Here is a 248,629-nt window from a genome sequence, read left to right as displayed (position 1 = left end):
AGGGCTCCCAGGACTGGGGCATGGCGTGTGGGCCGGGCTTCCCTCAGAGCTGCCCAGAGGTTCCCTCTGCGTGGGGTCCTGGCCCATCCCGCCCCCTCTCTGGCCTTGCCCTTGGGGAAGGCTGGCTAGGCTGTGCCCTGGCCTGCCCATGACCCCCAGCCTTCCTTTACCCACCAGTCTGCCCGCCGCCTCCCCAGGCAGGAGGATTAGGGCTGGGCTGTGCTTCCACCTGGCCTGAAGCACAGATGTGCCAGCCTCCGTGCCAGGCACCGGGCGGGAGCGTGAAGCAGCCCAGTTCAGTCCCCTCAGAAGCACACACCTCTGCCTGGCCCAGGTACCAGCCCGGCTTGACCTGTGCCCTGATCTTACTCCTCGGCCCTTCACCAGCCTGCTAGCCCCCAGGTGCAGAGGCTGCTCCCCTCCCCCGCCTTCCCACCGCTCCAGCATCCCTTGGACCTTCCAAGTGGCCCCTCTGCCTCCCTGCCTCCCCTGCCACCTCCGCCTGCAGCCCCTCCGCATGCTGGGCCGCCTTCCCTGACTCTGGCCATCCTGCGCACGGGCCCCACTGCTGCATTTTCAGCGGCCGCTCTGGGTGGCGGCAGTGTGGTAGGCCCCTTGTTTCCACACAACCGTGCCCCAGGAGTTGAGTTGCGGACCCCTGGTTGAGGTCCCCAACCCTTGAGGGGGGTGAGGAGATGAGCACGTAGGCCCTCGCCCCTGGTTCAGCACCCAGCCTCAGGGACTGGGATGCCCAATAACTGGGCAGGGGCAGAAGCCTCGCAGGAGGCGGATGCCCGCTGCCCAGTCGTTCCGGTGGCCAGAGCTGAAGCTGCTAAGTCAGAAGGTCCTGAGCAAGGGCAGAAAAAGGTAGCTCTCGCTACTGGGTGGTTACATTGCCCCAAGGGAAGGTTGGAGGAGAGGGGGAGGGGCGTTGGGGAGGCAAAGACAGAGAAGAGGAATTGGGTCAGGGATGTGGGTGGGTGGGTGAGAGGGGACGCGGGCATCTGCCGCAGAGCTTCCTCCTGGCTCCCAAAGCATCTCCACACTTCCCTTCCTATCCCCTCCCCCCAGGTCCTGGGAGAATTCACCCCGGTATTCCCCCTCCCCCATGCCCCCGCCCCAGGCGTTGCCACAGGGTGGGGGGTGGGGGGAGGCCAGCCTCAGCTGTCTGAAGGATGGAGGGGCTGGGGAAGTAGGGCTAGGTGCCCAGACGGCCGCGTGTGTGGGAGGGGATGTCCTCAGATGCCCTCCACCCGGCAGTCCCCGCTCTGACGTGGGTGCCCCCCCTCTCCCCGCCCGGATTAGTGGCAGCTTGGCCTGACTCTCCGGGGCTCCTTCCCCCGCCCTGCCTGCTGCCCTCCCCTTGGCAGGGGGCTGCTCCACCCGAGGGGCACTGTGCTTGCCCAGGTAAGGGGCTCTGGGGACAGCGTGAGGGCAGCTGGCTCGTGAGTGCTGCTGTGCTTGTCAGCATGAATGTGCGTCTCAGTGCGTCTGTGTGCATGTGTCAGTGTGTGAGGGGTTACCGTGGGGCCGAGTGGGCCCATGCGTGCCTGGGGGTGCTGGTCAGCTTGCTTTTGTCCACGAGTCCAGCACTGTGTCCACGCGTTGTGTGGCTTTCCTTCTGTGTTTGTGTCTTTTGTATGTCTCCTCAGCTCTGCTCCGTCCTCAGGCACAGAAGAGCCGGCTACCAGGGCTCTGAGGGCCTGGGGCTCTGGCCGTGAAGCAGGATGGGAAGCTGGGTGAGGGTGGAAAGGGGCTCCTGCCCCCGCCCCACGCCCTCTGACCCCCTGGGCATTTCAGGAGCCTGTCCTGAGAGTCCTGGTCTGATCTAGAGACCGTGACCTGACAAAGGAGACATGGCAACTGGGGTGGGGTGGTGGGAGGTGTCTGTCCATGCTCCTCTAGGACAGTCCCCATCCGCTTTGCGGATGACAGTGGCAGGCCCTAGGGCCCTGGACCGCCCAGGCTCCCACCCTGCCCTGCCCAACCTCCTCTAGGCCCCAAGCCACAGGAATCTCCCCCAGACTCTCCCACAAGCTTCAGTTGCCAGAGGACAGGGATGGGGGACCACAGGCACCCCAGCCCCCATCCGCACCCTGGAGAAGCTTGGGAGCGGGAGGCTGGGGGCTGGGGTCTTGGGACTGCAGTCCGTGGTGGACCCTTCACAACCACAGGCCCTGGCACACTCAGGTCTGGCCACCCCTCAGGGGAGCTGGGGGAGGAAGGCAGTGCTAATAACTCAGGCAAGTAAACAACCCCTGCCAGCTTGCCCAGCCGCAGAACTGGCCCCTGGGGGGGGCGGGGGGGCAGAGAGAGTCCACCCCAACCTGCGCCAGGTCCTGCCCGGGCCAGCCCCCTCGGACCTTCTCTCCTCTCCGACCCCCCTCCTTCCCCCAGCTGGTGAGAGGACCCCCGCCTCCCCTGCAGGCTCCTGGAGGGAAGGCTCCCTCCCTCCGGGCCCTCCTGGCTGTCCTCTCCAGGGATGGTGCTGTGACCCGGGACTCATTCGGGCACCGGAGAGCTCATCCCTTCCAAGGGATGGGGTGGGTGGGGTGCCGCTGCCTCCCTCGCGTCACAGGCTGGGTGAAGGCAGGCCAGGGACAGCTTCCACAGGGAGGCAAGGGAATCTCGGGGTGGGAGGTGGGCGCCTGAGGGGAAGGGAAGCGCCCGTTGGGCGTGTGGGTTTCTGTGTGTGTCTGAATCTGTCTGTGTGTGTTTGAATCTGTCTGTTTGTGTCTGTGCTCTGGAACCACCCCCGCAGAGGAGCCGGGATGCTTCCTCGGGTGGAGGGTGCCCTGCTTTCCCATTTCCTCTCCTCCCCCTGTTCCCTCCCAGCAGCCACTCCCGTGGGCTCCTCTCCAGAGCTGGGCCTGGAGCGCTCGGAACAGGGATGGGGCAGACCCCCAGAATGTGAGTCTGGAGCAGGTGGTGGAGCTCAGCTGGTCCCACCAGACACTTGGTGACACTGAGGCCCTTAGAGCAGGGACAGCTCAGAGCCTGGGCCTCTCAGAGCTGCTAACACGGGAAACCGTGCCACTGGGCCCGGGAGGGGGCTTGGGTCAGAAGGTGAAGAGCAGCTCGGACAGGTGAGGAGGAGGAGGCCGGACAGACACCGCCAGCGGGGTGTGCCCATGTGCCAGAGCTGGAGAGGACTCCCAGGCGCGAGTGGTCCAGCAGGCACAGGGCCGGCTGGCGTGGGTCAGAGCGCCCATCACTGACCCGTGAGAACCCGACTGCCCCTGCCAGCTCTGGCACTGTCCCCTCCCAGCCGCCTGCTCTAGCACCCCAGGGGGGCACCCCGCCCCACCGTGGCCTGGTCCGGCCCCTCCCGCCCTTTGCTCCAGTTCCCGGGCTTGGCACCTAGAGTGGGGGTGCTGCCCGCCTGCTAGGCTCCGGGGCCGGGCCCACGGGAGGGTGGGGCGGCTGGGAAGCTGGCACGCTGCCCCCGGGGAGCCTCTCTCGGCAGGCGCCCGGGTGCCGCGGGGGGAGGGGGGAACAAAGGGCTCATTCTCCCCGTGCGCAGCCGGTGGCATCGCCGGGGCGTTGGCGGAAGCCCCCGGGGCCTGGGAGGGGGGCAGGCCCAGGCGGGGCCGCCGAATCACGGGCTCCTGTTTCCCGCAGGGTGCTGGAGGAGGAAACCGGCGGAGCAGCTTCCCCACTCTCAGTTGCGCGTCTGGCGATGGCGATCAGAGGTCCTGCTGCGCTCTCTGCTGCGCTCTCCCTCCATTAGCCGCGCTGCGCCGCTTTGCGCCCTCGCTGGTGCCTCTCTCCTGGGTCCCGGGATCGGCGCCCCCTTCCAGGCACGACCCCCTCCCCCGGCCCCTCGGCCTTCCCCCCACTCGGCTGTCTCCGACCCGGGGCGCGTGTTCCCCCCGGCCCGGCTCCCTCTCCCTCCGGGGACACCGTTCCCTAGCCCCAGCCCGGCCCTCCCCGCGGCGCAGCACGGAGTCTCCGCGTCCCATGGCGCAACCCACGGCCTTGGCCCAGAAGCTGGTGCGGCCGATCCGCGCCGTGTGCCGCATCCTGCAGATCCCGGAGTCTGACCCCTCCAACCTGCGGCCCTAGAGCGCCCCCGCCGCCCCGGGGGAGAGAGAGCGCCAGCGCGCTGAGCACGGAGTGCCGGGGAACCAGGCCTCGCCCGCCGGCCGGGAGGCCCCGGAGCCGGCCCATGGGGAGCGGGCGCCCGGTGCCGGCCCCGACGACCGCCGCCGGAGCCGCACCCTCCCTGTGAAGCCCAGGTAAGCGCCGAGAGGGGGCGCCAGGAGGGCGCCTTCGGGGACGCCGAGCTGAACCCGAGCCTCAGCAGGGAATGAGCTCACCGTGCTCCTCTGGGCTGGGCCGTGCATCCGAAAGTTAGGGTGCCCGACGGGGCTGGACCGCGTGTGAGCGGTGGCCCCAGAAAACCCGAGAGCTCTCAGTCCCGGCTCCTTCTCCTCCCTCCTGCGGCTTCACCCAGTCGGCCTAGGGGGCCACGAAGAGGGAGCGCTTAGGCTCTCATGCCACCTGTCATCCTGGTCCTTTGCACGCACGTTCAATTTTCCCTCCTTTGCCTCTCTCTGGGGCGCAGCCCGCTTTCCCCGCCTCCTTCCCTCTCCCCGCCAGCCTGCAGTTACTGCGGGCCGCCGTGGCCCTGGAACTGCCCGCTGGACTAGGGTAGCTTGACCCATCGCAGCGGAAGCCTCTTAATCCCCCTCCCCTGTGCTGGCTCTCTCCTTCCCTGGGTGGCGGCGCCAGCGCGGTGGAGACCCCAGTCCCCAGCAGTGCCCTGGGACTCGGCTTCAGAAGCCGAAAAAGCATAGAGCGCTGGGAAGAGGCAGAGATGGGCTGCCCCAGTATGGGACGCAGCACCAAACTGCAAGCCGGCCTGGTGGCTCCCTCAGTGACTCCAGCCCGTACCTCCCACCCCACAAGCCTGGGTGGGGCTGAGGGGTGGGGTGGGGGCAAGCGGCACCCCCAGAACCACAGGCGGCAATGTGGGAAGAGGCCTCTGAGACCGCAGCTTTCCAAGCCCTGTTTTACACAATGGCATGCCGAGGTCCAGAGGAGTGACTGAGTGACTTGCCCAAGCCCCAGCAGGTGACTGAGTCACAGCCGGAACCAGTCTTCTTGTCCCTAGTGCAGCGATTTCCACCAAGCTCATCTTTTGGGTTCTTGTCCCCATCCTTCCTCATGGCTTGTGACCAGGTTCCAGGCTCTGCGAGGAATGTCATCCCAGAAATAGCAGCCTCTGCCGAGGGGCTCTGACCAGGGAGGGCAGTCGCATCCCATGTGTTTGAGGGCAGGAGTGACCTTTCGCACTGCCGTGTCCCTTCCAGGCGGGTCCTCAGGCCGCGTGTGGGTAGGCAGCGTGGAGCCCGGCTGTGGGCTGGCACTTGCCTTACTGGTTTGAGCCGCCTTGATGCTGCCAGGGCGGGGCCCGCTCTGTACTGGGCAGCCGGGCGCTTGGGGCAGGTGCCTACAAAGCTTGTGTTTTGGTGGTTCTGCTCCAGGGACCCCTTGCGGGAGAGCCCCATGAGGGCAGAAGAGTGATGGAGAGTACGCCCAGCTCCCTGAAGGGTGCCCCAGCCTGGCAGAAGACAGCCCCTGAGAACGGCGTCGTGGGCCGGCAGCCGAACACGCTGCCGCCAGAGGGCCTGCGCCATGGGGCGCTGTGCCTGGGAGAGTCGGCTCCCTTCTGGAGGGGTGTCCTGAGCACCCCAGACTCCTGGCTTCCCCCTGGCTTCCCCCAGGGCCCCAAGGACACGCTCCCACCCGTGGAGGGTGAAGGCCCCCGGAATGGGGAGAGCAAGGCCAGCTGGCTGAGCAGCAAGGAGGGGCTGCGCTGGAAAGAGGCGATGCTCACCCATCCGCTGGCATTCTGTGGGTCAGCGTGCCCACCGCGCTACGGCCCCCTGATTCCTGAGCATAGCAGCGGCCAAGCAAAAAGTGACCCTGTGGCCTTCCGGCCCTTGCACTGCCCCTTCCTTCTGGAGACCAAGATCTTGGAGCGAGCTCCCTTCTGGGTGCCCACCTACTTGCCACCCTACCTAATGTCCAGCCTGCCCCCAGAGCGCCCATGTGACTGGCCCCTGGCCCCGCACCCCTGGGTGTACTCGGGGGGCCAGCCCAAAGTGCCCTCTGCTTTCAGCTTAGGCAGCAAGGTGAGTGCTGGAGCAGGTCATGCGAGGTGGCTCGGCAGTCCGCAGGGAGCCCTGCCAAGGCCACGCCACACTGCCCCTCCGTTCCCAGGCAAAGGCAAGGCAGCACCCCGACAGGGGAGCCTGAGCCTGTCGGCCCAGACCAAGTCAACACCAAGCAGCTCTCCTAGGCCTCCCCTGCCCTCAGGCCATTTCCGGGGCTGACTCATCCATTGTCCACTCAGAACAAGGCCCTAGGAACTGGGGCCTCAGAATGTGTGATCTTGTCCTGAGCAAGGGGACAGACAAAGCGGTCTCCCTGGGAGAGGGATGTGCAGGCAGCCCTGTGGCCGAGTCTAGGACACCTCCCCCACACGCAACGGCGCTGCCCGGGATGAGATCTAAGCTGCTCTCAACCCAGTATGGCACAGGGCAGCAAACGATCTGGATAGGCCCTGGCGGCCCTTGGGCGGTGGCAGACACTCCCCCTTCGGGGGCTGGACAGTGGGGAGGTCTGAGGAATGCTGGGGGGTGACCTGGGGATGACCAGGGCAGCGGGGTGGCACGTGGGAGCAGACCGTTAACCAGTAAATGAGCCCTTCGCGGTTTTCCCAGCCCTCAAAGCCACACAGACACACACCTGCTGGTGGTCAGTTTGTTCGTTGTTTAAAGCCCTGGAACCAGCGTCAGCACTAGCTTAATCCTTTCCCCTCTCTTCAGGGCTTCTACCACAAGGATCCGAGTGTTCTCAGGCTGGTGAAGGAGCCGTTGGCGGCTGTGGAGCCGGGCTTGCTGGGCTTAGCCCCTGGCGGGCCTCCCCAGAGAAGCGGGGAGGCGGAGTGCCCTCCGCTCCACCAGAGGGACGGAGAGACAGGCCTCGGCCGGCATCAGAATCTTTGCCCCCTTCTCCTGGGACATCCAGACACTGCTCCCCAGACCCCCTGGCCTACTTGTCCCCCAGGCCTGGTTCATACTCTTGGCAACGTCTGGACTGTACCAGGGAGTGGGGGCCTGGGGTACCCGCTGGGGCCATCGGCCACATCCAGGTGCCCCTCTCCTGGGCCTGCTGCTACCTCGAGGGCCTGTTGCTCATCCCGCCCGCCTGTTGGGGAAGGAGGCCTTGGCCCCTGTGGGAGTTGCCAGGGGGACCTGGAGGGAGGCGCCAGGGGGGCTGGTGCGTCCAGCGAGGAAGCCAGCAAGGGCTCTGGTCCCCGGGCCTGCCTGCCCAGCCACCACACCAAGCTGAAGAAGACGTGGCTCACGAGACACTCTGAGCAGTTCGGGTGCCCAGGCGACTGCCCTGGGGAGGAGGAGAGCCCAGTGGCCCCCCTTCGGGCCCTCAAGCGGGCAAGCAGCCCTGAGGTCCAGGGAGTGGCAGGCAGCCCGGCCGCCAAGCGCCCCCCTGACCCTTTCCTGGGCAGTGCGGGGCAGAGGGCCAGAGATCAGCAGGACGTCCCGGACTCGTCATTGGGGAACAAGGCGGAGGCAGGACAGCGTGAGGACCACAGAGGTAAGCGGGCAGGAGAGGGGCTGCAGGGGGCCTACTTGGGAGGGGGCAGCTAGGCCGGGAGCTCTGCAAGGGGGCCGGGTCGGGAGGCCCCTTATGGGTGGATCGTACCAGCATCTGGTGGGAGTTCCTCAGCATCTACAGGCCAGAGCCGTCAAGCTAGTGGCTTCTATTTCTGTCTGCCTCCTCCCAAGCCATGGCGTGTTGGTGGCAGTGTAATGACATGGTTCAGAGCCTGGGCCCTGGAGTTAGAGTGCCTGGGTCCTGACTTTGCTGACTGGTGGCCGCATGACCTTGATCTTGGGCCGGTTGCTTCGCCTCTCGTGCCTCAGTTTCTTCATCTGTAAAATGGGGATAAAGAGGACACCTCCGTCATAGACTGCTGCAAAGATTAAATGATATAACCCACAGAAAAGGCTTTGAAGAATTTCCTGCACTTGGCACTCCGTAACTGCTCACCTTTACGATTATCTGTGCCACGAACCCCTGCCTGAAGGGCTGCCTGTCTGGAAGGACCCCCGTCCTGCCTCAGGAACAAACAGCTGCCCTCCTAGCCAGCTGGACCACGGACACTCACTTTGGACTCTGCCAGTGTTAGGACTGTGGGCACACCCTGGATGCCTCTATCACACTGCGCCCTTCACAGAGGGGTCTGGCGCTAAAGGCCTCAGCCTCGGTTCTGTGGGATCACCGCAGGCCCTCGGCCCCCTGAGCCGCCAGGCTTGGAGGCGGACTCCCGATGGGCTTGCCCAAGCACCCTGCACCTGGTTGTGGGTCTGTCCACACTCTCCTAGGCCTGTGTCTGGGCTGGGAAGCTGTTGGTCCCTTAACCTTCTTGGGTTACTGCACCTGTGGCCTGTGTCGAAACTCTCCGGCCTTCTCACCTTCCAGCGCCCTCCGGCCACGCTGGGATTGTCTCCTCACACTGTCACGCAGCCAGCGGCATTGTTAAGCCCACGGCGGAGCTATCCAGAGTCTACACTGGCTGGATCCCGCACGCGGGTCAGGACTGTCACCCGTGCTGCCCCGGCCCTGGACTCAGTGCCCCCGACCCTCCTTGCAACCTGTCAGTCACGTCAGGCTGTTGCAAGGCTCCTCTTGCAGACTTTTTCTGTGAAGCTTCTAGCTGCCTGGTCTGCTCTCACTGGTTCCAAGTCAGGCCTTGTGGGCCTGGATCTAAGGCCTGGGGTGGTTCTATGTGTGGATGGCTGGGTGCTAAGATGGGGCCTGGGGTTTGCACAAGCCCAGACCCCTGACCAGCCTCATTGCCCCCTTAGGACCCCGAGACGGCAGGGCCAGCTTCCAGGAGCCAGGGCATCAGGATGCACCGTGCTCAGCTCCCCCTGCAGGCGCCGCTCAGTGCCAAAGCTGTACCCAGGCAGCAGGCGAGGTGGGAGGGCTGGCTCGCCACTCCCAGCAAGTGCCCAGGTAAGCCCTTGCCCGGGGATGTCCCCAGGGATGTCCCCGCATCCTCCCACTCGGGGCTCCCTCCTCACCTCCCTCTTCCCCGTCTCCAGATGGTCTCTGGGAGGGGAGCAGCGGCAGGAGGAGGACTCAGCAGCCAGCTCCTGGGAGGGAGGAGGGTCTGGCCCAAAGGCCGGGCTCAGCGTCGGCCTTGCCAAGCACCTGCTGAGCGGTTTGGGGGACCGACTGTGCCGCCTGCTGCGGAGGGAGCGGGAGGCCCTGGCCTGGGCACAGCGGGAAGGTGAGCAGCACTCGTAGGGCACTGGGGACCCCAGGAGAGCCCGGCGCCCTCCCAGGGAGCAGGGGGACCTCCGGGGGGACCCCCTTCCTCCCGCCAGCACCGCCCGTCCCGCTTTGCCCTTGTCCCGGCCAAGGCTTTCAGGCACCATGTTTTCTGAAGTTTCTGGCCTGGGTGGGGGATGTTAGGAAGGTGTAAAACTTGGTCCAGCCCAACTGCCTAAGAGCTTTGGGGCTTGTTGGGGAAACAAGACTGAGTGCCAAGTGTCTGTGAGAGCCCTTGAAGGTGGGGGGAGGGCTCCCTGCGGAGGAGCACAAGAGAAAGGCCTCTTGGGTGGTGAGGCTCCCGGCAGGAGAAGGGAGACTGGTTGGCTTTGGGCTGCTGACTGAGACTGTGGGGCCCCTCTGGCTCCAGGCTGTACCTCCTGCCTCTGCTTCCTGGCACCTCGAGAGCAGTCTGTTGGGGAAAACCCAACCCGGCGATCCCTCACTTCTGGGTGGAGGCCCATTGGTGGCTCCCTCTTGTCCCAGGAAGTCCAGCCCCTGCCGCTTTCATCAGCCCCTGCCACTCCCTGAACCCAGGTTCCCGGCACAACACGTCAGCGTCCGGCCTGCGCGCCCTCCCTGGCTCACACGGGCTTGTCCACCCCCGCCGGCCTTGGCGCGCTCTGTTCCTTCTGTCTGGAAGGCCTTCCTCCTCCCTGTCTACCTGGTGAATGAGAACTTACTCATCACTCAGGCCAATTTGCGAGCCTGCCCCCCATCCCTACCCTCTGCCTTCCGTTCCATTGTCACGCCCCAGCACCCACCCCGGGGTGCTTCATCGTTGCTGTGTTTATGGGTCCATCTCCCCTTGGAATGTGAGCACTGGGTGGGCAAGCGCCAGGTCCTGGGTGGGCTGGCCCAGAACAGGGCAAGGGTTTGCTGAATGAATAAATGAACATTTGCTCACTGGCGTCCTTGCACCTACCGGCGAGGGCCTAGTCGGAAGCTCTGGCTGAGGGAAGACACGGCCGTGTAAGCCTTCCTCTTCTGATGCAGTCTCCCCTGAAGACAGCCAGCTCGGCAGAGGGGTGGGGGACGGGTGGGTGAAGAAATGTGTTGGAAACGGTGTGCATTGGTATTCAGGGGCCGAAGGGAAAATCCTGGGGCAAGAACTGGGGAGGCGGGGCCTGCCCCCTCCCTGAGAGGGCTGGCAGGAGACAGCGGTGCCTCGGGAAAGTTCTCGATGGGGGTGGGCGTCGCCTCAGCGGGGCATCTGTGAGGGGCCTGGCTCCCTTCCGGGGCGGCAGAGCGCGCGGGGGAAACTGCTCCTCCTTCTTCCCAGTCCCGCCTGGAGGCCTGCCACACGAGGGCCTGTGGCGGGAGCCCCCTCTGACCCTGTCCTCTCCCATGGTCCGCAGGCCAGGGGCCAGCCAGGACAGAGGACAACCCAGGCATTCCAGGCTGCTGCAGCCGCTGCCACCACGGACTCTTCAACACCCACTGGAGATGCCCTCGCTGCAGCCACCGGCTGTGTGTGGCCTGTGGTCGCGTGGCGGGTGCTGGGAGGGCCAGGGAGAAAGCAGGTAGGGAAGGAGCGGGCCGAGGGGGGGAGGGCAGGGACTGGGGCTCGGAAGGGCTGCTCTAAGGCCTGCGACCATTTCGTGGCTGCCTCTCTCGGAGAAGCCCCCTCCCCAGCCCCAGCATCAGCGCCCCGCCCAGTGCCCCCTAGAGCAGACCTTTCCCTCTCCCCAGATCACAGGGCCACGCCTGTGTCCTTGCCCACCCTTAAAAGGAGTCCAGTGTCTACTCTATGCCTCCCACTTTGTCAGCTTGCACCTTTTTAAACCTTACAACGCTGTGAGGTGGGTATTTTTGCCTCCATTTTCCAGATAAGAAAAACTCAGGGAGGTTAAGTGACTCACCCAAGGCCCCACAACGGCTAAGTGCCGGGCCCAGGACTTAGACTCAGGGCTTCCGATTCCAAGCCCTGTTCTTTTCACGGTCTTCAGCTTTCTCTTCCTTGGCTCAGCCGGCCACCTGAGGGCTTGCGATTTCCCATTGTTCTAATAGACGCGGCCAAAAGGAGTTCCAGGGTCAAAACGTTCCGAACACTGTATTCCGCGTTTGGGAGTTTTACAGCTCCCTTAAGCATGTTAAAGTCTCTGCAAGCAAAGGATCCTATGTCGCTTGAACCCAAGTGTCCCAGAAAAGCCATGTTTTATCGATTGTCAAGCCCCCTGATTTAGATGTCAGTGCTCTTGCCCTTCTTCCCTGACCTTAACCTGGGCTTGCCTTGGTTTCCTCACCTGCAGCCTCTCCCTTTCTGCCCGCAGGCTCACCGGAGCCGTCCCCAGAAGAGTGTGCCCGGGAGTCTGGGCACGGTGCCTCTTCCTTGATGCTCACACAGTTTGTCTCCAGCCAGGGTGAGCCATCTGGGAGGGCTGGAGGCGAGCGGGGGCGGGGCCTGGGGGAGACCAGCTTCCCGCTGAGATGCCCCCAGCCTGATGCCATGCCTCCCCCCCCACCTGCCGTGCCCCGCCCCGCCCCCAGTTGGTGAGCTCAGGCAGCACAGGGCTGTCTCTGGTCTGCACTCCCCAATACACTGCGTCTTCCCTCCCGCCTCCAGCATTGGCAGAACTGAGTACCGCAATGCACCAGGTCTGGATCAAGTTTGACATCCGGGGGCACTGTCCCTGCCAAGCTGATGCCCAGGTGTGGGCCCCTGGGGATGGGGGCCAGCAGGTAAAGCATGGGGCAGATGACAGAGTACTAGCCCCAGGTGGGCCTCAGGATGCAGTGTGTCTGCAAATTACTTACCTGGGCCCGTGCCTTGTCCCTCTCTCTGTGAACTGTTAGGGCAGGGTTTGGCCCCTTCCTTCTGATGGGGACAAAGTGGGACATCAGGCTACTTCTCACCCTCCCCTGGGGCTTAGGATCCATTTGTCCCACGTCCCCCGACCCCGCATGCTGCCCAGCAGAAGTCCTCACTGTGCCTGCCCAGAGCTCCTACCCACCCTGCGTGTGTGCCGGCTTAGCACGCGCCATATCAGGCTGAGCTGCCTGCCTTCCTGCCCCATCTCTCCACGCCCCAGACACGGACCCCTGCGAAAGAATGTTGGCTCACCTTCTCAGTATCCCCTGCCTATAACACATAGCAGGTGCTCAATGTGCATTTTGCAAAGTGTTTATGAAGCTTGTGTTTTTATTATAAAAGTTAGTGATTCAAGAAATTGTTGAGTGCATTTTGCATACCAGACACCATGCTACCTCCTCATGGTGGAAACTTTGGAAAATACAAACAGGTCTAAGAAAGAAAACAGCAATGGCCTATCATGCCACCATAATCATTTTGACATCAGTAGTTTGCCTGTCTATTTATTCAAGTCTATTCTAGTGTACTTTATTTTTTTTAAAGATTTTATTTATTTATTTTTAGACAGCAGGGAAGGGAGGGAGAAAGAGAGGGAGAGAAACACCAATGTGTGGTTGCCTCTCGCCCACCCCCGCTACTGGGGGCCTGGCCTGCAACCCAGGCACATGCCCTGACTGGGCATCGAACTGGTGACCTTTTGTTTACAAGCCGGCGCTCAATCCACTGAGCCACACCAGCCAGGGCCGTTCTAGTGTACTTTAGATCGTACTGTATGTAGAATTCCATGAGCAACTTTTTCCACCTAATGTTCTATCATATAACCTTTTGTTCCTTGTAAACACAATTTAAGACTTACAAGAGCCCGTTGTGAATACATCCGGGTTGAATTGGACTGAGATGCATTTGCCATTTTTAAATCTCTGGTTGGATTGGGGGTGGTGGCTGGGTTTAACAGAAGGAGCCGACAGAGAAAACCACCCCAACTCCACAACCTTCCTGCAACGGGGACACCAACAGGACCAAGGACATCAAAGAAGGTGAGTGGCCCCCTGCCCCTCATTCAGACTGGGGTGTGGGTGCTGGGCCAGGGCGGGGAGCTCAGGAGAGACTGGGCTTATTTTAACCCCCTTTTCCCCCCATTGCCATCACTCTTCTCAAGTTGCTCCAGAGAAAATATATCTAAATAAAATCTAGGACAAGCGTCCTAATCTCCCTCTGGCCAGGCCCCCTTTCTGAGCCCCCCTTTGGAGGCAGAAGAGCTGGGGCTGCGGGGAGAGCACCCAGGGCCCGGGCAGGCCTGGCCAGCGGATGGGAAGATGCGCAAGAGCGTGCTGGCCACGGAGCCGCAAGGTGAAGCCCTCCTTGTCCTCTCCTCAACAGAGACCCCGGACTCCACAGAGACCCCTGCAGAAGACCGTACCAGCCGAGGGCCCCTGCCTTGTCCCTCTCTCTGTGAACTGCTGGCCTCCACTGCTGTCAAACTCTGCTTGGGGCACGAGCGGATACACATGGCCTTTGCCCCTGTCACTCCGGCCCTGCCCAGTGTGAGCAAGGGCCTGGGGGTGGGGCTGGGGGCGTGGGGACAGAGGCCGGGCCAGCCCTCCCTGTGAGACCGAGTTTGCAGGTGCTGAGCCCCTCTGCCCCTGTTGCCCTCTCCCCGCAGGATGACCGAATCACTAACATCCTAGACAGCATCATCGCGCAGGTAGTGGAACGGAAGATCCAGGAGAAAGCCCTGGGGCCTGGCCTGCGGGCGGGGCCGGCCCTGCGCAAGGGTCTGGGCCTGCCCCTCTCGCCCATGCGGCCCCGGCTGCCTCCACCAGGGGCTTTGCTGTGGCTGCAGGAGCCCAGGCCTCGGTGGCGAGGCTTCCACCTGTTCCAGGAGCACTGGAGGCAGGGCCAGGTAAGGCTCCTCTCTTCCCTGCTCCCAGCTCTCCTGGCTTCGCGTGGCCTCAGGGCTGGGATCCCTAGGCCGGACAGACCTGGCCCGCCACTTAGAGGGAGCGGCAGGGCCTGGCGACCTCTACCAGATACCCCGGCCTGACCATGTTGGGCAGCCCGTGCATTGTCCCGTGTTCCCATTTCTCCCCTCCAACAGCCTGTGTTGGTGTCAGGGATTCAGAGGATGTTGCAAGGCAGCCTGTGGGGCGTGGAGGCTCTCGAGGCGCTCGGAGGCCAGGTGAAGGTGATGACCCCCCTCGGGCCCCCCCAGCCGACAAACCTGGGCAGTGCCGCCTTCTGGGACGGATTCTCCCGGCCTGAGAGTAAGTATCTTTGGTGTGGGGCAGAGGGCGCCGGGAGCCAGCGCTGGGTGGCAGCTGAGTCCCCCAGTAACCCTCGGGGCAATGGACGCAGAGCCTCGGGCAGAAACGGGGGCAGGGCCTCCGGACAACGGCCTGTCTGTGTCCCCCTCTAGTTCGCCCAAAGTCACCCGAGGGCTCGGTCCTCCTGCTGCACAGAGCTCTGAGGGACGAGGACACCAGCAGGTGTGTGTGGTCCCAAGGGCTGGCCCCCGTTCCTGCCTGCCCCGCCGCCGCTGGCCCCTTGCCACCCCTCCTCTCCTCCTTGCCCCCACCGGCGACCCTCGGCACACTGTGCTTGCGTCTGGCAGTTACCTCAGTCGTGGGGGGCTTTGATGGGGTCTCTGGTGCCTGGGTTGAGCCTGCTGGGCATGACCCCCCACAGGCTGGAGAACCTGGCTGCCAGCCTGCCCCTCCCGGAGTACTGTGCCCAGCAGGGGAAACTCAACCTGGCTTCCTACCTCCCACCGGGCCCTGCCCTGTGTCCACTGGAGCCCCAGCTGTGGGCAGCCTATGGTAAGTGTCCCTGCCGCTCCTTCCCCTTCCCTACCCCCGTCCTCATCACCTCGGTGTCTGTACGTCTGTGCCAGGGTTCTGGGACCTGTTCCCAACGACCCTTTCTCTCCCTCTGTGCAGGTGTAAGCCCACACCGTGGGCACCTGGGGACCAAGAATCTCTGTGTAGAGGTGACAGACCTGGTCAGCATCCTGGTACGTGCTGAAGCCCCACTGCCTGCCTGGCATCGGGCACAGAAAGGTGGGTCCTTCCTCGGCCCGGAGCAGGGGTGGGGACAAGCTGCAGATGCAAGGGGCTGTGCCTGCCTGCCCTGGGCGCTCCTGAGCCATCTTTCTCCCTCAGACTTCCTCTCAGCCCTGGATGGGGAGGGGCTCTGGTCTCCGGGCAGCCAGGTCAGCAGCGTGTGGCACGTGTTCCGGGCACAGGACGCCCAGCGCATCCGCCGTTTTCTCCAGATGGTGAGGGGGGAGCCGGGAGCCTGCCCCTTCCCCTGTGCAGCCCTTCTGCTCCCTGGCAGCGGGGACTTCCAGCACCGGGAGCTCTCCCTGTCTGTGTGCGCCCCCGTGTGCTCCCCACCCCCTCAGGTGAGCGGGCAGCCTGACCTGCAGAGGCAGGTGCAGAGGAAGCAGACTGAGCGAGGGTCGTGCCGTGGGCGCGCAGAAAGAGCAAGGGGTTGCGTGGGGGGCCAATGATGAGATGAAAGCCGGAGCTGCTGCAGGCACTGTGTTGGGGCCCGGAGGTATCTTTTCTTGGTCAGTGGTCACAGCCGTCCTGTGAGGTAGACCCTGCTGCTTTCCCATTTTGCACACGGGAAAGCTGAGGCTGAGTGGTGGCGCTGGGCCCCGAGCTTCTGGCTGTTCTCACCCTGGGCTGCTACCCTGTGCTCCTGCTGGGGGCAGGCGGCCTCCCCTTCGGGGGCCAAGGGAAGCCCGGCTGAGACGCCCACCGTCTGCTCACCCGTAAGTTGTCAGCATCTCGGGCTGAGGTGCTCCTTGCGGTGTCAGCAAGTAAGGGGCTGAGGGAGGCCTTAACGGTGGGAGGAGGGCGAGGCTGGACCGAGCTGGGGGCAGGGAAGGAGCAGACGAGCCGGAGCAGGAAGGTCCAGGGAGCTGGGGCCTGTGTTGAGGTCAGGGCGGGTCCAGGGCTTGCAAAGTCTGGCTGAGCTCCCATTGTCCTGGGGAAAAGATGTCCACCGAGCGTCACCCCGGCTAAGGCACATGCTCACAGGCAGTCATGCAGATGTCAGCGTGGCTGGCCATCGCCGCCCTCCCGCCCACAGGCACGCACACACCTGCAGACATGGCGGCGACACACGTAGGTCTGTGGACGCATGCCCAGGTGCAGGACGGCGTCTGCAGCGGGGGCCGACGGGGCACCCCTCACATGCCCATGGACTCGTCTGGTCTGGGTGTGGCTGACTGTGGGCAGTCCCGTGTGGCCAAACCCCATGACTCATGGGGAAGTTCTGAGGGATGTATTCTCCCTGGGTGGCCTGGGAAACACTGCTCTAGCTCCAAGATGGACTTGAACTTCTGGGAGCCAAGGCACCTTGGCCTCTGCTGGGGCTGCCCTCGGGTCCAGCCGAGCTCAGCAGCCTCCTCTCTTTCCATGGCCGTCTTGGAGCCCTGAGCCCTGAGTCCAGGGACCGTTGCCGAGGTCCTAGGGGAAGGGACGCTTCACCAGTGGCTAGCTGGAGCACGATGCTGGCGGTCATCTCTGCAGGGGCTCCCTGGGCATCGCCTCCTCTGGCTCTGCCTGCCCCTGTCTGCCCAGGGAGCTCCCTGCTCTGGTTCGGCTGCTGAAGGCCACCCTCCGCCCCCAGCTGTGCCTGCCCGTACCCACTAGAATCAGAGCTTCCGGTGGCCACCCCTCTTCTGAATCGGGGGTCTTAGAAGAGTTTGGATGGTCTCTTTAGGAACATACAACAAACTAATCACCTACAGTTTGGGACATTCACGGGAGTCCTGCTTTGGGTGCAGGAAGTTCATGAGTTGGGACTATGCAGGGTGCCTTCCTGGGTTTTGGAGAAAGGGGTACGTTTGAGTGAGAGAAGAGAGGGACCAGGGCCAGGGACACGGGCTTCTCAAGGCGCCTGGCCTCGGAAGAAGCAGGGATTTAGATCCCCCGATCTCAGAGCCCGTCATCCTTCCCTCTGAGCCCCTTTCCGCCCAGCCTCCGATCCGCCAACCTGAGTGGGCCAGCCCCTCACCACCCAGCCCCTTTCTCTCTCCGCGACGTCCTCCCTGCTTGCCCTTCCAGCCTGGGCGTCAGCTCTTTCCAGTGCCCCCGCCTTTGGGAGGCCCACGCCCGTCTTCCCACAGCCCTGCCCTCACCGCCCTCCCTCGCTCACTCCCCTTTCTCTTCCTCGAGGTGTGTCCGGCTGGGGCAGGCAACCTGGAACCTGGCAGCCCGGGCAGCTGCTACCTGGATGCAGGGCTTCGGCGGCGCCTGCGGGAGGAGTGGGGTGTGAGCTGCTGGACCCTGCTGCAGGCGCCCGGAGAGGCCGTGCTGGTCCCTGCCGGGGCTCCCCACCAGGTGCTTCCCCTGTGGGCCCACCAGGGCTCTGCGGAGAGCCCGCAATGGCAGAAGCAGCAAGAACGGCAGCACAGTGACACCGCATCCCCCCACCTGTGATAGCCTTGTCCCCGTCAGGACCTGGAGAGCTAGGCAGGACAGGAAGCCACGTTCCCATTGGAGCAGTCTCCTTGAGCTGGCTCTGGGTCCCTGGGTGCCAGCTCTGTGCCATCTCTGGCATCCTCTTGGCCTGGTTTTGGCCACGCCCTTTGGGATGCTGGTGCTGGATCCAGAGCCTCTGTTTTCCGAGAGCCGGGTGGGGTCATTATGGGAAGTAGACCTCAGGGCCAAGCTGGGCGGTGAGAGGGGAGGTGATCCTGAGTCTCCACGGACCCTCCTGCTTATCTCCTTCCTGGCACAGGTGCAGGGCCTGGTGAGCACGGTGAGCGTCACTCAGCACTTCCTGTCCCCCGAGACCTCGGCCCTCTCTGCTCAGCTCTGCCACCAGGGACCCAGCCTGTCCCCTGACTGCCGCCTGCTTTATGCCCAGGTGAGCATGACACTGGCCAGGAAGCCGTGTGCGCTGCCCGAGCCCGCCCAGGGCACAGCGCGGTGGTGTGGCAGACCTAGCCCCGCGCCGAGCATACAGCTGGCCCAGGCCGGGGAGGAGCATTCTCCTGCGTGGGGAGAGTCCCCGAGTGTGACTGTGAACTCCCTGCCCTCTCTCTCTCTCCTAGATGGACTGGGCTGTGTTCCAAGCAGTGAAGGTGGCTGTGGGAGCATTGCAGGAGGCCAAATAGGGGCATCCCAGGTGTCTGGGGTAGGGGCGGGGGTAGGTAGACCAGGTGCTCAGCTCAGGCACAGCATAAGGAGGGAATGGCAATGGGGACTCGGGGACTTTGGGTCAATTCTACAAGCACCACTCTGGGCACCAGCAGGGCACCCTGTTCCCCACCCCTGGCCTGGGCCCTAAAACCAACAACCACAGTGCCACCAAAGTTAATACCTGCCCTTTGCAGGCTGGCACCTGCTCTGCCCCTGTGCCTCTCTCCGTGGTACCAAGCCCACACTGGGGGCGACAGACTCCCTCCAACCCCTGTCCCTCGACCCAGGAGACAAACTGGCCTTCCTTGGGGGCCTTTGGGAATCACTCTGGCTTAAGCAACACCTTCTGCTGCCTCATCCCCTGCTGTCCCACCTGTGCCGAGCTCTGTTACACCGCCCACTGCACTGCAGGCATGCTGGGCAGGGGGCCCCAAACTCCTGCCCTCTCTCCCTAGGGAGAGCTGAGCAGCGTGGGCCGGGGGTGGCCTCAGGACAACACCTAGGCTTGGCCAAAGGGAATGACAGGGGTGGGGCCCTGTCCCTGCTGCCTCCTCTCACCTCCCTCCCTCCTATTTTCCATTAAAGTCTGTTGTTTTGTGAAAGCTGCTGGTGTGGTTGGCCCTGCTCCCGCAGGCCTTGTGGATTGGGGAGGAGGGGAGCCGTGGAAGTGGAGCTGGTGGGCAGGAGCCAGGGCTGCCCTTGATGGGGGCTCACCGCCCCCCGCCCCCGCCCGCTCCTCTTCCCTGGACTTGGGTCCCTCCCTCGCACCGAGGAGCAGATGAAGCCGTCCAGGGAGCTGCCCCTGAGGACGCTCCTGAGCGACAGCAGCCAGGCGGAGCCCGGGGGCACGGCCGCAAGGCGGCCTCAGCCCCTGCCCTCCCCGGAAACTCCAGGCCACCCCATGGCTCCTGTCTGATCTGACCTGCAGCTCTGGAATGTGGCCCAGGAGGGAGGGTCCCTGCCCAGGGCTTGGCCCGCTGCCTGGGACAGTTGGCAGCCCCGCCCCCTCCCCAGGGTCCTCTGGCGTGGTTCTGCTCACGGTCCCTGCCCTGGTGCACCTCGGCCCCAGCACGCTCCCGCTCGTCATACATAATTGTTCTGCGGTGGTTCGGGAAATGTGTTTTTTTTTAATAAAATAAAATTTTTTATTATAAATTTAAGACATTTTCAGAACATTTAGAAAATAAGAAAAGTCACCTCCACTCACCCCCAAACCAACTGCTGGTCGTACTTTCATATATTTCCCTCTAGTATTTTCCCCAAGGATCTGTTTTACACATAGTTAAGTTGGTGTGCTTTTTACTTGGCTTCTTTCTTTTAACAAACACTGTTGTGATAGTTTTCTGTGTTGCTACCTAACCTTCATTATTAGTGACTGCTTATATTCCCTCAAGTGGCTTTGCCATGATTTACATAGCCATCCCTCATTTTAAAAAAAATTAGACTTCTTCATTGTTTGCAGAACTAGGTTATTTCCATTTTTTTATGGGATAGAAAAACAAAAACAGAAACAAAATGAAGACATTCCTACTCTTTAGCATGCCACTGTTTTCATTTAAGTGACCTCATTTAATCCCTTATCATGATTTTGAGGTAGATATTATTTATTTCCATTCTACAGAAGAGGAAACACGCAGGCTGGGGGTGAGTGAGTCACCCAAGGTCACACTGCAATTTTAGTGGCAGAATTGGGATTTGGACCAAGAGTCTTGACTCCAGCCGCCTCATTTACATTATAGTCTTAGGGCTTAATGGCCTTTGCAGATGGCTTTGTTGTCTTCTCTGTCCTCCTTCCAATACAAGCACTTTATAGCTGATCCTGTTCCAAGTGGCACTGAATGACCCTACCTACACTTCACCTTCTATAGCCTTGTCCTGATGTCACCCCAGAACACCACACACAGGGTCTTTCCTCTGAGAAGACAGGGATGGCCCTGCCACTAGGCCTATTTCTTTCCTACAGTCCTCTCTGTCCCTTCCCCTTTCATGGTGGGTCACAGCACCCTCTAGGTGGACCAGATGTCCCAGACCTGGACTGGGAATGAAGCCAGTCCTGGTGGGGACTGGCCCCGAGACTTGAGGCACTCGGTGGCCCTCTCCCTCGTGGAGGCTCAGCTGGTCCCCCGCCGCAGCCCAGCACTGCCCTCTGGGCCTCCGCTTTTCCCAGCAGCCCCGCTGCACACCTTCACCCCCAGCACCCGTCACCGGCCAGGCAGCACAGAGGCACACCCTCAGCGCTGGAAGTGACCTCGGGTGTGTATATTCGGTGCTACCTTTTTCTTTTTTCTTATAGAGTACATTTTTTAGACTCTTAATTTTGAAATGATTGTAGACTTACAGCCGAGTCACAAAGGTAGTACAGGCAGTTCCCAGTTACCCTTCTCACGTTAACGTGGTGCATAACCATGGCACAGTGATCAAAACTCAACGCTATTAACTAAGCAACAGACTTCACAGGGATTCACCAGTTTTCCACGAATGTCCACCCTCTGTTTCAGGATCCACCTATGCCTGCAACTCACTAATGACCTAGAGGGCTGAGGCGGTTCCCCTAAGGTCACAGCAAGCTAGTGGTAGAGTGCAGGTGGAAACCAGGCCTCCGCCCTGCACCCGGGGCTACTGCCCTCCTTCCCCTTCCCACTCTGACAGGGGCCAGGGTTTGCTGCCCTGTGACCGACTCTAGCATCACAGACACCCTTGCCCCACCCTGCCTGCCCATCCCTGTCCCTGTTTCCGAGGTGGCCCACATCGCCTTTCTGCACACGGGCTGGCACGCACATGTGGGTCCACATGCGCTGGAATGGCTGGCGCAGGTTCCACGCCGTGGTCACTGTACTGTGTGGACACTCTGGTCCACCACACTGCACGGTCCCTGACACCAGCTAGTACACTTCCCTCTTTGGAAATGGAGGGCGCAGCGCAAACTTGATGGGTTTCTATTTCAGCAACATATTCCTCAACTCTTCCCAACCTGTCTCGGGGCCTCTCCTGCCTCTGTCTGGGGTGTGCTCTCTTCCTCCCAAAGACAACAGACGTCTGCTTTCTGATGTCTCCCTCAGCTCTTGGGCAGGGCTGGCACACCTGGCCCATGCGTCCTTCACAGTTGATGGGCGGCTTTCACGTTGGTGCATGTGCTCCTCACCGCAGGGGTGATTGGGTCCACTTCAGGGGAGAGGAGCGCTTCCCACAGTGATCCTGGGGGAGGGGAGCCGCGGCTTGTTGCAGTCTTCGCTCTGCTAGGCAGTCAGGCTGCCTGGTGTTTATCTTAGGCTGCCTCTGAGGCTCTTAGAGCCCTGCCCAGACATGACCTCATTCTCTCTCAAATCATCCCCGGGAGGCAGAAAGGAGTCTGGGACCAACGCTGTCCCCACTTCACAGATGGGAAAACTGGGGGGCACACACAAAAACTATGTTGACAAGTTGCTCTACAGTCCTAGGGTCCCGACACTGAGCCCCGTGGGCTCAGCTGTTTAGGAGGCAAGAGGTCTAGGGCTGGGGGCTGCTGTATTCACCACGTGCCTCAGCAGAGGTGGGCCCACCGGGAAAGCCTCACAGCCTGACACAGCGCCCTGCCCTCAGGGATCTCGTAGTTGAGTGTGTGAGAGGGAAGGGCCCCAGGACGCAGAGCTGGAGTGGCTGGAATTCCTGAGAGTAAAGGCTAGTTCCACAGTGGCTCTGGAGGCACATTCCGTGAAAGTGGGCCTTTGTGTTGTAGCAAGTGCTGCGGCCAGGAGTGCCCACTGGGGGTCGGAGGGCTGCCTGGGGTGGCAACTTGTGCTGAACAACCCACGGAGCTCCTCCCATGGCATCTTACCTTCCCAACAACCCTGTGAGGGAAGAGCTGTTGCGAGCCTACCCTACAGATGAGGAAACCGAGGGCCACGACTTGTCCAGGGACACAGAGCCAGCCAGTGAGCAGAGGCCTGGCATCTGGCTCCAAGTCCAATGCTTTGTCTGCTCCACCAAACAACCCCCCCACCCCAAAAGGGAGGTGCGTGAAGCGAGCAGGAGGGAATGGGGAGGCCTGCGGAGGATCCCAGCGTTGGCTGGCTTCACAGTTTCACTCCAGCTGGCCCTGCCTTCCTGTCCTGAGAGGAGGTCAAAGGAAGCCCTGAGGAGGAAAGGTCAGGCTGGGAGAGAAGCAGGAGCTCGCCAAAACCCACACCCTGCTCTCAGCGCAGCGGGCCCAGCCAGCTGGGTGTGGGGGCAAGAGATGAAGGAGCAGGACCTGGCTGCGGGGGAGAGGGCGCTGAAAGTGCCGCGGTCAGGGGGCTGCGACACGGATCGGGGCGCTCTCTCGGCCCCTGATTGCCCTTCTCTCATTGCCAGCCACACCTGGGCCGTCCCAGCCCGCATCCCTCCCTCCTCTGAGCCCTGTCACACTGTCACACCTCCTGTCCAAACCAATCAGTTAGCGCATGTCGTATAATCCCGGGTTAACCTTTTATTATATGTCTATACCTCCCTTCCCAACCAGATCAGAATCTGGTCGAAGGCAAGAACTTGTGTCCTCCTTCTACTGTGACATTCACTACATTTTTGGTGAACAATGAAGTTATTTGGGAAGTGATCATTTCGGGCGATGCAGTGGTATGCTTATGACAAAAGCTGGACAATGAGCTCCAGCTGAGGCCCCGGGCCTCCGTGACGTTATCCGATTTGTTGTGACGTCACCGTCGCTGGCCTTCGTGGCGCTCCCGCAGCCTGCAGGCAGGATGATGTAACCGTCAGAACTGTGCAGACCTGTGCTCGCTGGAGAAATTAGCGAGACCGGCGGCTGCAGAGGGCGAGGAGAAACGAACTGAGAGGCCGAAGCTTGGCGGGTCCTACTTGCCTGGAGCGGCGTGTGGCCCCCTTATGCACTGGCCCCGCCCCCGCGGTGACCTGCGCGGGCTAGCCAATCCGGGCACGCCGCGGGGACGCGCAGCCTATCAGCGGCAGGGACTCTGTCGGCGCTTCCGCGTTCGCGAGTACGCCCGGCGCGAGTACGCCCGGCTCGAGTCCGCGGGGGAGTGGACGAAGGCCAGGGCCACGCACCGCCGGCTCCCCTACGTCGCACCCCACCTGGCTCGGCGGGTCTGCGGACTGCGGCTGCCGCCTTCCAGGGGACCAGATGGCCTCTGAAGGCCTGGAGGGGGAGCTGGCGGCGGTACTGGGGGGCCAGGGGCCGTGCGTGCAGAGCTGTGACTCGGAGCCGGCCGGGGAGCTGCCGGCACCCGTGCGGCTACGGAGGAACGTCTGCTACGTAGTCCTGGCCGTGTGTCTCAACGAGCAGGTGAGCGTCAGCCCGCCGGCCCGCTCCTGGGCCTCGGAGCGCGCAGCCAGGCCGTGGGGACAGAGGACCCCCTTTGCAGCAGCCACCGCTTACTTGGTGGCGTTTCCCAGTTTTGCAAAGCACTGTCACACTGACATCTGAGCCTTGTGTGCCCAACCCTGCGATTGTCAGATGCACAGAGGAGAAAACCGAGTCCAGGAGCCTGCGTCTCATCCCACTGGGCCTCAAATTCCTTGTGGGGAGGGCTGTCTTACTCCTCTTTCTTTTCCCAGAATCTAGTCAGCACATGCCTGCCTTGGCGGAGTGGGCTCTCTTAAGGATCTGTTCAGTGCTGCAGAGACCTCCTCCGGGTCCCCCAGGCAGTAATGGCACAACCTGCGCTTACACTCAGACTTTCTCATCCCTGTGTGATGCTCTTCTTGGGTGCTGATCTCAGTACAAGTTGTGACAATAGTGAGAAGGGACTGCAATAGGTAGGAGTTGTATGGGGTGGAGTCAGGTTTCAAAGCCTAGACTAGACTCCAGTGTGAGAACAGGCCACTGCAGTTTATAAACCACAGGGGAGGTGGGAGAGAGAGAGACATACGCAGACAATGCGGGACGCATGGCCACGCCCGCTGAGGGGCCTGGTCCCTGGCCCCTGAAGCAGCTCCCAGGAATATTAGCTCCTTTCCGCAATGGAAGTCTGAATGCAAAGGGTACAGTGCAGAGAGGGACAGCTGCAGCTGGCAGCCATGCAAGGGCAACTCCCCACGAGAGCTTAACGGTTTGGAGATGTCCACCAGTAAGGGGAGACTGGGTGACTGTTTAAGATCCAGACCCAGGGCAAGGGAAGGCTGCTGGCTGTGCCCCTCCTTTGGAGCTCCCAGCCTGGCTGCGTGGGGTGAGGATCCTCTCTCCCCCTCAGGATGAGGTGCTGCTGATCCAGGAGGCCAAGAAAGAGTGCCATGGGTCGTGGTACCTGCCCGCGGGGAGAATGGAGCCCGGGGAGACCATCGTGGAGGCGCTGCGGCGGGAGGTGAAGGAGGAGGCCGGGCTGCACTGTGAGCCTCTGACCTTGCTGTCTGTGGAGGAGCGGGGCCCCTCCTGGATCCGCTTCGTGTTCCTTGCTCACCCCACAGGTAGAGCACACTTGGTGGTACTGTGGGTGGGGGGCAGCTGACACCCTCCCCCAGCTCATCCTCGGGTGAGATGAGCCCCTGTTCTGGCCGATACAAGCCTGGCTTCTCCAGATCCCAGCCGGAGTGTCAGGGCTAGCAGGCCTGGGTGGCTGTGTACTCTGCCAGGCCCAACACTTCTCTCTCCACAGGCCCTTTCCCTCACCCCACGCCCACACTTCCCCCAGGTGGTGTTCTCAAGACTTCCAAGGAGGCAGATGCAGAGTCCCTGCAGGCTGGCTGGTACCCACGAACCTCCCTGCCCACTCCGCTGCGGGCCCACGACATCCTGCGCCTGGTGGAGCTGGCCGCCCAGTACCGCCAGCAGGCCAGGCACCCTCTCATTCTGCCCCAAGAGCTTCCCTGCAGTCTGGTCTGTCAGCGGCTCGTGGCCACCTTCACCAGTGTCCAGACGGTGTGGGTCTTGGTGGGCACAGAGGGGGTGCCTCACTTGCCCATCACTGCCTGTGGCTTCACTGCCATGGAGCAGAGGGGTGGCATCAAGGTGGCCGTCTTGCGGCTGCTGCAGGAGTGTCTGACTCTGCACCACTTGGCAGTGGAGACCAAGGGGTTGCTGGGACTACAGCACCTCGGCAAAGACCATACAGATGGTGTCTGCCTGAATGTGCTGGTGATGGTGGCTTTTCGGAACCCAGGTACCCAAAATGAGCCCCCAAAGGTTCGGGGTGAGAACTTCTTTTGGTGGAAGGTGATGGAGGAAGACCTACAAAACCAGCTCTTACGGAGGCTTCAGGAATCGTCTGTTGTCCCAGTCAACAGATAGGAAGGTGCCATCAGTGGACAAGGAGCTGGCTGAGCTGGCTGGCTGTGCTCCGTCCACCGTGGTTTCACCTCCCTCTGAGGGAGGCAGGAGGTTGGCAACCAGGGATCCTGTCGTATTGGGAGCAGGGCAGTTCTTCTCAGGGGGACTTCCATCTCTCCTCGCCATGGGGCAGGCCCCTGCGTTGCACCAAAAGGGACAGTGCCTTTAACCAAGCAAGGAGTCCAGAGCTCAAGGACCCAGCTGTCATGAGGCACAGTGAGGGCACTGCTCCCTCAGGGGATGTGAGAACTTTCTGGATCTGAGACAGCATCTTCTCATCATTTTCTGTGCCAGATTCTCAGGCACTTAGAACATGGAAGGAGCGCTGGGGGAGGCCACTCCGCAGAACGGGCTCCTCGCTGAGTAAATAGGTATTGCTTACTTTGCCTTCCTGCCTAAATGTCTCTGGGGAGAAAATGAGCAGGAAGGGGCGGGGGACTCCCCTCAGAGAGAAGCTCCTCCCCTTGTCCCACCAAAGGCCACCCAGGTCTTCCCAGGCAGCAAGCGGACACTGCAGGGTGCTGCTGTCCTCCACGGCCTGCCTGGGGCCCACTGAGACCTCTTCACCTTGCCTGCCCGGGTAGGATGTGACCACACACCCTCCAAGCTTTGAGCAGTGAGAACACCAGGGGAGCCTCAGGTAGGTCAAGAGTCAAAAAAGCTGCCCTGCCTGGGTTTCCTTCTTGAGCTGACCCCCCCACCCCCTGCCCTCCAGTCACGCTGCCGGCCCCCTGGCTCTTGCCTCTGCCTCTTCATAATTCCAGCCCAAACTGAACCAAACTCCTTTATTTCCCCTCATCCCAGCTGAATCGCTGTATTGTGCGCTCCTAAAGGCCTCGCAAGTCCAGCTCTCTGATTCTGAGCTGGGAAACACCTGACTGGGCTTCCCTTCTTAAGTAACTACACTCAGGCACTGAAGGAAGGACTGGGACCTTCAGAGGCCCTTCCCCACTGTCCCCTCCCCCACCCCACAGGCCTCTCCTGGCTGCCACTCTGGCTTTCTGGCCTAGGGGGCTGCGGTAGGACAGCTCCGGTCCCCGTAGAGGGCTAGCGCCTCCCAAATGAGGGAACCAAACCCTTCCACCCTGGCTTGCTTCTCGCAGTGCCTGCAGGACGCACCAGTCAAGTCCATGTCCACGGGCAAGGATCTCTGCTCCTAGGATTTAACCTTTGGTGGTTTTCAGCCCTGGGTGCCCATCTGCTTCACCCGGAGAGCTTTGGAAACAGTTCTGGGCCACCCCAGAGGCACCGATTTAACCCATGGAGGGTGGGGCTGGGCACTGGTAGTTTAAAAAGCCACCCAAGCGACACTCATGGGCATTGAGGAGGGGAGCACCGAGCAGCCCTCTCGAGCCTTTGGCTTCCCTGGCCCCGGCGCACGTGTGGTGACTCCTGCAGAGGACCCGCGGCACGTGCACGTTTTAGGGACAAGATTTTCAAACCAGTGGGCCCACTGGCTACCACTAAAGCAGTCACACAACTCACAACCTAAGCACCCAATGTGAGACCCGCACGCAGACGCTGCAGATGGCCCACTCCCTCGTGGCGTCCTGAGGCGAGCCAGCCCTCGGCTGCGGGCAAGCGGAGCAGAAACCGTGTTGCCCGGCCAAGGGAGGCTGTTCCTGGCAGGCGCTGAGGAACGTCAGACGTGCGCTGCCAGAGCCTGCCTGTTTACCGCCACCCCCCCTCCGCTACAGTGCTGAAAAAGGAACTTAATTTGTCTTCCTTGGGGAGGAAGACGGGCCCAAATTAGCAGTGGAGCCCAGGGCAGAAGGACGTGAAGGCTGGAGAACAGGGCAGCTGTGTGCACGCAACCACACCGTTTATTGCCGTGGTGTCCGACGTGGGGGGCCACCGTGAGGACGCCAAAGTGCACTGAGGAGGGGAGTGTCTGCGACTGCTGGATGCTTGACCATTTTCATAACGGTAGCCCAGGCCCAGTCTGCCCACTGAGCTCTGCTCCTGTCCCACACCAACAGCCATGTGCACGCACACGCCCGGTGTCCTTCAGCTCAGCAGTTCAGTCCTCCCCAGCTGGGAGGAATGCAGGAGAGGTAGAGGTCACCGAGTTTCCTCCTCTTTCATGTCACCTCTTGGCAACCTGCGGCTGGCTTCTAGAAGCAGCATGGGCAGGAAAAGGAAGCGAAAGGGGCTCTGGCCTGCTCCTCCTTGCCCAGGAGCAAAGCCAGCAACTGCAGTCCTGCTGTGAGGTAATGCCTGGCGCCGCCTGTGTGTTCCTGCAGGTCGAGGCAGATTCGGGCCGGGTGGGGTGGCAGCCCCAGCCTCAGAGGGCACGCAGGGAGAGGAGCACCGGGGCTGCGGCCGGACCCCAGCCCCTCCAGCCAGGCTGTGGGGGCCGGCAGCCAGGCAGGCATGCTGCCCTGGACCCCAGCCTCCCCGGCGCCCCTGGGAGAGCATTCTGTTGAGAACATTGTGGGCTGGGCCTGGGCTCCCCCGGCCGCGAGCCCCTCTGCCCAGGTGTTGTGGACCTGCTGAGACGGGTTCAGAAGGCGCCAGGGAGAAACCAGCTGGAGCTGGAGCTGGAGCCTGGCTCCCGGCCCCCGGCTCCCCAGGCCCTCTCCCGCCCTGGCAGAGTTGCATCAAGGTTCTCATTAGCAGCTGCCCCCGCCTGGGCGCGGAGCAGGCTTTGGCCATTGGCCATGAGGCGGTTGGGGATTTTGCAACAGTCTCCAGGAAGGCCAGGCAAGAGGCGGGGGCTACCCCTGCCATCCAGTGTCCCCCGATAAGGGTTAAGTCAAGGTGGCAGGAGGAAAAAAAAGTCAAGTCTTAGCAGCATCCATGGTACCTAGCGTGACTGAGACAGGGCTCCCTGCCCCCAACCTTCTGACCTAAAGTCCTGACCAGCCTTGAGGCCTTCAGCTCACTCCCCCTTGTGCCACTGGAACTGAGTCACAGGTCCTGTGGCCTTGGCCACAGATGTCCCATAGAGACAAGTGACAGGGACAGAACACAGTAGGGTCTGGGTTCCCATGGTCACCTGGCCATCACTCAGCTCCACTGAGAAGGCCCCAGGGACACCATGCTGCCTGGGAGGCCACCTCTTTTGCTTCTGGGCTTCTGGTACCTTGGAAGCCCACTTCCGGAAGCCGAGTCTGGTGCACCCAACAAGGCAGGGGCTCCTTGAGGTCAGCTGGGAGCCACAGGGGCAGAGGCCCCTGGATGCAGGAGACGAGGCCAAGTCCCCGCCCCGGGAGAAGAGCGGTGGCGGCCGTGCCAGGCAGCAGGCAGCTCCTGGGCAGAGGCGAGGTCAGGAGCCTCCCCTCCCGTCATGCTCCTGGCTCAGACATGCCCTTCCAGGGGTGGGGAGAGGTGCAGGTGAGGACCCTGTGGGGGGAACTTGACAAAGGCAATGGCAGCCAGCTCCTTGCAGAACTCCTCCAGGACAACCACGCCTTGGAGGAGGGTCTGGTGGTCCAGCCTGAGGGGGAGAGCACGGAGTCATGGCTGGAAGGCTGCCAGCGTGCCCCCAGTGGGACATCTCAGTGTCTCCACGGCATAACACAGTGGCAGACCCTTCAGAGTAAGGGCAGGGCTCAGCCGCAGAACCTCCGCACCTGGCCTGGCACCTCCCACCCGGGGCTCTGCCCCAGCACCCACTTCCCTCGGTTACTTACTGCTCCCCAGGGACATGACCCATCAGCTGCTTGCGCACCAGGAGCAGTTTGCCTGGGAACTGGGGTACCCTCTGAATCCTCTGCATCAAGTCCCCGATTACCTAAAGCAGGAACAAGAGAGGACTGAGGTAGGGACCAGTGACACTGGAGCGAGATGCCCTGGCTCTGCCACACCAGGGGGTGGTACCATGCTCCCCCTGGCAAGTGGCAAGGGCCCCCACACCTGCAGCCCCCACCCCCACCCTGCACCCTTCCCTTCCTGCCCACTGCTGACACATCCCAGGCATCCTTACCCGGACCAGCACGGAGAACAGGCTCCTGCAGCCCGGGGCCAGGCTGATGTAGGGGTCCAGGAGGTACTCGTGGATAAGGGGGTGGGGGAAAAGGGCGAGCCGGGACAGGACTGAGGTCACTTGCAGATTCAGGCTGTATGGCTGCAGGGAACACGGTGGACAAACCTGGGGTTGGCGGGGGCCGGTGCACTCCCCCAGAGCGGCGCCTGGCCAGCATGAGCGTGTGCGGGGGTGGGAGACGCACATGATGTGTGTGTGTGTCATGGTTCCCCGGGGCTGAGGGCCAGAGCGTGTCAGGGCACGCAGAGCCGAGGCGAGACGGGGCTTCCCGCCTGGGGAAAGGTGGGGGAGTGGGGCTGTGGAGCTGAAGAGCCAAAGACGACCAGACCCCCTCTACCCTCCACGGTCAGGCCCTGCTCCCTCACAGGACTCCAAAGGCACCCACCTAGAATGCTCCCGTGTGCCCCCGCCCTCTGGCTGGGGCCCAGGCCTGCTGGCTACCTGTTCTAAAATCCGGGACATGCGGTCGAACAGCATTCGGAGGAAGTGCCCCTCAAAGAAAGGCCGCTCGGGCTCATGGGGATCCAGAGGTGGGAGAGCCGGGGGCCAGGCCCAGGGGGCGACTCGGGAGCTGCACTCCTGGAACTGGAACGGGAGGGAGTTGAGAGGAGGTGGTCCATGATCAGGAGGCCCCAGCACAGTGGGAAGCGGGGCTCAGGGCTCCTGGCTGGAGCGGGCAGCGCCTTAGGCAGAGCTCGCAGTGGGAGAAGGAAGTTTTCAACCCCACAGCTTTGAGGGGCGGGGAGTGGGCGCTGGCAGAGACTTGGATGCTCACCAGTCCATAGGCGTCGTGGACATAAGTGTCGTAGCCAGTCTCCTCCAGGAAGGCTGAGGTCTTGGCCTCCTCGGGAACCAGGCAGAGGAAGCTGAGAGACAGGACCCTTGGTGTGGCGGGGCGCCCAGCGCACTCCCTCCATCTCCCCCTGGAGGGAACACCTGCCCCCGGGCTGTGCCCTAAAGGCAGAACAAAGTCAAGTGGCTCGGACGTCCTGACTTGCCCCCTACCTGTTGACGATCTCGGTCACCGCTGTCTTGCCATCCGAGGTGGTGGCGGGGGATGGCGGGGGCTTGGCAGAGTGCTGAAAGCCGGCATCAAGGAGGCCGTCGGTGAAGTAGGGGTCCTCCTCCAGGTCTCTGTGGCCGGGGTACACATGCGTGGCACCAACAAACCCACGGAAGAAAGAGTGTGGGGATGCTGAGGGCTGGGGTGGGGCCTGGGTGTCCTTGCACACTTACAGCGTGTCCTCGTAGTTCTCGGGCTCTGGGGACCCCCGGGCCACGTAAGGGCGGCCCTCGAGGTGGCACAGGATCAGCCTTCGGACGATGTGTTCGTGAGGCTTCTGGAGCAGCTCCTCAAACAGCCGCAGCGTGGCGATGCTGATCTGGGGCAGGAAGGGGTCAGCAGTATGCCCCTTCCTGCCCCGGCCTCTGGGTATGCCTGGGGCTGCGCTCGCGCAGGTAAGAACGGGCCGCAGGAGGGGGTCCCCCTCCCTGGCAGGTTTTGGGGGGAGCAGAAGTGTGTGGGCCTGGGAATTGGAAGTCTGGCTGGTCCTCGTTCCATTATTACTTTGATATGTGATAACAGGCAAGGAAGTTGGCTTCTCTGTGCCTCAGTTTCTGTCTGAAAAATGTAATGCTGTCCTCGCCTACCTCACAGAGTGGCCGTGAGCCTCAAACAAGTCCAGTGAAGCAGTCTGCAAACTACAAAGTGCCATCACAAATACTGTATTTTGCCGTGTATGACGTACGCTTTTTTGCCCAAATTTCTGAGGGAAAAGTAAGGGTGCGCATTATACATGGGTGGTACTAATTCTGTATCTCTGTAAATGCTTTTAATTCTTTTATTTCTGCTTATTCATTAAAAGTGTAACTCTACCTGGCTGGCGTGGCTCAGTGGACTGAGCACCAGCCTGCGAACCAAAAGGTCGCCAGTTCGATCCCCAGCCAGGGCACATGCCTGGGTTACGGGCCAGGTCCCCAGTAGGGGATGCACACAAGAGGCAACCACACAATGATGTTTCCCTCTCTTTCTGCCTCCTTTTCCCCTCGAAAAATAAATAAGTAAATGAATAAAATCTTAAAAAAAAAAAAAAAAAGGTGTAACTCTAGAATGCATAACGGTATCTGTATGCAAAATAATACCCTGGAATACAATAATTACTTTTGTTTCTAAATATAAATAAATACAAAATTGAATTAAAAAATTAAAACGAGAGTTTTTTCCTGAAAGTTGGGGCCAAAACCATGGGGGTGCATGATACACGGCAAAATATGGTATGTGATCACAGAAAACTACTGTGCGACAAAAGCAGTCTGGCCCAATCACTGTGTCGCTTTCCTTTTTGCGGGGGTGGGGGTGGCAGCGTTCACTGTCTCAAAGGCAGAACCACCTGGGCCCTAATGAAAATGGGAGACCTCAGAGATACTGCTGGCAGTGGTGGGGGTGGGGCTGAGGGGCGGGCCGAGGGGCGGGCCCTCCCGCCTCACCTCGTCGGAGAGGTGGTCGCAGTGCCTGATGAGCTGAGCACACAGAGAGCAGGGGCCGTCCTCGGGGGTGGCGGGCCGCAGCTCCGAGCCCAGGAGGAAGGCCACGGCCTCGCGGAGCAGCGCGGGGGCGCAGAGCTGGCGCAGCAGGGCTGTCAGCAGGGCGGTGGAGGACAGGACGCGCTGCTCAGATCTATGTGGACGGAACACTGAGCCAGACAGGGGAGGGGAGGCCAGAGAGACAGGGAGTGGACGAGTGGGGGCGGGGGCAGGGCCCTTTCCTGGTTTCCTTACATCACCGGCTAGTGCCTCTGCTTACTCCCATCCCTCCAGAGGTCAGGGAGCCCCAGGGCGGAGGCCTCCGCTAGCCCACAGTGGCTCTGAGCCACGTGTGGCGGGGGGCAGGCCTGGCCCACATGAATCGATGGAGCCCACAGATTCATGTGACTCTGGCTACGGAGGCCCCTGGCTGTAGGGACAGGAAGGTGCGGGGGCGGGGGCGGGCAGGCAATTGGATCCACATCATGGCCACAGCTGAGGGGTCTGGACATAGACTTACACGTGTAGGAGCTGCGGCTGCAGAATCTCCACAAATAACTTCTCAGCCACAGCCTTTGCCAAGGCATCAGCAACCACCTAGACACCAAAGAGCACATGGTTAACACCTTTATCTCCACTGACAGTTTTCCGCCAAGAAATAACTGTCCCTGTACTGCATCCAGCACAGCAGGCCCCTGCTAACCTAGCTCCCGAGAGACCCTCCCAGTCCCCCAGGCAGAAACGGAGGGGGAGGGGAGAGCCGCCTGGAGCAGGGAACTCCCCGCCCCGCTCACCGTGTGTGCCTCCTGGATGAGATGGTCGCAGTAACAGAACCAGCCCAGGAAAGCCGCCAAGTCCTCCTTGCCCGGGAAGGAAGCCTCATCGGCCGGGGCACTGGGCACCCTGCAGGGCAGTGAGGGAGGCACTGAGGCCTGCCCCGGCTCTGCTCCGGAACGAAGCTGCGCCCTTTCTCCCCCTGCCCTGGAACCTCTGTTGCAGGGCGAGAGGTGGGCAGGGGCTCAGGGTGAGGTGGTCAGTTCAACAGGGGGTTCTCTGGGCAAAAGCTAACGGGATGCTTCTCTGGAGGGTGAGAAAGCCCTTAGGATGGGCTGTCACCTTGGGAAGAAGATGGCCAGCAGGGGTCCCCCTCCCTCCTAGAAAACAAGAGGAACCCGCTACCAGAGGCTAGGCCAAGCCCGGATTCCAGCCTCTGAAGATGCAGCCCCGCCCTCCCTGGCCCAGCGCCTACCTCCAGCTGATGCCCTCCGAGGCGGCAATGTCTGCAGGGTCCAGGAAGGTGGGCATGGACTGGTACAGCTGGCAAAGGTGCTCGACAATCGCAGGGCAAAAGGGGCTGCTCTGCACCAGGTAGGTGGCGGCTGCCTGGGGAGCCACGCTAACAAGGAGCAGCAGGTTCTCCTGGGCCTTCAGCGCCACACGGCCTTTCTAGGAAATAGGGGTACAACTTCAGCACATGCACCTGCACCCCCAAGCAATTCACCCTGCCAGGCCCACGCTGCCTCAGCATCAAGCACCTTGCTCTTGCACAAGCCAATCAGCGAGGTGACCAGGTTGCTCTCCCCAATCCCTCCATCGGGCTCCGGGGTCTCAACAGGCAGCCGGGTGGTCAAAGCCCGGGCACCACAGGGACCCCCGTTGGGGGCCTCGCTGTGAGGGCGGTCCTTGTCCTCGGTACTGGCCGTCTCTCTGGACAGGGCGATGGGTTCTCTGGATGCGTTCTTCTTGGCGGCAGTCTTTTTACCCTGCAGAGGGGCTGGGTGAGGCCAGGTCGTGGTGGAGCCCATGCCCCACGCTGTCCCCCGGGGAATGTGGGATGTGCGGACTGTTAGGGCCTCGCGCGGAGCTGTCGGGGGAGGCTGCCCCGCCCGCTGCTGCTTCCTCAGAGGGGCCACGGGGCTGGGCCCTCGGCTTCTGTTCCCACAGAGGCACTAACTTCCAGGATGTAGGTGAGCAGGGCAGGATCCTGCTGTATCTTGGAGCAGAGGACGGTGGTGAACTGCACCTCCTCCTTTTCTGTGGGGGATCCAGGAACTGTCCCTCCAAGCCGGAGAAGTTTCTGGAAGGGGAGCAGCATAGAAGCAGAGGGGAATGGGGGGCAGGGAGGTGAGGGGCTGCGCCCGTATACACCCCTTGGCTTCTTGACCCCTCACCTGCACAGGCCTGTGGACGTTGAGGTAATGCAGGAGCGGGTGCTGAACCTGGGCCAGCACCTTGCTGAAGAACTGGAATACCTGCTGCCGCATGCCTGGGGGGTACTGGGGGTCAGGGGGCAGAGTGCTCGTCAGGAGGATGCCGTGCCCCAGGGCGCTGCCCTCTGCGCAGTTCCTCTCTGCCCCCCAGCTCAGAGGGCACTGTCTCCGCAAGCCGCCCTCCCTCACCAGGGACACGGGCCTCCTTTGCGCCGCCAGCCCCCCTCCCCACGTTACTGATCCCAGTAACCTTGTCATCATTTAACACACACACGGGCTCCTCTGTCGTAAGCCTTGCTGTGTCCCCGGTGCCTAGAACACAGCCTGACACTTGGCTGGCCTCAGCACATCTTTGCCGGATGCATGTGAACAGTGAGGCCGGGACACCAGGGCAGACGAGCAAGGGGAGGTGGAGGGTGTGCTGAGGCGCCTGCGGCAGTGCCCCCTACCCTGCCTCCACACTGTTGGCGCTGGGAGAACACGGGTGGAAGGGCCTGGAGCCCGGGGCTGGGCGGAAGCTTCGGGAGGCAGCGGGGCCCCGCCCACCTCGGCCTTGCCCAGCGTGCACAGGGTCTCCAGGATCTTGTGCTGCAGCAGGTACTCGAGGCAGGGCCCGGCCTCGCCTGCCGCCTGCTGCTTCTCTTCGTACACCAGGATGTCCAGCATCTGCTTCAGCCGCCAGGGGATATCTGTCTTCTTGGCCGGCGTGTTTTCATCTATTTGAGATTCAGGGAGAAGGGTGAGTGGGGAGAAGATGAGCACTCTGGCTCCAGGGGGTCAAGCCCAAGGGGCTCAGGGGGTGGGTGGGGGTGGCCGAGGGCACCCTGGAGAGGCCAGGCTCACAGTCTGCTTTCCAGGGAAGGCCAGAGGAAACGGAAGTCACAGGTCAGTCCTCCACATGTAAAAGCACAAAGGACCTTCTAGGATGAGGCCGTGGAGACAACTCTGAGCACGTGCATGCCCCAGCTCAGAGGGGGGACTATCCGTTTTGCCCCAGACCCTGGGGCCGACACGAGGGTCCCTGCCAGGGCCGCAGGCCAGCTCTGGGCCTGAGCGAGCAGCTGCGGGCTCGGGGTCTCTCCCCAGGGTCTGGAAGCTATCTTCCCGCAGCTTCCCAACAGATCATCTCCGGGGGCCTGCTTATGTCCCTTTTACATTCATGGAAAGCAATACTCTAGTTTTTAAGAAGCAGGGAAAGACCCCGAGCCCGGCCGTGGGTTCAGACCCTGTGGGTTCAGACCCTGCTGCACCACGCCGCGGTCCCAGTGGAGAAGCTGCTGCGCGCCACTTTCTTTGATCTGCAGCAGGTGGTGTTTTTTTAAAGGTTTTGGCGCTCTGGGACTGGCCTTGAGCACCCTCTAGCTTTTCTTGAAAGCACAGGCTCTTGGGCAAGGCAGCTGCCTCGCCCACTCCCGCACCTGGGGTACAGGGGCTGTTCTGGAAACTACCGGGCTGGGCTGAGGCGACACCCCAGGGGGTGGGGGGGGGGCCCGAGTCAGGCCTGGGCCTTCTGCTCTCCTGGTGAACTGGGGCTCTGTCCATGGACCTTCAGTCTCTAAGAGGCACAAACTTCCAGTTATAAAATCAGTCCCAGGGTGTGTAATGTACAAAGTGGTGACTACAGTTGATAATACTGTATTGTATAAATGAGAGTTGCTAAGGGAGACTATAAAAGCTCTCATCACAAGGAACTGTAACTGTGTGGTGATGGATGTTAACTGGACTTATTGCGATCATTCTGCAATCAATCCATATATCAAATCAATGTTGTACAACTGAAACTAATATTCTATATCAATTATATTTCAATGAAAAAAGAGAAATTATCAGTCTAAAATTGTTGTTCTCAACGGGAGACAATTTTTCTGTCCCACCCCCGCCCCCAGGGGACAGGAGAGACATTTATGGTTGTCACTTGAGAAGGTGGGGTACTGGCCTCTGATGGGTAGAGGCCAGAGTCACTGCTAAATATACTACAGTGCACTCCCACAGCCCCCACAACACAGAGGCACGCAGTCCAAACGTCCCCAGTGCCAGCCTGGGGAACCCGGTCTGACAGAGGGTTCAGAGGGTCCTTCAGAGTGTTCAAGGCCACCTTTGAATTTCTGGGCCTAGCCCAGGCTGGACATGATGCCTTTAGGACAGGTACAGGCTGGAACCAACCCCGAGTCGGAACTGCAGGAGGTGAAAGGTAGGGGTGCAGGACATGGGTCACCTGGCAATCAGTGTGCATCCACCAATGCCAGCACACCGACCGCCACGCAGCCAATCAGAGTCCGCCAGGCAGCCAATCAGAGTCCGCCGCCCGGCGAGCGAGCCTGACGGGCCCGGACGCCCCCAGGCTTTGGTTCCCTCGTGCTCCCGCGTGGGCACAGGGACCAGGTAGTTACATGCCTTGATTTTTGTTCTCCTCCTACCCTTCTACGTTGGCTCAGAGAAAAGAGGAATTTGTTCCATTTCTTTCCTTTTGATCGGTAAGCCCCGGGCACAGGCACTTGAAGGCTGAAGGCCTGGATGCTCCACCCAGCAGGAAGCTGGGAATGGAGCTCAGCTGCTGCCTGGCAGAGAAGGCCAGTGAGACCCCCACCCTCTTGGGGGTCTCACTCCCGTTTCACACAGCTCCTCCCTCAGAGGGGCAGATGTCACCTTCCCCGGGACTCCTGCGTCCTCTCTGAGCTGCACCATGACCATGACTGTGCCCCTACCACCCTCCCTTCCTCCTGGGAGAGCCCGGGCCTCACCCGTGCTTTCGATGTAGTAGTGCGTGATGCCCTTCCAGTGCTCCACGAACGCCTCCAGGAGGTCCAGCGTGGGCTCCCGCTGTGGAGAGAGCAGAGGCATGCCCTGTGTGATGCGGCGCCGGCGCTGCCAGCGCTCGGGGGACCCGCATTCCACCACCCACGAGCACGTGGCCTCCAGGACACGGCCGGACTGTCGCCATCAATCTGGCGCTCCTCCCCTGACACCCGTCCTGCTGGAAATGCCGTCCTCCTGCCTCGGTCAGGATTCCACAGTCCCCGTCTCAGAGGAGCCAGGAACGTCGGTGGGGGAAGCAGACAGAGACAGATCATTTCAATACAACATGGTTATGCTACCAGGGGAAAACAGGGGCACACCCCCAAAACAACAAAAGCAAATGGCACGGACGGAACGTGTGTGAAAGACAGTTTTCGGATCCCTCTGAATGCGAGAGTTTGCGAAAAGCTGTGAAAAGGCTACAGCGGCTCAGTTCAGCCAGATGGGTAACATCAGCGCAATACTAAGAAAGCGCTTCACTCAGGATGCATGGGCAGCTTCTGTCCGAGGCTTCAGGCTGTGCCGCCCGCTCGAGTTCTTCCTTAGCTAGCTCTGCCTCTGCCAGGCCTGCTGCAGCGCCTTCTACTGGCCTCGGAGGATTCTGTCGCTGCTGAGAGCAAGCCCTAAGCGCCTCCTTTCCAGTGCCCGCTGCGCTGCCACAGCCCAGCTGCACCTGGCCTTGAACCAGTAGCAACCACTTTCCCTGAGAACTTCTCCCCAGAAAGCACATTTCTTCTCTTTCCTTGCAGAGTAAGTGTCCGCAGGAGAGAAATACACAATCAGGTAGTCCCTCTCCAAAGGTGCTCACTTCTATGCCAGGTCTTTGCTCGGGCCGCTCCTCTGCCCAGGAGGCCCCGGAGCCTCTACACTCACCCAGATCCCAACAGTGCCCAGTGAGGTCCAGCTGAGGGCCTCCAGCTGCACAAAGCCCTCCCCCGGTTCCTGGATGCATCGCCCGCTGAGCTCACACTTTACTGCACCACAGGACTGCGTGTCCCCTCCCTTAGTCTATTCAGGAGCTGTCTTCCCAGGGCCTGCTACGTACTGGGTTGGCCGAAAAGTTCGTTTGTCTATTTCTGTAAAATGGCTCTAGTAGCACTCAGTTGTCTTTCACTTCATTCAGACTGTACTGTGATATCAGCATGCATTTAAAAAGAGACTTCTCAAGATTGGTGAATTTTTGCGTAGCCATTTTAATATTGAAGATGGAAGAAAATATGCAACATTTTGGGCATATTATGCCTTATTATTTCAAGAAAGGTAAAAATGCAACTGAAATGCAAAAGTAAACTCGTGCAGTGTATGGAGAAAGTGCTGTGACTGAATGTGTCGAAAGTGGTTTGCGATGTTCCGTGCTGGAGATTTCTCGCTGGACGATGCTCCAAGGTTGGGCAGACCAACTGAAGTTTATAGCGATCAAATTGAGACATTACTTGAGAAAAAATCAATGTTATACCACACGGGAAATAGCTGGCATACTCAAAATATCCAAATCAATAAAGTTATTGGTGAAAATGAAATATGTCTTTTTATTTTACAGAAAAAACTAAACGGACTTTTTGGCCACCCCAAGACACCATGCTCGATGCCACAGGCAACACCAGGGTGCCTAAGATACAGTGCCACAAAGGACGAGAGAGAACCTAAGCCCGCACCAAATAACTCAGCGACAGGAAATGGTGTGAGAAGAGAACACAGCAGAGGTGGGAAGTGACCTCAGGGAAAAGAGGGGTCGCTCCCAACGGGCTGGAACAGAGAAGGCTGAGGTCACGCCGGAACCAACACTTGAAGAGGTGGGTCAGATTTCAACAATTAGAGATGGAAGAAACACATTTCCTACAGCACGTACTGCGCAAAGTATGTCTGGGGCTACGACGGACTGACGGAGCCTTGAATGCCAAGCCAAGAGGTCTGGAGAAATACATATTCAAGTGTATATGCAAATACACTGCAGGCAAAGAGGAGCAGGTCAGGGCCATCTGAGCTGTGTCTTAGGAAGAGTCATCTGGCGGTTGTGTGTGGAAAACAAAGGCAAGAAGAACCCCCTGAAGACCATTACGATGGGGAGGAAACAGTAACACTGAGGCTGAGGCCTGACACCCCCCGCCCCCGCCTTGGCCGCCCAGCCATGTCTTCTTTCAAAATTAGTTGGAGGGGATCACCGCCCTTACCAGACTGGCCTCTCCCACAGGCGTTCCAAACACGCTGTGTACGGCCACACCGTATCATGTTCTACGCGATGCTATTACTGTTAGGTCGGCAGTCATTCCTTCTACCAGACTGTGAGCACCCTGAGGGCCAGGGTTCCGTGTTTCAGAATCTGTCAGTTCCTACAGGGGCACCCACATAGTGACTGAGTAACATGTACTAAATAGCTCAGCAAGCTCAAGACACTGTTCCCTGGCTCCTTGTCACTTGGAATGCCTTCTGACCCTTGACCAGCACTACAATTACCTCACGAGTCTGGGGTGAGGGTGCGTTGAACCTCAAAATTCATTTATAGGCTCTGAAACCTTGCCTGGGCTTAAACCAAAATAAGTAAATAATAATGATGCAGTATGAAAAGTAGAAATAGGAGAATGCAGGTTGGCCGAAACAGACCATTAAAAAGAGGAAAGCAGGGGGGATATTCTTTACCTGATACAATTGCTAGCTACTCTCCCTCTAGAGGAAAGAGATCGTACCAAATGATTTCTTTTTAAAGGTAACAGTTGCTATTCCACTTTGTCAGAAGAGGGCAGGAAAGAGCAGCATGTTTTCTCCTTAACAAGGAGTCAACCCACTTGCTGGGGTCTTAACCTGCTGACCGCAACAGGGAAGGCCTCCGTGCAAGATGCGGGCGCAGAGCAAAGAGGGGTTCCCACCTCTCGCGACAACCACACAGGGTCTAACTTCTAGGGGCCTAAGGGAGGCGACCTAGGGGCATCTCCCTTGACCGCCAATATTTCCTCCAGCCCCGGACTGTGAAATTCCTGCATGGGAGGCATTAGAAAGTCACTTCTTAGGGCTAAGGTCTTGTCTGTGTGTCCCCCACCCCCACCCCTACCCCCACCCCTACCCCTACCCCTACCCCTACCCCTACCCCCACCCCTACCCCTCTCTGCAGGGAGCTCTATTTGAGAGGTATGAAGTAGTCTGTCCGATCACTTTCTAAGGTGACAGCTGTCTTGACTGGGGACAGGGAGGAGGGGAAGGAGAGAGCCTATGGAACCCCTCCGCAGGTGGGATGGCTGAGGCCCCTGGACATCCGAGGAGGGCAGGGCTGGGGGCAGGCGGGGCAGTCCTGGAAGGAGCAGAAGCTTTTCACTTTCTTTAAGAGTTTGCTTAAGGCTGGGACTTAAGCAAATTCATACTAAGCTCTGATTTGAAGAGGGGGGGTTGTTGGGGAGGCAGGAAGTAGAAACCAAGGTTTTGCGTCTCCTGAGAAAATCTGATACACTAAACTGATCAATTAGGAAGGGTTTATGCTGAGACAAATGAATCGTTAACTTCACAGATTCCTGGCAGGGTCACTTTAAGTACATGGCCTCCACCTAGCCTCCCTAAACTGCACTTTTATCTTACTGAATGACGTGAACGCAGTGGGCTACCTCTGACCAGCTTCGCCCCTAACAGAAAATGGCAAAAGCACAAACTCTGAAAGAACGTAAAAAAAAAAAAAAAAAAAAAAATCAAAAACTCTTCCCCACAGGGCTGCTGCCCCAGGCCCCAGCATGGCTGGCCTCCCCTGACTCAGGGGTGCTGTAATGAGATTAACACGCTGGAACCCTGCGGAAGGCGGCTTCCAGGACGAGGGCCCCGACTGTCCGTCCTGTCTGTTCAGGCTTCCCGGGGACTCGGGCAGTCAGGGCCCGCGCTCCCGAGCGGAGAATGAGGGCGCGCTGGGCCTGAACAAGGTCTCGGGCTGGTCGTGGGGCTCGGGCGGCTGTTTTGAAGCCCAGGGGACCAGGAAGAGGGGAGCGCGCGGGTGGAAGGCACACAGAGGCCGGGGGAGGGAACTGGGGGTTTGGGGGGAAAGGCTACCGGGTGACACGGGGGCACTGGCACAGGCGAGTTGGAGCTGGGAGAGACTGGGGAGCTGGAAAAATAAACAGGAAGCAGTTCGGGGAGGAGAGTCAGGGAATGGAGCAGTCTGGGAAAACGGCGCGGTCGGGAAAGGAGCCACTGGAAGCGGGCAGCGCCGTGCGGGAGGCCGGGAAGGGCGCTGCGGCCCGGCCGGGGTCCCTCCCCGGGGCGGCCCGCGTCCCTCCGCCCGCCGCCCGCCGCCGGCTCCGCCCTGGCCGCCCCGCGCCCCGGCCCTCCAGCGCCCACGGCCTCACCGCGCCCACGGCCTCCTGCAGCAGCGCCCCGAGCCGGCTCAGCATGATGGCGCCCGGCCCGCTCCGGCTCCGGCTTCGGCTCCGCGGCGGCGGCGCGGGCGGCGGAGCTCCGGAAGCAAGGACGGCCCCGCGGCGCGGCGCGGCGAGGGAGGCGGGGCCCGGCCCGCTCCGCCCCGCCTGGGCCGGGGGCGCTCTCCCGCAGGGCCCCGGAGCCCCCGCCGGGCCGCCCGCCGTGGGAAAGGAAGCCGAGCCCGGGGAGCGGGAGGGGCGTCTGAGCGGGGTTGGGGGCGCCGCAGCGGAGGGGCGGGCTCAGTCCCGCGGGTCGCCCTAGCGAGCCAGGTGGGAGCGAGAGAACGACCCTCCCCTTTCAGGAGGGCGAGTGGGCCCCGGGAGGTTGTTTTCATCAGATATGAGCAGCTTTGTGGGTTCTCGAAGTCTCCAGACGACCCCGCCGCCCCCCCTGTCCCCCACAGTAGCCACGGGCCATGTGTGGCTGTGGAGCACGGACCCACGCGCGTCCTAATTGAAGTGGGCTGAGCGTGAAGTACATACACCTGGGGCTCTGACCACTTAGTACAAGAATGTAAAACAGCTCACTAATGAGGTTTTATGTGGATTACATGTTGAAGTGGTAATATACATATTGGATTAATGTTAAAGTTAATTTCACTTGTTGCTTGTTACTTTAAGTGTGTACAGCGTGGGGGGGGGGCCAGAAGTCCCGTGGGACGTAACAAGTGGCCTCACTTTGCTCCTTTAGCTGACCCAAGGGAAGAAACAGATGGGGGGGTTTCCCGCGTGGGTGTCACACCGGGAGAATTACACGCCAGGATTACACATGCGGACCCCTCAACAAGAGCAGGGGATCCCGGAATGTCCACAGCTAGGGCCTTGGGGATGCGCCCTCTACCTGCCCACTCTGACAAGTTAAAGCCCACCGTCCCCTCCCCCCACCATCTCCACCCCTCCAGAAATGGAAAGAGATTCTTTCTGACAATAGGATATGGCTGTCTGTCCGAAATACATTTCTGCTGAGCACTGCCATCCTATGAAGAGAGAGTAAGGCTTTGAGAGACCCACTAGGGACCGGGATGGGGAGGTGGGGGTAGCCCCTGTCACAGAGCCGTGGGACCTAGAGCGTCACTGCCTGTGGGCCCCATTCCCCAGGAAGGTCTGGGTGCTGTGGAGTGCAGCCTGCCGCCCAGACGGAGGCATGGAGGGCCAGGGTTGGCTGAGTCCAGGCTGAGCTGGTGTTCGCAGCCTAGTTCTCCTATGCTGCTCGGGGAAAAATTGGTACTTTCTAACCGTGCATCTGCAAGTGGGTCTCTGGCGAGGTAGGTGCCCTCTGGGGAGGCTTTTAGGCCAAAATGTATACAGAGGGAAGAAGGCAGCCTGGTTTGTGTATCCAGAAGCGACCTGGCGAGTTGGAGGCCTCAGTCCAGCCCACACTTCTGTTCTGAGCCCATTTCCTCTTGGGTAAAGGAAGCAGCTGGATAGATTAAATGTTTCCCCCCTCGACGTGTGTCAGGGAACTCTAGGGAATAGCGGAAGTGGATCAGGAATCCATAGCCTTTCATTTGGCTTAACTGTTTAGATTTTATGTTGAAAGTTCTGATAAAAGTCAGTGGACTCCCCCCGTATGTGTCATGCCAAAAGTATTAGAGTCGCTGATGTATTGAAATTCTGCTGCCAGGGTAGCTCATGTCGGGAAGACTTCGAATAAAGCCTGTCCGCCTGTCAGCTTGAATGCAGGCAGAAGCCACTGCAGGGCAGACAGTTTTAAATGGCCAGGTCACGAAGCTCCAGATTCACGGGCACGGCTGCCGCCGCTCAGCAGGAAGAATGAGACCTGGCATGCATAGTTAAACCGCCACGGCTCCGCCCTGGCTGCTGCGGCTGGGCGGACTGAGTGCCGGCCTGTGAACCAGGGGGTCACCTGTTCGATTCACAGTCAGGGCACATGCCTGGGTTGGGGGCCGGGCCCCCCGTTGTGGGTGGGCAAGAGGCAACCAATTGCTGTATCTCTCGTACCTTGATGTTTCTCTCCTTCCCTTTCTCCCTCCCTTCCCCTCTCTCTAAAAATAGTCTCTAATAAAATAAACCACCACAATTTTGTAACTACTTATCTGTGCGAATCAGGATTTTCTTGATACTATGCAACCACATACAATAATAAATTAGATCCTCCTCTTGACAAAAGGGCAACTGTCATATATAACCCTGACTAATTTGTTTATATTCATCGAAGCTTTTTATTCATCAGAGCTTCTTTGTTCTCATTTTCATAAAAATCAACTGTAAAATTCAACTTACAAATAAATGTACTCCAACTAGTAGTAGTAAGATTTTTTTTTTTTTTTAAGGTTGCTACTAGAGGTTTGGAAACCACTGGACTAAATGACTGAAGGCTTTGCATCCGTGTGTGTGTGTGTGTGTGTGTGTGTGGACATGTGTCTGTGTGCGTATTTTGAGGGGGAGGCACTGAGAGACTCACCCAAGTTCTTAAATCGTAGATTTGCTTAAAACATTGAGTTTTTTTGTGATTATGTGTCACAATGTATTTGATGTGTGGCCCAAGACAACTCTTCTTTTTCTAGCGTGGCCCAGAGACGCCAGCAGGTTGGACCCCCTGCTAGGATATCTCTTTAGCCCCACTGCAAGCATGGCACTGCAGGCTGTGGTTAAGGACTGCCCTGGCTTGCTGAGTTGCTCCGCGGTCTGGGAGCAGGTGCGTGGGTGGTGCTGCCCTCCCCACCCACCCGCGCCTTGTGCCGGAACAGGTTAAGCCCGCCACACATTCGCAGGTGCCTCACGGAGGTGCACACGTGGAGCCACTGCCCTCTCTGTGCCTCCTGGGCAGCCCTTCGGGAGGCAGTTGTCTGTACTGAGGGGAGGCCCCGGGTTAGCAGTCAGGAAGCTCAGGCGTTTGGCTCTGCTCTCTCCTCATTGGCTGCACGTAGCTTCAGGCTTCAGATGAAATGTATCTATTTCACAATTTTCTCCTTCACTAAATGGATGAAAACGATTTGTGCCGTGGCCCTCACAGGGTGATGGAGAGGATAAAACAATGCGTGACTGTAAAAGAACTCCGGCAATTTAAAATCATCATTCACATTAGACTCTTACCGGCTTTGCTTTTGTTTCAGCCCAAGGGGCTGGAAACTCATCCCAGCGTGGGGGACGGGGTTCCGGTCCCAGCTCCTGTCTTCGGTTCACATTGGGACCCTCCCCCCAACCCACCTGATCCTTCTGACCGAACACACGCCTCTCCGTGTTGCGTTCCAGTCAGGTGAGGCTGGCCCCTCAACCCACGCATCCCCACACTGAAGTCCTCCCTCTGGTCTCCCAATCAACTCTTCACCCCTGCACTCCCTCCGACGCCCAGCTCCAGGTCTATTCCCCCTGGAATGTCCTGCCAAGTCCACAGTGGCCAAATTACCCTTCTTCCTCGGCCTGCCCTCGCCCCTTGCTCCTGCTCGTGTTCACCCATCATTCCTCCGTTCCTTAGTGTTCTCTGCCTGATCCTTGACAGTCATGGCCTGCTCATGACCTTGTTGACCTCTGCTGCGTGCTTAGGCACCGGAGGGAGCAGTCGTGGCAGCTGTGGATGGGCTTGCCTGGCGAGGGGGCGAGGGGGTTAGGGGGCAAGGGGGCTTTTAGGGCCTCAGGGCGGACTGAGCAGCCTTCCACCCAGCTGGCTCTCCACCCCTCCCCACCACCCGGCCCCGGAAGGAGTGCAGCAGGTGGGCGCCGGCAGGGCCAGCCGTGCCCTCGCGGCCCAGGGTGGGGAAGGGCGGTGTGTGTCCCCATCTGAACCTTCATTCCCAAGACTTCCCTCAGTCTGGCATCACCTGTCCCTCTCCCCCAGGTCTGGCGGCTCATAAAGAACAAGTGAATTTGGGGACCCAATGCAACCTTTTAATTCCAAGCAGAGTTCCCCTCCCCCAGCAGCATCACACACACACAGTGGAAAGGGAGGCCAGCGTCCGGGCAGGAACAAAACCCAGACCTGGGCAAAAATATATATATAATTATATACACATATGGATTTGTAGAGAAGAAAAGCTGGGGATGTGATTAGGTAGGGCAGAACGTTGGATGAGGAGAGCAGCCGGGGGCGCCCCAATAAATTACATTCTTTAGAGAACATGGTGGGGGGTGGGGGGTACGGTGGGACCGGGGGGCCAGGTCACCCAGCCTGGCCTCTTGATCCCACTCAGGGAGCCTGAAGGCCTGGCTCTGCCTAGGACCCGGGTGTCGGAAGGTAGGATTCAAGCTCACTTTGCCTGGAGGCTGATAGGGACTGGGGTTCAGTATAGGCGGCATCTCCACTCAAAGCCAAGGCTTCTGGGGAAGCCACGGGGCTGAGCAAGAGGCTTCGAAGCGCAAGATTTGCAAGGACAGAACAGGGTAAGCTGGGGGGCAAGGGTGGCCCCCCCGCCGGAGGCCGAACTCCATCTTGCTCCTGCCGGGGTCAGGCCCGGGAGGCCCGGGTGCAGGGGAGGCTGTCTGAGGTGAGGCGAGGAGTGCTGGGCAGAGCCAGGGTCCTGGGGGTCCCTGCCTGCCTGCTGCTTCCCACCGCCCCCCCTCCTGCCAGGCTCGAGGGTGCTCGCCGCCCACTGGTCTAGATATTGACAGGCCTGACCACCAAGTGCCATGTTCATGTCTCCTCACTCTCACCCTTCTGGGGACCTCTCCATGGGGAGGGGACAGGGAGAGGGCGCAGACATTCACTCTGTGGGTGCTGGAGTCCAGCCTGGGTTTGCCCTGTGCAGTGAGGACCAGAGGTGAGGGGAGGCCCCCGACACCCGACGGGAAGAACATCCACGTCTCCCACCCCAGCGCTGAGAGGAGCCCGGGCTCCCCTTGACCCCGTGTGGAGCCAGCCCCACCTCTGCCCACCTCCTGCTCCCCCAAGAGATGATGCGTTAGGGGCCCAGCTCCAGGGAGCAGCAGGGGTGAGGGGCAGCCAGGAGTGTGGGGCGGTCAGAAGAGAGAAGCCTTCTTCTTGAGTTCGTTCCGCTTCCACAGAGCCAGCTTGCTAAACTCTTCGGGAGACATGGCAAATACCCTGGAGAAGTCCTCGGCCGACAGGTGCCTCTGTAGGGGGACACAGCAGGCTGCTTAGGGAAAGGCCAGCGGGGTTGGGCGGAGCAACCAGGGGGCACTCAGACCAACAGGCCGCTCCCAGGAGCCCCTGCGCCGCCCAGGGCATTTGCCTGCGTACCTCCAGCCTCATCCGATCCACGCCTGGAGGCAACTTGGTCCGCCCCTTGTTGGTTACCACCAGCATTTCATAGGGATAGATCTGGGGGTCGGGGAAGGGCAGTCTTAGGGTCACAGTGTCCCCTGTCACCGCAGCCCCTCAACTCCCCGGGCCCCCCGCCAGCCTGCAGGGCCACTGGGATCATGCCATGTTGCATCCATCTCCCCCAGCTTCCCTGCTGCCCCCTTCAGCAGCTTCAGGGGGACCCCTTAGCGCATTCACTTCCCTGCTTCTGCGCAAGCTGGCCCCCCTCTGTAGATGCTCCTGCCCCCTGCCCACCGCCCCCTGGCTCTGCCGCTGCCCCTCACCTTCTGCTCCAGCACACAGGGCAGGGAGTTCCCCCGGTCCATCCTCCCCCTCTGGCCCTCTCCGTTCTGGGGAGACCAAAGCCGCAGTGAGCCAGAGTGGGGCAGGGAGACCTCCCCAGCCTGACCCTGGGCTCCTCGTGTGCTTGCCAGGCCCCTCTGTGGCCCCACACCCCCTCCCCCAACACTGCCAGTCGTTTGTCCATGGCTTCCGGCTCCACGTGTTCCCCTCCAGAAAGCACTCACCTGCACACCTGCGGGAGAGAAGAGTGGTTATCCAGAGGCAGCGCTGAGGCCGGGAAGCCTCCGAGCCTGCCGGCTGGCCTCCCAGACCTCCAGCCACACAGCCCTGCCCACACCGCAGACCCAGCTGCCTGCCCCAGGGGCCTGCGGAGCCCCCTCTCCGCTTGCCTGGCCCTGCCTCTCACCTGGGCTTCCAGTCTCGCTCCCAGACGGGCTGAAGTCTGTGGACTGTAGCTAGAAAGGACATAAAGGGATCAGAAGGAAGCTGGCGTATTCCTCATCCATCTCCTTCAAAGTAGCTCAGTCCCTCAGAGGACCCCACAGGCACATGCTTCCCTTGCGGTCTGGGACTCTGGTTGGGGACCTTACCCGGCTCAGGGTGGGCCTGCCATAGGCCGGGAGCGAAGATGACTTAGATGTTCCGGCGTGCAAGGCTGGAAGAGAGCGAGAGGTCCGTTCAGTCCCTCTGGCCGACAGTCATTTCTGAGCGGGCTCCCTCTCTGGCCTCCCCGGCCAGGGGCAGGGCAGGGCAGGGCAGGGCAGGGCAGGGGGGACCCAGGGGGACCTGATGGGCCTCTGTCGGCCTCTGGCTCCTGCGCATGACCTTCCGTGAGTGACATCGCGCAGGTGCCTCTGACTGTCTCTAATGTCTTGCCTCTCCCTCTAACAGAAGTGCACCGAAAACTCATTTGCGCTGAGTGCCTGCGTGTTCAAGTCCACGGTGGGCCCGCGAGAGTCAGAGGACGAGGCTCACCGTCACACAATGAACCTCTGGGATACAGAAATGAATCTGACATCTTGTGAGAATACTCAGTTATTAGAATTTTATTATGAGTGAATTTAGTAACCAAATTTCAAACACCTGGCATTATAATACACAGCAACAATGATTTTCTCCACACCGGCAGCTGCTAGGTAGATAGTATCGGCAGTCAATACACTTCCCGTTTGCCTGATCGGATGGCACTTCCAACTTGCACATGGAAATAATATCACTAAGCTTTCAAGCGCTGCAGATTATAATTCAAGAAAATTGGTTTTCAGTAATAGATTTTCCGAGAAAACCTTTGTGCCTAAGATTCTTAGTTTGGGCAGATCTCAAAACTCCTTCATCTCCAATTGTTAGGAATTGCTGGCATTCTGTAGCAATCCATTTCATCAGACTTTTGAAAAAATGTTTTGCCTTGACAGACTCAAAACTATAAGGAACTATCTTTTCAAAGCATTCTTATAAAATCTGTTACTTGGAAGTTTAATGGATGAGAATGAAATGTGCTTTGGGGAACTTTTTTTTCTTTAATACTTAATTTTAAGATACTTAATACTCCTTTTTGTGTAGAAAATTATTCGCTTTCAAATCATCATTCATTACTGGGGCACTTTCCTTTTGTAATAAGTGTACATTTCTACTTCAACTGGTGGATAAAATTTCAATCTCCAAGGCACATGAGAAGCTTTCACTCCAAATTACTTGTATGTGCTTATTTTGTCTGAAAGTGGCCAACGTCACCATGAAGTCAGAATGATGTGCCTGCCTCTAATTTGAAGTTGTTCAGGGGGATGAGCTGTGACCAGAACCCACGCAACCCTGTGATCTTGTATCACATACAAGTTCAGGGTGCAAAATGATGACAACAGAGACATGAGCTCTTCAACTTTGCCAGGCCGAATGAAAGTTAAAGAGCTAATTTTGGCTGAAAGCAAATTCTAGTGGAACACAGAGACTGAGTTCAACCTTCGCAGCATCGCGCTATCTCGTTCTTCAGGCCTTAACTATTTACTCGATGTCCTCTACAAAAGGCCTCTATGAACTCTCCCCACCCGTCTTGAAATGTCAGCCTGGTCTTCTGGAGACCCTGTGGATGTCCTAGCCACATACGCACCTGAGGGTCCTTGACCCGCGTCCCAGGGCCTCGCCTCCCCTGCACAGCAGGCAGCCCCTTCAGTGCCCGCCGCCCCGCCCCGCCCCGGACCTTGCCGGCCACACCTGCGTCACCCGGACATTTGAAGCCTGGGTGTCCCACTTTGTGGCCACAGCGCCTGTCTTTGTTTACAGCTTCCTCCAGCCCTGTTCCCAGCACATCTGCTCGTCAGTCTCATGGGGCCCTGCGGTGTCCTGATCCCCACACTCGCTGTCCCTCGGCCTGGGGCTGGGTACAAAACTGCTTTCACCAGCACGCGCCAGCTCACCTGGACCCTCGTCCGGCCACTCCTCCCACAGCCCCCGGCTCAGCAATCGCGGCCTGCATCGGCCCACGGCCCCCTCTGGCAGGCGGCCAGTGGAGGTGAAGCCCACAGCACGTAGATCATTGTGGCTAGAGAGACGGCCTCGAGGCAGCCCCCTCCTGCCGTAGCTCTCCCAGACCTTCCCGAATCTCAGCCAGACTCGCCCTTCTTTCGTTCCGCAGACTACGTCCACTTCTAAGGCGGCCTCTCCCAGGTCTGGTCCCCAACCCGCAGAGAGAGAGGCCTCTCCTGGCCAGCCCCACACTCCGAGGCTGGGTCCCTCCCTGACCTCCTCCGAACCAACGCTCCATCAGCTCTTGACGTGCGTGGTCTCCAGGGAACGTCCCTGCTCTCTCTCCTCTCTCTGCACAATTGCCTCTTTCTCGTGGCCTTGCTACCACTACCTGCCATTGGAAGGCTCTACCTGAGGCCTGACTCACCTCTCAAGCTCCTGACTCAGTCCAACTCGCACTTCAAACCCAGCATGTCCAAGCCTGGCTCTTCGCCTCCCCCCACCGCCCTGCCCTACCTCTCTCATGATCTCAGTTCCAGGTTTGTCATCACCCAGCTCCCAAGGCAAAAGCCCAACTCGTGTCCCCCCAGCCTGCTCTGTCCAATCAGTCACGGGGTCCCGCTGATTCACTCTCCTCTGCATTTCTCAACCCACTCCCTCTTCTCTGGGCCTGTGTGTATTTTAGCCCTTACCCAGGCTGTGGCAAGTGTGGTAGATTGTCCCCAAAGATGGCCCGCGGTGCCACCCCCAGCGCCTCTGCGGTTCCGCAGTCAGGAGGTGGGGCCTCTCCCCTTCCCTGAGTCTGCGCTGCAGGGAGCTGCTCTGACCCACGGACGGACGGATGCAGCGAAGGTGAGGCTGTGTGGCTTCTGAGGCTAGACTTCCAGGGCCCTTGTGGCTCCCAGTTCGGGGCTCCGGATCTCCCCTCCCCCACCCTGCTTTGGTGGCCACGCTCTAAGGACGTCCAGGCCTGACTCCCTGATTCCGGGCCACGGGTTCCGGGCATGGTGTCCAAAGTGCGGCTGCCCTATCGGGCTGGTTTCAATCCCGCCACCACGTGGCACGCTGGGCTCTGATTCCAGGCTCCTCCAGGCCCCTTCCACTGGCCGGGAGGGTTCCTGTTCCTGGCCTTTGTTCCCACTGTCCCCAGGGTCCGCAGTGCCCCTCCCCCTGGCTCACTTTGTCTCATCCTTCAGGACTCAGCACGCTAGGCCCCCTGACCCCAGGCCTTGTCACCAGACACACCGTGCACAGCTGGTCCTATTGCAATACCTGTTGTACTGCACCAAAGCCACCGTTTCCACGTCTGTTTTCCCAATGCTTGGAAGCTACTGGAGGACAGGACTACATTCTTTCAGTCTTTATAATCCCAGTGCCTAGCCCATGGTAGGCATTCAATAGGTGTTTGTTAAATTAAACAAAATTGGCTAATTCTGCTTGGTGACACTATCTATTATCGCCTCATCTTGTCCCATGCCTGGAATTCCTGCCCTGAGGAGAGCGCCAGCACCTCGAGCCGGCGACCGGAATGTCCACGTCCCTCCCACCCGCAGCAGCACGTGCCCGGCCGAGGACAGCACACTCGACCGACTGTTCACTCCCGGCCGCAGGGTCCGGCCAGGCGAGCCAGGCCCTTTGGTAGCACTCACAGGCATGAAAGGGCGTCCGGTCGGGCAGGGAGCGGGTCTTCCTCCGGATAGGCAACGACTTTTCCATCTCTTCTTTCAAGATCATCTTCCCCAAGTTGGAAGTAACCTGGGCAGGGAGAAAGGCGGGTGGGCCCGAGACTTTTTGGTCCTCATTTCTTGTCTCCAGAAAGTTCAGAGTTGGGCATGGTGCAGGCAGGAGTGGGGACAGGTTTCCCCTGTGGCTGGCCATGCCTGGGGACCCGTGGAGCCTGCCATTCTGGCCTGATGCACGGCCACACTGGGTTTGGCCACCCTCGGGAGCAAGCAGTCAGGGCTGCGCAGTGTAACTCTACCCCGGTGGCCTCCTATCCCAGGTCACGATGCCCAGAGCACAAGCCCACGTCACCGTCAGTGGCCTTGTGTGGCTCCCAATGCCTTCTCTCCTCCCCTGGAGCCCAGCAGCCTGCTCTCTCCCTTCGCCTCTCCCCAGGAACGGCTCAGCCCGCTGGAGCCTGGCACTGGGGGACCGCCCTTCCTAACATTAACTAGTGTTCCCCAGGAGCAGCACGAAGGCCTGGTGTCCCTTCTGAAGTGGTGGCTGAAGTCCTGGGAAGGAAGGCGGTTCCTCACAAGCTGTGACCAGGACACCTTCCAGGCATGAACCCATTCAGAAGAGAAGAGCTGTACAACCTGAACTTCCATCCCCAAAACACAGGGAGTCTGGGTTAGGGCTACGAGGTGCTACCTTGCTGAGCTCCTCTCTCTGACGCTCCCTGAGAGCCTTCATCTCCTCCCCAGAGTCATCGTCTTCCTCCTCCTCCTCCTCCACCCCTCTCCGAGACGCTTTCCGCTTCCTCCATTCTGTTTCTGGGAAACACAGGCAAAAGCAAGAGTATCGACCAACGGTTTGCTCAGCAAGTATTTACCAGGTGCTGGCTGTGCGCATCGCATTGGGCTGCACCTGAAAGCAAACACTACAAATTATTTTTAAAAAATAAAATAAAGTAGCTCTGGCTGATGTGACTCCATGGACTGAGCACCGGCCTGCACACCGAAAGGTGGCCGGCTGGATTCCTGGTCGGGGCACGTGTCTGTGTTGTGGGCCAGGTCCCCGGCTGGGGGCAGGCGAGATGCAGCCAGTTGATACATCTCTCATACATGGGTGTTTCTCTTCCTCTCTTTCTCCCTCCCTTCTCCTCTCTCTAAAAATAAATAAAATATTTTATTTTATATTTTATATAAAATATATAACTCAATAAATATATTGAGTTATATATTTTATTTAAAAATTAAATAAAAATAAATAAATAAAACAGTTGCCTTGCAGTGGGGCTGGGTAGGCAACACACACCCCCGTGACTTAAATTCACTGGGGACCAAGACCTTGTCTCATTTCCCTTTCTCTTCCCCAGAGCTCCTACCACAGAGCCTGGGATGCGGCAGAAGCGCACAGATGTCTTTTGACTGGTCATACAAGGGACTGGAGAGTGATGGCCAACAACAGGGCACTGATGCCAGAAGCTGTAGGGGCGGGTGAGCAAAGAGCCCGCCAGGGTCTCGGAGACACAGAGTGGGCGTGGGTGCAGCGCTCACAGGCATCAGCCGGGGGCCCCGAGGCAGGCCTGCCCTTCCCCTCTCCAACAGTTTCTCTTACCCACGACGGCCAGCGACGGGGGGCATGGCCAGTAGTCGGTTTCGATCTTGGCCGGCTGGTTGGGGTCAGGGGGCTGGGCCGCAGGGAACTTGGATGACTCGATGATGAAGTCCTCAATCAGGTGCTTGCTCTGGGGGCTGCCTCCCGTGGACTCTGCCGGCGGGGGTCAGGGTCAGCCTGTGCACACCGCCAGCCCCTCACCTCCGCCCTCTGCACCCGTGAGATCGTGGGTGTCAACAAGGCGCGAGGAAGAGCAGAGAGTACAGGGCGTGGCGACGTGCCGGTGTGGACAGTTGCTCCCCTCTCCCCTCCCAGCCCTTGGCACGGCCCCACACGTAGGCCGAGTTGGCTGGGGGACCCTCACCTCTCTGCTTGTAGATGGGTGGCTTCTTGTAGATGTTGGAGTCTGGGCGGGTGGTCTCTGCAGGGAGCAAAGGCGGGTGAGGAGTGTGTGTTGTTGGCGGGAGGCCAGGCCAGCGGCGAGAATGGGGACAAGAAAAATGGAAGCAGGTAGGAAACTCGCGGGCGCCTGTCCAGAGCGCAGACAGGACCGAGCTCCTGGAACTGGCCCCCAGGGGGCTGGGGCTTTCTGCACGTTTCTGGTTGGGTGGGAGGGAGGATGAGGCAGGGTCCACCATCTGGGAGCTCCGCCTGGGGTCCGGTTTCAGGGGGCCTGGCCAGTTCTGTGGGGAGCACATCCCTGGACAGTGGGGGACTGAGAGAAGGGGCTTCGATTCCTGAAGGGAAACAGAGACCCTGGGAAGGGGGCGCAACCGGGCTGATGGTAGAACCTACCAGGATGGTGGAAATGGGGCAGGCTGGTTCGCGGGGTCCCTGTGGTCCTCGGGGCTGAAACCTGAGAGATGGTTCCAGGGGACCGGCTCCCTACCCACACCTGCAGAGCAGAAGTGAGGGTCACTGCAGCTCCCAGGTCCCCCACGCTACCCGCTCCAACCCATGTAGACGTAGCTTCACCTTACTCTACCATCTCTGTCCTCCCACCTAGCAGCCCACAAGTCCCCAACCCCCGGGCAGAGGAAGGTGTCCAAGGACCGAGCCTGCCAGTGGTGCCCGGCCCAGGGAGACAAGGTTGCTTGAGGTCCTGGGTCGAGCAGATAGGTAGACAGAGCTGGCCAGTGGCAGGTGAGGCCAACGATTCTGTCACCCCCCGGGCTCCGCGGAGCCCTGTCTGGGTGCCTGTGGGGGCGGGGCCGGGCCTGTCAGAGCAGGGCTGGGTGACACTCACCTCTGGGGATGGTGGGGGGGATGTGGATTTGGGTGACAGTGAGCGCTGCGAAGGAGAGGAGCTGGTCAGAGCCACAGGGCGGGGATTAAACCCTCGTCCCTAGACCCCCAGAGGGGGCTCTTCATCCGCCACCCATCTCTGCACCCTTGCCCGGCCGACGTCTGGGCCCCCTCTTCTCTATCGGCCCTCCCAGTCGCCAGCGCTGGCCCTCCGTCCCTCTCCCTCCTGGTGCTCTCCTGAGCAGATCCTGGGTCTGTCCCTGGGATGCACCCAGAAGACACAGATCCTGAGCAGTGTGCTTGTGCCAGGAGGGCCAGCCGAGGACGGCTGTGGCACTGTCCTCAGCACCAGAGCCACAGCCTCCAGGATGGAGCCCGGGCTCCGGGCCGGTATTTAAGCTTCCCCCAGCCTGGCCCCATCTCACCGCTCAGCGCGACACTACCCGCTTCTCAAACTCCATTTACAAAGCACCTGGCGTGCGTGCTTTATCCCGTGCACTCGACTCCCTGGCGAGGGATGGGCAAAGGTATCATCTCTATTTTATGGGGGGGGGACGACACTGAGACCATCTGAGTCACGCAGGTCACTCAGCTAGGACTTTCACCCCCTGAGTTAGGTGCTCCTGGACGCTCTCCACAAACCTGCTACCTCTCTGCCCACTCCCGCCCCTCCTCCCACCTGACCCTCCGTGCTGCCACCGAAGCCGGCTCCCGGGCCCCTCACAGAACCCCCGGCCGTCTCTGCCGGCTCGCCGCCGGCACTGGGTCATCACCGGTCGGTGCCGGTGCTCAGCTCCCTTTCTCGTGCTGGAGTCTGGCCTCCAGGGAGGAACGCACGCACGCAGGGATCTTGCCACCCGCCCAGCATGGCCGGGGGAGCCCCTCCCTCACGCCCTGCCCCAGAGGGACCTTCCCTGCATTCACCTCCCGGCTCCTGGGCAGCTCCACGTGCTCCAGGAGAGAATAGGTAAAGTGGGGCTCGTAGATCATGAGGTCAGGCCGCTCGATGTCCAGGATGGCCTTGTCCTTGGGGATGGCTGCCAAGTCCTTGTAGCCCAGCACCTGATTGTCCATCTTGGCCTGAAGGGAAATGATGGCAACGGAACAGAAGTGACCAAAGGCTCACCCGGGATCCTGGCCTTACAAACCAGACTTGCAATTCGCTCGAAAGAAAATGGACGGACGTTTTAGATGTCAGCTCCTGTAAGTTAATAGTTCCATTGTTTAATTTTAAGGGTTTAGAGAGTAGTCCTTCGCCTAGTACTCTGGGTGGAGGAAAGTCCTCTGGATTTGGGGTCCTCTCTGCCCACCAGCCCTGGCGAAACCACAGTCAGGGTAGCTGGGTGAAGCCGCCCAGCTCAGAGCGCGGCCCAGCCCTTCCCTCCTCCCGGCCTGAGGTGGCCAAGAGGTACTCACCACGATGCTGGAGGGAGAGCCGGGAGCACTGGAGTCTTGGGAGGAGCTCACCCTCCCGGGGGAGGTAAGTGGTTGCTGGGGAGAGTGAGAAGGCGGGCGTGGGAATGTGCGTGCGGGCGAGGGCCGCTCCAAAGGCGCAGGACCGGCCCCAGGAGGGTAGGCCAGGGCAGGGAAGGCTTTCTAGGCCTCTGGGACCCCAGAGTGCGGCGCTACGGGCAACCACCAGGTGGCACCATCGACCCCGACCTGACCCTCGGCTGGAAGCCTGGCTCCACCCACCCTGAGCTCCAGGCCCCCGCTGCCCGAGTTTGGGCGCAGCCTGCCGCACCTTCTGCAGCCTGTCCATGCAGTAGGGAGATGGCCGATCAGTTCACTTGCAGATCCCTGTGCGCGACGGGAGACGTCAGGGCGTCAAGCTCGGCCCGGCTCCTGGGCGCTGTGCGCTTGCGGCCGCGAGGGCTGAAAGGGCGTCCCACTGGGCTGTAGCGTCCTCATCCCTCGGCGACTCTCCAGGCTGGTAGCCGAGTGCAGGGCCTGGAAGGGGAGGGAGAACGTGCCAGCCAGGCTGTTGGGCCGGGATCTCAGCAGTCTGGGGCTGCGGCTGCAGCTCGGCAGCCCCTCGCGTTGGGCCTGCGCTCCGGCAAGCAGGGCGGAAGGGCGCCGGGATCAGGCTTTCCCTTTGCTCAGCCGGGCGAGGCCAGCGCGCCTGTGGCCAGGGAGGCGGGAAAGTGGAGGCCTGCGCTTGTTTTTGAGCCATTGTTCTCTGGCTGGAAAGGAAATGACGGCAGGGGTCAACCATCCCGGTGCAGCCGCCCGGTCCCACCTGCCCTGCCCCGGGGTTGCAGGCCTGTTGCAGGCCTGTTGCAGGCCCAGACGCTCACTCGTCTGCCGCGCCTCTTTCCCTGGCTCTGTGCTTGCGCCGGGGCCCACTCCCCTTGCATCTACTGTCCGCTGTGCCACTAGCTCTCCTACCCCAGAGGGGCTTAGCCGTGCCTGTGCTGTGGACACACGCGGAGGAGAGGACAGGGCACAAAGCCGACTTGGGGTAAAGCGGTCAGGTCATTGGCTGGGGGCTGGCACTCTGCCCCCGGTCCTGCCCCTGGTTCCAACCCTTGCAAAGAAGGGAGAAGAGAGTGGAGGGAGCCCATATCCCCGTGTGCCTGTCTCTGGACAGGACTCACTTGTGGAATGAAGCACCTTTTGGGGCCCAGGCCCCATCCCTGCTGCCCGCACCCTTCTCAGAGGCTGTGCTGATGCCATCCTCTGAAGAGTGACTTCCCTGCGGGCCAGCACCCCCTGGTCCCTCAGGAAGGCATCCTGGTAGGCACTGCTCTCCCCTGGCTCCTAGGTGGTTCGGTCCTGTCTGCTGCACAGAGTAGGACGGAGTTCCCTGCAGCCACAGACTGTGTCTCCTCCTTGCTCAGTGGCTCCCTTAACAACGCTCGCATCCCCCCTGCTCCCCAACACACACGCGCGCACACGCACACACACATCCTGGTACTGGACACATAACGGCCATCAATGAACGCCTGGCTGAGTTTCCAGTGTGATGGTGGCCGTGGGACTCTGTCTGCTGGCCATACGCCACAGAGAGGGGAGGACTGACGGCCCCAGGGGCCAGGGGGAGGCAACATAGTGTGGCGGTTAAGAGCATGAACTCAGCAGGACCCAAGGGAACCTGGGGGTGAGTACAAAACTCAGCTACTCAGAAGCTGTGTGACCTTGGGTAAATTACTTACCCCCTCTGTGCCTCATGTTTCTCATCTGTAAAATGGAGGATCGTGTCGTAGGGTTGCTCTGGGTATCAGATAAATTATAACATGGGAAATACTCAAAACATTATGAATTCTATGTAGAGTGTTAGCTATTATTATTTCTATCTCTGTTGCCGAAGACAGAGCGCCAGGGAGTCTCCCCCATTGGCCGAGACGGTGGCAGTGGGAGGTTCTCATACTCAGCGCATGAAAAGCTAGAGAGATGGGTGGATGGGGCCCTGAGCATGTCAAAAACAAGAAAGATAATTGGATGGGAAAAAAGCCCTTCCCTCCTCCCTGTAAGAACCTGGGCTTGTGCAGGAAGGTTGAGATGGTGGTTGGGCTGGGAGGCCACCACTCTCCCAGGGCGCGCGGCACCTGAATTAAACCACTTTCCTTCCACACCAGCACCTGCCTCACGAGTTCGGCTTTTGTTGTGGCACAAGCGGCCCTCACTCCCACTGCCCTGCTCTCGCGCATGCCCTTTCCCTGCTCTCCGTCCACCTCGTCTTCCAGATCCCACCCTCCCTCCAAGGTCAGCCCTGAGCCCTCCTCTCCTGGGAGGCCTCCCCGACTATTCTAGTCCTCGCCCTTCTCTGAATTCCAGTGGGACTTAAGAGAACCATGTAACTTAGCCCTTGATTTTATGTTGCCTGACATGGGAACCTGTTTGTTGGTTTTGCTAACTAGAATGGCCGCTCATTTCTGGAGCACAAAAACAATAGTCATAGCTATCATGTTTTGCGTGCTTGTGCTAGGTATAGCGGTACCACGGTTCTAGTCCTGAATTCGTTCTGGAGCTCGTGACGAGTGCCGAAACCAACGAGCACCGAGCAAGCAATGAGGGATGCAGCGCTTTCTCCTGTGGGGCAGTGTCGTGACTCATACGAGTTCTAGCAAGCGTGAAGAGTCCTGAGCAAGTGCCGAGAGCCGAAACATTTTTTTTCCTCTCGTCAAAATGCAACACGTACCCGTTTTGACGAGGTGTGAAGATGACGAGTGCTGATGTATGACTGTACTTTTCTAAGCACTTTATGAAGATTATTTTGTTTCATCCGCCAACAGCACTGTAAGGTAGGCTCCTTTTGCACATAAGGAAACGGAGGCTCAGACAGGTGGAAAACTTGTCCAGAGTCATGGTGCGGAAAATGACTGCATCTTAGGTGTTGGCACGCTGCAGAGCGCCTGCTTAGTACTATGTCAGGAGCGGCATGCAAGACTACAATCTGCTGCATTTCTCAAGCCTTTCTGGAATTCTAGAGCCACAGCTTCTCCAAGACAAGACTCTGGCCATCAGAGTCACACCAGAGTCACTTCCCATGGGCAGCAGGGCTCCATCCCACAGTTTCCACTTTTTCCTGCCTTCTTAGCTCACTTGGTAATGTTTTTCACTAGTCAAGCATAGTCAAACATAGTCAAGCAACTGTTAGCTCCCTCTCACTCCTTTCTAATCTTTAAAAGCCACTGTCAGACTAGCTATACACTTGGTTTAGCCCTAGAGGCAAACACTAATTCATCCATCAGTCCATCTCTCCAGCCACCTGTGTATCTATCCACCCAACCATCCACCCATCTACTCACTCATCTAGTCGTCCATCCACCCATCCATCCAACCCCCCACCCAGTCATGTATTGTTTTATCCATCCATTCACCAAATACTTCCTCAGCACCTCTTCTGCCATGACCAGAGAGCTGCACTGTGTGCTAAGCCTTCTGGAGGACACAGAGATGAGTCAAAGGAGCCAGCTGCCCCTCCAGAAATGAGACACATATAGAGGTAACTCCCATGCAAAGCAGAAAATTACATGTGCCAGACAAGATAGTCCGGGGCTGGGAGAGGTCGCGGGAGAGAGGGTCACTCCTCTCTCCTATGCCAAGTGCTGGGGTGTCGAGAGGGGAAAATTAAAAAGATTTCTTAGAGGGGGTGGCGTGTGAGAAAGGCTTTGAAGGATGCCCTGTTTGAGATCCTGCAAAACTTGAAAAACGGATTCTTGAAAGAGAAAGCAGCAGGAGTGAAGGTAGGTCTGTCTGCGGAACAGCACGCGTGGCTGAACTGCAGAGCTCGTGAGGTCGGTGTACGTTTGGGGCCAGGGGGTGGGGGCCCAGACTGGGGACGCCCGGAACACAGACGACAGGATTTAGATTGTGTTCTGTGGGCAACAGGAACCATTGATATACTCAGAAACTTGTTTTAAACAAAGGAGTGACAGATCCAAGCAGTGCTTTGGGAAAATAAATGCAGCTGCAGCCTGGGAGATGGGTTGGACAGAAAGAGGCCGTCCAGAGAGACAGCAGCCATGAATCTACGGTGGCGGTTCAGCTGAGGGGAGCACAAGGGCCTCAACTTGGCCATGGAGCAGAAGGTAGAAAGGGGCAAATGGGGAGCAGCCTAGAGGCAGGGTGTGCAAAACAGGGCTGGACCTGGAGAGCCGCTGGGGAGGGAGAGGCAGTTTGCAAGCCTCAGAGACAGCAGAGGGGAAGCAATGCGTTCGCTTTTGCCAGGTTGGGGTTGAGGTGGCTGCGGCAGTGAACAGGCGGGAAGGTCCGGGAGAACGGGAGGCTGAGGGAGGAGCAGGCCAAAAACAGATACTTGGGAGCCATTTGAGCTAGAAGCGATGGTCTGCACCTGAGGTCTGCCAAGGGAGGGGGAGGATCAGAAACGGTCCCCTGGGAGCACCCAGGAGACCAGAAGAAACAGCCAGAGACGGCATGAACGGGAGGAGGAGACTCAGGCACCTGGCTCCTTGAAGGATAAGGTCTAGCGATTCCTTACATGGGGTCTGCCAGGAGTAACGCAGGCTCGAGCCTGGTTGGTAGGGTAGTAACAGGGGTGTAATAATTTATAGTTTTCATTTGAACGTTTCACCCAAGATGTCATAGGGTGTGCTTGAGTGTGATATTGTTATGTTACAGAATTACCTGCTTATGATTTTGTAATAAAATATTTTGTAGTCATAAAAGGGGCATTATTTGTGCTGACTGCTGTATTTTCAGCAAAGGGCCTGATACACAGTAAGGGTGCAATCAACACGAAAAGGATGGGGGGAGGGGCTGAGAAAGGACACCGCCCCCCAGGAGGCCAGAGTGCTGGAGGGAGCAACAGCCCGCCTGCCCGCTCACGTGGGTGTCAAGGCCTGGTGGTTCTGAGAGTGTCCTCAGAGGAGTCAGATCAGAAGCGTCATGAGGCCACCGTGTCGGGGGTCACGGGGGGCTGGTCTGACCAGGACCTGCGGGGGCTGCTTCCAGGAAGTGTGGGAGAAGGGCAGGATGGGCTAGGGGGAGGCCTGGGGAGGGGAAAGACCGGCTGAAGATTTTTAAGGAAAGGGAGACTTGGCCATGTTTGCAGGCAGAGGGCCAGACAAAGAGGCTGCGATGGCTCTGCAGGCCCCAGGTCCCAGCAGGGTGGAGGGATCAGCCGGGCCCAGGTGAAGACCAGCTTAGGAAAGGAAGCGCTTGCTTCCCCGAAAGGAGAGGACAGGTGAGAAGCAGGGTAACCTCGTACAGTGGCATTTGGAGGGGCCAATCGCAATCTGGAGGCTTTTATTAAAAGTGAGAGAGAAAGTTTTTTTTAAAAAAGCCCTGACCAGTGTGGCTCTGCTGGTTGGCCATCATCCTGCGAGGCAAAAGCGTGGCGGTCCGACCCCCATCAGGGGGCCTGCAGGAGGCAGCCGATCAATGTTTCTCTCTCACATCGATGTTTCCCTCCCTCTCTCAGAATAAACAAATAAAACTTTAAAAAAGAAGTGAGAGAGAAGGTCCCATGCTGATCTCAGGCCGGCCAGGCAGAGGCTAAAAAGAGAGCAGAGGTCTGCGAGGGTCACAGTGGGGAGTGCGGCGGAACAGGCTGGGGTGGACACAGGGCTTCCAGTCTCCTGAAGGCCGAAGCTGCTGCCCCTGGGTGGCCCTGGCGCCCTCCCATTGAACAACATTTGAGGGGCCACTGAGCGGGGCGATGGCTGGTCATTGGTGGCAACTGCGCAGGCGCGGAGCAGGGGCGGGCCCAGAGGATCGGTGTCACGGGGGCGCAGGGTCAGCTGCGGCCCACGCTCACACGCACTGCGCGACAGGCACAGCCGTTCAGAAACGGGGCTCAGGATAATGATGTCTCTGCTCTGCCCCTTCCCTCCTGTCCCAGGCCCTCTTTGTCCACAGCTGCCCACAGCCCCCGCGCGTCGCCTGTGCGGGCTGTCGCCCCTCCGCCTCGGGGTTTCCTCCCTCGCCCTGAGCCATGTCCCTCCAGGCCCTTCACGCCAGTGCTGCAGGTGTGTTAGAACGCACGGCGGTAACTTGTTAATATTTTGTCCTTAGGGGGAGGATTAGTTGTTAATTTGGGCTAGTCTCCTGTCTTACAGTGTGAGATGTTACTGGTGAAATTTTAAATCGGGAGGGAAAATGTTTCGGGGGTGGAGTGTGTGTGTCTCTGTTCGGGGGGAGGTGGAGGGAGGAAAAGGGGGAGGCTGGCTTCAGGCCAATCACACCACAAAGGCAACTGCTTACTCCACCCATGAGTAGCCCCTCCCCCAAAGCTGCTGTCCTCCCAGTCCACACCCCCTCACACTCGGCCTCCTCCAGCCGCCCCTGTTCCCACCATGCACCCCACCGCCTGTGCGCCCCTAGGCCCTGGCAGCCTCTCCTGGAGGAGGCCACAAGGGCAGGCTGCAGCAGGAAGGCAGGGGGGTGGATGGAAGGAAGGGAAAGAACCTGGGAGGAAGGCAGGCCCAGGTGGCAGAACGCACGTCTCAAAGGCCCTGGCTCTGATCAGACACCAGTGGGCTCCTCATCCTTCCCAGCCCGACCCACCCTCCCCGGGCTGTGCTGCCCGCCTTATCTGAGCCACCAGCCGGCCGCACCTCACACTGCCCACCCCAATCTCCAGGACGACGAGAGCCTCAGAGCTCCGGGCTGGGGCGATAACACCCGCCCACCCCACCCCAGCTGGCTCTTGCTGCAGGTTGGGGCTGACCTGACTGTGGCTCTCTGAGCCTGCACACACGAAGGCCCCACCGGCACACCCACGCCCTGGGTCTCTGGTCCGGCCTCTGCTCCTGTCCTAAGCCAGCCACCACTCGCTGTGCACTGGTCACTGGGCCAGGGACTCTCCTTTCTGCAGTGGCACAAGCCAGTGCCCTCCCCGCTTAGAGATGAAGAAACCCTGGCTGAGAGGTTAACTTGCCAGAGGCCACCGGACAGAAGCCAGGCGAGGTCAAAGTTGATGAATACTCTTTGCAATGGGTCCCCAATGATCCCACTTAATGTGAACTTGGAACTTTGGATCCCACATGTTAACCTCATGCGGTGGAGCTGTCCCGAACCCTGCTTACCGGCCGGGTCAGCGGACAGTGAGCAGGGAGCCTGTGGCGCTTGGGCTGCCAGCCGCCTGGCAGGGTCGGGCTGAGGTGCCGACAGGGAATGGGTTATGAAATGAGGCCAGCTGGCCAAGTGGGCTGGGGTCAGGGTGGGCAGGACCTGGCTCTTCCCTGTTTCTCCAGTCTCATTCGCACTGTGACTGAGGTCCCCGCTCCCGCCTGGTCTGCTTTCCTTTCCCTTTTTCATTACTTTCTTCATCCTTCCTCCCTGGTTTGTTTCCCTTTCACCCCCTCCAGCTCCCGGCCCCACCCCCACAGTTGCTGTGGCAACAACTCAATGCCAGAAATAAAGGCAGGATCCAGCTAGGTCACCAGTTCCCAAAACAGCATCCCAGTGCAGAAAGGGGAAGGGCCCAGGGCCTGGAGCATCGCATTGGAGGCAGAGAGGCCCAGCCTGCTCTGAGGGTGGGCTCTGTGGGGCGGGGGCACCCAAGCTCCCCAGACAGGAAGTGGAGGAGCAGGAGACGGCTCCCTGCTCTGGGCCAGGCGGTCCATCCGAGGATCCCCCGCTTCAGCCATCCTGAGGCCTGAGCCTGTTCTGAGACTGGCGAAGCCCTCTCTCCTCTTCCCTCCCATTCTCCGCTCCCCACCCCCGGCCTTTTGAAAGCCCCGTTCTAGCTGCTGGGACTAGGGTGGGGGCTCCTCTACTGCCAACGCTCTCCAGCACCCTCTCCCACTCTGTGAAACATACGGCAGGAGCCAGTGGGCCTGAGGCCTGGTTGGAGGACCCACCTGCTCAAGGCCCCTGTCCTCGCCTTGCTCCTGATGACATCGGGACTATGCCCAGGCACCCCCTGCCTCCCTCCCACCCCACGCAGATACGCATCTGTTCCCCTGGTTTCTCTTAGATCTCTCACTTGGGTTTCTGCATCCTGTCTACATCCTCCATTGGAGGAGCCCCTCTTTGTGTCCCCCAGCCCCTCAGGCTTGCTTGGCCCTCAGCATGTCCCTGCTCTGGCCTCTATTTATAGTGGGTCCTGTGGGGGGATTGTGCTGTCACTTGGACAAGCTGGTTCGATAGCCCTGGGGGAGATGCAAGGGTCCTGCATCCTAAATTCAGCTTTCTGAACTGTGGGCCGTCCCTATTCTGGTATATACACAAACACACACACACACACACACACACACACACACACGAGCTCCAAAAGAGAAATTCCGACCGCCTGCCCCCCAGGTGGACAGCCTGCCCCAGGTGCCCCACACCTGGCCACAGAGATGCCGGCAGCACCGAGGCAACACTCACACGTGGGCACAGGCAGGAGAGCCCACGCTGAAACAGTTGCAGAACTCATGCACCTGCTTGCTCCTTCACACCCCCACTCTCCCGGAAAAGCCCCCACACAATGAAACGCTGGGCCATGGACACCCATTTGCCCCCACCCACTAACCCTCCCCCACACAGCCACTCACGCCGCGTGCTGACACCCCTCCCCAAGCTCTGCACGGGTACAGCCACACACACGGAGTCCCCCCACCTCTACCCATTGCCCGGGCCACCCATTCCCAGAGCACGGCTGCCTCGGTCTCCCAGACCTGCCCCCGCTGCCCCCGGACTCTGGCACGTGGCAACATAGCCCCCAGGTGCGTCTGCCCAGGAAAGGGCATTTGGCCTCTCCGGCTGAGGCAGGGCCATTAGCAGGGGCAGCTCTGGGTCCTGGGGGGCCTGCGTGTCCACTCAGCCCCCAGCCCCTTCAGGTACAGCAACAGCCAGCACCAGGAGACAGTTAGGGTTAGGCCTGTGGCCACGCCCTGCCACCCAGCCTCGTCCTGCATTTGGCCCTCACCCAGCCTGGCCAGCCAAGAGCTAAAAGGGTCCTCCCCAGAACCCTCGCCCCAGTAGCACGTTCCCCCCACCCCATCGACAGCACGCAGGCCTCTGTGTGAACTGCTCCCCCACCCAAATATCACTGGGACTCCTGGCCCACACCGCGAGGTGAAGGGGCGCTGGAGTGACGGCATGGAGCACCCCAGCCCCTCTTCCCCAGATCGGAAGGCGGCTGGATCAGATCACAGCCCGCGACTCCAGGGTCCGGCCACAGGCCCGATCTCCCACTCAACAACGGGCCCAGCTGACCCTCCTCGGGGGCTCCTTGCCACCACCCAGAGCCTCTCTCCCAGCCTGGTGCCGTGGCCCGGAGTGTCCACGGCGGGGAGGAGAGTGGAAGACCCCGCCACCTACCTGCTCCCAGACAGGCTCTCTGAGCCCCAAGGCCGTGCAGGGACGGGCACAGGCCCAGGCCCCAGGCCGCTGCTTTTCTTCTGAGCCTAGGTAGCCGGCATCTCTTCCAGGAACCCAGCCGTGACTCCCCACGGCACAAATAACAGGAAAAAAGCTGTCTGAGGTGTGGTGGGGGGAGCTGGAGAAGGCCTACCTTTCTGGGCCCCCACCTCTCTAGCCCCCACCCTGCTCCCGCACCAGCCTGGAGCTTGGATCCGGGGCTGAGCAGAGCTGGGGAGTCTGCGTCTGGCAGGCGGGCCACTGGCTCCCCCGCACCCGCACCCTCCCCACCTCCCGCTGATAGCGTGTGGCCAGCCCAGGGTGTGTTTGTGTGTGGTGTCTGCTCTTCCACCTCGCTCGCTGGCTCGCTCGCTGTACTCAATCCATTTCAAACAAGAGCAGCATTAAGCCGGCATCATGACGAAGCAGAATCGGAAGCAGACCGGGCCAGCCGCTGGCCTTTTCCCCTTTCCCACACCCCAGTCCAGCAACACTCGTGTACACACACACACACACACACACACACACACACACACGGCTCCTCGAGCCTCCTCCTAAACAGCCAGGCAGGGCTGGATGCCTAGCCCAGGGCGACAACACCTGGTTTCTCCAAGTGCCTGTATCTCCTACTCAGCACCTCACAGCAGCCACAGAGCCTCTGGGGTTCCTGCTCCCTGGGTGCTGAAGGCCAAGGGGTGTGGGCACAGGTGCCACATTCGATCACCCAGGATTAGCCCCCTCCTGGGAGGACGGAAGGGAAGACTGGGACGAGCAGGTCTTTGGCATGACCGACGGTTAGCCCTGCGGCAGCTTGCGCCCTGTGGGAACGACCGCAGAGTGTGGCGGTGGTGGTCTGAGTGAGGAGGACCCCATGCCTTGCCAGGGCAACTTCGTGGGAAGGGAGCTAACGTCCTGCCAGGCGAGGCCCAGGCCCAGCGTGGAGTCGCGGGGATGTGCCTCCCGGCTCTGGGAGGACCTCCACCACCCCAGGACCCTCAACCGGCCTTCAGTGTCCTCTGGGTTCACGGCAGAGCCCAGTTCATGGGTGACCCCGAGAGGCAGGCAGGGGGCGGAGCCCGGCCAGCTGACCCTGGCCTGGCCGCCTCTCTACCTCTGCCCGCAAAACCTGCCTACCTAGGCAGCCTGCATGGTTGCCCTGGTAACCACTGCCCACAGCCGGTCAGCTGATATATCAGCTGTCATTGGGGAAATCTAGAAACTGGGGAGGGGGCCTGGGGTATGTGAATGGAAAATCACAGGCTAGGGCTTTGACGGGGTGGGGGGGGACAAGTGAGACTGTGCTCTGGGACCTTCCTCTCGGAGAAGAGGACAGGAGGGGACAGGTGGGGACGCGTAGGGACCGGAAGGGAGGTGTGCGTCCGGGTTAGTGGAAGGCAGAGCAGAATGAACCCTAAAGGATGGGCTCTAGAGAGAAGGGAGGACATAGAAGGCAGGGAACTGAGTGGCTGAGGGGGAGTAGAGCCAGTCCAGGCTTAGCCGCCCGTGCGCAGGCGGGCGGGCGGGGAGAGGGCCCTGTGCGAAGGTGCGTGGACGCCGGGAGGGGTCAGGAAACATGGGACCCATCTAACCATGAAAAAAAGGCCAGGAGGTGATGCGGGAGGGGGTGCACCTCTGATGCCCCAGCTGGGGGGAAGGGGCTGCATCCTTGGAGGAGGGGAGACAGGGGAACCAGCCTGGTCCCCAGGCCTCTCTGCTTCCTCGCCCTTCCCACCCATTACTGCACAGCCACCCCCCCCCCCCCGCACCGTCCCCAGGCCTGCACAGCCTCCCTCCACCCCTCCAGGAGCCAAGTGCCAGGTGCGCTCAGCCTCTGCCTTCAGGACCACAGATGTTCCCTCTGCCTCGGGTCCTCCCCTCCGCTCACTCACTGCCCCCCTCGGCAGACCCCACCCCAGGAGGTTTGTCTTCCTGCGCAGGCCCCCAGAGGCAAGGCTAGAATGAGCCCTGCCTGCCGGGAAGGGCCTGGAGCGAGGCAGCTGAGGAGGCATGGGTAGCAGCCTCTGGCCGGGAGGAGGGAGCCTTCTCATCAGGGAAACAGGCTCGTCCACTCGGGGGGTCAAGGGGAAGGAGGGGAAGGGCAGGGGGGAGCAGGGAGGGTTCTCAGTACCTTCAAGGGCCTGGGGCGTGGGGCAGGAGCAGGGCAGCTTCCTCGGTGACATACACCTCCATCCCTCAGCGCATCTCCTCTCCGCCTCCCGTTGCCAAGACAACCTGCCGGCTCAGCCGAGGAGGCAGCAGGGAGGGGGAAGGAGGGGGCTGTGGCTCCTACTGCTTGTTCTTCAGTGATGGAGGGAGGAGGCCTGAGGTCGGCCTCTCCGCTGGGGTGGGTGGGGGAGCGGCAGGACCCAGCCCCAGCCCCAGCCCTTCCCCTCCCCCCTCCCACAGGCTCTGGGATTGGCTCCTGGGGCGGCCTCAGGAGAACCTTAATTCAGGGCCAGATAGCAGGCCTGTCCTGGGAAGGAGGACTCTGGGCAGCGCACCCCCCCCCCCCACCGCCTCCGCAGGAAGCTCAGTGTCGCGCTGGGAAAAGGCGACAGGGACAGGGAGGGATAGTCTATCCTGAAGGGTCAGGGTGGCTTCCAGCCAGGAGGAGAGGCCCTGGGCAAGGCTGGGGCAGGCACGTGGTTTGGGGCCCAGAGGCCTGACCCTGTCTGACTCTGCTCTCCCTGACCGCCTCGCCCCAGAGCCTGGCCCTCTCACTGCCCTGGACCTGCAGGAACGACAGAGCCAGGGACAGCGCTCCTCCAACCCCGCAGAGCCCCATCCCACTGCCCCCGGCTCCTCCGCAGGAATGTCCTTCCTCAGCAGCGCCACCCTGGGCAGCGATGCTCTCAGCCAGCCAGCCCGCCCGCCCGGAACCCGGGGACGGCAGAGTTAGGGCTCCCTCTGGCGGCCTGAGGCATGGCAGCTGTCAAGGTCATGGCTTGCCCAGCACGATCCTGGCGTGCGCCAGGCTGGGGTTAGGGGGTCCAGAGGGCACGGTCAGGACAGGCGACCCTTCTCTGGCCTGCCGGCCTCTGCCTCCACCTCACCTCTGGCCTCATCCCACAGAGACGCTTGCTCTGCCTCCTGCTCCTTCTCTTGGGAGGCCCCAGAGTCCCCAAGGCCAGCTGAACGATTTCCGGTCCCCCCCGCCCCAACACCATTGCTCGCCTGCCTCCCCATCAGGCAGGGATGAGAGGGGAGGCCAAATCCTCCCCCAGAAGCAGGCAACACTGGTTACAGGGTGCCTGCCAGCCTAGGCCGCAGGGTGCGCCTCCTGGGCACGGCTCGGCTGTACCCAGAAGGCCGGTCACGGGGCTAGCGTACCTTTAAGCTCAGGGTGCCTGAGGCCTTGCGGATGGGTGCTGGATCCACAACAGGGTCTGGGGCTCCTGCCCCTCCCAGACAGGCCGCCCCAGGTCTAACACCTAGTTCTTGACTTCCTTCCCCAGCAAGGTCACTGGCGCCAAATGTCCCGAGTGAACTCCGGCCCTGCCGCCTGCCCCCTCCAGGGCCTGTGCAGTGGGCCCTCTGTCCTTTCTCTTCGTCTCACTCCAGTGCCCCATGCCCCGCCCCACGCGTGAGCCTGCCGGGGAGGGAGAGCTCCAGGGATGCCCCCTGTGCCTGCGCGGTCTAAACATTAACCCCCGGAGAGGCTGGCTAGCGTGCCGCACCTGAGCACTTCAGGAGAAGGGAGAGGTGGCAGAGAACTGGGTCAGGGGAATAAGAGGGAGGATGAGGGCCTAGATGGGACCCTTTCTCATCAGAGTCTGGACGCCATGTCCTGCTACCTCCCACCACCGGACCCTCTGCCTCTTGGACCCTGGAGCCTCAGCGCCCCACATGCAGCCACCAGCCCAGCCTCGCCCCCACACCCTGACCTCGCAGTGGCACCTGTCACTCTCCTTCTCCAAGCCCCTCACTATCTCCTCCCTGCCAAAGCTCTATGAAGACAAGCTCCGCAAAATGTGACCCAGACACTTCCTGCCACTGCTCCATGTGAACTTCTGGCCAAACTGTGGAGCTCGCTGTCCCCGAACACATCCTGTGTGCTGTGTCCCTGCCTAGAGGCCTCCTTCTCACGCCGCTCTCTCTCAGGGCCTTCCCCTTGCCTGTCTGCACTGCGGGCTGAAACCCTGCTTGCTCTTAAAGATCATGCCAGCCCGGCCCTTCCCAACTGCCCCGCCCTGTGCGCGCTCCCCGCCAAGAGCCCCCGCACCTACACGCAGAGTGGAGAACAGCCCACATGAGGCGCGAAAGGTCTCCCTCGAGGACAGGCTCTAGACTCCAGGGCTCACTGGCTGTGACCGTGGGTGAGTTAGCACGGCTGCGTTTGAGCTCGCCCAGGTGGGACATGGGAACGATCTTATCCCCCAAATACGGGGTTCCATGCCTTGCGCACTGCCTGGCACACTGCCAGAGCTCTGGGTGTGTTAGGGTCCTCATCGCCCCCAGCTCTGGCCTCCTCTTTCACCCTTTGGGGATGCGCCAAATGCTGTTTGCTATCTTAGGTGTAAGAGAGGGATTTCCAAAAGTCCCATGAAAGAATTGCCTTTTTATGGGTTTATCCCCCCAATTAAACTTCAGGCATCTTGAGAACTTGATGGGATGATGCGGTGTCTTCTCGCTCTTTTTAATGCACTGAAGGACTAGGACAGTGCTTGTATGTTGTAGGGAACAGACAAATACGTGGGTTAACTGCTTAGGACCCCTCCCCACCTAGGTGCACCTAAGGGTGGAGGGTAAAGGCAGGGTTCTGGCTCCTCGCCCTGCCTCCACCCTGCGGCACTGCAGGGTGCTGGGCCAGCGACGCCTTCCTGGGCCTTCTGACCTTCATTCCCTCTGCAGATCTTTACTCTGCGGAATGGACTGTGCTGGGCACGGGCAGGGTGGGGGGTGAAGCAGACTGTTTGCACCTCCGAGGCACTTGCGGTCCAGCAGAGCCAGGACAAGCATAACGAAGTGCAGCCTGGACCAGCGGTGGTAGGCGCCGTTGGACAAGGGCTGAGCGGCCGGGGGGACCAGAGCCGGCGAGACTGCCACTTCCCGCAGGAGAGCACAAAGTCTGCGGGGCAGACGAGGTGGCTGTGGACATACAAGCTCTCTGGAGGAGGGCGTGCTAGGCAGTGGGACCCTCATGGACAAAGGGCCGAGATGCTTGCTGAAGGGCGTGGGTGGCGGTTTTGGCAGCACCCTGGAAGGGCCTTCAGTCAGGCTTGTGCCGGAGCCTGGAAAACCGCGCTAAGCCTGTCAGGGACCCCGCGACTGTGGCGCATGGCAGCATAAGGCGAGCTGAGCAAACTGACGTCCCAGAGTTGGGGTGGGTGGTGGCGTCAGGAGGCAGAGAGGCCATTTAGAAAGCTTTGCGGGGACTGAGACATCCTGGGGAGGCCTGGCCACGGTGTCCCAGAGTTTGGGCGAGAGGCAGTCACGGGCAAGGGGGTGAGAGTGGAGATGCTGGCTAGCTTGGGGACAGACAGCGTGAAGGCAGGCGGGACGGGAGGGGCAGACATCTCAGGGAGCGTTCCTACGAAGATCCAGGCAGGGGGAGAACGGGACGCTGAAGGTGGGGGGCCTGTGGCAGGTGGGGGAGGAACAGGCTGGTCCCCGGCGCTGTCAGGGCCGCGGGCCGAGGACACCGAGGGCAGAGGCCAGGCTTTTCGGCTTGGCAACTGGAGGGTCACCGCCACTGGACTCTGAGGGACAGGGCTGAATGGCATGACATAAGTAGAAGCCAGCCTGCAAGGACTAAAAGGAGTGGATTCCCTCTCTCTCTGCCTCGTCTGGCTGTTTGGAGGATGGGGCAGGGAAGGGGGATCGATACGGAGGCTATTCTTAGCTAGAGTTCTTGGTAACCCTAGGCAGGCACAGGATCTGAGGCACGCTGCCACCGTCTCCCTCACCTTGTCACCCCGCCCCCCCATGGACAGGTCATCCTGCCCTAAGTCTTCCCCTGCTGTGTCCTCCTCCCCCACCTGCACCCTTGCTCAGAGCCTTCCCGCACCCGGAAGCAACCAGGGTGCGGGAGCTGCTGCGGGCCCGGGAAGCCCCCTCCCTTCACACATTCATACACTTTACGCCCCTCTGAGGTCCCCCGATTAGAGAGCCATCCCTCTGCCGCGGTTGGCATCTCTGAAATCGCCAGTTCAGAAGGAAGGAGCTGACCAGGCTTTCCCAGAGCATGTGAGCCCGGGACCCCAAGGCCGCCAGCAGGCCTGAGACCCGCCAGGCCCGGGCTTGGCGTTGGGCACGGGCCCTCTCTGACAGGGCACAAGCCTCCAAACCGCCTTCCCTCACTGTTCCCCAATGTGTCCCTCCCGGCCAGGTCTCACCTCAGAAAGCAAGAAAGGAAACAGTGAGGGCTTTCTGGAGCCGGCCCCCAGAGGCCTGTCTGTGCTGGGGAGGTCAAAGGGAGGGAGGGAGGGGCCCAGAAAGGCGGAGAAGAAAGCGGAGGCCAGACAAAGGGCCCGTCCACCTTTGAAGCCGTCTCTAACCCAAGCCAGGGAAGGCGGGGGTGGGCCTGAGAGCCTGGCGAGGGGAGGCAGTCTGGAGTTTTAAAGAATGTCTCAAATTCCTTCGGAAATCAGAGGGATTGTAAGAACTGCCCCTCCCCAACACACTTCCTTCCCAGCCCCCCAAGTCCAGTCCTCCACACCTGGGGGCCCCAACCCTTTGTCCTCAGGTAATTGCTGGGCTTCGCCCCTGAGTTTAAAATCCCATTGATCTCGCCAGTTATCAGCTGTGGCTCCAGACCACCCTCCCTACACACCCCCCAGAAAATGACCCTCAACACATCCCCCTCCTCCCTCCCCGCCCCCCCGCAGTTTTCACTGGGATTAAGGTTCTTTGTGACTGGGGGGGAGAGAGAAAAGCGACCTGGGGAAAACCAATTATGACAAACTGGAGGGAGAATGGCCTGGGGCCTGGGGACCTCCCTCTTGGCTGCGGCTGTCTGAGCGCCCAGAGTCGGGGGTGGCAGACCCGCCCGGCCCTGCCAAGGCAGAGGCGGTGACCCCCTCCCACCCCTCCCCGATGACGGGCTTCCATTCGCGCTAAACCAGGCCCGTCCACAACTCCCGTTCTGTCCTCATTTTTAGGCCATTCTTAGGAGAAGCGGTGTCTTTCGTCCTTTTCTTTCCATAACCCCCTTCCCTTATGGATGCTCCGAAAGGAGGGAAACTGAGCCTGGGGGTCCGTCCGGGAAGACAGGACTCAGGGAGGGTGCTTCCCCCGAAACACAGACTGGGGTTGGGGGAAGAGACCCGCAGGGCAGGGCAGGGCCTCCGCCTCCACAGGATTAAAAGCCAGTGCAAAGGAGCGACGCGGCGAGCTTCCCGGCCCCTGAGTCCCACCGCGAAACGCGCACCTGGGGGCGCCTGGGAAGGCCCACCGGAAGCGCTGGGGTCGGGGCGGCCGCCCCTCCGGGGTCCCCCCACCCCAGGCCGCCTTCGAGGCCCTCTCAGGTGCCCCCGCCCTCCTGCCGTGGACCTGGGAGGCCAGGGGACACTTTCTCCTCCTCACACCCCCTTCCGCCCGTCGGCGCCCTCCTCCCCGCGCCCCGACCCTCCTCACCGGAAAAAAGCAGTCCTGCTCCCGGCCAGGCGGCTTCAGCGGCCGGGGAGCCGGGCCTGCTGCCCGGCTGGCCGCCCGCCCGCCCGGCCCGGCCGGCCCCAGGGTGTGGGTTCTCTGCGCCCCAACAGGTAGCACGGGACTCGCCCGAAGAGCCAGGAAACCGGAGCCCGCGGCGGCTGGAGGGAGGGAGGGGCGCCCTGGGCTCCCGCGGGCAGGCGGGCGGGCGGACGCGCGTCCCGGTCCCCCCCCCCCCCCCACCCCGCCCCGGCCACCCGGGCCTGCGTGCGGCCCCTCGAGGACGCCCCGCCCCGCCCGCGCGGCCCTGCACCTGCTGGAGCCGGCCGGGCGCTGCGCGTCCCCGCGCCTCTCCGAGAAACCGGTTTGCCACCAGTGGGGTTTGGGAGTTGGACCCCTCCACCCCTCGCCCCCTTCAGATGCCAGTTTGCAGGAAAATGGTTTTATTCTGGGGCTGGGAGCTGGGGGCGGGGGTGCAGGCCTGGATAGTGGAATATGAAGAATGGTCAACCCTCCTTTTTTCCTCCCCTTTTTTCCTGAAACAAAAAACGAAAGTCCCTTCCTACAGTCTGGACTAGGAGGAGCTTGGAGGCTGGGGGCTGGCTGAGGGAGGCACTGGAGCCGAAGTGGAGAAGAGCCGCCTCCGGACAGTGTCTGCCAGGCCTTGAACCTGCTGACCTTGCCACTCGGTTCAGTGCACCTGCGTCCAGGGGACACGGTAGCTCCTCTCCCAGGGCCTGGCCCACCCCTGGGGGCCTAGTCCAGTGCGGGGTCCGGGAGGCGCCCCGAGGCCCAGCCCTGGGGGACGCCAGTCCTGCCCCTCTGCAGCTTGGGGCTCTGATGCTTGCTGGTCCTCAGGACCCTCCTGGGGGCTCTGGCTCCCCTCCCTCCACCCCAGCCCCATCTTTGGATTAGAAAGGGAAGGGGGTGGGAGGGCTGGTGAGAGGCAGCTGCCCCGCCCCTGCGTCCCTGACTACGTCAGGGGCTGTGGCCTCCGCGTGCGCTTGGTCCGGCGGGTGGGGGCTGAGCCCACAAACTCGAACTGCTTCTGCCTCTCCACTTGGTTGGGAAAGGGCAGCTGGCCCTCGTAGAGGCGCTTGATGAAGTGAGCCTCGCGCTGGTTCTGGCGGCTGCGGGAGGCCTGGCGGGGCCGGCCCTGCCGTGTGAAGGCCATGAACCAGCCCTCGTGCCGGGCGTTCTGGAAGGCCGTATAGTTGTTTTCCAGCACAATCTCCGTGAACACGCAGTCTTTGCTTTTACCGCTGGGCTGCGGGGGAAGGAAGGAGAGGAGGGAAGTTTGTCCACCCACCTTGTCTGGCTTACCTGCCTTACGGGTCTATTTTAAGACCGAGGAGGGGCTGGCGCCCAAGGATTTCTGCCTGGTGAGATGGTGCCCTTGCAGGAGAGGCAAAGGTGGGAGAGAGCAGCAAGCTTTGCTTGGAGTCAGATCTGAACTTAATTGCAGACTTGCCATTTGGAAGTCATACACTGTGATCGGGGTGTTTAGTGATGCTGAGCTTCAGTTGACCGAGATGTGGCATAAAGACCTGGGTAATCGTGTGGTTCCGTGCGTAGCCAGTGGGCCCTTGCGCACGACAACAGTCCGCAGTCTGGGTGAAGGGCGTGCCTGGGTGGAGGGAGGGGCACGAGCCTCTGATGAAAAGGAGGGGCAAACGTTTATAGGCACCAGCTGTGCCAAGAGTCCCATGGGCACTGCTTTGACCCCTCAGATGACCCTGACGCGGTGCCCATCTTTATAGCTGAGTAGCCTGAGGTTTGACAAAAATAAGCAAATATTTGGAGAGAAGAGCCAGAATGGGAAGCCAGGATTGACCAGTGCTAAGGGAAATGGAGTTCTCGCTGCACAACCGTAGTAGGGGGTCATGCCAGTAAGTGGTCACGCTAGCAGGCGGCCGGTGTGCATCTTGCTGGTTGGATCCCATGGCGCCCACTGACCTCTGGGGAGCTTCTGATCTTGTGTGAATGCCCACTTTCAACCCCGACTAACGCTGGACCCTCAGCACGGGGCCGGCAACCTCAGGCAGGTGCCGGATTCTTACTCACTGGCGTTGGGAGACACCCGTGGGCCCGAGCCCAGGGCCCCGTGGACCAGCGGGCGCCCTCAGAATGCTTGTAGGCCCAGAGGGACTTGCTGAGAGGGGGAATGCAGAAGTGACAGTGGTGGGTGGGAGCAGGAGAGGCGTGGTCCCGCAGAAAGAGGGGAGCAGGACATGGGCGGGGGGGGGGCCTGGGTGGTGCTCCCGTAAGACCCGGCCAGCACCTGCCCTTCCTCTGGGCCTCACCTTCCCAATGAGCTTGCCTCTCTTGTTCATGCAGATGTATTTCTCGCTCTCAGCCCCCTTGATGCGCACCCGGCTCCCAAAGGTGTCTGTCTCCACGATGAGCTTGGCTGTGACGGGGGAGGGGGAGGGAGACATCTGTCCATGAGGACCGCTGGCCCAGGGGGCCACAGGGGCCCCCCCAGCCTGACCTCCGGACTCAGGTGGGGCACATGGGGAGGCCCCCACACAAGGTCTGGGGATGAACCATGTCTGAGGCTGGCCAGGGGTGTGGGTGGCATCAGGTGAGGGCTGGGGCTCACCGAACTTGTTGCCGTCCTCAGCGGTGGCGGAGATACGACGCCCAGTGACCTGCACGTGCTTGCCGCTGGTCCGGCTGTAGAGCTGGTACTCACGGATCTGCCGCCTGCTCAGCTGGTCGGTCATGGCGCCCTGGTCCCTCACGTACTGGTTAAAATTAGGAGACGGGTGATTCTCCCCCTTTGCGGTTACCAAGGGAAAAATAGTGTCAATTTGCTTTGGGCGGCACCACCGCTGGTCCCTCCAGGGGAGAGGGGTGCCGAGGGGAGTGAGGGGGCCAGGCCACTGGTCCTGGGAAGGAGAAGTTCAGGAGGCAGGGGGCCATGACCTTCTCAGGCCAGTGGGTGAGCCAGTCACAACCTCTGGGCTCCCTGCCCAGCCGCCAGCGGAGAGCCGGTGGCTGCCCAGGCTTGGGGACACTTGGTGGTAGAGTGCAGACTTGCAATCGCGACTCTGGGAGCTGGATGGAACTTTCCGAGTTGTAGCATCTGATCCCCAGACTCTATGAAGGAGGCGCACAGGGGACCCTGCACGTTAGGGAAAGGACCCCTGTCCTGCCTCTAGCACTGGAGCGTGTCACCTCTCCAGAACTCTGAGGTCTTGGCTCTGTTGCCAGGACAGCCAGCTTTTTCTCCATCCTGCCCACTAGCTCTGAAGGATCCTGCCGCCAGCAGATGCGCATGCAGCAGCGGACCTGTTGGGGCCACGGGAGAGCATTGTGGGGGCTCCGAGAGCCTTGTCTCTAGGCGTCTGCGGGGTCCCGAAAGCATTTCTTTGTGGCACATGGAGTCCCGGGCTACGCCCAGCTCCTCTCCCTCTCCCCTGGGTGCCCAGAGCCCTCAGAGAAGTGACCCCCTTCCTGGTCTGCCCCCCCGCCCCCCCGCCATGGATGAGGTGCCTCCTCGGTGAGGGGAGGTGCAGGCAGCTGCGAGAGCAGTGCTATTGGCAGGGCCCCGGGGCTGCTCCTCGAGCCACCTGCCTGAGCCCCAACGGAACAGAGGTTGGTGGCCAGCGATGCCGGCCCCCGCCCGCTTCTCCGGGAGGCATGAGGGGCTCCTTCCACCCACGCACCATGGGGGACAAAGGCAGGACAGGTGCCTTGTCCCGGCTGGCCTCTCCTGACCGGCCTGCAACACAGAGCCGGAGAGAGACGGCTCCTGCCCCCTCTCCGCAGCCAGGTGCAGCCTGGACGTGGCTCCCAGCTGCTGGCCGCAGCCTCAGCTCTAGCACTAACATGTCCCTCTCTCCACCTGGCCCCTGTGGCCTGTGCTGAGACAGCCTTTCCCTGTCCCCAGTCCCTAAGCCCAGCCATCTGGACTGAGCCAGACCTGGATCAGCATCTGCTAGGGCTGCTCCCTCCTGGAGGGCGGGGTGCGACGTGTCGGCTGGGCTCAGAGGAAGGGGAGGCGAGGGAGCCCGGGGAGGACCACAGAGGAGCCCGCTCCGGTTAACCCTTCCTGTCACTGCCCATTTTGAACTTCAGCGCGTCCCCAGGCCAGGAGACCCCAGCCCAGCCCACGCCCCTGCCTGGGAAAACCGGAGGCCCCCCGTGTGGGGCGGGGGACCTGCCTCTCCGCCAGGGGGTGGGGCCTGGCTGGCCCGGGACCCTCGGTGGGGTCCGCCTGTCCCCGGCCCCAGCCGCCTGGCCCAGGTTCAGGCCCTCCGCCCTTCTTGGCGGGCAGCCTCCTTCAGGCTTGTCTGTTCCAGGTCAGGGGCAGGGAGGGCCCCCCCAAAGGCCCCTCCGCTCCTCGTCCCCCGTCCAGCCTTGCACAAAAGCAGCCCCACGCCCCCCCACAGCCCACAGCCCACAAGTCGCTCTCCCCGCGGGACCTTGCCTGTCCCTTTCATGTCCCCGCTGCGGGGGGACCTCCCCTTCTACCGTGCAGACAGCTGCTTGTCAGCCGGCCCCTCAAGCATGGCTGTGGTCCGGCCTGCTGGCCCCCCCTCCAGGGGGGGCGAGGGGGCACTTCAAGGGGGAAAGGACAGCTTTGCCACCTTCCCTGAATCCTGAATGGGGCCTCAGCCAGGCCCGAAGCGCCAGGCCAGCCACACCATTGTGCTAACTCCCCTTCCAGAACAGGTTGGGCCCACCCCCAGGCCCCTCCCGGCCAGGCTGGGGGCTTTCTTCTTGCTCTCCCTGGACGTGTGAAGCAAAAGGCCTGGAACGGGGGCTTGAGCAAGAGGGGGAAGGAAAAGGGGGGTGTCTCCCTCTCTCTCTCTCCCACCCCCCCACTGCTTCAAAGGCAGCCCCTTTCCCTCTCCCAGAGAAAAGGCATTTACCTTCAAAAAAAGTCCCCACTGGATATGAAGAGAAGCGGCCTCTGGCCTGGGAAAGCCAAGCGCTCTCCCCAGCGCGGTTCTGGACCAGTGCATTTTAATAGCTGCACTTTTATGGAGGATCACAAAAAGGGACCAAGCCCAGGGCCGGGGCTGTGCTGGGGCCGGGGGGAGGTGGGCATGGGGGGGCAGCCTCGGGTGGGGGGAGCGTGGAGAAGCAAACCCTGAGTCCTGTCTCCAGCAGCCTCTTTGGGCTTGACCTCCTAGCCTGTAGGTAAGGAGTCACCCGCCCCGGCGGGGCCGTCCGACGGCCTGCCCTGCGTGACGCCCGCAGGATGGCGCCCCACAGCACATCCATGTTGGCGGAAGGGGGGGTCATGAGAGGGGCACACAGGTGATTTTACAGAGAGACTTGTCCTTTCAGGTACAAGCCTCACCGGAGCCCTCACCGCCACCCTCTTCCAGCCGCTCTGGCCTCCGTCCCTCGCGTCTGTGCCGGCCCGTGCACTCAGCCTCTGGGCGACGCGGTGTGGAGGGACAGAGAGAGAGGCGGCGACCCCAGGGAGGAGGGAGCGTCATGGGAGGGAGCACAGGTGGAAGCCTGCCTCAGTCCCCCGCCTGCCACAGCCCCCTCTCCTACCCCCTCCAAAGGCCGAGCCCCTCACACAGCAGAGAGCGGCCAGAGCCTGCCTCTGTGCTGCGAAAGGAGACTGCCCCCTGCCCCTTTGGGTGGGGTGGGGGAGCGGGGAGAAGCTGGCGGGGGCAGGGCGCCTACCTGAGTTTGACAGCAGAGAATGAGTAGCTGCAGACACCTGTGTGGGGACGCGAGGCAGAGCCAGGTGTGGGTGTCAGCAGCCAGCCCAGGGCGCCCCCGCCCACACCCCCTCCTCGCCCGCCAGTCCCCGGGGGAGTCCCGCTAAGACTAGGGCTGCCCGAGGCTGCACTCGGCAGCAGAACTGCAGCGGGAGAGGCCGCGCACTTACAGAGCGAAGTTGGGCAGCAGGCGGGCGGCTTCCATCGCCGGAGAGGTTTCTTGGGGCTGTTGCCCCCCTGCCCCCAAACTCAGGAGAAGATGTGGGCAGTCCCCGGGGGCAGAGTCCCAGAGGAGCCAAGGTCTCTTCAAGCCACAGGTTTTCAGGGGGGGAGAGGAGGAGAGAGGGGGCGGAGGAGGGGAGAGAAGCGCGGGGAGGAGGAGATGGAGGCGGGGGAGGAGGGCGCAATGGGGAGACTGAGGTGTGAGGTGTCCACCTTCCCAGCCAGAGAGACTGCAAAGCTGCCACCGGCGGGGCTGCCAGCCTCTCCTGGGCTCCAGGCGCAGAGGATGGCGCTGCTGGGGCCTCCCCGACAGGAGGCTGGCCCTGTGGTCCCCGGTTACCCAGACCCTCACAGGCCCGACGGCTGTGCCCTCCTCCCCTCCCGGCCGGCTGCTCTTGCCCTCGGGTTTGGCGCCCCACTCCCCGAGGGTGAGCAGCAGGTATCAATCTGGGGTCGCCGGGTCTGGCTGGGGACGGAAATTCCCAGAAGCAGCCTTAAAAGGAGGAGCCTCCCTGCAGGGGGCAGGAGGTGGGCTTGGCCGGGAGCAGCGCTTCCACTGCCTCTGTGCCCCCTAGAGTCCCCGTCCGCGCTCTGGCCACCGGGGAGGAGGGGTTAGGGCTGTCCCGACTGGCAGCAAATAGCGGGTGCCACAGCTCGGGGCCCGGGGTGAGGAGGAAGGGGCGGCTGGGGCTGTGGAGGTCCCCCATGGAGCCCCAAAAGCCGGCCTGAGGCGGGGTCAGAGGAGCCGGCTGCGCGGGGCCTGGGCAGTCTCCTCTGAGGGACGGGCAGGGGTGCCCGGGATGCTGGAGGACCCCAAGAGGCAGCCTGCCGTCCTTCGCGGATGGCAAGAGGGCTATGTTCTGGGCCTCGCCCGCCGTCCTGGGGCCTCTGAGGACCCCCTCCCCACGCCCCCTCGAAGCTGCGGTGGGGAGGAAGGGCCCACCAGCCTCTTCACGTGAGCTCTGGCCCCCCACCGCTCTGTCCCAGGCCAGAACACGGAGCGCATCTGCCACCCCACGCCGCACAGGAGGAAACCCGGGCGCACTGGCAGGCAGTAAGCTCAGGTCGGCCCAGCTGGCGAGTGAGGGCCAGGGCCGGGTCTCCGGGGTCGAGCTCCTCCCTTTCTGCGCGGGTTGTGTCTGGAGCCTTTCTGCTGTGTCCACACCCTCAGGGCCCAGCACAGCCCAGGGAGCCCAGTAGCTGAGGTCTGGGAACCTGTCCCTTCCCTACACAGGGTGGGGGATAGTGACCTCTGAAGGGGGCTGGTCCTGGGAGACCTCTGAGGGAAACCCCTCCTTTGCTCTGGGAGCTCACACCTCAGCTCGGCTCTCCCAGGGGGGCGGTGGGGGCGGGGGGGGGCCAGTCTCTATGCCCCCAGGAAAAGAAGAGAAGGGGAAATGCTGACTGTGGATTTATTTACCTACAGAGATGAGTGGGAGGGCACAGCTCTCACCTCCAGGCCTGTTTCTCGCCTCCCTAAGCTAGATCAATCCACAAAGGCGTCTGCCATCCTCCCCGCCCCCCCGCAGACACCTCTGCCCCTCCTGCCTGCCGCACCTGGCTCCCGCCCCTGGGCTCCTCGGGCCACCCACGGGGGCGGGGCCCGGGGAGCCCTGGGCTGGCCTGGGCCGGGCGGTGTGGGCCCCTAGCCCTGCATAGTGGGGGAGTCCAGGGTTGGAATCAAATGGAAAGAACCTCAGCACTAGAGAGGATTTCGTCACCCATGGATGAGGGTCTCACAGCTAGTTAGTGGCACGGCCGGGACTAGGTACCGGTGCCCAGACTCCCAGCCCAGGGCTGGCTCCTCTCAGAACACACCCTGCCTGCCTGCCCCCCCGCCACCCCACAGCTCTGCTTTGCGGAGGTCCAGCCTCCTGGGCATCGCCCTCAACCACAGCCCTCCCTGTACTGGGACGCTGCCTCTTCCACAGACAGCCCCCCGCCACAACCCGCCAGGGGACTGCCCTGCTGCGCTCAGCGCTGGCCCTGCTCCCTGACCTGAAGCCCACACCCAGCAGCCCCGAGCGCCCAGGTAGGGCAGGGAAGGCTGACTCCTGCTGGGGTCAGAGGTGAGAGCTGAGGTGCCGGGAGGAGGCGGCTCAGGCTCGGGCTTTGGGTGGAGCTGCGGGGGGTGGGGACAGAGGTGCGCCGAGGAGAGGCAGGGTGGGGCCTCCCGCCTGGGCCCAAGGCCTCTGAGCCTGAGTCCCGTTGGTGGGGAAGGGCCTGCAGTGGCTGGCCAGCCCCCAGCCCAGGCTGGGTCCCCGTGGGAACAGGTGCCAGCAGCCGAGCCTGGCTGTGGGGTGCAGCCAGGGGACCGGTGCCCAGGGGCTCTGGGGCAGGAGCGGCATCTTCTTTCTGCTCCTTGTCCTTTAATGTTTCACACCTACAGGCCTGGCCTCGGGCCGGGCTTGCTCCTTTAGCCCCTAGAAAGGCCAGCGTTGGCCCCACGTGGGGAAGCGGTGTGGAGGGTTCCGGGCCTGGCCTCTGTCCCCATGCCCTGGGCCCAGCCGTGACAGGCTGTGTAACCTGTGGCAAGTCCTTTCACTCCTCTGGTCTCAGCTTCCCAATGCAGAAAAAAGAAACGACTACTGTTGAAAATGTCAAAACTGCCATGGTGTCAACCAAGATGAAGGACACTCCCTGGAAAGTATCACATATCCCCACGAGAATGGGGGGCAGGGGGGTGGAGACCAGCCTTAGTTTACCTGCACTTTGACATTCTTTCCTGACCAGAGGGAGCTGGGAGGAGGGGAGAAGGGTAGGGCTTATTAACATCTATGGGAGTGATGGTGGCAGCGAGGGATAAGGGAAGCGAGAAGTAGTCCCCGCTGCGTGGTGGTTAATCTGTACCCCCTAGTGACAAGTCCGATGCCCCCAGCTGGGGTGTCTCACGCCTGCTCCTCCTGAAAGCCCAGCTGCGGCAGACCCAGCCCATAGAGCCCACCTGCAGACCTGCCACTTGTCACCACCTGCTTTGATCCCAGCCCACCTTTTCCCCGTTGAGATGCAGAAGAGCTAGGGCTGTGGGAGGGGGAAGGGTAAAGGGCCCCTCAGGTAGAGTCCCATCTTTGCTCTGTGACCCCTGCTGGCTGGCTGCCAGCACAGGGAAATCAAATTAGCAGCCGAGTGGCTATCGCGGGCAGGCCCTGGAGCTGGGGCGCCTGCCGGGGCTGGCCAAGGGAAGCAGTGCCTGCTGGACAGGGCCGTGCTGTGACCAGGCTCTGGGGCCGCCCCTCCCAGGGCTCCGGGGACACAGGGTCTCTGGGCCCAGTTCTAACGGCTGCTGTCAGTGTGTGAGGCTTTCCAGCACCCGGTGCTGCCTGCCTGTCTGTCCCTCCCTGTCCTCCACACAGCGGTTAAAAACAAGGGCTCCATGGCCGGACTACCGGGGAGTGAGTCCCGGCTTCTCCACCAGCTGTGCGACCTTGGGGGCAAGTGGTTTAACCTCACTGTCCACACCTAGGGGCCAGGGCTGTAACGCCCCCCGCCCCAGGCCTGGCTGTGAGGAGTAAAGGAGAGGGCCTCTGCGCGGCTGCGCGCCCAGTCCCGGTGCCAGCACTGAGCACACCGGCCTCCCAGCCCGAGCCTCCAGCCTCGTTCTGCCTCAGGCCCTCCCTTTGTTCTCCCTGTTCCTGCTGCCAGCTCCCCCCGTGGCTGCTTCCTCTCAGAAACCATCTCAGATCTTACTAAACAGCACTCCACCCCTGGACATTGGCCCGTTTTACTTCCTCCAAATCACTCAAAAGCTACTGAAATTTTGTGGTTGGCTGTTGTGTGTCCACCGGGCTGTCGGCGACCTGAAGGTGAGGGATTGTCTTGTCCACCTGCCGTCACTGCAGCAGGAAGCCACGGCGAGCGCCAGCCGCCTCCCTGGGGCCCGACCCGAACTGCTGTGCCTTTCCTCGGCCCGGTCAGCCAGAGGTCAGCGGCCCTGTCCTCACGTGTCAGAGGGAGGACAGCGCTCGCTTCATCCTGTGGGGTGTAGACAGCGAGCAGCAGGAACGCCGGCTCTGGAGGACGGAGCTGGGTGGGAGACCCAAGCCTGATGCCCACCTTCTGTGCAGGTGTCCCAAGCCCTCCTTCTGGGACCCAGAACCGAGCTCCTGGGAGAGAGGCCAGGGCCAGCTCCCCATCAGCCCACGCAGGCCTGGCTGGCGGAGGTGCTGGGAGGGAACAAGCCTGACCTGCGTTGGGGTCCCCTGTGCTGCCCGGGTAGAACCGGCTCCAGAGGGGCTCTGCAGGCCTGGCAGAGGGCCGGGCCTTCGCCCCCTTCCAGTGGTCTCGTGGCCCATCCCCACCGTGTCTTGAGCCGGGCTGGGCGGCTTTGGGAGCTGCCTGGGGGCCCTAGCCCAGGGGTTGGAAGTGTCCACCAGCCTCCCTGGCCAGGGTGGCTCAGCTCTTTGGAGCGTGTTCCAAAGGCTGAAAGGTCAAAGGTTCAATTCCTGGTCTGGGCACACATAACCTGGGCTGTGAGTTCCGTCCTTGGCCGGGGCATACCCATCGATGTTTCTCTGTCACATCTTTCTCTCCCTCCCTCTCCCTCTCTAGAAGCAATGAAAAAAATGTCCTCAGGTGAGGCTGACCCAGACGCAGGATTCGCCTGCGCCCCGGGGTCCCAGTGGATGCGTACCCTCAGGCTGGCCCCATGGGGTCCAGGCCCTTCAGTTCTGTACCCAAAAAAAAGGCCCCGTAGGGAGGGAGTGTAGATGCAGGAAGACCCACAGCAGCTCTAGCTCCCTCCCGTCACCTAGGGCAGAAGGTGGGAGCTGGGTAAGGGGCTGGGACACGTGGTTCTTCCCCTGAAGATGGGCCGTGGGGTTGCCAGGAGAAGAGACGGAGATGACAGAGCCCGCAGGCAGGGCCTGGCCCCCAGGTCGGCGCGCTGGCACGCGGCCGCCCTCTGCTGGGCATGAGGGCTCACTGCAGCCGGCAACCAGTGATGCAGAGGTGAGAGCAAGGTCCTGGCAAAGCAAACTTTATTGAGTCTCCGAGGTTGGGGCTCTTCCTTCCAGGTCCTGCTCAATCCGGAGAGTTGGGGTAGGGGGCTCTTGTGTTGCCCCCCAATACCTCCATCACATTCAGCCTCAGAGGGAGGGCCCCAGGGAGGGTGTGCCTGGGTCCATGGTGTCCGCCACGGAGGCCGACTCTGCTTGGTGGCCTCACAGGCCCTCCCGCGATCACGGTGGCCAGGCCGCTCCTGGCTCCTCATTTCTTGTACATTGGCTTTTTGGCTCTGGGTGTGGCTTTGGCCTATAGAGAGAAGGGAGGGCTCCAGGCCCCACCACCTTCCCAGAGGCCACACCCGCCCAGGGCCAGCCCGCCCCCACCTCCTCTGTGAACCCACCTTCCTCGCAGGGCTCTTGTCTTTCAGGCTGGGCCTGGAACAGGGTGGGAGGGGGGCGAGGCATGGGGAGGAGGGCAAGAGAGAGAGCTCAGCCTGGGGCCGCAGCCGAGCCCAGGCCCCTCCGCGGGGCCCTGGGGCGGGGAGGCTACAGCATTCACACCTGCACCTGCCGCCTGCCAGGGCCCACTCGGGCTGTCTAGCTTCTGAAATAAGATGTCTTTTCTTAGGCTTCTGCCTGCTTTCTTTTGTTTACTTTTATAATGAAAAGGAAAACACTGGTGGTAACGTTCCTCACATTGCACAAAACAGCAAATAAAAAGCAGGATAAATTCCTTGTTATTTACCTCCCACTAATATTAACATTTTGGTATATTTCCTCTCAGTACCTTTGTTTTCTTCTAACAACATGTGAAATAAAATGAAAACGATTTAATATCCTGTTATTTTTAATTCCATGAACCTTTCCAGGTTGCTCTCTTCTTCATGCACCTATGTGACATTCATGGAGAAAATGCGACCTAGTTTAACCTACTGTCCCACTGGTAGTCATTTAGAATATTTTCTATTCTATTTGCAATGCAGTGATGAGTCTCTTAGTGCATAGAAATCTCCCATCTTTTGGACAGACTCCTCGGAAAGGAACTGCCACAAGTCAAGTCAGGTCAGGAGGTAAGCTTAGTGCTTTTCAAAAAGGTTGAGCCATACTACCGTGGCAGCACCCCGAGTGCTCTTGTATGCACACACGTGCACCTGCATGCACACGCCAGGCACACCATAGTCTTTCTAGCACTGCACACCTTCACCCAAAGAGTTTGGCCAAGTCAAGAGATGGAAAGAATTACCTCATCGCCTCCTCTTCTTTTTCCACCTTCTTTTTCTGGGAACCAAACACAGGCGCCCCTGGGGCGGTTATGGGGAGGGCCTGCGCAGCCCCGCTTTGCTGTGCAGGGCTCCGCCTCCCGCACGCTCCGCCGGAGGCTGCTGGTGTCTGAAGAGCCGCGGCAGGGTCCCCTCCCTCACCTTGGTAACGCTGGTCAGCTTCTGGGGCACCAGCCTCTTGCCTGGTTTGACAGGGGTCTCCTCTAGGGACAAATCCACATCGTCATCCTCATCATCGTCGTCATCTTCATCATCTTCCTCCTCTGGCTGTTGCTCCTCTTCCTCCTCCTCTTCCTCCTCCTCCTCTAAGGAGAAGTCTGCGTCGTCTGCAGTGCAGGGGAGAGGGGCAGGGCCTCTGAGCACAGGGTCTCAGCCTGGCTCCCGCCCCTTGGTCCAGCTTGAGGCGTCCTGGGGGTCCCAGCACAGAGGTGGAAGTGTCCATCTGTCCACTGGCCAGCCGCTCCTGGCCTCCCTGACAAAGTGGGGGTGGGGCTGGGTGAGACATGGGGGCAGCCCAGAGGGTGGAGGGGGTGGAAGGAGGCGGGGAAGGGCGAGCGGGGCTCAGGCCAGGTGGGGAGGAGCCTGCGGGGGAGGAGGAGGAGGTGGAGAGGAACCAGAGCGGCAGCTAAGGACGTCGGGCCTTGTCCAGAGGGAAGTGGCCTCTGCTAGGATTTGGGGGCAGGAGGGCACTCTGATGAAAGAGGCACAACTGGACAGAGAAGAGGGCAAGTTAAAGGGATAGTAAGAGAGTCAGTAGCCTTGCAACTTGCTAGGGCCCCTGTAGACGCCACAGCTCCGTCCTTCACTTGAGGTTAACGCCATCCGGGCTAGTACTGGGCGCTGTGCTCACTGCTTTCCCTGAACATCCCATTGATTCCTCACAACTGCTCTTTGATGTGAAACCAGGTATAGCCCTACCTTCCCGTTACAGGGGAGGGGGCGGCGGCTCCCAGGGGACGGCGCAGGGAGGTGAAGGGGAACTGGAGGGGGACCCGCGCCTGTTGCCCTCCAGCCTGGGCTACTGGCAACGGTGGGTGTTTGTTGCCTTTGGGAATTTTCTCTAACCCTTCAAGAATCCCTCAAGGGTTTGAGTATTTATTATGCCCCTGGCCCGCGCCAGGCACTGCACTCTCAGACCTCGCGCGGGTCCGGGCTCGGACTTACCGTAACATTCCTGGCCACTGAGGAACACAGGCCCAGAGCCAGCCCGGAGCTGAAAGGTGACTGGAGGAGAAAGCTCCAGGCCCATCGTGACCTGCAGGGGAGGGGCGTGGGGGCAAGAGCAGAGGAGAGGAGTGGCCAGGGCTGCCGCCTGGCGGGGAGCTGGCCTCCTGCAGAGGCACTCACAGCTCATTCCCCACACCCCGACCTCGCCCCCTCCGAGGGCCCTCTGGCCTCGCCTGCTCCCAGGCCCCTAGGCCTTTCTGCTGAGGGGGGCTCTGCCCGGGGGGGGCGGCGGCGGCTCTGACGAGGGGGGCTGTCAGAGAAGATGCGGACCTGGTCATCTCATTCTTGCTAAGATCGCAGACGGGCTTCCCCCAGGCGCATCTGCTAAATAGTGGAATCTTACTGCTCTAGATTAAACGGTGTCTCCCAAATCCTGAGGTTGAAGCCCTGACCTCTGGTGCAGCTGGAGAGGAGGCCTTTGGGAGGTGGTTAGGGTCACACAAGGTCATGGGAGTCATGATGGGATTAGACTGGATGAGAGGTGAGACTGGAGAGCCGGTCCCCACTCCGTGAGGACACAGAGACCGCGTCGTTTACAAGCCAGGAAGCCGGCTCTCACCGAGACCTGCCTGTGCCCGCACGCGGACCTCAGGCGGACTACCACCTGGATCCAACGACACAGGCAGACGCAAACCTGGACATACAGTGCGACTTCTGTCTTACGAGTAATGTGGGAATATGCTTATGCATAAGGGTTGGAAATATATTAAAGTGCTAACCATAATCTTCAATGGCTAGTGTAGTACTTATTCTCTTTATATTTTTCCAGATAGTCTGAAGTTTCTGGAGTAACAATGATGACACTCACATTTATTGAGTTCCTACCACGTGCCGGGCCCCACGCCAGGTGTTTTACCTGCTTCACCTCCTCTAACTCCTCACCCACGAAGGAGGTGCTATTACTTTACAGAGGAGGACACAGGGGCTCAGAGAGATTCACTTCGAGTTTCTGGTTCAGACAGGGAGCAAGCAAGCGAAAACAAACTGCCGCCACAGACCCCGGGTGAAGCTGGATAAAATGTAATGCAATGTTTTCTCCACATGGCTGAGCAGGGAGAGAGAAAGGAGAGCCCCATGCGTGGAGGAAGCCTGGGCTAGCGCCGCTCCTGTAGCTGCCGCAGGGAAATGCACTTGACACTAACACGCCCACAGGCGACAGGAGACAGACCTCGGCTCAGGATGGCAGAGCTGCCGGGAGCCCACTGCACGGGGCCAGGACCCTCCAAGGGCTGCGCCTCAGTGAGAAGCCCCAGGGTGAGGCTCGGGGAGAGGGGGCTAAGGAGCCCCAAAACAACAACTGGAAACCACACACCACTAGGAAAAGTGGGGGGCTGACAAGTGCAGTTGGCAGTCACAGAACAGTCACGGGGATGTAAAGTACAGCATAGAGAAGACAGTCAATAATATTGTACTAACTATGCATGGGGCCAGGCGGGTACTTTGTAAAGTGTATGACTGTCTAGCTATGATGCTGTACACCTGAAAGAAACACAAAATAATATTAAATGTCAACTATAATTGAAAAACAAAACTTAAGTTTAAAAAAAGGTGGTGGCTTGGCCCATTTTGGAGAATTATTCAATTTTCCTGGGTCTCTCCCAGGTATACAGGAGGTGCACGTTATTAAACTTCTGTTTAGAAAAGAAAAAGAAAACTACACAGAAATGTAACAAGGACATGGGAGTGGGACAGAGGTCTCCTGTGACCTGCCACTTGCACGAAGCCTGCGTTGGCCGGGTGGGGACAGCCATGATGAGGAATCCAGATAAAATCCCAGCTTGTGATGCTCCTGCGGCAGATGGCGGACGCAAACCCAAAACCACTCTCCGTTCTTTTCGCACAGAATTCTTTTACAGGAAACAAGACCCCGAAGACAATTCACCATCTAAAATCACTAAATGTACAGCAAACAAGGTTACAGTCAGCAGAAGGCAACAAAATGACTGCTTCACGCAAAATTGGATGCAGATTCGTTGCTCTACTTGCTCAGTCATTTTGAATGTGACGGCCACACAGTGCACGTGCTCACTCAACAGCGTCTACCACCTCCGCTGACTAGTACAGTGAAGTCGTCACTGTTCGCACATGCACAATCCAGTCCACTCTCCTTGGCTGCCAGGTTGCATCAATGTTGCACAAACTGTTCTCATTATATTAACAATGGCTGGACTTTTTCCTGGACAGACCTCATATAAGCATTGAAACAAACTGAACAAATGGTTAAAAAGCAGAGTGAGCCCACTGAAGCGATAATCCATCAACTGGAACACTGCTGTGAGGAAATTACCCAGAGTGCACCACAGGAAGGCCGATTAACAAAACATGAAGGAGAAACTGAGCTGTGAAGGCCAGGACGAGAGGTCCCAACACGCATCTCCTCAGAGTAGGGGGCTGCAGAGAATGGGGTCGGTATGCAAAGTGAAAACCACCAAGGGTTTCCAGAAATGAACCAAGCTACAGACCCTCATGTCCAGGAGACCGAAACCCAGAACACACAAAACATGATACTAATTCTGCATTTGAACATGCCAAGGTGAAATGGTAGATCCTAAAAACAAAGATTTTCTTAAGATGAACCAGAGAGGAAAGACAGATGTCCAAAAAAAGGCACAAGAACCAGACTGAGGATTTTAACATCAAAAGCAGAACATAATAACATCTCCAAATTTTCGAGGGGAACTACCTCTCCACCTAGAGTTATACAGAAACAGTTTATCATGAAGGGATGAGGGAAAAATAGAGATGTTTCCATGCAAAGCCCAAGAAAGGTCACTACTCCCAGGCACATTAAAGGGTGTGTCAAGAGGATGGCAATTAAATTGAGAAGGAAGAAGTGGATGGAAGAAGCAGTGGTGAGCGAGCAAATTGGTAAACAAAGAAAAACCTTAAGCGTTACCATAAAATAAGATAGCACTGGTAATGACTAGTGTTGAATGGGTTTAAACCAAGTGGAAGCTAAAACACTACATGAGAACAACATGTAAGTGAAGAAGAGGGTAGTTAGAAAAGCTCCCTGGATAGTTTGGGAGCAATAAAAACATTAATTTTGGGCTTTAATCATGCATGATTGTTAAAAAATCAAGGACAACCAATAAAAATTCGAGTGAGGTTCTATAGCTTCCAAATAAATAGAAAAAGGCAGGGGCGGGGAGTGGGAGGTGAGAAACTGTAGTCAATCTGACAAAGATAGAAAAAGAAAAAACAATAAAAAATAAAAACATAAAAGAGCAAGGAAAGTAGGAGCACAAAGTACATTTTACAAATAAATCCAAGCATATTAGTAAGCAAAATAAATATAAACAGCCTAGAGTGGTCAGACAGATTAAAGTGAAGTTTAACTACATCCTGCCTATAAGATAAACATAAGGTCAGAAATACTGAAGAGATGGAAGCATACATCCAGATGTGGTGGAGACTTCCAGTTGCCTGTCCAACATCCATTCTTCTCTTCTTCCATAAAAACAGCGTCCTGATATTATTCAAATATTGTACCCAGCCAAAGACTGCATTCCCCAGTCTCTTCTGCAGTTACCAATGACCATGTTACTAATTTCTGGACCAATGCGTGGTTAGCAGAACTTAGTGGGTGGTCCTTGTGCAATGACTCCTTAAAAGGTGGACAGAGAACGGAGAAAAGCCCCTTTGGTCTTCCCTCGCCTCTTCTTTCCTCTAACCGTAAATGCAGAAATGAGGGCTGGAGCTGTGGCAGCCTTCCTGGCCTGTGGGGTCATCCTGAGGCTGGAAGCTCTGCACTAAGGATAGGAGAGAGAGAAGAGGAGACTGGCCTTTGGTGGCCATGGAACCATCTCGCCAGCCCTAGACTGCCCATCTCTGGCCTTCTAAGCAGCACAGAAATAAGTTTCAAAGTTGTTGACACCGCTGGGCTGGTTCTCCGTTACTGCAGCCCAATCCAATGAAAAGACAAAGGAGGTAGTCGTACCGCCTGGTGCGTGATGTGGATGAAAGGGGAGCCTCTCCCCTTTCATCTATATGTGTCGGGGTGGGCAATACATGAGAAACCTCTGTTCCTCCCTCTCAGTTTTATTACAATCCTAAAACTGTTCTGAAATTTTTTAAAAAGTTCTTAAAAAATGAGCTAGTTGTATTTGTTAGCATTAGGTTTGGTACCAAGTGACAGAAAACTCAGCAATAGCAGCTTACACAGCAGGAAGAAGCTGTGACTTTGCCAAATAAACTGAGTCCAGGCGGGGGCAGCCGCCGGCACGCTGCCCGCCCTCACCAGGGAGCCAGGCTCTGTGCGCTGTGTAGCTGCCCATCTGCAGAGCGCGCCTCCTGCCTGCAGGCCGGGGGCAGCTCAGATTCCAGCCGTCCAGCCACATTCCAGCCAGCAGGAAACAGAAGGCACAAGAGACGGTCACACTGCAGATGGAGCAGTGACCACCTCTGCTTGCATTCCACTGACCAGAGCTCCCTGGTCATGGCTAACGGAGAAGGAACACAGTTTTTGCGCGCAGCAGCCAGTGGCTAGCTGCAAGTCGTGAATTCCACCACTAAAGAATAAAGGAATGACGGACACCAAGGGACAACTGAGAACAAATTAATTCAATAAGCATTTTAGGAATAAAGATGGCTGCCACATATTGACTGAAAAAATCAGTTTACAAGGAAGATAATTCTGTAAGTTATATGCACCAACAACAGTGTAAGTATACATAAAACTATAGCGACAATAATCAAGATAGTGTGGTGTTAGGGGGATACCCACAGATCAGTGGAAGACCTAGAAATAGACCCGCACAAATATGTGCAAAGGTGCAAAAATCGGTTAAGTGAAGGAAGCTTTTCCAACAAATGGTGCTCGAGCAATTAGATGTCCATAGGTAACAAAACCAGCCTTGACCTAAACCTCGCAGCTCATACAGCAGTGAACTCAAGATGGATCATGGACTTGAATGTAAAACATAAAACTGTGAGACTTCCAGACAAAAGAAATAGACTATCTTCATGATCTCAGACTAGGTAAAGTGGGACTCATCAAAATGAAAAACTTTTGTTCTATAAAAGCTCCTGTGAAGAGGATGAAAAGCCGAGTGATGGACCGGGGAGGAAATGTTCGCAGCCCACGCATCTGACAAAGGAGTAGCGTCCAGAATACGAAGAGTTAGCAACACTCGACAGTAACAAAACAAACAATCCGATGAGATAATGGGCCAAGGCCATGACTGGACATTTTTCTGAATGTACAGATGGCAAATAAAAACAGGAAAAAAAATGTTCAATTTCATTAGCCATCAGGAAATGCAAATACATAGCAGAATGGCTAAAACAAGAAGTGACAAGCTGCAATGTCGATGAGAATGCAAAGAAACTTGACCACTCACACACTGCAGGTGGAAATGTAATTGTGTCACTTTAGGAAATTGTGTGGCGATTTAAGAAACTAGACATGCAGCTACCATAGGACCCAGCAATTGCATGCCTGGGCATTTATCCCAGAGAGATTAAAACTAATGCTTACACAAATGTCCCTAGCAGCTTATTCATCATACTTCCAATCTGGAATCAACCCCATTTCCCACAGACGGATGGTTGAGCTGTGGTATATTTATACCATGCAATACTACTCAGCAATAAAGAGAATACACGCAACAACTTGGATGAATTTCCAGGGAATATTGCTGAGGAAAAAAAAGTCAGTTCCAAAAAGGTATGAGTCTATTTCAACAACCAAATTTTAGCAAATAGAGCCAGACTGGTAGTTGCCAAGGTTTGGGATGGGCGGGGGCGGGCGCGGGCGAGCAGGAGGGAGGGGCGCAGCTGCACGCGGGGGTCCTTGTGGTGTTGGAACTGTCCGATATCTTGCTGTGGTGGCAGATATACAAACTTAGGTGATAAAACTGTAGAGCAAGAGCGCTGGATTATATCAACGACAATATTCTGGTTCCCATAGAATCATAGTTTTGTAGAAAAGTGGGCAAAAAGCACAGGGATCTCTGCCTACTCCTTACAGCTGGAAGCAAATCTACAATTATCTATAACATTCAATTAAAAATGTATATAAAGCAAACAATAAAATTATAAGAATCCACTGAAAATTCACAATCATAATAGGTGATTTTAACACATTTCTTTTGGTAATTGATAGATCAGGGAGCCAAAACTACATAGATTTGAATGCAATTAATGGGCTTGATTTAATGGACGCACGTAGAATCCTATAATGCCACCATGCAGCAGGCCACAATTCAAGTTTCAACAAATACCAAAGAATCAATATATATAAGGACCACATTTTTTGCTGCAATTATATTGAGAAAAAGAGTGATAACTCAACCCACCCATATGTTTGAAATTTAAAAAATTCCAAGTAACTCATACATCAAATAAGTCATAATGATATTAGAAAATATTTAAAATGAAATAAAGTGAAAATATCACAAAACACAAATTGAGAGATGCAGCTAAAAAACACCCTTAAAGGGAAATTTATGGTATTCAAAGTAAATAAATAAATTTTATTTGGAAAAAATAAGCCAGAACATGAATGGGCTAAATATGTAACTCAGGAAGAAAAAAAAAAAGGTAAGTATCAGATAAGAGAAATAATAAAACAGAAAATAAGGAAGTAATAGAAACACCAGTGAAACCAAAAGCTGGTCCTTTGGGGGGAAAGAAAGGCTAATTTCCAGTGATTGAAATTAAGGGGGTAGGGGGGAAAGATAATAAACAATGCTGGGAATTTAAAAAGGAAGGATATAATAGCAGATATAGTCATGATTAAAACAATTATCAGCAAATAGCATAAACAATATTTTGAAAAACTGAATAATCAAAAAACTCAGAGGAGACTTCCGGCCAAGATGGAGGTATAGGTAGATACACTTTGCCTCCTCACACAACCAAAAGGACAACAACAAATTTAAAAACAAAAGATAACCAGAACTGTCAGAAAATCGAACTGTATGGAAGTCGGACAACCAAAGAGTTAAAGAAAAAAAACATTCATCCAGACCGGTAGGAAGGGCAGAGAAGGGCAGCCAGGGTGGAGAAGACGTGTGAAAAGGTGGCAGCTGGAGGACAGGGTGGTCCCACATTTGCCTGAGGATAAACAGGGAAGAACAACAGGGGAGCGAGACAGACCACACAACCCAGGATTCCAGTGCAGGAAAAGAAAAGCTCAAAACATCTGGCTGTAAAAATCTGTGGGGGTTGCAGTGGCAGGAGAAACTCCCAGCCTCATAGGAGAGTTTGTTGGAAAGACCCCCGGGGTCCTAGAACATATACAAACCCACCCACCCGAGAATCGGCACCAGAAGGGCCCCATTTGCTTGTGGGTAGCGGGGAAAGTGACTGAAAGCCAGCTGAGAGCAAGCAGCACTGTTCCCTCTCAAACACTCCCCCACAGACAGCATCACAAGGCAGAGACCTGGGTTGCCCCACCCTGGAGAATATCTAAGGCTCCTCCCTTCCAATGTAACGGGAGTGCTGGGACAAAGAAATATGGCCCAAATGAAAGAACAGATCAAAGCTCCCAAAATAGAATTAAGCAATGAAGAGATAGCCAACCTATCAGATGCACAGTTCAAAACACTGGTAATCAGGATGGTCACAGAAATGGTTGAGTATGGTTGTAAAATAGAGGAAAAAGTGAAGGCTAAGTAAAGTGAAATAGAGAAAAATATACAGGGAATCAACAGTGAAGGGAAGGTAACTGGGACTCAAATCAACAATTGGGAGCAGAAGGAAGAGATAAACATTCAACCAGAACAGAAGGGAGAAACAAGAATTCAAAAAAATGAGGAGAGGCTTAGGAATCTCTGGGACAACTTTAGATGTTCCAACTTCCAAATCATAGGGGTGCCAGAAGCAGAAAAGAGTAAGAAATTGAAAACTCATTTGAAAAAATATTGACGGAGAAGTTTCCCAACCTGGCAAAGGGAATAGACTTTCAGGAAGTCCAGGAAGCTCAGAGTCTCAAAGAAGCTGGACCCAAGGAAGCACACACCAAGGCACATCATAATTACATTACCCAAGATTAAAGATAAGGAGAGAACCTTAAAAGCAGCAAGAGAAAAAGAGACAGTTACCTACAAAGGAGTTCCCATAAGACTATCAGCTGATTTCTAAAAAGAAACCTTACAGGCAAGAAGGGGCTGGCAAGAAGTATTCAAAGTCATGAAAGGCAAGGACTTACACCCAAGATTACTTTATCCAGCAAAGCCATCCTTTAGAATGGAAGGGCAGGTAAAGTGCTTCCCAGACAAGGTCAAGTTAAAGGAGTTCATCATCACCAAGCCCCTATTATATGAAATGTTAAAGGGTCTTACCTAAGAAAAAGAAGATCAAAACTATGAACAGTAAAATGACAACAAACTCATAACTATCAGTGACTGAACCTAATAAACAAACAAAAACAAAAACTAAGCAAACAACTAGAACAGGAACAGAATCACAGAAAGGGAGATCGCATGGAGGGTTATCAGTGGGGAGGGGGAACAGGGAGAATAGGGGAAAAGATACAGGAAATAAGAAGCATAATTGGTAGGGACAAAATAGGCAGAGGGAGGTTAAGGATAGTATAGGAAATGGAGAAGCCAAAGAACTTGTATGTACAACCCATGGACATGGACTAAGTGAGGAGGGTGGTACTACCCATGGACATGAACTACGGGTTGGGGGGAATGCTGGTCGGGGGGGAGGTGCAGGGCAGAGGGGAAAAAGGGGGAGAAAAAATGGGACAAGTGTAATAGCATAATCAATAAAATATACTTAAAAAATAACTCAGAGGAGACATTTGGGTCAGCCCAAGTAAGTAATAGGAACTAAATTTACCTTTCAACTCGGTGCACCCCAGAATAAATCCGTAATATCCAGAATTCAACAAGGTAAAATTAATTTCTAGCGTCAAATTAAAAATTACCAGATATGCAAAGAAACAGGAAGACACAACTCTTAAGGAAGAAGAAAATTCAATCAAAACTGACACAAGTGACAGAATTAGTAGACAAGAGTATTAAAATAATTATTACGGCTAATCCATATATTTAAGAAACTCGAGGTAAACAAATGAGTCACGGGGATGTAGAGCACAGCACAGGGAATACAGTCAACAATAACTATGAACGGGGCCAGGTGGGGACTGGAGATACTGCAGGGATCACATGCAAAGGATATGATCGTCTAACCACTACGCTGTACACCTGAAACTAATACAATAGAATACTGAATGTCGACTGTAATTGAAAAATAAAATTAAATAAAAGAAACTAGGCCTTGGCTGGCATGGTTCAGTGGATGGAGAGCCAGGCTGAGAACTGAGAGGTCACATGTTCTATTCCCGGTCAGGGCACATGCCTGGGTTGTGGGCCAGGTCCCCAGTAGGGGGGAGTTGACAGAAAACAGATCGAGATTTCTTTCACACATCCATGTTTCTCTTCCTCTCTTTCTTCCTCCCTTTCCCTCTCTCTAAAAATAAATAAAATCTTTAAAAAAATGTTGCTACCTAAAGAAAAGAAAAAAAGAAGCTAGAGGTAAGACTGAAAATGTATGAGACATGAAAGACTCAATTTCTAGAGATTAAAACTACAGTATCTGAGATAAAAACACACTAATGAGATTAACAGCAAATTAAATGTTGCAGAAGAAAACAGCAACAATATTAAGACTATTCAAAATGAAATACATGAAGGAAGAATATTTTTAGGAAGTGGACAGAACATCATCAACAAACCTTGCAACAACTCTAAGGAGAGAGGCACATAGGTAATTGAATTCTCCAAAAGAGATGAGAAAGAAAGGGGGAGAAGAAAAAATATTTGAAGAAATGGCCAAAAAATTTCCATATTTGGTGAAAACAATAAGCTCATGTATCTAAGAAGTTCAACGAATGCTTTGAGCATTTCATAATCAAATTGCTCAAAACCAGAAATAAGGAGAGAAATCTTAAAAACAGCCAGAGGAAAAAAGACATTATATACAGAGGAGTGAAGACAAAGATGCTAGTAGACTTCTCCAAATTATGCAAGCTATGTTTGGAGAAATCTAGCAATGTTTTTCAAGTGTTGAAAGAAAAAAAGTTCAACCTGGAGTTTTTTACCCAGTGAAAATACCTTTCGAAGCTCAAGTGAAATAAGGACTTTTCAGACATACAAATGCTGAAAGAATTCATCACAAGGAGACCTACATTACAAGAAATGTTTAAGTCCTTCCGGCAGAAGAAAAATGATAACAAATAGAAATGAAACCTCACAAAGGCATGAAGAGTACCAGAAATGGTAAATAGATTAACATTTTATTCTAATTCCTAATCTCTTTAAAATAAAGACTGTTTAAAGCAAAGACAAAAACCACGTCGTATGGGATTTATAGCATATGAAGAGGCAAAAGTTATTACAACAATAGTACAAAGGAGAGGGAGTGAGACAAAGTGTCTGTAGCGAGACAGTCACATCCCCGATGAAGCCCTGGAATAGTGTCTGAATATGGACTGTTGTAAGTTACAGATACATATTGAGTCTGTAGAGTAACCACTAAAAAATAACAAAGAGGCGAGGTATAAGGCAAGGGTAGAAATGAAAATGTAATTATAAAAAACACTTAATCCAAAAGAAGACCAGAAAAGAAGGAAAAATGGAGCACAGATGGGACAAATAGGAAAACAAATAGGAAAGCAAGATGATAGATTTAAACCCAACCTTGTTGGTAATTACAGTAAATGTTAATGGATCAAATACTCTAATTAAAGGGCAGAGATTATCAGTTTGGATAAAAAGCAAGACTCGATTACATAGTATCTGGAAGAAACCTACTTTATATATGAAGATACAGAGATTAAAAGTAAAACAACAAAATTAGAAAACCAGGAAAAAATACCACACAAACACTAATGAAAAGAGAGCTATATCGACTAGGTTAATCAAACTAATTGGACTTTAGAACATCTACCAGGGATAAAGAGGGACACTTCATAATGATAAAGGGACCAATTAACCAAGAGGATACGGAAACCTTAGAAGTGTACGTGCCTAATAGGAGCTTCAAAATACAGGAAGCAAAACTGAAAGGAGAAATAGACACACCACAATTATCGTTGAAGACTTCAGCATTCTTCTCTCAGTAATTAATAGATCAAGTAGACAGATAATGAGTAAGAATATAGAAGACTCCAACAAAACTAACAACCAACTTGATATAATTGACATTTATAGAGCAACACACCCAGCAAAAGGAGAACACACCTTTTGCGTAAATGAAATATTCACCAAGATGGAACATACTATGAGTCATAAAACAAGTCACAACACAGTTCAGACTGAAATCCTATAGAGCGTGTTCTCAGACCACAATGGAATTAAACTAGAAATCAACTGAAGAATCTTAGAAAATCCCTATGACTTGAAAAAATATTTTTAAAGGTTTTATTTATTTTTAGAGAGAGGGGAAGGGAGGGAAAAAGATTAAGAACCATCAGTGTGAGAGAGAAACATCGATGGGTTGCTTCCCTCCCCAACCAGACACCGAACCTGCCACCTAGGTCTGTGCCCGACTGCCGATCACACTGGCGACCTGTCGCTTTGCAGACCAGCGCCCAACCAGCTGAGCCACACTGGGCAGTGCTAAAGCTGTGCGTGTATATGTATATTTTTTTAAAGATGGAATCATATGTATTTAGCACTTTTTTCCAATTACAGTTTACCTTCTATATTATTTTGTGTTAGTTTCAGGTATACAGCATAGTGGTTAGACAATCATATACTTTACAACTCATCCTGGCCAGTTTGGCCTCAGTTGGTTGGAGCGCCGTCCCGTAACCAAAAGGTTCCTGGTCAGGGCACATACCTAGGCTACGGGTTTGGTCCCTGTTCGGGGTGTGTACAATCCCCAGTCTGGGTGTGTACAGGAGGCAACCAATCAATGCTTCTCTCTTGCATCGATGTTTCTCTCTCCTGCTGCCCTCTCTAAAAAACAATGAGAAAATGTCCTTGGATACATAAAAAATAATAATGATAAAAGAACTATAACTCAATAAATCAGTTTAAAAATGGGCAAAATATCTAAACAGGTATTTTTGCAAAAGAAGATATACAAATGACCAAAAAAAAAAAAAAACAACAAAAAATGGTCAGCATCACCAGTCATTAAGAAAAGGCAAATTTTAAAAATCACAATGAAATGCCACTTTATAGGCACTAGAATAGCTAAAATTAAGATTGACAATGCAAAGTGTTGGTGAAGATGTGGAACAATTGTAATTCCCATGCCTTGCTGGTAGGAAAGCAATTTGGAAAATAGTTGGGCAGTTATGTACAAAGTTCAACATACATTTGCTATATAACACAGCAATTCCACTCCTGGGTATTTACTCAAGAGGAATGAAAATACGTCCATACAAATACTTACACTTAAATGCTCACAGTAGCTTTATTCGTAATAGTATAAAATTGGAAATACCCAAATGTGCATTAATAAGTGAATGAATAATCTTTATGTACATATTCATAGAATGGACTATTACTCAGATGTAAAAGACAGCACTTTATTGTCTTGCCAGTAACATGGACAGACCTGAAAAGCATTATGCTAAGTGGGAAAAGCTGAGCACAAGGGACTATGTATTGTGTGTTTCCGTTTAAATGAAACTAGAAAAGGTAAGACTATAGGGACAGAAAGGAGATGGGGGGGAGGCAGATGCAGTGAGGCGGCAGGAGCTGACTGCAAAGAGCCTTGGCTGCGGTGGTGGTTACACAATCATATACGTTTGTCAAATGCATTGAGTTGTACGTTGAGCATCGGCGAGTCTTGTTCTAAATTACATCTCAACAGACCTGGTGAAAAACTGACTCAACGAAATAGAAACATGTGAGTAGATCAAAAACCAGTAAATAAATCACAGTAACTTAAAATCAAACCAGTCCCACATGGTCGTCGGCTTATTTGCTCACTCCTTCATTGTCCACGGCGGTCCTGCGGTACACCAGGCGCCAGTGCGCGGGCCGTGTGGATAACGCAGTGAGCAGAGCAGGCCAGGTCCCGTCCTTGCTCTCTCGCAGCCTGCATTCTGCTTTGGGAGAACGAATGCACAAGTGAAGACGACGTGCCGGTGAGGGTCCGACGCAGGGAAACGCCATCATGGGTTGGGGAGCCAGGGGATACTGCAGGTGGCCAGGGACGGCCTCTTCAATGAGACGACATTCAAACAAAGGCCAGGTGGAAGTGGGGGACAGGTGTGTCCCTGACATGGGGAACAATAAATGCGAGGGCTCCCAGGAGGGGCATGTTGGGAGTTTTAAGGTACAGCCAGGGAAGCCAGTGTGGTCTGAGCAGGTCATGGAGGGGAGGCAGCACCGGTGCAGGTTAGAGCGGGTGACGAGGACCGGAAACGGGAAGCCATTGCCTTAAGCAGGGAAGCAACATGGCCTGACTTTTGTTGAACAGAATTCTGTCAGCCGTGTATAGAACAGACCAGAGGTCGGGAAACTTTTTTTTTGTAAAGAGCCAGATGGTAAATATTTTAGGTTTATAAACCATATGGCCTCTGTGGAGAATACTCAACTCGGCTGTTACTGAGTGAAAACAGCCATGGGTAAGACGTAAATGAAGAAGTGTGACTGTGCTTCAATAAAACTTTATTGACAAAAACAGGCAGTGGGCTGGATTTAACCCTGTTGTTTGTCAAGCCCTGGACTAGACTGTAGGGGACCAAGGATTAGGGCAGGTAGACCAGTTAGGAGGCCCCGCACTAAACCTGGGCAAGAAGCGAAGGTGGTCTGGCCCAGGGTGGGGCGGGAGGCGCGGAGCTGTGGTCAGCGCGGGAGGCGCTGTGGCTCAGCCGGAGGTGTGATGGGGGGAGCACGGAACGGGCTCGTCCTGCTTGGAAGCACACCTGTTTACTGGGAGGGGATCCTCTGGGGTGGGGAAAGAGCAGAGGTAGAAATCAAGAATTCGGATTCAGGTTTGTGAAGTCTGGGTTCTCTCTGAAGTACGGTCCGTTGAACAGAGAAGCTGGAGCACCAGAGGCTGGGTTTCGAGAACTACATTGCCGGGCACCCATTTTGTATAGGCGGTCTCTAAAACCACGGGCCGAAGGCGGTCTAGGGAGCTCTCACAGAAAAAACAGGCTTGTGGCCGCTTCACAAGGCCAGCCTCCCTGGTTCTCAAGGGCAGACAGCCCCAGTCTTACACTCACAGGCCCACCTCAGAGGAGAGAGCGCTCTGCCCCTCGGGGCACAGGCCGGTCTGCCTTGATACCCGGATATGGATCCTACAGGTCAACCTCACTCACAAGCATCGACAATTTTAGAAAGTCTTAATATAGTAATAAAGCAAATTTAGAGGTTTATCATATGATCAAGTTGTCTTTATCTGAGGAATGTAAAGTTGGCTGAATATTATTTTATTACTGTAATTCACCACTTATCCCATTAAAGAAGAAAAGAGCCTGAGATTATTTGATTAGAAAAGTATTTGATACCCATTTATGATTAAAAAGAGGAAAGCCCAATTTTAAAAGAGCAGGCCTGGTCAGGGACCACCTGAAGTGGACAGAGGGCGTCTGCCAGACCCCCGTGCCTAATGGAGAGACAGTAGACGGCGCCTTTAAAAAGAAATCAGGACTAAAACACGGCATCTACCGCGGTCATTTTACCTGATGTTATGCAGGAGGTCCTAGCTGGGGTAGCAGGATTTAAAAAGACACGCGAACTGCCATGATTCACAATAACGACTTGCATAGAAAAGAGGTCAGCTATTGGAAATAAGAGAATTTCTGGATACACAACCAGAAGGCAAGCTGTCAACAGCGTTCTGCCACCATCGGTAAACAGTTAAGAAACGGGATTTAGAGGAGGAGTTACTTAACTTACCCAAGGTCTCCCAGCTACTAAAGGGCGGGCTGGATGGAAGCAGGGCTGAGCTCGGGCCTTTCGTCTCCTCCCTGCATTGCTGCCCCACAGGGCGGCGCCCCCCTCCCCCCCCCCCCCGCGCCCCCCAGCCCACCCACGGCGGGCCTGCAGGGAAAGGCTCACCGTGGGCAGGACCGAGGCTTGCAGAGAGGCGATGGTGACGGGCTTTGCCCGCTTGTCCTCCTGGCTTGCTGGGGACAGGACCTCCACGAGGTTCACCTCCTCTTTGGCTTTCTCCCCCAAGCAAACCTGAGGGGTCGACAACGGCAGGACACTCCATCACCCCAGGGCCAGAGACCCCCCCCCCCCTTCCTCTCTAGCTGTCTGAGTCCCTGCTCCCCGCCTCAGGGGGCACCCACCGTATTGAGGAACACCTTACAGTCCTGCTTCCCCTCCTTCTGCGATTTGAAGGTCCAGGTGCGCCTCTCCTGGTTTAGCTCACAGCCTGGGAAGGAGGGGCAGGCGGGCTCAGGGCGCGGGGCACCCCTTCCTCCAGGCAGTCCTCACCCCGAGGGCGCGCCAGCGGCGTCTCGGGGCTCACTCACCCCAGAGCGTGGCTGTCGCTGCCCTGTCGGCGGTGCTGGTGGTGCGGCTGCGGTTCATGGCGCGTGGGGAGCCGGCGGGGCGCTGCGGAGGAGCTCAGAGCTCGGCTAGGACCCGGGCAGAGGCCTCGGGGAGGGATCAGGCCCAGCCGCCCGCTGCCCGCCCCGCACCCCGGGAGGCGGCCTGGTGCCCTCGGGGTCCCGCTCCCCCGCGGCCCGGCTGCCCTTACCGTCGCTGCTCGGCGGGTGCGAGTCCCCCCTGGGCCCGTCCTCGGAGCACTCCCTCTGGGCTCTCACGCCAGCCACATCCCGCCCCCGGGGCCGCCCTCTGCAGCTGTTATGAGGCCTGCGAAGGGCACGGATGGTGTCTCATCAGCCCTAAAGTAGAGGCCCTGCTCTCCCGCCGCGCCTGCCATCCGTCCTCCTGTGGGCCTCAGACGCACCTGGAGCGCCTGTTACAACGCACGTGCCTCCAGGCCCCACGGCCAGTTTCCCATTGAGCAGGCCTGGCTGGGGCAAGCGGGTTTGCACCTCTTACCGGTCCCGGGTGAGGTGAGCGGTGCGGATCCGGAACCACTCGGGCACTTTCGGGCACTTACCGGGCCGGGCGCGGCGGGCTGCCCGCTTGGAGAGGCTTCGCCTCCAGGAGGAAGCAGCAACATTCGCACTTGCATGTGCTCTTCGTCTTTCTCCCCGTCCTCCCCCTCCCCCTGTGGGCCCCAGAGAGCCGAGCCCTGTTTCCAGAAGGATGATGTGTCCCACGGCCAGGGAGGCGAGGGCATGAGGAAGGTGACCGGGGAGGCGGCGCAGCAGCTGGTAAGGAGTCCACAGTGAAGGGACCTGACCAGGGCCACTCACGGGGAACCGACAGCAGTGCAGGGTCAGAAACAACCAGGGATCTCTGTCCTCGCATCCTCATCCTTCACTCCCATCCTGGAAGCTTCTCACCTACATACAAGTTTCACTGATTCTCAACAAAGGTGCGAAGGTATTCAGCCGGGAAAGGTTAGTCTTTTCCACAAGTGGTGCTGAGGGGGTGAGTGGATAGATCCTTCTGGAACCCTGACTGGATCTTGGCTAAGCAGAAATCAGCTTTTTTTTTTTTTTCTTTTTACATGTCAACTTTATTGAAAAATAACATATACAAAAGCGAACTCATTTGAAGTGAATTCTGACAAACGTGCACACCTGTGTAGTCATTGCCACAGTCATTCCCACCATTCCCCCAGATTTCCGTTTCCTTTGCAGTCAGTCTCCTCCCTTTATTGATGCCTCATTGGCATTAGGCAAATGCCAGCTTCCCGACACTATGGACTCGCATTGACTATTCCAGAATTTCACACTGCATGTAGAATCATAGGGTCTTTTTGTCTGTCCTCTTTTGCTGAACAAGTGTTTGAGATTTATTTATCCATATTGTTGCTTATATCAAGTTTTCCTTCTGTTTATTGTTGGGTAGCATTCCACAATTTGTGTATCCAGGCACCTGCTGGTCAGCTGTCAGCTTGTGTCAACTTGACTAGGCTATTGTACCCGATTACTCAATCAAACGCTGATGAAGGTGTGTCTGCAAAGGTATTTTGTAGATGTGCTTAGCATCTACGGTTAGTTGCCTTTATGCAAATATTGGGCCTGATTCAATCAGTTCAAAGGGTGTCGGAGCAGAACTGAGATTTCCCTGAAGAAGTTCTGTGAACTGCAGCTTCAGCTTCTGTCAGAGAGCTTTCTGCTGGCCTGCCTTATGGATTTCAGACCTGCCTAACCAGCCCTCACTGGCTCAAAACATAAGCCAATTCCTTGTAATACATGCCTGATTGATACACCTGTTGATGGATATTTGGGTAGTCCAGGTTTAGACTATTCTAGATAAAAATACTATGAACATTTGAGAGCAAGCCTTGACATGGACTATGTTTTAGTTTTCCTTGGATAAATAACTAGGAGTGGAATTGCTGAATCATTTGGTAAGCATACACTAAACTTTATGTGAAACTATGAAACTACTTCCCTATGTATTTTGCATTTCTACCAGCAATGTATGAGAATTCCGGTTGCTCTACATCTTCATCCACACTTGGAATTGTCAGTCTTGCTAATTTTAGCCATTCTTTTTCTTTCTTCTTTCCCTTATTTATTATTGTTAAAATATTACAGTTGGCCCAATTTTCCCCCCTTTGCCCTCTCCACCCAGCCCATCCCCCCACTCCCACAGTCAATCCCTGCACCGTTGTTCACGTCCATGGGTCATTCATGGATACTCTTTGACTAGTCCTTTTCCACACCTTTCTGGCAGCTGTCAGTCTGTTCCACGTTTCCATGCCTCTGGTTCTTTTTTGCTCGTTATTTTGTTCATTAGATTCCTAAGTGAGATTATATGGTATTTGTCTTTCACCGACTGGCTTATTTCACTTAGCATAATATTCTCCAGTTCCATCCATGCTGTTGCAAAAGGTAGGAGTTTCTTTATTCTTTCCGCTGCACAGTTTTCCATTGTGTGAGTGTACCAGTTCTTTGACCCACTCATCTACTGATGGGCACTTAGGCTATTTCCAGCACTTGGCTATTATAAACAGTGCCGCTATGAACTTAGGGGTGTATAAATTCTTTTAAATTGGTGTTTTGGGATCCTTAGTGTATAATCCCAGCAGTGGAATTGCTGGGTCAAAAGGCAGTTCCATTTTTAATTTCCTGAGATAACTCCACACTGCTTTCCACAGTGGCTGCACCAGTCTGCATTCCTACCAGTGGTGCACTAGGGTTCCCTTTCCTCCACATCGTCATCAGCATTTGTTTGTTGATTAGTGATAACCATTTTGGCATGTGTGAGGTGATATCTCATTGTGGTTTTAAGTTGCATCTCTTTAATGACTAGTGAGTGATGTTGAATCTCTTTTCATGTCTATGGGCCGCCTGTATGCCATCCTTGGAGAAGTGTCTATTCAGGTCTTTCGCCCATTTTTAATTGGATTGTCTTCCTAGTGTTGAGCTGAATGAGTTCTTTGTATGTTTTGGAGATTAAACCCTTGCCCAAAGGATCATTGGCAAATGTTCTCTCATACAGTCAGTTCCCTCTTCATTTTGATGGTTTCTTTAGCCATACGGAAGCTTTTTAATTTGATGTAGTCTCATGTGTTTATTTTTTCCCTTTATTTCCCTTGCCCTAGGAGATATATCAGCAAAAACATTTCTACGTGGAATATCTGAAATTTTACTACCTGTTTTCTGCTAGGACTTTGATGGTATCATGACTTATATTTAAGTCTTTTATCCATTTTGTTTATTCTGGTATATGGTATAAGTTGGTGGTCTAGTTTCATTTTTTTGCATGTCCCAGTACAGTTCTCCCATCACCATTTACTGAAGAGATTATTTTTACTCCACTGTGATGCTCCTGCCCCCTTTGTCAAATATTAATTGGCTATAGAGACATGGGTTTATTTCTGGGCTCTCTATTCTGTTCCATTGATCTATGTCTGTTCTTATGCCAGTACCAGGCTGCTTTGATTACAGTGGCTTTGTAGTATAGTTTTATATCAGGTATTGTGATCCCTCCAAACTTCAGCCATTCTAATGGAGGTATGTTAAGTATCTTTTCAAGTGATTAGTCATTTGTGTATCTTCTTTTGAAAAATGCGTGTTCAAATATATTGTCCATTTTTAAATTAGGTTATTCTTATTGAGTTGCAGGGGTTATTTATACATCTTGGATACCTGTTTTGTGAAAAATAAATATTCACTCCTTCTATAGCTTTTCATTTTTAAAAGTGGTATCTTTTAAAGAAATTAAAAAAATTCAATGAAGTCCAGTATTTTTTTTTCTTTTATGGCTTGTGCTTTTGATGTTTTAAGAAATCTTTGCTTAACCTAAGATTGTGAAAGTTTTCTCCTAAGTTTTCTTCAAGAAGTTTTATAGTTTTAGCTTTTACTTTTCCATCAGTAATCCATTTGAAGTTAATTATTGTGACGGTGTTAGGCAAGGGTCAAGGTTTTTCCCCCCTAAGTGAACATCCAGTTTTTCTAGCACCATTTTTTGAAAAAGACTATCTTTTTTTTTTTTTTTACTGAATTACCTTGGTACTTTTGCCAAAAATCAATTAACCATATGTGCCAGTCTGTTCCTGGACTTTATACTGTTCCATTAATCTGTTACCCTAATGTCATTACCACACTGTGTTGATTATAATTGCATTATAGTAAATCTTGAAATCAGGTACTTGAGTTCTCCAACTCTGTTCTTCTTTTAAAAAATGTTTTGGGTATTCCAGATTCTTTTCATTTTATATAAACTTTAGAATCAGCTTGTCAATTTCTACAAAAAAACACCTTTTGGGATTTTTATTGTGATTTTGTTGAAAGCATAGCTCAATTTGGCAAGAATTGACATCACAATTTTGAGCCATTCCAACCCATGAACATGTTTTCATCTCTCCATTTATTTAGATCCTTAAACATTTTACTCAGCAATGTTTTAGAAATTTTATTGTACAGGTCTGGCATGTGTGTTCTTAAATTTATTCCTGTTTTCATGTTTTTTGGTTGCTACAGCAAATAGAATATATTTTAAAATTTCATCTCTCACAGTTTTAGTATCTAGCTCTAGTTGGTTTCTGTATATTGACCTTGTATTCTGTCACTTTGCTAAATTTTTTCGTTACAGTACCTTTTTTGTACCCTAAATCATGATACCTCAGAATAAAGACAGTTTCACTTCTTGATCTGTGTGCCTTTTATTTCTTTTTTGTACTGTTTGTTTTGGTGAGCATCTCAGGTATAATGTTGAATAAAAGTGGTAACAGTGGGCATCCTTTCCTTGTTCTTGATTTAAGGGGAAACATTCAGTTTTTTAAAGTATGCAGTTGGCAGTTTTTCCAAGATGTCATTTCAAAAGGTTAAGAATGTTTCTATTCCTAGTTTGCTGAGAATTTTTATCATAAATCGGCATTAAATTTTGTCACGTGCTTTTTACCTATTTAGAATATCAGCTTTCTCCTTTGTTTATATGTTGAATTGCATTTATAGATTTTTTAAGAATGCTAAACCAACCTTTAATTCCTAGGATCAATATCACACTATCATTATATTCTTATCCCTGAATTTGATTTGCCTGTATTTTGTTAAGGATTTTCGCAAATATGTTCAGAAGATATTAATCTAAGGTTTTGTTTTGTTTTTTCTTCTTTTAATGTCTTTGTCTACCAGGGAAATTCCTGGTTCATAAAATGATCCAAGTGTTCCCTCTTCTATTTTCTGATCTTCCTGAAATTTCACGTGGTCTGACGGCAAGAGCAGGGAAGTCTCTTGGGTGCAGAGCACCCTGCCCTCTTCTCCACACTCTCCCAAGCTTCCTCGGCCTTGATTCAGGCGTGGCTCTGTTCTGGAACCTGGGAATCAGACTAGGATCCCTCCCCTTTACTTTCCACATCCAACTGCCCACAGAGTCTTGTTGATTCTCCTGCCCTCTACCAATAGTTCTAAACTCCATATGGCCCTTGTCTTGGTTCAAATCCTTACTGCCCATTAGCTGGTGGGTCAAAGACTGGTCACTAGACTGCTCTGCAAAGTGACCCTTGGTAGAAGTTGATGGCTTTTAGGATCAAACCCCGTGCCCCACCCCTCAGTCAGACAAGCAGAGGTCTGTGCTCAGCCACTGGCCATGCCATATTGCACCTCCTGGAAAGGTACAGGCGTTTTGGACCTTGTTTTCGCGCCGCTTCTTTCTGTGGGCTTCTGCTTGGGCCCCTCTCGCGCTCCCAGAGCACAGGGAGCTGCAGCGCGTGTCCTCAGCCTGTTGTCGCACACCACCGGGGTCTTCCTGCCTGGGACATATCCGCAACAGCGCCTCAGTGATCGTCGCTGCGGACCCTGGGTGGGAGGCCGCGGGGCGTGGGAACTCGAACCTCTACCAGGCACAGGGTTGGGTGGGGGTCCGACGACCGCAGCGGCCTGGGTCGGGCCTTGCCCAGGAGCGCTCCCACCACTGCTGAGCTTGTACATCCTTTTGCCGGCCGCAACACCAGCGGTCCTCTGCGTTGGAGGACTCAGAACTGCGCCTGCGCAGGGCGGCGGAGGCGGAGCTAACGACGGCACTTGGAGGACTGCCTGGGAAGCGGGGCCTCTGTGCACTGTGTCCAGCAGGGACTGCAGGAACCCGCGGAACTACTTCCGGTGCGCGGCGCCCGTGTTGGGAAGTAGTACCGGGGCAGGGGGTGAACGCTTTTCCTCGTTCCTTTGCAGGGTTTGGGGTCCGATGTTGGTGGCTTCTGACCTTTTCTTTTTGGTAGAGGGCTATAGCCACAATGTGAGTTTAACCCGCCCAAACCGGGCCGCTGGGGCTCCGTGCAGGGGCTTTGCCCAAATTTGGTCCCACTACTCTCCACCTTCCAACTACCATCTTCTGCAGACACCACCAAGGTCCCAGATGCACATCCTTTTCATTCAAGATCCCTTTCGATTGGTCCCACCCAGCTCGTAATGAGCACATTTTGGTTGCAGAGGCGGGGAGTGGGGTTAGGACTACTTCATGTAGAGCAGGTCGTAAGGCTGAGGGACAGGCCAGTAGAGGGAGACCTCAAGAGAGTGGGCCTCTCTACCCTGGGTCTTGAAAAGGGTAGGTGGGCCCAGAGCGTGAAAGTCCAGGCCGAGGAGCAAGGGTTGTGCAGACGGGGAAAGGCAGGAGGTGGGAGGCGGCGGCCGAGAGGGCTGTGCTGTGGGTTCCACCACAGCATGTGTAGCGTGGTTGGTAGTTTGAAACATGACTTGCTTTGGGATGAGGTCCCAGTGTGCAAGCTGTTTAAGGACAGGGAATTGGTTTTCTGATAGAAATGATAGTGGCCTGCTGCATTCTGGAATGAAGAGTGGGCACCTTGCCTTCACTGCACAGTATTGTCAGCCTTTGAAGAGCCAAGGGTAGATGGCTTGGGTTTCCTGACTGAAGAGATTACTGCTCTTTCTTACATCTGCCCACCCTTTAAAACTCAGATTATGCACTGGCCCCCCGAGCTGTACATAAGGCCAAACCAACAGGTGGACCCAATCAATTAATCCTTACCCTGAGTTCGGTTGAATCCTGGAATGCTCGGGCTGGCTTAATGTCACCCACGGGCTCACAGGGACTGAGAACGCCCTCTCTTGTCACCCCTTCTTCCCTTGTAAATGATGGGATGGTTCAGGCCATAGAGGGGATGCGGTATGCTTCTGTCTGTCTTTATGGTTGTCAAGCAGGATTTAAAATATCATTGTGTATGATGCTTGTTAAGTACTATATTCATTGTTTTGAAGTCAGTTTACTTGGTGGGGGATCTTGCGCACAAGGGTGGCAATGAATCTTCCTTCCAAATGCTGTTTTTTGGTATTTCCTTTTCTGTTGCTTGTCCTCAAGAAGGTGCTTGGCCTGTCGTGGATGCCAAGTATCTGCTGAACGAACGCACAGCAGCACCAGCCTGTCCTGCAAACCAAAAGGGCTTTTCTGAGGAAGAGGGGAGAACATTCCAAGCTTGAGTCTGCCCTCCATTCCAATCCTCTGATGTCTCACTGACAGCTCATTTGTGTAGTTGACTCACTGTCCTGAAAGACACCTCTCCCCCAACCTGTGACTTCCAGGGTAACTAAGAAACCTGAGTGTAATGGACCCAGGGTCAAGCTACAGAGGCAGGAATCCTCTTAGACATTAACTACTACTAAACACCTAATTGGCATTTGTATAAATTTTGGTTGGCGAGTACACTTTTATCCTTTTAAAGTGTTTGAAGAACTAGGACTCTTAAATAGGTATAATTATTTACATCTTCCAAGGCTTCGTTATCACACTTAGAGCTTTTGCAGGTTTCCCCAAATTAAAGCTGTTATTCTTAGTAGGCTGTCGCTTGTCACTGGACAGCTGCAAGTGCTTACTCTTTAAAACCTAAAAACCTAAAGTCTGCCCCTGCGCCAAATCCCTTCTTTGTCTGACTTACACTTTAGTGAGAATAAAGAACCCATGTTTTGGCAGAGCCAACAAATACATACACACATACGTACTACTACAAATTGATAATTTACAGTAAAGACTTTAGCTGTTTTGTCAATGTAAGCGACAACTGGTGTCAGGAAACACTGTGTAAACCACCTGAATTGATGACGTTAGTAGCCAGGATAGCCTAGAAACCAATAAACTTATGTTTAACTGAATAAAACTTCCACATGGTTTCTTGGGGGAAACGAAAGTTTAAAGGTAACTGGCTTTCACACTTAGTAGGTTGAATCATGTGAAACTGCTAACTGACCAGAAAAAAAAGGGCTATTATGTCTCATTCACTACAGAATCAGAATTCCAGGTCACTAGGACAATGTGATTGAAGTGTGTGACATATTAATAAAGCCTGGTCATCTTATATTTCTATTATATTAGGCTTAAGAGACAGACTTGGCTATGATAACTTGTTTGCCTTCTAGCCTTTTCAATTCTTTTGCTTTCAAAATAACAGCACCAGGAAATTACCCAGAAGACAGAGAGCAGGCAAAGGTCCATGTAGAAAGGGGGACAAGAGTCACGCTCTAGAGTCTGTGATTCATTGGATATAAATCCATTTCAAGGCACGATTCCTATCTGTCCCCAGATGCACCGGCAATTGTGTTCCCTCATACCCAGGTACTACACAGGACGGGGATGAGAACCAGTCCCTGGTAACCAGCGTGCTTCATCGGATAGTTCTGGCCCATGGGTCTGCCAAATACTTCAGGAACTAAAACTTCATCCTTGACCTTGTCAGGGTCTAATGCACATTAGAGCAGATGTCAGAACACTAACAAAACTGGGCTTTCTGAAATACAACAGCATATATGTATGTGTAAATATACACATTCTCCTCACTCACACAACCCCTCACATCAGCACTGGTGCATGAAACTAAACGATTTAGTCACGCTCTTTGTTTTTAAACTTCAGCCAATATAACCTTGCTCGAAGTGTTACAAAAAATGTACATGGTCTTTCCTGCACATTGAATTGTATTGTGTGTGTACGTGTATGTGCGTGTACCAATTAAACCAATCATACTTTTAAAAGAAATTGAGTCAGACTCAGTCCAACGAGAAGGTAATTTGACAAGGTTGAGGGGTCCCTGCCATCCACTGGCTTTTAAGAGTGCACACTTCAAACATCTTCATGTGTTCAGACATGTCCCTGCAGACACACTAGACTTGATTCCTGAAACCGGGTCAGTAGAAACCATTTAAGTTTATTGGCGGTCACAATGCTTACACTGTATGCAGCAAACACCCTTACAAGTCTATCTGCAACCTGATCACGCAAGAAAGGATTCACCACACAGTCGCCAGAGGAGAAGGAAGAAAATTAGTAGGTTTGTTTGTGGGGGTAGAGGAGAGAAATACAAATAAAACCTAATTGGCGAGTGTCCCATGGGCAAGAGCTGAACTAGAGATGCGTACAACTAGCAGCAACAATTGTGGGAAAAGTACAAGGCAAATAGCTTTCTCCATTAATTTTCCTCTGTAGGTTAATTTTTTAAATATTCAAAACATTTATTATGGTTTTCATTTTATAAAAATGTATATTTTTAAGGGGGTGGGAGAATGTTAAATACTTCATGCCAGGCAGGCCTTGTTATTAAGAACCCCTCCGCTGTAGTAGCTTCCTCCAGTCCATACATTCACGAGTGCAGGGTACATATATAAATATCCACACGCACACATCCACACACATGCCTCAAGGGCTGGGGAAGACTGGAAGTTATCGGCCACACGCAGCTGGGCCTCTGGTGGACTCGTCCAAATCGCTCCACAGGAGAGCAACTGGGTCAATCGCTCTTCTGGTCTCTACTGTCACAGAGACCAAGGACCAAAGTCATAGGCTTACAACCGACTTTTAAAAGCAAGAGGCATCTGTCTGAGGACAAGGGTAAGCAAAGTGGGAAGAAGGATGAAGCTAAGAACACCAAACACTTTTAGCTGGAGTTGTGTCGCTGCAAGAGGCCGAGGGACCTGGGGCAGCATCTGTGGCCGAAGGGGGAGGGATGGTGCTCCGCATGGCTTAGAGTTCCTAATAACAAGGGCAATACAGTAATAGGAAGTGATAATTTGGGGGGCAAGGAAAAGGCAATAAGAAAAAATATACATTTGGAATTTTTACTTTTTTTCTTTGCCTCTCTACACTGTGTCACTAAATATATCTCTGCACGTTCACACATCCTCGTCCAGTAAAGCTTCAGGCCACCAGAATACACATTTTTTCCTCACTCGCATACACAACCCCTCACATCAGATCAGCATTGGTGCACTAGACTCTGTAAAAATTTTTCAATCACACTTTTTTTTTTTTTAAACTTGAGTCAATATAAACCTTGTTCAAAATGTTATGAAAAAATGTACATGTTTTTACAAGGCAGGTTGTGGCAGGACACTGGGGGTTCTCCGCCTTTGGGTGGCCCCAAGAGAGGGGGCTGGAGTCTCACGTGTTTGTCTCTATCTCCTCCCACCACCCTTCCCACCCCATCCCCCAAGAACCAGCAGCGCCCTGCCCCTAGTGAGTGCACACACACCCCTATTCCCTGGGGAAACAGCTAGTTGACCTTTGCCACTTCCCCCACACCCCTGGAGGAGGGGGCCAGGGTCAGCCAGGCCCGCCCCCTTGTAATTGTTCGCCCCCTGGGCCAGACCAAAAGGACGCTGCTCTGTACAGGTAGAGTCCAAGGAGGTGTCAGCTCATCATGTCATTGCTATTCACGCCGTAAGTGGAATTCTTCATCGAGTCGTTGACTTCTCGACGGAATGCTGACAGGTTCTGGGTGAACCTAAGAGAGGATGCACGTAAGTTGGGGAAACAGAATGAAAGGCAAAGGTCTTTGCCTGAAACATTCCTAGCAGACAAGTGGCTGCTGAGAGAGAGAACCTATGAATTGATGGGTTCTGTTTCTAAGGTCAGTAAATATCAGTCTTCAGACTAAGGGGAAAGTTGGGCTAGTTTTGTGCCTCGTTCTACTTGCAACTTCATGGCTGGTCATATCTGGGGCTGAGGGCCTCCTTGGGTTCATGGCAGCACAGAAAGAATCTCATGACAGAGGCAGGAGGTTGCCTTCGCAAAGGAAGAGGGTGAAGCTATCTCACTTCTTAATGCTGAGAACCACATGGTAGAGAGCTATGCCACCCAACGTGGCGGTCACGAGCCATGTCTGACTACTGGGTGCCTGAATTATGCCCAGTGTGATTGAGGAGTGGATTCAAATTAGGTGAAGTTGAAATTCAGTTCCCTAATCACACCCTAATTAATTTCAAATTAAAATGCCATATTTTAAACTAAAGTAAAATTTAAAGATTTAGAAAAACCTGTTAGTCAATTACTGGAGAACTTCTAAGTATGTCTGTAAATTTTATGAAATCTAAATATAAATCAAATATTTCTGATAAAATTCAGCATCTGAATTGAGATACCATGGTAAGTACAAAATACGTAAGGTCTTGAACTTAATATAATAAAAATAATGTGAAATTTCTCTATTTTTTAAATATTGATTACACATGGGCAATATTTTTGGCACAATGGGTTACATAAAACATGGCCTGTTTCTTTTTACCTTTTTTGCACCCGGCTACTAGAAAATTTAAAGTCACGTAGGTGGCCTGCTTTCCTCACGGACAGCGGTGCGTACACGGCCTCTAAAGGACGGGGGCCCTCGGGGCAGTGATCTGAAAGCCCATTTCCCAGGATTTCTCGGCAGGGCCCTCTACACTCACCTGTCTCTGTTTTTTGTTAGGAGGTTGCGCTCGATGCCTTCCATCAGGTTTTCGAAACACAGATGCATAGCTTGCTGTTTCTCTGGAGGCTGGCTGTTCACGATACTGTTCCTTAGGTCAGAAAAATACTGGGGGGCCAGGAGGGGGTCAGGGTGAGGAGAGAAGACGGGGAAGGGTGGGTTAGTGCTCCATCACCTGCAGGGCGGAGGGAGTGCTCGTCTCCCACAAGAACGGACTATCTACTAAAACTGGGTACCTTTGTTTTTAAAATTCAAGCAAGCGGGATAATGCACAGTATCTGTATCTCACAAACATCAAGAATTTAAACTTTGTAAACACTAGAAGTATCCTATGATCGGATTTTTTTAAATAGGAATTGACTTATTTATGTTTGTTTATGGTAGAGCTGGAACTTAGGGTGTTGCAGGTGCTTTGATCTCCAGGTATTCTCTCCTTGTACCACGTCCTCATGGTTCCTTTACCTTTGTCTGACCTGCCACATGTGCTGACTTCTAACAGGTAAGTGATTACGTGTTGTCCAAAGCACGAGTAGGACGTGCTTAGAACAATGGCACACTTCTCATCTCAGCACGGGCTGTTCGTGTGTTTCTCACAGAGTCCTGGAATACGCGTACCTGCCCCTGCTTCTGGCTCTGGGCGTCAGGGCCTGGCTCGCTTACCTTTTCGTTAAGTAGTATCAAGCCGAGCAGGGGCCGGGACATGGACCACTGGTTCCTACAGTCTTCAAAGATGATGATGTTCAGCACCGTTGACAGCATCTGGAAAGGGAGAATCTGAGGCAGTGACCCAGGGGTGGCCACCCAAGAGAGAATTACGGACTCCAAACAGAGGAGTTTGTTAGGTGGCAGCCTTTCTGTCTAGGGTAGTCCAGACAAATGTTTGTGCAGCTACATTTTAATTTTCTATTACAAGGTAAGTTTTTCTTCTAAGACATTTCCTTTCCTGTTCTTTAAATTGGTTTGATAATTCATTTTAAGATGGACCTTCCTAGTTCACTCTGATTTGTAGGAGATGGTACTGGTCAAACGATTACAGTGCAAACTCGTCCTGCACTACAGCTCCCTGCACTCGTTTCAGAGGAGACGGCTTTATACCATTTGGGGGATGTGATGGGAAGGTGAATTATTTCACTGCTTCCTTTGCAAGTAATGCAAAGACGAGCTATGGGAGTAACAAGCTTTATGGCCGGACACTGCTAGCTCATGCCCCATTCACAGCCATGGGCGAGCAAAGTCACTGTCATGGAAGGAGGGCAGTGCTCATGGGAGAGGCCCAAAGCCGAGGGCTTGCTGTGACATTCAGAATTTCTATATCCAGTGACTATGCAGCACACTCAAAATTTGCTGCCATTTTAAGGATAAACTTCACCCGGGCAGCATTAGCCTGGTGAGATGTGAGTCGGACTCGTTACCTTGCTCAGCCTCCCCTCTCCTGAAGAGAGGCTCTTCCAGAGGAAAAGGAAAACAGAGAGTGAGGTTCTTCCCCTGCAGGACCGCGCCCACTGCCTGCTAACACTCGTGTTCCTCACCTGCTGGATCATTTCCGGATGCTGCTGCATGATATGCAGGAAGCGGTCACTCTCCTGGTTCAGGGGTGTTGTCCTCTTCTTGGTGCTACGCGACAGCTGCTTGAAGAGGTATGTCACAATGTGGTCCAGGCAGGAGCAGCAGCCTGTGCATACCATGGTGTCTGGAAGAAAGAGGGGGAGGGGTGGAAGAGAGCAGGGACACTGAGCTGCTGACAGTGACTTGGGCAAACACGACTGCCCTTAGCTGAAGTCCCAGAGGTGCCCAGTCATACCGTACTGGGGCCGGTAAAGCCAAGGCCACTGCTCAGGATGCTTTCTGTTAACCTCTCACCCTTAATACAGGTCAAAGTCTGGTATGTTTGAAAGTGAGTGGGTGACAACAATACAAATAAATGTTGTTGAAATTGACTCAATGTGGTAGAGATGTATGTCTTCTGCTTCATAAAAAATAATGAATAGTTCAGACGTAGCTGAACTATCGGGACAGATATTGTGCCAAGGACTTTAGAGATATTATCCCTAATTTATCCTCTTGAGAACTCCAGGATATAGGCTTTCCATTTTGCAAATGAGTAAACTGAAGTTTGGAGAGGTCATGTGACTTGCCTCAAGATCCCACTGCTAGTACCTGGAAGGGCTGTGACTAGATCCAGGAGTGTGAGCTGTGAGCCTACACTCTGAGCTTCCTGGGGGATGTCATTAAACCCGGCTTATCACAGCCTGTCAACACCTGCATTCACTAGAGTGGGCTGCTGTGTTATCTGTTTGTCTCTGCAGCATCTTGGGGGAAGTGTGGTGGCAGGGACTGCAGACTCATCCATGCAGTTCACAGAGATGATGATGCAGCACAGCCTGTGGACCGAGTCCTGACTTGGCGAGGCTCAGGCCCGAGGACTAAAAGATGAACCCATAAAAGAAGAAACCATTCTGCTCTTGTTTGTGCAGAGGAGGGTCCTTTTTGAGAAGCTATAAAGCAGGCTTTCACCCTGGCTGGTGTGGCTCAGTGGACTGAGTACCTGCCTGTGGACCGAAAGGGTGCTGATTCGATTGCCTGTCAGGGCACACGCCTGGGTTGTGGGCCAGGTCCCCAGTAGGGGGCGAGCAAGAGGCAACCACACATCAATGTTTCTCTTTCTCTCCTTTCTCTTCTCTCTCCCTTTTCCTCTCTGAAAACAAAATCTTTAAAAAACAAAAACAAAACCAAACCAAACCAAACCCAAAACGGAGGTGCAGCCTTCCAAAGCTGCCCTAGATATGGCTGGGCACCAGCTGGAGGTAACTGTGCAGCAAAGAAGTGCCCAGGAGGTATGGGAACTCACCAGGGCGGACGGCCCAGAAGTCCTTCTGTGCACTTACAACATATCAGGACTACCCTGCAGCTGACTTACTCTTCCTATTTATGTTGTGCTCAGTCAATATAAAAATGTATTTTATCCCCTGAACACATACTAAGATTGCTGGAAGGCATCCTGAGGACAAAGCGGCTGGCAGGAACCAGCAGGAGCAGGATGGAAAGCTTCCAGACTAGCTGTGGAAAGCTCTCCCCCAGCTCCTACTGCCTCAGGATAGACTCCAAACACCCCAATACAGCTGACGAGCCCCCTTGCAACCTCCACGTTTGCCCCTGCCTATTTCTTTCTCCAGCTTCATTCCTTTTCATTCTCTTCTGCTAGGAAGCCTCCCCCCACTGACCTGGTAAGACCTCTGCTGCTTTTAGGTGTATGTTTGATAGTAGCTCTTTTGTCAGCCTTCCCTGACCCTACTCCTGAAACTAGGAGTTTAGGGGCGCTTCCTGAGAACTCCCATAGCACTTCATAGACCCCCCTACAGTCCTAAGCAAAGAGGCAGTTGTCCGTTTCATCCACAGATAAAAAGCTCCTAAGGGAGAGGGACTGTGTGTTATTAATCACTGTATTCTCAGTGCCTAGCACGTGCCCGATCCTTGCTGGACGATGGTGTACCCACGGGGTATGCGCTCTACTGTTAGGGCCAACCCCCCAAAGCAGTAATCCTTTGGATACCGGGGCAAGAGTCTCTTTTTTTCTGTTTAGCTAAGTGGTAAAAACGAACCTGCCAATCCAGGTGCTTACCAAGTGCAGTGAGTCCTTCAGATATGGAAGAGAGAATATACATGATGACATGAGGTTCCAGGCTTGCAATGAAGTTCATGTGGTCCTGCGTCAGGACTTCCAGTAGTGAATAGTAAGACTGGCTGAGCTTGGGGTAGTCCTGTGGGAGAACAGGAAAACGAACACCAGCTTAGGTGCGGTGAACCTTAGCACGCAGGAAGCAAGATCTTAAACTAAATTAAAGAGCGCAGTCCCTTCAAATGGGAAAACAAAAGGCCTGGTTGGAGCCAGCTTACAGTTCTGCAGAGAACTGTTCAGTCACGGTCTCAGACCAAGAAAGCCTGAGCAGGAGGGGTCAAGGCCTGCCAGTGAGGCTTAAGGCTTACCAGGAGATCACTGTGGGGAATGGAGAGGAGCAGCTCGATGAAGGTCTGGAGAGCATTGTCCAGGGCATCGTCTCCATAGAGACGGAAGACTCCAAAGTTGACATAACTCCCACTGAGAGCAGCCTTCAGCATGGAGAAGCAGATGGAAATGCCCTTGAGCTTCAGTGCATAGACCTGATCCTTTGGGACCTCTCCTAGTGTCAGGATGCGATTGCCTGAGCAGACATGTGATAAGTATATTTATTTAACCACATTGCAATTGAGAGTTTACATACCGACTCAGTCCTCCTACTCTACAGGCTCTTGGTGCCAGCTGACATTATAATACAAACGTATGACAACACAACATGCCTTGCGGTGCTGTCCTGGCCACCACCTGCCTGAGATCCCCACTGCACGGAGTGTGGTAATGGAGGTGCAGTTCACTTCCAAGGCTGTGCTCCTCTAAAGCACTTACCATACATGGTTATCATCTTGCTAGTTTCTCTGAAGAGTAAGATGCCATTGGGGGAAGAGACATCAAACTGGAGTCGCTGGGATCTGAGCAGAAAACACAGAAGGAACGTCAGAGGTATGATGCCAGAAGACTGGGGTACTCCAGGCTCTCATCTGGGTACTTTGGCTGATTCTTTTTGCACTAAGATATGCAGGTTACCTACCCTAATGTGAAATAACCAAGTTAATCAAAGATATTTAACCAGCGACATAGCCTGTATCTTGAAGGCCAACATGCTAGATTCAAGTTCTGCTGCTCAAATTGAAAACATTAAAAAAAAAGAGGAAGCAGATAAAATCACTCTTAAAAATTCTCAGTTTTGCTCGATGAGAAGTGGAGCTGCTAACACTGTCGCATGTCGGTAGTACTAATTCACAGCCTTGAGACGTCACTCTGCATTCCCGTTGGCGTCAGTCGCTGCCAAGGAGCGAAGGCACAGTGTCACGACTCTCCACGGCAAGAGGACGCAGAGGCGCTGGGCATGCTGCACCGCAAGCCGGGCAGGGGAGGCACACATTTAAACCAGCCTCGGTTCTGCGTTCCTGACTGTTCTCCAGACCAGAGCAACCCTTGTTTGGTTTGCTCTACCTCTTAACGAGCTTCACTGAATCTAGGTGTTCTTTCCTCCCCTCTCCACGCCGACTCCATCAGGATCTAGCTCTACAACATGTCCTGACTCCTTCCACTTCCTGTATCGTCCTGCTTCCACTCGTGTCCCCACAGTCCCATTCTTCACGTGGTGGCTAGAACGGCACCTTTAAAAAATGTAAGTGGGGCCGCTGTAATTCGCTGCCTACAGACTTCGGCAGCTTCCCGCTGCACTGAGCGCACAGGTCCGCTCTGCACCACGGCCACGCCAGTCACTGCATGGTGGCTCTGCCCACCAGGCCGCCCTCGTTCACCGTGCCCCCGGCAGGGGCACTGCTGTCTAGTCCCAGCAAGCTCCTCCCATAGCGGGACTCTGGCAGTTGTTTTCTCTGTTTAAAAGGTTCTTTCCCCTTTCTCTGCAGGGCAACCAGATTCTTTCTTGGCACTCAGACCCCAGCTTAAGCATCGCCTTCTCAGACGCCTGCTCTCCTTCCATTACTTTGTTTTAGTACGTTATTTTTTCCTAGCCCTTTCCACTGTTTGAAATGACTGTCCATGCTTGTTTTATTGTCTGTTGCCCTCCCAGAATGTAACATCTAAGAGTGCAGAGGTTCTGTCTGGCACAATAGCTTAGGAAATTGCCTCGCAAAGAGCAGATGCTCTCAAACCTCTATTTGAGAAATGAGTGACTCTTGACTACAAGCCTCATGGGAGGCAACAACCTCTTGGAGTATTACCCACTGCTCACCAAAATTACTCTCTCAGAAGTGCCATGAGAGGCAGAAACACAGACCTGAAGTTCTAGTTAAGTCAACATGCTGATTTTTCTTTTTCCCATCCCTAAATCATCAGGCAAATTTAACAATTTGCTATTCTGGAAATTGTGCTTTCTTCCTTTTAAAGTAAATCTTTACTGCTCCAGCTGTAATTTGCCAGGTAAGTACCTTCGTTAAGAAAGGGTATTCTAATGTGTCCCCAGTCACTCTCAACTGTCCCTATGAAATGTGAGGGCCATGGCATCATTACCAAACGTCCACTTTCATGTGGGGCAGGGAGAGCAGAATCCTGGTTGCCAAACTCACTTCTTGTAAGAATGTGTAACGCGAGACTCCAGCAGTGAACGATGTCATCTTCCACAATCTGCCCGAAACCCGAGACAAAGCCGACTCCTTGGGCCGACGCGCACAGAATGGCAGCCGTGCCCTTCCTCCTTACCTGTTATGCACTAATTCAGCCATCAGCTTGAGCACAGGTGTGGTACAGGCCGGATCGTGGTACCACAACTCAATCGCCCGCTGGAGAATGGGCATGTAGGAGGGGTATCTATAAATGAAAGCTAAGGAAGAATTCTGAATCCAGGAAGGACAGAATTTAAAACAATTTCTCAGCTCTGGCCCAGGACAACTGTCTGATTACAGTTCTCTAATTTCCTGTCTCTTGCTTGCTAATATTGGAATGACTGTGTGCCCTTTAACTTGTAATAGGTATCTAATAATACAATGTAATTTACATACTGCCTTTCTTCTGAAGAGCACAATGTATTTCATATTGTAATTTATTCTCTTACCAATTGTGGCATAATAGGAAATCAGCCATTTCTGTTATGTAACTATTGGAAAAACAGAGGCACTCAGATTTGAAATGATTTGGTCGAATTATGAAGTAAGGTTAGACTTTGTAATTCCTAGTAAAGCTGTCTTTTTTTAGTAGATTGAAATGTCTCTCTTTCCTAAGTGTGGCGAAATTCCTGCGCAACACCTCTGCAGTGGGAGAGTTCCCCAGGCATCTGTGCTGTGACTCAGAGAAGCTGGGAGGCAGCTCATCGACTTCCTCCTCAGTGAGCAGGGCAGACAGCATTATGTCACCAGGCCACTATGGAACAGCAGCTGACAGGGCATATGTAGGGCAGGTCTTCCAGGCCACTCTTCCCCCTGTCTTTGTCCCCGATGACCCATCACTTGTTCAAAAGTCAGTGACGGCTAGCTGTGATACGTGTTAGGATACATCCATTCAAACAGCATCATGAAGCTGGTCTTGGCATTGAAGGCAAAAGCTATCCCTCTCAGGTCTCTTACCAGGCCAACTAGAGTTCGCTGCAGAAGGCAAAATTATGTTAAAAACAGAAGAAAAAACAAACTTATAACCACCTGATGGTGCCTTCACGTATCTGTAATGAAATTCTTCCTCCCACTGTTCAACAAATAATCCTTCCCAAATATTCGGAATTTATCTCTTCCACATGAGAATGAAAACTTTTCCCTTGGAAAAGTAGTTTTAGAACCTTGTTATACTAAAAAAGGGATAGTCCCTGGCCCATCATGGCAAAAGGAGAAAGCTTACACAAGAAGAGGTAGGAAAAGAAAGGCAAAAAGAGGTGGAACAGCCAGGTGCCCCGAAGGCCCAGCGCCACCCCTGGTGACCGAAGGTGCTGCAGCACTGCGGGCCCCGGGGCAGGCCCCGCTGGAGGCTGAGGGGTCTACGGGGTTCCTGGGAATAAGCCCGATGGGCTGAACCTTAGAGCCGAAAAGCGCTAGACTGTACTTTTTCAAAAAGAGACAGAGGTCAGATTTGCCTGAAGTCACGCTGCAAGGTGGCAAGAGGGCTAGAACGAGGCCCCACAGCACCTAGACTCCAAATCCAATGCTTCCTTTCTCAGAAGAACTTTTACTTGTGGGCCCTGAACAGCAGTGAGCCTCCTCTTAAAAGCTAGTAGCCACCAGTAGGCTTAGGGAGGTAGCACATTTGCGTATCCTGACTCATTTGTTAAAAATGTCCGTACTTGTACTGCCTGCCTGCCTTAAACAAACAGTTCCATTCCTAACCCGATGCCATGAGCCCAATGTTTGAGTCTAAGACATGGTCACTATGAAAGACTTGTTACATGAGGTGTAACAAAGATGTGGGAGTAGTTGTAGTTCATGGCCATGATGTTTCCTTTCATTAATTTTACTTGCTTTGCATGGAAGTAATGTGATGGGAGAAGGGCCGACATCCCTGTTACCCTTGATGTTGGTCGTCACTCTTGCCTATGTTGCTGGTATGTTCTACACTAACTTAGCTTTGAACGGCACGCATCTCAGACCCTAGAACACTGGTCTAAAAAGGAGAGAGGGGGACCAAGTGGAGCTGCTCTCTGACTCCTCTGCTGACTTGAATGTAGAAAACTAAGAGGCTTTCTAAAGATGAAAAATTAGCATTTTAGAGTATCAGTAACACTGGGCATTTTGGGGGGACAATCCCCCTGGCTAGTGGGTGGCTCCAAAATTCTGCCTCAATGTCATTATGAACGCTATGAAAACGCCCTACAGATATTCATGGCACAGTGTCTTCTGGTTTTGGTACAGAGATCTACAGGTAAGGAGGGCAATGTACGTGAAGTAAAAAGATGAGGAAAGCAATATCCAAAAATTAGGAGAGCCCAGAATCAATAACTAAGGGTAAATTTAAAATTCCATATATGTAGAAATTCATAAGCCCTTCTAAATGACTCATGTATTGAAAAAAATCTTAATGGGAATTAGAAAGTGCAAAAAACTGAATAAAAAAAATTTTGCACATCAAAACTTGTGAGCATACTTAACACTATTAAGCTTATATAGTTAAATTTTATGTGGGTTTTTTTAAAAAATGTTTTTTAATCCTCATCTGAGGACATTTTTATTGATTTTAAAGAAGGAGGAAGTGAGGGAGAGAGGGAAAGAGGGAGAGAGAGAGGCAAAAAGAGAGAGGCAGGCACATATATATGTGAGAGAGAAACATCGATCGGTTGCCCTGACCAGGGATCGAATCCACAACCCAGGTATGTGCCCTGACTGGGAATTAAACCCACAAGCTTTTGGTGTACAGGATGGCACTCCAGCCAATTGAGCCAGCTGGCCAGAGCCTGCGTGCGTGCATGTGTGTGTGTGCGCGTACACACCACAATTAAAACAAGTTTTGGAAAAATATACCTAGAGGTACATTTCGAGTCTTACATGGTTACAACAGGATCTAAGGGCTGAAAAGTTAAGAAGTCAGAATAGAATAACCCCAAGGAAAATACATGAAAATAAAAATAAATGAAATTTAAAACAGATAAAATATAGCTGAAACAAAGTAAAAGAAATGCAGACTAATGAAACTAATGTAGTATTAAAAATGAAAAGGGAGCATAAACTAAAGACACAACAGATTGGCAAGGCAAAAACATAAAATAACTTTATGCTCATATATTTGAAAACTTCACAGGAAAAAAACCTCCCATCCAAGTACTAACCAGGCCCGACCCTGCTTAGCTTCCGAGATCAGGCGAGATCGGACGCGTTCAGGGTGGTACAGCCGTAGACGAGAAAACAAATCCTAATGGTTGCTTAGGAACACACTTTAACATTAATAGAGAGTTTATAAACCCATACTGGCTCTTCTATTTCAAAATCCCAGGAGTGAGGGCGATAAAATACAAAGCTAACCCAGTGGAAAATTTATGGATAAGCACTCTTTTCTGCACTCCTGGCTAATCTGGTCTCCATCAGAACTGTCCAGAAGCTGACCTGTCGGCGGGGGAAGGACTCACCTTTGCCTCTTGTTCATTGAAAGTATTCGTGCTAAACATCTGGGCCACAGCTTCAAATGCTGCGGTGAGTGGCAGCATGAACTGCTCATACTGATCTTCATCCTCTCCTGTAAGGGAAACGAGCAGGATGTGACCCCAATGCACAACATTTAAAGTTGTGTGTGCACATGAAAAACAAGACACTGTAAGAGATGAGCAGATTTAAGGGTACATGAAGGGCCTTTTATTACTCCAACAGCTATTAATAGTAATTTCAGAATAAAATATACATACAGGAACCATTTTTAAACTTGAAAATGGCAGAAAGCTTCTTGTTCAGGAATGTTCATACTTTTTCGACTGGCTTATAACATCAGAGATTCATATGTGTGTATGAGGCACTCTGATTTATTTATTTTTCCTTAAGTAAGAACCAGATGAGACTCCAACTAGAATCAGGCATGTATAGAGGCTTTGTTCACATTTTTTGTTTCAGTGACCTTTCATAAGCTTAAAAAAATTTTAACATCCCTGTAGCAGCAGTCAATTTAAGTAGCCCAAAATTATGCCGCCGCCGTTCTGCTCCAGCTGTCAGTGGACCCCAGACTGCGAACATCACAGCCGGGGCTAGAAAGGTGCTTGTGGCATCAGAGAGCACACGTGCTACTGAACTGAGAAATAAAAGGTCTCGGTTGCCGCCTCGGGTAGGTTGCACCCATTTGAGGTGGAGAGGAGTAAGACCAACAAGATGCGTTTAAAAATTTCAACCCCCAACTCCCTTATTTTATAGATGAGAAATACAAGCAGAATTTTAAAACCACTGCACATCAGCCGAAAACTTCAGGTGCATCGTTATTCTCTTCCAGGGACAGGGACCACGACAGCGTGGTGTAGTCTTTGTGAAGTCAGGCTATTTCATGTAGTTTTGTTACTGTTGAAACAACAGGAGAGACCTCTCCCAACATCTAGTTTTCTATCCTTAAGTAAAACTTTAGAACGTGTCAGGTCATTTCATGAGCCTCTAGGATTTATTGCAGTACCTAAATCCACCATGAGGAGACGCCCAAGTGCTGTGTAGAAGGTAGTCCGACACCGCATGTCTGTCAGGTTGGACTGATTGTTAATACCCAAAAACGAAAAGTGCTCGCTCTGTTGAAAAAAGAGAAAACAAGTGAAAACAATAAAAACATGGGTTAGAGGCAGAAAGCAAGCTAGTCGTTTTAGAATTATGGGGCCCTTTCAGGCTACTGGCTACATCGCCATTCCTTAATGGTATGAGGGATATTAAAAAAATTGTTTTTGTCATTGTTTACCTAGACCTAATTTATCTTAGTACGAACAACAGCAGATCGTTAGGACCCCAAAGAGCAGCTCTGACAGCAGTTAAGCAGGAGTGGTCGGCGCGGTGGGAGTCAGGAACGGCCTGCAGCCAGGCAGCACCCAGGACCCAATCTACTACCTCCTCTACATGCTCAGAAGGCGCGAGCAGAGGCAGGCGGAGGGGCTACCATCACTCACCGTGTGATTGTTCAGCATGAACTGTACCGCACTAAGCTTCACTAGTTTCCTTACACTACTGTACGTGAAGACAAAGGAAGAGGGTCAAGGGAAATGTGATGTGAACCCAGAATCTTCAAAGCACAATGAAACTACTTTATCCGAAGTACAATTTCTTTCTTTACTATGAATTCCATACCCAGATAATCTTATTTTTCTTAACTACTTGAGCCTAACACTATCCAAAGGGAAAGAAAATGTGTTCTCTTCTAAGCAGTACTGAACTGATCCATGAAGAGAACACATACTGAACTCCTATCTGTAAAAAACTAGGTAAAGGCCTGCAATTTCTCCCAAGAGTCATAAATACCCTAAAGTAACTTTTCTCAACAAGGCTTCTAAGTGACAATTAAGCCCTGAAGGCCTGCCTAAGGCATCCATTGTGTGCAGCGGATTAACTTTTTCTCCCAGGCATTTCAAAGGTACTAGCTACATACACTCACTCAGTATATGTCCGGTTTACTTCTCTGGCAGAGCCCTGGCTGTGAAAGGCTGTCTTAGAGCAACTCAGACGTTCAGCAGACCTAGCCCAAGTCAGGAAGAAGCACAGCCACTGCTTTTATCGCGAAACTTGTGATCAGGCTGCTTCTCTCAACAGGCTGACAATCAGGATGGACTCTGCTGCCACTAAGGATGGTGAACTCCTGGCCATGGGGAATATGTACCCATCAGACAGATCTGTTGGGTGTCTGTGGATCTTAGAGACAGCCAGGGATAAACCGCGGCAAACCGTCCACTTGTGGGTGGGCCCATTCTGGGGGGCCTGGAATTATTCCTGGATTCTGTGTGGGCACTGCCTCTGGCTCCCAGGAGAACACAGGACGCTTAAGTACATATAAAGCTAAATGCAAGTGGAAAGGGCAGGCAGTTGTGGTTTCCAGGAGGGCCGCACACCCGTGCCCAGGGTGCACAGAAAAGGATATCCAATGGAGAGGTCATTGAGGAGCTGCAGTGTCTTGGAGGTGATTGGTTCACAGCGGCCCCAGTACTTCAGGTTGGTGATGCTGGAGGACAAAAAGAAAAAAAAAAGCAGGAGACACTTTTGATTTGCCTGATCTCCCTGAGGGTTGGGAGAAGAAAATCATCCATCACGAATCACCACACATCTGCATCACCAATTCACAGACATCACAACCACAAAAAATGGGTATAAAATCTCCGTACTTACATTTGGTTGACTAGAAAAATTATCCTTCAGATAATCTTCACTACTTGGTTCCAAAGCTACACTGGCCCATACCCAGGCCCTTGGAATTCTGGGGCACTCCAGGGCTGATTTCTGCAGCAAGGGTAAGAGATTTCTGCGGCAGTGATAACATGCAGACGTATGCAATTCTGCACCTGCACCATCCACTGTCAGCTGCAGAATTCTAGTAGCCCTTGCTTCTGGGTTCTCGGCTGGCAGAGTCCTTTAGACCCCCTTTGCCTTTTTCATCTTAAATTATTAACCAGCTCATGGATATGAGTGTTTAGGATTGGGATGGCTGGAAGGAGGCAAAGCATGATTTTGCACACAGCCCTGGGTAATTTGGCTCCTAGTGTGTGCTTTGGTAAATTGAACTCCTAAAAAAAGGAAAATGTACACGAAGGGGGCACAACTTAAAAAAACACAACAACAACAAAAAAAGGGCCAATTAGGAGCTTTTTTTTCTTCCAACTTTGAAGACAAGTCCAACAATAGCGCTGGGTTTTGGAGATTCAAGACCCTCACAGGGTGTGATGCTTCTTGAAAGGAATATGCCTGTTTTAAAGAGGGGCCCTCCTCCTGGGGGGCCTGCCTAGTGAAAAGCAGCACCAGAAAGCGCATGCCCGCTTGGGGCACCCCTGGCGGCAGGAGGACGAGCGAGAGGCGGAGCCCCCATCGCGGGGGGGGGAGGGCCGTTTTCATAATGCCGTGACAGGGTTTCACCTGGGACTCCGGAGGCTGTGGATGAGAGTCCACGTGCACAAAATGAAATCCTCGCCTGCACAAGCCTGGAATGCTCTGGGGCCGGGCCATATCTCTAAGCACAGCTTGTCACACACTCAAATGCACAATTTTCTGACGCAAACGATCAATGCTGGAAAACCAAGGCACTGGCAGCACAATGCCAAGATCACATTTTACAGTTGCCACAGGATGACAAGGGACTCCTGCTGATGGCGAGCCAGGACACTTACATTTTTCCTATGAAGACGCTTAGGACCATGGTCTCATCATTCAAGCCCAGGACTTCCGAGAGTCGGCGGTACAGCTGGTGGTGGTAAGAGGGGAGAAAGGAACCGGAAAACATGGATTAGAAACACTGCATCCCAGTCCTGTCTGTGTCCTCCTTCAGGGCAAGGCGTGGGAAGAGAGTGGACAGCAACGCAGGGAGGTCTAGTGCAGCGATAAGCTAGTTTCTGAGCACTACTAAATACTGGAGAGGTGTGGAGCTACCTTACAGTCCCCCTTCAACCCCGAATTTACACTGTCACGACCCTCCGCTGCATGAGCTCATGCATAGGAACTAAAAACTGACAATTCCAGGGACACCAACAGAGGTTTGGCCGGCTATTTCTTAAGTAAATGGAGCACCAGAGAAATGGGCCCATTCTTTGGTGAGTCTCCCAATTCCACAGACCAAGAGAAGACATTTGGACTCTCCTGATACATAAAATCTGGGGACTGGATCTGAGCTGCTACCAGTGGTTCCCCTCAATCAGCAATTCCACCAGCAGAAAGGGAAACCAATGGAGCCAACAGAGAGTCTGTTACCTTAGAGGATTTTTGCACCTGGTCCCCAATGTAGATCTTACGAAACTGTTCAAAAAAGCTCAGCATGGCCAGTTCTAGCTTCTCGTTGCCCGCCTGAGCCAGCCGAGAATCGGTGAGGTTCATGAGCTGGAGCACCCTAGAGGAAGAAGAGCAACGGTTCTCTCAGCAGCAGGATATCCCGGCCCTCTCCTTCCCATCCCATCTGAAGGGCGTTCTCTGCAGGCTCTCAGCACTGCGGAGGGAACAGAATTCTCCATTTCTGCCACACAGGAACCACAGCCAAGGAATAAATATGAACGATTAGTTGGTTTAAACCTTTCAATCCAGTGAAACTGCAGACTGATGCAGAACCTGTAATCAGCTGAAAAGTAGTGGGGGAAAAAAACTCCCCTAATACTACAAAAATGGTCTTCCTTGAAATGTCTGTGAGACCTTGAGTAAAGCAATTTATTTTCCGAGTCCCAGTTCCTCACTTATAAAAACGAGGGAGACTGAAGGAAACCAGTGATTCGCAATCTTTTTTCTCAGAGCCATGAAAGAAACGGACACACGTGAAGGGCAATGTGCCCAGGCAGTAACACTTCCAGGGACGAGGAGCTGACCTGCTACCTGGGACCACATCCCTTCTGCCTGCACTGGTCCCCCTGAAAGAAGGCCTATACACTGCAAGTAAGAAGTCACGCTGAATGAGTAAGAATAGTAGTATTGCAAGTGAGTCATCTGACATTCTGAGATTGTGAGAAGGGGTAAAACTAAATGTGACGTATAATGAGTAAATTAGACCCAGTCATTGTGTTGCAACACTCAAATTAAGAACTGGTACAGAAGGGACTAACTCAATTTATACTGTGACATACACACAGTGTCACACCAGGCTGCAAACTCAAAGAGGTATTAGATGTCATCCTTAGTAAGTCTTTGCTCTTCAAAAAAAAAAAAAAAAGGCCAGCGAGTTGTGCTGTGAAGACTTCTGTCAGAACTAAGGCGCCTAGGGCAGATGGACATCTGATAAACAAAATGGGGTGGAAAGAGACAAAGGGGGATTTCAGAATACAAGTAAGGCTTACCGGATGGAAATGCCCGGGACCAACACATTCTAAGGCATCCTGTTAAAATGTGTTTACCTCTAAGAAGAGTATCCAAAAGTTTAGAACCCTTCAGGGTAGCATTTCTTTGAAAGGCCAAAACCAAAGCAGTCCACATTTTATTAATTTTGGGGCACTGTCCTTAAACAGATATAAAAGCTGCTTCCTAGTCTGGTTTTCCTAATTCTGTATCCATGAATTCTATGCTGAATTACTACAATTTTTTTTTTGTCAGGATGGTAGACAGAGTTCTTGCCATACTGAGAAAAGGTTTAGAGTTGGACCTGTAACAGTCCTTCATTTTCATGAGCAATCAGCTTTATGAGATTATATTCTATAAATGGGAGGGAAGCATTAACAAGAGCATGTCCGGTTCCCTGTGGTCTCAGAACCCAAAAGGGGGCGTGGGTGGGAGCGGGGCATGGCAGTGACATGGGGAGCACTTACCGACAGACAAGCTCACCATCCATAGCATCTTGCTCATCAGTGCTGGCAAAAGAGACCCGGCCACCAATCACTGCACCAATGATGTAAACCAGCCACGTCAGCCTTCCTGCAACAGGGAGAAGACCCACCACTGTCACCCTAGTCATGGTTTCATGAAGGAGTCCCTCACTGTGGGGTTCATTTCTTACTAGGAGCCTCCTTTACCTAAGGACGGCATGGCACGTCAGTCTTCCTTTTCCTACAGAGCATAGCTCCTACTCTGCTCTGGGCAGGGTGGTGCCAAGGGGGAAATCCATCAGATAACCAAGGGTCCCCTAGCAGCCAAGGCCATTACGCTGGACTGCAGTACTTCCTTAAAGTTAAAGAAAACCACTGCAGATGACTTTAGTTACTCTGCCCTAGTCCCTTGTGACACTTAAATACTTTTTTGTGTATATGGGGTAACTGATGATGGAGGAACCCTTTTGAGGGAAAGCAGGAGAGGTGGCCGCGAGAGAAAGGGCACCGACAGCACCCGCGCCCAGCCCGGCCCGCCGCGCGCTCACCCTCCTGCACGGCGATGTCCATGGGGCTCGCAGTGGCGCTCTGCAGCAGCTCCTGATAGGACTGGGCCGACTGGTCAAACAACTGCACCAGGAGCGCGCACGTCTTCTCGTATTCACAGCGCCCAATTGTCGACAGCTGGTCCAGCTGCTGCTGGACCAGACCCGTGTCCTCCAGAGGATCCTCCAGTCCATCTCTACTCCCAAAGGAAGAAATATGTCTATTATTCTCCCCATCTGAGCAGCTTTCCTCTTCATTTAGCCACTATTTCCATGGCAGAGGCCTGGATCCCAACACTACTTTTAACCAAGGAAGGAGTATGAAAACAATTTGAAGGCCGCTATCTTCAGCGTGGTGCCAGTCTCCCTTAGGAGTATTTTGCTTGTTGGTCTGATCTTTCAATCTGAGCTTGCAGTCCTTAACAGCTGTCAGCCTGGACCCCCTCATCTGTATGTTCCTCCCTCCCATGAGCTCTGGCTTCTTAGCCTCTCACTTGTTGTTGACCATAGTAAACTTTGGGGTGACAAGTGCCCTGTCCCTGAGTGAAGACATTCTGACCAGATGTTTTGGAATTCAGAAATCTTCAGGTTATAGGGAGGCTATAGGATGCTTCTGTCATGGAATATGAACCCTCAATAGACTCTGTGTGTGGTATGTCAAATAACAGTACGTATAGCAAAATGTGTAAATATTATGATGAATACTCATATTAAGTCAAATTCTTAAAAAAGCCTACAAAGGGTTTCTAGTGCATGTTAAGTTTTGCTGCCAACTGATTTTTGGTGCCAAACTTAAAAGAAAATTTAGTTTTCACATCTTGGATTTCAGAATTGCAGATGGGGCCCTACGGATTTATACCAGGTCTTGCCTTATCTACTAGCTTGTAAATTTGAAAATCTTATCATATTACAAGCTCTCCGTCTATTATTACATCATAGGATGACAATCCAGCAGCAGCAGCAGCACCACCACCACCACCACCACTACAACTAATAGGCCGCAGCTGTGTGTTTACCATGGTCCACACAGTGGGCCAGGACATAGTAATTTCATCCCCACAACAACCTTGCCCAAGAGTACACAACTATTAGCTGGCTCTCTGGGCCCAGAGCCCACACACATAACCACTCCCCAAGAGGGTCTCTCTGAAACCAGCGGACTCCCCCGCAATAGAAACCATGTAGCTAATAAAACAACGTCTCCCAGTGGGCTCCACAAATACTCAGCTTTTGCAATGATTCAAGTCATAAAAGAGCTGAGACAGTGAATTGTTATGACAATTAAATGCACTCGAACCTAAGGAAATTAAGAATCCTACTTGAAATAGCTGATGAAAGAATATATAGTCTTAAAAGTTCTCATCACAAGAAAAAAAAAGCACCCGTATGTGGATGTTAACCATACTTATTGTGATCCCCCTGCAGTATATAAAAATATTGAATCACTATATTGTACATCTGAAACTAACAGAATGCTGTATGTCAATTATATCTCAATGAAAAAGAAAGGTTAAATGAGGTCTTAAGGCCCAGCAGGACTGGTGTCCTTGAAGAAGAAAACAAGGCAGGCGCGTCTGCGAGCGCACAGCAGGCCCTGCGAGGCCGCAGAGAGGGCGGCCGCCTGCGAGCCCGCGGAGAAGCCCCGCCAGGAACCCACACTGCTGCCGCCTGGGTCTCAGACTTCTAGCTTCTACAACTGTGAGAAAAATAAATGTGTGTTGTTTCAAGAGGGAAGAAACCCCAAACAAACAAAAAACCCCCACACAAACAAGAAAGGTCTCTAGAACAAAGAGTAACTTTACACAGGTCATTTTTGAAAGGGTCTTACATTCCTTTAGCTATAGGTTTCTGGTCTAGTTAACAGTCAGGGCAGACAGAAACCATGTGTTAATGTAATGCAATCAGTGATCAGCTACCCAGAACTGTATCTGCTAGTAAGCTCTGGATTGTGCAATCTCTTTTTATCTACTTAGTATTTTAGGAGTTCACATTAAGCACCTATAACTTACCTATTATAATTCTCATCATCTATTGTCTATAAATGTCTCTCTCTTGTTTAAAGAAAATCAGTGGCAAGGACAAACATCATGCTGATATACTTTGCATTCAAAGGTATTGCTAGTGATGGCAATGATAGGAGAGTTCAAATAGGATGTTAAAGACTGCTCTTTCAGATTTTGTTATTCTGCCGACATAAAAACACGACCATTAGCAGTGTTTGCCCCGATAAGCCTCCTATCCAATACATTTGTGCCCACTGGGTGTCTGATCTCTGGCAAGTCTGACACCAGGCTGCTGGTGGGGGATGAGGGAGGCTGTCTCAGTGTCCTTACCTCAGTATGATGTGCACAGATTCCAAACGGGATGTGATGTAGGCTTTGGTGACTTCAGGAGTGTAAGTTTCCAGCATGTGGGGCTCTGTGGCTTTCACATATGGCACAGAGGCTGCCAGCCGCTGCCACAAGCTCAGGAGATAGTGCACACTATTTGGGGCAAATTCCCAGTGCTATGGAAAACCAAAAGAGCAGGAGGCATATTTCCTATTTTGTACACAATACACTAGTCCCATGCCACTCGACACAAAGGATGAAGATTTAAAAAGATGATAAACTTTTATGGGCTTTGTTCTGTGTAAGGCAACTAGTCTAACGTGTTTCTTAGTATTTCAGGGGTTAAGCATCTAATGAAGAAGCTGTTCTACGCTGGATGAGTAAACCTTACCACAAGGAAAACCTTGCGTCAGTGATTCTTGAACATCAGTACGCATGAGAATCACTTAGAGAACATGGTAGAAAGAGATGCCGGGGTTCCATCCGGAACCTAGTAAACCAGAAATTGTGGGGATAAGATGCAAGCACCTGTCTTTTTCAAGCTCCTCGGATGACTCTCATGCAAGCCGTAATGTTTGGGAGGCAGAGCCCTACTTTACACGACTAAGAATGAGAGGGCGTGGACTCTCCCTACTTTTCTGTCTAGCTCCCTGTTCCAACCCTGCCTTTTTGGAGGTGATTCGGAGGGGACTCTCCCTGCCTTGCATCTAAATATTATCCTTGCAATTCCCACATGTTCTTCTCCCAACAGTCCTTGCACTTTCGTAATACACATGAGTAGGCTACGACAGTATCTGCTCCACAAGGTTACCCTACATGTACTTATATACACTTTGGCCGCCACCCAAAAAAAAGAGAGAGAAAAAAGAAAGGAAGGAAGGAAGGAAGGAAGGAAGGAAGGAAGGGAGGGAGAAAAGAAAGAACACTCTTTTAAGATAAAAACCAGTGAGCAAGAGAACAGGTTTCCATGTTTCCAATGTTTAAGAAGAACGAACCAAGCAATCAAAGACAAACCTGTAGGCTGGTCACTGTGAAGTTAGCTATCAATCGGATAACCTCAGGGTAGTTTTCCACCTTTACTAATTCTCCCAGTTGATAGTTACTCTTCAGTCGGGCCAGTAGTCTGCAGAACTCATGGTAATTGTTTGGGTCTGATAAACTCTGGCGACAGCACAGGAGGAAAACAAAAGGTACAGCGTGATTCAGTACACTTCCCAGTGACATTTGGAATGGCATGAGGGGAGGGGGGAGTCTACTTTAACTTCTGAGATGCAAGTCATCATTCAGAATGACACATTTGTATAATGTTTCTTCAAAATAATCTTATAAAAAGGATGGTCACATTGATTATCTCATCTGTTCATAACAGTCACCATGCGGCATTATTAGCCTCAAATGAAAGAGGCTGATACAGAAGCCCAGAAGGATCACACTACAGGCCTGAGGGTGTGAAGTTGATAAATGGCAGATAAGGGGCATGATCTAAGATGTAACCAGTCTGTTTGCTTCCCGTCAATTAAAGGAAAGATAATGAAATTTTCACGTTAATGTCTGTCAAATTTATCATCACGTACAATTAAAAGACAGTAGCAAAGCTATGCAAATGTTTTATACATTTATATTATCATGGCTATAATAAACTTATCTATTCCTATGTCATGTTTATATATTTTATTATATACTTATATCAAACTTCTGATTTGTTTGCACATTATACCTGCATATTTGTTTCCTTATACACCTTCTTCTATGAGCACTGGAAGACATAATGTGTTCTGTTCACCACGCTATCCCTGGCACACAGGTGTGTCATGAAATTTGTGGAATGAATGACAAATATTTGAATAAGAAATCTCTCCCTTCCCACCTAAAAGTAGCCTAAAAGTATGGATTTACACTTCCATAAATAACGTACATTCCAAAAAATAAAAATAAAAACAAAAAACAAATTTAAATTCTTAATTTCTTGGAGAAAAATGACTACAGTCCATCTGTCTTTTCCTGTACAGAGAGTGACCCTTTCTACAACTCTGGCGCTCCTGAAGCTAGAGGGTGCAAGCTCCTCTTTTGAGCAAATGTTCTCAAGAATTTTGTGTAAGTATAGATTCACTAAAATCTTTTGAAGAACAACTGGCTGAGCTGTTTTCTGGGATTTCCACTAAGTATGGCCTCTAGATGAATATCCTTGTGACTTGTAACAGATAGACACATACACAGAAAATCCTATATATCATATATATTCAGATAAAACGAATCCTCAGATCTTACCTGTGGATTTTCCAGTATTCGCTTAACACCATCAACAAGATGAGAGAGAAACTTGGCCCTCTCTGCGTTGTTAAACAGGGATCTTCTGACCGAGGCGATCTGTACTAAGCAGGATAATACCTAAAAACAGGGCACAACCCAAACACCACTGATTTTAAAAAGAATGTACAACGATTTTCATGGTCTTTTCCAATCCAACAGCATTCTTCTTTACAGATGCCACTAGTTCTGTTCTTCCAACCCTTGCTACGATTATAATAGTATACAAAGATCAAGGACGATATAGCTTTAAAAAAACCCCAAAAAGAGCATTACGCCTAATTTGATCATAACCTAAAGTCACACTCTGGAAATTCACTGCGGCATTATTCTTTGACAACCCCAATGGCTGCTTCCTTGATTCTTGTTAAGATATATATTTAAGGCTTGAAAATACCATGCAATTCACAGTTTGAATAAAGCTTTAGATTTAGGGTTTTCTTTTCTGTTTTATTAAGACCTTTTGACTAAATCAGGCTTTGCTATGTAGTGCTACAATGAAGTAACCAAGTCGTATCTGTGCCATGAAAAGAAACAGCTTTTATGCTGAAAACATTTTACTCTTTCCCTACTGTGCTAGATATTTATATTCTCTGCCCCTCCAGATCTATTTTCTAGCGTCTCCACCCTGCTCTGTTCCCTGGGAGGCTGGCCTCTGCGACTAACAACAGCCAAGCCCTCTTGCCCTCTTGCTTCCAGTTGGCTTCAACCATTGGAAAGTACCAGCAAGGAGATGAGAGCAGGAGGCAAGCAGTGCCACCCCGCACTGGGCCAGGGCTGGCAGCCTTCCACCTCTGCTATGCAGCCTGACCCTGGGCCGCAGGCTGGCTTTCTCCAGGGCTCCCTACACTGCCCCTTGAAGCTTCCCACAATTGCTCGCCCCAGGGGGTACCGTCGATCCTCTTTTGGATTTCCTTAATTTTGCCCATACCTTTATAAATTGCCTTTTCATTAATCACCCTTCTTGAGTACATTACTTTCCTACAGTAAACTTGATGAAAACAACAATTAATTCATGCTTCGCTAAAGCGAAGGTCTACATTAATTTGGAAAAGTGCCACAATGACCAGGTAAGTAGCCCACTGTAGAAACACTATGCAAAACACTCATTAGCTTACTAGGTTTTCTTTGCATATTTTGTACAACGGCGTTTTACCCCAACAATCTGAAATACCAGACCTATGTTTTTTAGGACCTGAATTTTGTGATTTGAGAGGTTTAATTGCTTTAAAGGAGAAATACCTCATTCCCAAGAGCTTTCAAATGTTATTTAGAAATAAGTATGCAAGTCTGCCTTCCCATTTCAGCTCCCATTTATCACTTATGCCTGAGGGATTTTCAAAACTTTTCTCACTCAGGACAACTTTCAGCTCCACAATAAGGTGAATCCCTGCACTCTAGCTTGTGGCAGTATGAGGTATAAAGATGGGATCCAAACACTTGACATCTGCAGCAATTTGTCATTAGATAGGAATGTTGTTAAAAGAATTAAGACTTTACGGCAAGAACTTTTAAGCTACAAGCTTCATCCTGGCTAGATAACCAACTCTACTATTTCCATGCTTTAGTTCTGTGATTTTGTACAACAAAACAAACATTAGACTCATTCACTATTGCCACTCTCTGGAAATGGGTTTCAGAAACTGACTCACCAAAGGTGAAAATGAAGGAGGGATGGAATGATAGAGGTCAAAAAACAGCTGCAGAGTTGAAGAGTCCAAGAACGCTGGAAGAGAGAGACACAAGAGCACTTTACTGAGGATGCCTGCACACTGCTGCTGGCACTATGTGTTAGGGAGCACGTATTTCCGCTTTCTTACTCATATGGAATATGTCCTTTGAAAGTGACAAGCTAATAAGAGCTTTTTGTTTTCCTTTCGAAAGCACTAGTTTTTAGCTCTTCTGAGAAACAGATCTATATACCTCTGATAACCAAAGAACTTAAGACAACCAGGATTCCGTTCATGGCAAGAATTTTTATCCTTAGGAACACACAAACGTAAGCGTATGTTCTTTTGCTTGATTTTGTTTTGAAAGGTAGACATCACCTCATGTGAACATCTCTAGGTGGCTAATGTAAGATGGTCAAAGTCACATGAGTGAGTAACTAAGAGTTCTTCCAGGCTGGCGGATCTAGAAGATCCTCCAAGAACCTCTCCCTTACTTCGTAAAGGTAGGTGTTGAAACTCAAAGTGTTCTCAAACAATAAGCAAGGAATTGCCGAGGGTCCTTGCGCTCACCCTGTAGATGCTGTGAGCCGAGCGGCAGTCCGTTGGAGAGGCCTACCTGATCTCCAGCTGGTGGGAATCTGGACTGTGCACAGGTCATCTGAGGACTCATCAGTAGATGTGCCGATGAAGTCAAAGTTCAGGCAGTTATGAGTGAGTTTGAGCAGCTGCATGAGCAAACCATGCTGACTTTCATCATTCAAGTTTAGGTTCTTTCCAGAAGCCTGTAAAAATTACCACGCAATGAGCCCCAAACAATCACTCCTCTTTCCAAGCCTTCTACCAGACTCACAAGCAGGCTGCTGAGCCAGAAAAGCAGGCTGTATTTCAACGCAGAAACATGATGTTTCTCCTGCCACAAGATGCTGTGCTTCTACTACCTTACTGTCAACATGAATATCCTAGCTCCTTACCTGGTATTACAACCCATTTACCGTAAAACATGAAGTTAGTATTTAAAGAAATCTCCTTTTTGACACTTATTCTTTACATGTAGACACAGTAGCAACAGGGAATCCTGAAGCAATATATGCGGTTACTTCGTTTGTATGTGAAATTTTAGGTAATTCTAGAAAGGGTTAAGTTTAAACTCTGGGAGGAAGTGCTAGTAAGTTTTGTATCTGTCCTACCTCTTTTTAATATTACCATCACCAGCATCAACAAAAATCTTTCAAACAAAACTTAACAAAACCACTACTGAACCTTCTTTAGTCACTCGCAGTTTACCTGCCTATAGCTCAATGCTGGTCCACTGTTACTGGGACTCTCATAATCAAAGCTCACAGCAGCTATGACCCTGGTGAATGTTTGGTTGGCTAACTGTTTTTCATAGTATCAGTGAGGAGGATGCAAACCTCGGGTTTCTCAAAAGCATTCCCCTCCACGGGGTACAACAGCTTTTTCAAGGCAGCTTGCCCACCCTGAGGACTGTCTGGGAATTCTGAGATAAGTAGGTAACTGAGGAATAAGGTGGACATCATTAAGTTGAATGACAGAAAGAATCCAAACTTGTTTCTAAAATGAAAACTGGGACATACTGCAAAATGAGAACAAGAACCAAAAAACCCCAAATCCCCCAAAGGAACAAAGAGCCAGAGTCTCATCTCATTTAGCTTTCTATAGGGACAAAGCAGCCAAACATTGTTAAGTATGTGCAGAAACACGTAAGTTAACATTTCTTAGTTCAACTCTGTCAATAAATGAATTGAAACACCAACTTTTCTATTTTAAAACAGGTAATTTCCTTATGTGATACTGTCTATCCCTTCAGGTTATGAAATCTAAATGGATGTTGAAATTTTAAAATATGCTTTTCCTTACAGATGTTGCTTGTTTATTTGCTGCCTTTAGCTCAGCAGGGGGTGGGGAGTCAGCCTAGTTTTAGTGCGTTAACAACGTCATCTGAGCCTGCTTTCAGGGCACTAAAGCTAACATGCTTTTACTCACTCGTACAGGAAGATTTTATGTGGGTACGAAAAAAACAAACAACAGAACCTCAAACTTTGTGGTAAACTAGATTCCTTTAAGATAGCGGCACAGGATTAAGTATTCCCTTACTGCTCTTACACAGGGAAAGAGATCTGAAATAGGGGAATCGCAATCCTTTCTCTAACGTCAGTGGTCAGTCTGGCAAGTTTCTTTAGCATCTTGGACATAGGTATTATGTGAGAGATGATGATGATGATGATGATGATGACGACGATGACGAGGATGAGTAAGCAGACGCATACGTGCCCACGGGGTCCAGTAAGAGCCAATCTGAACGGAATGTCCACTCATTCTCATCCTTTCAAAATGAATGAGGAAGCCAGACCCAACCTACAATCTCACCTGTTTTAATAAATTGCAGGAAAGTGTGAAGATATCAAATAACGACGAATCTCGGAAAGAAGAGGCTATTTTTCTGTGCTTGGTTAAAGGGTGAGTGGTGTCTGCCTATGCAGAAAAATAAACCAATGCAAGTTTTAGAATTAAAGCAAAGAAAAATTTTTTCATGCAGACTTCAAATAAACTAATTTCCAATAAGAGCAACATAAATACAAAAATACATTTTTAACATTTAAATCACTATGAAATCACATAAAGTGAGATGGTGAAAGAATAAGCTGCTAACAGCCAGGATATCAGGTCTCTAGAGCTTACAGCAGGAAGACAGGGGAAGGAGTGGTATCTCCATGGCAAAGTTTTAATTTCCATGGCACTTAGGTAAAATTTAACTAAATTTGGCAGATACTGCTAATAATTACTATTATGTTACATTGTGGTTTAGTTTAGGCAACAGACAGCAGCAAGGCTTGGGCTTTGGCAAGGGGTCCCCTGGGCTGAAATTGCTGCAGAATTCCCAGAATCAGCCATTAGCCAACAGCCAGGGACTTACATGTCAACAGCCTGTTTATTTCTACATGAAGCCCAACCGCAAAAGTAAACACTTTAATTCAATTGTTGTGCTGGTTACTTATTCTGCTGTTCTTGTCTTTTCAGCCACATTTTACAGGTTTTTGCACTTAAGGACTGTCTTTCACTTCTTTAGTATGTCTTCCATTCCTGACACATACAGGTATTCAATAATGGAATAAAAAAACCTTCAAAGTTGTCAAGGCATTTTTAGTCCAATTGAAAGCCTAAATCTCTTCTATATACTGACCAATTCACCCAAGAGGGAGCCCATTTTGTTTTTGGCACATTAAAGAATAACGAGGCAAGGTTTCCAACAGACAACCAAGTTATGGGCCCTCCTACATTTCATTTCCAAGTTCAAGTAGGAATGGTAACAGAAATACACTTTCGGATTTGAATCTGACAAACCCCTAAAAAATCCACAGAGGATTAAGTTATGAAGAGGTTCAAAATATTCCTCAGTCCCAGCCTCAGTGTCACTGTGTTATCACCGGTGTCCTCGGTAAGTCATCACTCGACTATTATGTACCATGCTGACCATAATACCAAAAATAATTACATTAAATGTGTCACACACATTTCTACTGTTTTCTAAAGAAAGACAAGTAAAATTTTGAAGTTTTTTTTTTTTAATACCAACATTGTATTTAGTTAATGTATGCTCTCTGACTACAAAGATAACAGTAGTTATTTAAGAAGTTAGTTATTAAGAGCACAGGCTCTGGAATAAAGGCTATGTGGGTTCAAGTTGAGATACTGCTGCCTACTGTGCCACCTTAGATAAGTTATTTAGCCTTTATGTACCTCAGTGGCCTTTGGAAATGGTGTAACTATGTACCTATCCAGGACTATTGTGAGAATGAAAGAAGTTAATATAAGTGCTTAGAACAGCGCCTGTCACACAGTAATCACTCCAACGCAAAAGCTATTATTATAATTACCAACCACAATGGGGACTGCACGTGACAGTACCAACTCCAGATTTTAATAAGTGAGGCAAGTGTATTTAAAATTGTACCGCTTCACACTTAAAATTTCTCATGGGTTAATAAAAATGTCTGCATAAGTATAAGCAATAGCAACAGTGATGCCAATGTAATTATTAGCTGACAACTGAATGGTGAGATATTACAACTAATATTAATATTGGTCTGTCCAATAATTATAAATTTTAGCTGTATACAAAAGTAAATAACTGAAAAAATAACAGCCACAGCAACAGGAAGCCGCTGGTGTTTCCTCTGTAGTGATCTGCATCATCAACGCCCTTTTAAAAATCACCTGGTATTTAGTAGAATGTTTTATGCATTACCAGCAAAATCTTTAATTCTGGGACATGGTAATTTTTAAATAATTACAAACACGCATTAATGTACACAGCAGAAAAGGCACACATATCATGCTGGTTCCACTTTTGTGGTTCCTTTTTTTGGACTCATTCTTTTTCATTAGCAAAGAAATTATTTCATTAAGGTTTTGACTTAGGACCACTGCTTGCTTGCATCTCTAACAATGAAGGTGAATACCAGTGAGGAAAGCTGAGATGGGGATAAAATATTCTGGAGACAAAAGGGGATCAGGACAAAAAGAGTGAGATAGGTTGTATTTACAGAGGAAAGTCCAATGCAACTACTTTGTTTCAAAGGGGCATTAATCACTTACCGCAAAAGCACACAACTGCCAAAAAAGATCATCCCACACAGAGCAGAAAACACCAATACTAAGAAAAAATATGGCACTTACTTCAATGAGGAAGGCTGTAGCACTTACTTGATTAATTTCATTGGTCAACTGGGATAAAATCGTGACGCCAATGATGCAGTATTCAACACTATCCTGGTTAGAGAACGCAAAGCAGAAAGAGGAGGGGTGTGAGGCTGCTTTCAGCACTGGAAGCGCAAGACAGCCTTTAGGAACGGCAGAATCGTGTGCTGTTATAAAACTGCCTGGACAAGGCGGCATGAAATCGCAGTTTAAAACTGCTGCTTTGCAGGACACAAAGCCTGACTGCCATAAAGAAGACTGCTAAATCTGACTTCATCAAAACTGGGAACTTTCATATTGTAAAAAGAACCACAAGCATCACACCATGCACATTATAAAAAGTGGCAAAACACACTTAAGACAAAGGACAAATGAATGTGTAATATAATTTACAAAGAAATTGTATACAACAAGAAAAAGGCAAAGAACTCCACTAAAAAATGTACCTAAGATTTAAATAAGTTCATAGAAAAACAAAAATTAGGTAGTAAACTAACATATGAAAAATTGTTCTGTCCCATTCATAACTCAAATGTTGAGATACCAATTCTCTTTACCTGTTAACCTGGAAAAATAAAAAAGTTGAGCTCCCGGGGCAGAGGCCAAGGGAGACAGGCATCTCTTAATTGTTGGAGGGAGAAACTTTTTTTGAGGGTGACTTGGAACTATCTTTAAAAGCCAAAATACACATATCTTTTTGATTGAGTGATTCCAATAATCCCTACACACTTATTTGAAGTATGAATATATATATATATAGATCAACCTATCTATCTGAATAGTCACTGAGGTATTTATTTAACAATTTAATGGTCAAAGTACAGAAATAAGGCATGCTCCCGTTCTGGGAGCATACCTGTGCCTCTCCCTTTCCCTCCCCCGCCTTCTTTCCCAACAGGCGTGCTCCTAAACGTTAAGGGTCTCCACAAGACATGCAATGAGGGGAGCAGTGGGCAGTGGCAGCTTGTCCCAGGCTAACTCCCCGAGCCTGTCTCCAAGGCCCCCTTTCCTTTGACTCCCCAGTGAGCCGGCAGCAGCCTGGCCTTGGCTCACTTCTTTCCCATGTTTCTAGAGGGCCAAAGTAGTCTCCTGTTGCTTCTTCTGTACTAGGCCCTTTCTTGTTTCACCGTCTCCAGCTTTAATAAATGTACTCTTAAGCCCTGGCTGGTGGCTCAGCTGGTTGGAACATCATCCCATACACCAAAAGGCTGCAGGTTCGATCCCTAGTCAGGGCATGTACGAGAGCAACTGATCAATGTTTCTCTCATATGGATGTTTCTTTCTCTCAACTCAATAAATGTACTCTCAAAAACAAAACAAACATCAAACTAAATGCCTACCCATAAGAGATCAGTTAATTAAATTATGGTATTTTAGATCAGAATACTATGTAGGCATTAGAAAGAATAAAGAAGGCTTGCTGACGTGTAAACATGCAAAGCCAAGACATACAAAGGGGAAAAAAGGCACAGAAGAGAATTACCACGTAATTCTATTTTGTGTACTTTTTAGACAGAACAGAATAAAAGTATCTACATGTTGCTTCTCCCATTCCTATTAAATATACACATCATACCTGTAAAAACCTTGTGACGTCCGTGATTGCATTTCTGAAGACGTAGTCATCCTTCTGACAGTCGAACCAGCCCAGCTTTGTGATTCTGGCATATAGCTGGATAAGTGCTTGTGTCACAAAAGTAGCCAGCTTTGGCCGAGTGGCAAGGTAGTTGAGCACATAGTTCCCTATAAAACAAAAACAATCTATGTTGATAGAAAGCTCTGCCTGCTGGGGAAGGGCATCCATCTTTAAATGCACAAAATGTCCAAGAAATGGTAAATTTTATACTACCAGCCCTAAACTCCCTTAATTCTTCATGCCACTGAGAAATGGGACTTTGAATTTAAGATTAGTAGGCTTTCCAACTCAGAATTTTATACTTGTCACAATGAATAATCTGAAGTATGGCAGCCTTGAATCTACCCCTAGATGGTTAAAAAACATGGTCTGCACAGAATTCACAATCTTAACAATGTTTTTCTTAGTTATTTGTGGCAGTAAGGACTGAATGAAACAAACCGCCAGACAACAAAAGGGGTTACTGAGGTTTTATCTAGAAGTTATTATTTTGGGCACTCTTCACTTTTGTAAGCTGAAAATTCAGGGGTGGGGGGAGGGGCCTGTATTCCAAATATTCTGTATGCTTAGCAATTTCAGAACATCACCAAATGAGCAACACACAATTAACTATTGCCAGCACATCACTGAACAAACTAACTTCTGTAGGAGAGAACAGACAATTCTCTACTTACGAATATCTATTCGTTGCTCCAACGGCAGAGGGTTGTTTGTGCGTGATACAAGCTTTGTAAGGCATGTAGCTGCCAGTAGCTGGGAGTACGACGACTGTGAAAAGAGTGGGGCAGTCAGTCATGAGGTTTTTTTATTTGGAGATTTGTACTCAGACTCAAGGAAGATTAGCTTTGCTATATTCGGTCTTCTGGATTTTAGGGGTCTATCATTCTAAAAGGCCTATGTAGCACATGTGCTCATTTAGCTGATTCTAATCATGACCAAGGGGCAGGATGAAGCAAACATGGATCGAAGAGACTCCAGCATATCCATCCCTTCAAGGGGACAGATGGTAGAGGGGATCTTTTCAGAAAGATTAAAATTTTTAGATAACAAATCTCTTCTTTCCTTTAAACCAAGGAATCTTCTCCTATCACTAACCTGGTTAAAGTGATGCTTCAAAAAGCTTCACCTCACAAATATTCCCAAAGTCACCTCAAAACATCCCTAGAGTGTGGCAGAAAGAAAGAAAGAGGAGCCGCAGAGGGAACGAGCACACCATGCTGTGCAGTTAAACCGCAGATGATGCTCTTCTGCCAGCACAGCTGTCAATCAGCTACAGCGTTGGAAAATGTGTATGTCAGTTTTAAAGTGAATTCCTAAGTTAGTTGAAGAAAGAAAAATTATGACCACAGCAATGGAATACCATTATCATATTTTCAAGTGTGGATTTTTAATGAATTACAACCTTACGCAGAATCAGAATAATCTATCTGATCATAATGTGCAAGACGGAGTCATGTGTGAATCCCTCCATGTGGTTGTATTACATAATATCCTAACAGAGAAAGGCTTAGAAGCATCAAAGATAATTCTTTTTTTTATTGTTCAAATATATTTGTCTCCATTTTCCCGCTACCACCTTCCCCTGCCCCCTCACCCCCAAAGATAATTTTCTATGGAACTGAAGTCCTAAAGACAGTAGGCCATCCATAGGCATTACATAATATCACTTGTTATAAAAATAATTTAAGCTTAAGAAAAAAATCAATGAAAGTGACTTTGACATATGACTTTCATTCAGCACCACTGAACACGGTTTAAACTGATTAGAGTGGGTATGTCAAATCATTAAAAATGTAAGAGAAGCTACTATAACTATGTATGTGGTATGTAACTATACACAATGTAACATGCAAACGGTCTTTACACATAATTCCAATAAATCTGCTAAGTTACTAAGAAGTCAATAGCGATTAAAAAGGAAAACTCCACTATAATTAAGCGTTTTTAGCTTTGCAACGGTCCTATTTTATTCCAGCCTGCTTCCTGTCAACAGGAGGATCTCATGTTAACATAGTGTCAGCAATCACACTATGGGGCTCCAGTGGCAGTCAACGGGGAAACCTGCTTGTGTATCTTCCATGGTACAGATCTAAGTGGATCAATCCTAAGATCAAGCACAGATATCTATAAAATACTACATGTGAAAACAGAGCAGAGAACCATGCAACCTCTGACCGTGAGTGTGACCTTCAGATGCTTGGAAGAAGTTAGCTTACCAGCTACTAAAGGATAATTTTTAACAACCGTATTTTTTTCTGTTTGTTGCATAACAGTGTAACACTTCTTGTGAAAATTCCAAAATGGAATCATCTAGAATTCTGCCCTCTCAACAAATCAGTTGCTTTCGTTCTTTTCACACTTCTCTCCAGTCATAAGGACAGTACTAGCTGCTAGTCTGGCTGGAATTCTGACTCTCTCAAAGCCTTTTCATGATACTCTGGCTGGATTCTTGGCCTTCCTAAGACCTCCATCTTGCCAAAAATATTAATTTAACCAAACTATGTCTCATTAAAAGCATCGATGTGATCATCGCACTGCTATTTTCTGCATCAAGACCATTCCCCCACACCTCTAGGCAATAAGCAGAGGCTACAGTGCAGAGGAGGAAAACCAGGGAAGACTAGGGTCTTGTAAGGTGACATGACTTTGTGGGTAAGAAAGGACATTTATATACAGCCCTGTCTTCTGTGCAAATAGGTAGAACTTAAGAGCAAACAACAGAAAAGAAGTCCCAGAAATCAGACTCAAGACGAAAAATGACAGGACAAAACAGATGTTCAATGAGATTTTTCTGATGAGGTTTCTCTTTGTTTTTGCTAACCTGGCAGGTATGGTGCTTTTTAAAAGTGAAATTAAGAAGGCAGAGGCAGCAAGGAGAATCAAGGAACAGACGCTATCCCCACCCACCCCTAAATCAGCGTATATTTTCGTAAACCTCTGTTTTCCTTTAGGATTCTTCAAATCTTACGTACACTTCCTCTTTCGAGGAGCAGCTGGCACTTGTTCAGGCAGTCGGGGCTGTTGGTGAATTCAACCAAGGCTTTCTCTGCCTGGAGTCGAGTGGCTGTGTCTGTGGTTTCATACAGCTGTTTGCACAGATTCTCTAGCTGGGCCAGGCTCTGGAAAAGATCAGTCAAGAAAGAAATCAGTACAGCCAACTACATAAGCAAGATACTGTGCTCAAAATTACTGGATAAAGACAAATAATCATCAATGAAGAAAGACTTGCTTCTCAACTCTCAGAAGCCAGGTGACCTTTATCTAACAATATCCATTTATAACTCTATTTGATGCTTTAGAAGACAAAAATGAGAGAATGCCTAATCAATCCATAAATTTTTTCAGTTACTCCCTTAAAGATCAATCACGAATGAACATTTTTCCCCTTGAAAATATCCATTCCCCTAAGCTTTTCCAAAAGGCTTTCAAACGAAAATTCAAAGAGTACTTGTTTGCCAACATTATGAATACTAGAGGTACTGCTGTAAAATTAAGAGCATAAACACATACTACAGCTGCCACGTATATCTTTCCATGGTTTTAAATCTCTTCCCTTTGCCAAGTAGCTATCAGCTCCCAATTCTGTGCGCCGTGAGGGTGGCCAGCCTCCCTGAGGGCCCTGCAGGGAGCAAATACGCACCTTCCTCCCTGGGTCCCTCATGGCTCAAGTTCCGCAGGCTTCTCTTCTGCTGTACTTTAAACTCTTGCGTCAGTTCCAAATTTAAAATGGCAGGGTCAAAATAAATTCAACCCTAACATATGCTCACACACAGATAAAACAAGGGAAACGCCCCCAAACAAACCCTTCTCTCCAAATCTTGAACCAGTTCCAAGGAGGCAGGAGGGGAGGGGCATGTGCTTTGGTCAGAACCCCAAAGGGACACAAATCTTCTTCCACTTAATGTGATGTTTAAGAGCAAAGAGGAAAGAACTAGTAGGAGTTGACTTAACTACCACCTTTCACCAACTGGAGAGGAGGACAAACATCTGTTAGTCTTTAAAGGAATGGTGTGGACTTTCAAAAGGAATTTCTTAACAGTAGATAGGAAGATTTGGTTTAGTTCAAGGAATCCTACTATTAGAAATGACAATTCTGACATGAACAAACATAATACTAATAATTAAACAAACCAACCTGGGTAAATAGCCTAAAATATATCACAGAGCCAGCTCTGCCCAAGGCTTTTATTATTACTTTATTTCACTATGCTGTGACTATAAATCACAGCTTTCCCACTAAGCGGGAGAGCCCTTAGGGCAGGGTACCTATTTTACTCAACATGATTAATAAATGTCAAACATTAATCTAGAGACAAATACTGACACACTAAGATCATCAGTCTCACTTCAGAGAGCCCCCTCACCGCCCCCGCCAAGAAGAAACACACAACCCCTACTCCAGAACAGAACAAAACAAACCAGCCACCGGTCACAGCATCTGGAGGCTCTGATCAGGTTGTTTGTTTTCTGTCTTCCACTAACACCTTCTTCAATTCAAAAGCAGAGAAAACCACAATTGCAAAGATCTCAAGGAATAAAGCTCTACAGGTAGTATCTAGAATTTTTCACATAGCTTACTTATAAACACAAGGAATTAATTACATATATTCCGTAAAATACATGTGAAAGTCAGTGATCTGCTTGCCAATATTGGCCCAAGGCTCTACTGATGAATAAGTCAGTTTAATTATAAATTCCCATATTCCTAAGCAAAGGATGAAATCTCCCTCACAGTGTTTTTGTTTCAACCCTAGCAGGCACGTTCTCCCCCCCCCCCCCGGCCCCACTGTATAATGGTTCACTTAAAAGAAAGGGAACAAATTATTTTAAAAACTGGTAACACAGAAGACATCAACAGGAAGACATCCTAACTGATGGAAAGACAGCCATAAAATCGGGTATTTGCTATCAGGGCGCAGCAGCCTCATTAAGCTCCACCGCCACCCCACACTGAGCTTTCCAATACCCTGAACAGATCGTCCTCAAAAGTCACGCTGCTTGAAGTATAATGATGTCCTTAAAGCCTGATCAGTCAGTTCCTGGTAGCACCTCCAGTGCAACTCTTGTTTATGTTTATTACAACAAAGTTGTTCAAACGACAACTGGCTAAGCATCTGTCACTAGTGGTTCCTCACAGCTAAAAACAGACTTGCAGGTTATGGTGGGCTTTTTGTTATTGTTTTGCTGTGCTTTAATTTAGCAGAGGAAAAACATACTGCAGGGTAAGTCTGGAAATGAGTTTTCAGCTCAGGAGACAAGACTGTTTAAGGAAACAAAAAAGTCTTTTGACCATTCACACAAACAGTTTAAAAACTGGAGCTCTATTTCTTTGTTTCCAGAACAGATAGGACACAATTCTGTCTCACAAACAGTTAGTAGAAACATCTAAAATCCACACGGCTGGGAGTCATTACATTTGGGCTGCCCATACTCCCCATGGAAGGAGAGGGGCTGAGACATGTACATTACTTTGTTTCAGATCCTCATGTTTCTAAAGCAAATCTCAGAGTATTCTGAATCACTTTTTTTTTCCTGAACCCAGAATACAATAATTTATCCTACAATTTTCTGATTAGCTATTAAGAGCAGGGCTTCACATTCAGGAGAGCAACAGCACACCCCAGCATCTTCCCCTGTTGCCTGGTCACACCTGCGTGAACCCAGCTCTCTTTAAGGATGGCTGTCACCCCACGATGCCCGTTCAGCCACACAGAGGCCTCCAGAGAAGAATACCTACTTTCTCTTCCTGAGATCACCACACCTACAATCCACAGAGAGGTTTCCATCTAGGCCCACTGTAAAAGAAAAGCTGGTTTGGGCAAAATACTTCACAGAACAGGAAGGTGACCTCCAGCTAACACAGGACTGCTTTAGTACAAAACACTCGAGGGGATCAACCCCAAGGCCCAGACCACAATGATTTCACCAACAACAGTTATAATGAAGGCACTGAAAGAATGTATCTTATTTAATGTTTAGCAACATTATTCTATAAAGTCTTTTAAACCTGGATAGAGAAAATGCAGCTCAATTATTCTCTTTTCAACATAAGGTGCTACAGTTGAGACTATGAACCTCAAAAAAATAATAATTTATGTGAAGAGTTGCCTCTAGATTGGAAGAAAATGAAAATTTTGTTTGTACTTTAGGTGTCTTCACAAACATACTACTTCACAAAGCAGAATACCTTGGAATTCACTTTTATTAATTTGTAAAATATGCTTTTAAAAAAGCCTGACAGTATACATTTTTAAATTAGTGTCACTGCTTTAAAAGAAAAAGTCCACTTGGAGCTTCGCAATCAGAGGCTCGGCTTCTCGCTTCGAGGAAGGCTTTGACGACGTTCTCAGCAATGCTGACGACCGAAGACGAAAACAATCATAACCCGTGGAAGACTAGGGAGATCTGCGGGCAGCACACCCTTAATCTGACAGGTGCCCGAACCCCCTGAGATGATCAGAAGCCACCCTTCCACTGCAAAGTATAAAGGTGGACTCAACCCAGAGAAGCTCTCAGGAAGAGTACAGAGTAGAATTACCAATTTGATAGTTGAATTTTCATGATTAGGATGCCTTAAATATAAAAAGAATTGCTGAAAAAAGAAAATCAAGCCACTTTCAACCTATTTATAAGTTTCATTAATTTAGATCTTCCTAGGTGGAGTTCTTCTATGTACTAGGAGACCGTTGTGTTAAATAAATTAAAAGATGCATACTGAACTTGCCAGAAAATAAACCATTTTAAAGATCTATAAGGTTAAAAAGGTGATATACCAATTACATTTTATTTTTTATCTAGTCAATAAGGCATTCTTACTGTCAATGAGTAACCAATTATCACAAATATTTTTAAAACTCCTAAAAACTCAGTAACAGTACTTATTGAGGTTAAAAAAAACACAAGTGACAACGTAGTATGCAGAGTATATATCATGTGTAATATATGTTAGGAAATTCATAAAAGAAAATCTGGATAAATACAAACAATTATACATATATAACCTGGAGATGAGATTATGGGTGACTTTCAATTTCTATGTTATATAATAACTTTTGAGTTTTTGAACATAACCATGTATTACCTCTAAGCAGGAAAAACCCAGCAACTGTATACAGATAGTGCAAATTTAAGCTACATCCTTTTTCCAAATTTGACTCTTCTAATTAGTTACATATTAGTAATTAACAGCTGATTCTATTTCCAGTCAAACTCATAAAACAAATTCATAAAACCAAAAGGGGCAAAGGGTTAAATTTTTAAAAAGTATGTCTGTGTTTATTACCACTTTTACTTTTTGTTTCTTACCAATAATAAGTGTTGATGGTTTAAATGGCCTGAAAAGAACACTGAATGAAGGTTTCCTCTTGTTTATAAAATAATCTTGAAGGCAATCTTGCAGGCCAAAGCTATTTTGGTTTTCTACTTGTATTAGCAGATCTCTAGGATGTCACTTACTGCAGCGGCATGAGTGGGGGTGGGAAGTAGATGGCTCTCTGAATGAGATGTTCGCATATGCAAACTATTTATTTTTAAAAGCTAAGGAAAATAAGTGTCAACAGCCCATGCCCTACTGCTGTTTGAAGTGTTCCGGGTCTCTCCAAAGGGCCAACGGTGACCATCAATGGGGAAAATAGTTTTCAAAGCCAGTGCAAAAGACTTGAATGTATACTTTACAAGAGGTCGTCCAAATGGCCAACAACAAATGAAAGGTGCTTCAGTGCAAAAATCATCAAGAAATAGAAACTCAAACCACAATAAGGTATCCATTAGAATGACTAAAATGAAAATGCCAAGACCGGGTGTTGCTTAGGATGCGAGACGAGCAGAGCTCACGCACTGCTGAGGAGCCTGAGACGATACAAACATATTGGGAACCGGCAGTGCCTGTGAGAGCCAAACACGGACACCCTGCCACTCAGCCATTCTGCGTTCCTAGACCCCCCCACGTGTGTGTGCTAAGTTCACCCCAAACCATAAAAGACATGGACAAGAATGCTCATGGCAGCACTAAATGGAATAGTTCCCACACAGAGAGCCACCCATACCACTATGAATAAATGTCTCATTTCTCCGTCGGCCTGCTGCTTTCACAGGCACACTCATTTTGGGAAAACCCAGTGAACTGTACATTTATAATCTGTATTTTTCTGTATGTTATACTTCAATAGGAAGCTTTAAAAACAGATGTATGCCACAGTTTTCCCCAAGTTCTCTAGGCATTTATGCTCATCTATTCCTTTCTGATACTAGTGATCAATAACCAAAACTGCACTTTAGATTTAGAATGTTTTAGTTTCCCATCAATTCATGCTTTTAGAATCACAACTCCTATGATTTTCTCAGTGAACAAGTGAGCTAAGACTTCTGGATGCACTTAGGTACACTCTCCGAGAGCACGAAGAGGGCGAGTAAAACTTTTTGGTTGCAGATGCTGTGTAATGTGTACTGCTGTAAAACAAGATAACATACATATTTTTGGCAAGTGATACTGCTACGCCAGAGCCTTGCATGCGTTAGATAAGGGTGGCAAGTCTGCTACCGTATGAGGCTGCAGAACTCCGCACTTCAAAATACTAATCAATTCTAACTCGTAATAAACACATATGATTTTGCAGTGGGTAACAGGCAGCCCAAACACATGTAAACAAATTATTTTATGACATAAACAGCCAGACTAACTATGGCTGGTCAGTTAATGGCTTATTGACTTATAAATTTAACTTCACAGAATGAAAGCTACAGTGTAAGCTGAATTTTCTAAAGTACCAGTTTAAAACTGGTGTCTTCAAACTGGACTACATTTTTTCATCTGGTTGAAAATTTTGGTTTTAAAGTTTGACATAGTTACCAGTATTTCATTATAATACCTGGTTTCCTAGCTTCCCATTAAAAATAAGAAGATCTGATAACACTGGACCTGCCTTTTCAAGGGTCACTAATCAGATGACACTAAGAAGGCTGGGCAGGCTGTCCCCAGGTCCCCACAGTGCCTCGGCGCCTGGCCCTGCAGACGCCTGCGTTTCCTCCCCTCGCGCGAACACCATGCCGTCCCAGGCCGGTGGTTCACTCCAGGACATCCACGTTAAAAAGTAGCCATACGGTGGTCCAACAGATTTTGGCTTCACTTTGGCTACTAACTTTCTGCCAAATGTGATCTTTTGAGAACAAGAAGCTACACAAAATTTAGGCAGAGAAAAGAATTAGATTGAGAGTTAAGCAATTTGGATACTGATCTTAGTAATTAACTGTATGACTTTGGGTAAGTCAATTTTCTTGAGCTTCAGTTTTCTCATGTGTAAAATAAGTGGGTTTTATTACAGTTTTTAAAAGACACTCCCAGTTCGAAAATGCTATGCTTGCAATATACTGTTCTTCCTATTTTGATCGTATAAGTAAATCAGATCTAAAAGTAAGCCAATATTAAAATGAAAATGATCATGAAAACAATAGGGCACATTTTTTAAAGGAGAGAATTACACTTAGAAAAAAACCGGGTAACCCTCCCGCACGTCCCCTCACACTGCAGCCCAGGAGCACGGCTCCGGTGGCCTCGCAGCAGGGACAAGGGGCCTTTGGCAGGGGAGGGTCAGGACGGGGTACCAGGTAAGACCTCAGCTGTCCGACAAACCCCTACTCCTCTGTTTACCAGCTGCGGGTATATGACTGATTTACTCAAATCTTTCAAACCAGTCCCTGCCATGTTCTCACTGTCGCTCTGTCACAGCTGCCCCGATTTCCCCGCTGCGCCCCCGCCCCCGCCGCTGCGCTCCTGCCCCCGCCCCCACCCCCGCCGCTGCGCTCCTGCCCCCGCCGCAGTCGCCCCTGCCCTGCTGTCCATGTACCCGGGTCAGTCATACTCGTTTTTTAGTGGCTTCCTTTCAAATAGAAATAACATCTACTCCACAAGGCTGTAAAAGACAATGAGGATGTATGTAAATTGTTAATTACTGAGTTTTTTACTGGCTGTATGGATTACAATGGCTACTAAAAACTCTGGGCAACGAAAGCTTTTATAAGCACATGCACAAATGTGCAGAAAATCTGAACGGCTTCTCCGGGAGGGGTTATAAATGCCTTTCCATGTAGGGTTAGAGGGTTGGGGATACAATATGCAACTGATCCTCATTCTTAGTGGATTCCATATTTGTAAATTTACCTACTTGCTAAAATTTATTTGTAACCCCCAAACCAATGCGCGCAGCAATTTTGTGGTCATTTGTGGACATGCTCAGACGGTGAAAAGTCTGAGGGCCCTGCCCCCCACACACCTTCCCAACTGCTGTACAGCAGGGCGATGCTTTGCCCTCTTGTCTCAGCTCTCACACCATCGACGAGTGCAACTGTCTTTTCTGTGTTTTATTTAGTGCCATGCTTTTCAATAGTTTCGTGCTTTTCGTTGCCAATTTCGCTGTTGAAAATGGCCCCCAAGCTCAGTGCTGAAGTGCTACCTAGTGTTCCTAAGCACAAGCAGGCTGTGTGAAAATACATGTTAGGTTAGGCTTCATGCACGTGTATCCAATAAGGTGCCTTTACACAGAAACACAAATAAAACAAGGCTGAAGTTTGGTTGATGACCAGAGGTTGGCAGAACCTAACCCTGTACACCCTTTGGGGCAATGGTTCAGTACATACCTGCTGAGTGTTCCCTGGCAACTTTATAGAATGTTAGAACATAACTGCCATGAATAATGATGGTCAAATGTATTTCTGGCATCACTGGGTGATACTCAGCACATATTTCCCCACAGAAAAAGAATTGTTACCACTGTTACAGACATTTGTTCAAACAGAGATTACTTATTAATTTATAACTTCCACATTAATGTCCATAATACTCAAATTCTTGCATGACTGACTCAAATGTTTGCATAAATTGCCGTTTATGTTAATTACGTATTGCTATTTTAGTTAATATGCACTAATGCCTACACTACTGGTAAAGGACAAAAGTGTACCTTAGTGTCTGGCACACAATAGCAGCTGCATAAAGATGTTTTGCAAAAATGGATAAGCCTAACTACTCTTAATAAGCTTCTAAAGGGTCTTGTGTTAAAATGGCAGACTGACCACACATCTAATTTTGTTCCCTCCCAAACCCAACTGAAACACTAGAGGAATTTTTCAAGTCATAAACCCACAAGCATTATGACAGGAGAGTGGTTAATAGCAACAAAATTTTAGAATCCAGAAAAATGAGTAGTAACTGACTTAATTGACTCAAGAAAGCCAGATTCCTTGCCAGTGGGGACGGAAAACCAAGCTGATTTACACCCTGTGCTCAGATGTTAAGTAAAGTTGGGGCGGGGGGCGAAGCTAGGAAGAATGGGGGAAAGTATTCTTAAGAAGTCAGACTCCCAGAGAGCTTCCCTCCTCTGTGCCTGGGAATGACTGCCCCTCTTCCTCTGGCCTGGGGTTCACCAGGGCAGTCAAAAGCACACCTGAAGATGCGGGCATCACATCAGCTAACAGGCTGATTAAACAGCCACACGCACGCCCAGTGCCATGGAGTCTCCCCTTACACAGTTCCTCCCCCAGAATGCCAGCGTCCAGACCATCCTTCTAGGCAGGAGATGGGAAGATTTCCCCCTGAGAATCTCATTAGTCATAAAGGAAACACCTTCAGAAGCACTGGCAGAGGGGTTACTCAATGGCGGCACTCAGATTACCCTACTGAGACGCCGCAAGCAGCCAAGCCTCAACCCCCACGCTTAGAGCTTCCAACCAGCGTTGCAGTCTCCTCAACTTGATTTTAGGCAAATAATCAAGGATTACAAAAAACAATTTTTAAAAAGCCCTTAATACGGAAGACAGTGTTAAAAATAAAAAAACAGACCCAAAATGGAGTCGCTTATGCCAAGCCCCACGTCACCAAACTGAGACTTAATTACAGTTTCAGCTCTCTCAGAAATGGAACAGTAAACCAGTCAATCAGGAAAGTAACTCTGCAGGAATGAACACACCGGTCTTTCCGCCCAGTGCGACTCCCTTGTGCCTGCTCTCTTCTACCCGTGCAAGTCTTTCGTTTTACACAGCTTCACGGAGCTCCTTTCTGTCTTCTAGAGTGAATGCTGCCCAAATGAAACTGATATTTGCTCAAATAAACTTCTTAAAAATTTTAATATGCCGCAGTTTGTGTTTTAAAAATTTGAATCTAAACAAACACACAAAAAGCAACCTACCTGAAAGAAAAATGGCAGGGAAAAGGAAACTTGGAAAAAAAAAATTTAAAAAGGGGGAGTTATAGAAAAGATTAACCTCACCAAAAGGTAAGAAAATACACTGCAACTGTGAAATAACAAGAGGCTTTACAAAAGAAACATTTTAAATGATGTTCTTGATAAAGAACATCAAGAGATCTTGGAAACTAAATATACAATAGCACAGACAAAATATTCTATCAGAGGTTAGAAAATAAAGTTCAATTTTCTCAAAGACTTGAGAAAAAGGACAGAGATGAAAAAATCTGGAAGTAAATAAGGAAGTACAGATAAAATAGGAGGCCTGGTCCCGGAGGTCTAGCATTCAATTACCAGGAGTTCCAGACACAGAGAGCAGAGTGAAGGAGAGAAAACATTAATTCAAGAAAACTTCTAGAACTGAAGAACATCAGCTGCCAAAATGAAAGGATCTACTGAATGCCAAGCACACAATAGAGGAAAATCAAGCCACACCCAAGGCTCTTAATGTGAAACCTTGAAACTGAGGGACAAAAAACAAAAATAAAACCCAAGTCAGGTAACACATAAATGATGAGGGGTCAGCTGGCTCTGTGCATCACAAAAGTGACACTGAAAGTAAGCCAACAGAACAATGCCTGCAAGATTCTGAAGGAGAACAATCAATGAAGAATGCTATGTGCAGGCCAACAAGTCAGCAAGGGAGGGCAAACCAAGCTGCTCAGCATGAAAGGCCACGAGAACGCACTACCCGAGCTTCTATTGAAGAATGCACTTCCCACCAAAATGAGAGCAGTCCCATAAAAAGGCACGCGGGGAATGCAGGAGATGAATCCCTCCCACACAGGGACATCATGGGGTCCCTGGGAGGACGGTGAAGGGAGACCCTAGCATGACAACTGTGTGCTACCTGTCCAGAGCAATCAGGCCCTATCCAAGCAAAGTGGCTGGAGGGACAAGTCATGACCCTAAGGTCACCACATCAAGATGCCTGCCGCCATCCAGGACAGACTACCTGGGTGGCAGTTCTCACGTTAAGAAGTTTTCACCTTAACTGATGTTGAAGTTTACAGAGAAGCTGTAAACTTTATGGATTTTTGTCAACTGAAAAAGTAACCACGCTCCATTAAACTTTGGAAAGTTTTTCTATAGAGCTGTGTAAACATTTTAAACTACCATCCCAAGGACAGAGGGAGCTGTGCAATATGCAAGGCTGGCTTTGAAATTAATACTGCATTTAAAGGCTGAGACGGGCTTTAGGCATGACATTTTTGCCGCCTATGATTTATAAGTGGGGTTCCAATTAAGAAAAAAAAACAGAAAGAACAATACACTGGGTTTTTTTTTTCACCTTCACTTCCTTGATGAAAAAGGCTGTCCCTCCAATGCCTTTTATGAAACACTGTCTGCCGTGCTGACAGTATTAAAAGACAAAAATCTACATGGTGGAGTGAGAGAGCAGGTCATCCTAGGAAAGGCAGCCAACACCAAGACATCTGAGAACACAGATTCACAATCTGAAACAATCACATGTGTAAATAAACTTTACTGCTATATTACCGTTTCCCTAAAACCTCGTTTTCAAAAGTAAATCTATACAGGGAGAACAATCCTATAATTGTTCAATACTCCTATTAAAACTGTTAAACTACATCTCTAACAATTTAAATTGGAACATACTGTCTATGGCTATTAGCAGGTTTTTTTCTCTTACAAACTTAATAACGATTTTTACCACCTAGCCAACTTAGTCAAACAATTGACTTCTAAAAGTCAGAAAGTGACAGTCTATTGGTTAAGTATTAAAGAAGCCAAAATGTGAGAGTTGTATAGACTTTCACCTCATTTAGTCCTGGTTTCCAAGAACTATTTGTTTTTTAGGTCTTTTATTTAAGTTATACTACAGAGAGATACTGTTGGGCCAGTGTGCATTTATTATTTTATGTTCTTAATATCAGTTTGGTATAAGACTTAAACTTTAGAATATTGGGGGTATTTTGTGCAGAATCCTATTAAAATATTAAAAGTGCCATTTGAAAACTGATTTGTATATAAGAAAGCAAAAGAAGTGACCAAACACATAATCGCCAATTATCTGTGGCTACCAATCATTATACAAGCTTCATATTAGGTTTTACAATAACTAAATAAAAAAGACCTCAGACTCAAGCGCGTATATTTAGTTTTATTAAAGTAGGCTAGCCCAATAAACGCAACTGGCCTGGTGAGCACTCAAGGAACTTCAGGAATCTTAGGGTTCCTCCCCTTCTTTATATGTTACTAGTTCTTACAATTTCCACTGCTGATAGGAATTGCACTTAAAAATAGAAATTAATGTGCTTAAGAAAATGAAAAAGACCAGCCACAGACTGGGAGAAAATCTTATAAAACATCTCTTTGAGAAAAGACTGGCATCCAAAATATAAAAAGAACTCTTAAAACTCAACAATAACCCAATTAAAAATTTGGTAGAAGACTTGAACAGACACTTCACCAAAGATGATGTACAGATGGCAGATAAACATACGAAGAGATGCTTAACAATATGTTATCAGGGAAACGCACACTAAAACAACAGGAAGGTATTACTACACACCTATTAGAATGGGTAAAATCCACAACACTGAAAACACCAAATGCTGACGGGGATGTGGAGCAACAGGAACTCCCATTCAATGCTTGTGGGAATGCAAAATGGTACAGCCACCTTAGACAACAGCATGGCAGTTTCTTACAAAGCTGAATATATGTTACCATGTGATCCAGCAACTGTGTTCCTCAGTACTTACCCAAATGTGCTGAAAACATATGTATACAGAAACCTGCACGTGAGTGTTCACAGCAGGTTTATTCGTAAGTGCCAACAGTTGGAAGCAACCAAGGCGTCCTTCAGTAGGTGAACAAGTAAATAAACTGTGGTACATCTAGGCACTAGAATCTTATTTGGTGAAGAGGAAAAAAAAAAGGCGAGCTACCAAGCCACAAACAGACCTAAAAGAACCTTACATGCATATCGCTAATGAAAAAAGTCCATCTAAAAGGTTCCGTGTGGTATGATTCCACCTACATGGCATTTAGGAAAGGGCAAAATTACAGAAGCAGTAAAAAGAGCAGTAGTTGCCAAGAGCTGTTTTGGAGGGGGGCAGGCAGGGGGATGAACAGGCTGAGTTCAGGGGACGTTAAGGGCAATGGAACTAGTCTGTATGACAATGCAATGATGGATACCTGTCATTATGCATTTGTCACCACCCACAAATTGTACAACACAAAGACTGGACTTTAGTTAATAGTAATGTATCAACACTGGACATCGGCTGTAACACACCACAGTAATGCAACATGTTACTAGAGGAATACGTGTGTATGGGGGGAACAAGGAGGGATGTGAGGACTCCACTTTCCACTCAGTTTTTCTATAAACCTAAAACTACTCTAAAAAGTAAAGTATATTACAAAATAAAGCCTATTAAAAACAAATCTGTCAGTTTAAAAAAGGTCCTACTCTTCCTCCCCAAATTTTATCCCACTATTGTCTGGTTTACTAACCAATGTTCTATAATAAAACAACATTTTCACATCCTAGCTTTCAACCCTCTGGTCCACGGGCAGGGCAACAAAATGGTTAAAATTTTCCAATTGTAACACTGCCATTCGTATCTAAAGATGAAAATTTTTCTTTGCTACTTTTTGAATTCTACTTTCCTCCCAAATACTAGCTTCCTAGATAGTCTTAATGAAGTCCAAAGTTAGGCAATATTTCATCTCCCCTTCTGAGTAACTCAACAGTTTTACAACATGAACTATGATAAGCTATGTTGTGTTATTTCTTGTCCATTATTTGGTTTCGTATTTTTAGGACTAAGAATTACACATTACTATCATTTCACACAATGTTTGTTTAGATTTACTTATGTTTACCAATCTCACTCTCCACCTTTACTTCTCCCATAACCAAAACTTTCTAGAGTACTTTCCTTCTTTATGTATCTCTTATATAGAAGTTCCTTAAGTAAAGATTTGTTGACGGTAAACTCGGTTTTTGTTGATCTAAAAATGGCTAATCATGCCTTCATTCTTGAAAGGTTATTTTGCTGGGCACACAATTTTAAGTTGATATTTATTTTTCTCTGTACTATCTTTTGGCTTCCAGGTTGCTACTGTCTCTATAAAACTTTTTTTAATTTGTAGGTGATTTTCCCCCTAATTTTAAGACCTGTTTATCTTTATAGTATGTAGCTTCACTACAAAATACATCAAGATGATTTTTAAAAATTTATCTCATTTTGTAAATGCAGAGCAACTTTAACTTACATTCACGTTTTTTCAACTCTAGAAAATTCTCAGCCAATATTCTTCAAATATTTATCTTCCACTCTTTCTAAGTATGTTATACACACTTTAAGTATCTCAGCCTTTCCTTTTTTTCCTCTCCCTGCCTCCCTGTGCTGTATACCCTGAATGATAGCTTCAGATCTTCTAATATTCTCTCTTCCTCACTGTGTCTAATGTGTTAACCTACTGATTGGGTTCAAAACATCAATGATTGTATTTTTAATATATTCTATTTCATTTTTTTTCAAATGTGTCATCATTTTTGCCACTCACTTTTTGCATGGTCATTTTCTTCTTTTAAAAATTCATTACTTTGTTAAGTATTTCATACATAGTTTAATGAATTATTTTTAAAATTCTGTATCTGATGATGTTCCTGTATCTCAAGTATCTGTTGTGTTTGGGGGAGGGGATAAAGTAATTTAAACACGCTGCTCAAATTTTCTGCTCACTCTCATTTATGAGCGCCTTTTTCAATGTGGGGTAAAATATAAACTTGTAATTCATTGCTATAAATCTGTGGAAGCTGGAAGAGCTACGTCTTCTGTTTTCTGCTAGTGGCCAGGAAGTGCTAAGAACTCCAGTGCTTTCTAGGACCCTGGGTTAGTGTGGAAGTTTCGGCTTTAGTTTCTTCACCTTGCAGCCCGCACAAGTGTTCAGTTTTGGCATTTGACCCTAGAGTGATTTTTGCTTCACAACTCACTCTGCACCCTCCGGCTTGAGTGGGTTCATTTAAATTAATTAATGGGGTGGAAAACTTGAAGATTTCCCTTATTTCTTAGGAGCTTGCCAATGCTTATTCAGATTCTAACAGGATCTACTTATATTACAGTGACAGGGTACCTCAGAAAAAGTTTGCCATAGAGTAGGAAATGGACTTCCTACTCATGTTTGATTCCAAGAGAGTTTACCTTACTTTTGGGGGGGTAAGTTCAGCTATGTTTTTAAAAGGAATTATTTTAATACTTTACTAAACATTTTTGAGTGTTGTATAGAAGAATTTTTCAAGTATTCTGCCCTACTGCTAGAAATTTCAGAAGCCCCCCCAACACCGCCTCCAAACATGTTAACAAGATCTCTGTTCCACTGTATATCTATGTAGCTTTTCTATACTTACAGGTGGGATCTATATTTATCTGTAAAAACCTTTTTATCTTGTCAGATTTAGAGAACTTTCCTAGTCATCTTTTTAGCTCCTATTATCAAACAATCCACCCCGCACCCTGTTTATGAGCAGCATACTAAATTTATACTCCAGCAGTTACTTATGATTCTCTTATTGTCCTCTGAAACTTAAGTAGGATATTTATCTTACTTTTGATTTTTGAGGGCATGTAGGAGTATATAACTCAAAGGAGATAGTAAATAAATGCATACTAATCAAATGTCCTTAATCTAAGTTGCTGATAAAAATATTATATAGGGCAATAAGCCAAAGGTCAGAGCCCTGTTGTAGCCATCAATGACCCATCGACCAATCGATTAGCACTCTTGGTTACGGCCATTCAGCCACTCAATGATTCAACAAATAGTTGACACTGTATTAAATCTTACACTTCAGCCAATTACCTAATGTCTATGAGGATATTCTGAAAATTTTATCAAATGCTTTGCGGAAATCCAGATATATTCTGTCTACAGCATTTCCCTTTTCTACTAGCCTTTCTGAATATTCAAATCCTACTGAACTCTTTAGCACAAACTACAACCTCAGCAATACACACTTACACTTTATATGCTGCCTTATGAGGAGTTTATAACTTAGCTCCCCATGGTATTTAATAGTGTAGAACATATAGTAAACCATCAATAAATTACTACTTTATTATTGCAGAGTATCTTTTAAATGTATGGTAACTGGGGTGAAAATGAGAACTACATCTCTAGTCTCACCCTCCTCAGAGGGAAAATGGGGGAGAAGAAATAGGAGTCTATTGCAAAGTAACTAAATATAGAAGGGGATAAACAATTTTGTGTTTGATAAAATTAATCTTATGAATACTGCCAAAAACTGTTTTCATTTCATTAAGTATTATTTCTTCAAAGTAGAGCAACAAATACTTGGGAGAGGAATGTATTCAATCACCCAATCAAATGAGTAAAGGGACCCATACATTTCTCGGACGATGTGAAATAGAATATTTTGAAACTTGCTGTCAATCACTGTAGCATACTAACTCTACAGTTCTAAGTAAGTTTATTTAATTGATGACATCGCAAAGGAACTTCCATAAATTATCAAGTTCTAATTCTTCACAACCTGAGAAAGCCACATTGTGTGCCAATTCCTTAAAAACACGAGAAAGTATTTTCATATCTGTCTCAAAACGTAAACAAGATGAGTGCTGAATGTAACAGCCAGTGAGTCCACAAAGTTCCCTAGTTCAATGGTTGCCAAAAGTATGGCCTGCGGACTCCTAAGGTTACTGTGCCTCTTTCAGGGGGCCTGTGAAATCCAAGCCGTCTTCATAATAACACGAAGACATCATTCACTTTCTACTGTACTGACATTCGCACAGACGGCGCACCATCGCACAAAGGCAATGGTGGATAAAGCGGCTGGTGCCTTAGCACAGCCCAAGGCAGTGGCATCGAGAGCGTGTTAGCAGTCATTGCATTTTTCACTGCCACACACTTATTTTAACAAAGAGAAAGAAAAAAAGCTAGTTTCATTTAAGAATGTCTTTGATGAAGGAAATGAAAAATTATTATTATTAAACTGCTACCTAGAGGACACATCTTTTTAATATTCTATGTGACAAATGGAGAGTATGCATAAAATGCTTCTGCTGCATACCAATGGGTTTTCATGTAGCAGAATAAAGAAGTTCAGATGTGGCTTCAGATTCCACATTACAACTAACCTTCACGATACTACTTGTCAAAGAAGCACTTTAAGTTCTGGTCCATGATGATTAGAAAAGGTTATTGAAATATTCCTCCCTTTTCCAAGTACAAATCTGTGTGAGGATGGATTTTATTCATACATTTCAACCAAAACAATATATGGTAATGACCTGACTAGTGTGGCTCAGTGGACCAGGTGCTTGCCTGCGAACCAAAGGGTCACCGGTTCAATTCCCAGTCAGGGCACATACCCAGGTCACAGGCCAGGTCCCCAGCAGGGGTACCTGAGAGGCAACCACACATTGATATTTCTCTCCCTTCCTTGCCCTCTCTCTAAAAATAAATAAATAAAACCTTAAAACAAAACAACACAATATATGGTAATGATTGAATACAGCAGTAATACAGTCTGCCTACCAGGTCCTTGGGTTTTGAATTGGCAGATTCAACCAACTATTGACTGAAAATATTGAGGAAAAAAAATGTTACGTTGTTACTGACATATGCACTGTAATTAGGCCTAAAATGGCTGCCTCTCTACTGAACACACAGACTTTTTCAATTGTCATTATTCCCTCAAACAATACAACAACTATTACTTAGCATGTACACTGCATTAGGTTTCATGAGTAATCTAGAGATCATCTGAGGTGCAGAGATTATATGCAAATACTGTGCCATTTTCTGCGAGGGACTTCAGAACTTGTGCAGGTGGACCATGTGCACTTCAACCAACCGCCCACGGATACTGAGGGCCAACTGAATGAGAGCCCAGCAGGCTCCACCGAACCAGCTATTAAAGAGGTAAATAAAATAAAATAAAATAAAATAAAATAAAATAAAGCCACTTTGTTAAACTTTTGTTCTGGAACTTTTTTTCATAAAAATGTTTATAATCGATTATGATTGTTATTTTAAATGAATTTAAACACATTCTAAAATTTTTGCTTTAATTCCTAAAATGTAAACTCTGTAGCTATAAATTAATAGAAATAACTCTTTGGGGTCCCTAATAATATTAAAGAAGGTAAAGGGGTCCTCTCAACTCTCATTTCATCCTCAAAACCACCCAATATTAAGTAGATATAATTTCCCCCTTTCAGATGAAAAAACAGAAAGCTCTATCTATAAAACAGTGAGTGTTTTACATCTACTACTAATAAAATTACATGAATAAAAAACATTCCAATTTGGGAACTGCCAAGTTAAAGCAAAAATCATTTTTAAACTGAAGAACTTCAGTATGCTAATGTACACCAGGAATTTCTGAAGGACATACAATATGCTGTTTCCCAACTTCTAAAAGCAAACAATCTTTTTGTATGTGGAACAAGTGATAGACCAATGAGCCATGAAATACTGATACTTAGGAAATGCTGCCTTTGCAGCTTTACAAAATCTGAAGATTCATAGAAGTCTGGGATTAATCCTTTGAGATCATCACGGAATCTGCATGATTTAATCATTATAGTCCCTTGGTTAGGACGTGCATCACACATAACCATTTTCTGTAGGGTGGAAGTTTAGTGACTCTGATGTTACAGGGGATTGATTGCAGGTTCTAGATTTAGGTGCCTCTGTGAAACAAAAAGGCAAAATTGTCGCTTCTGTCTTCTGGACATAAGGCGAGGTCATGGTGGAAGAAATAATTACCAATGATCCTGGCTGCTTATCAGAATCACTTGGGGGTGCCCTACAATAATCAAATTGCCACAATCAAGACTCTGATTCAGTTGGTTGAGATGGGGTCCCCAGTGATTCTAACAGAGGTGGGGTTAGAAGACAGAGGGAAAAAGACTAGAGAGCTTGGCTTTCAGGAGGATAAAACAGAAAGGTCTATGCCTCCAGCTGCCATCTCAGAAGGGACTCATAATAAGTCATGAACCATGACCACAGGAATCCGGCAACCTTTGGACTCTTTAGTATACACTGCAGGATTGTATGACTGCAATAGATGTGATTTAGGTTTAAATTTCTACTCTATAATTTACTGATTGTGTGAAATTGAGCAAGTTATTTAGCCTATCTGTGCCTCAGTTTCCTCATCTATAATGTGAAAATAACATATACCTGTTTGTGGTATTGTGAGATTTTTAGATAATGTACTTAGCAAAGTGGTAACAGCTCAATATACATTGTTATTATTGTTACTCCTGGTCAATCTTCCAGTTGTGACTAGGAGCAAAACTGCTAAGAGGGGAAAAAGCCTTATGGCATTTTTCTCGGGGGAAATAGTACATGGAAATGTTTTGGAAAAGAACACCCCAGGGTACAGAAAGAGATGGGGCAAGTACAAAAAAAAAAAAAAGGAAAAGAAAAGAAAAGAAAGAAAAAGAGGAAAGACTGAGCCCCTGGGATTTGCAGAAACTGGACAGTGAAAGAAAGATCCCGCCAGCACATACTCCGTATGGGGACTCTGCAGAGGCCTGAGAGAGGCCATGGATTTAATCAGAAGGAAGTCCCGATACCCCAGGCAACATTTTACATGTGAGGAACCTGAAGTCTGATGGCCAGTTATATACCCAAGGTTACACCACTATTAGATGGCTTAGAATTTAGATATTGCTTCAAATCCAATGTACCTTCCACTAAACCATATTGTCCGGGAAAAAAAAAAAAAATCTTCCTTAAGTCCTATCTATGAGGAAGAAGAGGCCAAATTATCTGGTGAAAATAAAATACATACCAAAAAATACATAGTTAGGTCTATTTAATGGAAAAGAGGGAGAACTGGCAAGAAACCTGTTTGAGAGCTTAATACTAGAGTTTAAATCCTTGCTCTCACTGATTGTGTGACTTTGGGCAAAAAACTTAATTTCCAAACAGTTTGCTCACCTGGAAGCAGTTTGCACCTTGAAATAAAAACCAAAATGTGTATTTGAAAATAATTATGAAACTTGTTATAAACTAGGTTCAGACTTCTGGTTCCAGCAACATGACAAAGTAGTTAGATTCAAAATCCCTGACACAAATATCTAATTATTCCAGAAAAGGAAGGAAGGAAGGAAGGGAGGGAGGGAGGGAGGGAGGGAAGGAAAGAAGGAAGGAAAAGAAAGCCCCTTACCTGAGTCTGAGGCTAGCATGATCTCATATCAAAAGCAGACAAAGTGAGAACATAGAATGACAAAGGAATATTACAGGCCAATTTTTATTTATGAACAGTTTAAAAAAATCCCAAATGGAATATTAGCAACCCCAATCCAATACAATAAATTTGACAAGCTGATGCTAAAATTCATAAGGAAGAGAAAAAGGGCCAAGAATAATGAAGACCATTTTGAAGAACAAGTTTGGGAGCACTTGACTTACAAAAGACCAGGACTGATTATAAAACTACATTAATTAAGACAGTATGATACACGTGTAGGGATGAAGAAAGAGACCGATGGAACAGACAGAGCACCCAAAAGGAAACTTCTTGTATCACAGGCATGGCAATACAAATCAATGGAGAAAGGCTGAGTACACTATACAATAAGTACAGTTGGGAAAATCCATGTGAGAAGAGGTGAAATTAGATTTCTACCCAAAAATGAATTTCAGTAGGTAACTTTGAAAAGTATGATAAAAATGCAGGTTTTTACTTTTTCACATAAATAGTAATATATTTAGAATAGAATGGTTTATCCAAAGGACATTAAATATTCTTCCAGAAAATAATCTGATTTTCTAAGCACTAGAATAAATGTTCCAGTTAACTGAACTAAAATTACATTATATATTACAAAAGAATAAGATATACACACACACACACACGACTAAAATGCCAAGCACAAGTTAAACATATATAAAAATAGTATAGTCCTTATAGATAACACATTACCAGGGGGAAGGATATTTTTATTAATGCCACTGCCCTTATTTTAGTCATTCTGCATGACATAATTCCAACAGTCAAACTGAAAAACAAGAAGAGAAGAAATTACACAGATGATCATGATCTACTTTGCAGTGCATTTTCATTTTTCTGGTATGATAACCTCTGTCCCTGCAACTGAAAATTAGAATCAAGATACTATACTCCTTGCTTTTTCCATTTAATTTGTGGGATGAGAATTTCAATCTCTGAAAATCTGGTTTAAACGGCGACGAAGCCATCCATCATATTCTTGTACATGCTGGTCTCTATCCTCACCTCCTCCCGCACTAAGTTTCAGCCAGGATGGTCTCTTCCAGTTCTGTGAGGCAAGGGTTTCCTCACCACAGGGTCCGTAAAACACGCAATGTCTTTCTGTCTGGTACACTGCCCCCTTCTTTCCCTCTACACACCCCCAATGTAATAATAAAAATAAGAAATCAGGTCCTGGCTGGGTAGCTCAGTTGGTTAGAGCATCGTCCCAATGGGCTAAGGTTGTGGGTTCGATCTCTGGTCAGGGAACATACAAGAAAATTAATGAACGTATAAATAAATGGAACAGCAAATCGGTGATTCTCTTTCTCTCCCCCTTCCTCTAAAGAATAAATCAAATCAAATAAAAAAAAATTAACACTCTGAAAATATCACAATACATCCTTTTTCTTCATATCATTTATCACGATTTGCAAATATATATTTATTGTACAATTTGTTAAGTATCTGTAGGCGAAGACCATATTTATTTTGTTCTCTGCCTCATCTCTAGTATTTAGCACAGAGTTTGCCTCATAGAAGTGAAATATACAATTAAGAAACCATTTTCTTGTTTAAACCTATTCTTGTCTAAGCCTTCCCTAAGCACGTTTACTTGTATTTTTCTTTAACTGTGCTAATTGTGTAATAATTAAGATTTTAATAGTTGGGAAACTTAAAATTCTTACATTAATCTCTAAAAAACAGTAATACAGTTATCCCCCAAACAAGGGCATATTAATAATTTAAATTGTATCATCACACTCTAAAATTCTTACTATCTTAAAAATTTATGTGATTCTACTCCTATTTCATCAACTTGATAAAAGTATTATTTTGATCACCATGGGTATGCAATACAATTATTGCATTCATAAATAAAACATTCTAAATATTCAGTTGTGGGTAAACAAAAACAGTACATTTGGTGGAGAAATGTTAACTGGCTTTACAGTGCTTTCCTAATGCACCCACATAAATAAAATGTGATATTAAACAAGAAATTACTGTTGTACATTATTAGAATAGTTGTCTGTTTAAAAACAGGGGTTAGGGCAGTATTCTAATTTTAAACAAAATTGCATATGTGATTGAAAAATAATTATTTATATACCCCCGAGCCTTGAATTAGAGGAATTTGCATACTGCGGCACATCACCTACTAAATAATAGCAATAACGACAGCATCATAAAATCCAGCAAAAGGAGGAAGATGTTTCAGTAGTTTTCTAAAACCCCAGAAAGCGAAGTGCACCTATAATCCCGGCAGCAAAGTACTACAGTATACCATGGGCCAATCAACACGTTCTTGCCCCATTGCTATGCATCCTTGATTCTATAAAAGAAATCAGCACGTATGTTAAATACACACTACAGCCAACTTTCTTTGAATGACCATTTTGTATGTTTCTTTATACCCGTATATACCTGTTTATCACAGGTATCAAGAATGAACAGGTTAGAGTTTTTTACTCTAGGGTAGATTTAATATTCTGAGTTATTAAGCTAGTATATCCTCCTGGCCTTAGAGTCTGACTACTACTAATACATGTTTAAAAGTCTGTTAGTAAGAATGAAAGAAATTTTAAGAAACAAAGGCATAAAGAGGACGGTGAGTTTTTACTGGACTAGAAACTTTGAAGAAAGCTTCTCAGCTCTCCTTATCTCTTTTCTCATGAGAAAACCCCAAACACTGTACGTACTCCTTTAGAAGACTCAGCAAAAATACAGCATATGAAGCTCATCCTTGAACTTTGATTCAGAAAAGCAAAGAATTCAGAGTTCCATATTTACTTTCTGATAAAAAAAAAGAAAAAGAAAAGGTAAAAAGAAAAACCCCACTAAGTAAATGTTTTTTAAGAAGTTTTGGGATACATGGTCCATAACATGCCTGTTTTCTCATTCTCTGCATTTCTAAATAATTTCTCCCTTAACAGTTTTGTAAAATACCAATTTGCCTTTCAAGTTTATACTACTCTATGATCTATGAAAAATGCTTCCCAGGAACTCATCAAGTTAGCTAATAACAAGGACAAGAAGTTGTGGAAGAGAATATTTAGAAGAATCTTCTAACAGAAGAAATGGGAGGTTTAAAAAAGAAGTCTTTTCTGGATGCCCCTCAAACACTAGCTATGATGGGGACAAGGAAAAACTCATCTGGTTTTCCAAAAGTTAAAGATGGGATGGGGAGGTACAGCAGACCAGGCGCAAATTAAGCAGATTTAGTTTTAACTGCCTTAACAATAAAGAAAAAACACTTTACTCCTGCTGCTAACAGAATCTGGGGCTGTTCCAGCAAACAAGCTAGAATAAAATATCAGATTTTCACTCAAGTTTTTGCAGCTGCTGTTTAGACATAGGAAGAATAAGGTAGGTGTATAGAAGCAGCTAACATTTTACATATTTGTAACACCTGATGGCTCCTGAAAGGGCTCTCACTGCGAAAATAAGCCTTCTAACCCAGGTCGGTAACAGGTGAGCAGCTGCCTGCTGGACGTCTCCACTCAAATGTATACAAGCACCTCGAAATCTGCATATTCGAGGCTGACCTTCCTGTCTTTCTCCCCAGCATCCCGATCATTCATTCACTCTCCACCTGGCTGCCCCGAATGCGGCAGCCTGCCTTCTCACGTTACACAATCAACTGTCAGCCAAACCCCCCCAAGTCTAACTCCCTTCACAGCCATGTCCTGTTCTCCACCCTCACAGCTGCCACCTCGGTTCACGTCCCAATTCATTCTTGTCTCAAATACAGCATCATCTCCTACTTTGTTCACATTTGACCAATTTTCTCTATCATCGCCACAGTGATGTGATTATTCTGTCACTTCTACTTAAAAGCCTTCAATTACACGTCTACAATACTTATTCCTTAGTATAACGGGCTCTTCTTCATGTTCCAGCCCCTTCCTACCATTGTGTCTTCTCTTGCTCCTCTATTTCCAAAAAAGCAGCAATATTTAATTGCTTTCACTTTCTGGGAATGTCCATGTACATACAGTTTTGGTTATGGAGCTCGCTCTGCCTGGTATGCTATCATCAACCTGGAGAACACTACATCTGTTAAGATCTGGCCTAGTCATTCACGACTTTAAGTATTTTCTTGCCTTCCAAAGGAGGACTGACATTTGTGTCTCATTACGTTCTCTGCATATGTGCCGCATCACCCATATCACTCTATATTCCTTACTGGTGTACATATCTAGCTACTGAAGTCCTTGAGAACAAATGCTGTGCCCACTCATTGTTTTATTTCCCCTGCATAGCACAGAATCACCATGTAAAACTATTGATCGGCCAGATGAAGAAATGTTTATTGACAGGTACATTCAGTTGTCAGTTTTCCCACCTCACCAAATCACCAAGAGGATGATACTATTATAAACAATACTATTCTGTCAAAGAAGCAAACATTAAGGGGGTACATATGAGACAAATTAGGTCAATTTGAGAATGTGACAAAAACTATGGTTGGAACCAGAAATAAGTCATTTAAAAATGTACCTTTCTGGAAGCTTCTCAAAAACCCATTCATTATACACTTCCTTATATCTACATATAAGAATATCAATAGAACACCCATATGCTACTTTCTCGGTGCTAGCTGGTGCATTTGGATTCCTATTTCAGCAAAACATTTACTTCTAGTGTGTATTATAGTGACATAGTTACTCAATCACCAAAACTCTATGTGGCGAACAAGATGATTCATGAGGTATAATTACATTTTTTGTCAAAAAAGAGGACAACTATTTGATAATATACTTATTGACCTTCATTTCATTAGTCTTGAGAAACGGGTTGTTAGCAATTGTGCTGTTGTGCAAACCTCAGAGTGTAGTCACACAAACTCAGATGGCATGAGCTACTATACACCTAGACTACACGGTCTAGCCTACTGCTCCTGGGCTACGAGCCTGTACAGCATGTTACTGTGTTGAATACTGTAGGCAACTCTAACACAACAGTAAGTATTAGTACATCTAAAAGTAGAAAAGGTGGAGTAAAAATACAGAACAAATGATAAAAAATGGTTTACCTATATAGGGCACTTACCAAAAATGGAGCTGGCAGGACTGGAAGTTGTTCTGGCTGAGTCAGTGAGCAGTGAGTGAACAATGAAGGCCTAGGACATGACTGTACCACACTGCAGACTCTGTGAACACTGTACGCTTAGGCTGCACTAACATAATTAAAAAATGTTTTCTTTAATAACATAGTAGCTTACTGTAACTTTTTTACTTTATAAACTTTCCAATTTTTTAAAACCTTCTGACTCTTTTCTGGTAACACTTAGCTTAAAACACACACACTGCATAGCTGTATAAAAATATTTTCTTCATATTTATCCTTATTGTATAAGCACGTTTTTCTTTTTAATTTTTTTTTACTTTTTAAACATTGTTTTATTAAAAGCTAAGACATCAGCTCTGGCTAGATAGCTCAGTTGGTTGGGGCATCATCCCAATATACCATGACCACAAGGTCAGGGCATGTGCAAGAATCAACCAATGAATGCCTGAGTAAGTCGAACAACAGATGTTTCTCTCCCTCAAAATCAATTAAAAAAAAAACCCAAAAACAACTAAGACACAAACACACACTTTGGCTTAGGCATAAACAGGGTCAGAATCATCAATATCACCGTCTCCCAACTCCACATCTTGTCCCACTGGCGGGGGCTCAGGGGCCACTTTGTACACGGAGCTGTCACCCCCCACGAGAACCGTGCCTCCTCCTGGGACACCGCCTGCCGGAGGCGCTTCCTGAGACGGTCATCGCCCCTTTCAGGAGTGCGTCCGTGGCGGGGTGCTCCGTTTCTCTTTCTTATCATGCATTTGCTTGTAAGCAGACGATGCACGACGAGCAGTCCTCTCCATTAATGGAAGCCTTCTGGTGGTGGCGGCCGTTTTCCAACTTTTCAAGGAGCCCATTAAATCTGCGAACACTTCTGCTAAACCCTTCACTGTGAAAGTTCCTGGGGTCTTCTTTTTCTTCTTTTACAGTTTTTTCTTGGGCCTCTTCAGCTATGCATTCCTGCTCCAGTCCCAACGATCCCTCATTAGTCAAGTCCTCAGGAACCACCTCCAGAAGCTCCCCACTGCCACCCCTACCCATCCCGGGCGAGAGTCCTTCGCCATCGCCACCACAGCCTTGATCACGGCGGCCTCCTCGTCCTTGGCAAATCCTTTCAAGTCACGGATGAACCTCCTGAGTGTCTTCTTTTCAGATGCCACGAATATACTTCTTGGGAACATCACCCCCAGCCCAAGGAAGGTTCTCGATGCCCTCACACATAGTGTAGTCCTTGGCATCTTCCCAGCGTCCCCCTCGGCTGCAGCAACAGCCGGGTCGAAGGTCCTCCGCAGGCAGCCCGCCTTAAGAGCTGCACGGCCTCTTGACCGTCAGACCGAAGAGGTGGTGTCTGGAGGGAGAAACACACTGTGATGCTGGAACGAAGGTCACCACTGAGAGGCGGGTGTCCAGGGGCTTTAGTGACAATGAGCAAGACCTTGAAAGGTGTGCTAGTCTCCGAACAGCACGTCTCCACGTCGCTGGCAGCCAACTCCGGAGGGAGCCACGGACGAGGGGCTGGGCCGCCCGCGGCCTCCCACCGCCCCCCCTTCCCCCCGCAGCGCCCCACGCTGCGTGCTTACCGACAGGCTCGCAGGCCCTGGGGTTCCCCCTGTGCCCGGTCCCGGTGGGTTTCCATTTGCAGCCTGCAACGCTGCCCCCAGCCGAGACTGTCACCCAGTCCTTAAAAGCTTGCAACCTGACACTGACTGGCCCCCTTCTGGAGGACAGTCCTTCCAGACATCCATTCCCCAAATAGGGAGCTTTCACCTATACTGAATATTTGCTCTGGCAAGTAATTTTCCTCCACAATCACCCTACCTAGAGTTTCTAAAAATTCTTCACCTGACTTTACATCAGCACTCGCAGATTCACCACTTTCATCTTATACAGCTTCCAGCAGAAGTAACACCACTGAGTGTGGTTGGTAGGGTACGTGAATGTCTCACACAAGATGGACAGCAATAGGAACATCTCACCTAAAATGTCATACGGTGTGCTTGAATATGATATTGTTATGCCACAGAGTTACATGCTTATGATTTTGTAATAAAAGAGTTGGTACGGATTGCCAGCGCATGAAAAAGGAGCGCTACTTATGCCAGGCCCTGTATAATGAGTAACAACTCTTGAATCATTTAAGCCACCCAGAACCCGCGGTAAGTTCAGCACTGTAGTTAGGGCCAGCCTTCTTTTTACAATACCACACACAAACCTTCGGGTTTGGCCGTGATGGTCATGGTGCTGAGAGGGACATGCTTCTGTGTCTGGTCTTCAATCCAGGTCATTAGAAGTTTCTCCATGTCTGACATGGGCCCTTCTGGAATTTTTGTTAGTCTCCTTGCCTTCAGTGAAACAGATCCTTTAACAGCTTCCATCAATTTGCTCTTGTTCTTTAAGGTTGTAGCTGTGGTGGAAGGGGACATGCCTGACTGGCGAGCAATAACCATCACTGATTTTCCACCTTCAGAGTCCTTACTTTTAATTTCATTTCTAGGTCAATTTCTGTACGTACTTTCTTACTGGCAACATTAGCAGTGGATTTTGTATACTCAGGGGCCACGATGAACAAAATGTGAGAGTAAATCAAGTACAAGAGAAAATGGTGCAATCAAGAGACGTGGCAAACACAGATCTATGAGGTTGCTGCCAGTGTAACGGCAGCATACTGTTTTACAGTAAACTTTTTTTAAGTAGAAAGAGTACACTCTAAAATTATGATACGGGATTAGTAAATACACAGACCTGCAACATAGATGCTTATTACCCTATTATGTACTACACCTAATTGTTTGTGCTGCACTTTGACAGGACCGGCAGCACAGCAGGTTTGTTTATACCAGCATCGCGGCAAACAAGTGAATAACGCGCTGTGCTGTGAAGGCACAATGGCTATGATGTCACTAGGTGACAGGAATTTTTCAGCTCTATTATAATCTTACGGGATATAATCTCACTGTCGTATAGGCAGTCTGTCATTAACCAAAATGTCATTATGCGGTACATGCCTATATTAAGAAACAGTTATACCTGCCTCTAAGAAAAGAATGACACAAAACAGTTTTCAGTGACATGGAGGATAAGATCAATCCTAATACCAGCCATCTTAATCATTTTAACTTAGACTATTCCTGGATTATTTTCAAAATGAATGCTATCATTATGGAAAACTTTAAGAGCAATAACACTTTAAAATTAGGTAGCTGAAGGGAACTATGTTGGCTGGTGTATCAAGAGTTGCAACCTTAAGTGATTTCATGGTTTTAATACCTTCCTCAATAGTCCAATCTTACCTGTAAAACGGTTACAAAAAAACGCTTTGGGGAAAAATACATTTAGAGCATTTTTTAGAGGTCCTTAAAACACTACTTCCTATCAGTAAAGTCCTGAATTTCTTCTAAGTTAACTGCTTCCTTGCACTCACTTGGCTAAGAGGATAGAACAAACCACAGGCTCATAGTGTGAACAATAAGTACTCTTAAATCCTTTCATATAGGCATTTGCATTCATACCTCGGAGGAGGAGGATCTAGCTTCTTTTACGGGCATACCAGAAAGCAATTCTATAACCTAAGCTCCGCTTCTGCTTCCAATCCCTTTGGTTCTGTGGCAAGTTTTTCTTGTTCTAGAATAACATCGCCCTATAGGAATTTCCATGATAACGGAAATATTTTACAGCTGCGCTGTGCAATAAGGCGGTCACTAACTCATTACGTTGCCCCCGAGCACTTGAAACGTGGTCAGCGCAGCTGAAGAACCTCTTTTTTAACTTAATCTAAATTAAATTGTGGCATGTGGCTACTGGTTACTATTTTGGACTGTGCAGTAGAGATCCCAAAATGCCACAGTCAACAAAATATATCAAATCTGACCTGGTTTCTGTCAAACTGGACTTGAGTTAGAACCACACTGGGCTAGCCCCTCACCCACCCCAAAGCCAGGCAATAGATCTGAGGGGACATACAGCCAGGAGTCCGCAAACTTTTGCTGCAAAGAGCCAGACAGTAAATATTCTAGGCTTTGTGGGCCAATAAGCCAAAAGGTTCCTGTTTCAACTATTCAACCCTGCCATTTCACACCAAAGTAACCACAGACTACCTGTAGAAGAGCTTGTGTGGCTGTGCTCCAATAAAACTTTTAATTACAAACAACGAAATTAGGATTTCATATAATTATCATGTCATAGAATATCACTCTCTTTTAGACTTTTTCCAACCAACTGTAAAAACAATTCTCAGTTCTCAGGTCATACAAAAACAGACCGTGGGACCAAACCATCAGCCCGGTTTGCAAACCTCTGAAATACACGAAAGGTCAGAGAACACATGAAGATACTCAACACTACTAGTCATCAAGCCAGTACAAACTTAAAACCACAATTAGTTCCCACAAAAACAGCGATATCAAAGCTCAGGGAAGACACGGGCACTTGGAACTCACATACACTGCTAGTGAAAATGCAAAATGATACAATCGCTTTGGAAAATTGACAGTTTCTTTAAAAAGTTAAACATACCATAGAACCCAGCCATTCTATTTCTAAATACTTAAGTTGAGAAGCTAAAATTTATGTCTGAAGACTTGCATGTATTCACGGCCCCTTTATTCAATGACTAAAAAACTAGAAAGAACTCAAATACCTACAAACAATGAATGGATATACAAAATGTGGTACATTCATACAATGGACTACACCTATTCAAAAATTTAAAAAAACCCAAACCAACTACTGATAACTATGCAACAACAAGAATGATTCCCAAAATCACTGCACTAAGTAAAAGTAAAAAACGAGTGCAAAGTCTATTTTATGAAATTTCCAGATATGCAAACTAATTTCCAGTGACTGAAAGTATATTGGGGTCACCTGGGGCTGAGAGAGGGCGAGACCGCAGAGTTAGGAGAAAACGCTGTGTTCTGACAGTTGTGAAGGAGACCCCGGTGTGTTATTTGTCCAATTGCACACTTTAAATGGATGCTGTTTACTGTACACACAAAGATGATTCTGCTGGCATCAGATTTACCCACCGCAATCCCTAGGAATCTACTTTTTTAAGTGCTGTTTAAATTTGAGGAGCTGGGTAAGGGGGGGATAAACAGGAAGCTGAAGTCTCACACTACCACTGCTGATGGGAAGTGTGCCTCTGGGACCTCTAGGGCACAGTGACAGTAACCACATCAAAGAGCTTGGAATAGACAGGCTGTAGGAATTGTGTGGACTGAAACCTTTCCTGTTCACAACATTGTGCTCTCCCTGTTTGGAATGTGGATGTGGATTTTAAGTTAGATTACAGGTACAATTCCAAGAATTAGTAAATAATCCTTTACATTACAGCAAGTTTTCATATGTAACACTTCTGGGATAATGTCCTTATTTTAAATGTTGCTCAGGTTCAATCTGTTTAAAAGCTTTTTGTTACATTCCATTTTTTCTGCAAAATAAAAGACAAGTTTTTCATTTCTGCCAATAACTTTATTGATTTGGATATTTTGAGTACATCAGCTGTCTCCCATATGGTATAATACTGATTGTTCTCAATTAATGTCTCAATTTGATCACTTTCAACTTCAACTGGTCACCCGACTGTGGAGCACCATCCAGGGAGAAAGCTTCTGCACAAACTTCACAAGCCACTTTTGACATGTTCGATCAGTCACAGCACCTTCCCCTTACACTGCACAAATCTTCTTTTGCGTTTCAGTTGCATTTTTACCTTTCTTGAAATAATAAAACATAATATGTTGAAATGTTGCTTCTTTTCTTCCAACCTCAATATTAAAATGGCAACACAAAAATTCACCAGTTTTGATGTTTGTTTGTTTTTTTAAATGGACAATGATATGACAGCTGTCACAATACAATCTAACATAATTGTTTCAAATGACATTAAAGACAACTAAGCGCTACTAGAGCATCTTATGGAAAAAAAAAACGAATTTTTTGGCCAACCCAATAGATCTTATGAAGGCTTGAAAAGACTTGCTCAGATCTGGCACAACAGGTCAAAATATCAAAAGGAGGGAAAACAAAGTATCACATTTTCCAGTAAGTTTTAATTATTCTTCTAAATTCTTGGATATGCACTAGACTAGTTTTTGACAGAACCTTACAGGATTCCTCAGGGTCAATGACAAGCTGACAATAAAAAAAAAAATCATCTACTAACAAATTAGAACAAATAACATTCTAAATGATTTGTGGCTATACATTGGGCAAGACAGGGATGAATTTTTTTCCCACCAAGAAGAGATGTGAAATACATGTCTGGCTTCCCAGAGCAAACTGTATGTTACAGGTTCCTAAAGTCAAATTAAATTTCACGCTTGACTTTAGACAATGTCGTTTTGGAAGACAGAAAGAAAACACCAAAATTCAGGAGTCACTGGAGGAGACTGAGGTTAAAAAACTGAGCTTTGAAATGATTTTTGCCAAATTTATGACACATGCTTTAAAACTCTGCAAGCAATTCTAAATAGAATTGAAAAACAATCCTGAAAGACAAACACCCCCTGCCTTTTCTAGTCTTAAAAATATACCCTTTTTAACCATGCAACTGACTCGAACTTTAGAGCAAATGTTTAGATAACAATTCTTTCTGAGACTACACACTTTAAATATAATTCACCATAAAAATTACTGATGAAATCAGCATTTGTGTCCAATACAAGTTTGAACACTTAAAAATCACGATATCTATAGCTATAAGATCACTACTTCCTGAAGGAGCACAGAGGATATTGCATTAATTTAGCTGTGTTCAGAGGTATCTTAAGAAATGCATTTTGGTTGTTTTCCAGGGACTCTTAAGTGAGAACCCTTTTTCAGTATACTAACATCAACGTCTGAGTAATTTCTTGTCCTGTAAGAAACATCTTTCACTGCTTATGGGTAAGGCAGAGGAAGGCATATTTAAGAGAAATGAAACAGAAGTATCAGTATGAACACAAATATTTTAGAAAAATTTATGAAGGAGTACATATGAATTGAGAACACGGTGGTTTGCCTGGGAGAATAGTAAGGATAACAGCTAGAAATCCCAACCAGAATGTTGGAAATACAAGGGACGTGGCAGGTCACCTAATCCAGGCTCAAAGACTAAGTGAACTGCCCAATTAAATGGATCACACAGCTAAAAGGGTTTAGCAAGGTGCCTGGCTAACACAGACTCAGTAAGTATTGGTTCTCGCCCCCTCTCCCCTACCCCAACCAAGTCCCACACCAGTAAGTCTTACAATAACCACCACCACGGTCATCACCTAAATTGTTCAACTGTTCTCCAGGCTTCCCAAGACACAAGCTCCTGTCATTAGCCTATTTCAAGGAAAAATTAATTACTATTATCAATAATACCAACCTTCTAGAGTTGCTGTATTAAATGAGATCATATAAAGCAGCAAGCAGCTAAAACGCCAATAAATTCTAGCATGAAGTTTCCAATTCTGCCTTCTCTCGAACACACCCTTTCCATTTATGGTAGGGGAGTATTTGTGGGCAGATGCATAGATGTGTATGAAGGGTGAAGAGAGCCAGGGACGCAAATATCAGACGTAGGACCCAGTTTTTGATAATTTCCATCTTTCCTCAAGTTTCTGATATGCCCCTTGGGTATGAATCTCATTCCACTGAGAATTCCCTGCTACAGTGAGTCACTACAAGTGAGAGGCGCGAGCTCAGATATATTGGAATCGGGGCGGGGGGGGGGGGTAATGGGAGTAATAGTCCCCATTCAGGAACCTGTTGACAAAACCATAATCTCATTACAAATCCTACCTCACCAATTAAAAGGCAAAGCTCCCGAAAATAGGACACCACATCTTGTACTTCCTTCCATGTGTCCACATAACACTAAGAACAGGACATCAGATGCCTAACAGTCACTGTCATCCTCAAGAAGTCAGTATTTAAAAATTCAGTCTACATATAAACCACATTGTGACCCTCACCAGCCTTTCATATAGGTCAAAAGAGAAACACTTATAAATCAATTTCTGAATAAAATGTATTAAGCGTTTTCATCTAAAAAGGAATATATCTGTAAACTTTAGTTCTAAAGTCCGTGAATGCCTGAAGTTCTAGGCAGACTGTTGAGAAGGTGCACTTTTCCTTCCTGGAGGGCCCGCAGCTCCCATCACACATTCTAAACAAACACCCAAACTGCCCAATAGCTGAAGAACCGCTGCCCTATATTGCTTCTTCCGTGGCTTTGAAGTTCAAGCTCTCATGTTCAAAGGCAAGCCTTACTCAGCGTGACTTCTAGCATATTAAAAATCAAATGAAAGGACAGTAGGTACCCTTAGGAGAGTGTACAATTAGCTGTTGAGAGGGGGACTTACGAGGCACTGATAACGCTGTGTATTTAGATGTGGTTACAAAAGAGTGTTAACTTTGTGAAAATTCATCAAGCTGAACACTTAAGATTTTTGTAAATATCTGAAGCTATATATCTATTTTTAAGTTTTCTTCTTGAAGGTGTATTTCAATAAGAGGTTAAAAAAATAAACCAGTAACAAAGACGAGTCACTATACAAAGCAGACATCCATGTGTAATGTAAAAAAGAAGACCTTAAAAATTAAAAACCCATGCGGTGAAGACCCAACGCCCCTGGGCAACCGCGAGCATGGCACGGAGTCCTTAGGCCAACAGCCTACAAGGAGCTGAGGCCTGCCTGCGACCACAGGAGCAGGTGTGGATGGCGGTGCTCCCCTCAGCCGGGCCTTCAGGCTGCCTGCGGCCCCAGCTGACAGCACGACTGCACGGGAAAGAGGGGACTGGAGCCCTCGAGATAGGCCGCTCAGACTCCTTAGAAAATCTGTGAGGTCACATGCGCTTCGTGTTTAAAAAAAAAAAAAAAAATGCAATTTCTAAATTCTATCTTCCTTAAGATACATTGAAGTAGCCTAAGTAGTTATACCTACAGAGACATTAGCTTATTGGTTTAAATTGGCAACTTTCCCTTCTCGAAAGGCTGTGGTGCAATTTTGCCTTTTAAACCCAACAGAGAAAAAAGAAAATAGAGCTGGTAATTATGAATATTAATTTCTGGATCAAATGGGCGTTAATTTCTCTGTAACGTACAGAGCAGGAAGCTTCTCATTCTTCTTTCTTCTACCTCCATTTAAATTAAAGATTCTATTAGAATAATGTTTTGTGTTTTATTGCGTGTTTGAATAACACCATATGCAACATATATCCCTTAACTTTTCCAAAGGCTTTTCTCACAAGAGGAAATATACTAAAATCTGAATTATCAAGTACATGTAAACTTATTATTTGTATAAATCCACAGAAGAGGTAGATGAGTTCAGTGAGGGAATGTAGCTATTCCAATATCATCCAACACAAACGTAGCATGTTTTGAAATCAATGTATGCGTTTTCGCATCTGTTTATACTTCTCAAGCCTGCTCAAGGAGAGCATCAGAACCGGACTCCAGCAGTCTAGCTCCAGCGTCTTTTCGCAGCTCTGAAGCCTCCGCAGTGCCCAGCACAGCAAAGGGCCTTGCATACATTAAGCATTACAGTACTAGTATAACTGAAAACAAAAGTCACAAAAGTTACCATTTTTTCAATTTGAAATTCTCCAAAGTTGTACAGAACCCCTTTCTCAAAATGGACTGCCTATAGCTGCTAGCATTTCCTTGACTATTTTTAAAAGTTGGAAAAGACAACCATCAGTTTTGCCATAGTCAGGCTAAACTTTTGCACTCTGTTAAATTTTAACCTGCAGGTCATAAGAGTCCTTGGTGGCTTCCTAGAGTTACACTGGTGGTCACTGTTTAATTACTGCACATTAAATTTAAAACAAAGTATGATTATCTGAAAACAGTATTTTCTGTTTTTACAGTCATAATGCAGAGCCCAGTAAGTAATACTTTAAGATTCCATGTAAGGTTTGGCGTAACAACAAAATAAACCCCTCAAAACCTCAAAATTATCCTTCATTTATATTATTGTTATATTTAGTACATATTTAATATGTTTATATAGTAAGTAATGTACTTGATACATAATTACAATACTGTACATTCTCCTTTTCCTCAAGACCCTGATCACCACCTGGCACTATTAAACCTGACACTTGATCCTTCTTAATCTTTTTTATTACTGCTGCCCTCTAAGAGTTGCCTTCATCTTTTTGCAATAACTAGACAGCAAGCAAAGACACTGAACCCTCATTATATTCATCTAACTTTAGCTATACATTTCTTTAAAAAGAAATGAGGAGCATTTATTTTATGAAGGCAAACACAAATGAATTTTTTTTTAAACTTAATATTCTGTAACCCCTGCCTCCTTGGTGGGTGTTAGATACGATTTAAGACCAATAATAAAAAACCCCCATGACAATAAGGAGTTGCTTACAGCCACTCCTCTAAGGAAGCTTGACTATGACATCAGCAAAACTAAAATACAAATCAGATATTTTTTTCATTACTAACATTTTAAGACACTTAAATCTTCCATAAAACACTTATCAAAAGAGATGCTCAAGACTTCAGCCTGAGAATCACATGACACTTGCTTAGTGTCAATTAAAAAAAAAAAAAGGCAAAAAACTGCTCACCCTGGTGGTTCAGGAAAGTATTAGATAATAATGACTCAACTATTTAGTACTACATATGAAACTTTCAAATAATCACGCTCTTGAATTTATAAGACTCCCTTTTATTACTTTGAGCAGTGTTTTGAGAAAGGTAGTCCCCCTCAGTGCACTTTATATTTGTTTCTAATCCATTCATGTCTTTATTCATTCCATACAGGGAAAATGTTATCTTTTTATTGAGGTTTTCTACTACAATGTTAAAGTACCTTGTTAGCATCTGTAAGTATTCAATACTAAAAGTAATTTAGTGGTCTGACAAAGAAAAGCAATAGGCCCCATTTTCTTTAAAGGAAAAAAAGTCTCCCAAACTTATCCTATTGATATAAAAATCACTCAGGGAATAACATACTATAGCTCCTAAAAGTAAAATAAAACACTACCTGGCACACCACTCCTTTCATTCTTTTGGAAATTATTAAGTTCTTACTCTGGTAGATTTTTATTTTGGGGGGTGGAAGAAAAACATCACCTTACTAAAAATAAGATGGACTGTCCTCTGAGACAGAAATGCTACGAGGGTTGCTCTGATGCACCTCGACTTTCCTCTGCTGAGGAATGACAACCTTTCTGTCAAAATGTGGGAGAGATCACACTGAGACGCTTCTTTACAGGAGACAGAACAGATGCATCTTCATAAAAGCACGCGAACTTCCTGAACTCCCCTTTGAATAGACAGCCTCGATGGAAAGATGCTCAAAGCCTGTTCTGAAATCTCCTGGACACTCTTCCTCCGGGGTAGGGAAGAGCTCCAGTACCAAAGTCAAAGGGCTTTGGTTTTTACCCAAAGTAAATCTCTATCAGTTCAGTGCTTTGATTTCCTTGTTTTTAAACTGACAAGTAATTCTTGCCTACTTACTTTTTTAGGATGGAAGAATATTTTTTAAAATCACATAAAATCTTATACACACTTCTTAGAAATGGCTGCTATGAAACTCAAGATGCTACACATTTATCATCATCATACTCATCATTACTTTTGTATCAAGTTTTACAGCTACTTCTTAATTAGGCCATGATGCTGGCTTTCAAACACAAATCTTGTGGTCTTCCACCTGCACAATTTTTGATATAATCCTGTCCTAATACCTTGTCCCTCACACTCTGGACATTTGCTTTATTGATCCCTGGCCTGAATATTTAGTCCCTCTCTCCCAAATCAAAGAAACTGGTAGAAGTTACACCATTCCAGCCTCTGTGGACACCACATTAGCAATAAGATCATTCCTTTTACTTTAGAAGTACTATGTAATATGCACAATAAAGCGGTATTTGTTATGCTCTCTACTTTGCAGAACACAAAACCCGTGCCTAGAAAATCCGAAGGTTTCTGATGACAGATTTGTGTCAGTAACTTCCATAAAAACATCAGATCTAAGGCACAGATTGGGAAAAACTTTATGGAGTTTGCAAGAAATAACCCCGCACTCCTCCAGGTTCGGTTCGGGCTGTCTCTTCCCAGGTAGGGCCTGTGCCCTGCCCGTGAGAAGTGGCCTGGGCCCAAAGCACGCCCCTGGAAGCTCGGGAGCGGGATCGAGACCCTCCAGAGCGACGTCTGCACCCAACAGAGCACCTCCCGCGTCAGACACACCCCCTCCACCCCACGTTTCATGGGAGGTGTGGGCACTCAACTCCTTGGCCGTGGAGAGGGGCGCCGGAGGGCGGGCGGGCCCAGGCCCGGGCACCCATTTTGGAGGACTGGGGAGCTCGGCCTTGCAGGCTGTGCGATTAGGAGTGTGGGACGGAAGGGCGCATCCACGGGAGGGGAGGCCGGAAGGGGGTCTCTTGTACTCGGGGGCGTGAGAAGGCAGGCGGCGGGAAAGACTCGGGAGAGCGAGGTTTCGCTGCGCGAGATTCTCTTTTTGTTATTCGTTTAGGGCTGGCGGGTGGAATGGCTAAGTCCCCTCAGGACAGAGGCGGCAAAGGGGTCTCTCTCCGTCCCGCGTCGTGGGGGCACTGAGGACTCGCGGAAGGCCTCCCTCGGGCGGGAAGACAGAGACTGCAGAGCGCGGTCGGCTGTGCGCTCCGGGGCGCCGAATCCCGCACCCCCGGCCCCGAGCCGAGGCGTGGGACGGGGTGCGAGGGGATGGAGGAGGCCCCCGGCCCGGGAGGCGGGAAAGGCCCTGGAGCCCCGGGACGGGCGGCGGCTCGGGGCCCCGAGCGGCGGCGGCGCGGGCCCAGCAAACCCCGAGCCGGCCGAGCCCCGGGGGCCGCGTGCGCCCCACTCCCCACTCTGCGCGGCCGCCCCCTCCCCCGCCGCTCCTCTCACCTGCACATGATCCGCCATTTTGCTCCATTCATGCTCCTCTCTGGCCCCCTCCCCCCCAGCGCGCACCTCGGCCGGGCCGCCGCCGCTGCCGCCGCCGTCGCCGCTGCGCCTGCGCGCTGGGGGCCCGACGCTACGCTGGCGGCGTAGAGCGGCCCAGCTGCGCAGGCCCCGACGGCCGGCCGGCGGTTGGAGAATGCGCAGCGCCGCCGGGACGCCGTAAAGGCGCGGGCAACGTCAGCGGCCGGAGCCGTCGGGGGCGGGGGTTAGGGGGGCGGTGGCGCGGCCCGGTGAACGCGGAGGGAGGGGGCCGGGAACAAAGCTTTGTTTACATGGGTTTAAAGGGGCCGCGCATTTGGGCCGGCGGGTGCTGGAGCGGGAGCTGGCATTGCGTGAGCTGGTCAGCGCGGTGAGGGCTCCTGGAAAGGCCAGGACCTGTCCCCGCCCAGAACCCCGCACCTGGCGGACTCCTGTCTTCCGGAGCGTCCTCCTCTGATCGTCCCCTGGACGCCCCCGGTCCTCGCCGCGGGCCACGGCTCTGACACCGCATCCCCAAGGCGTCTGGCGCTGCGCCCACCGCCCGTAACCCCACTTAGGATGCCTGCGTTTTTCTTGATTTTCCAAGCTTTCTGCACCAGTGGACAAGGGCTGTTGCTCTCTGATCCTGGGTTTTACCAGCAACCCAAATAGTGATCTCATTTTCACTTCTATCCTTTTCTCCATACACTTTCATGGAAATAGCCGCCAAATAGTAGTGCTTATAGAAACATGCAGAAGGCACAGTTCCAATCTTCCCAAATACCGTAGATTGTTATCTTAATCAGTATTCTAGGCTGTCTCCTGAGAGGCCAGACGCTGGGTAGTGGGGTTGGAGGGAGATCAAGGGGTTTTTAGGACCCCGGGCTCAGTATGATTGGGAAAGCCATCCTTCTGGGTCAGATCAGGTCAGCCCCAGCCTGCTGAGGCCAATTCCCACCGTTTCCAGTAGGAATCATCCGGTTGGATAATGCCGGTTCCTGTTTTCTATTGGATTCCACTCTGGCTTCCAATCAAGGCCCTCAGATCAGATTTTAGCTGTATTCTGGAAGTACTTGGAGTTTGTATTGACTGGGGGCCTAGCTACCACGTGGGATGGAAACGATGATGGTAGTGAATAACACACTTTCTGTTGTGGCTAGAGTAGACTGGAGCTAAGTGTCCATTTCAATCTTCATCCTCCTGGTGTGTCTTCCTGGTTTGCGGGGGGTGGGACACCTAAAAACTACATTACCCAGACTTCTGTGCAGCTAGCGTTCTGCAAGATAGGCTCCACCTATTAGATTCACTTTGATAAGATTATGCAGACACAGCTTTTTGTTGCGCCTGAGATGTAGTAGGGTTTTCAGGTTGTTTGTTTTTCAACAGCCTTACAGTATTGGAAGCTCCCTCAGTGTAGAGAGCAGGGGTGGTGGGCAGGTGCTTCCTGACTTTGGCATCACAGCTACAGTGGTATATTCTTGAAGTCACAATTTCTTCTTTTAAAAAAATATTTAAAGATTTTATTTATTTATTTATTTTTAGAGAGAAGGAAAGGGAGGGAGAAAAAGGAAGAGGAAATATTGATAGATTGCCTCTTGCACACGCCCCAACCAGGGACTGGGACTGCAACCCAGGCACGTGCCCTGATGGGGAATCAAACCATCAACCTTTTGGTTTTGCGGGATGATGCCCGATCCACTGAGCCATACCAGTCAGGGCAAGTCATAATTTCAATGTCAGTCTTCCTTTGGGTAGAACTAACAGTTCTCCGTGGGCCAGGCCCAAATCCATCCCACACCATACCCTTCCCCACTCTGGCTTCACCTATCCTCGCAATCTTAGTAAACGGTACCACTATTCATCCAGTTACTCAGACTAACAACACAGGAGTCACCTTGATTGCTAGTGTCTCAACAGCCCCCACACCCAGTCCACTTGGAAGTCCTGTTGTCTTTATCCAATATGCATCCAAATCCGGCTACTTCTCTCATCTCCACGGCCAACACCACGTCTAAGCCACCTCCACATTTCTCCTGGGTTCTGGTAATAGATTCCGAGATGGTTTCTCTGCTTCCTATCTTGCTTTCAGATAATCCATTTTCCATATAGCTGCAGAACATTCTTTTAAAACCATAAATCAGATAATTTTTGCCCCTGCTTAAAAATCTGTAAGTGGCTTGCCAGTGCCTTTAGAAAACATTCCAAATCTTGGCTGTAGCCCAAGATGCCATGTGATCTGACTCCATCTCTGCTGTGCCACCTCTTTTTCACAATACTGTGGTCCTTCTGACCTTCTTAAGTTTCCTCACATCCAGGTGTTCCTGCTTTAGGACCTTTACACTGAAAGTAACTTCTGCCTGAAATATTTTTTTCCTCAGATCTTTAAGTGGCTATTTCTGTCGTGCCATTGACTTTTTTTTTTTTCCCCGTAAGAGAAAATAACCAAACTTAATGCGTACATATGTATGGGAACCCCACATACAGGAGAGAGTCAGAGTCCCCAATCACAACAGATTCAGAGTTAGAAAGGGAATATGGGCGTATAAGACATTCTGAGCTAAGTATGAGGTAAGGTGCCTTGGGGCTTTTAAAAGGTCATTGCAGGATGACAAGAAGAACAGGTGTTTACTAAATAGAAAATTTTCCTGCCCTATAGATAGGTCAAAACAGGTTGTCTCTGATCTTTTGTGGGCAAGTCCCCTGATTTTAAGTTCTTCCAGGTAGTTAAGAGAGGGGCAGAAGTTTTCTTTTGAACCAGTGGCTAAAGTTGCCTTTAACTCAGAACAATCTGCAAACCACAGAGGCACATCTTGGGGTGACTTGTTCTGAACCCCCACAGTTCCGTTTTCTGAAATTTCCCTGGAAGTTTCGCATTCCAGAAGTTGGTTTGGTAGATTGTTCTGTATCTCATTAAACCATTCTCAGTCTTGAGAACAGTTCAGTTCAGTCAAACAGTTGTATCTCATTTTAGGAAGGGCTGATGCAGGTGGGCTCCCAAAGATAAGCCTGTGGTGCAAGCAATCAGGTAGGCATCTCTATGGAAACAAAAGAAAAACAAAGGTTAATGATTGGAACAGACAATAATCTTGGTTTCCGAGTTCTGAAGGCAGCCAGTCAAGATTTCTAGATGTCTAACTCGAATCGTCCTTATTTTCCGTTCAGTGTTATCTCCTTGGAGAGGCTTTTCTCATCACCCTGCTGAAAGCCATCACTATTGTACTTACAGCAATGATCAGCAGTATCTGTCCAAAGCTATTTATTTACACGTTCACACTTTTCATTGTCAGGGTCTCCCACCAAAAAGTAACCACAGTGAAACAAAGATTCTACTCCCTTTGTGCTGTGTCCCTAGTACCTCTGTACAGAGTAGATGCTTAATAATAAATTTTGGATTAATTAACTTCTTTACAGCTCAGTCTCATTCTAGGGGTGTGTGGGGCTCATAGGAGAACAGAAGGCATTGTATTATATTATGTTATATTATAAGCCCTTCCTCCTAGTTTCCGGAACTGGGTTCTCTTTCTCTCTCTCAACTGGGTTCTCTTTTTACGTAGTACTGAGAAAAGTGACATATCTAGTGGAGAAAGGATGAGGACTAGGATTGGAACTCAAGAGACTGGTATTGTCCTCACTCCTCCATAGTCAGGAACCACTGGGGTAGGAGGTGAGGAGTGTCCCTTCCTAGCCAATAAAGCAAAAAGAGACACCAAGGGGCACCCCGTCCCTCATCTATGTCTCCATATAAAAACACTGGGGCCCTTTACAATGGCTTCTCTTTTCATCACTGGTGCCCGGGTTACCTAAGGGCCTCTGATGTTCTGCCCTCCGCTGTGTCTTGGAGTTAAGTCTTCTGGGTCACCGATCACAGGGTTTGCCTGTGGCCGGGAAGAAGATGTGGGTTCGTGCTTTCACTGCAGGGTCGGTCTTGCCAAGGAACGTGGGAGGTGCCTTGAGGGATGTCGCTCTTAGGACACTCCCGCTGCCCTGTCTTTTGCAGATAGCAGCCACAGGCAGAGAACTTCTCCAGCTACCACAGGCAAGGGGCGCCATCAGGGTGTCCGACATACCTCGGGCTCAGGCCTCCAGGTTCGGAGAGCTCTCCAGTCATCTGGTAAGCTCGGGCGCCCCCCTGTGGTCCCGAGGGGAAAGTGTCCGCGTTTACCTTCGGGGAAGGCCGTCAGAGTGGCGGGAGAACACCTATTGTCTTGCTATCCAGAGTGAGGTCCGGCCTGCTCACCAACAGCATCAGCATCTCAGGTCTCAACTCCACAGCTACTGTGTCAGAGTCTGCCCTTCAACAAGATCTGCACGTTTCAGGCTGAAAGGCATTGCCCTGTTAGCTCCCAGGACGGCCCTGGAAGCCCTTCTCTACAGTGAGATGCTGATGTTGTATAGGGAGAGCTGCCAACAGGCATGCCATACTTGCCCTTCCCTCTTCCAGGGCCGGGTGGTGTGGCTGGCAGCAGTGCGGCCTGGGTGCTTTGGTAACTGGGAAGCACTTTTGTTTTGGTAACTGTGAATTAATTTTTTTTTTTTTAAATATAAGCGACTGCTATTGTAACTTAAAAAGAGAATCTCTAGATGAAACTCAGGTTTCTATAACGCTCACCTAGTGTGGAAAGGTGCCGGAGTCCCCCGCTCCGGGAGGGGAGCTTGTGATAGTGTGGGGACGTTCACCTGTCTGGAACCTCAAGGAGGCCCCATGATGTGTGCTGTCCCTGGGGACAGGGACTGCTCCCTGTGGAGAGAACCCGTTAGAGCTGTGTGTGAAAGCCGTGAGCTCTCCTATGTGCTGTGAGCTGGTGTGCGTTGGCTCAGCTCTTACCGGAGCCCAGAGGCCTGGGTTGCCTGTGGAGACCTTGAGCGTCTCCCCCAGACCTTCCTGAACCCGTCTCCCCACTTTTAATTTAGGAAGTCGAGCTGGTTGATTTCTGAGTTCTCTTCCAGCTTTGTTGTGCTAAACACCCAGCTTGAGTGTGGGGGGCCTTTTGCTGTGGACATGACTGCATCCTCGTTCCCGTGGGTCAGCCAGTCTTCCTTGGTGACTCCCCACGCCGGCTTTTGTGCCTGAGCTGTTGCTCTCGGAAGAGCTGGGGGTGGGCTGTTTGGAAATTAACTCTCACTGCCTGAAAATGCAGGAAGCTTGAGTGTGAAACTCAACTCATCAAAAAGAAAAAAAAAAAAAAACAGACGCAGAGCAAGAAACCACAGAGCCTATCAGCCTGTCGTCATCGAGCAGACTAGAATAGTGCAGAGAACTCTAGGCAGAGAGGAAATGAACTTGTGAGAAGGGGGAACACACCGCAGGGCAGAGAGGACAGCAAGAGGGTGGGAGTGGAAGGAGCAGCTGCCGTGCAGGGCACCGCGATGGTGGGAGGATGGCCGACGCGGCGGTGAAGCAGGGCTTCCTGTACCTTCAGCAGCAGCAGACTTTTGGGAAGGTAGGGGGAGCGAGGCTGGCCTGGGGGAAATTCCCAGGGAGGACAGGGGTGTGCCGAGTGTCCCCCAGCCCTTGTGGGATGGCGGGGACTGTGCCATTCGCCACGTTAGACCCAGAGCTGAACCTGGGAGGGCTCCTTCCTTGGCAGCTGCTTGTCTCCCCAAGCAGGCCCCACCCTGTGTGCTTGCCTGATGCTGCTCCCCCAACCACTGCCCTGGGATGTGGGGCGGCAAAGGAGGGCTCTAACTCCCTCTCTTACCTCTCTTGCTCTGTGCTGACTTCTCATGGGAACACCTTGGAAGGGAAAGAAAGAAGCAGAGAGGGTGATCAGGACTACAGTGACGTGCCTTCCTCCTTTCCTGCCCCATGGGTGGGGTAGCTTTGGCTGAGTGTTAAGCTTGAGCAGAGAACCCAGTGTGTCCAATTTCCTTCTCCTCCCTTGGCCTCCTTGAAGGAGGAAGTCCTCCTTCCCTCGACTGACCCACCCTGGACATCTCTCTCTGTGTCTCTCTACCCCCTCCCGTCTCCTCTCCACTCCTCCTTTCCTGCCACCCTGTCAAGAGATGAGATGGGAAGGTTCAGGAGGGTCGACTGAATTTCCTGGAGGTAGGGCCTTCTACAGAAGGAGAGCGGTGGTCTCCAGGAGGGCCCTGGCGCTGCCCTCCCCACCCCTGCCATGGGCGAGGATCCCCTGGGTTGAAACTGCCCGGCCTTGCAAGCCACCCTCACTGTGCTGCGTCTGCCTCCGGCGTGCTCTCTGCTGTCATCTCAGGCCTCTCTCTTGCTTGCCTGCGGTGGATCTCCAGTTCCAATGCTTTTTAATTCCTTGGGCCTCGCTTCTTTTCTTCCGGGGATCTTTCCTGCTCTCCCCATCCCCAAGTGGCTGCCCAGTCCCTTCCCATGGTTCCTCCACTCTGCTTTGGTCACCGGCTCTCCGTCTCCGGTTGTCTCCCTCTCGGCACCCCGCTGCCATGCATCTGGGTTCAGAAATGGCGCAGGTTCAGGGCTACGCTGTATGGGCAGTCGGGCTTTGCCCTGGCCCGGCTGGAGCTCCAGGAAGGCTCTGAGAAGTCGCGGCGGGGAGAGGTGATCCGCCTCAGTGACTGTGTGCGGGTGACTGAGGACGGCGGGGAGGCCAGCAGCCCCAAGGACACCAGCACCTTCCTCCTGAAGACCAAGGAGCGCCTGTACCTGCTGGCGGCCCCCACCACCGAGCGAAGCGGCTGGGTGCAGGCCATCTGCCTCCTAGCCTTCCCTGTGAGTCGCCTGTGGTGCAGAAAGGGCAAGGGAGCAAGGGCCGTCCCTACCGGGTGTGGGCAGTGTTGTAAGGGCCAGGGCCAGGGCCAGGATGCTGGGGGCAGCTCCTTGGTGGAGGTGACCCCAATCCAGAATGCAGACAGGGCAGCAGGCTGAGTGCACCCTGAAAGAAAGCCTGGGCTCGAGGTGGGGCTTGCGTTCGGCGACAGCGGTGAGACCCTGGCCTTCTCCCCAGGGCGAGAGGCGGAAGCTGTCGGGGCTGGGCAGCTGGCCCTGCATGGAGGAGAATGAATTGTACAGCACCGCAACCACAGGTGAGGGGCTGCCTGCTGTCCCCAGGCCACGCGGTGGGGTGGAGGTGTGGGCCAGCCTCGTCTCTGTCTTTAGTCTTCCTGTCTGTGGTTGTCCCCAGCCCCAGCCAGCCCCCTTATCAGCCTCTCTGCATCGCTTCCGGGCGTGGCCCAAGGTGGAGGAGCCTGGCCTGCCCTGACTGTCTGCCCTTCACCCTTCCTTGACGGCGCTCTGCCCAGGCCCTGCTGGTGGTCAAGGGCAGGGCTGAGGGGCCCGCTGAAGGCACTGCTCTTGAGTCCTCTGTCCTTAGGACCTGAGCAACTCCTGGGGGAGGAAAAAAAAAAAGCTTTCTTTCTGTGGATTGAAGGCGTCCTGTGACAAGGGAGCTTTTTGCTGACGGGGCAACCCCCCTCCAGCCAGCTGCCTGGGCTTTGGGTGGGTGTGTGTTTGGGAGGAGCAGGAGGATGCTGGGGGGGGGGCATCAGGCCCCACCCGCAGTGTGTGAGGAGGGTGAGAGCTGCGAGGGCGGGCTGAGTTGTGCCTGTGGCCGGGACAGTCAGGACTGGGGAGATGGCTGCGTTGATGAGATGGAAAAGACAGAGGCTATGGTTCTGGCAACAGGGTAGGAAGGATGTGGGCACAAGGTTGGGGTGCCTGTGGCTAGGTCATGGTTCCTACCAGGGTAGGGAGAGGTAGGTGGCGTTTGGGTACATAAATGATACTTTTTCTAGCAACCTCCAGCCTGTGCTCATTGAGAGCGCGGCGGGGAAGAAGCCCGCTGAGCAGAGGGTGGAGGCCGGCTGAGCAGCCTCTCCTCTCTCTCCCCTCTCCCCAGTGGCCCCCTGCAAGGAGTTTGCTGTGGTCGTGAGACAAACGGAAGCCAGTGAGAGGTGCCAGCTCTGGGGGGCCTACACCCTCCGGACTGGAAAGAATGCCCTGGAGCTGTGGGGTGGTCCGGAGCCCCGCACCCAGCTGTACGAGTGGCCCTACAGGTTCCTGCGGCGCTTTGGGCGTGACAAGGTGAGCGGGGTCAGCAGGTGGGCCGAGAGAGAGGAAGAGACTATCAGGGAGAGCGCCAGGGGCCTGCGAGGAAGAGACCATTGGAGGTGGGAGGAAAGAGGAGATAAAGGCCGAAGGAGGGGATGGGAAGAGAACTGGAGGAGGGGGAGTGAAAGCAAAGCGGCTGGCGGGAGAGAAGGTAGAGGAGGACGGAGAAGGAAAGGAGACCGGGGAGGCAGAGAGCTGGAGGGTCGGTGGTGTTGGGCGTCCCGAGGATGAGGTGCGGGCCCAGCTCCACAGCTGGATGGGGGGTGGGGGCGGGGATGCAGGGAGAGGAGTAGAAGGTGAGGGGGGCTTTGCTGGGAAGGACTAACATGGAGGGAGGGAGGGAACCAGGGAGGAGACAGCTTGGGGAGAAGGCTCCAGCAGGTCCCAGTGGAGGGCAGTTGGGGGTGCTGGGCTTGAGTTTTGGAGCTGGGTCTAAGAGCCACCCCCATGCTGCGTGGCCCAGCCAGGCATCCGCCTTTCCCCCTTGTCCCAGGTAACCTTCTCCTTCGAGGCAGGCCGGCGGTGCGCCTCTGGAGAGGGCAACTTTGAGTTCAAAACCCAGCAAGGTGATGAGATCTTCTTGGCCCTGGAAGAGGCCATCTCGGCCCAGAAGAACGCAGCCCCTCCTGGGCCACAAACCCCGCTAACCACAGGGCCGGTGGTGCAGCCCCGGCCAGAGAGCCCCTACTCCCGGCCCCATGACTCGCTGCCGCCCTCTTCGCCCACGGCCCCAGCACCCCCCTCCCGGCCGCGGGGGCCAGAGGGGGAATATGCAGTGCCCTTCGATGCGGTGGCCCGTAAGCTGGGGAAGAGCTTGAGGGGCATCCTGGTGGTCCCTCCCCAGCCCCCCGCTGACCCTCTGTATGACAGTATTGAGGAGCGCCCGCCTTTGAGACCCGACCACATCTACGATGAGCCTGAGGGGGTGGCAGCCCTGCCGCTGTATGACAGCCCCCATGAGCCCCAGGGCGAGGCCTGGAGGAGGCAGGCCATGGCGGATGGAGACCCCAGTGGCCTCCAGCACACTTACCCGGCGGGGAAGGACTGGCTACAGGGAGCCGAGTATGACAATGTCATACTTAAGAAAGGCCCAAAGTGATGGTGGGCTGAGGCGTGGGGGACCCTGTGGCTAAGGCCAGCACTGGGGCGGGCCTGTGCTCAGCGGGCAGGGTGGGAGGCTGGCAAGCAGGAGTGCCATGGGGAAGGCAGGCGCCCCTTCTAGTGTCCGCTGATGACTCCTGCCCCCTGCGTCCCAGGAACCTACCCCTGCTCCACCCTGAGCCCTAGGCTCAGCCCGCCTTAGTCTGGTCCCAGGAATTGTCATTCCCAGGGCCTGCTGCTGCGTGAGTCACCATCCCAAAGCAGGAAGTGCACTCTGAAGAGACCTGGGCCCTGCCCTCCTACTCCTTTTACACTTCCTCTTGTTTCTTTCCCGGGCCTAAGGGAGCCCCAGGCATTTAGGGCAGAGGACAGAAGGATGTCAGCAAACCGCCTGGCTTGTGCAGGCCTCCTGCCTGCCCATGTCCCCTTGGGAGGACAGCCCTGGCTCCAGGTACCCGGGAGGTGGCTGCAGCGCCCTGCACGTTTTGGACTTCCCTGTGGCATTAAACGTTGCTGAAGCGTTTCTGTGTGGCTTGAGTGCTGTGGGGGGTGAGGGTGGGACAGCAGCAGAGCATCCTGGGACATGGGAATGAACGCTTCGATCGGCCGCCACGCCACCGATACCTCCTGTCCCAGCAGCACCGTCCTCTGTGGATCCAGGCTGGGCCCTAAGCACCTGAGCTGGGGATCTGCAGAAATCGGGGCACAGCAGGAAAAGAGGTTCAAGCATCTCCAACCCTTTGTGGGTATATGGCCAATGAGAGAAATGGAGGAAGTGGTGTGTATGCGTGAAGAGCTGGTCTGGAGGACAGGAAAGAGTTGGCAGTTCTGAGCCTCTTCTGCCCCTGAAAGGAGATAGATCCCATTCAGCTTATTACCTTCCTTGAGATTTGCTCTCTTTGTAAAATGAGGGGTTCTAGGGTTCCGTCCCACGGGCTCTGAGAACCCTTCCACCCTGCAATTCTCCACTGGCCCCTGTGCCCTGTGTCTCGTTTCCTGGCAGGTCTGGGCCTGTGCATTCTCTTCCTCAAAACCTGCTTTCCTGGAAGGCAGGTCCGCACACGGCTGCTGCCAGCCGGGCAGCCAGGGTTACGGAGCACCGTCTGCAGGCTCTAGGCCGTCCTGGCCTTGAGACGCCTACAGCCCAGAGGGGGCTGAGACAGGGGCACAGATGCCTATCCTGAGAGGGCGACTTAGTATCACAGTGTGACTCAGGGGTTTGAGTTAGAGGAGGTACCTCTGGGTTCACTGGGGGACCAAGACAGGCTTCCTGCGGAAGGTGGCATTTAAGGGGGACTTTCGAGGCGGGCAAGGGACTTGATGATGATTAAGGAGATGTGAAGAGAGCATCGGGGAAGGAAAGCCAGTGTGAGTGAAGGGGCGGGGGTTCTGCGGAAAGAGATCTGCGTTGCGAGTGGAGGGCACACGCAGCAGCCCCCCGGCCGTGCTTCGGGGGAACGTGTGCCTAACAGGAGGGAGGCGTGACGAGGCTTCTGAGCCAAGTCCCGCGAGAGCCGCAACTAGGGCAACGACCCCGGGGAAATGGACTGGCCGAGGGGTGGGCTGGGGCTGAAGTGTGAGGGGAGTTCAGAACAGACTGGATTCTAAGGACGCTCTAGAGACGGGACCTGCAAACCTTGGAGTCCTATTAGATGTTGAACACAGAAATAAGGTTTCCGGAGAGATTCAGGTTTGGGGAAGAAGGAGCGCTTGGTTTCTGATGTGTTCAGGTTAAGATGGCTTTATTCCATAAAGCCAGAGGCATGCCCAAAAGCAGCTGGAGAGGGGCTCTCCAGCAGGGGGGAGGTGAGCGGGGGAGCTCAGGATCGCGGGCAGCCTCGCAGGTCCGCTGTTGTGTCTCAGTGCCTCTGCCCACATAAAGGAATCCGAGGCATCTTCAAGTAGGCTGGAGACAGGGGAGGCCTTCCAGAAGTCCCAGCTCTTTTTGTCTGTGCCAGCGGTCTGTCCCTGCTGCCACCACCCTGCCCAAACCCAGAATACCCTGTCTCCAGGGCTTTCAGGCGCTCCCCCGTCCAGGCCGAGCGTGATGGGATTTGGCGCGGCTCTCGGGCAAGGGTGGCTTCCTTTCTTTCCATCTGCAGCGCTTGAGGTGGATGTTCCAGCTCCGCCCAGCAGGGGGCAGCGCTAGCCTGTGGAAAAGGCTGCCGGGGGCCTGTCTGCTGCCAGGCCTGTGGGCTTGCCCTGAAGGAGAGAAATTAAATATTTACGAACCCAAAGAATGGAGGATAACTCGAGGAATCTGCATTTCAGAGCTTATTCCTTCAGATCCTCGGAACCTTCTCTCTTCCACCTGAAGATCCTGGGACTACTGAATTCTTTATTCTGACACTACCAGCTTTGCTGGAAAGGGGAAGTGGTAGACTGGGGCAGTAGGAAGAGGTGGGTGAGGGCCACCAGGGCAGGGGAAGTGGAGCATTTGGGGAACTTGGGAAGGGTAATGAAAGTCTTTGAGACAGTTGTCGAGGACGTGGACCACACTGCCTGGGCCCTTGCAGAAGACACGGCCAGGCCGGTGGGTCACCCACACCCTCGCTGATGAAACATGCATCAACTCTTAGTTTATTCCTCCTACGTGCCCCACCCAGAGCTGCGGAGCTGGCTGGACAGCCAGTTCCCACCCGCTTGGAGCCCACTCGCGGGTTCATGAAGGAGTGAGTCATGGGGACCCGCCTCCTCAGACAGAAACATGGAGGGAAAGCCCTCCTTCCTGACAGTGTCTCTGTGCCCGCTTGGTGTCGAGGGGCAAGTTCACAGGTCAGGAGACAGACCGGTTTCAACGGGGCCGGGGCAAAGTAAGTCTGAGGACCGGGAAAGGCTCCTCAGCCTCAGGGTCTGTTTGCTACCCGGCAGCTGTTGGTACCAGCAGAAGCTATGCTGTGACCGGGAGGCTGTTTCCATTTGCTAATTATTATGCAGAGGTGATATCAAGGCAGGTAAGAACTGCCCTGTGGCGGATGTCCATCACAGAGCTGTGCCCACAGGTTCCTATAACTGCGCATGTGCACACACAAGCACATGTTGTCACTCTCCCTGCTTCTTTTCTTCTCTCTCTTTTGTCTCCTCTCATATTTTCTTTTTCCAGAGCATATGAATGGTGTGTCAGTGTGAGTGTGCGTGGGGTGGGGGTGGGGGGGCTGCGGTCCCCCTGAAAGCCCACTCCAGGCCAGGGCCCCTTGGTGAGTTCCCGCCTCGGAGCCTCAGAGTCAGCCGAGGCCCAGATTGCCTGCGCCTCTCGCTCCCTCCGACTCCTCCCTGATGGCTGCACGCAAGCTGTTGCTGCCACCACCTTTCAGCTGTGATGCTAAGCAGCTTCCCGCCTCCTGCCTCATGGGCGCTGATTCAATTAGCCAAGGTGCCCACCTCCTGTCAGGGCCATTTATAAAGTCAGCTGGGGCAGCCGGAGACCTCAGGGAGGACAGGGCTGGGCAGCAGCGGGGAGGTCGCTGAGCTGGGTGGGGAGGTAGAGGAATGAGGGGGGCTGGTAGGGGCATCTGATCCGATTAGCTGTCAGGCTGGCTTCCCGGGGCAGGCGGCGGGGAGTCACGCCCGGCTCCGGTCCTCGGCTCCCAGGCCCGTCTGATGTTGGCTGGTGCTGAGCAGGGTCCACCCATCTCCAGACTCTTCCTAGTATCCCTCTACCCCAGGAGCCCTCTTCTTGGTACTGCCTGCTCCTGGATCCCTGGGCCAGCAGCGGCTGGTGTACGTGGGGCGGGGGGGGCAGGTAGGGGGAGTGTTCTGAGGGATCTGTGGGGAAGCTGGTATCCCAGGGTTGGGCTGGGTGATTCTGGGACCTGCACCTCGGGCAGCCTGTGCTCCAAGGAGTCTGATCAGAGTGCGCCGGCTCAGGGGCAGGCTGAACGTATGCCTGTGGGGCAGCGGCATTTGGGAAAATAACATTCTTGTGTTTGTACAGCATTTTCTCGTGTACAGGCTGCTCTGGGGGCAGCTTGGTGTGGCCGGCTGGGCACACAGATGGGGGCCTGACTCTCTGTGTTCAAGTTCCGGCTCTGCCACGTGCTAGCTGTGTGTCTCTGTGCACCTGCTTCCACATCTGTAAAGTGGAGATAATAGTAATATATTGCCAGAGGCTTGATGTGAAGACAAAGTGAGTGAGGGAAAGCACACCTTCTACAGTGGCGCCTGGCACGGCCAGAGCGGCAGCAGTCTCCGCCGACTCGCTCCGCCTGCCAGGGGCTCCACTGGGCCAGCAGTGCCCGGCGAGGTGTCTGCCTGTTTTACAGGCAAGGGAATGGAGACAAAGACAAGCAGAGTCCCTTATCTTTGGGGGTGAACTCAGGCTTTGTGGGAGTGGGAGGACCTGCTTGGAAAGGAGAGGCAGGATTTTGATGGGAAGAAAGAAGAGTGGAAAAGTATTCCAGGAGAGGTGAGGGAGCAACATCAAAGGCCTCTCTGCTGCAGGATGGGTGGCTCCTGGCTGGGAGCCTCTGCACAGCTGGGCAGAGCGGGCTTGCCCACCTTATGGCACCCAGATATGGGAGAGCTTCAAAGGAGAGTGGCTTTCTAGACTAGAAGGCCTTTGGCTGGAGGCAAGGCTGGAGAACCGAAGCCACAGGGCAGATTTCTTCCTTTCATCTGAGCTGCGCGCTGCATCCACTCGGGGCCCTGCAGCTGGAACGCCGGCACGAGGGCGGGCTCCCTGCTGGGCAGGAGCTCCTGGTGGTCCAGTTGGCATGACCCACCAACGGGTGCGATCAGTCAGTGCACAGCCTGGAGCCCACCTGTCTCCCTGTGCCCACCTCCAAACCCGGAGCAGGCGGCTGGGAGGAGGGGCAGACAGGAGCAGAGAGCACCTGAAGGAGACTTGCCTTCTCTCCCGCTAGACGTCAGACGTCCTGTGGATGGGGTTCATCCTTTACCTGAGTTATTGTACCTCCGGCACCTAACGCAATGCCCAGTACAAGGTCCGCAGGCTTGGATAACTCTTTCTTGACCGAAAGAGTAAAGGAAACCCACTGTACTTGGAATGGGGGAACACAGGTGCTCCCCAACACGAAGTGATTTGTAGAGCCCCGGGAGGGTTCCCCACCCCAGGAGGATACCCCTGATGACTCCTGGAATCCCTTCCTTAGCATTGGGGCCTGCCCTTCCTCTCCCAGGAGGGCTCTTTCCGATGCCAATGCCCCAGGCAGGGCCTCATCAGAGCGACTGGTAATCCTGGGAGACAGCGGGTGTGAAAGGAGCAGGCCTGGCCTCACTGGAGGCAGGCGGTCCTGTGGGGGCAGGAAGGGGGGCTGCAGCGAGAACAGCCTGGCCCAGAGCGCGTCTGGAGCAAGGAGGCTGGCTGGCGCTGCACCTCTCTGCGTCCCCAAACCGGGCAGCCGGGCCTGTGGGAGCAGGAGGCACACACAGGGCCTTGGGCTCAGGGCACACTTCTCAGCAGGCCAAATTTGGAACAGAGCCAAGAGCTGGTAGGTTTCCCCTGTGCACGCCCGCCGGTCTCCGGTGCCACCTCCAAACCTCAGCCATGCCCCTGGCTGGCCTGGAGGCCAACCCCCTGCACCCACACCCTCCCCCCCACCGCCCCCATCCCTGCTCGGCATCCCTAGGGGCAGAGTGTCTGCTGCACCGGGAGGGACTTCAGCAACCCTCTGGCCTGAGTCCTCACCTTCCACTGAAGGAAACTGAGGCCGAGTTAATTTTTAATCCCTTTCAGATATATTTATATTTTATTAGAATTTGTTTACAGTGTACTTAATGCAAAGGAAGAAATCATTGATGTTGAGACTTGCGATGTCCACAGGGAGATCATTTCCGACCTTTTAAAATGTGGATGGGGAGGGACATGGGAGCGTTCTACCATGTCTAAGCAAGGCTTTCTTCCTTCCCCCGGTGTCATGTCGGGGCTAAAAAAACATCAATACTTTTCCTCGTGCCTTCTGAGTTCTTCTAGGCTGAGCTAATAACCCAATTAACAAAGACAGATTAACAGGAGAAAAACCAAAGTTTAGTACATGTGCATGGGGAGTTCATGTAGACATGATAAATCCATGAAAATTCCAAAGACAGCGAGGCAACATGGGGTATATAAGACACTTTGGACAAAAGAGAAAAGGAAGGGAATGGGGTCTTAGGTTTCAGAAGTGAGAATGGGCGATTCACAGGTAACTGAGGGAGAGCGGAACACACCAGGCTGGAGAAGCTTTGCTGGGCGGCTCAGAAACAGTGCGGCAGGCCCTGCCAGAAACTTGCTCGTTCACCACACTTACTCAGTTAAAGCAGCGTCCTAAGGCCTTCCTGACGCAGGTCTCTCTGAATATCTTGGGCAAGAAAGGGGGGCAGGGTCAAAGGTTCTTCCTGAGTCTTTTGTTTCTTACTAAACTGCTTAAAAATCAATCATTGAAAAAGCAGCTTCTGGTGGCAGAATTTCGGTTCCTTCGATCACCGGGCACGTCCCAGGGCAAACGCGGGGGGATGTGAACCGGGGGCCCGGGTTAGTCCGGCACGGCTGGCACGGAGCTGCGCATTTTCTGCAGGTCACCTCACTGACCCGTGCGGGAAGGACGGCCAGGCAGGCCTATTCCCTCTTCACTGTCTTCCAAGAACTACCCCGACCCATCCCCTTGCCGGTCTTATCCTTGACCCCGGGGTGGCGGTCCTCAGCAGGCAACCCCAAAGCCGGGTGCGGCAGCCAGACCCGGCTTCAGGGTCCTGGGGTCCTGCCTCTGCCCCCAGTCAGGCACCACTCAGTCCATGAGAGTGTGTGCCAGGGGAGGGCGCGCCAGGGGCTGGTGGAGAGGAGGCCGACTGTGGAGGGGTGCGCGGGATGGGTCTGGCTGAATGGGAAGGTGTGGACCCGCGAGGAACAAACAGATGGTGGCTGGGTGAAGAGACAGAGGTCCCGGGGGGCGGGGGTAGGTGTCCAGGGAGCCGGGTCGCAGGGTGAGAGCCGCGGTGATGAGATCCCCCGCCTGGTCACAGAAGAAAGAGAAGACTCAGGGGGCTGTGGCCTGAGAGAAGCAGAGCCCAGTGCCACAGGTGACCGGGGTGCTGGCTTTGTCCAATCCCAGGGTTATGCTTGAGGACCACTAAGAAAAATCCTGCTTTTCTCCAGGATAGTTAGTTGAGAGGGAGTGGGAACCTGGCTGGCTCTGGAGGTGGGAGGCGGTGCTGGGTGAGGGGTTGGGAGTGGTTTGGAAAATATGAGGTCAAAAATCTCAATTTAAACACATGGTGGGCCCACCCCTGGGATTCAGACACGCCCGAGAGGGACAGGGGTCCGCCCTGGGAGAGAACTCCCCCTAGAGGAAGGAGGTGACACTGCAGGGTTTCTGCGCCCGGCGCAGGTCGAGCAACGAACACGGCTAGGGGCGCCATTCATACCAGGGGCTGGGCTGAGCACAAGCTTGGCCAAGCAAGGAAGGAAGCACAGGTTGTCAGAAAGATGGGATGCTTTGGGGGCGGTGTGGTGTCTATAGGGCCACCGTGGGCAGTGGCACCAGGGGCACCATTCCCAGAGACCGTGGCAGAGGTTGTCTGGTGTCTGTCTCCAGCACTCAGGCCTCTCACTGAGAGTGCTGGCTGCACACTTGGGCATTCCCATACAGGTCGCCGAGACAGGAAAGAGGAAGGTAGTCCCCGCGCTTTGTTACAGGTTGCCAAGCACTGTTGGCAGACCCCAGGGCCCTGCGCCTTAAGGGTCCGTGATGCCCACTGGACACAGAAGTGCGGAAGCGGAAGATATAAGTGTGCTGGTCTCAGTGGACTGGCCTCGGGCAGAAAGACAGAGAGCCAGCACCTGGGGACAGCCATAAACCGCTGGCAAACACTTTCCACGGACTGGGGTCCTTCCCTAGCAGATGCCTGCAAGGGGTGTGAAACCCCTCTCAGCTTCCCTGGAAGCTGCGTTGAGGGCTGTCCTTCCGTCCGGCAGCCTCTCGGCCCGGCTGCGGTCCAGCTGCGCGCACCCTCCATCAGCGACCATGAGCGCCCTCCGGGTCCAACCCTCCCTGATCTGGTCCCCCGCCCTCCCCACGGGGCCTTCGTCCTTGCTTCTCTCTCGCCACCGGCTTGGTCCTCTTGGTTCCTCTCCAGGAGGAGTCATGAGAGGACACAGCAGCTTTTGCTTACGGAAGTCACAGGCAGCCGTGGAGGCTGCTTCGTCCGTGTATCCTGTCTCAAGCACTTGGGCGTGGGTGCTGTCCGGGGGCGTGGTGATGATGGCCCCTCCCCTGCGCACAGGTTTCCTGGAATCCAGAGCATCCCACATTCTTCCTTGTTCCTTTCAGAACAGTGGGTGGCATTTATATTTTACTGATGACACAGCTGAACTTCAGAGAGGCTGGATGGCTTGCCCAAGGTCACCATGCTCCTGAGGGGCCGTGTTGGACTCAGCCACGCCCTTGCCGTCATGCCCGAGCACGCGCATGGTGAGGGAGCACCAAGCGGCTGGCTGCCAGGGCTGCTCATCACAGTCCCTGCAGGAGAGAGGGACTTGAAGGGGTCCAAGAGGAGGTGTGGCAGAGCGGAAAGACAAGTAGCTCCAGGACTCGCCTGACGACGCTGCTACCCGGGGCAAGCCACTTCATTACTTCCCTGGGCCTCGGTTTTCTCATCTGTAAGACAGGGTTAGGAACATCTGTCAACCTCGCAGGGTTGTCGCGTGGCTTATATAAGATCACAGGTAAGCAGGTGGAAGCTGTGTGCCTCTATTCAGTCATAAGTCTCAGTCACTCTTCTGGAGACCCTGAGGGCAAACGAATGCCTAAATTCTGATCAGCTCGCAGCTCAGGGGTCACCTGAGCTCCCCCAGGCACTGGGCTGGGAGCAATGAGAAGAGGATGCAGGATGGCCCCATGGAGGGGGCGGAGGTAGGGAGCTCAAAGGCCAAGTTCCTCTTGGTTGGGCTGGCCCCTCAGAGGCAGCACAAAGGGCTGGGCCAGCGTCAAGGTCCCAGGGCAGGGGAGGGCTTCAGTACCTGCAGGCAGCTGACAGGGCACCGAGGACCAGGCCTGGCTCCTCTCGGAGGCTGCCCCTTCCTGCTGATCCAGGCGGCGGCCAGATCATGGGTGGCCTGAGGAGGACTGAACTGGAACTGGGATGGAGAACTGACCAGCTGGCCAAACCTCGAGCAGATCAATGGAGACCACGTGGATGGAGGGCTGCATGTGGGGGGCCAGTGGCAGGCGCCTGGGCTCCTGGAGCCTGTGGCGTGCTGCCCTGTCCTGAGAGGAGCACAGTTCAGGCGGGAGTCCCAGTGCCCTCTCCCCCTCCTCCGCACTCTAGGAGAACCCTGAAGCCTTTCCTGCTGACCCTACTCCTCTGTGCAGGACCTGGGAGGCAGCTGCGGTTCCCATCTGAGCGAGTGTGCTAGCAGCTCAGGCTGTGCCCTGAGAATGCTCAGCAGGTGGGGTGGGAGGGCGCACCTCTATGGCAATGTCTGGATGCAGTCGCATTCTGAATGTCCCAGGCCACTCTTTGCTGGGGGCTGTGGGCACCCTTACATGACTGCTGGCTTGGGCCTTTAGGTCCTCCTCCTGCCCCCTGGAAGGTGGGGCTGCAGGAAGGGCGGCCCTGTTACCCAATCAGCTCCTCCTCCAGCAGGTCTGTACCCACGATGGGCTCCTGTTCCCAGCGCTGGCAAGAGGGGCCAGAGGATTGGCTCAGCAGGCAGCGGTCTCCTGATGGGAAGGCTCAGACACCGCTCACACGGCACGGCATGGCGGGTGTCCCTAAGCAGGGAGACAAGCTGAAGGACCCTTTTATTTTCAGCGGTCCTCCAAGGCTAGGCTCTGGGTTGGTGCCCCCTAAACAGCCCACGCCCTAGGCTAGATCAGAGCTGACGGGCCCTGGGGGCACAGACAGTCACCTGGGACCTGTGGTGGTTCCCTCCCTGGGCCACGCCTGTGATTGGCACACACAAGATGCTCGGTAAGGAGGGCTGGTCCTCAGGCTCACTGACCCCTGGCTTCTGCGTCCTCTCCTGCTTCCTCCATGTCATTGTGGCCTTGCTGTGGGGTCCGTGCCGAGGGCCAGCATGTCAGCTCTCTGGGCGCCTGAGGCCCTTGGCCTCCCTACCTGGGAGGTTCCAGGGAGTCCCTGGAAGCTGTGGATGGGCCATGCCCAGCGCTGCCTGGAAACTGCTCCCCTGTGCTCCAGCTGCAGACCCGGAGGGGCTGGACACGGAAAAGGAGGCCTCGTGCGGGGGCTGGATGGGGAAGGGGAGAGCGCAGAGAGTGCTACAGCTTCCCCAGCAATCAGGGGCGCTGACCTGCACTTCAGGGCGGGACACGGCTGGCGGCTGTGTGATCTGGGGTTCCGACGCCCCTCTATGTGATCATCTGCTTTGAGGCACTCTGACCAGGGCCGAAGAGTAGCCTGAAATATCTCCCCCGTATAATTCACCCCCATTATACCTTCACTCCATTGACTCACACGTTTGTTATTTTCAAAGCCCTCCCTTATAAAACGCAGATACCTCTATAAAATGGTCGCATCTTAAGTTCATCACCAGCTAACACTTCAATTATCATCATTTCAGCAGGAGACAAATGGGCCGGGCATTGGGTCTGGATAGAGGCATCGGTGTGGTGATGTGTGTGTTTGGGTTGAGGGTGCAGATATATATTTCCATTCGTTCAACAAATATTAACCAAGCACCAGTGAAGTGCCAAACAGTGGTCTTGGTCCTGCGGGTGCAGAGTAAACATGAGACAAAAATCTTGGCCCTTGTGGAGTTTTCATTGCGGGAGACAGGAGGACAATAAACATACAAACACAAATTTCTCTATGTCAATGGCAGTCCCAGCTGTGGGACAGAATAAAGCAGGGGAGGGGACGGGATTATGGCTGGAGGATGACAGGCCTCTTGGTGGCCTGTCTAGGGAGGAAGGACTAGGCTCCTGGCCTCCGCCAGCCCTGGGGCCAGGAGGAGCTGCTTATTTTGAGGGGTGTGTGAGAGCCCTGGGCCCCGCCCTCTGCTCTTGCCTGCCTCCTCCCCAACCTGACACCCCAAGGTCCATGGAGCTCTTGGGGAGCAGCGGAGGGGAGTGCAGGAGCCAGCCCTGTCAGGAGGGCACCTGACGAAGGAAGGATATCGTGGACAGGACAGCGGGCAGCCCGTAGCAAGCCTTCCTGAGAGCTGTGCGCATCCCTGGTAGCCCCAGTAGGATCAGGGGACACTGTCACTAAAGCAAGGGAGGGCTGAGGGACCCTGGTGATGATGAGTCCAATGCTCCCCTTTATGGGTATGGAAGCAGGCTTAGGAGGCAGAGGGAGCTCCTCAAGATTTTCAGAGCTGCACACAGGGAGATGGCCACCCCGCTCAGCTCCAGCCTGCTCGCGCAGCACTAGAGTGAAAGAACACCAGCAGGCACCCTTGCTGAGCTCCTCCTGATGCCAGGCCTTACAGCTTCCTCTGGACTGACTCCTCTGTTTTCACAGAACCCCTTGAAGCAGGTGCATCATGCGGAGCAGTGAAACAACTGGCTCAGCTTACAGCTGCTGAGTGGGCAGCCGGGATCTGAGCCTGGTACTACCCTCCCAGGTCCATGCTCTTACCCCCCCAGAAGTGATGTGGGGTGTGGGGGGTCACTGATTCCTGCTGCTTAAGGTTGCTGTGTGAGCACCGGTGAGCTGTTGCAGTCCCAGCAGCCTCCACACTCCCAGAGAGTCTTCATGACGCCAAGGCTCCCCCTTGCTATGGTTCAAGCAGGCCCCCGAGCACAGACATGGTGGTAAGACAGAGCGACCCGCACTGGGGGCAGGAAATGGGATGCTCTCCTTTGCCGCTCTTGCTGCTTTCCATGGTATAAACACTCCACTGTCAACTGTTAGCCCATGGTGCCAACCCAACACCAATGAGAATCCACAAGCCGAGGTGCAGTCAGGAGAGAAACTTTATTCAGAGCAACACAGCTCAATTGTGATACAGTGTGATTGCAGAACAGTTCTTGGGCCAGGACTTTCTCTGGCTGGGCAGGGCTACTTCATGATGGATGGTCCATCCTGCTCTTTGCCAGCTTGCTTTGTGCTACACTGCTGGCCGAAGACAGCGCCCAGTACTTCAGCTCAGCCACAGAAACAAAACCTTTCTCTTCTGGCCAAAAGGAAAAATACCTTCTGGGAAAACAACCGGGGAGCTCTCTTATATGGACAGGAGTCCCCACCCCTGGTCCTTGATTGGCTCTTCCTTATGCAGATGAGGACTTTGAATTCTCACAGTTTCATTGGTCCAAAAGGCACTGTCCTGATTGGTCAGAATAGAGCCACTCTGATTGACTGGAGCTGCACAGCTCTGATTGGGTCGTGAAAACCTCAGTCCTATTGGCTGAAATAAGATTCCAGGGACTCCTTTATAAGGGCTCGCTCAGGGAGCAGATACACGGTGCAAGTGGGCAGTTTAGCACAGGTTTCTCCTGGAGGTGCGGGTTGTGGGAGAGGCCCTGTACAGAAATGGCTGCCAGGCTTTGCTTACCACCCGCTCCCCCTCCCGATAACCACCAGAGCTCTTCTGAGTAGATGTCTTCTTTTTCTCAGGGTTCACACCACTAAGGCCTTCAAGATATCGGTAGAAAGCAGTTGGCTTATAAAACCCCTGACAGTCGCACCATGGGCTCTCAATGTGAATCAGCTCCAGTGCAGGCAGCCACAGGCCCCTCCTTCCCGACACTACATGAAGCCCGCGTGTCCCTTCCCCTGCCGCCTCTCACACCGCCTCAGAGGAGACGAGGCTCTCATAAAAGGTGGTGATTTGAAAGTTCTCAACTCGTGAGGTTTGAGAACTGTTTTATTTCTTCTGCTCAAAAAGAAACAATAAAAGATTCATGGAGCGCTTCCCACTATAATCATTTCTGGAAGGGACCTTTGTGATTTAGTTCCAACCCTGGTTTCGAAGATATGGAAAGTCCGCCCCGAGGGTGGGGGTTCTGGCCTCACGGCCCGGCCAGTAACTCAGGAGCCACAGCCCCGTCTCAGGCCTCCTGGGTCCTGGCTCCTCCTCCTGCTGTACCTCCGCCCCGTTCCAGGTTCAGTGGCATGGATTCCGGCGGACAAGAGAAAAAGGCATGATGGAGCTAGGCATTGCTACGCACCGGCCTATGGCTTTAAGCCAGTATCTCAGATGCCTTGAGTCTTAGCTCCATCGTTTTAAAATACGTATCTTATTAACGCTTGCCTTCTGCATCTCTCATGGGGTGTTGTGAAGACCAAAGGAGATAAATGGGTAGCGAAGTACATTCGAGGGAAGGAAATACAAATAGCTTTTAAATGCATATGATGATGTTCAAGCTCATTCAAAATAAGAGGAATGTAAATTAAAATTACACCGATAAATAATTTTTTCAGCTATCAGATTGGCAAGATTCCAGCGTTTGGTAACATTAATGGAGAAGTTGTGAGGATATGTGTACTCTCATATTTCTCATATAACCTCCACAGAGCACCTTTTGGCAAGAGCTATAAACATTATAAATATTCTTATCTTCTGACCCAGCAATTCCACTTCAGGGAATGTATCCTACCAGTATGTTTGCCTAAGTGCAAAGGGTCTATGTTTACAGCTATTTGTTGCAGTGCTGTCTGAGGTGGGAAAAGATTTGAAACCATGTAAATGTCCATGAAAAGTGGTCTTTTTTTTTTTCTTTAAGACTTTACTTATTTATTTTTAGACCAAGAGGAAGGGAGAGAGAAAGAGAGGGAGAGAAACAGCAATGTGTGGTCATCTCTCGTGCGCTCTCTACTGGGGACCTGGCCTGCAACCCTGGCATGTGCCCTGACTGGGAATTGAACCGGTGACCCTTTTGTTCACAGGCGAGTGCTCAATCCACTGAGCTATACCAGCCAAGGCCAAGAGCACTCTTTGGGAGAAGATGGCTCAGCCATACAAGGAAGAATTAGGCAGCTGTAAAAAGGAAAGAGAAAGAAGCTTTGGGCAGATGTCTAAGACATTATTGTCAAGTGAAGAAAAGCAAGGAATAGGATGTTATGCGCAGTATGTACATTTTGTGTTTAAAAAAGGGGGACGTAGGAATGTTTGCCACGTTTACCTAGTGAAACTCTAGAAGGATCTCTGACAATGGTTAGCTCTGCAGGATGAGGCTGGGGTCTTGAGGAATAAGAGATGGAAGTAACAGAAAGTTGTCACAGTTCTCCTTTTAATATATGTATTTTATTTTTTGAATCATGTGAGTATATGAACAATTCAAAAACGTAAACTAAAGATGGCTTTGTACACTGTAAAGCTCCAGTTACCTGGACTATTACCAATATAAAAATGAGCTAAACTGTATGACTAGGACCAGGGTCTGCGGGGTCGGGGGCAGAGGATGCAAAAGAATGCCTGGGGTTCTGGGGAGGGCAGGAGCAGTTGAAGTAAGGGGTCTTCAAGGAACAGTGTTCCTCTTGGTCTTACTGGAAAGTGGTTGGTCAGCAGGACATGGAGGGTGGTGGCTGGGGGTGAGGACCAGTGGTCTTGCCAGGATCAATCGGACAGGTGTTGTTTGGGTCGTGGCACCAAGGCGCCCAAGTCTGCTCAGCAGGGCTGGCTCCCAAGCTGCGGCAGGGAGAGCTGGGCTGGGCTGGGGAGGGCTCCTGCGTGTTGAGCCTCACCCCGAGCCAGGAGTGAGCAGGAGCGCTCTGCCTACGGCAGCCTCCTCACAGTGCTTCCAGGTGGCGCGTGGCCGGCTCCATTTTATAGCTGATGTAACTGAAACACGAAAAGATCAACCCTTTATTTGACGAGCAGCACCTGGGGAGCGGGCTATGCGTCCAGTCAGTGCAGCTCTGGGGTCGTCCTCCCAACCAACCACCACGGGACCCTGCCTCTAGGTGGCAGGCCCTGGTTCCCTAGACGGTGCCATCCTCCCGGTTCTTGGCGCCTTCCACTGTTCCTGGGTCCGCGTGCCATCCTTGGTCAGAAAGGAGCCCCGGGCTTACTGTTAGGTGGGGAAGGGCATTGCTTGTTGGGAGACCCCTTTGTCTCTCCTGGATGTCACCTCAGCAGGCACAGTCGGGGCACCATCCAGGTGGCCACTCAGCCTGTGTCCTGCTGCTTCTGTGTCTCCTCTCAGAGGGGCATTAGTGTGGGGCTGGAGGCATTAGAGCACTGCCCCTCCCCCTCCCTCCCCCCTGCCCCGCCCCTTGCATCTCTGGACATCCCAGAAACAAATCTTAACAGACAAAGGACCTGGGGTCGGGGGAGGCTGCCCAGCAAAGAGCAAGCATCCTGTCTCCAATTAAAGTTGTGAGGATCCATCTTCTAACGCAGCCCCCTCAGAAGCTGACGTTTATTAGGCTGTCGCAGCTGACTTTTCCTCCTGGCTCTTTTCTGCCCCCAACTCAGCGTGTGTGTGTGTGTGTGTGTGTGTGTGTGTGTGTGTGTGTGTGAGAGAGAGAGAGAGAGAGAGAGAATATGCATGTCAATAAATACCTATATTTTGCTTTTTAAAAATTAAAAACATGGCATTTAGTTCCGTCAGAGAGTTGGCTTCTGGATTCCTGATAAAGCGGAAGGCAGTGGCCCTGGGGACGGAGGTCTGGGGTGATGGTCGCCTGTCACCTGGCGGTGAAGCCAGTCTTGTGCAGAGACAGAGGTTGTCCACTGTGTGGTTGTAGCAGTGCCCCCACTCTGAAGGTATCTCTCCTCCATGTGCCACTGAAGCTGGAATTCCTCTACTGGGGACTCAGTCCTATGAATTTATTCATCTTTTTCCTGGGGTCTCTTTTAAAGTGAAATATGAGTCCCCAGGAGGGAGCTGCATAAATCATTAGCGTCCCAGAAGCACAGAACTCGGGCTGGAACAGATCCTGAAGATGGTCTTCCCTCCTTTTGTAGAGAGGAAGCTGCAGTCTGGGGAGACTAAGGGATTTGCCCAAGGTCACTCATCACATCAGTGACAGTGATGTGGCTGTCACCCAGACCCTCCGACTCCCAGCTCCGTGGGGTCTAGTTATCTGATCACTTTTCTTCGGTGACAAGAGAGAGCCTGGCCACGTGTGGGCCCTGGCCCCCCAGTGAGGGAAGGCCGACAAGGGCGGTGGGGATGAGCTGTGGTGGAGAAAACGTGCAGAAGAGCAAGTCTGATGTGAAGATGATTTTGCCTGCGTTCCATTTCTTCTAATTGTGTGTGTTGCTATTTTCATGTTGCATTTATGACTCAGGACATCAAAGGGAGCCCTGCGCTGGCTGGCTGGTCCTGGCTTTCCTTAGAGGATGAATGCCAAATCCCGGTCTCTGTGCCTGCCTTTGCTATTTTTACCATATTTTTATGGCACTTTTATTAACATGACATAATATTTTTCTCTAACTCATTTTTAACTTATTTAAAAACGAACCTTTGTTTTACTATGGTGCAAGGAAAACCAGTTATCACTTGCCAGAAATAGATGGTAATCATAAAAAGAAATATAATGAGATCAAAACACAGTTATTAAAATATTGTTAGTTGCCTTTCCTGCCAAAAGCTTTTAGCCTGAAGACTGTTTCTTCTTTGTAAAGAGGAAAATTAGCAAGTGTTGGAAAGGCATTAAAAATCTGCTGGCCCCCAAGAGAGCCTCTGCCAGGTGAGGGGGACCTGCGTCAGTTTCCCCGGGCCCCCAGGGCTGCTGCTGCTGGGGGCTCCCAGCAAGCGAGCGTGTGTCTCCCAGCTCCGGAGGCCGGAAGTCAGACATCAAGGTGTCCCCAGGGCTGTCCTCGCTCTGAAGACTATTGAGGAGAATCCTTCCTTGCCTCTTTAAAATTTTTTTTATTTTTCAACTACAGTTGCATTCGATATTATATTAGTTTCAGGTGTAGAGCATTGTGGTTGGACAATCATGCAATTTATGAAGTGATCCCTCGATAATTCCAGCCCCCACCTGGCACTGTACCTAGACGGCTATTACTGTAGGACCGACTGTATTCCCTGCGCTGTACTTGACGTTCACCCCCATGACTCCTCTGTAGCTACCGATGTGTACTTCCTGATCCCTCCAGCTTTTTCACCCCTCCCATCTGGGAACCCCCAATTTGTTCTCTGTATCTCTAAATCTGTTTCGGTTTTGCATGTTTGTTTATTGTGTTCTCTAGATTCCACAAAGAAGTGAAATCATATGGTGTTTGTCTTTCTCTGATTTTTTTCCTTTAGCGTAATACCCTCTAGGTCCATGTGTATTGTTGCAAATGGTAAGATATTATCTTTTTGTAGCTCAGTAATATTCCATTGTCTATATCCATTGCTTCTCCCTTACCCACTCACCTGCTGACGGACACTTGGACTGCTTCCATGTCTTGGCTATTGTGTCTAATGCTGCAATGAACATAGGGGTGCCTATATCTTTTCAAATTAATGTTTTGGATTTCTTTTTATAAATACCCAGAAGTGGGATTGCTGGGTCATAAGGTAGTTCTATTTTTAATTTTTTGGGGAACCTTCATACTGTTTTCCACAGTGGCTGCACCAGTCTGCGTTCCCACCAGCAGTGCACTAGGGCTTCCCTTCTCCACATCCTCGCCAACCCTTTCTGGTTGATTTATTGATGACGGCCATTCTGATGCGTGTGAGATGGTATCTCCTTGTGGTGTTCGTTGCCTTATATATTGCAATAGCTTCTGGTGGTTGGCTGGTGATCCTTGCTGTTCTTTGTGCTACTTGAGGAAATAGGTCCTTCAGCCGTGTTGCGGGAAAAGGATTTCAGGGACACTCACGTAGGAGGAATTTTAAACACTAGTGGCAACGTTATTAGAGTGAAAATCACTGGTATACTTTCGGGAGGCAGAGAGCAGGCAGGCTAGAGGGAAGCGGCTGCATGGACTCAGGAAAGGAAGTCACAGAAGCAAAAGCAGGGCCCTCTGCCCTGGTGCAAATCTCGTGGGGACCCTTGGAGTTCAGGAGACAAGAAGGTAAAAAGTATGAATTTGCCCAAGAGAAGGACAGGCATGGCCGTGGTCCAAGGGAGGCTCTTTGTCTGACTTCCGCGTATTTCCTTGGGTTTGGGAAAGAGCAGACCCTACCCAGTCTCTCTCCTGGCTTTTCCCAGGCGTGTGCTCGGGCCCCTCCTGTATCCAATCCCGTTCCTGGATTCCCCGGGGCTTGTGCCCTTCTCGAGCCCAATCCCGTCCCCAGACTTCCCCAGGCCAGTGCCCTCCCCCTTGTATGGCCGCCATTTTGACTGCTACTGCGCATGAGCTTAGTAAAACGGATTCCCTCTCATTTTCTCCCCTCTCCTCCCCCATTAATCCAGAGGAACCATGCTGGTTTACGCACCCCCCCCCCCAACACACACACACTGTGGCTGTTCAAGCTATCTTTCCTGCCTAGTCCACTAGGCAAAGTATTTTGTCCCATTTGGTGCAAAGACGCCGGTTACACCCCGCGCTGACTGTCCCTCCCATTCACTCCCTCCTCTTTTGTTAGAATCTGACCAGTTGCTTCCTCTAGCCCTTGGGTGGTGGCTGCGTCACTCCAGTCTCTGCCTTCATTGTCACGTGGCTTTCTCCCCACGTCTTATCTCACATGGCCTTCTTCTTTTAAAGATGAGTCCTGTTGGATCAGGGCCCATCCTACTCCGGTATGACCTCATCTTAACTAAGTACATCTGTAACAACCCTATTTCCAGATAAGTCACACTCTGAGGTGTTGAGGGTGGGACTTCAGTGTATCTCTTACGGGGCGGGGGCAGGGCACCATTTTTCCATAACAGGGTCTTTCAAGGGGAATGAGAAAGGAGAACTTTCTCGTTGTGTGGCCAGTGCTGTTGAAGGCCTGTCCAAGGCCCGGCAGCAGGACTCAGGGGGACTGCAAGGCGGTGGGAAGGCTGCCCCTCCTTCCAGGACGAGGAGCATGGAGGACCTGTGGCGCTCAGGAGCAGGTGGTGTTCTTGAGGCCTGAGTGGGCCTTCGGTACGTCAGCCCTGGGGCCAGCAGGTGACCCAGGGTCGGGGGGGCTTGGTTACCAGGGCGCTCAGCCCCATTTGGACCTGAAATCATCTTAGAGGCCTCTTCGCAAGCACCAGCCTTTCCTGAGATGCCCTTGGGTGCAAAGCCCTGCAGTCCCCAGATGTGCTCCTGAGGGTCTGGCCCCATGGGCACAGATCACAGAAAGGACCCGGAGGTGGGCGAGGTGAGCAGGGGGTGGGGAGGGGTGGAGGTGCTGCTGCCTCTAGGCAAGGGGGCAGCTGCGGCTCCAGGAGGAGACGCTTGGCCTTGGGTAAGAGAAAGCCCCGCAGTCTGGAGCGCTGCTGGGGTGGGGGCAGGGAGGCAGAGAGCGCACTCGCCGGGTGGCCGTAGGGCTGAGCAGAAGAGCAAAGCAGGCGAGGAGGATGGGGAGGGATGTTCCTGGCAGAGGGAGCAGCAAGCAGCCTTGGGGCTGGGGCCGAGGGAGTGGGAAGGGTCCGGGGAAGGAGCGGGAGAGGTGGTGGGGTGCCAGGCCTTGGGGGGCCTGGTAACTCCACGGGGGCGACATGTGGTATCTCTCCCAAGTGCCAGTGCAGGATTGGAGCAGAGACATCAGTCATCTGACTGACTTCTACACAGATCTCCCTCCTGCTGTGCCGAGAATAGACCTTGAGAGGCAGGGGCAGAGCAGGGGCAGAGGCAGAGAGAGGGAGGCTCTTGCAGCAAGGTGGACGGAGGAGGGGATGGTGGCTGAGGCCCGGCCGTGACAGTGCTGGTGAGAAGTGACCGGATTCTGGCTATTCTTTGAAAGTAGGTCCTGTGAGATTTCCCAACTAGGTAGGTGAGCTGTGAGCGAGAGATGCTAAGGCATCCAGGTGTTTTTGAGCAGCTGGAAGGACGGAGTCGCTGTTGCTGAGCCGATGAGGCTGCAGGAGGCGCCAGTCCGGAGGGCTCCCGGCAGGGTGGGCGCCGGCGACGAGGTGACTCTCAGGCGGAGGTGGTGGGTGCGGAGTTAGGCACAGGGGCCTGGAACGTGGGGGAGGGAGTGGCCAGGAGATGGAGCTTTATGAGTTAGTTATTAGAGCTTAGATGGTATATAAAAGCCACGCGACAGAATGAGCTCACTTTGAGAATGAGTGTTTGTACAAAAAAAGGATGAGAAGTCAAAGGACTGATCCCTGGGGCCCTGCAGTGAGGGAGGCTCTGAGGACCGACGGAGGGCAGTCAAGAGGGAGGAGGTAGCTGCGGATGGGAGAGGAGAACCAGGACAGAGGGCGGCTGGCAGCTGGCGCCCTGGACGCGCAGGGGAAGGGGTTCTGAGGAGGGGGTGGTGAGCCACCCTGTTAATGAAATGCTGCTGATAGGTCACTGCCAGAGCAGGCACAACGGTGCGGGGGGAGCCTGCAGGCTCCTCTGGCTGCTTCCTCTCTCAGGGAAGTGAGAATCACAGGCTGAGAGCGAGGGTGGGGAGGAGGTGTTGGAAGTGTGAAGAGAGAGAGGCCCAGAGCTGAGAAGCACTTAGGGCCACTTGACTAGTGGAAACTTGAGAATTTCTGTCTCTGAAGGACTTTGAGACATAGATCTGGGGAGAAGGGGAGCTTGACAGTCACCCTGCACACCACCCACACAAGGCTGGGCCACTTCGTCATCCCTATCAGAGAGCAGAGGGGCTGAACGGGGAGGAAAATAAGGCCACCCCCTTAGGACACCCCCTTCCAGGGGAGGGGGTGGGGAGGGAGTCCCTCTGAGGCGGGATGGGCCCTGCAGCAGAGAGTCGGACAGGGCGGAGAGTCGGAGAGGCGGAGAGTCGAGCCATCCCCTCTGACACTGGCCGTGTGCAGCCACCGCACCGGCAGCCCGTGGGCTGAGAAGGGAGGCGCAGGACTAGGGAGGAGGACGGAGGACTCCCGGGAAAAGAGAGGCCACGTCCCACCCCCCCTCCCCCAGGAAAGGACGCTCCTCTGACACCGCTTGCTCCCTCCCCCTCTCAAAGTTCCAGGTGAGACATGTTCGGGAATCTTCACAGGAGTATTCGGCTGCATCTTCACAGTGCCTTGGCTGATTACACACACACACACACACACACACACGTTCAAACATCAAGTTGTCCTCTTGCACCACGAACTTATCAAAGATGTTGCCAGGGCATAAAATGTCCCTGGAACTCCTTTTTGGGAAATACAACAGAGCATGTGACACACTCTAACTTTTCTCTGTGGGGGTCACTCTTTGCATTTCAAGGGTAGATTTGATTTCTGGAAACAGCCCAAAGTCATTTGGAGCCAAGTGTGATTGAAATTGGGGATTAGGGTTTTTGTGGCCACTGATGAGGTTTGATACAGATAGAATAAGACTTGCTTTGTCTCGTTTCAAAGGGGACAATACTTCCTTTACAGGATTTAATAAGTATAGTATGTAAAGTGCCTGGTGCAGTTTTTGATCCACAGCAGGCATTTCATAATTGGTAATGATTAATATTCCTAAAACAGAGATCCTGAAATGAATGGAAGAATCATTGAAATGAGCGATTCGTCCCCCAAGGTGACGGCTTTGAAGGGACAGACTTTGTCTCGACTGATCCATTTTGCTAAGTCTGTTAAAAAAGCAGATTCATAACTTTATAATTTTATCTGTTGATCTCTTTATCAGCCTTGCAAAGAGGGAGACGGGAGGCTCCGCATCAGAGAAAAGAGCAGCTGGAGGAGAAGACGGGTAGAAGGGAACACCAAAGCCTCAGTGACCTCACGACCAGCAGGGCTCCCGGCAGCCCCTGGCTGCCAGCGCTCGCCAGAGCGGTGTGCCCTCCCCTCCCCCCCACGGCAGGCAGGCAGGCTTCTCTGCAGGGTTGCACATGCCAGGGAGAAACTCTAGGATGAGAAATTCTTGTCTTTGGCTTAAATTTTCAATCCTTCAGTCAAAGAGCAAATAACCAGGAGGAAGATAGCATGGGAGTAATTTACAGCTTTGTGTGAAGAAGGTTACCAGCTCATTTCCTGAGATCAAGTCTGGATCCCAGGAAGTGGAGACAGCAGAAGGGGCCACGTGGCTCTGCCAAAGGGGTGGGGAAGGAGGAGGCATAACCCGCAGGGACAGGGCCCCAGGCGCAGGACCTCCTGCTCCGTTAGGGGCAGGGCCATGCCTGCTCTGCCCTCCCCTCCCTGGGGCGCGCGCCAGGGGCTTTGCGGGCCGTGCACGGTGAAGGCCCGGTGCCCCCTGCAGTCCCGCGGAGCCCCAGGGAGGCCTGGCCCTCTCTCTGGGCTCTGCTGTAGCCAGGCTGGCAGCTTGGGTCGCTCTCTCTCTGGGTCTTAGTTTCCCTTGAAAGAAAATGGTGGCTGGGACTATATCCACGTTTCCTAGACTTCCTGTTTTTTAACCTTGATCTGCAGTAAGAAATAGAATTTGCATTGAGACCCAGTGTATGTATCCTATCGTGTGTGTATATCTGGATGGATATATGTACTGTGGTGTTAATTTTATGTATCAATTTTATGGGCCCTGGGGTGCCCAGATTAAACATTGTTTCCAGGTGTGTCCGTGAGGGTGTTTCTGGGCGAGATGAGCATTTGAATCCGTGCACTTGGTACAGTCGGTTGCCCTCTGCGATGCGGGCGCCGTCCGATCCATCGAGAGCCTGAATGGAGCAGAAGGCAGAGGAAGGAGGAAGTCACCCTTTTTCTCCTCCCTGTTTGAGCTGGGAGATCTGTCGCATCTCCTGACCTGAGACCGTCATTTACACCACTGGCTCCCCCGGTTCTCAGGCCTTTAAATGGGAACTGAACTGCAGCACCAGCTCGGCTGGGGCTCTGGCACAAGGACAGCAGGTCGTGGGGCTTCTCAGGAAGCCCCAGTTGTAAGCCAATTCTTCATTGTCTGTCTCTGTTTCTCTCTCTCTGCATATACACAGGCTGGGGCAAACGTAGGTTTACAACTGTTTGTATGGAAAGTAATACAATTATTAATAAATAATACAAGAATAAACTCTGTATTTTGCATACTCACGACTCTAAACCTACATTTGCCCCGCCCTGTGTGTGTCTCTATGTACATATATCTCCTATTGTTCTGTTTCTCTGAAGAACCCTAATACACACACACACACGCAGAGCGCATATGTGTCTGTATGCACATTTATCTCTATTATCTATCTATCATCTATCATCTGTGTCTATAACTGGACCAAACTTGCAAGACTTGCAGTTTGAAAAACATGGAGAGTTGGTGGTCGATAATGCCCGTTCCAGTTCTGCTGTTTTAGGCTTGTTTCCAAGCCCGTCATCGGCCGGTTGGTCGAAGGAGCAGGTAAGGTCACCGGGACACGTCCGGGCTGAGCCCTTAGCGCAGGGCGCAGCTTGTCGTCGGGTTCTCCTGCCGCCAGCTGCCGCCCCTGCTCTTGTGGCCTGGATGGGCCTCAGCACCCTGGAGCCCGTGTCCCTTCTTCCCACCGGGCTTTTTCCTTCAGGCACGAATACTTCTCGTTTTCTGCTGCGTCCTGTAGTTTCTTATTGTGAGACTATTCCCCCCCCCCCGCCCCGCTTTATTGAGGTGTAATTCACACATAGAATTTTAATATATTTGAAGCGTACAACGTGATGATCTGATGTATGTGTACATGCTGAAATGATTTCTCTAATCAGGTTAATTGACAGACCCATCGCCTCACGCAGTCACTTTTTAATTTTTTTTTGTGAGGATGCTTAAGATCTACTCTCTTAGCAAGTTTCCAGTACAGAGTGCAGGACTAGCTATAGTCACCATGCTACACATAAGCTCCTCAGACCTTATTCATCTTATAACTGAACGTTTGTACTCTTGCACCAGCTGCTCCCCATTTTCTCTCCCCACTGCCCCCATCCCCACAACCACCATTCTGTACTATTTCTATCTTTTTTAAAAAATTCCATATATAGATGATACAATGCGGTGTCTCTCTGACTTATTTCACTCAGCTTAATATCCTTTAAGTCCATCCATGTTGTTGCAAAGGGCAGGATTTCCTTCTTCTTCTTCTTCTTTTTTTAATGACAGAAGGATATCCCATTATATATACATAGCGTACTTTCTTTATTCATTCATCTGTCAACTGCGACTTAGGTCATTTCTATGTTTTGGCTATTGTAACTAATGCTGCGCTGAATGTGGCAGGGTGCAGATATCTGGGATGATTTCTTTAGCGCTTTATCTGTAGGAATCCTTTGATGTCTAAGTTTGAATTATGTTCTTCTAGAGAGGATCTACGTATTTCCTTTTTGCAAGCAAAACCACTCTAAAATAAATGTGTGTTGTGGTGCCTCATAGCTGGTACAAGTTTCAGCCCCAGACCCCTGTGAAGGCCGCTGTTTGATTAGGAATTATCAAGGGAGACGCCTCAGAGCAGAGACAGGTGGGTGTTCCCACCATCTCCAGGTGGGGGGTGGGTTTATTTAGGCTGCCAAGCTGGCCTGGCTTTGCGATGGGGGGGCCTCCCACTCTACCTGAGCCCAGATTTTGTCTCCAGAACCCCTTCCCTTCATGTTGATCCATTAAAACCCAAGCTAGAGGTCAACAGAGATAATCTGATGACCCCTCACCCTTCCCTGGGGCTTAGTGGGCACTCACCTCTTGATATTCCGCTTTCTGATGATTTTTAGCCTTTGAGGATTCTTCTTTTCCCCCAGCTGAGCCAAGCACTTATGAAATTATTTTATTTTTATTCATCTTTTTTTGGGGGTGTTCTTTACTGCAAGAATTTTCTGGACATCTAAACTGTTAATTACCAGAAATGAAAGGCCCTGCTGGTGATTCTCAACACAGACGTCCCCACCATAGATGCCACCTCGCCTGTAACTGGGGAAGGGGAATGCAGATCCGGGGTTTGTGCGCCTGGCCTCCGCGGGGCGGCTGGGTGGCAGAGGTCTTCCCTTGGGGTGTGGCGGGGCGGGACAGTCAGTGGGCCCTTGACGCAGCCCCTTGATTCAGAGAGTGGCTGCCCACGTCCCCCGTCACAGTCAGCTTTGACACTCACTTACTGTGTGACTTTGCGCTGGCAGCTTAAGCCCTGGAGCCCTGTCTGTAGAGTGGGGATGGCACTGGCAGCACCCAGTAGGGCTTTGGGAAGATTACACACACTTAGCTACCTAGCCTGGTCCTTGGCACGTAACAAGTATTCAATAAATATTGGCTGCTATCGTTGTACTTCTTGCCTTCTAGGCTGCTTGTGGTTGTGGGCTTCCCCTCATCTGAAAAGCCTGTCGTCTCAGCGGTGGGGAGCGGGGAGCCTGGGGACCTGGGTTCCTGTCTAGCTGTGCGAATTGGGGCATGTCACTCCATTTCATTACTGTCTCACATGTAAACATTGTCCTCATCTGTGGAATGAGAGGGTGGGCTAAGTGATATCGAAGCATCTTCTCACCCTTGCAGTCTGTGCGTCTCATAATATTGGTGTGAACAGCAAAATGTACTCCTCAAACACAGCTTTTTCCCAGAGGCCCTCAGCGTGTGGAGAGGCTATATGTCCCAGAGCTGATTTGTAAAAGTTGGATCTTTGGAATTTGGCACATATTTTCTTTTTAAAATTAAGAAAATTTTAATTTTTAAAAAAATCTATTGATTAGAGAGAGAGAGAGAGAGAGGAAGGAAGAGAGAGAAACGATGATTTGTTGTTTCACCTCTTCATGCATTCATCGGTTGCTTCTTGTTTGTGCCCTGACCCGGGGATTGAACCAACTAAGCTACCGGGCCAGGGAGGCACATATTTTCCCATAAGACGTGGTGGTGATTAGCTCCCAGGGCCAGCTCATAAAACGCGGCTCAATCCACAATGAAGCAGAACATTGCACATTTGCATTGAAAAAGGTAGAAAACAATACTGTCCCAATACGGGTAATTAAACAAAACATGGAAACAAGTCCATTGAACAAGGACTCATTTTTTATTTATCTAGGACCCTGGTGCTTGAGGGAAGCAGGTTAATTTTGAAGACAGGAGAGCTCTGGAAATGTGTCAGGGAGTCTGTGCGGGGTTCCCTGGGCTCTCTCGAGGGACTCAGACTGAGGCTGATTCCACAGGTTCTTTAAACGTCTGAGTTTGGTTAAAAATTCAAGGATTCCTCGCATAGCACCTTCTCTCTCCCTGACCTAAGTCCTTCTCTCATGTCCAACAGCCATGGCAATGTTGTGGGCTTAGCAATGAAAAATGGAGAAGGGGTGAGAAGAAAAGGAAGCAGGAGATGAGACAATGATCATCCCGGCATCATCCACAAGCCTGTTGGGCCTATACTGAGCTGGCCGACGTACCAATTTTGCAAAACAATACTTAAAATTATTTTATTTTATTTCTCCATCTTTACTGAGGTATAATTGACAAATAAAAATTGTGTATTTTTCAGGTGTATGGCTTGATGTTTTGATACAGTGTACATTGTAAGATAATCACTAGAGTCAAACTAATTAACATGAATATGTCCCTCACCTTGCATACTTACTTTTTTTTCTTTTTGTGATGAAAACACTTAACATCCATCCTCTTAGGAAATTTCAAGTGTACAATGCAGTATTCACATAGCATGTCAAAGCTTTAAAAAAAATGATCTTCCAGGATATTACAGTATCATTAAAAATATTCAGATTTCTGGTTACAGGAAGCCCTAGCGACCTAGAGTATGGCACTAAACTTCCACAGGTGACAACAGGCAGGTGCTCACCTGGCTGGGTCCTCTTCATTTAATCAAAATATTTTCTGGTTGCCTCTGCAGGCATTTGAATTTGGAAATCCCAAGTGAGATCATTTAGTGAGGGGATTAAAAAGAATGTGAGGGTGATTGCAGGAAAGAGATGATCTGAGAAGGAATCAACTGAAAGAAGTACTAAATGATACAAAGAGAAAAGGGGGCTTGGTTGTGTATCATCACTGAAAGGAAGAGGGAAAGGGGGTCAGGTCAGCTCAGATCAGACAGTTCCTCCTTTGGCCACCAGATGGCCTCTCAGAGCCAGCACAGCTTTGTTAATGTTCAAGGGGCCTTCTGGATGGCTGGAAGATGCAATGTGCAAGTGTTCCATGTACCTATGTATTGTACATGAGATTTCCAAGTTAAGAATCAGGGTTCTCTGAGCCAAATCCTGGGGTTCCCAAGGAAAAGAGTGTACCTATATCTCAGACATAAGGGCAATCTGGCTGTAGCATTGGTGATCTCTTTATCACTAGCATGACCTTGGTGACCTGGATGAATGGGTAGGGTCTCTCTCCAGCTTCATTCTTCCATGGGAGGCTGTCCATAGTTCTGTGCTGGTTACAGGTGGGGGCTGCTTCCTCCTACCCACGTCACCATCACATGCTGTCTCTCCCTGTGCTGCTTGGTAGTTTCTTAGTAGCTATAGCAGACCAGATTCCTCTGGGGCATGATTCTTAGGTTTTGGTGGGCACCCATTCCACGTGGGGAGCTTATTTACAGGCTGAGGTCTCTCTCAGACATTATGAAACAGACTCTGGAGCTGTGGGGCTTCAGAATCTGCCTAAAACAAGCAGCTGTAGTTGCTCTGACATTTGCGTCCTTGGCCTGCCACTCTGGAGACTGGTGGGAAGCAGTTAGGCTGATGGGTTCATGAAAGCCCGTAGCCCATAGCATGGGGACCAGTTATAGCTTCAGCAAGTCCCTTTCCTCAGCTTCCCTCTGTGCAAGATGAGGGATGTGGATGGGCAGGGCTCTAGATGCTCTTTTCACCCTACAGGCAAGAATCATACTGCTCTGCCTCTGTTTAGAGGACTCCCCAGTGTGGACATCTGCTTCTCTGCTTGGGCCCACTTCTCAGAAGGCCATGTAGCTGTAGCTGGTCACCTATGGGCTCAGGGGCTACTTCCTGCTGCTCCTGGACCGCACGTTCCCCCAGCCCAGTCTCCAGATGCTGAGGAAGGGCCCAGAGAGCAGGCTCCTGAGTATCGGGGAGCGTCTGCATCTTAGCCTCCCTGCATCCGGATGGACTTCCTCCTCTGGGATCCTGTGCTGCCAGCCTCTGGTGCAGGGGGAAGCTGTGTCCCAGATGCGTAGTAAGCAAGGCCCTGCAGGGCTGCTCCTGGGTGAATGTGACATGCAGCCCTCTGCATTTTTCTATGTTCCTATTCCCCCAGCTTTCCTCCCGCTCATGGCAGGCAGGTGTTGTGGACTGTGTCTCCCCCAGATTTATAGGGAAGCTCTAACCCCTAGTGGGAGTGTATTTGGAGAGAGGGCTTTTGCAGGGATAAAATTTAGATAAAGTCATAAGGGTGTGGCCCTGATCTGATAGAAATGGTGTCCTTATAAGAAGAGGAAGAGACTCCAGAGCTTGCTCTCCGCATGAGCACAGAGGAGCGACCAGGTGAGGGCACAGTGAGAAGGTGGTGGCCCTCAAGCCAGCGAGAGGGCTTTCGGCAGAAACCAGCCCTGCTGCCCCCTGGATCTCAGATTTCCAGCCTCCAGTCCTGAGAGAAAATAAATGTCTGTCATTTAATTCACCCAGCCTATGGTGTTTTCCTATCGTAGCCCGATCAGACTAATAATACAAGAGGGAACCCTCATTCATTCATTCCTTTATTAATTCAAGCAGGTAGTGCATTTGTACACAATGAATTACCTATAAGCAACCTTTAAATTAGTCTGGGCTTTGGGAGATCACAACAAAGTCACTGCAGGTCAAATTTTTCCTGTCTTGGTGCGAACTTCCCCAGAAGCCTCCCATCCAGCCCAGCATTTCAGGGCACTAGATGCAGTTCCGCAAACTTACTTTAGTCCTTTAACTGCTCCCCCCGCAAATTACTACTCTTGGCATCGGAAGATAAAAGCCCACGAGGTGAGGTACCATTCGGGGGCGTTGCTTGGGTGTGCACATGTGTGAGCCTGCGTGCAGGGACACCAAGCTCTCATGTAAGTGTAGCGGTCACATGCGGATCTGCTAACTGAGGCTGAGGCTGAACCCAGGACTCTGAGTACCACACACATTTGTTTACATAGCGAAAACGAGAGTTGGGTCTAAAACCCTGGATAGAAATAAGCTTTTGCTTATCAGTTAATGCTATAGGCAGGATACCTAATTTCGTCAGGCCTCAATATCTTGCTCTGTGAAACCAAGAGAATGGAAATGTTTCTCAGAGGGCAGCTGTGGGAACCGCAGGTACAATGGAAACCCACTGGCTGCATGGTGGCCCACACGTGTGAGGGGTCCAGACGCTCTGCTTTCCCGAGGCTGGTGGCCTGTGCCTGCTCTCTGGCAGTCCCCTCCCCATGGCTTGTGGACTCTGGCACCCGGGGAGGAGGCAAGACCGCAGGCTGGGTGTCCTCTCCAGGCCTGGGCTCCCTCCAGAGCCAACAGAAATGTTGGTTTTCCTTTTCCCTTCTTTCCCCATGTGCCTGGCCCTGGCCCATGCTGGGTATTGAAGAATCATTTCTGAACACATACATGAATGAATGGCACTCAATACCCAAGTGCTGAATGGAACGAGGTGTCTTATGGGACCTGTTCAATGATCCTGGCTGGGTTCTCGTCAGCTGGAGCGGAGATGGGAGGATAAGGATGAAACAAACATTTCTCCTGTTGTTTCTGCTGAGAATAATGCTCATCTACCCCCGTTGTTAGGGGAGCAGGGGACGGGAAAGGAAGTTCTCCGAGGGTGGGCGAGAGCCTGTGAGGGGCCCCCGTGTAGCCATCTCTTTGCTGCAGGAACCTCAATGGCTCCTGTTTATTGAACAACTACTATGTGCCAGGTCCCATGCTGGGTGCGGGAGGTAGAAGCCTGACCTGAACGGACCGTTAGTTATCTTCCAAGATGGCATTTTTTATCTCACTTAATCTTCCGAACAGCTGTGCTAGGACCAGATGAAATATGGCACAGGAAGAGAATTTATAAACTGTAAAGTGCTATAAAACGTCAGGGATCATTATAAAGATGATGGGCACCCCCTGCCCCCACCTCTGCAGCTGGCCTGGCAGCCTCCTGGTGCAGCGTTGGCACCCACCTTGCCTGTCTCCTTCCTGGCTAATTGGGGAGGCTCTCCGGGCCTGATTTATGCGGACATTCACACACTCTCCCACTGAACATTATTCTAATCAGACACCTCATTATTGGAAGCCTGCCTTCTCAGGCTGCCTGGCCAGGGTTATTACAGGATATTATACAGACCATTTGCATGGCCACCTCCAGGTCATTTCCATTACTTTAAGCTACTTACAGGCCCATTTTCTTCCCCATAATATTTGCCTAATTCGATTACTCCACGGCCTCAGCTGGTTCAAAATGGAATCAGGATTTACACCTGGGAGGAAAGTCAACTGGATCCTGACACACCCTCGGTCCTTTGGGGCCTACCCGGTCCCAGGGGGCTGCCGTCACAGCCGCGTTTCCAGATCTGAGGGGGACTCTGAGCCTGGTGAGGAGGGGCTGGGGTGGGGACAGAGGGGCTCGTTGGAGGGCAACTGTAGTTGGAGATGATAGAAAGGAGCCTTTTCTAGTCCTTGAGTTCATGTCTGTGATTCCTGGAGAGCCCCCTGTCCTTTAACACGATAACCCTTAACACACTTTATTGTAACCACTTGTGTAGTGTCTGCTTTCCTACTAGAGAGCAAGCTGTGTAAGGGCGAGGACTCGGCTCATCTTCTTGTTCTTTGGGTCCCCAGCGTGCGGCACAGCGCCCAGCATACAGTAACTGGTCAATGAATAGATACGTATTTGTCGATGGACTGATTGAATGGACACGTAATTGCTCTTAACCACGCCCACGAGGAATGGGCATCCCCAAGGCTGCTCAGAGGTTAGTCCTGACTTGGGGTCACAGCCCCTATCCCTGCTACATTGTTTGTGCCCTCCCCCGTGCCGGGTTCCGAAGGGCCCGGTCTGGCACTTCTGCTCCCTGGCTGACGTTATACGGGGCGAGAAGCCAAGGAGCACTGAACTCCAGTGCAGGTTCTCAGCTGGGGGCGGCTTTGCCTCCCAGGGGGTTTTCAGCAATGTCTGGGTGCGTTTTTGGTTGTCATGGTTGACGGAAACGTCTGGCATCCAGAGAAAAGTCAGGGGTGCTGCTTGACCTCCTACGGCGCACAGGGTAGCCCCCCATGACAGAGATTGTCCCATCCAAAATATCGACAGTGCCAAGGCTGAGGGGCCTTGCCCCAGAGTTTGTTCACCACACTTAACAGAAGGAGAGACTTCGGGGTTGTGGTGGACAGCTGGACTCTTGGGGCATCCGAGGGGGTCTTTATATGATACCTTCTCTTCCCCATCCAAGTTCTGAACCATGAACCACGCAGAGGCGGGGGCAAATGCCTCCTTTGTTACTGAGAATGGCAGGGGACAGGGCTTTGGTCTGTCACCTGAGGAGGCTGCTGATTTTACACGTCTGCGTTGAATTGACTCCTCTCCCGTGACCACCCAGGCCTCTGTACAGAGCCTGCCAGGGAGAGGGAGAGGGCGCTCCCTGCTTTGAGCTACGCATGCCTGGTCCCTGTCCCCCCATCCAGTGAATTCCTCTTTGCCTGAAATGGCAGTTAGCACAGCCCAGGCCCAGATGAGGGGTCAAAGTGGAGGACCCCAGCCCTGCCCCCGCCCCCGCACGATGAGGATTGTCCCCACAATGACGACTGCAGTTGTGTTGTGAGGACCTGCAGTGAGGTGGACTTGGTCTCTCGTCAGTCTTTGAGCTTTACTTTCCTAATCTATAAATTAAGCAAGATAACATATGGGGGGGACCCAAAGAACCCAGAATTCTCTTCTGGAGGGCAGGCCCCTTGTGGTACAGGCTGCCCCCCAAGGTGAGTGTTCTAGGAACCCATCTGTATCACTGTACCAGCGGGCGTTGTTGTGAGAGGCTGCGTTTGGCTTCAGTGAGTATTTTTGAAGACTCTTTCAGCATGTTTGCCCGTTTCAGGATGGGCGATTTAGAAGCACACCTGCCCACATGGCACTGAGTGTCCAGCAGTTTTTGACCAAAACCGGCCTGACTCCTGTGCCCACCCTCCCTATTCTTCTAATCTCGCTCCCGAGTGACTTGTTTTGCTTTCCCCAATGAAAAAAATTCTCCAAGGGACCCATTTTGCCGATGTGGAAAAGGTGAAACAAAATACGGCAAAGTCACTAAAAGGCACCAAAATTGATGAGATCAAAAACTGCCTTAAGCAGTGGAAAAAATGTCTTGTTAGGTGTATTGCATCAAATGGAGAGTACGTTGAAGGTGACGGAAGTTTAAACATGTAAGAATAAATACACAATTTTTATAAATAAATCCCAGTGTTTTGTGCCACCCCCCTGCCCGCATCACTGCCCCGTATATCATTCAGCTTTGTTGTAAAAATCCAAAGAATCATGACTTAAAATGTGCTTAACCGTAGTATGCGACAAGGCCACGCCGAGCTCGGCAGTGACCACAGAGGCGGGCAGGGCACCATCGGAGGCCGCAGGGAGGTGCTGGCTAGCGGTCTAGTGAAATGACGCCCGTGAGTAACGGCAGCCCAGATGGAGGCGGCACAGGTGAGGCCTGGCTCCCACGGGCCGTCAGGGGAGAAAAGGCCCAGACAGGCAGCTGTGAGGGCACAGCCCCGTGCAGAAAGTGGCTTTGGGTTTGGGCCCAGAAGAATGGCGGGTTCTTTATTTATTAAATATTTATTTATTTATGATCCTCCCCTGAGGACATTTTTTCATTGCTTCTAGAAACAGAGAAAGGGGAAGAGAGGGAGAGAGAGAATCATCAATGGGTTGCCTCCAGCATGGGCCCCAACGGGGAATTGAACCTGAGATCCTTCGGTCTACGGGATGAACCCCAACCAACTGAGCCACACTGGCCAGGGCAAGAAAGGCCGAGATTTTAAAAGTGACTAACTTTTTTTTTTTTTTTATTAATGCAAAAGCAATATATGTCCATTTTTGAAAGCTGAGGAGACACAGAGAAACCAAACAAAGAAAAGCACAAGCCCTTTAGAATCCCATCGCTCTGAGACAGTCCCTGGTAACATGTTCAGTTCGGGGTAGGAATGGGGTCGCAGCCCTCTCCTCCCTGTGTTAGCAAACTCAGCGTCTCCACCCCGGGCCTCGCCCTCCTCCTGGCCCTGGGGGTTCACTTAGGCTAAAGGGGTCCGTCAACCTGATCCAAAAGCCACAGGAACTGGAAGCGGACGGCCACCGCGCAGGCTGCAGGGATGTCCCTTGCCTGGACTCCAGGGTTGCACCTCTTAGCTCAGACACTCGCTTAGCTGTCGGGTTAGTCTGCTCAGGCTGCTACCGCACAACACCACACACTGGGCTTCCACACCAGACATTTGCTGTCTCTGGAGTCCGCAGACCAAGACCCAGGTGTTGGCAAGGCTGGCTTCTCATGAGGCCTCATCCTCGCTGGCAGACGGCCGCCTTCTTGCTGTGTTTTCTCACATGGTGTTTCCTCTGCGCACACATATCCCTGATGTCTCTTCCTCTTCTTATAAGGGCAGCAGTCCTATTGGACCAAGGCCCACCCATATGACCTCATGTAACCTTAACTGCCTCTTTAAAAGCCCTCTCTCTAAATACAGTCCCACTGGGGGTTAGGGCTTCAACATATGTATGGGGGTGGGGCACAGCTCAGTCCGTAATAGCTATGTTCCCCCAAACTCAACAAAACGTCAGGGCAGGCATCCAAAGGGGCTTCGGGCCCCATCGCATGCTGATGGTGTGGCAGGGGCAGGGGCAAGGGCAGGGCATGAGCGCTCAACCCTGGAGGCAGCTCCCTGCAGTGGGCTTGGAACGATGGGTCGTGGCGGGTCCCAGAGACCTGCACTAGACTCACACAGGGCCCCGGGGGGCGGCTGGAGCTCTGAGGGGCTGGCTTCCTGGTGCCAGGAGACAGAGGCAAGCCACGTGATCCGGTCGCCCTCATTAAGTCTGGCAAGGAGGGTGTGGAGCCTCCATTCTTCAAACCTGCCCCGCACGTATTGCCCCCCAGCCTGTCCTGCTGCTCAGGTTGAGAGAGGGGCATTTTTCCTCTCGGGGGAGGGGGCGGGGGCGGGGGGTAGGGTCTTTTTCCTCATTTCTCTCTGCCACACACCATGTTCAGTGTGTCCTTGCCACGTCTCATCCCCACCTCCCCTTGTGCAGTCACCTCGCCCCCTCTAGGCTGCTTTCCGGGACCGTTTTCCAGGACCTGGCCTAGTAGATGGTGCAGCACATCAGCATGTGGAAGTGTATCTTCAGGCTGGGAGATAAGCATAGAGTCGCAAATGATGAGCAGAGCCTCTAACATCGGAGATGCATACATTGTGGCATAATTAACAGGGAAGGCTCGTCCTTGGAAAAGATTTGCAAAAAGGGTTTGTAATTGCAAGGACATAGAATTAGTTTTAAGACTTCTTGACTTTTGTGCTAATCTCCAGGGCTTCTTTATCAATTTGTGCCCGGATGATGTTGCTCTCAAGCCATAAGCAATTGGCTTATCAGTTCTCTCTGGCCTCTCGTGGCTTAGCACTGCCCGGGTGGGGCTAGGTGAAACCTCCCCGGTCAGAAATGGGGGATTGTGTTTATTAAAATTCCCTGAGGTGGACTTAGAGGTCCATAATCACTTGCCATTCCTGGAAGTGTCCTCAGATGGTGAGTCAGATACCACAGGGCAGTTTCCTACGGGAGCTAAGTTGCTTTGGCAGTCGCTGCTTCTTCAAAGAAGGAAAACTCCATAGGAATAAAGTTGCCTCACGAAGGCTGGAAGCAATTGTTTTGTTTTGAGATCAAACACATCGCAGATCGTGTGCACCCTGCTTGGTGGTGGGAGATGCGAAGGGGAAGGGGGTGGCCCGCTGCAGCAGCCACGGTATGGTCGTCTAGGAAGGCGGCAACGAGGCTCCTTTTCGCACCGCCCTTTGTTTCACCGAGGACCCCTGACGTGCGCAGAAGGTGTGGGATGCCACGAAAACCTCTCATGGTTGAAGTCAGGCCACAGTCCCGATGCGGTGCCCCGCCCGGCATTCTCCATGCAGGGGGGAGTTCAAGGCGCCGCGCCTGGCCTGCGTTCTCAGGTGCTGAACTTCAGGCGATCCTCAACGGGTGGCAGTTACTTGGGGGGCCCCGGCAGCATTTTTGTGGATTCCCTCTTGGTGGGCTTGGGCGAGGTCCACCCAGGGGAAGGAGGCGACTCACTGCTGGGCTGGTGCGCAGATGTCCTACTGGAGCAAGTGCCCTGATCACAGGGCGCTGTGGCCTCCACAGTCTTATCAAGCCAGTCGGCGTCAGCCGCAGTGATAGTCACCCAGTTCATGCGATGTTTCCACATCCCCTGCTGTAACCATACCCCACGCTTTGTCTGTTCAAAGGCAGTTTCACATTCTGTATTATAAAGATACGTTTTTATTTACCAACCACGGTGGTAGGTGCTGGGGCTACAGCAAGAGCAAGCCAGCCACGGTCCCTCTCTCATAGAGCTTCCGGTCGAGTGGTGGAGGCAGATAGTCAACCATAAAGCAAGGTGAGCCCGTGGGAAGGAAAGAAAGGTGAGCAATGTGTGCCCACTGCTAAGTAGCTTGGCCCTGACGTTCACGCGGGCCCACCTCTCTGAGGCTAGCCAAGGAAATCTGCTAGTGCTGGCCTCTGCTTGGGTTGTTCTAATGCAAACCTAAGCTTCCGATTCCTTTCCAAGGAGCTTGGCCAGCCTGCTTGGCTTCTCCCAGAGGCGATTATACTGCGGCCTCTGAGGTTGCTGCTGTAATGGACGCCTGTTTGTCACTGCAGCTTGGAATGAGCAGCCCGGTGCGCAACGGCTGCACCAAAGGGTGGAGGGGAGAGCTGTGGGGAGGGCGTGCTCGCTGATGCCTGAGCGGCCGTGAGCCCAGCCGGTGGCAACCTCTGCGCCACACCGCTGAGAAGCGCAACTGGAAACTGGGCACAAGCTTTGCTCACGCATAGCTCTTGGCTTCCCAACAAGTGAAAATAAAGACCTCCGAATGCCAGGTGACAGATGGTGCCCACAAGCCCTGGACTTCCCCGGTGGGGCCTGGGCAGGTCAGGGTCTCAGAGCACTTTTTCCTCTGGAGGACTCTGCTCTTGAGCCCCAGGAGCTACAAGCAGAGCACTGGGCTGGGGCGGGGGGCGGGGCGGTCACTTCCCAGTCCTGCTGCCGTGCCCACAGGCTCCCGGTGCCCTGTGTTGTGGGCATGGGCTTTACAGTGGAAGCCACCCCTGGGATGCCTGTGAGATGGGGCCATCTAAGAAGAACGTGCATTTGTTGAGGACTTTTTATGTGCTGGGCACTGTGCTAAAGCTTTATATATGTCATGTCATCTAATGCTAAAGTCCTTTGACCTAGGGACCTTTGTCCCTTTCATTCTACAGAGGAGAAGCTTGAGGCACAAAGAAGTTCCTTGCTATAGGCAGAGGAGCCCGCACAGGGCTGAGCTGGAGAGGAGCCTACAAGCCAAAGAAGGCCAAGGATGGGCGGAAATCGCCAGAAGCTAGGAAGAGGCAAAAAAGGGACTTCCTTTGATACAGCAGCTCTAGGACATGAACGCTCAGACTTAGGAATCCCAGGAAGTTGGCAGGCAGACATAAAAACCTCCTTCATGCCTTGGTGCCATCATTTTAGGCAGGAGTCTCCTCAGTTTCCTGGATAGAGGTCACTGGTACCAAGGTGGACTTACCGGGTCTGTTGTCATCTGGCCTTTGAAAAGCGCCTGTGTTTGTTTCCAGATCATGTTGAACCGGAATTGTGGCATCGAGGCAAAGTTCATCTCAAACCCTCGTTGGAACAAGGAAGGCAAAGGGGCGCACATGAACGTGTGGAGTGAGGTGTCGTCCCGCTGTCTCCAGCTTCAGGAGCCCTAATATGTCTTAGCCTGGCCTTAACTTCAGGCTGTGGGGCCTTCCCTTTCCTGGCCTCCTGGGCTTTCAGGGGCCCCCAGAGCTTGGGAACACCCTGTGTGTCCCTGAGCAGCAACCGCAGTCTTCAGGGGCGAGGGGCGTGGTTCCAGCCGACAGGCGCCTGCTCCCCAGAGCTGCTGCAGGCTGGGCCCTCCGCTCCCACACATGCCAGGACGCGTGCGCGCAGTGTCTGGGGCAACCGATGCAGTATGCTCTGGGCCGCCCGCCCCATCTAGAGTGCTCTTGGGGATGGCACCCAAGGTCCAAACCAATGACCACGGCCCCTTCTCCCAGTCCTACCCCTATTTCCCCTGCACAGTCCTGCCCACCTCTTTTTAGGCCCATCCTGCAAGGGTCTGAATCCTCTGGTTCTCCCGCCATCCGCTTTGAGAGCAGGCAGGGAGGACCCTGACCTCGAGTCACAGAGCGAGACCTGCTGACCTGCTCTCCAGGCCAGGAAAGCCCACTTCTGCGGAACAGAAAGGCCCACGCTGCCCTCTTCGAGGGAGAAGTAAAAACGTTTTCTATTCTTCCACGTGTTGCTGAGAAGCATTTCTTGCTAAGGAAACAACGAAAACCAAACACAAATGGAGTACCCACGGGTGGGCAGGACTCTCTGCTCTGCACTGAAAGCAGGCTGCGTGCCCCGCCCCGGGGCCATCGTTCTGCACGTGGGGAAGCCCAGGCCCAGAGAGGGGAAGTGGCGCGCCCAAGACCCCCCAGGTGACCGGTGCCACAGGTCAGACCAGAAGCCAAGGCCCCCAATTTCAGGGCCACTGGGGGCTAACCTGTGGGTGTGAGGGCTCGAGAGGGAGGGCTCATTAGGAAGGTCTCCCAGCATGCGACGCAGCCCACCTGTTGCTTCCAGGGGTGAGGAAGGCACCTGCCTTCTGACCCCACCTTCCTGGGTGATTCCCCGGCCAGGGATTATGATGCCAGCTCCCAGTAGCACAGCAGTTTGTAAAGCCTTCCCAAATCTGTCACCTCACATGACCCTGGGTTGGTCTGTGAGGGCGGGAGCACTGTGAGTGCTGGTTCCCACTCTACAGACAATGAAACAAAGTTCAAGAGGTGAAGTGACTTACCCGAGGTCACACATTGATTGCAGAAGGGGAATTAGAACCTAGGTCTTCCTATTTGAAATTCCCGGGGACCCTGACCTGCAAGTGAGCCAGCTCTGCTCCCCTGGGAATGCCAGGCAGGTGCTGCTCTAGGCCCCTTCTTCTCCTGCCTGCCTTCTTCCTTCTCCTTTTCCATATTCATGACAACATTATTTCCTCCCCCAACTTCTCTCTGGCCCCTCTTCCTGGTCCTTTGTTCTTCAGACCCCCTACTCCTGCTGCCTGACGCAGGCCTGGCTCCTGTGCGGGCTGCTCGCACACAGGAATCTGGGGCTCAGGCTGCAAGCAGGTCCCTGGAATGGGGTAGGTGGGGAAGGGCTCTTGGATGGGGAGCTGACGCCCCCAGAGTTTGGGCTCTTAGTTGCTTCTCCACTGCCCACGTGGGCACTCTCCATGGGTGGGTCTCAGCTCTCCCTGCAGCTGACGAGATCAGTGCGTCCAGGCTGGTATGACCGTAGACAGTTTTCCCTTTTGCAGAATGGAGATGGCTGCCCCCTATCCCCTTAGCTTGGGGACTAATTCTGCCAAAAAGGGGTTAAAAAATATAGCTGAGCTTAATCCAGATAGAGGCCCTGCTCATTTGCATATAAGCCCCAGCCTGGCAATTTGCATCTCATTATCCAGGTGTGTCCTTGGCGAGTTCCCCTAGATCGCCCCTGCTCTGGTTTGGCTTTATCTTCTCTTTGGCCCTGAGCCTGTCTCCTGCCCTCTGGACCCAGGGTCTCTGGCCTCACCTGCCTCTGCAATCCCAGCCGCGGGCTGTTTCCCAGCCACGTGGCTGCCCTTCTGCAGAGCTGCTCCAGGCCCAGCCAGGGAGATGCGAGGCTGAACTAGGGCCAGTGTGTGCAGGTTTAGTGGGAGGGCCTGGGAGGGCAGGAGGGCTGGCTTCCTGGCCCGTGCGCACTTAGAAGGTCCGGAGTGTGTTTGTATGCACACACTCATACACACTCATGTACACACACATACACACATGCACACACCCACATACATCCTCATTTACACATACACACTCATTTACATGTACACACTTGTGCACATCCACACACTCATGTACACATATACACGCACTCATCATACACACATTCTAATATATACAGAGACACACTCATATGCACATGTGCACACTCATGTGCACATCCATACACTCACATGCACATACACTCATTCACATATGCATACTCAAGCACACACCCACACACTCATCACGCACACATCCTCATACATGCATATATACACACTTATACGTGTGCACACACGTCACACGTACATCCTCACACACGCATACACACTCACACACACCTCCCACATACTCCTGCACACATACATACTCGTCATGTGTTCTACACATTCCCCATAACCCCTCTGCTCCTTTGCTCCCACCCAAGGTCATCCTTGCGCAACTTCTCTTCTGCTTTAAAAGAGCACTTGATGTGCACTTTATGTGATGTCATGTGGGTAAAAGGTGGCGGGGAGGGCCGAAGGGCAGGGACAGGCTTTGTGTCTTATCTGCTCCCCACCCCGTGCTCCCCAAAGCAGCCCTCCCTTCCTGGCACCGGCGTCTCCTGGGGAAGCCGGCCTGCAGCCTCTCCATCAGTCCCAGTCCGAGAGCCTGGGCAGGAATCGTGGGGTCAGCCGCAGACAGAGCTGAACAGGGTAGGGGGAGCCCTGGGGAATGAGCGACCTCCGGGGACCAGGAGAGGACCCCTTGTGGAAGGTAGTCAGGGATCCGCCAACGGCCCTGGGGGCGGGGCCAAGCTCCTTTGCTGGGCCTGCCGGACTGGCTGCATCAGAGAAGGCTCCGCGGCTGTGCAGAGTTGGGAGGAGTGGTGAGCAGGTGCACGGTGCTTATAAAAAGGCGCTGTGTGCTGAGGCAGCAGCACTGGGTGGTGGCGGGCAGTGACACCGAGTTCCATTCACTCCTCCTGTGATTGCTTATGGAGCTCCTACCAGGGCAGGGCCTCCTGCTCCGCTCATCTCTGGAGATAGCAGTGAATGAAGACATGTGATCACTCCAGGGAGCACACGGCCTGGGGCTGACTCAGACAAGCGAACCTGGCCAAGTCAGACCCGGAGGAGAGGGAGCAGTGCGGGCCCTGGCGCGGTCAGGGCACCCAGAGATTGGCCCAGCACCAGTCTAGATTTCACTGAGAAGATAGTTTTTAGATGAGATCGATATTTAAATCTGTGGACTTTGAGTAAAGCAGATTACTCTTTGTAGTGTGGTGGGCCTCATCAAATCAGTTGAAGGCCTTAAGAGAAAACAGATGGAGGTCCCTTGGAGAAGAGGACATTCTGCCAGTAGGCAGCCTTCATATTCAAGCTGCAGGAGCAGCTCTTCCCTGGGCCTCCAGCCATCTGGCCTACCATGCCGATTTTGGACCTGCCAGCCCGCACAATTGCACAAGCCAATTCCTGTTTCTCTGGAGGACACTGATTCGGGGTCCTATGGGAGTGAATGGGAAGGGACTAGGGGCACGGAAGCCTTCCTGGAGGAGGTAGGCTGGGCCGTGGCACGTCTTCAGCCAAGAAAGAGGAGGGAAGGAGGTCTGAGGCAAGTGCACCGAGAGGGAAGGGGTGGCGTGGCTGGGATCATGGGAATCATGGGAAAGGCCGTGACCTCGCCAACTTCAACCTCCTCCATTGTGCAATGGTAATGATGGAGTCCCAACAACCTCCTTCAGGAGGGTTCGGGGGAATGCAAATGCGATGCTGGAGGTGACCGGCCGGGCGGATGGTGAGGAGCTGAGGGGCGTGCTGCCCTCCGAGGCTGTGGCAGGGCAGTGCGGCAGTGGCTGTGCAGGAGGAGGGCCCGGGACTCGCTGCACAGCAAAGCCTGGCTGAGGCGGCTTGAGGAGGCTCCTCCCTGACTTGTTGCCTGGACCCTCCAAGGCCTTAGTGCTCCCATCTGTCAAAGGGGGGTGAAGAACCTCTTAGGTTTCTCTTAAGAATCACAGGACATATGTGCTGACTGCAAATAGGTTGTAAGTGAATAAAGTGCTGGGATGCAGCCCGTGACTGCTGCGTGGTTACGGGAAGTGGTTAAGAGCAGAAGGGAAGGGAGCAGGCCGGGCCAGGGCTGGGCAGGCCAGCGAGGCCTCTAGGGTGCAACGTTCCAGAAGGCTCTGACTCTGCAGTTTGGTGCGCCGTAGGGGCCTTGTTCATCTCTCCCTAGTGCAGGCCCTGGAGGTGAGAACTGGAGAGAGAGGAGGGGAGGGAGAGAGTGAGAGAGGAACATCGATGTGGGGGAGAAACATTGATTGGTGTCTCGTACTTGCTCCGACTGGTGAGGGAAGGCGCAAGCCTTCGGTCTATGGGATGACGCTCCAACCAACTGAGCCACGCAGGCCGGCGTGGTGGCCAGGCTGAGTTTCCCTCCGGGGGAGCTGTGCCCAAGGTGACAATGTCACGTTGTCCGGGCGGGGCGGACCAGTCCTCTCCTGCAGTGGTTCTCAGAGTGTGGTCAGACCCGCAGCACCTGGGGATTTGTTAGAGATGCAAGTTCTTGGCCCCACCTGGAACCCCTGAACCAGAAACTGGGGCTGGGGCCAGAAGGCTGCACTTTAACCAGCCTTCCAGAGGGTTCTGAGGCCACCAGCATGGGAGGCCCGCCGTGCTGTGGCCTGGACGCTTGGCAAGGGCAGGGAGAGCCTTTGACTGAAACACCTCACCTGCACAAAAAACCACTTTCTCCTCCTCAACTTCCTCCCCCACCACATGTTTTCCCTCTTTCTCTGTCTCTCCCTCCCCTCTCCTGCCCCCTCGCGCCCCCCCCCCAAGACATGACCTTGACCTCCAGCAGAGGTGGTTCCGAAGGGTCTTCATGTTCTTTGGCTCACCTTGGGGAATGCAAGTATATTTCTAACACCTTAAAAAAAAAAAGACTAACAAGTATCTAATGAGCGGTATAAAGACTATGAATGAGAGAAATGTAAACTTAAACAATCCTAAAGGAGAAAAAAAAAAAGCCAAAATACGTGTGTGGAGAGGAAAAAAAACAAACATTTAGCGCTCATCAGAATGGCAAAGACAGAAAGGTGGACCAGACAGAGAGTTGGTGGGGACGTGTGAAGCTGGGACCCCTCCTGAACCTCAGGTGGACACGTAAACCGTACGCTTATTTTGGAAAGCAACCTGGAAAGTTTAGTGCTTTAGTGCTATTTATTTATTTTCTTTAATTATTTTTATTGAACACGCCCCATGTAGCACTGAGTTTTAGTCGCTGTTCTAGGCCATTCACAGGTGCCAGCGCAAATCATGACTAGCTTATTTAGTTGAGTGCGTGTTGGTCTCATGGTCTAGCGACCCCACTGCCAGGGCGGGCCCTGGAGATGGTCTCCCCCAGTGGATAAAGGGACATGGAGAGAGTGTGTTGTTTGTGGCAGAGGGAAGCTGGGAACCCCTCGGTGTCTGTCGGTGGCGGATGAACAAGAGGGCCATGCTGGGTGCATCTGAGGGGTCCTACAAAGGGTTGGAATCATCACACCAGATACAGCAGCAGATACATCTTGAACAAGCAGCGTTGGCTGGAAAAAGTAGAATGCAGAATAATATTCGTAACACAATACCATTAATGAAAATTCAAAACACATACTCACAACAATGCTCTATAATTGACAGGAACGCACGCATCTTTAAGGACGTGCAGCAGACATCGGAGCGGGCACCTCCGTGGAGGAGGCGGAATCGGAGTGGGCTCTGCGCTGGAGGAGGAGGGAACTCCGGGCACAATGTTTGTAACGAACTATACGCAGGGAGCAGGCTGAGCCGGACGGCCTGAACGCGTGCTCCGAGATGCAGAAGAAGGCAGCTGCCTTTAAAGCCGGACTGAGCACGCAGGGCAGGGCGCGGGGTTTGGCCAGAGTTTGACTCTAAAACAGTCACTTAATCTCTGTAAAATGGAAATAATAATAATAATAAAGACAGTTATGACCATCATGTCATACGTTCTAAAGTGACTGGTCTATAAGAGGCGCCCACCAGTGCCCGGACTGCTGTGGCCTGATGGATCGGGTGTCATCCTGCAAAGCGAAAGGTCGCCAGGTCGATTCCGGTCAGGGCACCTGCCTGGGTGCAGGGCCAGGTCTCCGGTTGGGGGCGTTTGAGAGGCAACTGATCGGTGTTTCTCCTGCACACTGATGTTTCTCTCCTTCTCTTTCTCCCTTCTCCTCTCTCTAAAAATAAATAAATAAAATCTTTTTTTAAAAAAAGGAAAATGGTACAAGGAACACTCCTTCCCCCAGGTTCAGCAACTGTCAGCATGTGACCAGCTGGGAATTTACTGATAGAAGAGACCATAGATAAGTATAACACCACCGCCTTACAGTTGTATAGAGTATTATTAAGTCTTACACACCAACACCTTCTACATATAGCGTTTCATTCAGGTTTTTACAACCATGACGACGATTTTGGTATTCCCATTTCAGGGATGGAAAGACTGAGGCTTAGTGCAGCGAAGTGACTGCCAGGGGAAAAACCTGGTACCAGCCCTGGGTGTTCTGGCTCCCAGCCCAGCCCTCTTCCTCTGCCCGTGAACAGGAGAAGCCCTGTGAACAAGGGTTGTCCCTCCCACCGCTGCCGCCCATTGAGTGGGGTGGTCTTGGGCGCATCCCCTGCTTCTGAGCTTTGCCCCTAGCTGGTCCTCAAGAGGCCCCTCCTTGGCCTGGGAGTTGCTGTGTGCCGCCCCACCCCGCGAGCTCAGGCCACGCTCCCCGTGTGCCCTACTTAAGGGGAAGTGGAGCAGTCTGACACAACCCAGCAAGCAGAGACAGGCAGCCCACGCCGCCCTGCAGTACCCCCTCCAGGGCCCGAGCTGCCTGCCGCTGGGGGAAGATGGCACCAGGAGGTGGCAGGGACATGGCTGGGCTGGGAGAGAGGCCCCGGACCTCCCGGATTCCCCCTGGGGCCCTTGTGGCTGACAGGCAGGCGGGGTGGAGGCCTAGAGGCCGGCGAGGGACCGGGCAGAAAACGGAGTTTTCTGCAGCTCCCTCGGGGTGCTCTCAGCTCCCAGTTAGCACTGAGACCAGGTTCCAGAAACAGATTCTGTCTTTTTTTAACCACCTTTTCCCCCATGGTGACCCACTTTTGTGGCTGAGGCCCCAAGGCACTCCGGCCACCTCTCTGAGTCGTTTTTCTGAAGGACAGACTCTCTAGCCGGTCCTTGCTCCTACTTGTGGGCAGGAGGCGGGAGGCTGGAGGCAGGGACACCGAGAGTCTCCTGGGGTGGCGAGGCCACCCCCCCAGGGTTAGGGCCATGGACCAAGTGCCCCGGGTGCCTCTCCTCTGGCCGGGAGGCCTGGCTGGGTTTCTGAGACACAATGGAAGCCCCTGCTCCTGCGTTCTCAGTCCCCGGACGTGGGGCCTTAGGTAGGTGCCTGTGAGTGGGACAGGGAGCGAGGGACAAGCAGATGATGGTGGCAGCCAGGGACGCACGGTCCAAGGGTCATTCCACATCTACGCAGTGTCCCTCCCTAAACACCCGCTTGGAGTGTGGGGCGATGCTCCCCGAGCTGCCGGGCTGGCGGGGCTCTCCGGGTGGGCGGAGGTGGGAGTGTGCCCGGGGGGCGGGGGTACCCAGCCCCTGTTTTGTGACTGGCCTGGACCGGAGTTTTATGCACACACTTGAATGCACACGTGCCACCGACGTGCCCACACTGTTACACACACATACCCAGAAGGCATGAAGACCAATCAGCGTGTGCATTCTGTCGCCGTAACCAGGCGCTCCGAGGAGAGGTTAGTCCAGGTGGAACAAATGAGGACGGTTTGGCCGTGGGCGTGGTGTCTGTATTTTATATTCTGTGCATAGGGACATGTAGGGCCCGCATCCCAGGTCCAGCTTGAGCAAAGGGTGGACACTGCCATGAGCCTTGTTTGCTCGGAGGATCCCGAAAAAGACGCATCTTCCTTGGAGGACAGTGTCCCTCACAGTCCTCTCGAGGGGGCTGCAGAGCGCCCAGTGCAGGAGGCTTGAAAGCAGGCAGAAGGGGCAGCTCCCAGACCCAGGGAGCCCAGGAGACCTGGGTTGTGAACGTCACCGCACTGTGGTTAGTCTGGGCATGGGGACGGGCCTGAGTCATCCAGTCAAGCCCAGAGGTTGAAGCAGGTGTGGGAGGGAGGCCCAGGCGCCGCCGAGGCTGCTGTGGTTCCCGCAGGGCCTCCGGCCCCTGGGCGCCATGACCGCAGAACACCTCTCCCCAGCTCTTCCCCCTTTCTCGTGCCTGTTGGCTCCTTGTCCTTCTCCTCGGAAAAATGACAGTGATGGCTGCGTCACGCTAGGTTGTTGCAGAGTGTAAATGGGGAGGGCGTCTCACGTCCAAACATGAGCCAGGCCTTCCGGGGGCACCTGGTGATGAAAGCCCTCCTGTCCCAGGCTCCTCCCTTCTCTGTCGGGCCAGTGCCTTTGTTTCCCTGAAGTTCAGGCCGGGGCCTCTGAGCGCTGACCCGCCCTGGGCACATCGGCACCACACAGCGTCGAGGCCACCCCACAGGAGCAGGGCCAAGGGATTATTTGTTCTCTCCTCCCCAGCACCTGGCGCCTGCCTGGCAAGAGAGGCTCAGCACTGCTTCTGAATGAATGAATGAAAATGTGTAAGTGCTTTGTAAATTGGTCAGAACTTACAAATTTACTTAACATGCTTCTCCAGAGAGCAAGCCTTGGGCAAACACATAATGAAGTTGCAGAGCCTGACTCCAAGGCCAAGGCCGGACGGGAGCCTGGCCTGCAGGGCGGTTTGCGGTGGGGCGGTGCGGGGCGGGGCGAGGTGGGGCCATGCCTGCCGACAGCCTCTCCTCCTCAGCCCCTCTGCCGGCCGGCAGCCCAAGCTCCCCAGCTCCACGTCACTACGCGGGGCTGCCAGTAGCAGCGGTACTGCCATTCTCTTTCCTTGGGGGATTTGCATTTCCCTCCATTTAATGGCTTGGTCCTGGTTATAAGATCAACCGCTACAAAGCACTCAAACTTCAAACAGGAAGGAAATATTTAACATCTTTAGCCTGAAAAGTGAAAAAACCCCTTCTATGCATCCCCGTGCCTCGTGAGAGGGCTGGGGTATGTCCTCAGAGACTTTTTTCGGTTTCACCCACTAACTTTGGCTGAACTTTGGCTGTTTCTCTTAGAAAAGCAGGAGCCTGCCAAGCACAGCTCTGCCACGTCCTTGCCTCACCCAGCAGTGCCTTGTGGATGTTGCGGTTGTTCCCTCCTCAGCCCCACGTTCTTTTTAACGGCCACGTAATAGTCTGCGATGCACGGCAGGCGCCACTTGCCTAAGCGATCCTCCACCGACGGGCCTCCGGTGGCTCTAGGCAGAAGCTGCATCTTGGAGGAGGCCTGAGAGGTGAGGCTAATACTCCACTGATGGAGGCGTAATGCTTTCGGGACTGTAGGCATGATGGCTTCTCTTCCTTCGTCCATCTCTTCCTCCTGGTACCACCTCCGTGAGGTGGCAAAACCACCTATTCCTTGTCCCCATCCTGTCCCTGGCTCCTCTGGTGGGGGCAGGGTGGGGTGTCACCGCAAGGCCCGGGCATGCCCCACTCAGCTCTCCGCCTTCGCAGCTCGGGGCTGGCTGTCTCCCCCCCCCCCGCCGGTCTGCGGCCCACCTGTTTGCTCAGCTGGGGGTCCAGCAGGGGAGGGTCTTGATACCGACCTGGGGCCGTTGGGGGAGGGTGCTGAGTTGTGGCAAATAGTGAGACCAGGGTGAATGAGGTGAGGAGGTGGCCCGGTTGCAGGAGTGACAGTCCCTAGTTGGGCAGAGCATCCGCTCCTGAGAGAGGGGCAGCCAGGGAGGTCAGAGGCTGCTGATGGTTGTGGCGTTTGGGGGACTTTGGGTGATGCCAATGATCCTCTGGTGACCATGAGTATTCATTAGGGCCTCTCCCTTCGGAGCCCCGGGGATTCCGCCGGGCTTGCCAACGAACCTAGCCTCGCACAGTGCGTCCTTCTTCGCCCTGCCTTTCCCTCCTGCCTTTCCCGCCCCCAGCCTCCTCTCACCCCTCCAGAACCGGCGGAGTATGGCAGAGGCAGAGCCAGGGAGTGAGGCCCCGGGCTCTATGGTTTGTCCCCTGTCGGCGGATTTTGGTCAGACCTGCCTGGGTCTTAAATTTCTCCTTATCCTCCTCTTTTTTTGTGTGTAAACCACGACCACACCACCTCTGACCACGGCCACCTCTAGGAAAGCGCCTGAGGCAGAAGACTCAGAGCGAGCCGGATGGAATCCTAGGTACTGTTTGAACAGGCAGGGAAACTGAGGCTAAAACCATAAATGGCTTGCCTAAGACATAAAGGCCCGTAAGTGACAGAATCCGGGTTAAACCCAGGCAATCCTAGAGGAGTCTTCACGCCTTACCTGCCTGCTCAGCCCTGAAGCCAGAGCGCTTCATTTGCTGAGACCCCACAGCCAGTGGATGCCATCTTGGAGTCTTTATGGACCTGGATCTAACGCTCTTCTTCCAGGAAGGCTGCCTGGTGTGCCCCGGCCCAGGGCACCTCTGCTCCTTGGACCCCTTGCTACCCAGCTGGGCTGAAACCCTCACTCCACACTTGGCACAGATGTGCTGGCTGGACTGTGCATCTTTTCATGGCACTTGGTTCCGGAACTTTGGGTGGGACGGTTATATATCCAGAGGTGCAGAGGGACCTACTTTCTGAATCAAATCAGGGCTTGGGGCCTGGTTACTGCCACCACCTTGTCGGGGCCGCTGGAAAGGGCAGCCGGCCAAAAGCACGTGTGCGTGTGTTAAGTCACAGCATGAGAAGGGGGAAGAGAGGAATCGCAGAGGGCATCTCTAGGCCAGGGGATTTAAGCTTTCTTTTCTTTTCTTCTTTTTTTTTTTAGAACTATCAAAACTTTCTTCCAAGGGCAATCTTACCCGAAGGCTTACAAATAAGAGACAAGAGCAGGGATTCTCAGGTGCAGGATGAGAGGAGAGGCCAAGTCCCGTGGCTAACTCCTCCGCTGGTCTCCTCGGCAACAGCGCCCCCCCGCCCCCCCTGCCCACCGCCTGCCCCGCAACCAGTCACTCATTACCACAGAAAGAAATGGAGGCCCAGAGGGGACAGGGTTTGCTGGAAGTCACACAGCTCTGCTGAAGCAGAAACGGAATTAGAAATTGTGTTTCTGGTGCGCCTGGGGAGCCTCGCTTGTGGGGCCCTCAGTTTTTGAGGCGCCCCCTGGGTAAAGTCTGGGCCAGCCAGACAAGGGGGTGTGCATTCCCTGCCACGTGCCCTGGCTTAGGAATGGGGAGAAGAGGGGCGCAGCGCTGCTGGCTCGTCTTACCGAGGGAGAGGACGGCCTGAGGGCGGACATGGAGCCGAGGCCAGCCCGCGCCCTTGCAGCCTTGGCTGCCAGCACTGGTGTGGCCGGGGGACGCCGGTCCGTGGCTCCCCTGGCAGCTCCCAGCAGGCCGCTGTGAGCATTTACTGGCCCGATGGGCCCGCCCTGCCGGCCAGGCTGAGTGCCTCTGCTTCCCCCCCTTCCCCGTGCCTTCTGCTGCCCCTTCCCTGTTTGGGGCCCTTCCCTGCTGTCCTTTCTTCCAGGATTTTTGGGGCACTCCATTTCAAGTGTCTTCAGGGGGCCCTCGAGCACTCAGGGATGCAAACTAGTAAATAGGAGGATGTGCTACTGCCACAAAGGAGGAAGGACAAATGTCTCTCAGGGAGGACTTTCAGCTCTGCTGTGCCTCTGGGGTTTGCTGAGCCAGAGGACAGACAGGGTTGGGTCGGCCGGGACCGATGGGTCCCAGAGCTCGGGTTGTGCCTCTGCTGCGTGGATTTGCCAGGACCAACTGCCCAGTGCCACTCAGCGCCTTGATTTGCTCACCCGGGACAAAGGCGGTGTTCTCACCTGCCTTGCGGAGGTGTTGAAGGGTGACTTGTTATTTGTAATCACACCATGGAGGCCCAAACAGAGCACAACAAATGTGTTTGGACCTACTGCCTGGTCCCCCTGAAGTGAAGGGCAGAGTAGAACTACAATGCAAAAGTGGCGCGGGGTGTCCCAGCCCCAGGAGGAGCTGCCAGAGCCTGGACCTGGGCCGGTGGGGGAGGCCGCGCCCGGCCAGGCCTGCGGTAACCTCTGAAAATGCAGGCAGGTGGAACGGACCCCGAGTCTTCCCAAACAGACCCTGACGTGGGCGACTAGCGGTGGCCCAGGGGGCAGTGCAGCCAAGCCCCTCAGCAGGGAGAAGGAGCTGTCCTTCTCAGCGCCCTGGGACTGGGGGGTCAGCAGCCCTCGTGGCCCAGTGACCTTCTGGCAGTGCACCTTTCCGCGGTCCCCTCACAGTAGCTCCACGCATGGCTCCTGTGCCGCGGCGGGACACAGAGTTACTTATCACCCAATGCTTTTGACTGACTGCACCCCTATAGGAAGTGATTTTGTTTCTATGGAAACTGAATGTCTGGGACCACCCAGCTGTGCAGTATTGCCTGTCATTTTTCTCTCTCTGAGCCTCCGTTTGTTCATCTGCAAAATGGGAGAGTAGGAGTGATGCGAGGTGGGGCCTCATCACCTCTAAGGCTATCCCAGTTCCACGCTCATGTTTCAAGTCTAAGAATCCTTGCCACCTGCTGAGTGCCCTGTCCTGCTCTGGTGGTAGAGCAACTGTCCACACACCAGATTCCAAGGCAGCCCCGCCGCCCCCTTTCTCCTAAGGCTCTGCCGAGGTGCTGCTGGTGGCTGGTCTTGATCCCCGGAGTGCTGCCCAAACCCGCCTCTACAGTTCCGTATGGCCTCCAGGTCATGTCCACCCTCTCAGGTGGAGGTATCATACTCTTCCATCATCCATCCATCCCTCTATTCACTCGCCCTTCCATCCACATACTCATCTACCCACTTGCCTGTTTATTTGTCCATCCAACTGTCCGTCCGTCCATCCATCCATCCATCTACCCACCCATCCATCCACCCACCCACTCATCCACCCACCTAATCAGCCACCCATCCATCCACCCACCCATCCATCCATCCATCCACCCACCCACCCATCCATCTACTCAGCCATCCAGCCAGCCATCCTAAAAATGATTATTGGAGTGCCCATTATGAACCAAGTGTAGGTGCTAGACATACAGAAATAAGAATGCATAACCCCTACATCCAGGAACTTACTGCACAGCAGCCTGTGAATGGGTAGTATAAAGAAACTATAATAAAAAACAAAGCAGGATTTTGGAGTTAGTCCTAAATTTGATTTCACTCAATAGTTTGCTGTGTGATCTTGAGAGAATTACTTAACTTTTCTGAATCTAGTTCTTCATATGTAAAGTGGAAATACAAATACTGGGCATATTGAAGGTAGTGACCAACCTCAACAAAATATTCTTTCTCTGTAAACGAGGTACCAAAGAAAAAAAAAATGTTGCCCAGCAACACAGGACAGGGAGCACTTCCTAAAGCCTGGCCGCCTCAGGGAAGGCCTCTCAGAACAACGGGCATCGGAGAGCGGGAATGGAGTGAAGGGGCTTCCAGCGTGACCCAGATGGCGTGGCCGCGCAGCGGGGACGGAGCCTGCTCAGGGCTCTGGGGGGAGTAGGAGCAGGAGGACAGCGCCCGCAAGTGGGACAGTGCCAGCAGGGGCCGGTGTTGACCGCCAGGCCAGGAGGGAGCCCGGTTCTGGAGCCCAGGGGGGCGAGGAGAGGAGACACGGCTCCTTGGTTCCCCGGGCAGTGCTAGGCTCTCCGTCCCTCAGTGACTGAGCCATGAGCGTCCTCTCTGAGCCACAAATAGGGACCCGTGATAAGATTGTCATGGGGGACCCCGCCCAGTGTTGGGACTAGCTGAGTGACCGTGGTGAGCCCCTTCACCTCGCTGGCCCTGATGGGTAAAAGCAGGGGCTTGGGTGAAGTCACTCCTCCAGATGTGAGTTCCTCCATTCGCGTCTTGTCTTTAGTCTCTTTCCTGCCTCTGTCTTCTGTCTTTCCCTCCTTCCCTCCGCCTCGCTCCCTGCCTTCTCTGCCGGCTGATCTGCTCTTTGCCCTGCTGCACCTGAGTGGAGGGGGCGGCGGGGTCACACCTCCTGCTTTGCTGTTATGAATTTACTGCCTGTGAAGGTGACCCAGCTCCTGCCGCTATCTCTGAGCTGCAATGAGCACCGCCTCTCTCTCCCCTCAGGGCTGGGGAGGTGCCGGGTGGGGCGGGGGTCCCTTACAGGCCCCCACAGCCATCTGGTTGGGTCAGAGCACCCAGCCACTAGGCAGCTGGGGGGTTGCACCGGCCTGAAGGCTGTCTGGACCCAGATAGGAGAGAGGAGCTCACTCCACGAGTGGGAGCAATTGGCCCCTGCTCCTGGCAGAGGCTGGGCTGGTCTGGCGGGCGGAGCCTTCCGAGCTGGTGCCTGGGGCTGGAAACCTTCCCTGGCTGCAGGGGATAGGAGACAAAGATGAGTGATATGTGTCCAGGTATCTTTCCTCCCCACCTGGACAGAGCAGGTCATACAGCCAGCGCTAGCTTGATGAGTAGGCATGGGAGGAATCTGCCCACGAAGGGTCACAGAGAACCCTCCCTGCCCCCCAATGTCTCCCCTGTTATACCCCAAGTCCCCTGTTAAAATGAACCTCGCAGAGGCCATACCTTAAAATGACATCAGTGCCTACTTTTGTGGAGATTTCCTGATGGCCAGCTGAGAGCTGGAGAGGTCTCCGGAGAAGGGAACAGACATGAGGAAAGGTGAAAAAGACACTCCATGCCGGCAGCCACCAGGGATCCTCTGGATCTGGGAGCCTGGGGAGGCAACTAATATGGAATGGACTCCCCCGGGGCTGAGGCAGGCGAGGCCCCACTCGTGCGGGAGCGAGGGTTGCTGAGACCAGGCTCGCCCCGGGTCTTGGCTGGCTCCTTGCTTTCTAGCTGGGTTGCTTGAAGCAGGTGACCTACCCTCTCCAAACTCGTTTCTTCATCTGTCAGTATTGTGAGGAACGAGTGAGAAAACCCGGGCATTTCGGAGGGTGACCACCACACCGTGAATGCACAAATGCACAAGGAGCCTTGCCCTGGCCACAGTGGAGGCCCCGGCCCCAGGCTGCCCGGAGCCCCCGCCGTCCGGTCTGCATCTGCGTATTCCTCCCCTGCCCATCAGCTCATCTTTCTCCCTGAGCTGCTTTTTGTTGGTCCCTGCTCTTCCCCTCCATCGCCCTGCTCATCTCTGTCTCTGGCTGCTGTCATGTCGGCCTGCCTTGCTCTTGTCTCCCCATCTCTGCCTCCATCCCCCCAGCCCTCTATCGCCGTCTGGCTATCTCTTTGCCATCTGTTTGGCAGTCTGGCGAACACTCAGGGCCTCCCACCCATCGCTAGCCCCCTTCTCCATTGCCCTACCCCTCTCCGCCCACCTTCTGGAGCCCTTTCAGAGCCTCTTCCTGGCACTGCACCCCTGTGCGGGGTGGGGTAGGGACATGAGAGTGGAGCAATGCGGGCAGATGAGGGCGGAACACAGTCTCCCAGGCGAGGGCCGGCCTGCTAATTCCCCCGCTCAGGGTGGAGGATGCGAGGCCTCATTCAATTATGTCACATCCACTCAGCTGCTCCGCCCCGATGATACAGAGCAGGCCCCTCGCCCTGCCCAGCCAGGGCCTAATGGAGAGAGATCTCCTTCGCCCGGCTGACCACAGGGTCCTCCTGAAACGGGGCTGGGCCCGCCTGTCTGGCCCCAGGGTTCTCGGCCTGCTGTGATTCGCTGTTCACCCTAATTACACCCAACAGTTGGCCTCTGGAGTTTGTTTCTCTCACCTTAATGGTTGTGGAATTGGATCTCAGTGCCTCTCATTCCATTATTGTCCCCCCCAGCACCCCGGCCCCCGCCCTTTCCCCTTGGCCTCAGCCAGCGGGAGCCAGGCCAGCCCTGCCTCTCTGGGGAGGTGTGAGGCCCTGGGGGGAGCGGAGCAGGGAGGTGGCAGAGGGTCAGAGGGTCTGGATCCGGGCCAGGCTGCTTCTCTAGTCTGACAGACGGGCATGGCTCTGGTGTTTGTTCCAGGCCTGGCTTCTTCACTGAGGAAGGCGACGGCAGGTGCTGGGGGCTTCCCGGAGGCCCCGGATCCTGCCCCTTTTCGTACAAAGCTTGACCCGAGGCGGTGGGGGGGCAACACAGTGAAAGAGCGGAGGGCAGTGCCGGCTGTAAATAGAACTGGATTTAGAGAAGGGAAGATCGAATAGCCAGGGAACGAACAGTTATTGGGAATTTACTGGGTGGCAGGTTCTTTCACGTGTGTTGTGTCATTTACTTCTCACCAGTCTGTACAGGAGCATTTGTCTCCATTTTCAGGTAGGGGAACGGAGGCCCAGAGGCATGAGAGGCTTGTCTGACCTCTAGTACCTGGTAAATGACAGAGCTCGGGGCCTTGGGGTCAAATCCTTCCTTTCCCACTGACTCTCTGGGGTGGCGGCGGGGGCGGGGGCTGGGATGACGGGGAAGTCTCTGAGGCAGGACCCTGCGGGCAGAGGGAAGGAGGGAGGATCACTTCGGTGGGGGGACGGCCTGAGCAGACTTAGTAGCATGACTGAGATGACTGAGGACACTTGGGGGAAAAGCAGGAAGGCCGCTTTGGGAGACTGCTGTGAAGAACAGGGGAAATGGGGCCGGTGAGTAAGACGGGGGGGCCTTGAATAACACAGGGGAACCTCGGACTCAGAGTTTGGGAGAGGGGGTCACCTTCAAGAGAATGACCAGTAGACCACGGTAGTGGAATGAATTGTGTCCCCCCAAGTGATAAGTCCCAGTCCTAACACCCTCCCTCCCACCTCGCCCCCATCTGGGAATGTGACCTTATTTGGAAACAGGGTCTTTGCAGATGCAATTAAGGATCAGAAATAAGATCATCCTGGATTTGGGACGGGCCTAAATCCAATGCTTGGTGTTCTTTTAAGAGAATGACACTGAGACAAGGGAAGGCCACGTGAAGACCAAGGCAGGGATTGGATTGATGTTGCTACAAGGTAAGGAACGTGGGAGCCCCCAGGAGCTGGGGGGGGCGAGGAAGGATTGTCCCTTAGCGCTTTAGGAGGGGCGTGGGCCTGCTGACACCTTGATTTTGTGCATCTGGCCTGCAGAGCTGTGAGAGAGTAAATTTCTTTTGTTTTCTTCATCCAGCTCAATGTAACTTGCTCCAGCAGCCACAGGCAACTGATACAGCCAGGAGTTCATCTGTCCAGCACAGGAGAGGGACAGGCAGTGAGGCTGCTGAGGAGCTGCTCTCCCTAGGGACTGTCCCCAGGGACACCTGAGTCCTAAGGGATCCCCCCACTCCCCCCGACACAGCTCAGGGCAGGATGACCAACCAGAGATTTCAGTCTCTTGCCTCTTATCTTTGTACAGGAGGATGTGCTGAGTCAGAGGACCAGGGGCCCCAGGTGTGGGGGCGGGGGCCTTAGGGAAACAGCTTTAGACCAAACAGGAAGCAGGCCCTACCTCCTGTGGCCCGGGTGCCGAGCGTGTTGGTTCCCTGAGGTGTGAGACCGTGTTAAAGGGATTAATAAAGGCTGTTCAGGAGGAGAGTGTGGGGAAACGACCACCCTGACCTACCCCCCACCAGAATTCATCCCTCGAGGCACTTCCTGAACTGCCAGGGGTGCAGGGTGGGGGGTGGGTGGGCGTGGGGATCAGCAGGGTTTCCCCTCCCATAGAAAGTTCTTGATCTTGATATACTAGTCAGTCCAATAAAGTGGCCTGTGAGAGCTGTTTGTTTCTTTTTTAATTATCTATCCCCACTCCCTCCCTGCAGGCCCTGACGGATGCGTGGGCCTCATGTCTACAAAACTGCTCTCCCCAGGGGCTCGGGACTCCCTTCCACAAGACACGCTGGAGTCGCACTTCCCGAGACGTTTGTGACGCACGGAGACACATCTGTGGGGATCGATGCAGAGAGTGAGGCCTGGAGTATGTCTGAGAACGAAGGGAATACATCTTAAAATGCTACTTTTTAATATAAGCATTATATTAGATAAGAATACAGCGATCTAAGGGCTTGAGCCCCCGCAGAGGTGCCTCCTTCCGGAGGTTGGCAAGTGGGAACCTGCGGCTGGGAGGGCAGGGCCGTGCGGCTGCCGGGCCATCTGTTTGATCACTGGCCGCAGCTCTCTCTTTCCTCCCCGCTGATGGCCCTCTGTGTGGCTGTGGCTTTTCCTCTGTAAAGGGTGAGGCGTTTTCCATCACGCCTTCCCCTTGAGTCAGCCTCCTGCCCCGCAGCCTTCTCCCTGCCCCTCCCCGCCCCTCCTTCCAGTCCGTCACAGTGAGGCCCAGGCTACCGTCAGGCCCAGACGATCTCCGACCTGCTTCTAGTTTACTTTTTAAGAGAATACTCTTATTGAGGGCTGCCTCAGTTTCTCCGTCTGTAAAATGGGGACAGTTATAGAACTTCGTGTGTGCAGGACGAAAGCAGAAAGGGTCCCCCTATGACCCTCTATCATTCCCCCTCTCTGGACCTCCCATCTTTTTTTTTTTTTTTTTCTTTTTGAGAGAGAGAGACAGGGGAAGCAAGAGAGAGAGAAGTTGATAAACATCTAGGTGAGGGAGAAACATTGATGGATCGGTTGCCTCCTGCCCGCACCTAAACTGGGCACCTGGCCCGCCACCCAGATATGTGCCCTGACCAGGAATTGAACCAGTGAACTTTCGCCTTTTGGAATGATGCCCAACTCACTGAGTTACACCAGTCAGGGCTGGAGCTCCACCTTCTTAAAGGCCCGGCTCCCCTTTTCCTCCTCAGCTGGGAAGGCTCATTCAGAGTGGGTGCTCACCAGCCACGCACGTGCACGTGTGTTCGTGTGTCATGCTAAGAGCACCCTATCTGCCAGTGGCCCCCATTTGGAAGGCCACTGTCCCTTCCACGTGCAGCGTGCCCTTATCAAGCTTTCAGAACCAACAAGCCCCAGCCAGCACTCTCTCTTGCTCCTCCCCCTCACATCTGCCAGGCCCCCACAAGGCCCACATTATGCCCAATGTCTTCCAGCAACCCCTCCCAGAACATTGCTGCGGGAAGGGCCTGGCCCAGCCAGGGGTTTCAGATGAGGATGCTGAGGCTGAAAGGGATGCAGCTGTCCAATGTCACACAGCTAAAGCTTGGCAGAGCTGGACCCGGGGCCTGGACCAGTTCTATTTTGGTGTGCTTCAGACAGGCTTTCTGAAATGTGCCCCACATGTTTTTAGGGTGGTTGGAATTGGTGCCCAAGAGGAGCATTGTGGGGTCCCTATTCAAGCCCTGTCCATTTTCGTGGAAGTGGGGATTGCATTACCAAAGAAGCCATGTATAAGACCCAAGTTATTGGCACCATCCTACTTCTTTATCCCACGGATGCTTTGTGTCCTTTGCAGACTCCTGCCCAGATGACCTGCCCCTTAATGCAGCCTGGTGGCACGAGAGCCCAGGCCCCGACCCAGCTCCCAGTGCTCCCCCCGACGCCCCAGCTGCTCACGCAGGGCACGGGACGCTCCGTGCCCCAGGGATTCCTGTCCCCAGAGATGTCGCTGTACCTCCAATCAGTGTGTCTGCCAGCCTGACAGTTTCCCATGAGAGACGATTCTTTGGCTTAAATGCAAACACCACTGGGAGTGGCCACCCAAGAAGCCATCGCCAGCGTTGGTGTCTTGAAGGATGGGAAAGGCCTTATCAGTGAAAGGAGGGAGCATCTGAAGCTCACTGTGAGCTCAGGCCCAGTCTCAAGAAGGCGAGCATGCGGTTTGGGAATCTGTGGCAAGTTCTGATAGCCCCACACAGGGCTCGGCAACCCTTTCTGTAAAGGACCGGATAGTAAATGGTCTACCGACAGTAAGTCTATCCTTAATACTGTTGTGGACCATATGGTCTCTGCTGCAACTGGAGCCATAGGTAACATAATGGGCCAAATTGTGTCCCCTGATCCATATGTTGAAGTCCTAACCCTCAGGACCCCACAGAGGGACTATATTTGGACATAGGGTCTTTAGAGAGGGGATTAAGGTAAAGCGAGGTCACTAGGCTGGACCTAATCCACCTGACTGGTGTCCTTATTAAAAGAGGAGATTGGGGCACAGACACGCATGTGAAGGCACAGGGAGAAGACCACCGCCCACAAGCCACGGGTAGAGGCCTCAGGAGAAACAAAACCCGCCGACACCTTAATCTTGGGCTTCCAGTCTCCAGAATCTTGAGAAAGTAAAGGATTGCTGTTTAAGCCCCCCACCCCCACCCGCCCCGGTCTGTGATACTTAGTTACACTGGCCCTAGTAAACGGATTCAGGCAACGTGAAAACAAAGGAATGTGTCTGCGTGCCAGTAATATTTTATTTATGAACATTAAAATTTGAATTTGTATTATTTTCATATGTCAAAAAATATTGTTTTGATTTTTTCCCTCATGATTTGAAAATGTGAGAACTATTCTTTCGTTCTTTTTTTTTTAACAAAGGGGTCCGCACAAGAATGTGGACCACAGATAATAGCACGCTTTTAAAAAAAAGGATTTTATTTATTTATTTTTAGGGAGAGAGGAAGAGAGGGAGAAAGAGGAGAGAAACATCACTGTGTGGTTGATGCATCTCGTGTGTCCCCTACGGGGGACCTGGCCTGCAACCCAGGCATGTGCCCTGACCAGGAATTGAACTGGTGACCTTTTGCTTTGCAGTCTGGCCCTCAATCCACCAGGCCACACCTGCCAGGGATGAAAATGTGAGAACTATTCTTAAATTGTGGGTGGTACAAAAGCAGGTGGCAAGCCGCATTGGCCTGTGGGCTGCAGCTGGCCCTCCGTTCCACCTCCTGCCAGCGCCCGCCGCCGCCTCTCCGTGCCACACCACCTTTCTTTCCCTCTCCGTGACTCCGCCCCTCCTACGCATCTGGAT

General features: G+C 52.2%; 8 protein-coding genes across 13 annotated transcripts; 3 read left to right on the top strand and 5 right to left on the bottom strand.

Annotated features, from left to right (window-relative positions):
- Window positions 1–4,101: 4,101 nt before the first annotated feature.
- Window positions 4,102–18,311, top strand: HR (HR lysine demethylase and nuclear receptor corepressor). Its single transcript, XM_054578773.1, has 18 exons — window positions 4,102–4,238; window positions 5,490–6,140; window positions 6,837–7,626; window positions 8,901–9,051; window positions 9,141–9,328; window positions 10,728–10,892; window positions 11,643–11,732; window positions 11,936–12,051; window positions 13,137–13,218; window positions 13,562–13,725; window positions 13,845–14,084; window positions 14,280–14,445; window positions 14,598–14,667; window positions 14,867–14,997; window positions 15,118–15,237; window positions 15,340–15,455; window positions 17,933–18,061; window positions 18,249–18,311. Exons 2-18 carry the CDS (start codon window positions 5,529–5,531, stop codon window positions 18,309–18,311), a joined length of 3,393 nt encoding a protein of 1,130 aa, XP_054434748.1. The 5' UTR covers window positions 4,102–4,238; window positions 5,490–5,528.
- A 5,043-nt stretch (window positions 18,312–23,354) lies between these two features.
- On the top strand, window positions 23,355–25,893 carry NUDT18 (nudix hydrolase 18). Its single transcript, XM_054578771.1, has 3 exons — window positions 23,355–23,611; window positions 24,519–24,732; window positions 24,957–25,893. Exons 1-3 carry the CDS (start codon window positions 23,450–23,452, stop codon window positions 25,550–25,552), a joined length of 972 nt encoding a protein of 323 aa, XP_054434746.1. The 5' UTR covers window positions 23,355–23,449; the 3' UTR covers window positions 25,553–25,893.
- A 1,503-nt stretch (window positions 25,894–27,396) lies between these two features.
- FHIP2B (FHF complex subunit HOOK interacting protein 2B) lies at window positions 27,397–41,569 on the bottom strand. 3 transcript variants are annotated; one of them, XM_054578955.1, is made up of 17 exons: window positions 41,428–41,569; window positions 37,054–37,132; window positions 34,859–35,028; window positions 34,274–34,378; window positions 34,057–34,179; window positions 33,638–33,865; window positions 33,352–33,548; window positions 32,897–33,092; window positions 32,623–32,699; window positions 32,067–32,256; window positions 30,816–30,961; window positions 30,585–30,713; window positions 30,355–30,445; window positions 30,021–30,164; window positions 29,520–29,660; window positions 29,227–29,327; window positions 27,397–29,030 (listed from the first exon to the last, which is right to left on the bottom strand). In XM_054578955.1, the coding sequence occupies exons 1-17, from the start codon at window positions 41,470–41,472 to the stop codon at window positions 28,892–28,894; spliced, it is 2,301 nt and encodes a 766-aa protein (XP_054434930.1). In that variant the 5' UTR covers window positions 41,473–41,569; the 3' UTR covers window positions 27,397–28,891. The 3 variants fall into 3 exon arrangements, with proteins under 3 accessions (XP_054434930.1, XP_054434931.1, XP_054434932.1); XM_054578956.1 differs by having other exon boundaries at window positions 32,897–33,005; XM_054578957.1 differs by lacking the exon at window positions 41,428–41,569 and adding an exon at window positions 36,730–36,870 and having other exon boundaries at window positions 37,054–37,103.
- A 3,837-nt stretch (window positions 41,570–45,406) lies between these two features.
- DMTN (dematin actin binding protein) lies at window positions 45,407–64,992 on the bottom strand. Its single transcript, XM_054578770.1, has 16 exons — window positions 64,724–64,992; window positions 55,752–55,957; window positions 55,424–55,498; window positions 54,932–55,087; window positions 54,009–54,053; window positions 53,558–53,657; window positions 53,127–53,183; window positions 52,763–52,915; window positions 51,854–51,975; window positions 51,130–51,235; window positions 47,611–47,675; window positions 47,427–47,475; window positions 47,245–47,252; window positions 47,002–47,067; window positions 46,655–46,735; window positions 45,407–46,527 (listed from the first exon to the last, which is right to left on the bottom strand). The coding sequence occupies exons 2-16, from the start codon at window positions 55,767–55,769 to the stop codon at window positions 46,414–46,416; spliced, it is 1,215 nt and encodes a 404-aa protein (XP_054434745.1). The 5' UTR covers window positions 55,770–55,957; window positions 64,724–64,992; the 3' UTR covers window positions 45,407–46,413.
- An 8,333-nt stretch (window positions 64,993–73,325) lies between these two features.
- On the bottom strand, window positions 73,326–78,247 carry FGF17 (fibroblast growth factor 17). Of its 2 annotated transcripts, none has more exons than XM_054578768.1 (5): window positions 78,213–78,247; window positions 78,005–78,041; window positions 74,955–75,132; window positions 74,656–74,762; window positions 73,326–73,619 (listed from the first exon to the last, which is right to left on the bottom strand). In XM_054578768.1, the coding sequence occupies exons 1-5, from the start codon at window positions 78,245–78,247 to the stop codon at window positions 73,326–73,328; spliced, it is 651 nt and encodes a 216-aa protein (XP_054434743.1). The 2 variants fall into 2 exon arrangements, with proteins under 2 accessions (XP_054434743.1, XP_054434744.1); XM_054578769.1 differs by having other exon boundaries at window positions 74,955–75,099.
- A 5,222-nt stretch (window positions 78,248–83,469) lies between these two features.
- On the bottom strand, window positions 83,470–101,178 carry NPM2 (nucleophosmin/nucleoplasmin 2). Of its 2 annotated transcripts, XM_054578766.1 has the most exons (8): window positions 101,121–101,178; window positions 100,935–101,020; window positions 100,699–100,824; window positions 85,652–85,742; window positions 84,629–84,813; window positions 84,451–84,485; window positions 83,609–83,642; window positions 83,470–83,514 (listed from the first exon to the last, which is right to left on the bottom strand). In XM_054578766.1, exons 1-8 carry the CDS (start codon window positions 101,176–101,178, stop codon window positions 83,470–83,472), a joined length of 660 nt encoding a protein of 219 aa, XP_054434741.1. The 2 variants fall into 2 exon arrangements, with proteins under 2 accessions (XP_054434741.1, XP_054434742.1); XM_054578767.1 differs by lacking the exon at window positions 100,699–100,824.
- Window positions 101,179–110,325: 9,147 nt separating this feature from the next.
- XPO7 (exportin 7) lies at window positions 110,326–145,266 on the bottom strand. 2 transcript variants are annotated; one of them, XM_054578952.1, is made up of 28 exons: window positions 145,134–145,266; window positions 144,466–144,612; window positions 142,168–142,261; window positions 141,434–141,600; window positions 139,837–139,929; window positions 137,527–137,631; window positions 135,755–135,920; window positions 135,121–135,194; window positions 133,430–133,549; window positions 132,176–132,322; window positions 131,165–131,337; window positions 128,835–129,028; window positions 128,290–128,395; window positions 126,758–126,893; window positions 126,181–126,254; window positions 124,944–125,024; window positions 123,982–124,045; window positions 123,504–123,612; window positions 122,485–122,591; window positions 119,937–120,025; window positions 119,148–119,255; window positions 117,306–117,388; window positions 116,849–117,063; window positions 116,484–116,622; window positions 114,394–114,554; window positions 113,525–113,623; window positions 112,845–112,972; window positions 110,326–111,904 (listed from the first exon to the last, which is right to left on the bottom strand). In XM_054578952.1, the coding sequence occupies exons 1-28, from the start codon at window positions 145,152–145,154 to the stop codon at window positions 111,811–111,813; spliced, it is 3,294 nt and encodes a 1,097-aa protein (XP_054434927.1). In that variant the 5' UTR covers window positions 145,155–145,266; the 3' UTR covers window positions 110,326–111,810. The 2 variants fall into 2 exon arrangements, with proteins under 2 accessions (XP_054434927.1, XP_054434928.1); XM_054578953.1 differs by having other exon boundaries at window positions 139,864–139,929.
- Window positions 145,267–187,292: 42,026 nt separating this feature from the next.
- DOK2 (docking protein 2) lies at window positions 187,293–191,048 on the top strand. Its single transcript, XM_054578765.1, has 5 exons — window positions 187,293–187,355; window positions 188,342–188,611; window positions 188,847–188,925; window positions 189,738–189,922; window positions 190,443–191,048. The coding sequence occupies exons 1-5, from the start codon at window positions 187,293–187,295 to the stop codon at window positions 191,046–191,048; spliced, it is 1,203 nt and encodes a 400-aa protein (XP_054434740.1).
- The last annotated feature ends 57,581 nt before the right edge of the window (window positions 191,049–248,629 follow it).

Source organism: Pteronotus mesoamericanus, unplaced genomic scaffold, assembly GCF_021234165.1.
Source record: "Pteronotus mesoamericanus isolate MK-2021 breed Mesoamerican mustached bat unplaced genomic scaffold, CSHL_Meso_final contig_502, whole genome shotgun sequence".
Classification (NCBI taxonomy): Eukaryota; Metazoa; Chordata; class Mammalia; order Chiroptera; family Mormoopidae; genus Pteronotus; species Pteronotus mesoamericanus.
This window is presented reverse-complemented; position numbering and strand designations above follow the sequence as displayed.

What these genes read in the sequence shown, in the direction of transcription:
- HR (XM_054578773.1), top strand. Translation starts at nt 5,529, where the DNA reads ATGGAGAGTACGCCCAGCTCCCTGAAGGGTGCCCCAGCCTGGCAGAAG. An exon ending in CACTCCCAGCAAGTGCCCAG is followed by an intron (nt 9,052 to 9,140) that starts GTAAGCCCTTGC and finishes CCCCGTCTCCAG; the next exon opens with ATGGTCTCTGGGAGGGGAGC. An exon ending in GACCAAGGACATCAAAGAAG is followed by an intron (nt 13,219 to 13,561) that starts GTGAGTGGCCCC and finishes TCTCCTCAACAG; the next exon opens with AGACCCCGGACTCCACAGAG.
- NUDT18 (XM_054578771.1), top strand. Translation starts at nt 23,450, where the DNA reads ATGGCCTCTGAAGGCCTGGAGGGGGAGCTGGCGGCGGTACTGGGGGGC. An exon ending in CCGTGTGTCTCAACGAGCAG is followed by an intron (nt 23,612 to 24,518) that starts GTGAGCGTCAGC and finishes TCTCCCCCTCAG; the next exon opens with GATGAGGTGCTGCTGATCCA. An exon ending in GTTCCTTGCTCACCCCACAG is followed by an intron (nt 24,733 to 24,956) that starts GTAGAGCACACT and finishes CACTTCCCCCAG; the next exon opens with GTGGTGTTCTCAAGACTTCC.
- FHIP2B (XM_054578955.1), bottom strand. Translation starts at nt 41,472, where the DNA reads ATGCTGAGCCGGCTCGGGGCGCTGCTGCAGGAGGCCGTGGGCGCG. An exon ending in TCGGAGGGCATCAGCTGGAG is followed by an intron (nt 33,093 to 33,351) that starts GTAGGCGCTGGG and finishes GCCCTGCAACAG; the next exon opens with AGGTTCCAGGGCAGGGGGAG. An exon ending in GTGACCGAGATCGTCAACAG is followed by an intron (nt 30,446 to 30,584) that starts GTAGGGGGCAAG and finishes CCTGTCTCTCAG; the next exon opens with CTTCCTCTGCCTGGTTCCCG.
- DMTN (XM_054578770.1), bottom strand. An exon ending in GCCCCATTTCCACCATCCTG is followed by an intron (nt 53,184 to 53,557) that starts GTAGGTTCTACC and finishes TGCTCCCTGCAG; the next exon opens with AGACCACCCGCCCAGACTCC. An exon ending in CCCGTCGCTGGCCGTCGTGG is followed by an intron (nt 51,976 to 52,762) that starts GTAAGAGAAACT and finishes TGTGTTTCCCAG; the next exon opens with AAACAGAATGGAGGAAGCGG.
- FGF17 (XM_054578768.1), bottom strand. Translation starts at nt 78,247, where the DNA reads ATGGAAGCCGCCCGCCTGCTGCCCAACTTCGCTCT. An exon ending in CTGCTGCCCAACTTCGCTCT is followed by an intron (nt 78,042 to 78,212) that starts GTAAGTGCGCGG and finishes GTCCCCACACAG; the next exon opens with GTGTCTGCAGCTACTCATTC. An exon ending in TGAGGACGGCAACAAGTTCG is followed by an intron (nt 74,763 to 74,954) that starts GTGAGCCCCAGC and finishes CCCCCGTCACAG; the next exon opens with CCAAGCTCATCGTGGAGACA.
- NPM2 (XM_054578766.1), bottom strand. Translation starts at nt 101,178, where the DNA reads ATGAACCGCAGCCGCACCACCAGCACCGCCGACAGGGCAGCGACAGCC. An exon ending in AGCTGACCAGCGTTACCAAG is followed by an intron (nt 84,486 to 84,628) that starts GTGAGGGAGGGG and finishes TTTGGTTCCCAG; the next exon opens with AAAAAGAAGGTGGAAAAAGA. An exon ending in AAAGAAGAGGAGGCGATGAG is followed by an intron (nt 83,643 to 84,450) that starts GTAATTCTTTCC and finishes ACCCTGTTCCAG; the next exon opens with GCCCAGCCTGAAAGACAAGA.
- XPO7 (XM_054578952.1), bottom strand. Translation starts at nt 145,154, where the DNA reads ATGAGGGACCCAGGGAGGAAG. An exon ending in TCTGTGCACATCATACTGAG is followed by an intron (nt 129,029 to 131,164) that starts GTAAGGACACTG and finishes CTTTGGGAGTAG; the next exon opens with AGATGGACTGGAGGATCCTC. An exon ending in TCAATGAACAAGAGGCAAAG is followed by an intron (nt 120,026 to 122,484) that starts GTGAGTCCTTCC and finishes TGCCTTCTGCAG; the next exon opens with CGAACTCTAGTTGGCCTGGT.
- DOK2 (XM_054578765.1), top strand. Translation starts at nt 187,293, where the DNA reads ATGGCCGACGCGGCGGTGAAGCAGGGCTTCCTGTACCTTCAGCAGCAG. An exon ending in GTACAGCACCGCAACCACAG is followed by an intron (nt 188,926 to 189,737) that starts GTGAGGGGCTGC and finishes CCCTCTCCCCAG; the next exon opens with TGGCCCCCTGCAAGGAGTTT. An exon ending in GGCGCTTTGGGCGTGACAAG is followed by an intron (nt 189,923 to 190,442) that starts GTGAGCGGGGTC and finishes CCCTTGTCCCAG; the next exon opens with GTAACCTTCTCCTTCGAGGC.